Here is a 243109-nt window from a genome sequence, read left to right as displayed (position 1 = left end):
CATCCCACCGGTGGGAGTAAGTGTCAAAAAGCAGAGCCCTTTTTGAAGACTGAAGAAATTACAAAGACAAACAATTATGAAAAACTAAGAGGAAAAAGGAGATGTACAGTAATGAGCAGATCTGATTTTCTGTATGTTGTATTGCTAAGAGGCAAGGTTGGATGTCTCTTGAAGTTTCCCATTATCCTGATTGTATAATATAAAGATATAATCAAGCAACAATGTCCAATTAGGAGTGCATACACGTGCCTCTATCTTAAAAAAGGATGAATGAACAATTGACACTGTGAATTTGTTTGCATGAAACACTGGGGCTGCTCCCTAATCACAGAGTTATTGATGAATCCTGGGGCTTAAGGAAAAAAAAGAGCTTTGATGTATATCTGTGATACGATGGAGGCTGTAGGATGTGACCAAACAGTCCTTTCCAGGTGGTTTGAGTGATTGCCTAATCCCCTGTAGCTAGATGATTGCAGAGCAAGGTCAGTTTGAAGGCTCAGACTGATTGAGTGCTGTCTGTGGTCGGGGGCTTGCTCCAGTCTCTGATGCCATTAGATGGACAGCAGCTGAAGATTCACTCTGGAGTTTTTCAACACTTAAACCAAACCTGTCCAAATTGAATGACATCGGCGTGTCAGTTATCATCAGGGTATATGGTATGGAAACAGTATAAACAACAATCATCAGGGCTGTGTTTCCCTTAATAATCAGGGGGGAAGGTTCATTTAAAATAAATAAATAAATTTGGATTAGATTTTTAAAAAATAGATTTGGTTTTAGTTCAGGATTCACTACCACATTCTGCATCTCTGAGTATTGTTGTCTTCTTGCTTTTTGTATACTTTCTATGACCCTATCGAGACTGCTGTGCTGACAAATACGTCATAACCACATTATCATCCCCAACTGACTTCTCCTAGTCCTGCCTGATTTTTATTTGCATGGTATCAGATATTGACTGTTTTCTCCTAAATAAACCCCGTTACCAGTGTTGTCAAGTTGCATCCTATACCTCATTGACACCAATTTATTCCTCAAGCTGTCATTTTGTTACTAAATTGGGTTTGTGGTATAAAATTCAGCGTTTCCTGAGGCTGCAATTGGATCACCCCCTACTGCTATGTACATTCAAATACTGAGGGAAAGTGCTGTTCTGTATATCAAACTCCACTAGTCTGCAGCAGAAATCCTTTGTGCGGACATCTCTGTGACAGCTCCTTGGCAACTTGTACGCTTGTGTGCCACAAGCTCCCTAAGCTGACTGTTTGGATCAAGTGGGAAGAGGCAGCTATCCCAAAGAGAACAAAATAGCAGATCCCAGCAGCTTTCACAGCCGATGCTATGAGATTTACCAGACTAGAGAGGAGGGTGTGTGTGTGTGTGTGTGTGTAAGATTGGGAGGGGCAAAGATGTAGTTTGAAATCTTTTGAAATGTCAGACAAATAAGAGTCACAAGAGGCATTATGTTTCCATAATGATCATGTGCTGAAGCTTAAGCCTTTCTTTTAAAAGGCTTAGGAAATGGATGAAAGCTTTTTTCCCCCTTTACCATGAGCACTTTGGAGTGTCAGGCTTATCAGTTGTTGCAAATTACTAACACTTTTTAACTCAAAGCAAATAGCTAATATTTCAAAATAAATTCAAAAGGTAAATAACCATGTAAATATTTTGAAAGTATTTAATTTGATTAATTCATGTCTGCATTTATTTGGTTTAGAAGGAATTTTATACAGTAATCATTAAAATTATTTTCTCTGAAGATTTGCTGTACATAAGTGCACTCTGTGAAAACAAAAACACTCAATTTGAAACTTTCTCCAGTTTGACACCCACATATAGATGAAATCAAACATGATTTTGAGCAGACACAGCTTTGTTTACATTTCATTTTTCATCCCTTTTTAATCCCCCAAACCACAGGCAGGTACTGGCTCACCACTGCTGATTCTCGGGCAACTGAGCTTTAAAGACACAGGCAGAATTGATTCCAGTCCGGTGGACACTCCACATCATTTAATGTATTCCAGTCTATTACCACTTTTGTTCTGACACCTCATTCTTTTCCACCAATATATGAGGGGGTCATTCAATAACTGACACCTCTCTTCCATACCGTAGTCACATCTCTGTTGCTGTTTGAGCACGTGTCACAGCTGAGAGGCCTGAATTTCAAGAGACAGATTTGCTGACAGAGATATCCCATCACTCCTTGGGCTGAGGCTCGCACAGGAAATGCTACACTGTAAAGGTGCAGTAGCCTTGTCACTTTCATCTGAGGTAATTGATCACAGCAGACAACAGCTGATGTGTGCAAGTCAACTGCAGGGGGCAAAAGGATGGTGCTTATTCATATAAAAGATCTCTAGCATCTCTCCAGTCGCTTCCATTGATACGTTGGCATCATGCTCAAGTGAAAATCAGCCTGGCAGGGAGTTCCGCTCAGGATGTCTGTTTACATTTTAGTCCAACATGACCATACATAAGGTAGATGGCTAAATGTTATTTCTAACTGGTCAAAAAATTCCATCCTATTAGGGCATAAAATGCCTCGACAGGCTGCCCATATGAAACGCTGCAAGTGAGGGATCTGGCTGTCGCAGTGCAGGTGCACTGGGAAAACTATTCTGCTAAAAAAAAAAAAAAAGCACACCTTGAGAGTTCTCAAATGTCACTTTAGCATTCAAGGGCTTTGTGATTCATTAGTAGCCCAGCAGACTGGTTAGATGGAAGCATCTGTTTTCTGGTTTCAGTCCTTATGTCATCAATGTCACAAATAATCACAGACAACAGGTGGTTTTACAGCTACAGGTACTTTAACATCCAGTCTGCTCCATTATACTTGCCATTATTCTGCACTGTGGGTTCTTTTTGGAGATTACTGAGACTGAGATACACATTTTTATATGTGTTTTATTTCATTACTGTTCAGCTTCATCACTTGATATGAATTTATATTGTAATCAAATATAAAGGAAGTTTTCCATGCTGCCCACGGCTGCAACCAGAACTTTATTGACAGATGAAGTTTTGATTAATGGATCTTCATCAGGTGTGCAAACAAGTGACTGATGTATCATTATAAGAGAACATGACAATCTATCAATGCTATCCACCTGAGGCCTCAAAAATAGAAAACATGAGATATTTACAATTTTTTCTTGTCAACAGGAACAGGACAAATACAAAAACCAACAATGAATGATGCTACTTAATTCATCTGCAAAGCCTCAGACAGATGTCTGGAAAGTCTGACAGATGTTATTCCTGTTTTCAGTATCGCTCCATTATTGTCCAAAACCTTTTAAAAACATGAGTGAGCTTTACTGTTGTATTGAATGACATAATTCTTTATTACAATCAACATGGGCACTATAATTTATTTTCAATAAGTCTCACATACACCCTTCCGCTGCCCAGAGTAATCACTGCAGTGGAAATGTGTATTAATCCACAGCTGAAAAAAGTTCCCAACAAATGTATTAATGACTCCCGTTTGAGTAACATCTACTTAAAAAAACCCAGCTGTTTTATACAACTGTGTCCTTCAGACTTCAGTGGAACACAGTTGGTTTGGAAGTGAGTCAAACAGCCAAACTGTTGTAGGTTTTGCTTTTTTCATTGGATTTTTCGACAGCAAGAACATAGAATATTTCCTGCCTTGTTCTTTGAACTTCATAAATTCCACATGACATGAGGTTAGTACCTCTATGATACATGTGATGTTCATTCAACAATGGGACAAAGACCTCGTCACTGAATACAGACGGCACATGGTAAAGAGGATACAAATGGTCACTCAGACACATGGGGCCCTTCTGTCATTGTGGTGGTGCACACACCACATTAAACTACAACTCCAACGTTACACACAGCCACTGCAGTAATATGTACGACAAGAGAAACATTACATCACAGATTAGTCAAACCAAGTCAGTTTATTCATAATCTTCTCATTTTACTAAAGTGTCATCATGTTTGGATTGTCCTCTCCTCCACAGTCCCGGGGTCAGAAACAGAGCTGCTGCCTGCTGCTGTCTTATATAGGAGCAGCAGTCACCTGCACAGGTGTGCTGATGGCAGATGATACCATGTTTAACTGGGTCATGGGTTATGTTGCTAAATTTGTTAAATTATAATGAGACTTTGGGATATTTAAGTAATTTAATTGGTAAATTGTGTTTTCTTTGATAAGTTATATTAGTTGGCATCAGAACTGGCAGTAGAGTTGCATATTGAGGGAAATAGAAGATAACTGATTTAAGTGCATTGTTATTTGGTCCAGGGGGAGGGGCTTAGCAGTTATCAGCCTCTGGCCAACAAGGCTCTGGAGGAGGAGTGTGAGGCTGTCTGAGTGTGGCTGGGAATCAGGCAGGTAACTTTTGCAGATGAATATATATTTTTGTTTTCTTTTCTTTTGTTTTCTTTTTCTTTTTTTCTGTGGATTTCCAAAGTTTTGTTCTCATTTTTGTGTGTGTGTGTGTGTGTGTAAATAAAAGCACCTGAATTTACTTTTGTGTCTTAAGACATCTTTAGTCCTGGCTTGAGATTAGACTGGCTTGAGTGCAGATGCTTCACGCTTCACTCCTTTGCTCTCCGCTTTACTCTCTTTTTCATTGCAATCTTTTCCTTTTGAAATGTTTTTTTTTTTTTTTTTTTTTAATGGAAAGCGTGTCCTGGATACCTACATAATATTTAACATACTTAATTTATGATAGTTACTGAAGGCTACCACTATTATTTTAAACTGTTTTACTCAGAGAGTGTGGCTTATCAGCACAAGCCTGCGCTGCTGTGAATGGGATTGAGGAGCTCAGCTAACAGAGGCTACTTAGCAGCAAGATGCCTCTGTTTTCCATGGAAGATTTCCACAAACTGCTCCAGAAGATAGTAGTACTGGAAACAAAAATTCATCGGCTCAAAGTGAACGTCGAGATAAATGGACAATATGGGAATGAAACTACTCTGCCGATATCCCAAAACATGGACAGGGAGCAGGCTAACACCAAGCTAACTAGCACCACCAAGACGTGGCAGGAGCCAGGTGTAAATGGGAGTAAATCAAACAGTCCTCCCTGGAACTCTCTTGGTGCAAAGCCAAAGCACAACAAATTGCCTCCCTCAAATATGGGAAGACGGTTAACAAGCAGAACCCAGCACCCGGAGATTCGGTATGACACCAAATGGCCTGCACTGCCATCATACAGGAATGTCTCTTCAACCCCACTACCACGGAGAAAGCAACCATGGACCAAGGCAACAACAAAAACTAAGAGCAAGCCCCAAGATGCAGGGATTCTAATAGAGAACAGATTTGCTCCACTTTCACAGGACCCAGACTCCCCCAAAGAAGGCTCATCTCCCAGGACCAGAGAAAGGTATGAGGCTAAATCGAATGCTAAAGGGCTACAGAGAGAGCTAACCACTGGGCCTCAAACTCTCATATTGGGTGATGGAGCTGTGAATGACATAAAACGCTTTTGCAGTAAGAAAAACACCAAAGTACTTTGTTTTCCCAATTACATGGTGTCTGATGTCTCGAAAAAGATCCTGAAGATTGCTGCTGAGCATCCGACACTGAAATCGCTCATCATACACACAGGAGCCCTTGATGTTGTGAAACAACAATCGGAGGTATTAAAACGAGACTTCATGGAACTGATAAACAAAGTTCAGTGTTTAAATACTGAGGTGTTTTTCAGTGGACCTCTGCCAACAGTTCGGCGAGGAGATGAGAGATTCAGCAGGCTGATGATGCTAAACAGATGGCTGAAAGATACATGCACTGCTCAATCACTGAACTTTATTGACAACTTCAATATCTTTTGGGAATGCAGGCACCTCTTTAAGGCAGATGGATTTTGCCTTAACAAGTCAGGAGTACAACTGCTAAGCTCCAACATTTTTTATCATCTGCGTCAGGCACCAGCAGTCTTTGTCAAGGACAAGGGACAAGACAATCCAAAACAACGGATAAGACAGCGCTCTGGTGAGGGCGCTGAGATAAGGACTGACAAAGGAAGACAGCGGACTCAGAAAGAACCTGCAGAGTCACCATCTTCACCCCAACAAGTGGATTCAGCCACAACAACACAACACCAGGAGTCTCCCCTAGCCCCAACAGCCCGAAAAGGGGAGTCTCCCCCAGCCCAAACAGGAGACTCCCAACCTTCACCCCCCCAGACCCCACCCAGCCCCCAACTCTCTCCAGTCAGTCTTGACTCCCCATTCCTGGATTTCCCTGACAGGATGAAGAGCTTCGGAGTTGGAATCCAACTAACACCACGCCACGATCCCATATTTTCCCTCATTAACCTCCCACATCGTCCACCCCTTCCGTCCACCCCACCCCCTCCCATTCCACCACGTTGGAAGCCACCTTCAACCAAAAGTCACCGAGCCTCCCCACCCCCTCTGAATCATCATATCATTGAGTCTGACTGATATGTGCCGGGTCCAGGCTACAATACTGATATCAACAATGTTCTTCCCCAGGAAGAGTCAGGGCCCTATGGATTTCAGGCAGCCTTTTCAATCCCTGTGGTGACGGGTTACAGAAAAGTGATCAAACTGGTGAGAAATAAAAAGGGTTCAATTAAATCTACCAATCTAGTGAATACAGCTTGTCAACCTCAAAACTCACCAGTGTTTCCTGTTATCTCCACAAGGTTAGCTCTACTCAATATCAGATCACTAGCCAACAAATCCTTGTTAGTAAATGACATCATTATGACCTATAATCTAGACTTCTTACTTCTCAGTGAAACATGGCTGACTGAATGTAGCTGTGCTACCATTCTCAATGAGGCAGCACCAACAAATTTCTGTTTTATGAATAAGTGTCGAAGTGGTAAGAAAGGCAGGGGAGTTGCTGCCATTTTTAAATCTATATTTCAGTGCAAGGAAACTATATTTGGTGATTTTAGCTCTTTTGAATATCTCTGTTTTTTAGTAAAGGGGGACCCAAAAGTTCTCTTCCTAATTATTTATAGACCACCAAGATACCCAGGAAAATTCTTTGATGAGTTTGCTGAACTGCTGTCAGTTATCTGCACTGACTACAACTTTTTTATCATAACAGGGGATTTTAACATTCACATAGACAATAATACGGACACAAATGCCAAAGAACGTCTTCTTGACACTTTTGGCCTCTTCCAACATGTGAAAGGGCCCATACACACCCGAGGCCACACTCTGGATTTGGTTATCTCTAGAGGTGTTGACATTACTTCTGTTGATATCAAGGACTTTGCTCTGTCTGATCATTTCTGTGTGTTCTTTGACTTACAGATAACTCCAAACATTCAGTTACTCTCTGTGTCTGTTAGGAAAAGGTACATAAATGAGAATACCAGTGTTAGGTTTATGGAGGCTATAGCCATGTTGCCAACTGTGATCGCAGAGACAGTTGATGAACTCCTGGATAAATTAAACTGCAAAATCTCAAATGTCATTGATACCATTGCACCTATTAAATCTAAGATGACCTTGACCAGGCAAAAAACACCATGGAGGAACACTTTGCCGGTAAAGGCCCTGAAAACAGAATGCAGGAAATCAGAGCGTAAATGGAGAAAAACTAAACTCCAAATTCACCATGACCTCTACAAACAAAGTCTTTGTAATTTTAACCATGGGTTATTCAAGGCTAGACAGCAACACTTTACTGAAATGATTAATAAGAACATCAACAACACTCGTGCTCTGTTTGCTATGGTTGATAAGCTTACAACCCCCGAAAAGAGAACACTTTTCCACAGAAAAATGCAATGAATTTGCTTGCTTTTTCAATGAAAAAATTAAATCTATAAGGCTAAATATCAACACAAATCAGCAAAATAATACAATCATGCAATCCCCAAAATCACCTAGGAATAAATCAACTGTAATGTCAGAGTTTAATACCATTGACCAAAAAACCTTAGAAGAAACAGTTCAGCATCTTAAAACATCGACATGTTGTCTGGACACAATGCCTTCTGACTTTTTTAAAACTATTGTAAGCTCTGTCCAAACAGATCTGCAGCAAATAATAAATTGCTCACTTCAATCAGGCACATTTCCTAAAGCCCTAAAAGTAGCTACCATCAAGCCACTCTTAAAAAAGAGAACATTGGATACTACCCTTTTAACCAACTACAGACCCATCTCAAATCTTCCCTTTATAGCCAACATCGTTGAGAAAGTGGTTTTTAATCAACTCAGCAACTTCTTGAACTCCAGTGGACTCTTTGACAAATTTCAATCAGGCTTCCAACCTCATAACAGTATAGAAACAGCTCTTATTAGAGTGTTAAATGACATAAGGTTGAACACTGACTCAGGCAAGGTGTCAGTTCTGGTCCTGTTGGAGCTCAGTGCTGCGTTTGACACTGTGGATCACAGTATACTGTTGGACAGGTTGGAAACCTGGGCAGGACTCAGCGGGACAGTCCTAAAATGGTTCAGGTCCTCTTGGAGGAGCGGAGTTATTTTGTGACCATTGGTAGTTATCAATCTGATCGAGTGGCTATGACATGTGGAGTTCCTCAGGGGTCAGTCCTTGGACCCCTTCTGTTCAACCTGTATATGCTGCCTTTGGGTCAAATTCTGCAGAATTCTAATATCAACTACCATAGTTATGCAGATGACACACAAATATATCTCGCACTGTCTCCAGATGACTGCAGTCCAATAGAGTCATTGTGTCACTGTTTAGAGCAAGTCAAAAATTGGATGAACCAAAATTTCCTTCACTTAAATCAAGAAAAAACTGAGGTCATTGTCAGTAAACACCTTGAGTCACTGTCTATAGAAACTAAAGACAAAGTCTGAAACCTTGGCATGCTGATAGACTCAGATCTGACCTTCAACAGCCATATCAAATCAGTCACCAAATTGGCCTTTTATCAACTTAAGAACATATCCAGAATTAAGGGTTTCATGTCCCAAACTGATCAGGAGAAGCTGATTCATGCTTTCATCTCCAGTAGACTTGATTACTGTAACGGTCTTCTGACTGGACTCCCTCAAAGAAGTATCAAACAGCGGCAGCTCATTCAGAACGCTGCAGCTCGAGTTTTAACCAGAACAAATAGATCAGATCACATCACCCCAGTTCTGAAGACCTTACATTGGCTCCCAGTCAGCTACAGAATAGATTTTAAAGTCCTGCTACTGGTCTACAAATCACTGAATGGTTTAGGTCCAGAATACATGAATGACATGTTAGTAGAGTATAAACCCAGTAGAGCTCTGAGATCTACTGACTCAGGTCAGATAGTGGAGCACAGAGTTCAGACCAGACATGGTGAAGCAGCATTTAGTTGTTATGCTGCACACAACTGGAACAAACTACCAGCAGAACTGAGATCAGCCCCAACTGTAAGAACAGAACAGCTCAGGGTGGGCGGCCATCTGCCTCGACCGGTTGGGTTTAGGAGAAGATAGAAAGAGGGGGAGGGGGAGGTGAGGGGAGAGAAGAGACAGAGAGAGAGACCAGGAACAGCTGTGTCGGTAATGGTGTTAGCTGAGCTCTTTTTAAGAACTTAAAACTCTATCTATTTTCTTTTATTTTACTTTTTTGCTCCTGCTTTTAACTCTGTGTTTTCTTTTGTTTTTATGCTGTTTTATGCTGTTCTTTTTTGTCTTTATGTAAAGCACATTGAATTGCCTTGGTAGGAAATGCGCTATATAAGCCTTGCCTTGCCTTACCTTGCCTTTAGTTTCTAACACAGCTGACCCACAGTTTTTGTGACAAACAACATCATAATCTTTTCTTTAAAAAAAAAAAAAAAAAAAACACCACAAAAACTGGATCAATCCCTCCCAAACACAGTCTCGACAACATGGAACATGGCATATTCAACTCACTACATAGTATTATTCAATTGACACTCTTGGTTGTGTTTATTAAATGTGTAATGTTTAATTCTGCATGGAACAATCTCATGGCACAATACATATCTTCGAGTTGAACCACCCACCTCAGCTGGCTGAGCAGTTTACACTGATATTTTGGATTGGCTCATTAAATAAAATCCTTCCCATCAATACTCTGCTGTTCATTTTTCATTACAAACACTTATGATTCAGCAGTAGTAGGAAACGAAGATGTCACAATGTCTGTTGAATATGTATTGGCTCCTGTGTCTTCCTGTGAGAGATACTGTCCACTTTCTTTCCTTTCAAAAGTAGAAACATCCAACTCAACACAAGTTGAATTGGATGTTTCTGACCCAGCTCGACACACCCCTCCTGCTGCGAAAGACATAATTACCAGAGGCTGTAAACTTGACACTTCTTTGAATGGGGGAAATGATGGTGTGATTATGTCCACAGGAGACTTCCACATCCAACCTCAAATCCTTCAGTCCTACAAATTATTGTGAGAACACACAACGGGGAGCATCTGCCATTCTCCCTGCCATCCAGCTCCCAACATGGAGGTGGGAACCCATTTTGACATTAGGTGGATGACCCATATCACTGACTTTTAGCCATTTTCTCAGATGAATGAGATAAAGGATGATGCTTCTCTGTAATTTGTGAAATTGGTCAATTAAAAAAAAGTTTGAAAGTAAAGTTTACTTTTCTCATATATATTTGGAAAATTCTGTTCAGTGAACTTCTTTTAATGTGTTGATCAATGTCTTTGGTTTTGTTGTGTGGCACTCTTTGCATCATGTTCATGTTGTTCAATCAGAGATCTGATGTCTTATACAATCTGGATTTGATTTGTGTGTGTGTTTATAAGTGCTAACTGCCGTGTCAGTCACTTTATAGTCCATATCTCTACATCTCAGAAATCCCCCTCATCAATCGTAATGCGTGATATCAGAATTAAACATCTGGCTGGTCCTCCCATCCAAGCTGTTTACACTGTTTTTGATGCTTCGCTTTAAGTATCTTGTATCATGTATCTAATGTTTAATATACAGCTTAGACACACCTTGCCATCTGTGTGGTTGCCTTTTTGGGAATCCATACATTATTCTTCTCTGCTGTGATCCATATTTGTTAACATAATACAACCGAATGATGTTAACACAATTTGTTCCAATTACTGTTTGAATTTAGACTATAATAAGTGTAATTTTGTATTGTTTAAGTCATATACAGTATACACTGCAGCTCTTGGACTTAGATTTCTTGATTGGATTCTGGAGTAATGCTTTGTTTTCTTACATATGAACAAACACAAAGTTTAGAAATTATGTCTCTTGCAGGGGAATTAGGACAATGCACCTTGATACAAACAAATCTGTGCAACTTTCCAAAATCAGATTTCTCAGTTCTAAATTGCTGTGGACACAATAGCAATTTCAGGGTTGTTCAAGTTGAGACGGTGCAGCAGATCTCTGAGGCTTGTCGACCTTTATCTCAGCAAACATCAGAATCCCTATACAAAAAAGCAGAAAATGAGCTATTGATTTTCCGTTTTTCTTTTTCCCCCTCACTTTCTTATTCCCCTCCGGTATTGTCATTCCATAGTCTAAATGAAGGTCAGCATTGGTTTCCTTGTCACTGCCACAGAGATTCACAGTAGAAATATAGCAATCTCTGTTTTTGAAAGAAAAGGTCTTGCAAGACAGAAGGAGGTTGCTTTTGTCTTTAGGGATTAATTGGCTCAATAAAACTTTTCTCTCTAAAGCAACACAGTTCAGTTCAATTTAGTATATGCTAGATGAGCACACACATTGTATGAGAATATAAGCAACACATGCACACACATACACTGAGAACACAATATGTCTATGAAGAAAAACACAAGACGATAAAACAGTTTTGACTCCTAATGCAATTTTTAGACAAAAAGAAAAGGGATTGGAACAAATGTGTGAAATCAAAGACATACAGAGCCTTGACCTTTGCCCATAGTAATGAAAGGGGCATTGATTTTATCAACTGCAGTGCTTGTTTTAAAACTAGGTACATTCAGTATAATCAGACTGTAAAATCATGCTCTGCTACATCACAGATGAGGAGCTTGTCTGTCCTCTCTGGCTCTGCAGGAACTGAAATGACAGACTGAACTGGGCTGAGCTGAAACTCAGAGTCTTTCCCTTTAGGACGAACCTCTAAATTTACATTAGATTGTAAGATCAAATGATTGTTACCTGTCTTTTGTCCTGATGTGCCTGTAAATCCTCTGAGTTTTCTTACGACACTAGAGGACAATTTGGGAGATTTTGGATCTGATTCACTGCTTCGCTGACATCATCTTAATGTTATTGACTAGATCTGACTCTCCCTGATTTCAAATTATTAATATCAAACTTTATTGAATTTTATGACCTGATATCCTGTGGTGTGAACGGAACCAACCAGGAACAGAATATGATGTTTTTCTACCCAGCAACTGACAGTAACTTTCATAAAAGCTCAGAGCACTGTAATATTAACTCAGTACAACTCACATTCACTCTTTAATCGACCTCTGTATAAGAGTAATGTTAGCTTGTAGGATAAGCTTGCACTAGGCCCTTTGAGACTAACAATAAAACTTTACAACTCACCCCCAGCTTTCGCTACAAAATGTATGAGTCTTGCTGATTCCACCTCTCAGCCATGACCTCATCCTGTTTTTTCTCACATTTTGTTTTTCGGTGCAACCAGCTCACGATGATGGTTCACTTCTATGTGTGTTTTGCTCTGAAGTCACGTTTGATCAGGCGGGTTTGTGTGAAATCCCAAGTCCCTGGAATCATTACTCTGAAATATACACCAAGCGCTCGGTCCTGCGTCTGATCTGAATCACCCTTGTGATTAAATACTAAAATCCTGTCATTAAGTTCGTGGTCTCCCGCGTTTTTAAAATCAGTTAAGATTTTAAAATCTCTGATGTGCACTGAGCCTAAGTTGAGAGAAAACGTTTTCTTTAGCTCATTCATACCCATAATGCAATGCAACATTACATTTGTCCCAAGCTCGTTTCCCTGCAATTTGATAGTTGGTGGCAGAGATTCTCGTCATGATTTTAGGTACATTAGCTAAAACATTTTCTTAGTGGCATCAGTGTGTTTCACTTGGTGTGCTTCATCTCGGCTCATCACCTCCCCAAGGTGAGCACGCTATCTTGCCAAATCCAACTCTGTGTGTACAGTGCAGAAGCATTTTTTGCATATTCTTCACACTTGTTTATGGTTTACTGAGCAGGTCACTTCCCCTGCTTGCTTCAACAGCTGCTTCAGTGATGACCCCCCCTCTTCCTAACAGGGGTTGGAAGACTACTTGTGTGCTGCTCCCTGTCAAGCTCTCCTTTGCTGGTGAGGCCTGCTGGTGACCTCATGCACAGCCTTTACCAGGCCCATATGAATAATTTATCATTTGAATTTAGCCCAACCCTAACATTTCGATGTTTGATGCCCACAGGCTTTGGCTTTAACAATATAGATAGTGCTCCTTTCCTCTGTGCATCATCAGATAAAGTCTGAAAGCACAGCTAGGGCACTCCATATCAAAACCATGGATATCAGGGATGCTGTATGTTCCACTAGATTCCACTGTTCTATTAACTCTTACTGCAGAATCTCTGCCCATGCAATTGGATTTTATATAGGTTGCAGACATTTGATTTGAAAATATTGTGTTCTGTCAATAGAGAGATAAGATAAGATGGAAATTTAATAATCGCCATGGGGACACTGTTACGGAGTAAAATAGCAACAGGATACATCAGAGAGAAGAAAGCAAAAGAAGTCACATAAACACACACAAAAGATTCAAAACAGAGAGTTTCACCTCTAGAGCAGGTTGAGCTGGTATCTGTAAATTATATGAATCAGTGTAGCATAATATATAAAATACAGCATTAAGAGCAAAACAGCAGCAGTAGTAGCTGCAACAGAGCTGTGAGGGACGGTGCTGCTGTGTTGTTGGACAGCCTTTTTGAGCATTTCTTTCATACAACCTGGATTTAAACCTCAGCCCCTAACTCCTAAATTTATAGACACAGAGCACACAGCCTTGAGCTCAGCTGTTGGATTAAACATGAAAAGTAGTCTGGTTCATAGACCTGAGTCTCCTCTAGACTAGTAGCCTCTCTCATACAGTGTCTCTTTTTTGTCAGTTCAGCCTGGCTTGTTGATGTACATGCACAGGTACTTGTAGGTCTGCACCATCTCCACCTCTTCACCCCAAATGATGACAGGTGTCAGTAGCTGCTCATTCTGTCGGAAATCCACCAATGGCCCCTTGATCTTACTGACATTTAGCTGCAGATGGTTCTCCTTTACTCCACCAGACACCCACTATAACAAAATCATCAAAGAACTGCTGGAGGGTGCATGATCCAGAACTGAACTTGTAGTCAAAAGTGCAGTGAGGGAATCATGAAGGAAAGTGTATTTGTGTGTATTTAAGTGGGTAGTCTTTGTTTCTTGATGGTCCATACAGCTAAATGCATTTACAAACAACCTGATGAGAAACATTTTATATTTATAGCATTCTGTAGCTCATTATATCACCACTAATCAAAGAGCACAACTTGTTTATTGCCTTTTCTTTTTGCACTGTTTTAAAATTATTTTTCACACAATTTGTTCAGCATTTAACTTTGCATTTCTTAGGAAAACACATTACTGGGACACCACTGAATGCTGTACTTTCAAACAAAACCAGGGTGAAAGAAGGATAAATTCTCCACCTTTGTCACAGTTAGTTCTATTAAATATACAGCTCACCTCACTAAAACCTTGGATGACTTTTATCAATCAGCAGTTCACATTATATAGGCAGCTATTCAGCCTATCTCATACAAAGATAAAATTCGATTGATTGAATATCATCTCTTGAACCAGCAGGCTCTTGGCTGATATAACGAAGAAGAAATTCTGTCTGCTCTCAAAGCATCTTGCTTGCATCAATATCAGGAAGCTCATGACAGGCTCACGTGGATTATTTTCTGTGTTATTCTTTATATCTAATAAAACTCACCCTTAATTTACTTTCTGAGAAGACTTTGAGGGACGTTTTCTAAAATGTTGTACTCTGGCATTTTCTCAGATCTGACTTTTTCTTCCCCCCAAGGACATCTCCTCCCGCTGCCAAGACCTGTCAGGCAGGAGCATCTCAGAGTAAAGGGGTGAGAGGACACCAATTAGAAAGCCATCCTCGGCCAAGAGAGCCAGCGGCACAGCTTGCCACAGGAAGTGGGATGTCTGACTTCCTGCATGGGGTCACAGCTGTTTGTGGGGAGGTTACCGCTACGAGCCAATACACTGTACCATTTAGCGTCTGACGAGGCAGGCCTCATTTGAATAGCAAAGAACCGTCTCAATGTCACCAATAAATTTACATGATTTTTTTCCTGCTACAGCTGGGATCAGAGCAGAGATTTTACCGGAATTAGGAGCGTCTGACAATGTCAAAGAGCAAGACCAGCTCATTTCAAGTTGGCCAGTTTTCAGATAAAGATTATTACTTCATTTAGGTACAGTTAGGTAGGATTTTAATCCTCCAGTCACCAATGTGTTAACACCATATATCTGTATGTACTATACATGTAAGGTATTTAAATTTTATATTACAATTAAAAAAGTATAAGGGGGGGGGGGGGTACTGCAGTTACATTGCATGCATCCTAAACCACTCGAACACCTATCCTCCAAGTTTTTGATATATTTCAAATAATACACTCTTGTTTATCTTATACAGGCTCTGTATTGGATTTTAGTTGGCTGTGCTATTATAAAATATGTGGAGTTTATTTGAAATTATGTTAGAATGTTACTATTTTTACAAGTAGTTCCCATCAGTGATTTATTTTATTTTATTTTATTTTATTTTATTTTATTTTATTTTATTTTATTTTATTTTATTTTATTTTATTTTATTTTCAGAGTAGTTGTTAAGTATCTGAAATAAGGCATATTTGATTATGGAAAGAATCTCTTCAAACAAAAGACAAGCAATCAAGTACAAAATCTCAAAGCAACTTCTCCAGTTCATACAAGATTCAAATGTCTTTACCTGAGGTGGTGAACAACTGGAAGCATGGCAGGGATGGGAGCGTGTGATTGGCTCCTGCTATGAGCAGCTGTCTAGAATGCCTAACCCAATTACATCCTCTGATCCCCAGTCACTGGGTTGATGCAGTCAGAACCATTAATCTCCCTGGCTGAGTGCTATGCCATGTGTTAACAGCCAAGACCCCTGCCTTAACCACCAATCCCCACCATTGAGGTTGAAAGTCATGCCAATCATATATCGACTCCTTTGACTCTGATGTCCCCTTTGGTTCACTGTGATTGTGGGCAAACCTCTGATGACTGTGGAGAATACATAATGTACAGTGTAGAGGAAACACTCTTTTCAACACTGTCAGCCTGGTATTTGTGGAGTGAGGTTCAAACAGGAGTTACAGTGTGTGTTTTTAGATCTGTGGTGCAGGTGTGTCGCGCTGGAGAAGGCATGGGAAGAGGGGGAGGAGGTCAAAAACATTTTCCGATCTCGGATGTTAACGACAAAATATCCTGGAGTTGTGTCAGGGACCAATTCCAACAAATCATTTTCAAAAGGGACAGTAGTAAACAGTAGAAGGTTTTTTTTGCAACTGCCTATTTCAGAGAAATGAAAGGCACCTTCAGCTCATCATCTACAAATGCCTCACTGGACAAAAAGAAAGAACAAAAGAAACAAAACCATTTTTCTCTCTACTTTGGCGTCTCTGAATTTTCTACCTATTTCAAAGATAAAGAAAACCTTTGATTTACACCTTTGATTCCCTGTCTCAACAATAGCCAATAAAAAGTTACCCATTGGATTGTTGTGACCTCTGACTGGCTTGTGAAACTGTGAATAATGCTCATAACTGGGGGAATAGAGAGCCAGGCTAATGTAAAATTAGGAGAAGTGCTGTAATCAGGGTCTGAATTACATGGACCTTCAGTTCCAGTTTAGTGAGCCCTTTTTGTTCACAAAGATTAAGGGAGGAGTCAGGCAGTCCTCCATTGTTCCTCTGAGAAAAAAAACTCATTTGCTTTCAACGATAAATATCTTTCAAGCATAAATCATGTCTCCTAATCCCTTTACCAATGCCACATAATGCAAATTGTCTCTCATTTACAGATCACACAAAAGAGACAATGAGGGAAGTTTGCACACAGAGCTCGCAGCACCGTCCTTCCTGCTGAGGAGCAATGGACTTTTACCCAAGATCGGATTACAGTGGTCTATAGGCTTTATCATGTGCACTCATGTTGCATCTGTGTTTGTACTGAATCAACACCTCTCACTTAATCTCAGTTTAATAGTGCCCATTGCAGCAAGGACACCAAGGATAGTTATTTTTATACTAGATGATATATGGAAAGGTGTGATTCTTTTTTTTTTTCTAAGTTTTTTTTTGTCTTTTTGAGCCTTTATGATAGATCAGTGGAGACTGACAGGAAAGGGGGTAGAGAGAGGGAAATGACATGCAGGAAGGAGTCGGACCAATCAGGAGTCGGACCGGTGACTACCTGCTAAGAGCTTCTTGCGTTCACATGGTATGCGCCCTAACCACTCGACTACTGGGCCGCCCAGGTATGATTCTTTTAATAGGCTAGCTACCATCAACTTTTAACTTGGGTCAAATTTAGGTCTGTTACACACCTTTCTACTCCAGTCTCCAAACAACATATGAGTCATTTACCCAAGGGAAGCAGGTTCAGCTCTGTGTGTGCATGTTCTCCATTTCTATTCCCATGACAATGGTGCCTTTACAAAACATGCATGCATCTGAAATTCTAAAGTAAAAGGGGATATGAAGAGGGAATAAAAATGATCCCCTGAAGCTGATCCTTCATCAAGAAAAAGTGCTTCAGATCATGCCTGGTTTGCATTTCTAGTTCTATCTGGCGTTCTCCTTTTGAAAAGCACCACAACAGACAGAAATGCAGGACAGCACCATCTACTAAACATTAGCTTTCCTAGAATATGAGTTGAGAATATATATCTTCAAAGATTACATATGACATCAGTGTTCGGGATGTATTTGCTCTATAGGAAGTTGCTGTCTGTAACATGGTGTGACCTTACCTTTCATACTAAAATAAACACTACAGGGCACACTGAGCATGTTTTATTGACAGCTCTTCACTGCATGATGTCCTCTCTGCCATAGCGTCTCTGAGAATAAAACACAAAAAAATAAAGCTTGGGTGATGTGCATTTTGTGTGCCAGCTAAATCCCTTTGTGTATCTGTCTGTGGCTGCATTTGTGTGTCTGTGTATTGTAAAAGTATATGAAAGGAGTACATTTGTGTGTGTGTGTGTGTGTGTGTGTGTGTGTGTGTGTGTGTGTGTGTCAGTGTAGCCTACAAGCAGGGGGCATGTCCTTGTAATATATTAGGATCAGTGTGTGTTTTGTTTGTGTCTGCCTATGTGTGTGTTTTAGTTGGTCCTGGAGGATCACATTGTTTTCAGAGGGGCCTGTGTGTGGTGGCAACATCTGCTTTGAGCGGGTGATCCGTCTCCTCTTAGCTGCCATATAACAAGTCATAAGGGATTTTATTCAATGAATGCCCAACACAGAGGGCTCCATCATAAAATTTACCATCTCACAAGGGCATAGTGGAGGTTGTTCTTTATACTTCCCACAACAGAAAACAGTTAATTGAACTGGTTTCTTCCCAGTAATTACTGTAAATAATGAAGTGTATTTTCTGTCTTGATCAGACAAAAGTCACTTTTCTTGTTGTAAGATTTTACAGTAAACAGTAGCTACATTTTCTGTTGCTAATAAGAGAGTCTCAGCCTATTTGGTAACAACGAAATATTCCCTGCTGCTTATTATCATTAGTGTCATCTACAGTTGATGTACATGTCAGCATGTTTGCACAGAACACAGTTTCACTGTCAGCAGTGCACTTTCAACACTGGCAGCATAGCAGGAGTTAAAAGTAAGCTTTCATCCCTTCTTTGGATAGAAGACTGTTTTTAAATGCCCCTGGCTTTCTTCCAAGCTCCTAGCCCCAAGCCTATGGGTCTAACAAGCATGATGCTTTGAGGATTGACTTGTGATTCAACCCAAATTTACAAGCTGATTACTATGCAGACACTGAGTCAAGTCAAATACAAAAATGCGCGCCTTATTTTTACCAACAATCTTTTAGAGAAATAAATGGTGCGCACGTGTATTTTGTATGTTTGTGTGTCTGTGTGAGCATGTATTTAATGGGCACAAGCTGAAACTTTGATGTAATTGATAAAAGAAGCTATTCCCCCTAATCCTAATGGCACAATTCCTTATGATCCTTTATGCACAGACTTGCAGAGGATCAAAGAAACAGAGTTTTGCCTCTGGCGATAAAAGATGTATTAAAAATGAAGGATATATTAACAGGATAAAAATCACGCAATTTATTCAATTGATAAGTTCAGCATTGCCTGTAGTTCACAGGCTATTTTCATCATTCACAAATAAAACTGCTCCTATAACTACTGAACCAACTGTCCTTCGTTATGGTTAGGAACACACACTTTTCTCTGTCTCTAATGAAATGTTTTTCAAAGTAAAAGTCACTGTGGGCGTGGGCTCATTACATCATCTGGCATATGTTCCCAACTGGATGATATGTGCAGGATACATATATAAACTATATCAGCATAATTTGGCTACGGTCTCTGCATGTGGTGATTTTTTAATCTGAGGGCTTTCATCACCCACGCAGACAAAGACTGATGTTAGACATGAACCAGCTGAGATCAGTGGTGAATTTCTCACTTTTGTAACAAGTTTTCTCTCCAGTTAGCACATGCTCATCAACACCAGCAAAACCGAATTTACCTTCCAAGAAAGTGCACATGTAAGGACAGAGCACAATTCTTCCTTCAAAGAAAAGTATAACTGCACGCCCAGAAAATAAATAGAAGGGGGAAAGATTTTAGTCATGATCACAATACATGCAGTGTGGCCATAAAAAAGTGGCTTCTATTGGAATTAAAGTGGCTGTGAGAGTGAAAAGAAATCACACAAAAGTCACACAAAAAGCCTGAGTTGTCGTTTTGTCTTGGTAGAGTGATTTCAGTGGCTGAGGAATAGAGTGAGACAAGTCCTGGTGAAATAGGGCGCTGCTCCCTCACAGGTGATCTATGGTTTGTCAGCGCCAATCAGCCTGGAATGGGAGAACAGTCCATTCATCTGCTCATGGCTTATTGAAGAGGGTGGGTTGCTTTTGAATGCCTCAAGCCCACAGCTCCTTCCAGAGGCACTATTGGATTGAACCTATTTATCTTCCTCTTTATCAGTTGAGAATGCACTTTTTGATTTATACGTCCATACGATTCTTCTCACTGTGAAGAATTCCCCAACATGCAGCGCAGGGGCCAGAGCTCCTGAACATGAGAAATAGTTGCAATGAATATGTCTTACTGACATCAAGTAAATATCAACAGGAGGTCTCTGCAAAACACATGTAAATAGCATCACCTCAGTAGTTCCTTTAGTACTAGACTTTAGTACAAGTGATTAAGATACAGATGATTGTATGCTGTGGAAAAATACGGTCTGTTAGATGCTCTGAAATGGAAACATATGCATATAACTTAGATTTGCATTTAGACAAGGTATTTCAAGGTCAGGAGAGGTTTCCAGTGTAGCACCATAATAGTACACATTACTACTGGTGAATGAATTTCAGAACCTCATACTGGTTGTAGGTGTAATGTTGATGCACCCCAGGACGTTTAAGATCATATGAATTCTAGTTTTACTACACAAAATCGGTTGAATTATCCCAATTTTATCACCTGAATGCACCAAAGAATCTTTACTCATTTCACCACACACTCAGTTAAATAAAGCAATACCTCTCACCACTGATATAATAAAAGAGATATTAATGCATCCCAAATTCTGCTGACTCACAATTTGTGGTTAATACACTGTTATATAATATGTCACTTCAGCCAAGTAATTTGGTCAAAGATGTGCTCCAACTGAGCTGATCATTCCCATAAAGTACAACTAGCCATGTTTTATTGGATGCCATGCCAATTCTTGTGGAAACCAGGGAGCTTATTAGTAATAATTTTGTGCTCCCCATTTTTATATTATGTACAGTGGGGTCCAAAAGTCTTAGGCCACATTGAAAATCTCTGATATTTTCACATAAACTGTTATACCATGTACAATCAGAAAGAAATGTTTAAGATTCTGCACTATTTCTGTGTCACTAACAAACTTAACTCCTTTGTACAAAAGGTCAATTTCAGATCTCCCCAGTGTTCACCTGTTTTAAACAGGGCTATGCCTCAAGCTTCCAGCATATCATTGCTTACTAAGCAGAATTATGATAATGGGAAATGGCATCTCAGCATCAAATCAAAGCTAGGCTAAAGGTGTCTAAGGGGACAGAATATGGAACTCTAAAACACTTTGCAGAAACTGGATCCATTGCATCAAAAGCACGAACAAGCAGACCAAATGTGACCACACCATCAGAAGATCAATACATCAAGCTGAGTTCCCTGAGAGATAGAAAAGCAACTTAATCACAGATACAACATTTGCTTAATAAAGAACACAAGGGTTCAATCAGAAAAAGTACTGTCAAAAGAAAGCTGTATTCTAGTGGTCTCAATAGAGTTTCTAAATCACCTCTCAGGAGGGAAAATATGGCCAAACTGTTGGGCTGGGTTAAGAAATACCAGCATTTCACAGTGGATGACTGGAAAAAAAGTCCTGTTAACTGATGAATCTAAGATGTCTGTAAGGAGACAGGTGACAGAATGATACCACATTGTAGCAAAACAACAGTGAAACATGGTGGTGGGAATATTCAAGTCTGGGGGTGTTTTTCCCACTTTGGAGCTGGACACCTGCAGCGAATTTGACTACACCACAACTAAAATCACCCGTCCATTCTTCAGAGACATGCTGTACTCTCAGGCTTGCATCTTTGTGGAGAAGGATTCATGCTGCAGCAGGATAATGATCCCAAACACACCTCAAAGCTTTGCAAGAACTACTTGAAGGCCAAGGAGTCCTCCAAAGTCACCTGACCTCACCCCCAGTGAACATTTCCGGGAGCACTGAAGACTGAGAAAAGCGAGCACTCTGTGACATTCAAATCATGCTGGGACAACATCAGGTTTTGCACAAACTGTGCAGACCATGCCAGCTTGAGTGCACACTGTCTTTAAAGCAACAGGGGGGACAAACCAGATACTAAGTTATTCTGAAATTCATGTATTTCTCAAAGATTTTCACTCAAATGATTAAACTGATCTTATGTTTTGTGATAAATATTATGACTGAATGAGTGTCGTAATATCAAATTGTTATGGGAACAAGTTTTTTTTTTTTTTTTATTTTATGAACAAACAATATACATATATATGAACATACACAAACAAATATATGTCCCCGTCCCCCTCCCTCATCATCCCTCCCTCTGGCAGCATCCCTTCCACCAAGCCCCCCCCCACCAACCTACCCCCGGGGTCTCCCATGGACCTCTCACTTGTAATTGATGACAAGGAATATGGCACCAAGTTTTCCTCTGTTCATGACCCAAGGATCCTGTTCTTTATTTGTGTTGCTGCATGTGCCCACATCTCCAAAGTGGAGGACCTGGCTTTATTAATTCAGGCTGTGGAAAGCTCAAGTAACACAATGTCATGGAAGTAAGTCAGCCACTTCCTGGTACTAAGATTGTGGGGGGACAACCATCTTTGGACTAGGAGTTTTTTCATAATATCACATATGAAAACAAATGCAAAATAAAAATGTGGTCTCCAACTTTTGGAACCCATTGTATATACAGTATGTTCCTTCAAAGACCTTCACTATACCTCTTCATTCAAGTCACACAGCTACTCATGGAAGAATAGTCTACTGCCATATATTTACAGTCCGGGGAAGGACATATTTTTCTGGGCTTGTATCACTCTGGTGTTGCTGATGGCTGGTTCATAGCTCCATGTCCAAACTGGTGAAAAAGACGCATCGTTTCAAACCGGAAAGCAGATTCAATTCTAAATCTAGCTGTGTCAGTGTACTTCAGTGCACATAAGACTCTGTCATGCAGTAATAATCATACATTTAATAAGAAACCTCCTATAGTTCATGACTTCTTAAATACATGGGGTCTTTAATTTTGCTAGCTGTCAGTTATTCATGAGAGGCAGCCTTGATCTTGCCATTGCAAGCAATAAAATTCATGGTTACAGTAGAACTACAGGCAAGGAAAATGCAAGAAAGAGAAAAGATTGTGTGCACATATGCCAACAGAAATAAGCACAATAATATTATTAACAGTAATGATGATAAGACAACAAGCTGTAGTGTAATTTGACATGGGTGTTGTGGGACCCACTGTGAAGTTGGAAAATTGATTAGCCAATGATTAATCAACTATCTTGTTAAATTTGATATCTGGACCTAACAGGCAATTGTTAGTTTGTAGGTCCACACATAATAACATAAAGTTTGGATGCACAATGCGTGGCTGACACTTACAGGGACAATTAGACCCAAGAGCATACCCAAATACAACAAAATAAAGAAATAGAAGCTATTAGAGGCTAGCTAGAGTGAATTTACTTCCTGGAATATCTGTTCCTTCTGTTTAACAACTCCAGAATAATAATGGTGCAAAACAGCCAGGGTTTGAATTATAACATTATTGCCATAAAACCTGGTTTTGGAAACAATTTCCCAGTGACATCTGATCAGAGCTATCTAGCTTTCGGTCAAATAATCTAATGATGAAACATATATGGCTCTGCTGAATGGAAAATCAGTCTGCTAAACTCTTCTGTACAGACCCTTGCAGAGATGAGGGAGGTGGTAATCTTTCTATTCTGATCTTAATGAAAGTCTTATGTCAGTCCTCTCAGTTTGGTGTCTAATGTGTAGACCAAAACTCATAATTATGTGTACTTTGAAAATGCTGTGGGCATGAGGTGCAGCCTGTACAAACCCACAATCACTTTTGAGAATGCCCTCTCAGGTATTAATAGCTAGCTTTTATAAAACTTGCATCAGATTTGGAATTTGTTTATTAATGAGATGAGATGTATTTTAAATATAAGCCACATTATAGTCAACTATATATATTTTATATGTCCTTGCTATGGGATGTTTCAAGCCAGAGGAAGAAAACCAATGAGTGCTAAAGTTTTATCAGTGTCATTATTGAGCTGCTGTGGTGAAAACACCTAGATCTTGTTGTGAAGCTAAACTGGTTTGCTGTGTATCAGATATCAGTTAGATAAATCCCACTCCACCAGAGCTGGCTGTTACATTGTGTGACATTAAATCACACCTCACCACATCTTCCAAATTTAGCCTGAGCGCCCTATGCTGCTCAGCACCAACTTTTTAAAGTAATTCAAAATTTCATCTTAAAAGAGTGGAATTTACTGCATTGCCATAAAAGCAAGCACTACCAGACAAGCACAGTGCATGTTCAGTAAAACAATATGAGATCATAAAGGGTGAACAATAATGCATCTCAGAGGCAGATTAAATGAAAATCAGGGAACCAATAAGGCTTGTAATAATATACTCTGACAGGCTGGCTATAAAACAGGGCAGACACTCTTACATCTCAGTATGGCACAGCAAAGGTTCTTCCTAGAAAGAAACATCAGTTCAGCAGAGTTAGACAAGACATGCAGTTTAAATCAATTATTGTCAGTTAATAATTGTCAGTTTTGACAAAGAGGATATCAATAGGTGTGTAGTGTGAGGTATAGAAAGGTAAAGATATGTTGCCACACAATCAAGTCATCAAATAAGAATTTGAGTTATTTGTGATTATTTGCAGTGATACAAAGGCACTGTGTTCCAGTACTGGATTTCAGAAGTGACAGATAAAGCCAGTGGCAAAGGCTTCGGTGTGGCATTGGGTTATTACAGTAAATACACAAGTCTTTGTGAAGTGTGATTATACCTGAATGTCATTTCATTCTCTAGCATAAACACAGACATTACTGAGCACATGAAAAAAATCCAATGTTTAAGTTCCAATTCAATAGGTTTGAAGGTTTCATCATGGACGACAAGTGTTCTCATGGAAGGCCTCTTCACACACTGCAGGACTGAGACAGAAATCCATGCAGTCTTTCTCTATCTTCATCATTCCATGCCCAGAGGTATCAAAGCCCTTCTCTTTGTTGCCATGGAAACATTTTACACTTTACATATTACATATCCTATTTTGACTTGTCTTTTTTTGTGCTTGTCTATCAAATAAGGCAAGAGTTTTGATAAGGAGTTTTGATGATCTTCAAGATGAGCCACTTACAACAGGGTTTTAAGAGCTGATGAACTGGGAGGCAGGCGTCCAAGAAGCCACTGTTGGACCTTGGCTTTGAGAATTCAACCTCAATTCAATTTTTCTGGCTGTTAAACAGCTCTGTGACGCCTCTCTGAATATAACACTGTGGTGACATAACTTTCAATCAAACAGGCTCCTAACAGGGAAGGGTATCATTTGGCCCCATTCACAGAGCATTTCTTGCTGATTACTGAATGACTCATCATTTTGTTGAAAATTGGCCATCAGAGCAATTGTACATTTTGGAAGTATCTGTGTATGTGTGTATGTGTGTGTATATGCATTTGTCTATCTTTAGAAAAAAATACCTTTACAACATGTTACTGCAAACTTTCCCAGCTGAAAAAATGAATGACTGATGCTAAAATATGAATCTCATAAAACACACCTGGGAAAATGATCACGGCAACATGACCCACGTGAAATCTTTTTTGCCTTTAGTAAGAAGCTAATATTGGGATTTATGACATGTCCTGAGGCGATGTCTCAGGCTGATTGGATGGTACTAGTTACTCTTTTGGTAAGTCACAGATTAAATAAATACCAAATACAACAGTCCAAACCACTGACTGCCACTATCAAGAGAATCAAAACGATGACAGGCAGAATAGTCCTGATACATCCCATTGGCAGATTGGAGCATTTAGACATCTGCTACATCTCTAATATCTGTGCACTTGCTTGTCATGGATTTGTTTTGCCAAAGGTTTCACTTATCACATCTATTATTCCATTCTGGTTTTAAGCTGCATCAAGAAAAAAAACATGTCATTATACACTGAATCAAATTACTGGTAGTAATGTGAGAAAGGTGCAACTGCTGCTAATTCCACTGAGAATCAGCACCTCATTTGGAAGTGACACCTTTCAATTCATTGTTTGCCATTCAATATAAAACAATGAGCAGTGACTCAAGCATAAAAGCTCCCACAAGTCTTGCTCTATGCTATTGAAGGGCCATATCATAAAAACAATAATAAAGTGATAGTTCAGGCTACACTACGATTTGGGGTAGTGTGAGGTACTTATCTATAGTCAGTGTGTTACCAGCACTAGATTCAGATCAGTGTGCTCCCAGTTTGGAGAAGCACCGGGAGCACTGAGCTGTGTGCTGCTGTGGATGGGCTAGCAGAAAACATGTTTTAGCCACTTTGAAATATGCCCACAGAAAGAGCTATTATCAGTTTGAGTGTTACAACACTATATTTTGAATATTTTCACCACTCTATCTTGTCGTTAAACAGCTACAGTTTGTGGACCATTGAACTACTGTATCACTATTCACAAGCGCACCTACAGGTAATACAGTGACTATAGATACAGTCAACATCTCACACAACCCCACGTCAGATAACCCAAACTATCACTTTAATTGTCAGACCAGTGTCTGTGACACTGGACTTATGCTGACAGAGAGCCAGAAAGAGGACTCCAGAGTATTTATTTTGTAGTCTTTGGTTCTTCTATTGGTGGCCAATGCAGCCTTAGCTCATCAGTGTTCCATACAGACCTTTTTTTTGACCCATCACCTTATTTCAGTGTGCCCCTAAATGTGGATGTCAGATGAGTTTGTTGAAATATATTCAGTTTTGAAGCCCCCATAATCACTGTTCTTCCAATTAGAGGTGCAATCCCTCGTTTAAATCACTATCTGGATTTGGGTGAGAGAAAGGGAAAATAAGATGGCTTTAATGAGGGTATGGCAGGAAGAGAATTTGGCTCAAGTTAAGGCCAGGAATTAAATAATGAAGGATCTGAATCTTTGGATGAGAAACCTACACTCTCCAGACTAACTAAAAAGCTAGAAATGCTTACCTTCACCTGGACGTCAACCATATTGTACAAAATGTTTGTTTTTTTAAAAAAGCTGCTCAGTCACAGTAGCGCTCTACAGCTTGGACAATAAGCTTTCCCCCTCAGCTGAACTCTGCCTTCATTTTTAAAGCTTTTCTTACCAAAACTCTTTCAAAGGCTTTGATAAACTTTTCCTGAAACCTATAAAAGTAATTCAATTGAATAAATGAATGTGTAAATAATTGCTTCTGTGCATTTTTGATGGAAAAATCTTTAACAATACACAATCTGGTGTATGTGCTGTCTCCAGGACATAACAGTTGTTTTTCTGGTTATTATAATTTTTTCATTCCTTTTTGTTTTTGTTTTTTTTGTGATTTTTATTCTGCTGCTTTATTATTTTATTCTGCTGCTCACAAATTTTATTTGATGAAATTACCTGCTGCTGTAAAAACAAAACTACAGTCAAAATGTCATGTTCTCCTTAAAAGATAAAGAAAATCAAATGGACTTCAAAGTGGAATCTGTGGACTCTGGAAGGATAAAGAGCATGTGAATATTACCAGACAATCATTATGTCCTATATTTATTTAACAATTTTACATGTGCATCTACACCAAAAAAAAAAAAACTTCTGTATGTGCCACTGTTGGCAGCAAAAGAGGCCTCAACTGATTTATACATGGTCAAGAGACACATGCTGTTAACAGGCGGGTACAATGGACCAGCATTCACTTGCTGCTTTAGCGCAAACAGCAGTTTAAGTCAAATCATGACTGACCATATAAATGGACAGTAAGGTCATGCTGGATTAAAAACTGACTGCTGCACAAAGGACCAAGCAACAAACGTTTCAGAGCCACCTTACGTGAGTGGCAGTAATTTAATACAGCATACAATTCAATGTAAAGAGAACAAAGTCACACCTCTGAGTTAACTGAGTTTCTCTCTTCTTTGTTGCGGTATCTGGTCTGGCAGCGTGTGCATGTTAGTGAATGTGAGTCCCTCCTGTTAAACAGTTGGCCCTCCCCATCTTTATAAACTCTCAGTGACCGCCCACAAACATGATGGCACGGTGCAGTACGCAGTGTTCAGGTGAAAGGACCTCCAAGAATTTCCTGGTTTTCGTCTAAAAAGCTGCAGCTTGACTGAGAACAGGCTTTTCTTCTGATGGTACATAATGTTTCATGTAGGTTTTCATTAGTGTCCGGCTGCAGGAACATGATAACGTTAGTTGAATGCTGTTACAATATTAGAAATGTGGTCAGCAAATGTTGCTATTGCTAGCTGGCTAACTCAGCATTACCATGGAAGATATCACAGCAGTGCTAGCGTGGGCCAAAGCTTGATTTTTTTGTGTGTTTTTGTTTGCTGGTTCTAATTTACACAGGGCAACTTTATTCAGTTGTGCTTCTTGTTATGTTTTTAGTGGCCACTTTCAATCCAGCACATGAATGGTAGACTCCACCACTACCATGTTGAAAAATAATATAATGAATAATCACCAAATGTAACATTTAATGAATAATGCTGGAAAGGTTCTGAAGATAAATAGAATTAAAACCAAAGTTTGATTTCCTGAAAATCTTAAGGATAAAAACATTGTCTTGGTATTTCTTTCCGTCCTCTGCATATAACTACACAGTGATTCAGATACTATCCACCCAGTCATATGAAGTAAAATAGTAAGAAAATATGTGAAAACAAGTAGAAGTTTATTCTATTTTGTTCACGAAGGTGAACAGAAAGCTTCAGCTGAATGCTTCAGTATACTCATGTAATGCTTTTTTATCACGTTTGCTTGTTCAATACTGTTATTGTAGGTATCTCTTCAGATAAAATTGAATACTTAATTTTTTATGTCATTTTAAAACATTTTGAGAACTGCCTGACCTTGTCCAGTTGTATCTCTAGACAGATGATTCATTTTGAACAAAGCAGCAGGTTTAAAGTAAAGTCTGTGCCTGTGTAACCATGAGCCAGTGACCATTGGCGGATACTTTGTATTCAACTACTGCAAACTTCACACTTTTCACTCAGTAGATTAAAAAAAAACTCCTTCAACACAGGTTCTTCATTATGCAGTGCTGAAGGCCAAAATTCATCTTTACCTCAATCAAACAGGTTTTCATCCTACCAGAGTTAGAGACTATATAATACCATGAGAAACATTAGCAGATCATGTAATAATCAGTTCACAAGTAGACACTGATTGTATATGCATTACCAATATAGACATATGCTTCATAAAATTACATAATGATTTTTTCCAGAACTGTTCTAAAAACAATAAACTGCCTCTTTTGCAAAAATCTTATGTGAATTAGTCGTTTCTTCATCCATGAGATGAGGGTGAACATAGAAACAGGGTTCTACAGCTTTGGGGAACCCAGCTGGAGGCTAGATGCAGACCTGGGGATATTTGCAGGCAGGGGGTCTATTAACGCTTAGGGGAGCCAAGCTTGACAGCTCCTTACTCATCTGGGCCCCACAGGGAAGCTTGTTCTCGCTCCGGCGCTGTTGTGATGGTCAATACCGGTGCTTCCAGGGACACCTGGATGTGAGCTGGGATATTTGGTCATTCTAACGATAGTCCGACATCAGGGATTTGATGCAGTGTAATCCATGAGCAGGGTATTCACTTCTTCCTCTCCTTTTTTTGCTGATCTAAGACAGAGATCTAATAAAGGCAATGGGCCTTTGATAATTCATGTAAGAACAGTGCATGTAAACCTATGCTGAGGCTTATAGTGCAGTTGAGGCCTTATGTGTGCAAAGCAATATGCAGCAATCATGAAACCATCAAGCACACATTGTTCTCATTATGCAGAGACTGCTGGGGGCTACGGAGGTATCAAGGCAATAATGTCAGTACATGCCAGCTCAGTTTCGCCATTTCGCTCTGTATGTTACAGATGTGAATCAAGAACAATGAGGCAAGTGCTTGTTAATTGTACAAAGCATTGCTGTATGTTTCTAATGAAAAGCATTGCCTTGTGCTTGAGGTGCATTTGCATGAGAGTTTGCCTATTTGTATCATCATTATTACTTATTGGAGTTTGTGCATCATGTTGGTTTTGTTTTGTTGTTGTTGTTTTCAAACATATTGGTACATTTATACTGTTTTCACTGCAGGGATAAAAAAACAAAAAAAAAAACACAATTTATCTATTTACCCAAACAGAAGATTGGTATGTCCCTCTTTTTCGGTTGGCTGGCTAGCTAGCTGTTGCTGGCATACAACTGGTTTAAAGGTGAGGAAGCAGGGACTGGTTGTTGTCATGAAATTAAAGTGAAATAAACTATCTAACAAAAATTTTAGCAAAAAATATTATGAATAAAAACTAATGTTGACTTTTGATAAGTTATAAAACCTTCTTTATTTATTAATTTTCTGTATTTATTCGTACAATTATTTATTTAATAATAAGTTTGGATGTCTATATATGTATATAGTACCAGAAAGATGTTCTTTTATCTAAGTATTGCAAAAGTTAGTAAGTTAGTTAGGACAGCAGAGATACTGAGACATCACTGTATGTCCAGTTTCCTCACGGCACATTTGAAAGATTTGAAAGCTCTCAGACAATAACACCTCCGTCCAAGAAAAGCTGCCACATGACTGAGAAATATATAAATATGTTCCTATGTGCGCATTGTGTGCATACGTGTATGTGTGTGTGTGTGTGTGTGTGCACTGTTCAATATGTGAGTACACGTGTGGGTGATATTTTACCATTAGCCATTGTGGCAATTCCCATCTCACAATGGATTCAAAAGGGAGTTCATCTTTGTGTAATTCCAATCCATCTCACCGAACGGCTCCCAGAAAGCTGATATGCCTCTGAATATTTGCTCCCATCCTTATGTAGCTGTGTCTTAATGGACTCTGACAGCTGTGTGGCTATTATCGATGTCTCTGCAAAGCATAATGAAAGTGAAATCACTCCTCAACAATAGGTGGCAGCTAAATGGTGAAAATATTCGCCCACTCTGACAGGTTAACATGTATCAAAAAATTACGTCGTCATACCTAGACTGCAGTCATTAGTGAACTACAAACATCAAACTCATTTTATCTGAGACGCCTTATGGAGATATCTATCTCGTACATGTAATGAGCTACTGCTGTATAATCCACTGATTTTTAATGGCACATCCCTGGACAGACATTCCAAATTAAACCCTGCACTGAATAAAACAATGACGCCGTTTTTGTTACTAAAGTTGCTCATTTGTAAATTTCCTCCATATTTCACTGGAATGCAGGTGGCAGGCATTGAAATTCTGGGCACCTCCCAGCTATGGTCATCGTTAATTAAGGCGGCTGTGTTCTGACTTATTGACCCCTGTAGCTCAAGGGATTTTGATGGGTTATGGAAGAGCTCAAGGAATCTGGCCCATAGCCCAAGTTCTATCCATTTTGGTCATCTGCAGTGTTTGATGCATGGCAATTTAAATCCTCTCGTCTAATTAAATGTGATCTGCACTTGTGCTAAATGACTTTTTTTCTGCTCGCTGAGAGATATCAGCTGCCTCTCACACAAGGTGACATTACACTTTTCCATTATGCAGGATTATAGCAGATAGGTAGGACTTGGAGGATACAGTGTATGTATATAGAGGGCCGCTACCACACTGGAAGACCCTTTTTTATTTCTGGTGAATAAGTAATGGTGATGAGCAGACTGCCAGCCAGGGGGAATCAAAGGGATTTGGGGCTTAATTCACAGCTTAGCTACCCCATCTCTGGTGTCAGCACAATGCAAAGTTCAGTGCTAAATCATTAATAAAATAATGCCATCAGTCAGCCAACAGTCAACGTAAAAATGTTCTAATACCTTTTGTGGTCAGTGCTTGAACTCTGGGACACAGAAGTATGGAGAGAGAGGGATGAGTCAGTTCACTTTACAAATGTATGTATCATGATACACAATTAAAAACAAGACTTCTACTTTAATAACCACAAAAAAATACCCCCCACCTTAAGTAAAGGTGTAATTAAAACAGCTTATTAGAGGACATTAATCAAAGATCATGTATGTCAACAAACATTGCCATTAGATGTTTGGATGAGTCAGTGTCTGACAGAGGTAGACAGCATATGATGCTCCTTATCTTTATCTCTTGACATAAAAATAACAGCGTATTAACTAATGCATGCATTGCATCAGAAAATGAGCCTTTCACAGGACTGAAATTCTGCTTAAATGGACTGCACAGAATATGTTTTCATCCACATGTCAGCTGCATAAGAACGTCAGCACAGCCTCAAAGTTGCACACATGAACGTGACCAAATCCACTCCCGTAAGGTGTGGGCAGATTGAACATAATGTAAATAAAAGTCGAGGAAATTTCACACTGAATATTAGTATCATGTTTTTATCTCTTTAATTACATCAATAAAAATATAAGTGCAAATGAGTAAAACAATGATATTTTAAAGATGAAATCCTAAGCAATCAAATCAAATGAGAACATAAATATATCACTATCACATACAACATGTGTATAGATTTGCTGTCAGAAGTGTTGTTGAAAGGTGTGTCATCACTTTTTTTTTTTAAACATTGGACGTGTTGGGGGCCTATGCTCCTGTCCTCACCTTCTAACAAGGTGTTGGTACACCTCTTATCTCTCCTCTCTCATCTCTACATGCTTAAATATCAGGAGTGCTGAGCCAGCTAGGAGAAGCCTGTAGATGCTGCTGCAATAGTGATGTTGCTCTTTATCCCCTTTCCGATGTCACACTTGGTCTTTGCAGCCAAACTTCACCAGATGAGCATGTGATGCCTTTAAAAAAAATAATAAAAAATGAGCGTGACACAAGGTGAGCTATGGCATTACACTGACTGCCACATCCTGTTGATGATGAGACTGTCACCTCACTGGCAACACTCAGACTCTTTCAAGGCTGCAGCTACAATAACACTTAGAATGTAGCACATCTTCCTGTTTCTTGTGTCCAATTATGAGCAGTGGGTTAACTGCCCTTCTGAACTTTCTCTCCATTGGCATACACTGCAGTGACCTTTCACAATAAATCTATTCTCTTTGCTCTTATGGTTAAGCTGCTAAGCGGGAAAGAGCAGGCTACTGGGCTTGGCCCGGCAAGCTGCGCTTCTTCTCAAGAAAATCCACACCCAGCTGTAATGAACCATGCATTCTTCTGCAGCCTGGGGTCGAAAGCAGGACTCCTTCACTTCATATAAAGATAATTTTATTGTTTGCAGTGCAGAAATACAAATTATAAATTAATTTAAACACCCTTTATGTTGATTTATTTTTTTTATCACTTATTGTCAGATGTTGCTTATTGATGTTACTGGCAAAGTCACTTAAGATGTCATTATTTCGATGTTGTGATTGATCTAAAATCAACGTACTTCTTTCATGAACAGGCCTACAGAAAATGTATGCTGCAAGTTTCTCCAGTGAATCGATTTTTTGTCAGTAACTGAATAATCATTATTGTTTATTATGTGTCTGTTTAAATTTAAATAAAACATTAGTGTAAAGCTAATCACCCACTTCTGTAAATACCATTACAGGCTATTATTGTGCTATGGTGGGAGAAGAGCACAGTAGTGGGTGTGTCATTGCCTATCATTTAACTATATTTGATCTTTCATGTTTCCTTTTTGTATATTTCAGCAACAGTCACATCTAGATGCAGTACGCAGGGAAAATACAACTTTTATCTAACAATGGCAGTAATACTGTTGATCACAGCTGTTTGTAGGCTGTATGAAGCACCCTCTTTCCAGCTGACTGACTGCCCACAATTATGAGGGCTGCCCCAGTTATGTGTGTTTAATCTGCTTTCTCTGATTCACAGTCATTACAGTTCTACATGTTGTTCATTGATACAGGACCAAAACAGGGGTATAGATTAGTCCAGATAACAACCTTTACCTTGGTCAGAGAGTGCCTGTGCAGAGGGGGTTAGGATCTTGACAAGGATGGCAGAGGCGGAGACCTCTGTCTACACTGACCTTATCAATAAGACCAAATGTTCTTGTTTGTGCATAAGCAATGTAATTTTAAGGGTGTCACAGGGAGGAACTGTCATAGTTGTTATGGTCATGGCCAGAACCATGTCAGTGTAAGATGCCATTGGGTTCTACTGGGAGTGCAGAGGGGTCTGGATTCACTGCATGGTACCACTATAAAATGACTTAATAAACTAACCTTTTTCTGCAAGGGAGAAAAGCACAGATTTGGAAAGTTTAAAAAAAAAACAATGCAGTTCATAGACTGATTTTAGCATTTACATGTGAGAACAAGCAACAAAAATTTCCCAAGAAAAATGGCCGGTGTGGATTAACGTTTTGGTATATAGATGTTTTTCTGTGTTTCCTGACAATGATGAAGACTGGGTGGTGCATTTGGATAGATACAGAGGTATATATTTATGTCACCTAGTGTCTAGCAGCAGCCATTAAGAGTACGTGTTTACAGGTAAACTCACTGGATGCAAAAAGGAAAAAAGATGGATAAAAGCAGAGAGCGACTGACAAATGAGAGTAGATTTAAGGAAACAGCCCATCGTCCTTCAGAAGATAGATTCTATGAATCTAAGACCAGATCTTGTGCTGTGATCAGAACCAAAGCCAGTCATGTACTTTGTGGTGTCAACAGTAGTATGGGAGGATGCAGCATAAATGGCCTATGAGAGGACAACGCTAAGTTGGTAGAGGCAGAGGAGTGTGGTTGGAAACCTATGGTCCACCCAGTGGAGGTTGGCTGAAGGCATTTTGCTGGCAGATCAGTTATGTCCCTGTTAAGTAAACTGGGTGTAAAAGGGCAGAATCTAAAGTAGCTAGTGAAAAACATGGCAGACACTGCAGCCAGGTCCAGTGAGTGGCTGTGGGTTAGAGGAAAGGTGAGTGACTGGGGCAAATAGAGGTCAGTGCAGAACTGGTTGTGTGCACTATGAGGCTTCTATCTAAATATGTAATTTTCTGTATCTATATATTTTGTACATTATTATATTGTTATTATTTATCTTTCTTTTCCTGTTCTCTGCACTGCCACTTTGTTGCTGTAACACTGTGAATTTCTTCACTGTGGGACTATTAAAGGCGATCTTTTTTTTGATCAAAGTCTTTTTATTATTATTTTCCATTTTTCCAACTACATAGAACAATACAAACAATACAAAACTACATAAACAAACCCAATCTAAACAAACATAACATAAGCCCTTCCCACCCCATCCCCAAAGCACCAGACCAATGTTGGAATACATATACATATATATATACTGTACACAGTTACATACAAAGTAAGGTCTTGACCTTACCCTGTAAAGTGCCTTGAGATAATGTATATTATGATTTGGCGCTATACAAATAAAATTGAATTGAATTGAATTGAATTACTTATTCAGCAAAGTTGGCAGCAGCCACATTCTCAACAAAGGATATGAATGGTTGCCAGGTAGAATAAAATTTCCCAACAGATCCTCGAATGGTATATAGAATTTTTTTTCTAAATGTATATAACACATAACCTCTCTGATCCAATGTCCATATGCTGGAGGATGGGAATCCTTCCATTTAGAGAGAATAAGCCTTCTGGCCAGCAATGAACAGAATGCTGTCTCATTTTTATATTGCACTTACTGAGAGAGACACCCACTGGGGCCACCCCAAATAGCGAAATTAGAGGGGATGGATGTATTGTTTTCCCACATATTTTAGAGAAGGCCTCAAAAATAGGTAGCCAAAATCTATACAACCCTGGACATGTCCAGAACATATGCAACAGTGTGGCCGGAACTTGTTTACATCGATCACAAGTTGGGTCCAAATCTGGTTTGAATTTAGATAATCTATCCTTGGACCAGTGAAGACGGCGTACGATCTTCAACTGAACCACAGCGTGTCTTAGGCATACAGACGAGGAGTAAATTCTCTGAAAATTTTTTTGCCAAACTGGCTCTGAAATAGGTTCCTCTAAGTCTGTTTCCCATTTACGTTTAAAGAGACTCCAGACTGGTCACTTGATGTGAATTGAGCAATGTATAAATTTTACGAATAATTTGTTTGGTAACCGTAGAACATTTAAAGATAGAGTCTAAAAGTGACTTGGGAGGGCATAAGGGAAAACAGTCTGAGTTAGAAATAACAAAACATCTAACTTGAATATACCTGAAAAAGTCTGACCTAGGAATACCTCTCTGCGATATCTGTTCAAAGGAGGCAAACGTATCTTCTACGTAAAGGTCGTATAGTGACTTTATTCCAACGTGTGGCCAGGAGTCAAAGGCATCATCGATTACTGATGGGATGAACATGTGGTTTTTTGCCACTGGAGCAGCAAGCAACAGCCCTGTAATGTTGAGGGATCGTCTAAACTGGTTCCAGATCTTCAGTGTATGGATAACAGTCGGGTTGGATGTAAAATTAGAAATGGGCTTTTTATAAGGTAGTTCAGAGCACAGCAAGGCTGCAGGCGAGGTATGTTCAATTGAGGTCTTCTCCAGTACCAACCAGCTGAGGTTATCAGCATCACTCCTCATCCAATACATCAATGTTCTAATATTAGCAGCCCAGTAGTAAAGTTTGGGAGTGACATGCCTCCCATTGTACGGGGCAGTTGTAAAATGCTTTTACCTATCCTTGGTTGCTTCTTATTCCATACAAAGGCTGATATCTGACTATCCAAATTGAAGAAAAATGATTTTGTTAAAAACATGGGGAGATTTTGAAATAAATAGAGAAATTTAGGGAGCACACTCATTTTGGCTGAATTTATCCTTCCTCCTAAGGAAAGAGGTAGGGCATCCCAGCGATCTAAATCCTGTTTGAGGCTTGATAGCAAAGGTTGATAATTAGCCTTGTAAAGATCCTTGTAATTGCGTGTTACCCATATACCCAACTATCTAAATTTTTTAGGGCTAATCTTGAAGGGACTTGGCCCGATATCTGTCCCATCTGTAGACATAATAGGCATCAGCTCACTTTTCTGGAGGTTGACTTTATAGCCAGATATACTTCCAAATTTCGCAAGTAAGATCAGTAATTCTGGAATGCTAGAGAGAGGATCAGAGATAAAGAGCAACATGTCATCTGCATATACTTTATGCTCCAAACCTGCCCGCTGAATCCCCTTGATGGCGGAGCTCTGTCTTAAAGCGATTGCCAGCGGCTCGATTACAATCGCAAATAGGAGTGGTGACAGAGGGCACCCCTGTCTTGTACCACGTTGCAACTCAAAATATTTGGATATATTATTATTAGTGTGAACTGCAGCCATTGGAAGCATATATAGGATTTTGATCCAAGAAATGAATTTAGGACCAAATTTAAATGCTTCCAAGGTCTTAAAAAGAAAGTCCCATTCCACGCGGTCAAGCGCTTTTTCAGCGTCAAGCGAAAGTATCAACCCATTGCTACCATGGTTAGGCGGAGATGGACCATACAGGATATTAAACAGGCGCCTCATGTTAAAAAAGGAATATCAGTCCTTTATAAAGCCCGTCTGATCAGGGGAGACAATGGATGGAACCACTTTCTCAAGGCGGCAAGCTAATATTTTTGCGAGGATTTTTGCATCTGTGTTCAGGAGGGAGACAGGGCAATATGAGCCACAATTAAGAGGGTTTTTATCCTTTTTAAGCAACAATGAGATAACCGCTTCGCGCATGGAGGGAGGTAAAGATCCTGAGAGGGGGGATTCATCAAATACTTTTAGTAATAAAGGGGAGAGCTGAGTCTCAAACTTTTTATAAAATTCTGTTTGAAAGCCGTCTGGCCCTGGGGACTTGCCACTCTGTATGTCTCTAATTGCTGAGATTGCCTCCATGACTGAAAGATCCCTCTCCAAGTCAGCAACTAAATCAGAATTTACAAACGGCATATTCAGGGACTTAAAGAAGTCTCCAACTTCAGATGGGTCAGTGGTTGAATCAGAGGTGTACAGTAACCGATAGAACTTACTAAAACAGGAGTTAATTTCTTTGTTATCAGTCAGTTTTACACCATGATCATCATATATTGCTGGAATAGTTTGGTTGGCATATTTTTGGCGCAGCTGATGTGCCAGCCTTTTCCCTGTGCTCATAGTGGCCATGCCTTGCTTTGGAAATAAGATATTCAGCCTGTCGAGTAGACAGGTTGTCAAACTCTGTTTGTAGTATCATACGGCTTTTAATCAAATTTGCTGAGGGGGAATGGCTATATGTCTTGTCCAATTCTAGTATTTCATTAGTTAACTGTTTAAGGCATTCTTTGTTAGTCTTCTTTTTGTTCACACAATATGAAATAATTTGACCCCTCAGGTATGCCTTTAATGACTCCCAGATAGTAGAGAACGACATTCCTGGGGTTTGATTAATCTCAAGAAAGAGTTTAATTTCAGATGATATAAAACTAACAAACTCTTCCTCTGAGAGAAGCAGAGCGTTAAGTCGCCATGGGCCATAGATGGGCTGTGTATCAGGAATGAGTATTTTCATACTCAGAGGCCCATGATCCGAAATAACTATGGCTTCGTAGTCGCATTCTAATATAGAGTGCAAAACTTGTCGAGAAAGAAACAATCAATGTGTGAATACATTTTGTGAACTGGGGAGAAGAAAGAGTAGGCCCTTGACGTGGGGTTATGAGAAACGCCACACATCAGCTACTCCATAAGACTCAAGAAATAAATTGATAGATTGAGCAGATTTGGTCAGGGGTGTTCTCCCGAGAGTACTCCGGTCAAGAGATGAGAGTTTATATCGCCTCCAATTATAAGACTATGTGTTGACAAGTTTGGTAGTAGAGAAAAAAAATGATTAAAAAACATAGGATTGTCCCAACCCTAACCCTAGCCCTAATTTGGTGCATAAATACAGGCGAGTATGACTGGAAGCGTGTATAATTCCCCAACCACAATGACATATCGTCCAGCTGAGTCAGTCTGTACATTAGACACTGTAAATTGCACATAGTTACTGATCATAATAGCCACCCCTCTTGCCTTAGCCTGGAAGTTGGATTGAAACACCTGACCTGTCCACCTTTTACTGAGGCGCAGATTGTGGACTGAACGTATATGGGTCTCCTGTAAAAATGCAATGTCTGTATTAAGCCGTTTTAAATGTGTAATTATTTTTTTAAGTTTAACCGGGTGATTCAGGGATTTGACATTCCAGCTCACACATTTAACTGGGTGACCACCATACCTCCTGATATTACTCATACTTACCATACTATGTACATCTTACACTCTGTTCCGAATATGCAACCCATGGATACTGAAACAAAATAAAAGAAAATAGCTCAAACGCAAAAGTCTGGCAAAGTAAACCCAACAAATAAATAGGTCCAGCATATGTACCCACCCCATCACCTACATGAACATGGTGATTACAGTGCCTCCCAAAAGAAAATCCACACATTTAGTGCTTGTTATGGGGGAATATAGCCCTGATTACCCAGGCCTCCGTCCAGCCTCAGAACAACAAAAAAATAATGATAATAATTCTGCTTTTAGATCTCTCACTGTATTTTGCAGAGTGACCACCTCATCCGACCAAGTGGACAGGCCGTCCTCCACTTCCTTAACATTGGCCTTCACCTGTTCTCCGAGTGGAGCGCTGCAGTGCTGTTTATAATTTCGGTTTTCACCACTCGAAGCTCACTCTTGAGAAAGTCTAAGTCTTCCGTAAGAGCATTTTTCAGCTCCGACTTTATCACCGCTGAGATATCCCCTTTCAGCGGGAGAAGGATTTCAGACTTCAGAGCTGAAGTGTCCATGTCGCCAGAATCCGGTGGGGATGACGACGACCCACCTGGGCGCTCGGAGCCACCTCGATCCGAGGAGGTATTGGGCCTAGTATTAGAGGGTCCGGTAAATTTATATTTCCGTAGATTCGATGCCATCTGTGCGCTTCAACGGATTGACTTAAGTTTAAAATTAAGTACTGAAACTATTCACGGATCAAAATAGTGGAATGCTCAGAAAAAAAAACTAAATTAAAACAGGCTAGGCGGGAGCCCACGCTAAACGCCCCCTACTCCCTTGCCATCCAGCCACGCCCCCCCTATTAAAGGCGATCTTATCTTTCAACTAAAGTCTGTGGTGATTTGCTGCCATGAAAGGTAACTGAAGAGGCTTGGCTGGTTTGTGTGGTGGATTATCAAAACAGGGTGAACATTGTTTGGTTTATATGGTGGCTTAGGCAGCATGCTGGTCATTTTAGCACATTGTTACACTAATTAGTTGCTTGGTGGGTAGAAGCATGCTGTCTAACTTGACATTGAGTTAGCTGGTTGTAGCTGGTTAGCATGCTGATGGCTGATGATACTGGAGTCAATATATCCTGTTACTCAGTGAAGAGGGTGTGCACCTGAAGACCATGTAGACTTGCCTGTACTCTCACACTCAGATTAGTTCAGACACCATGTCACTTTATTTAGTACGGTAGGTCAATGACCATAAATCATTCAGAGGGGTTGCTAAGTAGTGGCTGTTGGTGAGATTAGTGGAATAATACAATGATGATGGTTGGACAGCTGAGCAGGTCAGGCTGGGCTTTATGCTCACCCAACTTTTGGCACATTAAACTGTGTCTAGAAATACATGCTTTTTAATAATTCACATTTTTTTTATTATAAGGCTACATAAAGTCCACAAAACACCTGCAAGAAGTTAGCTAGAACTGGTTCCAGTATACAGCCTCTGCTGGGAGTAGGACTGGTACATTCTAACCAAATACTTGAATACCAGTTTCAGTGAAAATGTGAGTTTGGAAAAAGGGCAGCCTGTCTTGAAGCATTTGATATTGTGTGTTAAGGAATTGTCCACTCAGTTTCTGTCTTTCAGTAGGAATTGCCTTTGGTTATTGAGGTCCTTCCAAACAAGCCTTTTTAGCACATTTGGCACATTTCTCAAGTCACTGGTAATTAAGATGGGGTAACTACTTGCTTTGACCTCAACAAAGAGATTGAGTGATTTGTGTACCTTTCAGTAAACCTGAGCTGCATATTTAAAAGAGTGGGTCTCAGTAGTGCCTCAAACACAATCCATCCCTCTTGCCTAAGAGCATTTAGCTCTAACACATCAACACAATGCACTCAATCCTCCCGCCCAAAAGGATGACAGAGACAGTGACAGAGAGGTTGCATAATTTCTCCTGGGAAGATGGCATATCAAAATGGGATCCTCCTACAGCTGTGTATGCATATTTCTCAAAAAGTGTTTGAAAAGTGTTATCAAGCCCTGTTCAGTGTAGCCTGTGAGGAGATTTGTGGTTGATTCCCCTGTCCATTCATCAGTTTCAGCTGCTGGATGTATCTGGCTTTTTCTTCAGGGCTATGCTTAGCATTAAAGACTGAGTTAGAAACTTGTTGTGTGAGAGTCTTACAGTGCTAATACACTCAAAGAGCCAGCCAGTACAATGAAGTTTGTAGATTCAGCACAACTTGTTCTTGGTCATCTGCTAAGGATTGGATAGGTGTGGCAGATCATTACTGTCTGACCTGTTGCACTGTGTCAATCAGGGTTTGGTGATGGATAACCCCCATAGGAACAGCAGGAATGATAGGTCAATCTGAGACTTTGTTCAGTATGAAGGTAGCATGGTATGTAGCCAATGGTCTTTCCCTCTTAAACGAGTACGGTCCCATTAGAGGCTGAAGCCTGTGCAAAATTGAGAAAAAATAGACTGTTATAAATGATAACTGTAGTTCTGAAGCTGTGCTCAGACAGAGCCCGAAGTGAATTTTAGAGCACATTTTGATATAAAGTTGATGCAAAACAACACAAATGGGTGCACTGGGTAAAGTTTTTACTTTGGTGAAAAATAAGGTTTTATGGCTCCACTTCATAAATGTATGTAGATGAAAAGCTAATCAAACTTTCTTAGAGAAATATAACAAAGAACTGCAGTTTCTGCTAAGGTTTGATATCAGTCAAAAGACACACACAGGTGTAGCTACAACTAATGTCTTCACAGTTAAATTTGCAGGAACATACCCTAAAATCTCAAGCAGTCCTGGTGACTCTGAATGAGAGGTGGTGTAACTGCTGTACCTGCCAGTGATCATCAAACAACAGATTTAGGGTCACTCTTCTGTACCAAATATTCTGGTGCCACATATATTGTCAATCATTGTGCAATATATTCAAACACTAAACATCAAAACCTGTTGGAACTATGAAAACTGTCTTTGCTTTACAGCACGTCAGCTGACTTTAATCCATTTGAAAGAATAGGACATCACAAGACAGTATTTTCAAAAAGACATTAATAAAGCTTTAGTTGCCAATACAAAGTCTACTTTATAATAATGGAGCTTTGTACCTTTCGAGTGTGTGGCAGACCTTTCCTGCTCTTCCCTTTGGTTCTCACTCAACGTCCAGCAGAAACTCAGTTATCTTGATCATATTCTCTATTTCTTGACTTTACAGGAACAAAGACATTCTTTATTCTCTTTAGGGGATTGAGATGTGTTGTCAGAGACTCTGATGTTATAAACCTACAACATAGTCGTTACCTGATGCACAAGCTCTTCATTGTAAAAAAAACAAAAAAAACATTACCACATAGCAGGGGATGTGATACTCACTAACTGGAATGGCAATGTATGACAAACTCAAAGGAGAGACATCAATCGAGTCAGAATGTGTTACTTTTTAGCAGCTGTACATCCGACCACAAACACTCATAGCTTGAAGTGTGCTCAGTGTTGATGCCAATTTTGAAATGAATACCCTCTCTTAGCGTCCAATACCAGCATTAGCAGGCAATTGGCTTGAGTAAATGGGAATGTGGATAAACATTATCTATCACTTTATGCAAACATAAACAGTCTGTTCACATTACTGCTACAATATTTAACAAGATTACAGCTCACCTCATGGTAATACCTTAAATATTCAAAAGAGTCACCACTAGACAAAACAGCACTTAATAATTTAAATCTAAGCATTATTTCACATATTGCTGTGACTATGACTGACATTTGTCTCTGAGTGGTCAGTGTTGAATAAACAAAATGAATGTGATGAATGGTCAGGATGGTTTTAGCAGTACATGCTTTCCTCCAAAAACAAAACCTTTGGTTAATCTCCAGGGTTTGATTAAACTTGGCTGCACTGTATGCATACTAATTTGATGAAGTGCCCCAGAGTGTCCGTGCTTGATTGCAATATGTACTTTGATTGCCATTACTTTCAAAAGGTAATATTTTCGAATTGATTGGTGAAGTTACATTTGACACATATTTATGTGGTGTCTGGTTGTATTGTTGGTACTGAGACCATTTTGGAAGCAAAGGATTTGAATCTGCACCGAGTGCCCAGGGAAACAAAACAAATGGTCCTAATTCTAACAAATTGTTTCAATGCCAGTGGGTTTCTTCCCAGTGGTTCTTTTATAAATTGGGACATAATGCGGCTGTAAGTCAAAACATCCCTCATTTTTTTATGGGACAAACTCGATGATCTGTGTGCTGAGTGTGGGCTAGAAGACACAAACACACACAAGTGTACTCAGACACATACACTCAGACACATACAGACTCTACACCTGCAGACTTGCTGCAGATAGTGGGAGGGGATATAAATGGCCCATGGCGGGACCATTCCCAGCAGGCTGATAGCGATAGTCAAGCAAGTTCAAGGTATAATCTCTGTTGGCCCGTGAGGGGGACTAATGAGTGACTGGAAGAGGGGGGAGGAAGTTGATTATACTTTACATACTAACCTTGGCAACTGGGCCTGTCCTTTAATGACGGCATAATTCAGCGTTCACCTTGGGAGCCTGCCATGAGTTTTGGTTTATGAGGTCACCCGGGTAACCTCAATCATTCAAGTGCACGCTCTGTCTTTGCTTCAGTGACTCTCCTCAACACACACTTGCAGGCACATGCAGCAACACACTACCCCTGTGTTACAGATCGGCTGCCTGCCATCACCACCAGTGGCAGAACAGGTCAGATCACAATCTTCCTTTACTGTCTTTCTCTGTTTGAGATCCTTGTGATAGGCCAACCTGTGGTGATGAGTGAGTTGATAGATGTGCATATGACTCAGGATTATACTTCCAGTTTAATTAACACACCAGAGTATTGACTTGAGTGTATGGATTGTATTTATAGCTCATACAATAACACTGTTAATTTAGTGTCATCCAAATTCTACAAGCCAAGTTGATCATTTTTATTATCCCGTGACCCTGTGCTGTTTTCCTACAAACAGAAAAATATACTTGATGTTTTTGTCAGAGGAAAGTCTGTAGATTTAATGTTTGCTTCTAGTATAATAAAGAATAATCATTGTGGATACAAAGACCCTGCGAGTGTGATTAAAATCATTTTAAAATCAAGTAATTTTAATTACTTGATTTATTGCTATGCTAGCAATCACTTTTTCACGTCTGTGTCACCTTTTCAGTAGTTATCTTTTGTGCAGATGGAAGTCTTCATGTTGTGTAGATGTGAACAGAAAACCAAGCAGACATAATTCCTTTGATCAATACAGTAGTTATAGCTGAGCCACACCATAATGATGCAGTAAAGCTACAGATATTCTGTTTTTAAATTAGAACTTCTAAATCTTTATAGTGTGCTTTGTTTATTCCTGGTGCTGCGGTGATTTTACTGCTATTTTACTTTCGACTGCTTTTAGAGTTGCCGTTTTGTGCTGCTAAATCTCTAAGCCCAACCATCACTAATTGATACTAGATCTTATTACATATTGATCAAAAACAGGCTGCGCCACGTCCGAGAATGACATCTAATTAGATGATGTATATTTCATATGGCTCTTTTGCAATACAATACAACACGCTGATGTATTAAAACATCCATTATTCATACAGAATGCCAATACATTTGACATATTTATTTTTCAGTTTGCTTTGGCGGCCAAGCTGTTCCAGAAGATGCATGCAGTTGACTCTAATTTTTGGATCCATTGTGCAGGTGGGGCAAAGTGGCTCTCTTGTCTACATTATTAAAGGCCTCAGATGTGTTTTTCATGTTTTCAGCTGATGGAAATATATTATCATGAAGTTATGGAGGGTTGTAGCAGCACAGAAATGTATTAACACTTCCTGACTTGCTCTGGTGCAAAGTACAGGATGAGTATGCTTGACTCTACAAATATTGTCTGTGCTCCACGTGTATACAGGAGAAGAGGCAGAGCTTATGTGTCAGTGTGGTGATAAGAGCAGAGTGCATCAAATCATCATTCTCACTTGTTATGTTAACTCTGTTAAGAGTACAGAGCTTCATATGAGCAGAGGGTTAAAATGTAAAGGAACTGGAGAAGTAAAATGAGGATTTAATAAATAAATTTCATCAGCTAACGCAGTATAAAATGTCCTGCAGTAACAGTCGATATTTTTTTAAGCTGCATAAGGTAATTTTATGTAAAAATACACCCATTTTATCAGGCTCATCACAAAGTAATGCTGAAATCCCATCCTCACTAATTGAAAAAATATCATCTCACAATTTTCTAAATGAAGTTATAATTTTAACATTTATGTCTCACTGCAACTAGGAACCACCTTGAAACACAGTCTGGCTTTTACTCTTAAAATAGAAATGTGACCATAAATCAAGACCAATGGGATGCATCACAGCAATCCATTAAAAAAAATACACTGGCAGTATTTCTGACAATGAACATACTGTACAATGACAGTCAATTTTAGGAGAAATTACAGCTATTCTATCACTCAATCTCCTGCCATCTCAATTACACTCAGCACTTAGTCTTGTCAGATTTCGCCATGCAGAGTCTCTTTAATGACGACTTGCAGCTCCTCTTTAGAATTTACTGAGAGCTTTGATGTGAGTTGCCAACTCAGATTGCATTCAAGCACCTGTCACTTTTCCTCCTTCGAAAGAGGGGAGATGGGAGACGTACAGAGAGAGGGACCAGCAGGTGTGTGCTAAGCCTAGCAGTGGAGACAATACACTGTAGCCAGACACAAGCCAGTACGTTGATACAGGCAGCCATCGACGGAGACGCTGCTGTCATTATTGGCACGAGCTACTTCTAAACCAGAAGTCCCACTTTTATTTGGCCAAGGTTTGGGCAAAACAGAGGAATTGATCTGGAATTGATCAAAACACCTGTACGGCTCTCTCATCTAAAGGGGATTTCATTGATCTGCCAAAGTCCTTCTCTATAATTGCTTCAGTGAAGTGTAGGAACAGCAGTTTCAGGTGGGTAGGTATCAGAGGAAAGAGCACAGCTTGGACAATTTACAGATCCTTAAAGTAAAAAGACCACATCACCCCCCCACCACCACCAACCAACCCCAGCCCAGTTGCCATCGGTTCCAACTGCATCGACAAAAACAGTGATCGACTGATGGAGAAAAAAACAGTGATTACTATAGTCAGTTGCACCTGAATGTATAAGAACTGCTTTTTTAAGTTTATTTTTCAAACCCAACATCAAATTATGTATTCGGATACAGCTGTAAAACACCCAACTCTTGTTAATCCATATTATCGGCTCGTCACTCTACATCTTGATGTATGCATGCAGGTTTATATCAGCCCACAGCTTTTATGTTACTAGACTGCCACCTAGTGAGTGCTGTTAAAAGATCCCCATCTGGTTTCCACATGAGAAACGACTGATAGATATAAACAGCTGCTTTGAGCAAGGTGACTGAGCTTGTCTCGCTCAGACATTTTTGATGGCAACATATTCAGGCTCTTGCCAGCGGTAACACACAGAAGGAATTGTAAGTTTGTAAAAATTCACTAAGGAACCCAAAAAGGTTTCATTTTGCTGCTCTGTTAGGCATTTCAGATTTTATGAGAAAAAAAAAACTGGGAAATTTTAGTTCTGGAAACTGTACTGACGTTAAGTGGAAGATCTATCTAACTAATCAAAACGGAAACCAAAGATGCAGAAATGTGTATTTAATAAACAGGATGCTGTATCAACAACAGTTACAACTGCAGTCTACCCATCTGTTATCTTCAACCCTCTCTTCCTTTTCCACTCTCTCTTCTTCTCTCCATCCTTTCAAGGAAAAGGCGAAAGCACACTTTCCATTAGTCCAATCCACAGCCAGTGGAAGAGCTGTCTAATGTAAAAAGCAGAGGCAGTGGCTGTTGTTAAGCCTTCACAGAAATTGAAATTACTCAGCATAGCTTTTATTAGAAACATAAACCACAGTGAGTTGGCTTCCTGGTGTGTCTGACAGAGACTCATAATAATTGTCATAACACAAAAAGGAGGGATTCACTGGGTATAGAGAAGAAGCAAACGAACAGTAACAGGACAGAGGAATAATAACAGAAGGTCAGTGACCCTTTGTCTACCAGTAAAACTACTGTTACCTCTCCACTGAAGCAGAGCCTTTTGATCATGTGTCAGAGCAGAAAATACAAACACAGTTTGTACAAACTTGGATAGTTAGTCTAAACTTTTTTTGTATCTGCAAAAGCCAGTAAATCAAAAAGCAGAAGAAGCATGAGTGAAACATTGTGAGGATTTTTGTTTCCAGCTTGTCACTGCCATTTGGCAGTCCAAGCATAGATTCTGTGGCCAACATTTGAGCTTAACTTGACAAGGACTGAAAGAAAGAAATAATATGTAGGTGGCTTTAACAAGAAATGAAACCATTTTCAGTGAGTTTTGAGAAGTTTGGATAATTTGTTGTCTCTTATTCATCATCAGGAGCCATCAGATTTGGATCAGTTTTTATCAGACTGTACATTATGTCTCCCAAATATGCAGATGGAGGTCCCTGTCTTGTAGAACTGAGTAATGACTAGCCTGGGTAAGTATTGTTAAGGGACTGTTAGAGCAAACCCAATAAATTGCACAGCAGGGGCTAATTGAGAGAGAGAGACTGAGGCACGATTGTTGAATTCTCCAGAGATGCTTTTGTCTGAGGCCAGGCAAAGGGGAATGTTGCCTTATCTCTACTGTGATTACCATGTGCATCAAAAGCAGATTACACTCATAAGTATTACTAGGTTACAGATATTATTTATTAAAAAGCAACATTGCCTGGCAACTGAATTACTCTCTTAAGATTAATCAGACTTCTTATTCATTCAGAATTCATTTTAGATTATAAAATGGATCTTAATAATAGATGAGCTGTAGAACAACAGAAAGAAAGGGAGAAAATAACCGTTAACTGTCGTCCCGGTTCTGGTTTTTAATGTTGTGCTGCAGTGATGGGCTATTTTTGCAGGCTTAAATCAATTACAGCGTTTCAAGGAATAAATTAGCCAGCATTTTACTGTAAGCATATATTCTGGCAATCTATTGAACAATGGCATTTGTACAGACATAATTTAATGAACATCTGGTTTTCAGAGGATGCCTAATGATTTCACATTCATCTTCCCCTAAATGGCTAAAGTGTACGCTATTACATCTTTAATTAGCTGTGAATATGTTTCTGTCAATTGGAGTGATTAATCTCTTAAACATGAAATGTATCATGTGATTTCAGAAGGGCTGTATTAGTTCTGTTTTTGGAACAAGTGTCTGTCTTCTGGTTAAAAGTTTTGTCATTAAAATAAAAGTCACTCTGAAAAAAAAAATCTTTAATAATTCTTGATATTGCTTTGTTCTCCTGTCTGCAAGAGGTGAGAACTGTATTATCTTAAAGCAATATTCATTCTCTCCCAATTCACAACATAAAAAAATTTAATGACAGGAACACAGATATATTTAATCGTTGGGCTTCCCAGCCCAGCCATTAAACCCTCCTGTCTGCCACTCAAAGCAAATCAAGAAAATCTCCAGATCCCTAATGAATACTGTTTGGCACTTCCCAGTCTCTGAGACCTTTTGGACTCCTCAATGTGGTGCTGACAGTCATTTCTTCTGGCCCAATCACTAATTCCTCATTAGAAATGATGAGCTTCTTCATCACCTCTCTTTGGAAAAGGTTAGGCCCGGGCCCAGAGGAGAGGAGGGAGTCCTTCACTCCGGACCTGACGGAAAGCTTCACAGGCCTGCAGCTATTGATTGGGGGCTTCAGGTTGCCTCTCCACCAATGTAGGGGTCTGCACTGCAGCATACTAAGCTGATGTGTAATCAATGACTCATACCTCAGCCGGCCTCTGTGCACAGACCCGTCAAATTATACAGTAGCCATCCAATATCTGACATAGTGTGTTTTTAAAACTGCCTTCCGGAAGAATCACACACACAGTGCAGGCACACACACATACATACACACACACACACACACACACACACACAGGTAAATACACTTTGGATAGCACACTGGCTGAACAGTATATAAGGATGTGCATACATGTGCAAAACCTCACACACTCTCACAAACAACCCTCCCTCTCACACACACTCAGACACGCACATACAACCACTGGGTCCTGCAGGGCTACTTTGATTTTTCTCCCTCTGTCCAGATGAAATGTTTATCATCTCAAATACTCTGTGAAAAAAAATATATACAAGTTATAAAACCCAATCCTTCTTAGAAATGGTTGCCTTTGGAGCCTAGCAGGCACCAGCTGTGAGACATGGCCTATCCGTGCACTTGGCCAGGCAGCAGCTCCAACGTGCCCTCCTCCTCCTCCTCTTCATGGAGCTTAATGAGATGCACAAGCACACTCCAGGGCCAGCTTCCCAGAGCATTTAATCCACAGAGATATGATACTATGCTGGATGTTGTGTCATCCATCACAATCTCTCTCCTCTCTCTCTCCCTCTATACCATCATACCGCGCTCACATTGTTTGATTAGGTGCTCTCTTATCTATCTGTTTATCTGTCCACCTGTCTGTCACATCTATCTACTTTAACTAATGCAGTGGCGCCACTCCTTTTTAAAGTTGAAATTGAAGATGTTTTGTTGTCTTACTCTGCCTCTCTCTGTGATGCTAACCGCACCACGAACTGAACTAAGCTCCCTGGGGATATCTTCTCAATCAAACTGTGTGTTCAGTCTTTTGTACTTTGATTTCCAATTCAAAAAAAAGTTTGAGGTGTTTGTATGTGGTATTCTTTTCTTTGTCTGCTCAACCATTGTGGGCATCACTGCTCATTATAGCAACTTATTTCTTCTTGTGTTCAGTTGTTCTTGTCTCTTTCAAACAAATGTTGTCACTCTTGATGGAAATGCAAAGGTTTTTTTTTTCTTTTGCAGAACTTTGTTGTGTTTCGAGTGGAACATGTAAAAGCTTTCATGTTATCTACGATTATGTACTGATAACAAAACAGACATTTGTTTTTATAGAAATGTCACAGATTATTACTTTAAATTGATGTGAAAGCTTTGAGCTATTCATCCTATAAATCACAGAAACTGCATTAGTCTTTCACTGCGAAATGTTTTTGCATTTATCAATATAAATTCTCCAGATCAATGTTGTTAAGTCAACACATACCCATCAATACAATCCTTTATCCATTACACGGTCCATTACATTGTCCCTACGGCTTCCCGACAAGCCATTAGGTAACAAAATCTCGCAAAGGAAACACAATCTTTCACATCGTAGGGCAGTCAGTTTGGAGCCTTCATCACGATGTGGTCCCACCTTCCTCTGGGTTTTACTGTGCAGTATGGAAGACAAATGGAGAGCCATTAGTAGTGTATTAATTACATGTAGAGAATTACTTTGTTCATCAATCATGCAATTTTCCCTCCACTTGTCAGGTGTAATTTGGTGACACAATGAACAAAACCTGTGCTGTTCTGATCTCTACTTTTAACAGCCTGTGTAGTGGAACACTGAATGCATCTGCCTCTTGTTTCTTCTACAGATGCACTCCACCGTGCCACCCTGCTGAGCAAAGGTTCACAAAAACACCTCAAATAGAACAGACGCAAATTATCACGTCAAGATAGATTAATTGCAAAGATCACTGAGAGACTAATGATTACCACTGTCACAATGCATAGATGCACAGACACAGCAGTACAACCGCTTTTCAGTGGGCATCATATACAATTATCTGTTCTTCTCTGCCAGAATGGGTGTCAAAGTAGCAATGCATCAAAATCCAAATAACACAAATGATTAGACAGTCTAAAATCTGAGCTGCCATTACAAAGTAATGGGACACCAGAGAGGAAGCATTTCTGAGCTCTTTTTATATTCAGTTCAGTTTCTCATAAAATGATTAATATTACTCTACCTTCTTTTTGGAGCATACGGTACATGTGTAATAGCTGATGTAATGCATCATCATTAGGTAAATACAGCATAGAGTTCCTGCAAAGATACTACTAACATGTAATACAGTGTAATATGGCAGAAGAAAACCACACAATTATATGCTAAATAGTTTTACATTGTATAAGTACATATTAAATACGTCTGTACAACGAAGTTTTATATCATGATGATTATTTTGAAAGTAGGATGTGGATTTGGCAAAAGTGCCATTAACTCAACACAAGAAGACAGATACCTCTCATTTTATACATGTGGTGTATAACCTCATATAAAGTACTCATGTATTATTGAATAATTTATATCACAATGGGACCGTTATGTTATAATTTAGACCATTAATACAGTAACTGCATTGTTTTTATTTAGTACACTCACAATTGCGTCATTTCTATAAATAAGGCTACATTTAGTCTTGTTACATGAACAGTTTTGTGGATAGTAAGCGGAGTATTGGATTGTCTTTGCTGAGGTATGAGTAACTCTGGTGAAGGCCCTGAGGCACAGGTATGACAACGGAGGTAAGAACAAACATTTTTACCTCCTCTGAGCGTCTGCACTGCATCCTTGGCCAGTTTAGTGCATTCAGGGCCCCCTGCGACTACACGGTGTGATACCATTGACACAGATTATGGATTTCACCTGCTTAAAAATATGTTATGTGGGAGTGCGGAAATGTCAGGGAAGGCACCCAGGCTCTGAGATTTACTGGGAATTTATAGATCACCAAATGCTGCTCTCTGAGGTGAAAGGGAGGGAAAGTCCATGCAAGAGGCTCGTCAGAATGCAACCTCTGTTTCCCATTTCACCCTGAGCAAGAACTGATACCTAGCAAATTAGCATATACATGTATTTGCGCAGATCCAATCAAACGTCAAGGTGCCGACACAATTCGAGGATTCAAAGCAGAATTCCAACCAGTGTTTCAGCTGTAACTAATACCCACAGCCAAAGGAGGAGGAGGGAAGGCTGCTTTATCTTTGGAGCAGATAACATTTAAATCACAAAGGAGTTTTAAGCAGACGGCACACAGCAGCACAGGTCAGGTCACTTGTTCTTGTTAAAGCTGAGAGTGTCAAGCAAATAGAATGGATTAAGGGTGGACAAGCTATGCTGTCATGTACCATTCAGTTCAGTAGAGTATCTGTCTGTGGATAGTGTTGAATAATTACTTATTTGTAGAAAAGTCTCAGCAGCCCAGACACTGCATGCCTGATAAACAGGATCTTTTGATGGTAAATGTGTGACCAGTCTAAGATCAAATCAGAGTTACCTGCTAGCGTCTATGTTCTTATTGAGATAAGATTTTATGCTTACATCAACACTTGTGTCTGTGAATCAGTGCATGGAACATATTGAACCCTGTGCTGCTCATTTTATGATTTTGTGCTGTTTCAAAGACTTATTCTTCTTCTTCTAGGATTTTTTGAGTACATCAGCAACCAGTGATCACATACTGTAAAACCAAAATGCATCGCTTGTTAAAATCATATAAAATCAAAGTTTAATGATTGTTCAAACGCCCCCTGCAAAAAAACCCCAAAAAAACATACAGTTAATGGAAGTGGAGAAACACAGTGGAGGAATGGAAATGGAACAGAGGTGAGTGAAAGAATATATTAAACCCTGAATGGAGAGAGAGAGGAAAAATATTTTTCATTTGCAGCCTTCAGAATGTGTTATTAGGGAATGATTTCAACAGGCTCTTAGTAGCTCTCATTAGATGGTGTATCAAACCAGAACAAAACTCACTTCTCCTAACTATGTGGAGGAAGTGGATTGGAAAATTAAATGGGGAGAGGAGAGTGAGAGAGCAGTCGCTGCCACGCTCTTGTCACCGTGCCCCTGCTCCCACTAACAAGTCCGCTCAGTCGACTCGCGCTGAAAGTCATTCACATGGTCTTTAATTTCACTTCATTGATTGGAATTTAAAGCCCCGGAATATAGCAAGGAAGACATTAAGATTATCTATTCCCTAAACCGTGCGCTGAACATTTGTTTTTAAATTGTGGTACAGTACGGCTGAAACCTTGTCTTTTGAGTTTGCAGCCCTAAAACCTCAGAAACTTTACAAACTGAGCTTGCACTCGCTGTTGGGTACTATATGAGCTTCTAAAGAAGTATATATTTATATACTGCATGCTGTAGATCAATAAAAGTAACATTTCATTAATCTTGACATGCTGTTCCTGCTTGATGCCAGATGCTGGGGACACAAGCTGTCGAAACAGTAGACATGCTCCTCAGTGCTTACTTTCCCCTTCCCCATTTTCCTTTGTTTGCACTTCCAAAGACAGCATTACATCTGTCAGCAAGATATGATTTACATAAACATCAAACTATTCTTCTGAGTATGTGTCAGAGAAACTCTTGAGACTTGCAAAATATTAGCATTTCAAGGTTGCATTTACACTATGTTCATATCTCTTTTGCATATACTATTTTTGTGTGTTTTTTTTTAATTCACACTTATGTGGTTGCTCATGTCTCTGACCAAAGTGTCGAGATTTTAGACATGGAATAACTTGGTCATTAAATAGCAATGATGTCAGTTTTGATTGTGTAAAAAAAGCAAACACCGTCTGAAGTACCAGTTAGAAACAATCCATAACTTGGCAACTTGTGTTGTAAGATGTAAGAAAAACACTCACGCAGCCAGAGATAAGAAAATCAATCGAGAAAAGAAGTGTAAACAGTATTTCAATTCACTTCACTCAGCAACTGCATGCAATCACATCTTGAAATGGAAATTACACCTTGGACAAGTGCATGGCTATTTTATGGATTACTTCTGCCACTGATTGTATATCACTCATGTAGTCTGGCAGCTTCTGCATGATGGAATGGTTGTTAATGATAACTGTATGGAAATTTTGTTATGTTTGTCTACAGTATGTATTTTTGAGTGTATGCTTGTGTTGCTTTGTGTACACACTTGTGTAAATGCCTGTGTTGTGTGGGCACAGAGTGTCACCTTTTGAAAGAGACAAAAGTGGCACTCTGGATGCCATTTGCATGATTAGTTGTTATTGCTAAATGGGACTGAGCACTGACCTGGAATTACAGTTGTACAGAGAGAAGCAAATGACCAGCTTGATTGATTTTTTTAACATCTAAAGAGAAAAATCAGACTAACACGACTTGCGTTGCCATATACTGCTAATCTGTGCCCATTTAGAAAAGTTTTTTTTTTGTTTGTTTGTATTTTTTTTTATCTAGACCTACAACAACATTTCTTCAATTTGCTGTTGTTGAAGCAAAGCAAACTCAGAAATATATGCATGTTGACACAGCCCTAACTCCTCAACTTTCTTATTCCTTTAATTTTTTTCCTGTGTCAACTAAAAAAAAGTTGTACTACACAAAGTTTAGAGTGCACATCACGAGTAACAGGGACCTGAGTAGACCTCCTCTTCAACCTACAATATGTGGTCTCCTGAACTTATATCTTACACATTATACTTCAGGAACTGTATACATCAATATCGCCTTTATATGTGGTATTTTACTTTGCTCCAGTGTAAGGATCGATACTCTATGAATTTTTAAGCACATCTTAGCTTCGGGGGTAGCCTGTAACCTGTGGCACTGACAATCTCATTTGTGCCTTAAGTCCTCTTCAAAGCGCTGAACTAAGTTTGAAGAACCAAAATTATCTTGACACGACACAGGCAGGTGATCTTAACTGTGCCCAGTAAAATCAGAATTATAATGTGAAACACTGTACTCTCTGTATTTTAAAAGGATAGCTTTCTCCTGACTTCATTGTTGCTTTAAAACAAGTTGGATTCTGTAGACATTCTGCATATCCTGTATAGGGCACCATTGTATTCATTCTTTAAATTCCCGCAGCTCCATGCTGTGCTCAGCCTAACACTTCAGTTCTGATGATGGAGCTGTGAAAAAGGGCCTAGCTCTTCTGACAGTAATAAAAAAATGGTGGAGTGGGGCTTGATTCAGTTTTACACTGTTCCATTTTAGTTAAATGAAAAGTGAACAGTGAACAGTAATAAATCAGGTCGAAGCTTTGCAAAGAAACAGAATAAGGTGGGATTTCAATATTGAACTTGAGGTTAACTCTTGTGTTCAATCCTTTCTGTTGCTGACCGCTTCACATGTGCCTTAAAATAAAGTTTAGTTCACAGAGCAGCTTGCAAGCTGTCTGAATGCAGATGTATTTTTGACTAACACCAACTAACAGACTACATAATTGGCTGTTTTGCATTTTCTGGATGTGTTCTACTTTTTCTATTTCAAGCTGACATCCTCAACTGGCTTTTTTTCTGGTGTTTTTTTAAATGCTGAGCATGTGGAGAGCATTGCTCTCAGCTCTACATAGTAAATTGACTGCAAAATTTTGTTGTATGACCTTTGATAACTGGGATTCACTGCTTTGAACTGACGTGTGACATATCAGTGTACCTTCAGTTCAGCTGACAAGAAATGAGACTTAAGATTTGTGTGTATAATCTGATATTTTTCTTTAAAGATATACCTTATTCTAAACCAAGGATGTGAAAATCTTTTTTTCATGTGTGGAAAAAAAAAGATTATTTAACTACTGAATGTGTACTCTATATACTACAGCATGTAATGTAAGATATGTTTAATTTAATTAGTTAATTTTAAAATATAACTCAGTTGAACCTCTTTCCAGGAAAAAGCCCACAAGGTGTCCCCAGGCATTGGCAGGTGAATTTATCCATTTTCTTGAAATTAAGGCCAAGAACTTTTTTGCCCATGATTTCAAAAGCTATGTTCAGGAGCTTCAGATGAGCGATTTAAATGTTCCTGTTGTTCCCAAGTTGAGAGTTAAGCTCCAGAACAGCATGGTCCTGAATATGAATAATTTTGCCTTGATATAGATTTTAGAGACATTTAAAGGAAACATCAACAGACTAAGTCTGTTCTGTGGTGTTGAGCCACTGAGAGCCAGAGAAGGATGCTGAGAGAAACTTAGAGACTGAATTTGAAAAACGCCTGTGCACTTTATTTTGGGGAGCTGCCTTTCCAAACTTTTTCAGGAAAGACTAACAAAGTGCTCAGCACTGACCATTCTACATCTGACTCTGGGAAAGGAAAGGAAATCAATCTGATATTTTATGATATTCTTCACAGAAGAGTTAGGGGCGACAAATAAATCTCAAAGCTTCAGGAAACAATATATAAACAATAATTATTCACAATTAAAGCACAAACACCATAAGTGCAGTCCCTTAAAAAGATTCTACGATTCTGACCTGATTGAATCACCCGTACAAGACAACAGGCACTGTTGATTTCTTTTTTGATGAAACAATGTAAATCAAAGTCATGAGGCCCAGTGTCAGTTTGTGTCTGTCAGAAAATCCAAGTTGTCAAAATTAAAATTAAAATTAAAAAGTGGGGCAGTGTTTAGCTCAGTGGGTAGAGCACCCGCCCCATGTGTTGAGGCTATAGTCCTCACTGCAGGCGGCCCTGGTTTGAATCCTGCACTGAGCGGCCCTATCCTGCGTGTCACTCCCCTTCTCTCTGCCTCCCCATTTCCTGTCTCTCTCAACTGCCCTATCTAATAAAGGCATAAAAAGCCAAAAAAATAATATTTAAAAAAAAAAAAAAAAAAAAGTGACTTTCATATGACTGAACTGGATGCACATACATATTGATCTTCCATGTGAAGTTCAGTGCTGTGATCTCAGGAACACTGGATTGCTTGGTGTAGTCAAAAATAGGAACCACCTATCAGAATTTGATGCAGTCTGAATTTCATGTGACACATGATTTCCAACCCTTATCATCAGCTCAACCTTTCTTGAGTTTCCTTGGCAGAGAGCGGTAATACATGTTGGAATGGGTTGGACTATAATCCCTGTGGATACAGTGGATCTACATTGGCAAAAGGACAATAGTAATGATATTCACCTAATCTCCCTTGACAGATTCAGGACATGCTTTTCATTAACACAAAAGTGGATAAGAGAGCAATAAGTACTGTTTCAGAGTTTACCTAAATCTTTTAAAGCTAACTGAGATTCACATTCTGGTGTCGCCTGTCTCTGTCTGCTTGGGCTTAAGCAATGCAGGTACCATATTTACAGAGCTCTTTGACATACTTTTTCAGCTGTATTTACCAAGGTGTGACTACAAACAATAGCAGCCACAAAGTTAATTTCACAGCTTTCCACATAAACTTGAACTACATCCAGAGTTGTTAAAACAAAGAAGATGCATGTAAGAAGATGCTGTGCCTCTATTTTGTACTTTAATGAGTGCTTTGGACTTTCAGCGTGAATGAAAAAAGGTAATTGTAAAAATTTTACTGCTGAGAGGCTGCAGAAGGCTTCCTTATTTCAAAAGAACTTCATGTTTCCTAATGTGTTTGATATCATTGTTAAAGTGTCTCTATAAATTTGAGAGCTCATGCAGCTGAAGTGTTAAATCCCTGAGTTTTATAAACATTGGATGGGCAGGTGATCTCATCAGATGGTGATCTTATTGAGGTTAATTAAAATACACAGGTTCCTGGCTGTAAGCTGACTTCGTCAACAGAATTCTTTACTGTCTGAAAAAGCAGCATCAGATCGTCCTGTCAATCATTTCTGTAAAGAACAGATGTTTTTGAAATACTGGATATCTCATTTTATAAAGAAACTTTTAATTTCTTGTCAGTTGGTGGAAAGTTAATCTGAGGAATCTGAAAAACATCAGTTTCTCTCTCGATGTGAAGTGAAAGGATGTCAGTGGAGTTTCCATTCAGATTGCAAAGGAGGTAAGAAGAGGGAGGATAGCACTTATTTTTCTTTTTAATTAGCTTCATCTGAGGAATTATCCAGCACTAATATAATGGCTCGATTCATCTCCCACACCATCTGGTGTGTGAGAGGTGCACCTCTGGAGCTGATTGCTTTCCCCCGTCGCTGTGCCGGGGTAATAGGCTGTTCAAAGGCTGCTCTGGGCTCGGACAGCTGAGCAGAGGTGGGGCAGGAGCAGCTGGCCTTGGCGCCATCACCTGCTGCCTGTCAGAAGGCTTTCAAATATGGTCCATCCATGCCCTAAGTGTATGTATCTATGTGTGCGTATGTGTGTGCTTGTGTACATGTGCAACATAGAGAGTCAACTTCAGGTAGGCGTACTTTTCCCTAAAAACTGGAGAGACAAGGAGAGAGAGAGAGAGAGAGAGAGAGCACATCATTAGGACTCTCCTGAACATCTGGGAGAGGTGCAACAGGTGACAAGTAAGCAGTAGTGTCTGGAGGTGATACCAGCACTTCAGTTAGTTTAGTATTTAGTAGCACTTCTGCACCACATGTCAAATGACACAGCCTAGAAGACATTTAAGTTGCTGTATATAAATTGCTTTTTGGTAAAGTGTTCACCTGCCTGGCTTTTAGTAGTATTTCAAATACTTGGGCTGTATCTCAACACCCCCACCCCATTTTTTTTTTTTTTTTTTTTTTTTTTTTAATCATGTCATTGTCACTCAAGTTTTGGTTCAAATACTATATATTTGTCACAGTGACAGGGCTTCATTTGACAGTTGACAACATCTGGTTTGCCCCAGGTCCTCCAAGCCTATCCCACAGTGCGGTGCACTCACAGCATCTCTGCATCGCTGACACCTGTTGACCTTTCTTTGGTCAACGTTGTCAAAGTTGTAGAGCTTAGAGGTAGGAAGGAATGAAAGAAGGAAGGAGGATGATGTTCAGTGAATAAAAGCTGTCGGTAGTTGAATGAAGCTCTAGCGTAAATTCAATCAGGAAGACCTATCCTCTTGCATGCATATGCCATATATAATCCTAATTAAGCCACACCTCTTCTCACATATTCACTCATTATTCCCTCATTCTTCTGGCCCATGGCTGTCATCATCCTATCAGCTGTTCAGACAGCTGTTCACAACTAACCAATAGCAGGCCAACACAATTTCTCGTTAGCCTATCATCTGCTGGTGCTCCCTTTTAAAGATTTTTTTTTTCAGTTTTAGTTTCCTGCTCCACAGACGTGCACCCCTCCTCCTCCTCAATCTCCACCTGGTTCCAGAGTTCATCAGCTATAATTCGTCTCAGAGGGATCTTCAGTCTTCTCGGCGTCATAGGTTTCTTCAGCATCTCTACATCAGAGGTCTCTCAGCCATCCCATCGTCGGGGGATCTTCAACCTTATCAGTTTCGGAGCATTCTCAGCCATCTTCAGCATCAGAGGTTCTTTGGCCATCATCGGCATCAGAGGGATGGTCAGCTGCCACCACCACCAGTGTCTGTTCTCGGGGGGATGATATACATATACGTACATGTATTTTGCTGCTGCTCATCCTAACTCTAAACATCTCCCCCACGAGACCAAGCGCCAAAGTCTATAACTGCAGCACTATCATCACATATCTTGTCTAATTAAAATATTTACTTTCACTCCATTCACTTGTCTCTCCTGACTGAATAACAGTTAGTAGTGGATAAAGGAACTATTCATAAGTTTTGCTGTTGCTGCAGACCCAACACTCGCATTAAAGTGTTTACTTACCAGTGATACCAAGAACTTCAGTCATCACTGCATATACAAGACAAGAGGTTATAATATGTTCTCTGAACAGCACTGGGGCAAGGGCCACCTGGTTAGCATGCTAACTTCAGTAGAAGAAAAGTAGTGATGAAAATAGGAGGAAAACAAAAGGGATGCTTTTCACTACTGGAGACAGCCCTTGGCTTCTTTAAGACTGGTAGATAAACAGCTATTTATGCTAACGTTGTCTATGTAGCATTAGCAAAACATACAAATGGCTCAGTTACTGCTGCACTAATCAACATTTTTCTATTAACAATAGAAAAGATCACTACATGTAACATGAAAGGTGTCACTTGTAGTGGCCAGTGAACATATTGGAGCACTTAGGAGCTAAAATGCCAGATTTATCCAGATTTATTTATTTTAAGAGAGTGAATATTGAGCTTACTTGAAATGAGTGAAAATTGTTGCCTTGTGTCCGCTGGATGTATAAATAGGGAGTTGTTTGCTAACATCTTTGCCATGTAAACTTTTTAAGTAGCAAAAAAATAAATAAATAAAATCAAAATATCATTGTATGTTTCAGGGAAATTTTATATTTTCCTTTTGAAATAGATGATTACAAATAAGGGCGCTGTGTCAGATACATCAAGTGCAACACATATTTGCAATAAACATATATGGAAAACATGGAATATAAATGAAGAAAAATTGACTGAACGGTGTTAACTGCAGGAATTGTGTGTGTGTGTGTGTGTGTGTGTGTGTGTGTGTGGGTGTGTGTGTGTGTGTGTGTGTGTGTAGAGGGGGAGGGGTGGGGGTTATTGAGGCTATCTTATCTAACACTTGAGTAGCTTTATGGCTTCTAATAGGCACCCTGTCGGATTGAATTGTAAATATGGAGCACCATTGTGCATTCAGAGGTGTGTACATCGTCTGCTTCATTTACCTGATGCTAAGTCATGACCAACCCATTTATTACACCGTGCAATCCACAATTAAAATGAAGAGAGGCTCACAAGGAAAAAACCATTTACTTTAGCCCAAGCTGCACTTACACACCACACACTAATTTCACTGTTACTTGAAAACTTTCCATGCATGGAGCACATTATCATTTGATTTCCATCCAGAGTTCTCAATTAAAATTATACAGAGGTTGCATTTCATTACCTGAGCTCGGGGCAATTTGCAGGCCATTAAGCCTACCTGTTTCACTGGAGATGTTTTTGAGGTGAACATCTGGGGTTGAGGAGGCAGAGCATGAAATGAAATGCCCCTGGCTCTCTGCCCTGCCTTTTGTCCAAAAGGGGCCAAGGGTATTAGAAGGCCATGCACAGTAAAGAGCATGTTTCTGCAGGCTGCAATAAATTGGTCTGGGTGTCTGAATAGAAATAGGAAATGGACCATGAATGTTGGATACCAACTTTGTCATACAGCCATCAAAATGACAACAAAAAGTATTTCAATATGTGCTGTTATAATAATAATAATAATAATAATAATAATAATAATAATAATAATTATTATTATTATTATTATTATTATTATTATTATTATGAGGAGGAGGAGGAGGAGGAGGCGTTTGTCAGCATGGATGTCATGTCACCAGTGAATCCTTCTCTTTGCAATCTAAATCCTGTACACTTGTAAAAATGCAAAGTGTTCTTTGCTGAATTCCCCATAAGGGATCAAGATTCTCTATAAAACTGTAATTGATTTCTGTGCCATGCAATAATAAAGACTTACCATGAAGAAACTACTCTTATGAGACCTTTTAAGAATCCAACCTCATTACACCTTGGATCTAATGTTTTTCTCTGAATCATAATTTAAAATACAAACTGCAATTATGTTGCCTAATGACATAATGTAATTTGGTTGGTAATGTAATAAAAACTTACGACAATTATTCTCTGGAATTCTCTGATCAAGATCTCATATGTATTCCTTGTGCATATTTTGCTCAGTGTGAGATGAGACTGAAATATGCCCACAGACTGTACTTGGAGATAAAAACAAACAAACAAACAAACAAACAAATAAAAACATATCAGATCTTCATTTCAAGCTATTTAAATGTGGGTTGCACTTACTTCTTGGAACAAAATTTTATTTTTGTCATACCTCACCAATGTTTATAGAAATGTATTAACCTGATGTGGCTGTTCTTGTATTTTAATGTTTGAAGTAGTGAGCAATGTCACTTTTTTTATCAGCTATAAGTTATAAAAGCTTAAGTTTACTTTCAAGCAATGTTGTATTCATGTAGTATCACCTCTAAGGGTCTGAATAGTACTACAGTACTACATGCTGAGATTTAGCAGTTACATGGAAGAGATCATATGAATGGATTAGAGCAACTGCACTGTTAACCCGAAAGTTCACTTTATGCAAACAGTTTGAGTAAATACCGCTTTTAAAAATGAGTTTTATCACATTACTTAAACAGTATGAGTATATGAAGAGTGTATGAGACAGTCATTGGGTGTACTCAATTGTGTAAGTTTAACAAACTTAAACGATCAAGTTTTACCTCAGGCCACAGTGCTGGTCTGTTGTGATTGGCTCAAAACTCAAAACAAGTCTGTGCTTGTCCGTTGGAGGATACAGAGAAAGTTGCGCCATTTTCTTATTTCCAAAGAATAATTTAAGGTCATTGAACTTTGCATGCTCCTTACATTTTCTACCTGCATTCTTCTGCTTTTAGCAAGGACGCGTGGACGGTTTTAAAGGACATTTAAGGACAATTTGCCTACCATTTTCTGCCTGAATGAGGTGAGTTGTCGTCTCTATTCAAGTATTCTGCTGGAACATTTCTAATTTGAAACGTGTACATTTAAAAGTGTGTAAATTTGAGTTGACTTAGGTACATTTTGAGCATTGGACAATTGCAGCATTATGTTTTAGAGTAGCTCTCTCTACTTGTGTGTTCTCTACATACAGTTTTGCAACAGTAGTTTAAAATTCAAATTATCTGATGATTATCTGAATTATCTGTTTTGAAAAAATTCAATGCCCACTTTTAACATTAGCTTCATTTGCCCTACTATTTTTGTTTAAATTAAAATGCCTTGGAAATGTAAGTACTGCCCTGCCACCTGTGAGAAGAGAGCACAGCTTTTTAAACATTATAGGCTAAAACATGGGACTTATGCAAGAACTGAGCCCTTTCCTTGCTTGCATCAGGAATGTTTATGTACTTTCAAGTCTCTCAATGCACTCCATAGCCATTTGTCCCACTTTCACACCAGAAGTGTGGATCAGCCACAAACTGTAGACTCTCAAATGAAGTTTCGCTGTTTGTCATGTGAATTTCTTGAACCCTGCACTGAAACTGAATACTTTGCTCATCTGCGGAGTACTCACTTAAAAGTAAATCACAAAGTTGATTGTCCTTATAAAGACTGCAAATTTCAGAGCAGTGTATACTCCACTTTCAATGCACACAAAAGTAAAACACAGAGCGCATACTTGGGAGAATTTCAAGTCTGAAATAATTGTCAGTGTAACCAATGATGCTTGTGATGAAGCGGCCCATGAAAGTCAAGGTGAGCTAGAGCAACTGGCAACTTCTGACACAGAAGACCTAGAGGTCATGGAAGAAGCCTGTGATGATCTTTGTGGTTTAGGAAAACAGCTTGAACACAATCTAGCATCTCTGTTATTGAAAATGCAAACTATTCTGCATATCCCAGAGAGTGCTGTACAAGAAGTGATACAACACCTTTGCCAAATACATGACCTGTCACAACCATTACTGTACAGTAATGTCAAGGCAGTACTTAAGAAACATTATCCAGATGTGGATGAATTAGTTGTAAAAGAAATAATCTGTGCTGTTTCAGAAAGTAATGTGATGACATCATTGTGTGGCAAACATGGATCTCTTGGAACTGTGAAAAGGAGGACAGCCTATGTGAGGAATAAGTTTCCCCTGGTGATGCCTGTAGAATATGTTGTTGAAAAAGGCACAAAAACAGTTGTATATGTCCCCATACAACACATGCTACAGAAATTATTAAACAAAACTGACATTTTAGATAAAGCAATGTCAGAAAAGGTGCATGTTCCACATGAATATAGTTCATATGCTGATGGAGAGCACTTTAAGGAAAATTGCCTTCTTTCAGTGGATGATTCACAGTTGCACTGATACTATATCTTGATGACTTTGAAGTAGCCAATCCTTTGGGAACATCAAGGCTGAAACACAAAATGTGTGCGGTGTATTGGGTTATTGCTAATGTACCTGCCAAATACAGATCAACGCTAAACTCTATTCAGCTTGCTCTACTCTGCAACACCACCACAATCAAACAGTGTGGTTATGAGAAAGTTCTGCAACCTCTTATCCATGATCTTGTCTCATTAGAACAGCATGGTGTTTATGTAGAGCAGCTAGGCACAAGTGTGAAGGGAACAGTTTTGTTTGTAGCAGCTGATAACCTTGCCGCCCATTCAATTGCAGGTTTCCATGAGAGCTTCACAGTCAACAAATTTTGCAGAGTCTGCATGGCATCCAGAGGTGACATTCAGCAACAAGAGGTAAGTTCTGGTTTGTTTCATCTCCGAAATGAAAACTGTCATGACAGGCATGTGCAAGAGGTGATGAAAGACTCAAGCTTAGGTCAAAGCTCAGGGGTGAAAGGACAGTGTCCTCTTACTAAAAACCTGAAACACTTCCACGTTGTCAAGGGTTACCCTCCGGACATTTTACATGATGTCTTGGAAGGAATTGTCCCCATTGAGGTGTCTCTGTGTCTGACAGACCTGATTGCCAAGAAGTATTTTACTTTAGATATGCTAAATGAGGCCATCAGATCCTTTAATTACACTTTTGCAGACAAGACTGATCAGCCTCAGACAATTGGCAAAGGATTTTCAAACAAAGGGACCATTGGTGGAAATGGTCACGAGAACTGGTCCATCATCAGACTTCTCCCACTTTTCATTGGTCACTGTGTCCCTGAGGGAAATAACTCTTGGGAAATTCTCATGCTCCTCAAAGATATTGTGGAGCTTGTTGTGGCATCTAAGCACACTGATGACACTCTGCATTTTTTGGAATGCAAGTTGGCAGAGCACAGAGAGCTGCTGCAGTCAACCTTTCCAAATTTCAGGTTGCGACCAAAACACCACTATGTGGAACATTACCCTCACCTGATAAAGAAATATGGCCCTTTGACTGATGTTTGAACTATGCGCTTTGAGGGTGAGCATAAATTCTTCAAAAAAGTAGTTAGAGAATCCCAGAACTGAACTTTAAAAATGTGGCCCTGTCTCTTGCTACTAAACACCAGAAAGCACTCAGCTACTATTTGGACTGTAGCTCATTTTTCAGGCCAGCAGTTGATATGGCAAAGGTTACAATGGTCTTAGTCACATCTTTTCCCAGTGATGTTCAGAGAGTACTCCCTCAACACATAACCACTCCTGGTTCAGTGCTTGTTGCATCATCTGTCTGCATTGACGGAATCAAGTATAACATAGATATGATGCTCTGTATTGGTTCTTGTTCAGGTCTCCCTGAATTTGGTCAGATTACACAGATTGTTGCAGCTAACCCAGACATTTTGTTTGTCTGCAAAAAAATGACAGCATGGTACCATGAGCACTTTCGGTTCTACCAGCTATGCTACACTGATGGCCCTTCTATTTGTGTAGTTAAGCTGCCTGATTTAAATGATGTCTTTCCACTGTCAGCATACAAAGTACAAGGAAAGCTTATGGTGACTCTTAAGCGATTTGTTATTTGCTAAAACTGTCAATATTTCTTTTTTTCCTCAGATGGCTGCACAACAGAAGCTGACGATGAGAGTTATTTTTTGTGAGGGGGACATACGAAAAATGACAATGACTCCTGGTCCAAATTCGGTTGATGATTTAATAAACTGGTTCAAGAAATCAGTTGAATCTGATTACAACTTCACTTTACAGTACGAGGACCCTGAATTCAACAATGCACTCTGTAATCTTACAGACATTTCAGACCTCCCTGACAAACCTACCATCCGAATTATTCCTGTCCTTGATCTCATCCCAGTGCCACAAAGTGAAATAAGCAGTGACGTGAGCAGCCAGCCTGACACAGATATCTTGTCTACCTCATCTCTTGAGGGTCGAAAAGAGTGGCCTGAGGTATTTGACATTCCAAAGTTTCCTGTAGACGTGGAATACAGATTACGCCAAGGAAATCTGATGTATCTTCGTGATGGCACTTTCCTGAAAGTAACAAAGGATATGAAGCACGATATTCTTGAGAAGCTGGCGGAGAAAATCTATGGCTACAAAGCTTATCCAATAAAAGAGGAGTTTGAAGTTGCTGCAAAAGCCTTGGTAGCAGAACACCCCTGTCTTAAAGAACAAGGCTCATCATCTGGCTGTCAAGGATGGATAAACAGCCTTAAATTCAAAATGGGGAATTATAGAACGAAAATGCGCCAGCTGGGACGGCCTGATGTAACAGTTAACGGGGGTAAACGTGGAAAAAACAATGCTGATGGTGAGCCTTCTCGCAAAAACATAAAGAAGCCAAGAAAAGGGGAGCTCAATTACCTTCCAGAATTTCCAGAGGGAATGGATGTTGCGAGGCTTGAAGCAGTTCGAGAGGCCATGGTCAATGAAATGCAGAAGAAAAACCCAAATGATTATCTTATTAGAAAAAACATGGACATCACATTTGCTCTTAGAAGGGAGGAGGTGGTAAAGCATGAGCCTGATGTCAGCCAGATGGCCCAACGCTGGCCAGCGCTTTTCACAGAAAGCCAGGTTTGTGAAAGTGTCCTTTAAATTTATTTTCTTTTTTGTGTAAACAATATTTATAAGTAACTCTGCCTGAATATCAAAATTGACCATATTTCATATTTTTCAGGTGTACTTGGAGTTTAACAGGGTTGCTGGTAGAAATCTTAAAGAAGAGTTCTTTGGTGTTCTTGATGGATTGTGTCCAAGCTTGATGGAAATCTTCAAGAGGAAGACAGGTCGGATAGGCAAGCAGTTAGCTGATCTGATACAACAGACAACGGTGGGTTGATATTTCTGTGGTACTTCTCTATATGAACAAATTAACTGATATAAGATATATGTCTTTGTTCTACGTTTGTGTCTTATATCTCTTTGCAGAGCACTGAGCCAACAGCCATGAGATGCCTTGTCCTGAGAGGACTTCCAGTCATTCTTGGGGATGATGCGTCTATGTTCTTTAAGAGCAGTTTGGTGAGTAAAGTTTTCTGTTTGGCGTTTGACTCAGTTTTTCCATTCTCCTATGTTTTTTTATTTGGGATGATGGGTATGTATTAATTAGTATTGAAAATGTTTCATTGAATCTAAATTGATTTTAACTTGATAATGTCCCTTTCCTGATAGCAAGAGGAAATTAATTACTGTATTTTGTACTACAAAATATGCAAAAATTCAAAGGGCTTGTATAGTGACTTGGTTTCTGCAAAAACAAAAAACCTAATCCACTGAGGGGCTGCTGCTTGAACTTCCAGTCAACGCATAGTTTGTGGCGGCTCCACTAAATGAATCCAAACATCTCCAATGTATTTCTAACATTGCCTTTATTGATCTACACACACTTATCCCAATAATAAATTGAATGGAGAATAAACTCAAATTAGGCCACTAATACTCTGGTCAAAAAACTGTTTGCTTCTCCCTAGTCAGCAGCACACCTGAAGAGTAATTAACCCTTTCTCTATTTGTACCTTTCACATATCACACTGTCCAATACACCACCTACTGTCAAAACATGGGATCTACACCACAACAGGCACCTATACATGAACACAGCTTGTTTACAAACCATTATCTAAAATAAAACCACTGTGAATTATGAAAATCATAATATTTGTGAAGACCTCACAACTGATTGTAGACAAATTACTGTTAACCTGAATATCCTCTTTTTGTCTTGTTTCCCGCATTATAGAATCTTAATGAGGGAGCCGCCGTGGATATTCCTGTGGGAATCCTCTGCTATGATGACACCAGCACTGCAAGCCCAGCAAGCCCAGCATCGCCCCAACTAAACCCCTCAAGAGTGGGGATCATCCTAGAGGGCAGCCTTGTAATGGAAACACTCAACCTACCTCAGGCAATGTGCCTCTTGTTTGGCTTTACCTACGCACTCCACCTGCAGTACCCGAAGTGCTTAAAAAACACATTCACCTTCATTCAGCAGGTAATGCTAAATTTAGGTCGAAGTGAGCTACCTCCCAAGGTTCAAAAGCTGAAGAATGATCTTGCAGTGTAAGACACATTTATGCTCATGGCACAATTCTTCATGTCCGTTTCTGGATTGTTGCACAAATACATTGCACTCAATGGAGCAAATATTCTTGCAGTCGCTCATTTTGTATGTGATTTTTTTTACCAACTCTGGTCCTCACTGCATAGTTGTTCTTAATGCTACTGTTCTTAATGCTTAATTTGTTGTGTGGCAAACAAAGCATACAGTTTTCCCTTTGCACTTGGAGCAATGGAGCAAATATTCTTGCAGTTGCTCATTTTGTATATGATACTCCTCATATTACATGTGTCTAGTGTTGTTCATTTTACTAAAATAATTCTACAGAGAACACATGTCAGAAGTTGCAGTTTTTGTTACAACTCTGGTCCTCACTGCATAGTTGTTCTTAATGCCTGCTTTGTTCTGTGGCACACAAAGCATACAATTTTTCCTTTTGCACTCGCAGTATGCTGCTACATGGTCAGTGTTGTTCTTTTTAATACTTGAAAATTGTTCATAGAACAAACATTTAAAAGACTGTGTGTGATTGTCACTGTGACTGTGATTGTATTTGGAAGGAAATCGTTTCATAATTCAATACACATGTTCTGTTGGCTGTATCATAGATTACTGTAAGGTAATATCAGCTGCAAAAAGTAAGAATATACTGTTGTAATTGCTGGCAAAGACCCATTTTGATTATTTTATGAAAACAAGGTCTTACTGTTATTTTGGATTTGCATCTGGTATTTAATGCAGCATCGTTGTTAATACATATTTGCTGCTTTGTTGTGTCTAAATAAAGTAAAAAACATGTATTGCATTGTGTGGTCATTGACATAGGAAGAATTAAATTGGAATTATCTTATCCCAAAATATAAATTTAATATTTTTTTAATAAAACTAGAATTTTAAGTGTATTTGACTCATAATATTAAGTTCTGATTGCACTACCTTTAAGTAGACTCCACAATAGTTTTCTATTGTTGATTACTTAAACCATTTAAGTGTATATAACTTTAAAATGTTAAATTCTGACTATTGAACGTTTAAGTTGACTATACTTGAACAAATTAATTTTCTCTGCTGTCAATTACTTAAACCATTTGAGGCAATCACTTGACACAAATGGATTAAGTACAATCAACTTATCCGGGTTTACAGTGTGTGCAATAATCTTTATATATCATTGCATCTGATTTAGCATTTTTCCTTACATTTGACAGCATGCTGTCACATGGTAGAATTAGACTGACTGGTTTCCTTTATGTAGGAACCAATATCTATGAAAATAGTTGTTTTATCAAGTGTTACTGTGCTTGCTATAATGCACCACCCTTTAATCTTCTGTACTTGAAAGAAGTGAAAAGAATAAAAAGCCAGTCTAATATTTTTCATGAAAAAAATTGAGAAAGAAATGATCAAAACCCGCAGCAAAACCCACACTTAGTGCAGGGCAGCTTTGGCATGTCTCTTTTCACACTGTTGTGAATAATAACATTTCTTTGTTGGGGATTATAGGTCCTTGCTACAGGGTGTTCCAAATAATTTTGCTTGTGACAGCCTGAAATGGCTTTAGTTTGTCAAATAACTACAGAGTTGCTGTCTAAGTCATGCAGTGAACATTCAAAGATCACTTTCCTCAACAGTGCAAGGCAGCTGTGTTAAGAGAGCCCCAGCACAAACTAGCTTTTCATTTCTGTTATCATGCTCCAACAGTATGGGGATCTCACTGGAGACTTGTGTGGTACAAGTTGTATTCTAGATGATATGCAGTAATCAGGCCCTTTGAGTCTCCTTCTTTCTTTCTCTCTCTCTCTCTCCAGTCTGTTTCTCCCTCTTTCCCCTGCCCTCGCTAAAGCTGGTGAGCACTCAAGTTTTGCAGTGTTTTAGCATTACATCATTCCACACGGCACACTATTAAGCTCTTGGGAGCTGGGAAGACAGCCCAGGCCTTCAGATTTGTCATAGCATTGAGCTCCATTGTTGCACTGAACAGATGAATCACATGTTGACCAAACCAGCACTAAGCTAGAGAAAATAATTAATGCACAGTCCTCTTTTTTTTTCTCTAATACAGCACATGGACAACTGGTGACAATGGTAGTCCCATGTGTCAACACTGGGGACACATATTTATTCTGCAAGGAGCATGGCCTCTATCCATCTATCCCTCCATCTGCCCATATGATATTCCATCCAGGTACGATGTCATGGCGACGCTTAGTTATGCAGTGGAATTTATTGTCTGCACTGCGGCAGATTACCATTGCTTAACATGCCACACAGGAGACTTAAAGAGGCAGCACCTTTCGCAGTGTTGCATCCTGCTGGCAACTATGTTGGAAAGCCTGAGGCATGCTGGGAAGCCTGGTCTTTATGCATGGTTTCCTGTGCTGTGAACACACATACAGCCGACAGTAGAGAGGAGAAGAGGGACACAGAACATATTAAACCAGTGGCATTCACTATCTACTTCGGTACTATATTCACATATTTTGTTTTATTTGCTATTGTTATTTTAATTTTTAATCTATTTTAGTTTTTCTGATGACTGTATGTAGTGATTTATTACATGCCTTGATTTATTAAGGTGAGTCTACTTTAGCTTATCCATTGACTATTGTAAATAGTAATTAAAAGCCAGCTCACATGCACTACTCTGTAGAAAAAAGTTTTCTTTAGTTAACTTGCTAAAATGTGATGTGCTTAGGACCAGTCAGGGGAAACATTATGTAATGATCAGGTATACAAATCCACTATTTACTAGGTCAATATCTTGTGTTTAATTCAGCCAAAGCAGCCTTCATGGCTAGTAACTTGATACATTTTAGTATTCCTGCCAACTCCACTCACATAACAAAATACAGATTCAACCTAAATAATTTAACATCTCTGCACGTCAAACAGGGGTATCAGCCATGAGCCTCAGGATGAATGTGAAGGGAAAGTTCTTTACCAAGCTAAAGGCTATGTAACAAAAGACTTAGGCTACTTGGAGTACAAGAGCTTTTCCTGCAAAAAAAATGTGTAGTAAGATGAGAATTAATCTTTTGAAGTTGTTATCTGCATGCGTAGACTATCAGATTCAGACACCAGGCTATAGGAGGATAAGAAAGGTTCGGCTTTTGTCCACCGTGGGCAATCCTCCTGGCAATATGGCTACTGTGTGGGTTTTGCTTGTGTACTGCTGATTGCCTGGGGTTAAGCAAGAAACAAAATGCTCTAAAAATTGATTAAATCAGCCCTGGTGTCTCTCTGTTCAGATCACATCTGTAGGTAGTTATAGACTATTGCCTACAGCTGAAACACTGTAGCAGAAGTGTTCAGTTTTATAATATCACTTCACTATTCCTGCATATTATTATTACTGTATAACTTTCATTTTTTCTTGGTAAAGAGGATACTCAGTAATACTTTTACAAATGGTCACTCAAACACATGGGGCCCTTCTGTCATTGTGGTGGTGCACACATCACGTTAAACTACAACTCCAATGTTACACACATCCACTGCAGTAATATGTATGACAAGAGGAACATTACGTCACAGATTAGTCAAATCAAGTCAGTTTATCCATAATCATCTCATTTTACTAAAGTGTCATCATGTTTGGATTGTCCTCTCCTCCACAGTCCCGGGGTCAGAAACAGAGCTGCTGCCTGCTGCTGTCTTATATAGGAGCAGCAGTCACCTGCACAGGTGTGCTGATGGCAGATGATACCATGTTTAACTGGGTCATGGGTTATGTTGCTTAATTTGTTAAATTATAATGAGACTTTGGGATATTTAAGTAATGTAATTGGTAAATTGTGTTTTCTTTGATAAGTTATATTAGTTGGCATCAGAACTGGCAGTAGAGTTGCATATTGAGGGAAATAGAAGATAACTGATTTAAGTGCATTGTTATTTGGTCCAGGGGGGAGGGGCTTAGCAGTTATCAGCCTCTGGCCAACAAGGCTCTGGAGGAGGAGTGTGAGGCTGTCTGAGTGTGGCTGGGAACCAGGCAGGTGTCTTCTGCAGGTGTATATATATATTTCCTGTGGACGTCCAAAATGTACATAAAAGCACCTCAATTTACTTTTGTGACTCAAGCCATCTTTAGTTTCCAACACAGCTGAACCATGTTTTTTGTGACAGTTGTTCTAATCCTGGTAGGACTTTCCTGAGAAAATCCCTTGGTGCACAGGAACTAATATATTTTACTTTACTAAACAGAAGAAGAAGATAGGGTAGTGCAAAAGCAGTAAAAACACAACAGCACCAGTTTTTACACCTACTACAAACTCATCATCAAAAGCAGAGTCTCTGGGCAGTGCTGTACAGGAGTACAATAAGATGGTACCAAAGATGATGCCAGGAAAAAGCCACTAAACTGTAGTAAATTTTATGACTTAAGCAGTAATTTCCTGTTAACATTTACTGTCTTAAAAATTATTTGGCACAAGATGTGTTCATTAGAAACCAAAATATCAACAGGTCAGTCAGTTTAATAGTGAGCCAAACAGCTGCCTCAACATTTATTCCATGAAGTTCACTAACCTGATGTTATAGTTATGCCTTTTTTCAATTAAAACAATTTAGGGTTACTGAGATATGCAGCAAAGTAGAACTCACATTTACAAACATTACGTTTATGTGTTGATCACGATGAGCTGTTTAAAACAATCAGAGATGGACAGAGTACTCGACCCCAGTACTTGAGTAAGAGTACAAATACTACCGGTCAAAATTTACTCCGTTACAAGTAAAAGTAGCTCAGTCTAAATGTTACTCAAGTAAGAGTAAAAAAGTACTTGCTTTTAAAGGTACTTAAGTATCCAAAAGTACATGCTTTTAAATTTACTTTAAGTAAAAGTAAGAGTAAGAGTAAACTTCTTATTTTTCACATCAATGAATTACTATAATTTTTTCTAAATGAATTTAAGGACCTTTTAACTCTTGTTTCTGAGAATTAACTCTTTGAAACCACCTGCACTGATGTGCCTGCTTTTAGAACCACAAAGTTATATAAAGCCTGCAGAAACACCTATAAGAACAAATACAATGAATGGGATCATAAGAGGACAGCAGATGTTGCAGATGCAGTGTTTATTAACAATCATTAAAATTGTAACCAAATGAACCTGCACCGTCCAACTAACTCTCTATCATTTAGCTAAGTTGGGAACTGGAACCCCCTCAAAGACCAATGTTGTCCCCAGACCACTGGTTGAGAACCACTGCTTTACAAAAAATTACATCTCTGCTTTCAATAACTCAATGTTGAAGTCACTTGACTTTCCAGGAAGGACATGTACCAGTACAATATAGGAGCACAACAAACTCTGTCTCCCCATGTCTGTCTTGTCTGTCTCCGTGCCTGTCTCCCAATGTCCGTCACCCCATGTCTGTCTTGTCTCCCCATGTCTGTCTTGTCTGTCTCCGTGCCTGTCTCCCAATGTCTGTCTCCCCATGTCTGTCTTGTCTTGTCTCTTGTCTCTATTATCCGCTTTTACGTAGATCCCAGTGGAGAGCGTGCACTGTGATAGGTTTCATTCTTTGACAAACACAGCTTGTGTCCAATAGTATTTTAGAATAAAAAAAAAAATTTCCAAAAAGAGCAGACCTGAAAGTAACGTTTTCAGCCTTCCTCGAAATTTACTCGAGTAAAAGTAAAAATATTTGTCTTGGAAATGTATTCAAGTAAGAGTAATAAGTACCAAAGAAATCTAATACTCAAGTAAAGTACAAATCCTCTGGATATGTACTTAAGTACAGTACTCAAGTAAATTTACTCCGTTACTGTCCACCACTGAAAACAATTTATACTTTATTTTGTCACCATAAGAGCCACTATAGTGCTTCTACCTGTACAAATCATATTTATGTCAATAGCAAGCAATTGTATGCATTTAGTATTTTCTAAATCAGTTTTGACACTGCACCGTAATGTTCAATGCACTGCAGAGTGGGGTATTAAATCCTCCTGGGCCACAGCTACAAACAAAGGAAGTTAAAGAATTCAAACTAATGAGCAGCTATTCATTAACATAGGGTTAAAGCAAAAAGTATAGAAAATACCTCTAGTAGTATCAGAATCACCGGAACAGAATCTAAAATAAACATTGTGAGTGAGCTAATTTGTGTACATCACTGAAAAGTAGCAGACAGCTTTAAAAAATCCCATTGTGCTACACTGGGCTTGCAGCATTTCTGTATGTTTGTGTTTTCTGTTTTTGCAGTTGGCCACATTTGTCTAACCTCATTTCACCGTGGTCCATAATATTCTCAGCCTGCATCCTTCAGACATCTGACATGGCTGCATAAACCTGACCCAGAGCGGTGGACATTTGTTGACTCTTCATCCATTCAAAGGCTGTCTATTATGGCCCTGGATGACAGATGTAGATATGGCAGTGCACTCCCTCAGGCTGGAAAGCATGAGGGCTAACCTTCCTTACAGCTGAAGTAATGGTCCACACCTTTAATTGTCGTGGGCTGTTCATCTTCACTAACAATAGCAGTAAGCAATGGGTCTGGAAAAGAAAGGCAGTCGTGTCTGACAAAGGAAGTGATTTAGTTCTGGAGGTAATTCATAAGTGGGTGTTGCAGGGGCAGCAGTAATGTGCTGAGAGAAAGATCGTATGGGGTAAGAGGCGTAGCAGACACAATAGTGGCACACAAGCAATGCCAGATGTATTTTTTTTTTTCCACCATTGCAATGATTTATCTGAAAAAAGAATAAGTAAAATGTATATTGTGTGTGTCCTTCAAGGAGCTAGGCCTTGTGTTATTGAAGTGGACATGATGTTCTCTGAATTATGGATGCTGCAAAGGCTTCAAAAGTGAGTTGGAGAAATGCAACTTTGTCATTATGGTTGTATCAGTCAGGAAACAAACAACACATCTAATTTAAAGAATTGGGCTGTTTACATATGTGATCTTTTTCAGGTTTTGATGTTTCCTTTTTATTCCATTTGATGTCAAGACATTATTTGATGCATAACTTTCAAAAGTCTTCTTATAGTTGTGTTCTTCTTTATTCTGCCCAGCCTTCCAAAGAGGCAAAGCTGCCATGAAAAAAAATATGCCATTGATGGGTCACTGGTTTACTGTCTGAATTAGACACATAAAATAAGGAATAGACAAGTGTAGTTACTAAATTAAAGCATGTTTCCTGGGAAAGTTGAGGCCCATTAAAATGATAAATTGCATGGTGTATGCAAAAGGATGCTTTACACTCACAAAACAGTCTAATTGCATTCATTCCTGTGAGAAGTCCACAAATGTTGAATCTAGATTCTCAGGCGTACTGGCAGCAAGCTGCTAGACAGCAGATGACTTGCTTCAAACGAGTAGCGAGGAGGAGGGATGTAAAATCTTGACAAACAGTGAGAGCCAGTGTCCACATCATCTCTCACCCCTGACAGGCTTCCCCATGCATGAATTCAAAGCTGGTAAAACCATGGCTGGATTCATTTTGATCTGACATCCATCATGTAGATCAGTGTTGTGGCTTCACTGTAGTGTGTCCACGATAAGATGTTTTGGCAATCGGCCCATGACATCTGTTAGAGCCAGTCAAGAGAAACTGGGACCAATTTGGCATTTCTGTCACATATTATTATTGTTGGCTTTAAGCACTATTCATTCATATTAGAACAGTCACACAAGCTAAAAAATCATACCTTAATGCAACTGGACAGCAGTTTGCAAGTAAATGCAAGTAAATTTAAAACCATATTTTCTGCATATGAACCTTACCATGTTGATTTTTTGGGGTGTGATTGCATCAGATTGTGTGGTTGTGTAATATGTTCAGATTTTTTTTTTCTTTAGCCTTGGGAGGCTTTGCAAATTGGGAAATTGAGAGGGATTGCACAAGTGAAATTTCTTTTTCTTTTCATTTGTCCAAAGGAACCAGTAAAAGCCTTGCAGCCAGTTGCCTGGGGGTAAATTAGTTTTGTGTTCTACTTTAAAGCCACTGAGAAATAAACTACATGATATGCTGCAATATTAATGATGATATGAGATACAGTCCAGGGCTCTGTGATAACCAGCCCTGCTTATACTCTTGTATTCTCTTAATACTGGCAATGATATTTAACCATACAGTGATCTAGGTGATAGCAGTGTCTGAATCTGCTTAAAAAACCAGTCTCATAGCTGAGGTATACTAAGTACATAGTATAGTAATTACTAGCAGTATTTCTGTAGCAGCCTGTATGGCTGAAGCATGGCGATGTGTGTGGAAGGCGTTAGGCAGATGGGATGTGTCTGATATCTCTCACTCAACATAATGAGACGAGAATGTGCTTCACCAATCTTAGGGCCCGTCTGATGGCAAGAGACACAGTGCCCACTCATACGGGAGGGATCTTTCCCCTCTTCAAAGATAATGAGATGACAATGTATTCAACTATCATTAGATAGAGACAGGGTTTGGGGGGAGGATGGAGGGAGAAACATTCTACAGCACTTGTCTGCTGCCTTTGATCAGACAAGAAAAGCAACTGTCATTCTTTGTATCAGTGCTAGGCTCATGAAAACTCAGCTGACTACTTCATCACCAACGGTGTCACTAAAAGGTTTGCAGTGTACTTCCTCAAGCAGGTGATTTCTCAAGTTCACCTGGATTGTTGAGCTGAACAGGAACACACACACCTCTGTGGTTAGATACAGTCCTGCCGCCCGTATGATGTGTTAAATCTTTGTCAGTCCCTGAATTCAGACAAAAAAACGTTTTGCCATCACCTGGGAAGAGAAGACACAATGTTTTGCCTGATCTGGCACTGCACTGCAAGATTGCAAAAGTGCAGTGTTGTCAGGCTTATTTAAACAGGCTTGATGACACCATCTTGTCCTAAGTTGACAGTTTGTTGGTACTTGTAGAGGGCTCCGTCTTGCCTTTTGTCCCCGTGGTGAAAATGATCCTTCGCATGCAGTTTTTTTTTTTTTTTTTTTTTTTTTTAAATTCTCAGTCTTTCATAGAACACTGTGTTTTGACAAATAAACCAACCAAATCTTTTTCTTTCTTTCTTTTTTTTTAATTTCAGGCGCTCTTCAGTGAGCATTAGGCCACCTGATCTATGCTGAAGTTCTGAGACTGTATTCTGACAGCAAACAATTATGCAGTGCTATCATTTAGCTGGCAGATGAAAAATGTGCTCAGAGAAATCCAAATTTCTGTGCCTGTAACATGTTATCTTTGTAATACAATGATTTTTAATTCATGAAAACTGTCATTGCCCCTAAATCCAAAAATATGTATTATATAAGAAAGACACCCTGGTACATATATGTTACATATTCACAACCGACAATCAATATAGTACAATGCAACTCATGTTGTGCTCTTACATCTTTCTCTCATCAGTTTCCATCTCTCACTGTCACAAAAAAGAATGGGGGAAAAAAACGCTTCCTCACTTCCAAAAAAAAAAAAAAAAGATATCAAAAAGAGGCTGTGAGCAAAGCTCAAAAATAGAACAATCTGTCTACATTTGTCACACAATTATGAGAGATTGTTCAGACTTTTGTGATGCCAAAATCCCCTTCAAACCTGATAAATCATCTCAAGTCAGAACTCATCTTGTTCGTAGGCTTTGTGCTCACTTAAAACTCAGCAAGATGCTCATTTAAAAGTAAGAGAAGGTGACGCCTTAACATCCAATTTCCCAACATTTCATCATCGTGTCTCAATAATTATGCAGGGTTATCAGCACAAGTATTTGTCCTTGGAATTCTTAATGCCGGTTGACATTTATTTTGAACAGGAATGGTATTGGAGATCTTTGATTTGCCGTTTGTGGCGGTAAGTGTGGTTTAATACATCCTCTAAAGTGCAACAGCACCCTCTCTTGATAATTTATGATATGATTACATCACCATGAAGGAGCACACAGTGTACACTGAACAGCCACAACATGAAAAGCAGCGACTGGTTTTCACACATACACATGTATATATCTTCATTGATCAGCTGTTGGCATTTTCTAATTTAAGTATGATCACAATGTCTCTGTCATCAGAAGTTGTGTTAGTTTCCATGATATAATAAGACTTCAGCCATAGCTCAGTTGCTATGCACAAGTACTGTTGGAAAAAGTCATGCATACATTGACCATGAATGTTCTGCCAGGTACATATTTCACATAAATTTACTCCCAAAGCATATTTTCCTTATGTGAAATATCAGTATGATTATAATTTAAAATTTTTGGGAAATGTGTTTCAATTGAAAAAAAGCCAGTGGAAATGCCCTGAGTGTTTTCCTCTATGTAGGAAGCCACATGACAGTCACAAGATAGTAACAGGGCAACAAACAGGCAGGTAAGGACAACTTTACAGTAATGTCCAGAGTGTGTGTGTTTGTGTGTGTGTGTGTGTGTGTGTGTGTGTGTGTGTATGTGGCAGCCAGCTCACTCTGCTGTTAAACTCTAGCTTATTCAGTATAATGGGTTTTTACCCTGTCGTGCTTACATTATACTATCACTGATCAGTGACAGTATTAAAACTGGTCACTAAAAACTACCCCATACCTGCTCTTTATTTATTATTTTCTTTAGTATTTAGTTTATTAAAACTTATCCTCCAACTTGTCTGTTTCTCGTTGTTTTCATTTCTTCCTTTACATTGGTTCTGGATTTAAAAATGGAAGTCACAATGGGATATAGAATTTTGTTCAAATTCATTCAGCCTTTGAAACATTAAACAAAATGGAGTCATTAAATGCATGTTTTGCATTTTGTGGATTTAGCTGAATAACCTCAAATATCTCTTATTAATTATTTCTTATCATTTTGGGAGTAGACATCATGTTTTATGGTGGTTATTTACAAATCAAGAGTAGAATTAGCTATTTTGTGATGTATTGTGTTGATTTATTTTGTTTTTAATTACTTTAGTGATAATCTCAGTATATCATTCATGGTTCCCCAAATGTGCAATATAGGGAAGGCATATTAATCAACATTCTGAGAGGAATTGAGGTTCCTATTTATGATATTTTACTTCTATATCAGCTAAAACAAGTGTCAGAGGTGTGACACAATATTTCCAAATTATCATATTATAAATCCCAGTGCTGCAGCAGTCAAAAACATGTAGTATTGTAATATTATACGATAAATGCATTTTTCTTGGGTCCTTTAGGTGTTGACTTTGAGGTGGTGTATTGCATCATGCTCATCACATGTTGCTGACTCTCTCATTGTTTTACACTGTGTGTTTTTAACTGCGGCTGCACACCCATGGGTGGCACCTAGACTGTGTTGGCAAAGCAGTTTAGTCTAATGTGGAATTTAACATTGGGCAACACTGGGCTGGGAAAAACAAAAGAATCTTGTGTTTTTGCAAAAACCATATCCAATACAGGGATAAATGGAATCAAGCCATTTTCTTCATTATGCTCATGTTGCAGCCAATGTTACAGACACTGTGCATCTCCAATTAATTGGACAGAGATGTACTGAGATAAATATTCTACATATTGGGGCTTTTTTTTCAGTAATATTATGTGCTGAGGAGGTGAACTTAGGTCAAAGCTATTATCCTTTATTGATTTCCTTTATAAGATCTGACAGGAGCAGATACAGATAAACAGAAATAAAAAGTTAAAGAAGGAGATTCATCTTTCTGTCAACTGAGATATAAAGTGTGCAAAGAGGGTTTTGCTGTAATGTGTTTACAATATTTTCTGTTTTCTAGAAAACACCTACAGGTTTCTGAATTAAAATTGTACATGTGGACACATGAGGGAGTAGTTCATAGGCAAAAGCTATTGAAATCTAACCAAACAAGCAAGAAGGGAGTGCAGGGACTTTGAAACTATTTGGAGGGTAAACAATAAAAAATAAAAAATAAAAACACAAAGGCAAAAAATAACAGTTGGTCCTCAGTCTGCTGATGAGAAAGTGAAAACCCAGAGTGATATCAACAAACTTGTTTGCGTGATTTTAGAAGTGGCTGCTGCAGTGACAACAAAACTGAGGTTAATTCTGACGTCAAAGTAGCTTCCAAGTCTGTTTAGTGAAAGAATGAGTTTAGTTTACTTAAAGCAAAACAGGAGAAATCAAAATGTGCCGGCTGAGGGGCCACATTCAGCTCCATACATGGATTTGATCATGCAGAGAAGACTGAAGTCATTTTAATGAGAGGTTTGCATGCTGTACAAAATTATGATAAAAACATAAAAAGTAAGATTTGGCCCCGAAAACATTTTAGAATTACAATTACAAATAGTTCTCATTGTGAAGAAGTTAGTAATGTTAACTTTAATGAGCAGCTGAACAACTGACTACACATCTAAAACTTCTAATCAGTCACATTAGAGAAATGCTGTGGAAATCTAAAAATGTAAAACAGTACTTGAAATTCTCTGATGGGTGGTTTGGGTGCAGCTTGTGCCACTTAGTTTCCAGGAAGGCATTAAATCCTTTAAATACAGTGGAGACAATGATCTGGATATATAATATTGTAGAAATCAAATAAAGCATTAGCTCAGCTAGCATGCCTGGAAATAAAGCCAAAAGAGTAATAACAACTGGTTTAGGCCTGATTCTATCAACACAAATGTAGTTTCAGAAAGTTCACAAAAATCTGTACAACAATGTGAAATATCAATATGATATATTTTCTGTAATTCACAATTTTGTAAACCTTTATTTAATGCGTAGCAAGACTTTTCTAAGACAAGCAAATGACTTTGGTGTTGTGTAGCTACAATAAAAAAGTACTTGAGAAAATGTCCAAATATATTACTCAGCAGAAAGTTTGATTTCACTCCCAAACTCCGAACCAGCCCGGGCAAACTCATCAGCCTCAGTGTCACAGTGGTCCACTTCACTTCAGAGTAAGAATCTGTTCTGACACTGGTACATAGTGACGTTTATTTATTATAACAATTTTCATTTGAGTGGCTATAAAGGGAAATATAAACCCAAAAATATACTGTATGTGATGGCACTGATTGGAAATGTTTGTGTATAAATGTAAACTAACCTGGACTTCGGCTTGTTTACTCAAAGAGTAACTTTTACATTTAATCTTATGGACATACACAGAAGTTTTCATAAAACCAGTAAAACAAATCAGTACAACAAAGGCTTGGCATGGATTTGCTACAGCTCAGCCAAGTGTATGAAAATTCTTGATCGGTTGAGAATGTGGAGAATTTGCAGAGCAGTCCTCCCCAGTGGGCAGACATTCCGCTAATGATAGAAACAATGCTTTATGGGCAAGGCTGTCTGTGTCTCCCTCTGAAAAATCTGTAGAGCAGAGTTAAAGAAAAAAATAATAAAAACATGAGTCTCAAAGGATGTGTCCTCGATCTGTTGTTTTGTTTGTCCACTTTTCTTTGCAGCTCTCTCATTCGTTTCCCATGCTGTCATGAGACGAAACGCTCAAGGCAATTTCACCACCACCACACAGGCGCCTGCCCTGCCAATGTTGAGAGGGACCTCCTACAGGAAGACAGAGAGGTTAACATGCAGCTTCTCATCTGAGGCGGTCTTCAAAAAAAAATCCAATTTTACTTCATGCAGATAAGAGGGTTACAGAGGCAAGATTGGAAAAACATATTAGAAAAGAAGAAAAGCTATAAAATATTGATAGGATTCAGTGACTTCAGCAGATTTATCTTCCTGAAGGGCATTAACTGGAACCCTGATTTTATATGTAGCTGTTCTGGCAAATACAAGCTACAAATCCATTAAAATTTTAACCATTTAAAATGTAAAATCTGAAATGGTTAAATGGTTATTCTTATTTGTATCCAAACAAAAAGAATATAATGTTTAAAGTGTTTTGAGTAATTGATTAATTCATTTTAGTCGATGTAATTACCTCAGTCCACTCATTGTTCTGTGCATCGTAGGACTCAACAGTGTTCAGATACGACTGGCCATCATATCCACCCACAGCATACAGCCGGTCGCCCAGCAGGCAAACACCCACTGCATCCCGGGGGATGCTGAGGGAGGACACGGTGGTCCACATGTCCGTCTTTGGATCGTACCTGCAATTGCAATATTTGGTCAAATGATTGTTTTAGCTTTATTGTGGCTGGTATAGTCAAAGAAGATTTTTTTGTAAAATTAAATTTATCCAATCAGTCCGATCTGAAGAGGAAAACAGCATCCCTTCCCTACTAATTGAGACACCCTTATGTTCGCTCTCTTAAGTCACAGATGCGCGAACTGTCACCAGGGGAACTGCTTTCAGCACAGACAGAGCTAAATTGAAAGTTAAAAGCAAAACTGTTTCTTGAACAGCAGCTGGTGGGTGCTGGGTCCAGAGAGAGCTGGACTCATCAGTGAGGCCAGAAGCTGTTGCACAACAATTCTTTGTTGACCGCTAAGATGAAAAAAACAGACACGTCATATGATTTCTGAGTAATGAAGTCATTCAAATGTAGTTTTTGTCAGGTTTAAGCTAAATAATCAAATGCAAGTGCAAGAATGCATCTCGGCAGTAAATTGTGATGTATCATGCATTTAAAAAGCAGATCCCAACAATGTTTAATAAATGAACTTAAGTGTTTGATAAACTGTAAGAATAATAAACTAACACGCTGACAAGACCCAAGAAAGACTGTATGCAACAATCAGTGTTATATTGATGCATGTTTGGTCACTAGGTATAAATGCATATAAAAGAGAAAAGGTATCCTGAGCAGTGAATTACAACTGAAGCTGCTCTACTGGTGTGTAGTGAGGAGGATGTTATGGCCAGCAGATGGTGCCAGATACTACAAAATAAAACCATGTGTGGAAACTATGAGCTCTTCAGTTGAGTATCATGAAGTAGTATAACACCAACAAGTCTCAAAATGCAGGAACAAGGTGGGGATCCAACAGAGTTTAACTACCTTTTGTTCTTATTAGAAAGTCAATAGCCTTGTCTCCACCCATGACTGAGTTCGACCAAAAGCAATCCAAAACTGCTTACACAACACTTTGTGTAAGCAGAGGAGAAGTGTTTACCGACCTCTCAACACAATCGGAGAGTCGAGAACAGTGGTTGGAGGCAGGGGCGTCGTGTCCTCCGACAGCATACAGGAAGTTGTTGTATGTTGCCACACCCACTCCTCCTCGCCTCTTGGCCATAGGAGCACACATGCTCCACTTGTTGGTGTGTGGATCAAAGCACTCCATTGACCTCAGGCATGAGCTGCCGTCCCGACCACCTACTGCAAACAGTCTGAGAGATTAAACAAAATGAGGTCAAAATCTGAAATATTTGAATATGTACATTCACCTCTACTGAATCCGTCAAGAGAAGCGAACATCAGTTGTCAGGTGTTTGCAAAAATACTGACAGAACAGTGACATTGTGACAGATTTTATAAGATACAGCAGTGAGCAGTGGATAGCAGTTTTCAAAGGCCCTTTCCTTGAGAGCATTCCCTCCCAGAAAGATCACATCAGTGTTTTAAGTGTTTGTGGCTCACAGGCCCAACAGCAAGAAAGTAGAGGCTAGGGAAACAGTTTCCTTGTTGTCTATTTTTGACCTAGATGCAGAAATAACTCAGCACCAACTTCAACACTGAATACTGGATGTAGAGCAGCAGCCTCTTTTCTCCTTCAGCTCACAAACATATTTAAATTAGACTGAGAGCTGCTCTGTTCTTTGCTTAATTTACTTTCAAATGGTGTTGTAATGCATTTAATACATACAAATACATAGTGTTTTGCTTTTATAGAGTCTCCATTACACTGTTTAAATTTCAACACTAATCGGAGCAGCCTCTGCTCTGAGCTGCTCTGAGCTGCTCTGAGCTGCTCAGCTGCACTGTGGTTTATCACACACACACCACAGATTCTGAATTCAAGAGGTTTAGTGGTGTCAAAATATTACCACACTAATACTGCACTTCCAGCTTTTCCTGGACAAGTGCCCTGTGAGTTACACAACCATGTCTGTGTTATTAGATGATCTAGTCCAAGTCACACTTCACATTATTGCTGACTGTTTCTCAAAACAAGTTGTGTTGTAGATGTTTGGATTTGTCATTGTCATTCATTTTGTATAGTAGGCAAATGAACTTGCAGATGATTTAATCTTCTAGATAAACACAAAATCTGCCTTTCTCTTTTAGTCAAAGTGAGATTGTTGTTGCAAAGAAAGAAAACTTACATTTGGCATAAACAGCAGACATGATGATCACTGTTAAAGTTCAAGAAAGATGACTTGGTAACAAAATTGGTTAAAACATGCAAGACTGTGCATGAATGCCGGTGTTGTTTGTCATACTTACACTGGAATATGAAGCTTTTCTGCATTTAATTAACAAAGTGAAATGTGTTTTAAAAAGGGCAGAAAGGGCCCTTTTTAAAACACTGGCATTCCTTGTTCAGTGTAAATTGCCTGTACTTGTCTCCCTCCTCAGTGTCTAATGTGGCTTTGCAGATGGTAGCATCCTCAACCTCAGACTAGATAATATTTCAAAGTAGCAAAAAGACAGCAGTCTACTTTGCCTGAAAGTTTATGGTTGTACATTTTAATCAGAGGGCTGTGTCGGGGATATCGGGTAGGTTTGATAAAAACAGTTTGACTTACTTTCCATTGAGTGCTGTGACTCCCATGGTGCTCCGTGGTGTCGACATACTGGCCACATAGTTCCACTGTCTGGCCTGTGGGTCCCAACGTTCCACTGTGTTGAGATAGCTCCAGCCGTCATGGCCGCCGACAGCATACATGGGGCCCTCCAGCACAGCAATACCTACACAAATAGATGCATTACATTTTATTTATTTCACTAGTTTGTGCGTGTATTATTTTGTATTGATAGTTTGTGGAACATGCACACAGTAGATGTTGTAACATCTATGACACTCACCTACTATTTTTTAATGTATTAAATTCTTTCACACAAACATCTAAGCCTAAATATATTCAGTTCCTCCTTGAGGCTAATGAAACAAAGACTGTCATCTTTTCCAAAGTCTCATCACAAAGCATAATGCCAGGAGAAGGTACTGTAAACAACACATTAGTCAATAAGCAATCAGAAGAAATGAAATGACATTTGTAAATCAAACACTTTTCTTTCAACAGCTCTTGGAGAGAGCCAGAGCAGAGGCACGTTTCTCATTTTAGAGCTGAGCAGAGCGAGTCACAGAGCTGACCAAATCTATTCAAAACACAGGAAGGCTATAAAACTGCATTGTTATTCTTCATTCCCAAGTCACAGAGGAAAGCGGTTTTCATCAGCAACAATGCAGAGGATGTTTTAACACAATGGACTTTTATATTACCACCCTTATTTCCTTTGGTGAGAGTTCAGTTATTTCAAAGGAACACAAGGGCAGATTCAGAGAACCTCCAGTGACATAAACACTGTTAGACAGAAACACCTCTTGTCGTGAAGACCTTATATTACTGACTGGTGGTTTTGGAATAAAAAAAAAAAAATTCTTGTCTTAACCTGTAATGCACACAGCAGGAATAGGCAGGAATGGTGCAGGGATGTTGGTAGACACTAAGCTCAAATATCTTCAGACTCAAAATATGCACGTCACAAGCAAAGCAGCAAGAGATATTTGCAACAGGAAAGATCAAAGACAACACAGGTAATCTGTACAGTGTGATCTCCCGGGCTCACTGATACCTCTGACCACAGTGGGTGAGTGAGCTGAATGCTTTGACAAGATCTCCCTTTTCTGTTACCCAGACCTATTTCAACTGTGAATCAAAATGCTTCTGATATGAGATTTATTGGGCAGGGAAGGTAAGGAAGAGCAGGGCCAGCACAGCCTGCCAAGCTTTGATAGGGGAATGAGAAAATATCAAAGGTCTATCTCAAAAAGAAATGTGGGATTTTTTTTACAGCATGCAAGCCATGACCCCTCTGAGCATGTGTTGTGAAATTTATGTTTTTCATAACACCAGGAAGCCTGAATGAGCTAAAACCACCAAGACTGAATTAGTTGAGAGAATTATATCTTATTGTCAACTCCCTCTGAAAACAGTGGTTTAAATAATAATAATAATAATAATAATAATAATAATAATAATAATACTGGCTGACTGCCTGGACTAGCTCCAGACTACCTTCAAAGGTAATAAGTTAATAAGAGACAACACATTTTTGAATGGCTGACTAAACAATAAAAACTCTGTTATGAGGAGTGTTATTCTATTAATCTATCACTTTCTTTTTAATGAAATAAGTAACGCGCAGTTACACTCACCAAGTCCATGTCTGTGTGTTGACATCGGGGGCATGGTGGACCACACTTTATTAATTGGATTGTAGCACTCTACCATGTTGGATGTCTTGAGTCCATCTCTCCCCCCAACCACATACAGCTTGTTGTCTATCACCGCCACACCAAACTGCAGCCGGCGTCCATTCATGACACCAACCTGGACCCAAGTGTTTGTCCGCAGGTCATACTTTTCTATGGTGGTAGAGCCTAAACCACAGAGACATAAATATTACAGATCACATCAACTGTGCTGATGTATTGTTAGCTACTGAAAATGGGCCATACCTTTGGTAGCATCCATCCCTCCGACAGCGTAAAGTGCACCCACAGTGGACTTCCTAGGTTTGGTTCTAGGGCTCTGAAACATGGGACGTCTCTCTGGCAGAAGATGGTATTTCATGGCCTCCATCAGCAGCTTTTGGCATTCCAGATCATCAGAGAACATTTTGTTGTTTTCCAGATCTGCAAGGAGCTGCATTACAAGAAATGAAAGAGCAGGTTCTACTGTTTGATTGTTTATACAAGAAACTTTTTGAGGCAACACAATGAACTGCTCCATAACTTAAGACTGTGATGGTCCTGAATGGTTTATGTGTGAAATGTATAATTAATGAAACAGAGCACAGTGAAAAGCAGATAATCTAATAAACCCACATAACAGGATAAAGTTTTTTCTCTCTTTCTGAAACAATAGACAAACTCTCAGTGATTTTAGTGTCTCTCTAACCTCAGGGATTAATCTGTAAATTAAGTGAGGGTACTTTTATGAGACCCTTATGAAGAGACAAAGTCTTATTTTCAGATGGTGTAAAATGAAATATAAGTCAGTCACAAACACATTACTATAAAGACTGTTAACATATTGTTTATTTAAATCTACATGTTCATAAAACCATTTTAAATCAGTGCAGTTATCTGTATGCATTTTCCAGTCCATCAAATTTCCTTATTATAAGGCTTAAGTGTCTTATCTCTTTATAACAATGAGCCTGTGCTGGAAAATGATGCAGCTGCTTTTCAAGCAGCACATTTTTCTGTGGTTTTATTGAATATTTTACCACACAATTGATTTCCATGATGGAAAGTTTTGTATGCATTTATTGATCTTGTTATGCCTTCAAGAAATGTCAGCAGCAATGCTCTGCTCATCCTTTCAGTTTCCACTAAATACAGTTTAGACAAAAAAACACTGATTCATGTCTGTTGTTTATTTACCTCGCAGCAAACAGCAACTCACAAGCCAATGGATGAGATAACTTATGCATGAGATCATATTTTCCACATTTTTTTTTTCATTCATAAAAACATTTACTTCATTGTTTTTTTTTTGCAAACAAAAAATCCTCTGAGCTATTCTTCCTGCATATATTTACAGTAAAGTGAAAGATAAAATTTGCATGAACTAGTTTTGGAAAGTAATGAAAATAAAACAGCAGTTATTTAAAAACAGCTATTTTTTTATATTTCAGATCTGCCAGAAGAATGCTTGTGTGTCTGATGTTATGTAATTTAGGATGACACAATTGTTAAACAGTGCTTCTTCTCAGAAATGAATCATTCATAAAACATGAGTTGCAGTGTTTAAAACAATAACAATTCAAACTTAAGCAAGTTATTTATAGGCTGACAGTACATATAAAAACTCATGTGCAGCTCCTATACTACCTTTTGGATTCATCACTAAGATTTTTTTACTTTAATGACTAACATGGTGATTGACAGTGCAGTAGCCCAACTGCTCGAGGCAGACAGCCGCCTCCCTGAGCCCGGTTCTGTTGGAGGTTTCTCCCTGTTAAAAGGGAGTTTTTCCTCCCCCTTGTCGCCAAGCGCTGCTCTTTGTGGGAACTGCTGGGTTTTTCTCTATATCAAAGTAAGGTCAGTGCCTCAAGACAATGTCCATTATGATTTGGCGCTATACAAATAAAATTGAATTGAATTGAATAGTTGTAGGTATACAATGCCTTTAATTGGCAACTATTTTGATATTTAATTAATCATTTTAATTATTTATTAAGCGAAAACATTAAATATTCCCTCGTTTTTTTTAATATGATAGACAAATTAAAATCTCTGACATCTTAGTTCTCAGCAACAAACTTCAGCAAAATACAATAACAATATCATGCTGCTCATACCTTTTCTTCAGCCAACACTTCTTTATCTGCAATCTCACCTGTGGAGGAAGAAGAGGCAGGCGGATGTAGGCGAGGAGCACTCCAAGGTCCTGCTGTCGATGCTGGACATCATACCGTACCCACATCATCAAAGCCTGGAAGATTGTTTCCTCGTCGGGAACATTGATGTCATCGCTGGACAGCAGCTTCACAATCTCAGCTGTGGGGAGGAGCAGGAACTCCTGGTTCTGAATGACCTCCAGGAAGTGTTCCTGGAACAGAGGAGACGTGAAGGAGGCAGATAATCATCAGTCATTAGCTGAGGAGTACATGGTGCAGCACTGTATGTGCGTGTGTGTGTGTGTGTGTGTGTGTGTGTGTGTGTGTGCGTGTGTGTTTGTATACCAATGAGGACCAAATGTCACAAGGACACAGAGGTGAAGAAAAGAAAAGGAGCCAGTTTGGAGGTCTCTACCTACAATTTCTACCACAACTGATAACCACAGTAAAACACTCTCCATTTCTCACACTTTTCAAGGAACAGATGATGGTTTCATCTGTTTCACTTAGCTCATTAAATCACATGATCCCCACAGCAGCAGGCTACAAATCAATCTGGTGTAAAGCATCTTCAAAAAAGCCTCTTCATGAGCTTATAAACCATTTTGCTGCTGATCATACATGGAACCACTAAGCATTAACAAGCCTTTTAATGAGAAACAGAATGGCACTGCACACCAGCATCAGCATCTCACCAAGGTGGTGTCCAGCACTAAGTTTTGTGGAAGCTGTTCTCTATTGCCTTCCTAAAGATCGAGCTTCCATTTACTGGCCAGAAGCCCAGGTGATATTACAGCACTGCATTGCTACCTCTTCGAGGGCAGTTCCATTAAAGATGATGCTACATAAAACACCCTCCCTGCTCTATGCCTCTATGTTATGTCCAACATTACAACACATGAAAGACATGCAGAGCATTCCTTGGGCATAATCATGCTCTGTTTCCTTTCTCTACAAAGCAGCTAAGCATTAATTATTAAGATGCCAGAACTAATCAAGTGCTTGGTGTGGAGTAGATCCTCGACAATTACAAAAAACAAGCACACTATTGATCATCAACTTGCAACGAATTACAGTGTCTTGGTCCGGTCTACGATGAGAACAGATTTTGAGAGCTTAGCACAGATAGCCTTAATGAAATGAGGGACATCTATTGATCTGTTGTGGCGATGCTGAGGGAGAAATTCCATCCAACTCTTTGACATTGCATTAGACCAATTATTTGTAATTACTAGTCCAGAATAGCTGATGACAAAATTGAAAGCTCAACAGAGTTTGTTTCATAAGCATTTAAAAGGATGTGTTTTCAGATGTAGGCAAACTCATTGGTGAGTAAACTGCCTGGAAAACAAGATCAGTGGGAGAGGATACTAATCAATTTAACTACTACAAAAGAGTAATTGTGTAATAACAGTGTTCTGAAGAGGAGGGACACTGATGTTAAATCTGAGGGAGGCTGAGAGAACTACCTTTCAAGAACTTTTCCATTACCATGTAATTTGCAGAGGCTGGCAGAGACAGACTGCTCTATCTCATTATTTTGTAAAAGTGGGACTCATTTAGTAAATCTAAATCCATCAGTATTTATCAGGATATGTAAATGAAATATAGTTTTTTGCTGAAAAGAGGTGCTGTCATCTCAAAAAATAAAATATATTTTTTTTATGTAAAACAACATAAAAAGTGGCAACTTCTTCATATAGGAAGAGGATGTCAGAGGCAGATTCAGCTGCCACTCTCCACCGGGAAAAACAAGTTTATCAAAACACAACTCGCTCCACTTAGAACCCAGAGGATGGACGTCCAGGAAGCCCACAGCTCTCCCTGCTCATTACTGTAGTGATTGAACGGGAAGTTGGCCCTCTTGTGCTGTTTGATGATTAGATTAACCTCCTCCTCCTGGATGGGGCCTCTGTAAACAGGCTGAGCAGATGTCCTTTAGGAGATAACGCCTGCCTAGCACTGTCACTTCTGCATGACCAGCAAGACGTTATCTGACAAATATGTGCATAAATCTTAATCCAATGCAAATAATCCTCACAGATATATAGACATCATGTTCACGAGCCTGACAGAACACTAATCAATGTGCTGCAACATGGTATCTCTTACTGACAGCCACCTAACCAAATTAGATAAAGTGCAAGCATGAAACTATTCAATCTCTATTCAAATGTGCATGTCCCCCAATTCTCTGCTGAAATTAGATGATATAAATAACACCAACAGTTTCCTTCCTTTACAGGCTCTGACAGTTTGTTTTATTTAACTAGCCTCAACACAGTCACAGATACTGTTGTGTACAGTATTTCCAACTAGGACGTTATCTCCACATATTGTATTTACTGACAAAATTATGTTGTCATGCAGGGTATAATAAGCTGATGTGAGGAAAATTAAATTCAGATGAGTTTTGGCTGTCAGTATCCTAGATTAATGGAGCAGAATTCTTTTGAGTCACTATGGTGTGCACTGCCTTTCGTGTCAAAGTTCATAATTAAAGTAAATTTTTAAATTCCTGTGTTACTAATATAGCTTTCATTACTACAGCTGCCGTTGTATATTCATGCAATAAAGAGTCACTTTGAGAGTTCAGTTCCTTATCACAAAATGAATCATTTAGCCCACCCAGCCATGTAAATGTGGTCTGGCACTGTTTGCCCTCCTACCATGGTGTAGTTATGAGCCACGTTGAGCAGGTCGACGCAGCCCTGGGCGTCTGCAAAGGAGCGTATTCCCAGGCAGTTGGAGGGATGAAGCTGTTTCATCAGAAAGTTACAGCAGACCTGGATGACTTGTGAAAGCTGGAGGAGACAAGCTGCTGCCAATAAACTCTCAATGGTCTCCTCTTTCAGCTCAAGGACACCTGTAATGTCACAATAAGCGAAAGCCATTTTTATGTCATGACTGAATGTAGCTGCCAACGGCAAAAATTTCAATCAAGGAAATGGCAACAAATATTAGCAGTGAAATCGAATAAAGAATTAACAGTAAAGATACTTATTGAAGAATATTGAAAATATACTGCTGAGGTTGATATTGTGATTGAAACACATGGTAGGGGATTTATCAAAGGGCAATTTGCCTGGTAAAATCAAGCAGTTTTATGTTGAAGTACTGCCCAGCGATGAATTGCCTTATTGATCCATTTTAATTATGTTGGATTTCAGAAGTCTCATAACTACTTACAAGAGCTAGTGAATGTCTTCATGAGCACTCACCAGTGTAGGCGAAATGAACCAGGGATCTGAGCGCCTCTGGATCCACTCCCTCCATCTTGATCTCCTCCTGCTTTGCCTCTCTCACATCGCTGGTGAACATAGCAGCAAAGTAGTCTGACACAGCACTCAGGACCAATCTGCCATGAGGAAAACATTGTGAATTAATGCTCTGTGCTGGACATTAGCTTCAATGTCTGAGGGAGATCTATGTGCTGATTATGTGAAGTGATTAGTGAATCAACGCTGAATCCCTCAAATACTTTGCTTCATAACAAAGGGCATATCTTTGCAGTATATTGAATCACGTTATACTGTTGGTGCAATAATTTCCTGCAGGACTGGACCTAACAGTGATTTATACCACTCCTGTGCTTTCACACCAGGTTAGGTCAGTAGGGGAAGTTGAGTAACTTACTGTTCCCCCCACATTCTTCAACTAATTTTTCTAGCTCACATAACACACAGGACGATTCATGAAGGAAAAGGGATCATATGGCATTATAAGGAAATGAGATCCAGTGACACAGACCAACAGTCTACACTCATGTTTCCATAATCTTATGGTTTCTAATTTTTAGAAAATATTCAGATGCCTTCATTTTTTGCAAACTTTCCTGTGTCTCATTGTAAATGGATAAAATTGCCATTTTTGATAAACATTTAATTTTAGAAATTTCTTGCAAATTAATTTAAAATCAATAATTGAATATCTTATTTACAAAGTGAATATATTATTTGAATATCTTATTTACAAAGGTATTCAGACCCTTGATTCAATACAGTGTAGATGCCCTTGTGGCAGAAAGCTTTGCACACCTGGACTGGGGCAGTTTATCCCATTCTTCCTGGCAGATCCTCTCAAGCTCCGTCAGACTGGACAGGAAGAGTCTGTGAACTACCATCCTCAGGTCTCTCCTCAGATGCTCTGTGGAGTTTAAGTCAGGGCTATGAGACTTGAGCCACTCCACTGTTGTCTTGGCTGTTTGCTTCTTGTCACTGTTATGCTGAAAGGTGAACCATCACCCCAGTCTCAGGTTGTGGCACAGGTTTTCAGGTGTGTGTCTTTCTAAACCGCATCCAATTGATTCAATCTTTTCTCAAGGATAATCTAAGCAGAGAGGATGCACTTGACCACAGTCTGGACAAAGAGTCTGAATCCTATAGTAAATAAGAGTTTTCAGTTTTGGATTTTTAATAAATCTGCTTTAATTTTTTTTTTTTTTCACGCTGTTATTATGGGTCATTGAGTTTAGATTGACTGGTAAAATAGTGACAGTTTATCCATCTAAAATTAAGCCTCCACACAATAAAGTGAAGCTATATTTATTATATCATATTTCATCATGTCTATATGCCATCCCTGCTTTACTTGGTTGTGTCCTATGAGCAAATATAAAGCCACACTGACACAGACATTCAGAGAGCTGTTTGTTTCACCCAACTAGGTCAGTCAGGGATACTTTTCCTCTCTGTGGAGCGTTCTGCTTTCTGTTTCATGAGTCTGTCTGGATGAATGAACAAAATATGCCAGTGGATAGATGTATAAGCACATGCACTCAGTGAACATCAGGGATGTTACAGTCATTCAACCGAGGGTTGGATGCCCAAATATTTACACCTCTATGTAGTGGATCATAGTCTTCTTCCATGTATCAAATGTTCTGTGGAAATGAGGACAGGCTGCGGTGTAATTAGATCCCTGCAGTGTACATTATTTAGACCAGTGAACATGCAATTTGTGCATCGTTCCTTTTGACTGTCACCTGAAAATCAAAAGGATTTTGCTTTGCTTTTCAAAACTTAATCAATCATTGCTCAGAGGGATCTGACTGACAACATGTGTTTCAGCATGTGAACTGTGGTACAGACCAAAGCCTTGAGATGCACAATGATATTGGCTTAAGGGAATCCAGATGAATCCAGATGAGCCTCTTTAACTCTAGACTAAAACAGATGCAGGTGTAATTAATAAAATCAAAGCAGACAGAGGCACAAACACCAACCTGTGAGCTGGTATCTTGTGATCCCCTGCTATCAAGAGGACATCACACAGCTGCTTGTGCTGGAGGTAGGTCTCCATCTTACGGAAAGTCTGCTCAGCATGATTTGTGGCCTGGAAGAACTCGTCGGAGGAGTTGGTGTTCATTCTGGAGAAGGTGCTCAGAGCCAACCTGTAAGGAGGGAGGAAGAGAAAAGAGATGTGGTGTATAACTACATCATCTTTGCTTTGTTCTGTGTGTTTAATATACATTTCTTGATGGAAAACCCTTTTCCACTTTTGGACCCAAAGAAAAAAAAACAAAAGAAACCTGAGACACAGGTGAAATTAACAGGGACAATTTAATTTAGGAAGACAAATTAAATAAACAAATTCATTAATTTTGCTCAGTGTTTACCCTCCTTGTCCGAGTATGAAATTAATTAATTAATTAAAGAGCTGTACACAGCAAGATAAGCAACAAATTATTAAGGAGACAAAGGGCTTATCTGGGCACAGGGCACCCCTGAAGTGTCTGTTCCCTCTGGTGGACTAAACTCTGCACATAAATGTATAAGTAAGACCTTTAATCCAATGGAACAAGTAAGCACCGCAATCTGTGCAACAGCTTCCCAGACACAATTTTCCTGTGTCTGTATGCGTACATGCCTTTGTGTCTGTTCCTGCGTGCATCTGCATATCTGTGTGTTTTCCAAAGACAGGGACTTAACAAGTGAACAAGCCTGTTCCTCACAGCATTGTGGCGAGGCTGGGTCTGTGTCCCCACAGGCTGCTAGATTACATGCTGTTTTACAGTCATCCAAGTAATCCCTCAGACTCGTGGCAAATAATGCATCCCAGTCACTTTGGTGTCCTTCACAGAGCAAGTCCACTCATTGACATTTAGGGCTGTTTGTTACGCCAAATAAACAGACCCAAGCCATCTCTCTGAGGGAGTTTACTGTCATCTTATGGTGCTGCTGCTGTGTAAAGACCGATAGTGTGCAAGAAAAAAATGTCACTGCTATTTAAGGAGACATTTAATGTTCCCACTCATTACCACTCATATGCTGATATGAGAGCTGCATAAACCAGCAAAGTTACAGATATGTCAATACAAATGAACTGAAAACCCTGTGATGCTTGGCAGCACAACATATTGGCACATGCTAAGACTGATAATGCAGAGAGGATGGAGGGCTTTTATTGATGTCCTGATTAACACACTATTATAGTTTTTAGTTTTTAGTCGAGTGTGTGACTTTCTTCTCTTTGATTACAGAGAGCTATGTTTTCCTTCCAGAAATTGTTTCTGTTGCTCTCTGGTCACTGAAGTATCCTGTAGTCTAATCTTTATTGGGAGACTTTATGCTAAATGCTAGAGTAATTTATTGCCCTGTCGCAATAATTCCCCACTGACTTTGGAGTCTTGGAGAGGAACACCAAACAAGACTGAATAAGCAATGGGGCTGTAAAACTAAGATGCATTGCCTTTGTATTGGCTCCAAAGCACGCTGTAAGGATTTTTCATGCCTACCAATCTCTCCGACACTAATTGCATTGGTATCACATTCTAGGGAGCCATAAATTTCTCTGAGGTGTATAGTGTTTTCAGTAGTGGGTTGGATCATCAGAGGTATAGCCCATTTTTATTGAGGCACTAAAGCCCACCTTACTACAGAGAAACTGCTGAAGGGACAATGCTGTACATTGCACATTACGCAAGCAATTCAAAAAGACTCTCAGAGCCCCACAGGCTCTCTGGATTTTCTGCCTATGAGAACTACAAGAAGGTAAATCAACCAACAAAATAGAATGAAAAAGCCAGAACATAATAAAATACCCATCCCGCCTTAACCTACACATCAAATTTCCATCAGCAAGCACATAGCCTACCACCTGAAGTCTTGTCATTTGTACCTCACACCTTTCCAAAACTATCACATCGCAATGTGACTAACTGGATCTGAGAAAAGACACTACAAGCTCAAAAAACTCTGCTTTGCAGGTGAGGGAGATGATATGCAGTTATTTTCCTATGCTGTAAAGACTAGGGACCAGTTTTAAGGCTGTGCTATTTTTTAAGCATAAGATAAAGACAAATGCAGTAACATAAAGACAGACACATTAATAATAATACAGAGGAGTTATTTAAAAATCAAGTTTAACGTCCTTCCCTCTGTCCCCTCTGCTGTGATCAAGTCCTCACTGTGCTGACACTGCTCTCTGACATGAATGGTTCGACGACTCAAGATGTGCTTTCACCAGCCCAGATTAGCCGCTAGCTGTAAAGGTTATGAGTCAGACGTGTTGCTGAGAATCTCAGTCTTATTCCAACTAATGTCAACTCCATCCTTCTACAAGAGGGAAAGTCGTGCCTGCCTGGGCCAAATGGGAAATGTCTCTTTCAAAATGGATTATAACAGCCATTTGCCCCTGAAGGCTGCTGAGTAGCTTGGGTTGGGTTGACAATCCAACATCCCCTACAAAGCCTCATGCAGCATGTGCCAAGTCTATATATTCCATGAAATCTTTGTGCCTCTGTACTTTGGCGTCGTTATGCTGCCATGCTTCTTTGTGTGGAGAGAAATACAGGGTTTACACTGACGGTAATAACTCGATCCCAGCAGTGAGACTGAAATGATAACTTTGCGCTGAAACAGATTTTCCTCTCTGCACTTCCCCTATCTCACCCAGGCTTATAACAGACATTCTTCTTCTGATGCCGTTGTTATGCCAGACATACAGTACATGCTCAATATTGATAATGATGGAGGAAATGCAGCTGCATACAGGAACTGTGTCTTTTGAAATCTGCTGAAAATGTGGCCAGCGGGCCCTTTATGTTAGAGAGTGCAGAGGAAAATTGTCACGGCTATTAACAGAAACTAAATCTTGCCTTCTTATAGCTTTTCCCTTCAGCTTTTACCAAAACTGCACACGCTGTATAAAAGAGTGGTTCATGACAGCACAATGTCTATAAAACAGATAATGAACATCTGAGGATAGTTACTGTTACATGCCGGTTTGTGATGTGTGTGTCGTATCCTCGGCCCCTCCCCTTTTTCTAGCAGGTGAATCGGCACAGCTGTACCTGGTTTGGCAATCAAGAGCTGGAGTATAAGGAGCATTGAAGTGGCCTAGTCAGGGCCAGTGGATCAGATGGTAGTGTGAGGCTGTGTGTCCGAGTGAACGAGTGGTGATAGCGCTCTGATCATTGTTATCGGCCAGTGGGCCAGTTTTTGTGTTTACACCAGATAGTGTCTGCGTGTTACTCCCTGTGGCTAGGAGGGTGTTCTTTCTTTTCCAGGTTCTACCGGCTCCAACCATTTTCCGGAGCTCGTTTTGCGTTGCCGTGAAAGGATTTTGGTTACCTTGTTTACATAATAATAAATTACCTTATTTGTGACCTTACCTTGGTTACCTGATTATTCCTTCTCCCCGGTTTATTTAACATTGTTAGTCCCCACTCCCCTGGACCACTTGGGGACATAAGTTACTAAATTTCTGTTTTGAATATTAAGAAACTACGTCAAGAGGAGATAAATACTGCACAGTGAAAATGACAAATTATTAGTCAAAATAGCTGTTGGTTTAATAATGAAATTCTGCATAATTGATTCACACAGTGAGTGAGATATCTGTTCGAAGCCACTGAGGAATAATGTGCCAGGTCATGAACATGTCTCAAAATAGAGAATTTATGCTTTATGTTCAGCACATTAATACTGGACCTGCCTGTTCAAGGTGCATGAATGGTACAATTTAATTCCATATTGTGATTTTCAGTTTTTGTTAATAGATGAACTGTGAGCGTGTGTGTGTGTGTGTGTGCTGGGGGCATCCTATAAGTGAAAAATGTGCAGGTTTTAGCAGAAAGCTCCTCACTGCTTTGCTGGTGTCAGGTTAACTCACATAGTGTATGAGACCGTCATCATTGTTTGATTGTCTCTAATTTATTTACATATGATGTTTGTGGGTAAACAAATTAATCCACAACATGACAGTGGTGGGTCCTGGACTGTTCGGGGTCTACTGTTTAGATTAGATATTTATAGATCCAGGTATTTAGATCCTGTATGTATTTGCAGCCTAGCTTGATGGTCTTAAGATCTTAACACTTAAAAGTCTTGATATTCTAATGTTAATATGGGTGGATTCTAAAACTGGATGAAGTATTTCACAAATTGATTCAATAATTTTGCATTTTCCTGAATTCTTATTACTGATCTTAAATTCTATTGTATATTCTAAAGTGTATATTATAGAAAACTCACTGGATATTTTCTAAAATACCTGTTTAATTTTTTGCCTACACTATCACATTTCAGCTTGATCACAGTTGTCCACGCCTCTGTGGTTGTTTTTCAATGCAAATTATTGGATTATTGGATCAGGACACTGCTTCATGGCCCCTACTAATATTACCAATGTAAAATGACTACCATACAATCCTGCTGCAGCTCCTCTCACTGTTGTTTAAAGCCCTCTGCAAAAGCACAAAAAGGGCTCCTAAACACTGGATGTCCAGCTTCCATCTGAGAGGGCCTTGTTGCATACAGAATCAAAGTTAAAGAAGAATCAATTATATGTGATCACAAAATCTTCTAATCTGTGAGGATATCATTTTGAGATTACAGCAAGTGTACTGTATTTTGCAATTTACAGCATCTTAAGGACACCTACGCTGGATGCGTCACATGTAGAGACCCTATAAGCCTTGTGGTGTTATGAGGCATCCAACAAATATCTGAACTACAGCTGCTGACAGGGGAAGAGGTGGTGGTATTTCTTTTCCAAGACGGTAGAGAGAGAATTGAGATATCATTCAAACTAACAGCTCACTGACTCAAGCCTCTGTTAGTGTTTATGTGGTGGAGGTCAGGGTTTCATTCCATTTAGGTTAATTTCTGTCATATATTCCCTGCCAACAACAGGGAGAGGTTATTTGGATGAGAGTCGTGAGGACAGAGCAAACATACAGTTTATAGTTATGTAGGGCCATTAGGAGCAAGAGTGGGAAAAAACAAGGTGTTATATCCTGAACAGCTCTGTAGATATGTAGCAGTTAAATGAACTCAGGAGAACACTAATGGAATGAGAATATACAACATCATACCTCAACATACATGACTCACTGAGTTTTTGAATTATCCTCAGTACTCACGGCGCACACACAAAACATAGTTAACTACATTAAACAGACAAAAATATTAGATCAGTGTTTCCACCAACCTTCCTGCCACATTAATACCAGTGAACTATTAAACATATGAATAAAAAACATCAAATCAGCATGGGCTGTTTTCACTGCCAGTTAGATCAGTTTGACAACAATCATAAATATTAGTAACAGAAGTGAGAAGCCAAATCAAGGAAAAAAAACTGATGGGATGATTTTCTTGTAGACATTGTGTGGACGAAACTAATCACTGAGGGGAATGTACCACAAAATGACTGACACATATTTTCCAGCTATGGAGGAACAGCTAAAACTTTAGTATTTTTTACAGCCAGCAGAACTCATTCCTAGAGCCAGCCTCAGGGATTGTGACAAATTATGTGTCAAGGATTTATGATGTGAGACGTAATAGGGCCACCCAGCTGGTGGAGTAAATGAATGTGCATGTCTCAGTGACATCCACACATCTGTTTAGCCGTCAATGAACATGCAAGCCATGATGTGTCACACAGTCACTGGCCTGATTCGCTGTGCATCTTTGTACATCTACAGATGGAGTGCATGTCCAAATGTCATTTCCTGCAACCGGTCCTTCACAGTTACTGAGTGACTGCGTTGCCTTTAGACACTGCCTTCATTGAAATGTGGCATCATGCAATACACAGCTATGTATTTCCTTTCTAACTGCTGACGTCAAACTCATTTTTGCTGCCTTTCTTGCTACTGAAGCTGTTGAATGGTCAGAAAATACTGATTCCACTGCTGATGATCAAATTCATAAACGGGAATCGCTATAACCCAGTACAGCTACAACAGAGCAGAGCCATTTTAATATTTCAGCATCATTGTCAAAGTGGCTGTGCTGTATTTTACATGGCTAGCATGAACTCAAGATCCTCTGAGAGCCAGAGAGTTACACATTTTTACTGTGAGGTGCATCTTTTATGCATGCACTTTTCACACACAGGGATCCCAAAACATGAACATCTGCCAATTTTGCCAACACAGAGAGCAGAACATCGAGCTGATTCCAAACTGTATTTTATTTTAACTTGGAATAATTCATGTTCAGACTGTCCACTGCCCCTAGCATTTATTTAATCCATGTATTTGGCTGTAGGTAAAGAGCATTTATTTATCTGTTTAATTAGAGTGAGATTTTTCTAAGACAAAGAGACTACTTCAGTTTCATTGTTCATTTCATCACCAGGTGCTCCAAACAAAAGCGTGCAGAACTCAGAAAAGCTTAAGGAACAATCACCTTAGAATGTCACAGACAAGATGAAAGGAGAGTTGGTCTTTTCATCCTAGATGTGAGGTGCTTTTAGTGTTCTGCCAGACAGCGCGTGCACACACACACACACACACACACACACACACACACATATATACACCACTAACCTGTTTACTTCCTGGAAGAAGATGTAGGATCACATGGATGACAGGGGGAAAAACACAGGCAGTGGGTGGGATTTATAGCTGGAAAAACATCTATGACCCTGAGAGTTTGGCATCAGTGTTGGTAAAAAGATTTTGGTGGAAAATACATTCAATAACCTGTACCAGCCACTAGGTATGATAGATTTAGCATTTTAAAGTGTTTCTAGTGGCAGTCTAGATAATTCATGTGATTGCACTGCTTCCTACTTTATAGGTCTGGTACGTGAGGTAATTGCTCTTTCCCACTATCCACTTCTAGGTGTATGAAAATATGCATTAGTGTGCGTAAAACCTAAATACTCTGAGGAGCCAGGTGAAGGCATACTGTAATCTGGGGCGCACAGACAAGGGAGCAGAAAAAGCCTTGGCTTTCCATCCACTGAATAATTAAAATGATTCTTTATTGGTTTATCCTGCCTAACACACTGTGGACAATGAGAGTGAGCTGTCCCCAGGTGAGCCATGGTGGCAGTTGCCTAGCCTGAGTAAACTGGAAAATGATAGCTGCGCAGATCATTTACTTTCATTTTAATTGAAGGATCTATGTGCAGCATAGCACAGTGAATGTTGAAAGAAGTTAAAATGTTGTAGACACATTCATCATACACAGTATGAATGTAGATTTTAAGTATGACTGTTATGTGCTAAGTTAGCAGCATTTATTAATTAAAGCAGGGTTGCACTCATCTTTCCTGATCACGAGAAAACACCCTGATGTTTTTAATCCTCAGGTTCTGCCTCAGACATCAGACTTTCCCCTTTCGATGCAGATTTTTATTTAGCAGCTTTCACTATGAAATGTGAGGGAACCATGTGTTCCCAAAATAGCATTCTTCTAACTGAGCATAACATATGCTCAGGCTGATGGGGCACCACATAATCAATCTGTGTCTTCTAAATACCTAATACCTAAGAACACTCATACCTCTCTCTGGCCTCCACCTCTGCAGGTTCCTCTGTGCTGCTCTTCACATCTTCCTGGCCAGTGTTGGCCAGTTCTTTCCTGTTGGCACTGGGTGAGGGACTGCTCTTTGAAGTCTCCTCATTGACCTGGACACCCTGGATGGTGTTCTGTTGATGGTGCCATGATTGATGCCCCGCTCTTACATAGACAGGCATGGGCCCTGGTGTTGTTGCCAAGATGCTGTGGACCGGGCTGTTAGTCTTCCGTAGTCCTCCAACACCTCTTTCCCGTGAGTGACTCTTCAGCCGACCCTGGGTAGGAGTCCCTCTGTGGTCCAGGCCATCCTGTTGGGTGTAGCCTCCCACCCCACCAACACCACCACCTCCACCACCAGCTGAACCTTGGGATGAATGGCTGAACCAACGCCAGCGGAGCCTGAGAATCTGCTTTACATCAAAATCCTTCTTCCCCGACACAGACATCCTCCTCTGGGTTTGGAGACGAAGGCAATGGTACGTTGAGTCCCCAAAAACATGGAGAGCAGGGAAGAGAAGAGCCTTGGTTTCAGTCCTCACTGACTACAATGTGCCTCTTCTCTTCCGTTATTGTCTCACTACTATCATGACCACCCCCTCCTCCTTCTATTACTCCTCCGTTGTTCTTTTAGTGGAGATGGAAAGCAGTCCTCTGCAGCTTTTGTTCCTGTGCCTGAGACTACTACCCTCCCTCCAACTCTCCCTCTCTTTCTTTCTCTCTCTCTTTCCTCCTGTGCTGCTGCTGTTTCTGTTTGCTGCTGCTGCTGCTGCTGCTGCGCCGCTGGAGCTGAGTTAATGCACATGCATGATCCACACTCCCTCCCCTTCACCTCCCCTGTTCGCCTTCTCCCTCTCTCCCTCTGCTTGCCTCTCCTGTGCATACACACACACACACACACACACACACACAACACACACACACACACACACACACACAGTGAGACATAGACACATATACCCTGCAAATAAAATGAGAAAATCTCCCCAGCCCTGCCCAGTCCCCTCTGCTGCTGTTCTGTGTGTCCCTGTGTGACTATGTATTCTTGTGTGATATCAGGGCTGCCTGCTCATGCAAGGGGAGGTGGAGGATCATGGAGCCAGGATGATGAGGTCACACCTTAACAAAGTAAATCACTGCTTGCTGAAGGAGGGAACATGGGAGACTACTAACTACACTGTATGATCATGACTATTAGTAGAAGCTTGTAATACACTAATGTATGTGGATACACCTACATGCTCATCCATAAACAGAAAAGCAGGGATACATTAATAACATTAAAACATAAATAACCAACACACATCAACTCACACTGTGAAAGGCAAGTGAAATATATCTCACACTAACACACATCTGTGCAGGCTGCTATTCCTGCATCAAACAGAATCCCATGGGGGACTGTCTCAGTAAAGGTAGCCATGCAGAAAAAATATTCTCCTTCAGTTGCTGTCTTGAAAGCTCCCTGCGATTAAAAGTGAAAAACTACATACTGATCAACCTTCAAGGTCAGTAAGATGCCTCATCCCTCGTCAGGTCTTTTTCATTTCAAAAATAGATCCTGCTACTGCATAATCTTAATACTCCACTACTGTAAGTAATTGAGATACAACAACTAAACTCCTACTTCAAAGACACAGGGGAGGTGAACCAGCATACAAGGTAATTTGGGGACATTTGATCAATGCTGACAGCATCATCAGCATATGAAAAGAGTAGCATGCAGATATTCTGTAGGGTATTTTGTCAACACTATTGGATCTGGGGGTTTTAGGTACTTTTTACAATCCAGTTGTCAAAGGAAACTGTGTATGCCCACAGGATAGGTGGTAATTGGATTTAGAAATGAATTGTGAACCATGAAAGATTGTGAAACATAAGCTATTCTAAGCTCATCCTACCTGCTTGATACTGCAGAGCATCTGGTCAGGATTTATGGATTTTTACACTGGATTTACTCAGTCAGTGTTAATGTTCTGCATTTGAGCTCCCCATTAACACTTTGTTTTCACAGTCTTTATCACAAGCAAGCTCGCGTATTGACATTCACATTCCTGTAGAATTCATGAAAATGCAGCAGTCTTCATGTACTTGTTCCAAATTCTGACTTCCATGGCAATGGTGAGAGAGGAAACCTTGCACTGAAACTGCTGGATTTCAGTATTGTACAATCTCATCCGCTTCCATCACCTCCTGCTGCAGGGTTACTACTGTGCTATTGTATCCACTGGTTTCTACCAAAAGGAAAACTGCCCATGTTATTTGATGGGTTAGTTATACAGGCAATGATCTGATCTATAAAAGATGTTTAAATATCACACATTGTATTATGTTATTTTGGAGCCCAAAAGGACCAGCACTCAGATGCTTTGAGTTGGTGTGTCCACCAAAGCACTAGTTCAGTTGTATGTAAAAGAAGCCATCGTGGTTTACTGTGCCTTAGACCTTCACCTTTAGATAATTTATGATGTAATAAGTCAATGACTGATTTTCACTAATTTAAAGCAGCAGTACATTTGGATGTACAGTATTTACTGATCATAAGTTTGAGTAATATGTACGTAAAATTATTGTGTTGCTAACCTCACTTTGCTGTGCTACAACCCGAATAACACACTATAAATTACAGGCATAAAATGGAAATAATAATTATACTAAACTGACCAAAATGATAATAAAGAATATTGTTGCACATACTATGATAATTTTTAAAACAACCTAATGATGCCATTTCTTGGTTTTTGTTATCATTTCTTGCTAACAGATTTTTTGCCACAGTCATGTCGCAAAAAATTCAAATGAATTATCACCCCAGGTACCATCAGCTGTATGCATAAATTCATGAAAACAGAATTCAGACAGACTTTAATGTACCCTTTATTTTTCTTACTGAACAGAAATTCTACTCCAGTCCCCCATTCAATTTATTTTAGTATAGGGGGCCTTTGCACTTAGCAACCTTTACAAAATTATCTTTAAATACAGTTGTATGTAACTGTATTGTCCCCAAACCACATTCAGAAACCAAAATAACAATTCCCTTAAAATCTCTCATTGCCACTAAAAACAGATTATTGCAGAAGCTATTTTTAATGCTTTAATGCATCATCTTTGACAATGGATTCTTAATGACAGCACCACTATTATTGTTTCAGAAAACAAATGGGTATTTCATGGACACTATCTATTAGTAACTCAAGGTGTATCATAATAATAAAGGCCCATTTGAGTGAGATATGATCTAATGTATGGTCACACATCACACTGGGTAACCTCTTCTATTCTTGCAAGAGTCAAGGACACCATCTGGCTGCACTCCACATGACACATGAGATGTCATATGTCAGACTGGTGGTGTAAACCACATTATCATCCAACATCTGCCTCCCCACTGAACATACCTACATGCCTATATAGTCCATCTTACACTCGCAATCAAGCTGGAACAGTTAAATGCCTTAAATGTCTGCTGTATTCTTATAAATTCTTTGTATTCCTGGAGGAGAATTGTGTAATATATTAAGGATTGTAAATCAATAAAAATCAAGAACACATTACAGAATACATTATGGTTATTTTATATTATACTCCTGGATAAGCTACAACTGCAAGATCTCAGCATGAATATCAACTAAATATTTATTGGAAAGATGAAAGCAAGGTCTCACATGTCAAATTCTATGTTGTGTTGGACAGTGACACCTCAAATATAATTGACCATTGTCCACCTTCATGGGACTAGAGTTTATACATAGCAAATAAAAATGCAATGAAATCACAACCACACACACACACACACACACACTGGCACATGTTCCTATACTCTCCAGTACTAACACAGTATTTACAATTAAGCATACTGCGCACTTATAAATGGTGATTTGAAATTTGGAAGCAAGATAAAAACTACCTTCAAATATAAGAATGTTTAATTGCTGAAATATCCCTGACCTTGTCTGTACATGACCAGGGTGAAGAAACGAGTTTGAGCCTTTCATTCACCATGGCAATCAGGAGGGACAAGTAGAGAATTTATGAGAAATTGACATTTAATGTTCCATTTATAGCTGAGTCGGCAGACAAGGTTACTGTCCCTCCTGAAACCACAGCATAAATGGTTTTAGACACATCTCAACGTAACCACGTAACCAGATTGCATAGTAAAAAAATTGGCTACTGGTTCAATTTAAATCTCTTCCTGACAATACCTTCTGTTATGGTACTGCATAAGAATACATGTACAATAAATGTTCATTTACAGCAAATGTCTATGAAAAATGTGTCTTACCTGAGAAACTGGTTCTAAGTGTTACTCCTTAGCATTCAAACCATGGAATTATCTTCTACATTGAACGACCAACATCACTGAGCATAACTAATACACAACTCACAACTGTGCAGGACTGTTCCAATTTTTTTTCTTCTCCTGTGTCTTTCTTTCAGCCCAAAAATGTTTGCCTCTCCAGAAAGGAAAGGGGCACTTTCCTCTTTTAAAGGAAATTCCTGATAAGTTCCTTCCTCTACACTACCGCAACAATTGGATTCATGCAACCAGGAGCAGTGGGATCACATCCTGTGTTTGAGGCACAACAGTGCTTTCACAAAGCCTTACTCTGCAAACTTTGTTTCTGTAGAACTAATTTCAACAAGGTTTAATGTATTTAATTCGTGAAGAACTTTAACTTCTGCGTAAAAAAACAAACAAAAAAAAACCAAAACATAATTACTAAAGTGTCAAATAAATAGTACTCAATAATAATCAAAAGCTTTAAAACTGTCTATGATTATGCAGCTTTCTATGAATCTATGAGTTGGATAAATTACAGTCCAAAATTAATCACAAAAAGGTCAGTCAAAAGTCTGAAGTGTTTTTAAGATGTATAATACCAAAATACCAAATTCTTATAACAGTGGTGGCGTATTATTATTTAACCACTGGGTGGCACATTTTTCATTTCTCTTGTAAAGGTCCATCAATACACTGAATTATTACGATATTCTACATTCCCATACTAAAGCCAAATTGTATATATAGTGAACCTTGATATAATATTTTGTGAGAGCAAAGATCTGTGAATGAAACCACTTTCAGAAATGCCAAACAGTTTTTTGGGGCAGTGTAATAATATCCTGTTTGTATAACACAAATGAATAATAATCAGAGACCGCGGTTTGTGGTTCAGATCTAGTCTACAACCACCCTCAATGTTGGCTACTTGTAACTTTCTTTCCCTATTTTTATCCAAGTCCATAACCTTTCCTTTAAGTGGCTACAATTGATATTTTCATAATACATAATATTAAGTGACAAAGTGAAAACAATGTGACAATGAGGTGATGAACCTACAAAGAATAATCCTCTGAATCTACTGCTTTGCTTTATGGGGTTTTATATGGAGTGTTTACCTCATTGTTTTGCTGTCTGGCCAGAGAGCTTTAACGTTTTTGTTCACTGTCACTGTATACACTACCTGCCCAGCATCAAACAGCAAACAGAGTTAACAAATCGCTAATGAAGATAGTGGAACATTCGGCAGCTAAAATATCACATTTCTCCCAACAGGAGTTATTAGAAACCATGAACAACGTTTAGAGGAGAGTGAATTTGGGATTTACATTTGCAAAGTGATCAGAAACATGCCTTTGAATGAATGATAATATTGCCTGGAAACTCCTGCATGCAAATAGCCTAAGCAATCTTATTAATTTAAAAAGTCATAGGTCAATCTTCTATTCATAACTTGTTTTCTCCTGCTCCCAAGTGGCCAACAAAATCAGTTTTGGAATTTTAACCATATCCAAATTCTCTTAATTGCCTAAAATTAACTAAAAATCTATTTTATTTTAGTCAGCCAGCTCACTAGACATGGATTTTTGTTTTTGTGTTTCTTTTTTATTGTGAATGTGGAATATGCACAGAGTTGGCATTTTGCATCATGGCTTTGACCTCTGTCACCAAATTTTAGATAGGATTTCGACAGATTTAAATAGATTTATGCAGATTTAATCCATTTGATATGCTGCAGGTTATGTAGTAGATAATGTAATTTGAGGAACAAAGAGTAATGCAAAGTTAGGCTATACATAAACCCGTTAGATTCTGAACATTCTAACTGAATATGTGGAGAAAATGGGTTCAGAAAATTTAATGTTACTAACATTACCTATGTCAGTACTTCACATAACTAGCTAAATGAGAGCTGCATAAACAAAGAAACAATGCCCAAACAACATGACATTGCTTACAAGCTTGGCAATAAAATCAGCAGGCAGCATCACAAAACTCAGCCCTACACTAAAAAGCAATGGCGTGCAGTCACTTTTACCAACGGGCGAACAGAACCGAGCAGCCAACCTGAGGAGTCGTTGCATTTATTTACTGACAGACAGCTTAAAGTGCACAGACATTACACTGCTACGGTCACAGCTACACTGCTAACTGCTAACTAACTAGTTACCACTCTCTCTCTCTCCCGTTACGCACACAACCTTCGTACTGATCTATTCCTGAAGCAGCTGCTCTACTTCTGTAACAATATTCTGTCTCAAATATCTCAAACTTACAGCAGATCATGCACACGGATGATACATATGTGTAATTTGTCCGTTTACTACTGCAAGTTTAGTTTCCACAAGGATCTGTGCATGCACATGATGCGTGCAATATCATTACTGATCTCAGAATGGTAGATGCTGAGTCACGGACAGTTTGACACACTTTGGCCATGCTAATCACCAGTCAAAAAAAAATCCCACAATTATGCTTAATGCGCATGCACAAACTTCTGAATTAAGCTGCTTCCGTCTTTGCTTGACAAGCTCCAGCCTTTATCAATGGGACACACCCACGAAAATAACAGAAATGTTAGCTACACCTGCTGGAAGACAAGCTAGCTTCAGGGACAGTACCCTGCTAATACCCTGGTTATTTGGCTATCTGCAATGTCCTGGCTGTGAGCGCCATTTATCAGTAACAAGTTTATTTTATTGTATATTTGTTACTGTTTCATTTTTGTGTTTTATTTTGATATTTCTGTGCGACTTCTGTAATGGAACTTTATCTTGACAGCTTGAAGGAAGTTGTAAAAGAGAACCGGTTAACAAAAGAGTTTGGAAAGCGGAGCTACACAGTTGTTTTACCGTTCATGCTCAGCCAACTCAACGTGTAAAACAGTCTCATGTCGTTCACACAATGTGGTTATGATTATATAGAAGTAAGTTTAGATAAAGTCAAGACTTGCTAAAGTTAAAGATGGCCACTACACTGGCCTTAAGAAGGTTTGCAAATTTGGTAAAGTTCATGTGATAATTAAAAAAATATTTAGTTTTGCTATTTCATTACTACAGAATCTGTGGATGCTTTTCAAAGTAGAAGACTGACCATTTGGAGGCCTGACAGTGGGATGACATACAAAAAGGTAAGTTCAACTGCACACATATTAATTATTAATATTAATTAATTAATAGACATTTTGAGGAGCAGATGCTAATGGGGAAAAAGGGGAATCCCTCTCATAATTATTAAATTAAATAAAGTTACTCATATTTATTAATTTCAAGACTGTACACTTGCAGATAAAATTATCAATTTACACAGAGACATTGGTCTTTACCTCTGACTTTTTCTACATCTATCACAAGATCAGGCAACAGCAGAGAAAACAATGACACACTGCTTCAGGGCATTTTCACATGTATAGATTGTGTGGCATTGTGTCTATAAAATAATAATTCAGTATCAACAAATCTTCACATAAAACTGAAAGAAGCTGGTCTCTAAATAAATAAAATAACAATAAACCAACCAAACTACCCTCCAAATTACACTGTAGCAACAATTAGACTCAGTGTGTTCTGTGCAATGAGCTGAGGGGAGCATCATGCTGTTGTTGGTAAATTAGCAAAATTAATTTTGTGCATGAAAATTAAGGGGGTTAATCTCCCAAAAATACACCAACAGTAGGATGTGATGTTTATGCATTGCAGCTGTGAGCCTTACCAGACTGTAACTGTCAGGGGCCCAACTTCAAGGGCCCAACCTTATAGCTACTTTTTTTTGTCACTTAGGGTTAGGGTTAATGTCAATGTCAAGGGTCAATGTTTTAATTATATTTAAAGTAAATGTTAGCACTTCCTATTCACTGAGCTCTGAGCCTTGTCTCTGTTACAGCAAATAAACTACTTTCATTACATGTCTCATTTTTTGTAAAGCATCCAGAGACACACTGAGCAGAGAGCAGGAGAAAGAGGATTCATTGTTAATTGTGCACAGAAATATCAGTAACAGGAAATGAGACAATATGCTTAGTGCAGTACAGCAATAAAAGCCTCATGAAGAAATAAAGAGTTTCTGTCCACTGAAACACTGGAGGGGTGTTATTTTGAAATGATCACAGGAAGTGTTGACTTTGAATCAACAGGGAATGCAGTAACTTTAACAGACAGACGGGAGTTGATCAAAATGAGGCTTCAGATCATTCTACACATCAAACAATGTCTCTAATAAAGAGCTATGCTGGGATAAATAAAGGCCCCGGATACATTTTTTGAGGAGAAACAGGGGCTGAAAACTGTTGTGGATCCAGACTGAGGCTGTGCTCTGTGTGAGGGAAACAATAAGAAAGATATTCTGTCTCTCATAACTTTCTCTATGAGCAACCATTTTATAAGTGAATACAGTCAAACTCACAGCTCAGTCTTTGTCTTTCATTTATGTGTTTGGAGATTTTGTCAGATGATGTGGTAATAAAATCAGGATTTGACCATAGGTTAATTCATATTTTGACCTGGTCTTGTTGTTAAGCTTTTTTGAGGGCTATTACCTGAGTTAATCTGTCTGTATTGAGTCATTTTTAAAGGTAGTTTTAATTTCACAACAGTGACAAACAATACTGAGGCTGAGGATGAACACTATCGCCACCTGGTTGTCACCAGATCTCTCAGTCTGTGGACGTTACCTGTAGAGGCTGTGATGAGGGGAGCTGAAGAGAGAGGGGCAGAGGCCTGTGGGTCTGCAGAAACAGAACTCAAATGCAGTTACTGGTCAATTAAATATGGTTTTAGATGAGAACTGATGCCATGGGCCAAATTTATAAACTTAAATAGAAAATAGAAAAAGAAAAAAAAGGTCACTTATCTGGTCAGAGGCCAAAAGGGCAAGTGCTTGAGTTCCACCTGAGGTCTATCTGTACACGCGCCTGCACATGCCAATATGGTTTCCCCTGCTATACCTAAATGTGAAATGTGTGACTCCACAAAGATGACAACTCCTTTCAGAAACCACCAGGTGATGTTACAGATATGTGTTTTGGTTCTGTATTTAACCATACCAACCTGTAATTCTACCAAAATGCAGTAGATATGATAGTCTCACTTGCCCAAATGCCCTTTATATAGTTTTTCTTTCACTGATAGTTCATAAATATATTTAATTAAAACAATCACCATCAGAAAAAAAAACTGCTTGCTGAATGCATTAACTCTTCAGCTTAATGTTTGGGACTAAAACACAGTAGCTAAGAACATATCCTTAAAGGGGCCACCCCAGCATCTTGAAATAGACCTGATCCCACTCATTATAGTTATTTACTATTTCTCTTTATGACAGCTTCTGGATGCCTTGTTCTATGAATGTACTGTATATGTACACTGTGATAGAATGTATCTTCAGTTTTCTACAAGTTAAGTGATTCAGTCCACTGGTGTTTCTTGTCATAAACTGTTCACTAGATTTACAGTATCCCTGTGTCCAGTGTTAGCTGTTATGTCTCATCACTGGTGAACATCTTCATACCAGTGACAAGCCTCAAAAATACAGATGATAATTTGAGTAAGATGAATTGACAGATGACTACTAATGAGTATATCATAATAAAAAACAAGTAGCACTCGAAATGCCTGCTTCACAACTCCATAAAAGTTTCACTAAAATGGGGGGTCACGTGATGCAGCTGAGCTAAGAAGACGTCTGGTCCGGAGCTCCCAAGGAAAACTCGGTTTTAACTTATAAATAACACCCGCTCTACCTCTAACTTCGCCCAATAGTTGTAATATGGACTTGAGACCTCAAAATAAGACTCAAAGTTCAATTATTGACCACTTTTCTTCTCGGGAAGCTGGAACACGTGAAGCGAACACCAGGTGCAACATGGCGGCGGAGGACCAACGCGAGGTGGAACAAAGCTGCGCTATTTTACAGGAGATAAAACGTGGTAATGAAGCCCTCTCCCAGAAACTCGATGCCAAAACTGCTGAAATTAACCAGGCTATTTCGGGGCTGAAAACGGTAATAGATGGGATGTGCTCACGCATTACGGAGGCGGAGGAGCGGATTAGCACAGCGGAGGACAAGCTAACTGAATTGGACTCTCGCGTCCTCCGTCTGATAAAGGAGAAGGACTTTCACAAAGTTGACCAACTAGAGAACCAAAGCCAACGCAATAACATCCGCATTGTTAACCTACAAGAGGGCGGAGAAGGGACCGATCCAGTGCGGTTCTTCACAGATTGGATCCCATCGGTGCTGGGGCAAGAACACTTTCCCGAGCCCCTGATTATTGAACGCGTGCACCGGTCCCCGACATTCAGCTCGCCAGGAGATAAACAGCCCAGACCCATCCTCATCCGCCTGCTTAAGTACCAGGACCGGGATAAAATTCTCCGAACAGCTGCTAAGATATCCAGAGAGAAAGGTGGGCCAATCACTTATAATGGAAATACGGTGATGTTTTTCCCGGACCTGAGTGCAAGCCTGGCGAAGCGTAGAAGGGAATATGACCACGTCAAGAAGGAGCTGCGCGCAAAGAAACTTCAATTCAGCCTTCTCCATCCAGCGATTTTGAGAGTTATCCTACCCAATGGAGAGAGGAGAGTTTTCAAAACACCCGAGGCGGCAGCATCTTTTCTCCGAGACTTCCCGGGAGGTGATGAGTCCTGATCCTTACCTGTGACCACAGGTGCAACACTGCAGCTTTTCTAAGGTCGAGAGGAATGAGATTTTCCTGTATATTCTTTTCACGAACTATCCAGTGGCCTTTGTGTAAGTGCAATGTTATCCTTGTTATTATGGATAAAAAAAGGGAACTCGCTGTTTGAGACTGCACCTGAAAGACAATTTCAATTACCATGTTTATCTTTACAGTTAAAGCGGGTGTTAAAATGTCTTTATTCCATGTTACTTATATGCCGAGTGATTACAAGTTTCTATATAAAAGAGCTACGGGCCCGACAAGGTACTAGTTAGGTATGTTACTTTCAGAAAGCGTTCAACGAAGGTCCCGGCTGGTGATTGTGGTTGGCGCCGAATGTTCAAGGGGTCGGCGCTCAAGGGAATGGGGGGGTTTGGGTTTCGTTTGTATTTTCTTGTTTGGTTTTATCGAAAGAGAGGCATCTTTGTTAAGTTTACAACTGAGAGACTATAAGGTGAGTCATTGTCAAACTTCTTCATATGAATAAGGTGGTGAAATTCGTTAGTTTTAATGTCAATGGTTTAAATGGGCCTGTTAAAAGGAAAAGGGTGTTAACATACCTGAAAAAGATAAAAACAGACATAGCTTTTATCCAGGAGACTCATCTTACCGCGCAAGAGCACAAAAAACTAAAGAGAGAGTGGATTGGTCAAGTCTTCTTTTCATCATTCAGCTCTAAGGCGAGAGGAGTCGCTATTTTAATAAATAAAAACATCCCCATCACTATCCAGGAAACAATTAGTGACCCATCAGGCCGCTATGTTCTGATAAATTGTCGAATTTATTCGGAATACTGGACTTTGTTAAATCTCTACGCCCCCAACTATGATGATATTGCTTTTATTCAGGACATTTTTCTTAAGGTATCAGGAGGCCATAAATATATTCTCATGGGAGGAGACTTTAATTTCTGTTTAGATCCAATTTTGGGTAAATCAACATCTTCCATTTCTAAAACTAAGTCAGCCTCAACTACTCAGTCATTTATGAAGGATTTAAATCTAACACATGTTTGGAGACAGATGCACCCCCAAATCATAGACTATTCTTATTACTCTAGTCGCCATAATTCACATACTAGAATAGATCTTTTTTTGCTGTCAACACAAGTGACTTACAGAGCATTGGAGTCTGAATATTTGCCAAGGATACTTTCCGACCACTCTGCACTCACTCTGTCCATAGAAATGCCTGAGAAAATGCAGAACATGTATAGGTGGTGTTTGAATCCGACCCTCCTTAAAAAAACTGATTTTTGTAAATTTATCAGGGAACAAATTAAATTGTTTTGTGAAACAAACTGTGCTTCCTCCCCCAATAGTTTCATACTATGGGATACATTAAAAGCTTATTTAAGAGGACAAATAATCTCCTACACAAAAGGACTTAAAAAATTATACACAGCAGAAATGGAAGAATTAGAAAGAGAAATTCTTACACTGGAAAAAGACTTTCAACAACACAGGGATAAGAAGACGTATAAACTACTGGTTAACAAAAAACTTAAGTATAATACATTATGTACATACAGGGCTGAAAAAAATATTTTGAGAACAAAACAAAGGTACTATGAACTGGGGGAGAAAGTTCATAAAGTCCTATCCTGGCAATTAAAGAAAGAGGAGAGTTTAAAAACAATTAATCAAATTGAAAATGAGCAGGGTTCCATCACACAGAACCCAAAAGAAATAAATGAAACGTTTAGAAACTTCTATGTTAATTTATATAAGTCGGAATCACCAGAAGATCTATCCACGATAGATACATACTTATCTACTATTGATTTACCCAAACTAAATCAAGAGGACCAGAGGGATCTAGATCTTCCATTCACTTCAAAAGAAATCAAAAAGGCTTTATCTAAATCTCAATCTAATAAATCACCGGGGGAGGACGGTTTCCCCCCCCGGAATTTTATAAAGAGTTTAAAGATCTGCTTATGCCTCTTCTTATGGATGTAATTAACCTAGCATCTAAAACGCAAAGCCTTCCTGACTCATTCTCAATGGCTATAATTACAGTGATCCATAAAAAAAACAAAGACCCCTTAAAATGCTCCTCTTTTCGACCAATCTCACTCTTGAATACAGACTATAAATTGATTTCTAAAGCTTTAGCAAACAGATTGAGTAAATATTTACCAAAATTGATAAACTTAGACCAGGTTGGTTTTATACGGAAGAGATCCTCTGCCAGCAACCTGTGTAGGTTATTTAACGTTATTCAGGTGGCAACGTCCAGTTCTGAACCTAGTATAGCTGTTACTTTATATGCTGAAAAGGCCTTCGATAGGCTTGAGTGGCCATGTTTATTCAAGGTCCTGGCTAAATTTGGATTCGGCTCTTATTTTATTAATTGGGTCAGAACACTTTACAAGAAACCTCAAGCCAAAATCATTACCAATGGACAAATGTCTACTGTCTTCCCCCTGAGTAGATCTAGCAGACAAGGTTGTCCCTTATCCCCTGGACTCTTTACTATTGCCATTGAGCCTTTGGCCGAGATAATCAGACAAGATTTAGAGATAAAGGGTGTTAAAGTGGATCAGGCGATACATAAAATTAATCTTATGGCAGATGACATAATTCTGTACTTAACAAGTCCAGTTGATTCCCTTGCTAAATTACAGGCGGTTTTACATACTTTTGGGTCTGTCTCGGGATACAAAGTAAACTGGGAAAAAAGTGAAATTCTTCCGTTGTCAAACTTTGATTACGTTGAATATCAGCAAACAAGTCAATTTAAATGGTCCCCAAACGGGATACGATACCTGGGAATTATGGTGGATAATAATCTTAAAAATTTGTACAAACTTAACTATTCGACACTAATTAGTCAAATAATAGAGGATTTACAGAAATGGATAAATTTACCTATTACTTTGATTGGCCGAATAAATTGTATCAAAATGAATGTATTATCAAGGCTGCAGTACCTCTTTCAATCCTTACCCATCCCTGTGCCACGCAGCTTTTTTAAAAATCTTAATAAACATATTAGACAATTCATATGGAATGGTAAGACACCAAGGGTTTCAACGGAAAAACTTACATGGGACTATAAATTGGGGGGTCTTCGATTACCTAACTTTGAAAAGCATTATTTGGCTGCTCAAATGCGACTTATTTCCTTTCTTTTTGAAAAAGAAAATGCTCCACCCTGGGTCCTAATGGGAATGCATGCTCTTAAAGAAAATGTTCCTGCAGACTTTGTCTACAAGTGGACACCTGTAACCATTGCTAATAAAACTGATAATCCTGTCTTGATACATATCATCAAAACATGGTATAAGGTCCGTAAAAATATTGGACTGGAAAATAATTTTTCACCAAAAACACCTTTGAAACAGAATGAACTCATACCTATGTCACTGGATAATAAAACGCTGGAAATGTGGCATCAGAAAGGAATTCATTATCTGGAGGACTGTTACGAGAATGGATCCCTGATATCTTTTGAGGACCTAAGGAGGAAGTATGATCTGCCCAATAGAAGCTTTTTTTGTTATTTGCAGTTAAGATCCTTTCTTAAAACTACCCTGGGACCTAAAATGACTTTGCCTGCGCTCAGTGATCTGGAGAGACTACTTTTGGAGGGAAACTCACCTCGTCTTATTTCAAAACTGTATTTTCTCTTGATGGAGGGTGCTCCAAAATCAGGCTTACATAAATCAAGGGAGAGATGGGAGTCCGACTTGGGTGTGATAATTGGTACAGAGCTCTGGTCTGAATTATGTAAAAAAAAGTCTAACTGCCACTATTAACTCCAGATACAGACTGACCCATTATAACTTTCTCCATCAAACCTACATTACGCTGCAGAAATTGCATCATTACAAATCTGAGATATCCAGCCTGTGCTTTAGATGTGGTATAGAGGAGGGCTCATTCCTGCACTGCACTTGGTTGTGCAGAAAACTTAGTACATTCTGGCACAACTTTTTGACATCATGACAAAACTTATAGGACTGCATTTTCCATCAGATCCACAAATCTGTTTGTTAGGAGACTTTACAAAAATTGATGCTCAATTAAGAAAGACCCAAAAGAAGTTTCTCGCATTGGCCCTGTGCATTGCTAGGAAGTGCATAACCATTACGTGGAAGTCTGACTCCCAGCTCCCTATAGCAAGATGGGTTCTAGAAATGAACAGCTGTATCCCACTTGAAAAGATCACATATACACTTAGAAATGATTACAATACTTTTGTAGAGATTTGGCAGCCTTATTTGGCCTATATGGACACCCTACCAACTTCTATAGTGGACACGATGTAAAGGATATTAGAATCAACAAGCCTTTGGTCATCAGTACTAAGTATTTGTTTTGCCTCTGGTTGTTAAGTTAACCCTTTAATTTGTCAGTGGGTGGGTTAGGGAAGGGGTTTGGGACTATATGTATGTTCTGTTAAGTTGAAAAACTGAAAATAAAATATTCTAAAAAAAAAAAAAAAAAGTTTCACTAAAATAAATGTGAAAACATAATGGCCTTAGAGACATGGGAACATTTTCAAGGTAATGTAGTTGAGCAACATGGAGGACTTTAATGAAAAATGCATACTTGGATAAAAAATTACTCTAACATGGAAATAGATATGAATAAACCCAAGTGTTGCCCCTATCACATCATATTATATCATATCATATCATATCATTAAGGAACTGGCAAATACCAATTTAAGAAACATTATAAATTCTGTAAATCTTTTTATTTGGTTTATTTGGCAGAATGCACACAAAACAATAGACCCAAAGAATCATGTTCTATCTCCATCATATCTGATCAAAAATATGCAACTCTCTATCAATGCAGACTTTGTTTGCAAGCAAATGAAAAAACATCAAAAAGTGACTGTTTATTTGTGACATTGTTTACATATCCATAAGAAGTGTGTACAAAGAGTGAGTGACAAAGGAAATAAAATACAGATGATCATAAAACAGGTAAGAATGAAAATGACACAGGATTAGGAAGCAAAACATGTTTAAAACAAATGAAGCAAATGCTTATTTTTGGTAAATGGCATAGATTTAAAGGCTGAATACATTTTCTTAAAAATAAACAGGAAGTAGTGACAGCATTTTAGAGAGTTGATAATTTCCAAACAGTGATTGTCTTTGCAATTATGGTATCTACAACACCATCACTCTTTAGAATGTGTTGCACAGGGCCAGCTCTATGTTGCATATATATGCTCCTGCACTGATTACATAATATCAAAGCTTGAAAATAAAATAATTTCATACATAAAAAGTGGTGACTGTTTATATTTGTGTCTGGTGTATAAACAACATTTTCCTTCAAAATAACTATTGTAACTATCTTTTCTGTGCAATAGACCCTTGGATACAAATATACCACACCTGTTCATTAACAACATTCATTTAAAAAAAAGAATGAAATAGGACAAAATGGCAAACCCTGTAATAAACTGGTGAATATTTGGTAAGATGGCATATTTTCAATAAATCTGGACTATGTACAGGAAAAAAACAATATTTATTATTACAATACAAATGAATCTTATTTACAGTTTTAAGAAATTTTAAACAATCTCATGCCCTCCTGTCCAATTACTAAATATAAGAATTACTGGTGGTCAACAACATTGAGATGACTATGTATGTCTTCTTGGGTTTTTAAGGAGCTAAAGTTTTAAGAATATTTTTTAGGAGGACGCATTTGAGTGTACATGAGAGAGTTTAAATTGCCTCATAATTAATCATTTTTTTGGTGAAACAGATAGTTCAACTCTTGGAAACCTAAAACCACTTCTTGAACCACTGTCACTGCTGGAAGATGAAGATAATCTTGACTTTTTAGAGGGAAGAGAAACACTTGCACTTCCCTCCGCTCCCACTTCTCTGTCCTCACCAAGTGTCACTTCATATGAGCCCTTTGACTTGGAACCAAAACCTCCAAAAGTGCCAAACTTCAGCTTGCCTTTCTTCCCTCTGACTTTGCTTCCTCCTAGATCTAATGAAATGTCGCCACCCTCCGCTTCTAAGTGAGTTGAAGGAGAACTGACTGCAAGCCCACCTTCATCACTCAGAGAAGAAGATCGATGCCTTGATTTCTTGTATAGATCCAGTGATGCTGACTTGCCTTTAGTTGAAACACTGAGTCCAGCATCACCCTCTAATTCCAATTTCCCACCTATCATTTCCCCTGTGTGTACACTTAGGTCTTTGGAGACCTTACTGCCCTTTCCACTAGTACTCAATTCTAACTCTGGTCCCCGAAGGTCACCTGCACTACTTCCCTTTGCTTTTGATTTGCCAAACAATTTTGGCATTTTTACCTTTACTTTGCCTTCACTGCGCCTCAGCTCTGGACTGGGAACCTCAATATTTTGTGACCTGGCTTGGTAGCTAATAGTTGGAGACTGTATGTTTATTCCTCCACTGGCTGAATGTTCTGATTCAACATTTCCTCCACCTTCTTGGCCTTCGATCTGAGGCAGAGCAATACCAAATTTTGGTACCTTCATTTTTGGAAATGTTACTGTATCCTCTGGGTATTGAAGGCCACCAGTTGCACCGCCCCCTAAAAGACTTGCATCAATCTCTGCACCACCTCTCACATTCGGCATTTTAATATTAGAAGACTTTAACTTTACATCTGACCCTTTCAAACTAACATCTGGACTTTCAATACCAGTGTTCAGGCTAGAAGATGACAAATCTATGTCAGGTGATTTCAGTCCTTCTGATAAAGACCCATCACCTTTCACTTTTGGTGATTTGATATCTAATTCCACATCAGGAAAATTAAGCTTGCCAAAAAGAGGCTTCTTTACCTTTGTTCCTTTGACATTAATATTTGGTGCATCTACATCCAGGTCAACTGTTGATGTGTCTATGTCAAGATCAGGTTTCTTTGCCTTTCCTTTCACTTTAGGAAGTTTAAATTTCCCCTTTTTCCCCTTTACATTGATGTCAATATCAGGGGCATCCAGACTTGCTTCAGTATGTGGGAGACTTACTTCTGTTTTAGAACCTTTTGCTCCCACACTGAACATAGGTGCCTCCACTTCAGGGGATTTCATTCCAAACTTAGGACCTTTGAACTTAGGAAATGTGACACCTGTCTTCCCACCTTCCATAGAGATAGATGGTACTTTAATGTTAGCATTTGGACCTTTCATATCGCCTTCCATTTTGGGAAGTGAAGCATCAATGTCCCCTTTGATTTTAGGCCCTTTGAGGCTGACATCAAGATCAGGAGCTTCGATATTGATATTAGATTTGGGAAGGTTTATGTCAAAGCCTGGACCCTGCACATTTGGACCTTTAAGATTCAATGATGGAATTTTAATTTTAGGCATTTCAACTCCACCCTTAGGTCCTTCCATATTAATCTCTGGACCTTTAATGTCAATGGCAGGTGTTTTTATGTCTCCTTCAATCTTTGGAACTGACACATCCACATCACCTTTGAGTTTGGGACTTTTAAGATGAATGTCAAAATCTGGCATCTGGGGTCCTTTTATGGTTGGCATCTTCATTTTGGGTACTTTGATTTTTGCATCAGGGCCTTCAATGTCAATCTCTGGAGCTTTAATGTCAACCTCAGGTGCTTTCACATCAATATTTGCTTTGGAGAGGTTTATATCAACATCTGGACCCTCCAATTTTGGTCCTTTGATGTTAAATGATGGCATTTTGATCTTTGGCATTTCAAATCCACCCTTTGTCCCTTCAATATCAACCTCTGGACCTTTGATGTCAACATCAGGTGTTTTTATCTCACCTTCCAGCTTAGGAGCTGACACATCCACATCACCTTTGAGTTTTGGACCTTTTAGTTTGAAATCCACATCTGGCATTGAGAGTTTTGGTCCTGAAATTGTTGGCATGTTGAATTTGGGTCCTTTGAGTTTTGCATTCGGCCCTTCAATGTCAACCTCTGGTGCTTTGATGTCAACGTCAGGTGCTTTCATATCAATGTTGGCTTTGGGAAGATTTACATCAACATCTGGGCCCTCTACTTTTGGACCTTTCATGCCAAATGATGGCATTTTAAATTTAGGCATTTTGAATCCTCCTTTGTGGCCTTCGATGTCAACATCTGGTCCTTCAATGTCCACCTCAGGAGCTTTTATGTCTCCTTCAATCTTTGGAAGTGAAACATCCACATCTCCCTCCACTTTAGGACCTTTGAGTTTGATGTCAAAATCTGGCATCTTTGGTCCTTTTATGGTTGGCATCTTCATTTTGGGTCCTTTGATTTTTGCATCAGGGCCTTCAATGTCAATCTCTGGAGCTTTAATGTCAACTTCGGGTGCTTTCACATCAATGTTCGCTTTGGGGAGGTTTATATCAACATCTGGACCCTCCACTTTTGGACCTTTGATGTTAAATGAGGACATTTTGATTTTAGGCATTTCAAATCCACCTTTTGGACCTTCAATATCCACCTCTGGACTATTAATGTCAATGTCAGGTGTTTTTATTTCTCCCTCTATCTTTGGAACTGAGACATCAACATCACCTTTGAGTTTGGGACCTTTGAGGTTAAAATCCACATCTGGCATTGAGATTTTTGGTCCCGAAATGGTTGGTATATTAAATTTGGGTCCTTTGATCTTGCCAGTAGGGCTCTCAAACTCAACTTCTGGTCCTCTGATATCCAGTTCAGGGGCCTTAATATCAATGTCAGCTTTCGGGAGACTGACATCAATTTCTGGCCCTTCAACATTTGGACCTTTCACCCCAAAGGAGGGCATTTTGAATTTGGGCATTTTGAATCCTCCTTTGGGCCCCTCAATGTCAACATCTGGTCCTTCAATGTCAACCTTGGGGGCCTTTATGTCACCCTCCATCTTTGGAACTGACATATCCACATCCCCTTTTATTTTGGGCCCTTTCAGACTAATATCCCAATCTGGCATTGTGGGTCCTGATATTGATGGAAGCTTAAATTTTGGTCCTTTGACTTTTGCATCAGGGCATTCAACGTCAACATCTGGCCCTTCAATGTCAATCTCAGGTCCCTTTACATCAATGTTTGCTTTGGGGAGATTAATGTCAACATCTGGGCCCTCCATTTTTGGACCTTTGAATCCAAATGATGGCATTTTGATTTTGGGCATCTCAAATCCACCTTTTGGACCTCCAATATCAACCTGTGGACCTCTAATGTCAATCTCGGGCGATTTTATGTCTCCCTCTATTTTTGGAGCTGACACATCCACATCACCTTTGAGTTTGGGACCTTTCAGATTGAAATCCACATCTGGCATTGAGATTTTTGGTCCCGAAATGGTTGGCATGTTGAATTTGGGTCCTTTGATCTTGCCACTGGGACTCTCAAACTCAACTTCTGGTCCTTTAATATCTAATTCAGGAGCTTTAATATCAATATCAGCTTTCGGGAGACTGACATCAACTTCTGGCCCTTCAAATTTTGGACTTTTACCTCCAAATGATGGCATTTTGAATTTGGGCATTTTGAATCCTCCTTTGTGGCCCTCGATGTCAACATCTGGTCCTTCAAGGTCAACCTTGGGAGCCTTTATGTCACCCTCAATCTTTGGAACTGACATATCAACATCACCCTTTATTTTGGGCCCTTTCAGACTAACATCCCAATCTGGCATTGTGGGTCCTGATATCGATGGAAGCTTAAATTTGGGTCCTTTGACTTTTGCATCAGGGCATTCAGCGTCAACATCTGGCCCTTCTATGTCAATCTCAGGTCCCTTAACATCAATGTTTCCTTTGGGGAGATTAATGTCGACATCTGGGCCCTCCATTTTTGGACCTTTGAATCCAAATGATGGCATTTTGATTTTGGGCATCTCAAATCCACCTTTTGGACCTTCAATATCAACCTGTGGACCTCTAATGTCAATCTCGGGCGATTTTATGTCTCCCTCTATTTTTGGAGCTGACACATCCATATCACCTTTGAGTTTGGGACCTTTCAGATTGAAATCCACATCTGGCATTGAGATTTTTGGTCCCGAAATGGTTGGCATGTTGAATTTGGGTCCTTTGATCTTGCCACTGGGACTCTCAAACTCAACTTCTGGTCCTTTAATATCTAATTCAGGGGCTTTAATATCAATATCAGCTTTTGGGAGACTGACATCAACTTCTGGCCCTTCAAGTTTTGGACTTTTACCTCCAAATGATGGCATTTTGAATTTGGGCATTTTGAATCCTCCTTTGTGGCCCTCGATGTCAATATCTGGTCCTTCAAGGTCAACCTTGGGAGCCTTTATGTCACCCTCAATCTTTGGAACTGACATATCAACATCACCCTTTATTTTGGGCCCTTTCAGACTAACATCCCAATCTGGCATTGTGGGTCCTGATATCGATGGAAGCTTGAATTTGGGTACTTTGACTTTTGCGTCAGGGCATTCAACATCAACATCTGGCCCTTCAATATCAATCTCAGGTCCTTTAACATCAATGTTTGCTTTGGGGAGATTTATATCAGCATCTGCGCCCTCCACTTTTGGACCTTTGAATCCAAATGATGGCATTTTAATTTTGGGCATCTCAAATCCACCTTTTGGACCTTCAATATCAACCTGTGGACCTCTAATGTCAATCTCGGGCGATTTTATGTCTCCCTCTATTTTTGGAGCTGACACATCCACATCACCTTTGAGTTTGGGACCTTTCAGATTGAAATCCACATCTGGCATTGAGATTTTTGGTCCCGAAATGGTTGGCATGTTGAATTTGGGTCCTTTGATCTTGCCACTGGGACTCTCAAACTCAACTTCTGGTCCTTTAATATCTAATTCAGGGGCTTTAATATCAATATCAGCTTTCGGGAGACTGACATCAACTTCTGGCCCTTCAAGTTTTGGACTTTTACCTCCAAATGATGGCATTTTGAATTTGGGCATTTTGAATCCTCCTTTGTGGCCCTCGATGTCAATATCTGGTCCTTCAAGGTCAACCTTGGGAGCCTTTATGTCACCCTCAATCTTTGGAACTGACATATCAACATCACCCTTTATTTTGGGCCCTTTCAGACTAACATCCCAATCTGGCATTGTGGGTCCTGATATCGATGGAAGCTTGAATTTGGGTACTTTGACTTTTGCGTCAGGGCATTCAACATCAACATCTGGCCCTTCAATATCAATCTCAGGTCCTTTAACATCAATGTTTGCTTTGGGGAGATTAATGTCAACATCTGGGCCCTCCACCTTTGGACCTTTGAATCCAAATGATGGCATTTTGATTTTGGGCATTTCAAATCCACCTTTTGGACCTCCAATATCAACCTGTGGACCTTTGATGTCAATCTCGGGTGATTTTATGTCTCCCTCTATTTTTGGAGCTGACACATCCACATCACCTTTGAGTTTGGGACCTTTCAGATTGAAATCCACATCTGGCATTGAGATTTTTGGTCCCGAAATGGTTGGCATGTTGAATTTGGGTCCTTTGATCTTGCCACTGGGACTCTCAAAGTCAACTTCTGGTCCTTTAATATCTAATTCAGGGGCTTTAATATCAATATCAGCTTTCGGGAGACTGACATCAACTTCTGGCCCTTCAAGTTTTGGACTTTTACCTCCAAATGATGGCATTTTGAATTTGGGCATTTTGAATCCTCCTTTGTGGCCCTCGATGTCAATATCTGGTCCTTCAAGGTCAACCTTGGGAGCCTTTATGTCACCCTCAATCTTTGGAACTGACATATCAACATCACCCTTTATTTTGGGCCCTTTCAGACTAACATCCCAATCTGGCATTGTGGGTCCTGATATCGATGGAAGCTTGAATTTGGGTCCTTTGACTTTTGCATCAGGGCATTCAACATCAACATCTGGCCCTTCTATATCAATCTCAGGTCCTTTAACATCAATGTTTCCTTTGGGGAGATTAATGTCAACATCTGGGCCCTCCACCTTTGGACCTTTGAATCCAAATGATGGCATTTTGATTTTGGGCATTTCAAATCCACCTTTTGGACCTCCAATATCAACCTGTGGACCTTTGATGTCAATCTCTGGTGATTTTATGTCTCCCTCTATTTTTGGAGCTGACACATCCACATCACCTTTGAGTTTGGGACCTTTCAGATTGAAATCCACATCTGGCATTGAGATTTTTGGTCCCGAAATGGTTGGCATGTTGAATTTGGGTCCTTTGATCTTGCCACTGGGACTCTCAAAGTCAACTTCTGGTCCTTTAAAATCTAATTCAGGGGCTTTAATATCAATATCAGCTTTCGGGAGACTGACATCAACTTCTGGCCCTTCAAGTTTTGGACTTTTACCTCCAAATGATGGCATTTTGAATTTGGGCATTTTGAATCCTCCTTTGTGGCCCTCGATGTCAATATCTGGTCCTTCAAGGTCAACCTTGGGAGCCTTTATGTCACCCTCAATCTTTGGAACTGACATATCAACATCACCCTTTATTTTGGGCCCTTTCAGACTAACATCCCAATCTGGCATTGTGGGTCCTGATATCGATGGAAGCTTGAATTTGGGTCCTTTGACTTTTGCGTCAGGGCATTCAACATCAACATCTGGCCCTTCTATATCAATCTCAGGTCCTTTAACATCAATGTTTGCTTTGGGGAGATTAATGTCAACATCTGGGCCCTCTACCTTTGGACCTTTGAATCCAAATGATGGCATTTTGATTTTGGGCATTTCAAATCCACCTTTTGGACCTCCAATATCAACCTGTGGACCTTTGATGTCAATCTCGGGTGATTTTATGTCTCCCTCTATTTTTGGAGCTGACACATCCACATCACCTTTGAGTTTGGGACCTTTCAGATTGAAATCCACATCTGGCATTGAGATTTTTGGTCCCGAAATGGTTGGCATGTTGAATTTGGGTCCTTTGATCTTGCCACTGGGACTCTCAAAGTCAACTTCTGGTCCTTTAATATCTAATTCAGGGGCTTTAATATCAATATCAGCTTTCGGGAGACTGACATCAACTTCTGGCCCTTCAAGTTTTGGACTTTTACCTCCAAATGATGGCATTTTGAATTTGGGCATTTTGAATCCTCCTTTGTGGCCCTCGATGTCAATATCTGGTCCTTCAAGGTCAACCTTGGGAGCCTTTATGTCACCCTCAATCTTTGGAACTGACATATCAACATCACCCTTTATTTTGGGCCCTTTCAGACTAACATCCCAATCTGGCATTGTGGGTCCTGATATCGATGGAAGCTTGAATTTGGGTCCTTTGACTTTTGCGTCAGGGCATTCAACATCAACATCTGGCCCTTCTATATCAATCTCAGGTCCTTTAACATCAATGTTTGCTTTGGGGAGATTAATGTCAACATCTGGGCCCTCTACCTTTGGACCTTTGAATCCAAATGATGGCATTTTGATTTTGGGCATTTCAAATCCACCTTTTGGACCTCCAATATCAACCTGTGGACCTTTGATGTCAATCTCGGGTGATTTTATGTCTCCCTCTATTTTTGGAGCTGACACATCCATATCACCTTTGAGTTTGGGACCTTTCAGATTGAAATCCACATCTGGCATTGAGATTTTTGGTCCCGAAATGGTTGGCATGTTGAATTTGGGTCCTTTGATCTTGCCACTAGGACTCTCAAACTCAACTTCTGGTCCTTTAATATCCAATTCAGGAGCTTTAATATTAGCATCAGCTTTGGGGAGGCTAACATCAATTTCTGGCCCTTCAAGTTTTGGACTTTTACCTCCAAATGATGGCATTTTGAATTTGGGCATTTTGAATCCTCCTTTGTGACCCTCTATGTCAATATCTGGTCCTTCAATGTCCATCTTGGGAACTTTTATGTCACCCTCAATCTTTGGACCTGACACATCGGCATCTCCTTTTATTTTTGGCCCTTTCAGACTAACATCCCAATCTGGCATTGTGGGTCCAGAAATGGATGGAAGCTTAAATTTTGGTCCTTTGATTTTTGCATCAGGGCATTCAACTTCAACATTTGGACCTGTCATGTCAATCTCAAGTGCCTTAACGTCAATATTTGCTTTGGGGAGATTAATGTCAACATCTGGGCCCTCCACTTTTGGACCTTTGAATCCAAATGATGGCATTTTGATTTTGGGCATCTCAAATCCACTTTTCGAGCCTTCGATATCAACCTCTGCACCTTTAATGTCAATGTCAGGTGTTTTCATGTCTCCCTCTATTTTTGGAACTGATATATCCATATCACCTTTGAGTTTGGGACCTTTCAGATTGAAATCCACATCTGGCATTGAGATTTTTGGTCCCGAAATGGTTGGCATGTTGAATTTAGGTCCTTTGATCTTGCCACTGGGACTCTCAAAGTCAACTTCTGGTCCTTTAATATCTAATTCAGGGGCTTTAATATCAGCTTTCGGGAGACTGACATCAATTTCTGGTCCTTCAATATTTGGACCTTTCCCCCCAAATGATGGCATTTTGAATTTAGGCATTTTAAATCCACCTTTGGGACCCTCAATGTCAACATCTGGTCCTTCAAGGTCAGCCTTGGGTGCCTTGATGTCACTCTCGATCTTTGGAATTGACACATCAACATCACCTTTTATTTTGGGCCCTTTCAGGTTGATATCCCAATCTGGCAGCTTTGGTCCTGATATTGATGGTAGTTTTATTTTGTCTCCTTTGATTTTTCCATCAGGACCTTCAATTTCAAGTTCTGGTCCTTTAATATCAACTTTAGGTCCCTTGACATCAAGGTTTGCTTTTGGGAGGTTTATGTCAACGTCTGGACCATCAAGTTTGGGAATTTTGATGCCAAATGATGGCATTTTGATCTTAGGCATCTCAAATCCACCTTTTGGACCTTCAATATCCACCTCTGGACCTTTAATATCAATGTCAGGTGTTTTTATGTCTCCCTCTATCTTTGGAACTGAGACATCCACATCACCTTTGAGTTTGGGACCTTTCAGATTGAAATCCACATCTGGCATTGAGATTTTTGGTCCCGAAATTGTTGGCATGTTGAATCTGGGTCCTTTGATCTTGCCACTAGTGCTCTCAAAGTCAACTTCTGGTCCTCTGATATCCAGTTCAGGGACCTTAATATCAATGTCAGCTTCTGGGAGGCTGACATCAACTTCTGACCCTTCAACATTTGGACCTTTAACTCCAAATGACGGCATCTTAAATTTAGGCATTTTGAATCCTCCCTTGTGGCCCTCTATGTCAACATCTGGTCCTTCAGTGTCAACCTTTGGTGCTTTTAAATCACCCTCCATCTTTGGGACTGACATATCCACATCCCCTTTTATTTTGGGCCCTTTCAGACTAACATCCCAATCTGGCATTGTAGGTCCGGATATGGATGGAAGCTTAAATTTGGGTCCTTTGAGTTTTGCATCAGGGCATTCAACATCTGGCCCTTTTATGTCCATCTCAGGTGTCTTAACATCTATGTTTGCTTTTGGAAGATTAATATCAACATCTGTGCCCTCCAATTTTGGACCTTTGAATCCAAATGATGGCATTTTGATTTTAGGCATCTCGAATCCACCTTTTGGAATTTCAATATCGCACTGTGGACCTTTAATGTCAATGTCAGGTGTTTTAATATCTCCCTCTATCTTTGGAACTGATAAATCTGCATCCCCTTTGAGTTTGGGACCTTTCAGATTGAAGTCCACATCTGGCATTGAAATTTTTGGACCTGAAATAGTTGGCATGTTGAATTTTGGTCCTTTGATCTTGCCACTGGGACTGTCAATGTCAACTTCTGGTCCTTTGATATCCAGTTCAGGGACTTTAATATCAATATCAGCTTTTGGGAGGCTGACATCTACTTCTGGCCCTTCAACATTTGGACTTTTGCCTCCAAATGATGGCATTTTGAACTTGGGCATTTTAAATCCACCTTTGTGGCCCTCAATGTCAACATCTGGTCCTTCAATATCCACCTCAGGAGCTTTTATGTCACCTTCAATCTTTGGAACTGTGACATCAACATCTCCCTCCACTTTAGGACCTTTTAGTTTGATGTCAATGTCTGGCATCTTTGGTCCTTTTATTGTTGGCATCTTCATTTTGGGTCCTTTGATTTTTGCATCAGGACTATCAACATCAACTTCTGGCCCTTTAATGTCAAATTCAGGTCCCTTAACATCAGTTTTTGTTTTTGGGAGGTTTATGTCAACGTTAGGACCTTTCAGATTGAAATCCACATCTGGCATAGATATCTTTGGTCCTGAGATAGTTGGCATTTTGAATTTGGGTCCCTTGATTTTACCACTAGGACTCTCCAAGTCAACCTCTGGAACTTCAATGTCTGCTTTAGGAACTTCTATATCTCCCTCAATCTTGGGACCTGTCCCAGTCACATCTCCTTTCAGTTTTGGTCCTTTCAGATTGATTTCCCAGTCTGGCATCTTGGGAGCTGATATGGATGGCATCTTTATTTTGGGTCCTTTCAATTTTGCATCAGGGCCTTCAACATCAATGCTCTGCCCTTTGATGTCAATATCAGTTGACTCAACCTTAACATCAGTTTTTGGAAGATCAATATCAACTTCAGGACTCTCTACTTTGGGACCCTTAATGCCAAAGGATGGCATTTTTATTTTTGGCATTTCAAATCCCCATTGTGGTCCTTCCATTTCAGCCTCTGGAACTTTGATGTCAACTTCAGGTCCTTTTATGTCCCCTTTAACCTTTGGGACTGTCACATCCAAATCACCTTTAAGTTTTGGACCTTTCAAATTGAAATCCACATCTGGCATGGACATTTTTGGTCCTGAAATACTTGGCATTTTGAGTTTTGTTCCTTTGACTTTGCCATCAGGACTCTCAATTTTAACATCTGGTCCCTCAATGTCAACATCTGGAGCTTTTATGTTCATGCCACTTTTGGGAAGATTAAGATCAACTTCTTGCATTTCAGCCTTTGGTCCTTTGAAACCAAACTTTGGCATCTTGAATTTGGATCCTTTGGTTTTCGGACCAGTCAGTCCCAGGTCAACATCAAGACCTTCAGAGCTACCAGTTTTTCCCTTGATGCTGATATCCCCTTGTACCACTTTTACATCAGTCTCTGGAACCTTTACCTTGGGACCCTTAAATCCAAACTTTGGCATTTTAAATTTTGTTTTCTTTGTCCCAGTGTCAGGAACATCAACTGTCACATCTGGGCCCTCAATTTCAGGTTTAGGCAGCTGAACATCCCCTTTCAAATCACCTTTCAATTTTGGCCCCTTCATGTTGATATCAACATCTGGCATTTTCGGTCCAGATATTGTTGATAACTTAATTTTTGGCCCAGAGAATTCTCCCCCTGGAGATTCCAAGTCAAGGTTAGGACCTTTGATCTTAGCTTCAGGTGTTTTTATGTTTCCCTCAATCTTTGGAACTGAAACATCCACATCGCCTTTGAGTTTGGGCCCTTTCAGATTGAAATCCACATCTGGCATAGAGAATTTTGGTCCTGAAATTGTAGGCACGTTAAATTTGGGTCCTTTGAGTTTTGTATTTGGCCCTTCAATGTCAACCTCTGGTGCTTTCATGTCAATGTTTGCTTTGGGAAGGCTAACATCAACATCTGGGCCCTCCAATTTTGGACCCTTCACGCCAAATGATGGCATTTTGATTTTGGGCATCTCAAATCCCCCTTTTGGACCCTCAATATCAACTTGTGGACCTTTAATGTCAATCTCAGGTGTTTTTATGTCTCCCTCTATCTTTGGAACTGATAAATCTGCATCCCCTTTGAGTTTGGGACCTTTCAGATTGAAATCCACATCTGGCATTGAAATTTTTGGACCTGAAATAGTTGGCATGTTGAATTTTGGTCCTTTGATCTTGCCACTGGGACTGTCAATGTCAACTTCTGGTCCTTTGATATCCAGTTCAGGGACTTTAATATCAATATCAGCTTTTGGGAGGCTGACATCTACTTCTGGCCCTTCAACATTTGGACTTTTGCCTCCAAAGGATGGCATTTTGAACTTGGGCATTTTAAATCCACCTTTGTGGCCCTCAATGTCAACATCTGGTCCTTCAATATCCACCTCAGGAGCTTTTATGTCACCTTCAATCTTTGGAACTGTGACATCAACATCTCCCTCCACTTTAGGACCTTTTAGTTTGATGTCAATGTCTGGCATCTTTGGTGCTTTTATTGTTGGCATCTTCATTTTGGGTCCTTTGATTTTTGCATCAGGACTTTCAATGTCAATCTCTGGAGCTTTAATGTCAACCTCGGGTGTTTTCACATCAATATTTGCTTTGGGGAGGTTTATATCAATATCTGGACCCTCCAATTTTGGACCTTTGATGTTAAATGATGGCATTTTGATCTTTGGCATTTCAAATCCACCCTTTGTCCCTTCAATATCAACTTCTGGACCTTTAATGTCAACTTCAGGTGTTTTTATCTCACCTTCCAGCTTAGGAGCTGACACATCCACATCACCTTTGAGTTTTGGACCCTTGAGATGGAAATCCACATCTGGCATTGAGAGTTTCGGTCCCGAAATTGTTGGCATGTTGAATTTGGGTCCTTTGAGTTTCGCATTTGGTCCTTCAATGTCAACCTCTGGTGCTTTCATGTCAATGTTAGGTGCTTTCATGTCAATGTTGGCTTTGGGAAGGCTTACATCAACATCTGGGCCCTCTACTTTTGGACCCTTAATGCCAAATGATGGAATTTTAAATTTAGGCATTTTGAATCCTCCTTTGTGGCCGTCAATGTCAACATCTGGTCCTTCAATATCCACCTCAGGAGCTTTTATGTCTCCTTCAATCTTTGGAACTGAGACATCAACATCTCCCTCCACTTTAGGACCTTTGAGTTTTATGTCAAAATCTGGCATCTTTGGTCCCTTTATGGTTGGCATCTTCATTCTGGGTCCTTTGATTTTTGCATCAGGATCTTCAATGTCAATCTCTGGAGCTTTAATGTCAATCTCAGGTGCTTTCACATCAATATTTGCTTTGGGGAGGTTTATATCAACATCTGGACCCTCCAATTTTGGACCTTTGATGTTAAATGATGGCATTTTGATCCTTGGCATTTCAAATCCACCCTTTGTCCCTTCGATATCAACTTCTGGACCTTTGATGTCAACTTCAGGTGTTTTTATATCACCTTGTAGCTTTGGAGCTGACACATCCACATCACTTTTGAGTTTTGGACCCTTGAGATGGAAATCCACATCTGGCATTGAGAGTTTCGGTCCCGAAATTGTTGGCATGTTGAATTTGGGTCCTTTGAGTTTCGCATTTGGTCCTTCAATGTCAACCTCTGGTGCTTTGATGTCAACGTCAGGTGCTTTCACATCAATGTTGGCTTTGGGAAGACTTACATCAACATCTGGACCTTCTACTTTTGGACCTTTAATGCCAAATGATGGAATTTTAAATTTAGGCATTTTGAATCCTCCTTTGTGGCTTTCGATGTCAACATCTGGTCCTTCAATATCCACTTCAGGAGCTTTTATGTCTCCTTCAATCTTTGGAACTGAGATATCAACATCTCCCTCTACTTTAGGACCTTTGAGTTTGACATCAAAATCTGGCATCTTGGGTCCCTTGATAGTTGGCATTTTGACTTTGGGTCCTTTGATTTTTGCATCAGGGCCTTCAATGTCAATCTCTGGAGCTTTAATGTCAACTTCTGGTGCTTTCACATCAATATTTGCTTTGGGGAGGTTTATATCAACATCTGGACCCTCCAATTTTGGACCTTTGATGTTAAATGAGGGCATTTTGATCTTTGGCATTTCAAATCCACCCTTTGTCCCTTCAATATCAACTTCTGGACCTTTGATGTCAACTTCAGGTGTTTTCATGTCACCTTCCAGCTTTGGAGCTGACACATCCAAATCACCTTTGAGTTTTGGACCTTTTAGTTTGAAATCCACATCTGGCATTGAGATTTTAGGTCCTGAAATTGTTGGCATGTTGAATTTGGGTCCTTTGAGTTTCGCATTTGGTCCTTCAATGTCAACCTCTGGTGCTTTGATGTCAACGTCAGGTGCTTTCACATCAATGTTGGCTTTGGGAAGACTTACATCAACATCTGGACCTTCTACTTTTGGGCCTTTAATGCCAAATGATGGAATTTTAAATTTAGGCATTTTGAATCCTCCTTTGTGGCCTTCGATGTCAACATCTGGTCCTTCAATATCCACTTCAGGAGCTTTTATGTCTCCTTCAATCTTTGGAACTGAAACATCAATATCTCCCTCCACTTTAGGACCTTTGAGTTTGACATCAAAATCTGGCATCTTTGGTCCCTTGATGGTTGGCATTTTGACTTTGGGTCCTTTGATTTTTGCATCAGGGCCTTCAATGTCAATCTCTGGAGCTTTAATGTCAACTTCTGGTGCTTTCACATCAATATTTGCTTTGGGGAGGTTTATATCAACATCTGGACCCTCCAATATTGGACCTTTGATGTTAAATGAGGGCATTTTGATCTTAGGCATTTCAAATCCACCCTTTGTCCCTTCAATATCAACTTCTGGACCTTTGATGTCAACTTCAGGTGTTTTCATGTCACCTTCCAGCTTCGGAGCTGACACATCCAAATCACCTTTGAGTTTTGGACCTTTTAGTTTGAAATCCACATCTGGCATTGAGATTTTAGGTCCTGAAATTGTTGGCATGTTGAATTTGGGTCCTTTGAGTTTCGCATTTGGTCCTTCAATGTCAACCTCTGGTGCTTTGATGTCAACGTCAGGTGCTTTCACATCAATGTTGGCTTTGGGAAGACTTACATCAACATCTGGACCTTCTACTTTTGGGCCTTTAATGCCAAATGATGGAATTTTAAATTTAGGCATTTTGAATTCTCCTTTGTGGCCTTCGATGTCAACATCTGGTCCTTCAATATCCACTTCAGGAGCTTTTATGTCTCCTTCAATCTTTGGAACTGAAACATCAATATCTCCCTCCACTTTAGGACCTTTGAGTTTGACATCAAAATCTGGCATCTTTGGTCCCTTGATAGTTGGCATTTTGACTTTGGGTCCTTTGATTTTTGCATCAGGGCCTTCAATGTCAATCTCTGGAGCTTTAATGTCAACTTCGGGTGCTTTCACATCAATATTTGCTTTGGGGAGGTTTATATCAATATCTGGACCCTCCAATATTGGTCCTTTGATGTTAAATGATGGCATTTTGATCTTAGGCATTTCAAATCCACCCTTTGTCCCTTCAATATCAACTTCTGGACCTTTGATGTCAACTTCAGGTGTTTTCATGTCACCTTCCAGCTTAGGAGCTGACACATCCAAATCACCTTTGAGTTTTGGACCTTTTAGTTTGAAATCCACATCTGGCATTGAGATTTTCGGTCCTGAAATTGTTGGCATGTTGAATTTGGGTCCTTTGATCTTGCCACTGGGACTCTCAATGTCAACTTCTGGTCCTTTAATATCCAATTCAGGTGCTTTAATATCAATATCAGCTTTTGGGAGACTGACATCAATTTCTGGCCCTTCAAGTTTTGGACTTTTACCTCCAAAGGATGGCATTTTGAACTTAGGCATTTTAAATCCACCTTTGTGGACCTCAATGTTAACATCTGGTCCTTCAATATCCACTTTGGGAGCTTTTATGTCTCCTTCAGTCTTTGGAACTGAGACATCAACATCTCCCTCCACTTTAGGACCTTTGAGTTTGACATCAAAATCTGGCATCTTTGGTCCCTTGATAGTTGGCATTTTGACTTTGGGTCCTTTGATTTTTGCATCAGGGCCTTCAATGTCAATCTCTGGAGCTTTAAGGTCAATTTCAGGTGCTTTCACATCAACATTTGCTTTGGGGAGGTTTATATCAACATCTGGACCCTCTACTTTTGGACCTTTGATGTTAAATGATGGCATTTTGATCTTAGGCATTTCAAATCCACCCTTTGTCCCTTCGATATCAACCTCCGGACCTTTGATGTCAACTTCAGGTGTTTTTATGTCTCCTTCCAGCTTAGGAGCTGACACATCCACATCACCTTTGAGTTTTGGACCTTTTAGTTTGAAATCCACATCTGGCATTGAGATTTTAGGTCCTGAAATTGTTGGCATGTTGAATTTGGGTCCTTTGAGTTTCGCATTTGGTCCTTCAATGTCAACCTCTGGTGCTTTGATGTCAATGTCAGGTGCTTTCATATCAATGTTGGCTTTGGGAAGATTTACATCCACATCTGGGCCCTCTACTTTTGGACCTTTCATGCCAAATGATGGAATTTTAAATTTAGGCATTTTAAATCCACCTTTGTGGCCTTCAATGTCAACATCTGGTCCTTCAATGTCCGCCTCAGGAGCTTGTATGTCTCCTTCAATCTTTGGAAGTGAAACATCCACATCTCCCTCCACTTTAGGACCTTTGAGTTTTATATCAAAATCTGGCATCTTTGGTCCCTTTATGGTTGGCATTTTCATTTTGGGTCCTTTGATTTTTGCATCAGGGCCTTCAATGTCAATCTCTGGAGCTTTAATGTCAACTTTGGGTGCTTTCACATCAATGTTTGCTTTGGGGAGGTTTATATCAATATCTGGATCCTCCAATTTTGGACCTTTAATGTTAAATGAGGACATTTTGATCTTAGGCATTTCAAATCCACCTTTTGTCCCTTCAATATCAACGGCTGGACCTTTGATGTCAACATCAGGTGTTTTTATGTCTCCCTCTATCTTTGGAACTGACATATCTATGTCACCTTTGAGTTTTGGTCCTGAAATTGTTGGCATGTTGAATTTGGGTCCTTTGAGTTTTGCATTCGGCCCTTCAATGACAACCTCTGGTGCTTTGATGTCAACATCAGGTGATTTTACATCAATGTTGGCTTTGGGAAGGCTGACATCAACATCTGGGCCTTCTACTTTTGGACCTTTCATGCCAAATGATGACATTTTAAATTCTGGCATTTTGAACCCACCCCTCCGGCCCTCAATGTCAACTTCAGGTCCTTCAATGTCCACCTCAGGAGCTTTTATGTCTCCTTCAGTCTTTGGAAGTGAAACATCCACATCTTCCTTAACTTTAGGACCTTTGAGTTTGATGTCAATGTCTGGCATTTTTGGTCCTTTTATTCTTGCCATTTTGACTTTGGGTCCTTTGATTTTTGCTTCAGGGCCTTCAATGTCAATCTCTGGAGCTTTAATGTCAACTTCGGGTGTCTTCACATCTATGTTTGCTTTTGGAAGGTTTATATCAACATCTGGACCCTCCAATTTTGGACCCTTTATGTTAAATGATGGCATTTTGATCTTAGGCATTTCAAATCCACCCATTGTCCCTTCAGTATTAACTGCTGGACCTTTAATGTCAACATCAGATGCTTTAATGTCCACATTACTTTTTAGTTTTGGTCCTTTGACACTTACATCCACAGCTGGCATTGAGATTTTTGATCCTGACACATTGAATTTTGATCCTTTGATATTACCACTAGGACTCTCCATGTCAACACTTTGCCCTTCAGGTGCTTTTATGTCTAATTTTATCTTTGGCATTGATAAATCCACATCTCCTTCAACTCTTGGACCTTTGATATCCACATCTGGCATCTCTTTTCCTTTTATCGATGGCATTTTCACTGCAGGAACTGATACATCTCCCTTTAGCTTGGATCCTTTCAGATTGATATCCCAATCTGACCTTGTGCTTCCTTTTTTTGATGACATCTTGACTTTCAGTCCTTCTGTTTTTACATCACCATCAATGTCTGGTGCTTTAATGTCAACTTGAGGTGTTTTAAGGTCAATGCCAGGTTTGATTCCTTTTATTTTTACATCACTGCTTTCAACAACACATTCTTCAGTGTCTAGTTTGGGTGCCTTTATTTCTCCCTCAGTCTTTGGCACTGTTCTATCAAAACCTCCCTCTGTCTTAGAACCTTTAAGATCTATATCTGGTCCAGATAAGGATGAAATTTGAACCCTAGACGTCTCCATTTTGTGTTTACTGTCACTTACTGTCGGTACTGACATATCTGCATCACCACTGAGTTTAAACTCAACACTAGCTCCCTCTCTATTTATTCCTTTCATTCCAGAACCAGGCATCTTGATCTTTGACATTTCAATTTCTGTGTCTATCCCAGATGCTTGTATTCCTCCTTTTGTGTTTGGCAGGTTGACATCAACCTCACCCTTCAACTTTGGACTTGTGAGGTCATCCACACCTGTCACTGAAATGTTGCCTTGCCCCGAGGAATATCCAGAGGCAATATTTCCTACTGATACTGCTGGTCCTCCTTTCCTGCCACCTTTCAATTCAGTATCAATATCTATGGAACCTCCACCATGTCCGATATTCAGAGTATCAATACTGCCTGATCCCTTTGCCTGCGGGTAACTGATTGTAATTTCAGAAACCGTTGTCTTTGTTCTCTTGCCTAAACTGGTGTCAGTGTTTCCCTCCTGTGTTTTATCTATGGATGTAGTCAAAATCTGCATGCCTTTTCCTGGTAAAGACAGATTAATTGACCCTCCGTTCTCATCAGCTGAGGTTACCTCTGAACCTCCCAACTCTCTTACTGTAACATGCCTACTCCCAGTGTTTGTGCTGTCTCTTAGTGTCATACTTGTTTCTGGCACGTGGATGCTTCCATCTCCTTGCTCCTCACTCCCTCTAGAGAACTCAATGCCTCCCTGACTACCACCTGTTATTCCAAGTTTTGGCCCTTTAAATCTGAGACCTGTACCTCTTTCTTTTTCTGCCTCCCTTGTAATTGTTGTTGTCTTAACTCCCCCACTGCCCCAGCGTGTCTCTGTGGAGCTCATATGTGGCCCAGTGTAAGAGATATTGCTTGCATCAAAAACTCCCTCCTCTGCTCCCCCTTTACCTGAAGGGCTGCCATGTGAGATCCTGATACGTGGAGAGCCATCTCCAGATTCATGCCTTAGCCCCTTAAAATCTGGGCTTGAAAGTTCAAATTGCTCGCTTATGCCACTCGGCATATCCACAGTATAGGTAGTGATGCGGCGGGTGATGGTAGTAATTGTGCTGCCGTCACTGCTTGTGCTGCTGTGTCGCTCTGTGCGAACATCTACTCCCTCTGCAAGGTCGTCAGACTTCAGCCTTGGTTTTATCTTTTTTGTGTATATTCTCTTATAGTCCTCATCATCCCCACTCTATTGATAGAAAAAATAAGAAGGCACATCACATGGAAATGTTAATATACAATGTATTTTGTTCTGTTCCCTACAAAACAAGTCAGATACCATACAACTTACAAGGATGATGTCTGGACTTGAACCTCCAAACCGGGTCTTCCCTTCCCATGTCAGTGTGCCCATTGGTGAACGACATGGTGTGCTCAAGGGCGAGCAGCAAGGGGATTTGTTTTGTAGTTTCAGTCCAACCTTGTGGCGGTTCAGCGTCTTCAGTAGCTCTGCTGTTTCTTCTGAGCTCATGTTATCAAAGTAGATAGTGGCGCCCACAATCTGGTCACCTGTGAATTAAGTAGAGACAATACTGGAGATTAGTTGACACATAGGTGAGACAATTCTTACTTTGACTTGATGAAAGACACTGACGTAGAGGGGGAAAAAAGTTATTTACTACCTTCATATACTTTTCCAGACCGTGCAGCAGGTGACTCTCCTTTCACCTCCTTGACAAAGATCTCTCCTTCACTTGTCTGTTCAATGGTCAAGCCAGTTTTGTCTGGACCCTCCCAGTCTGGAAAGAGCACCTCCCTGGTTTCTTCCTCTTCAGCCATCTGTTAACATAACCATTCAAATAATGGGTTCAAGAGAAAAAGCACAAGCTTGCTGGCAAAACTTATGCATTTGCATCTAAGTATACAGGAAGAAATATAAAAAAATACAAGGAACTTGTGACTTAAAATACTCATAAAATACCTTGTTTTTGATCTCCTCGATTTAACCCCTGGTGTGATCGAAACCCTATCTTGGTTTTCCTACATAAAGAAAACACAGTGATAATCATCAAAACAAATCATGACAGACAACAAAATAACATCACTTTATGTTCACAAAGAAGAGACACCCTTAAGACAAATTCCATATTTAACTAAAGTAAACATTTACCAAACCTGCATTTTTAGTAGGTCCAGGCTGCAGGACCCATTGGTGGGCACTAGATGGTGTTAACACTTTGTCAGACAACACAGCCTCTGCGTCTACATACCAAACCATTCTATTCCTCACTCCTGTGTGCTCTGTTTTGGATATTTCGTTGGAGTCAAACCACACCCTGCCCCGAGGAAAGCAGCCCAATCCTATGCCTACACCCCAGTTCTAATGTCAACAGAAAGAACAATGATGGTTAAAGCTGTCTTGCTTTAAGAAAACACACAGAGGTGCAGACGTACACAGTAACACATACTGTACATCAGCATGTGACCACACACCCTTTCACATGTACACATGCACATCCACAAACAACTCTACAATAATAAAAAAATTATATGTTTGTATATGCTCGTACACATAAGGCACATCACACTTCTTATTGTGTTCACTAATGACAGCTACATATCGGTTTCAGTCTAGGTTGACCATGTATTTGTTGTAATTGTAATCATGACCTATCGCTTCATCACAAAGTTTAAGCTTTTAAATGTTAAGGTGAACACAGTAATACAAAAGCACATATCATGTTACTGGGTGTGGTCATTAGTCTTTACTAGATATTGCTAGCCATGATACTGAATCTTTTTCAATAAGCAAACAATGATGTAACATTCACCATATTCCTATCAGCTCACATCAAGCCAGTTTACAGGCATGCTTAACTTTGACTATGTATGTGCACTGTAGTAAACACATATGAGACCATCACAATGATAATAAAGTTTGTTTACATCATCTTCTGAACTACTTCCTCAAACATGCTAACTAGTACTTACTCTCCTCTTTGGAACAGACAACCCATTGTTGAGCCATATGTCTCTACCCAGCCAGCAATGGTTTATGTTTTTACATTGCAATCATTTGGCCCCCACTTAAGTCAATTTTTCCCATACATACAGACACATCAGGAGCAATTTGATGTTTCTTTCTTGCTCAGACACTTTCCATGCATACCTAAATGAAGACAAAGAGGACCAAACCACCAAAATTAACATTAAAAGACTACCCTTTTTAGCAACTGAACTATAGCTACTGACTTGATCATACCAACAACAACCAGTCAATATTTCGACCCAACCGGTCGAGGCAGACGGCCGCCCACCCTGAGCCCGGTTCTGTTGGAGGTTTCTTCCTGTTAAAAGGGAGTTTTTCCTCCCCCCTGTCGCCAAGTGCTTGCTCTTTGTGGGAACTGTTGGGTTTTTCTCTGTAACAAAGTTAGGTCTTGACCTTGCCCTGTAAAGTGCCTTGAGATAATGTATATTATGATTTGGCACTATACAAATAAAATTGAATTGAATATTTCACAATACTGAAACTTTTGCTGGATGGTAATGCACCGAGAGACACAAAGAAAAGGTGTATAACCAAAGTAATTTAAGTGAGAGAATTATTCTAGTGCTGCCTTGTGCAGCTTACCCCATCAAACAGTGCAGTAGTTGAGTGGCTGTCAGCAAAATGTCTGCCTATAATCAGCCAATCCCAATGACAAAAGCCTATCCATGGGATGACACAAAAGAATGAGGATATGAGTCATGGTGGTGAATAGTTGCTTGTGTTTTTACAGGATGGACTTGACAACCATACTAACTAGGAAAGAGACAGCATGTAACATGTCAGTAGAGAGAAATTGAGAGGAAGAATGCATGCATGTAAAGTTAGATTTCCATGTGATCAGAAACACCAATTTAAGGTGCAATCAACATTTTTCAGAAACCTCTGACTGAGTAAAAAATTCTTACAAATGTTTATTCTGTCTTAACATTCCTGCAGTTTTTAAATTATCTGTCAGAATATTGTCAGTCTGGTAAATAATTATTTTAAAAACACACAAACATTTTCCATACTATTTTGTGCTGCTGCAAATAACATAATTACAAAAGGAAGCAACCCCCCCCCCCCCCCCACCCCCACCCCCACCCTTTCATGAAGCTGCCACACTGTTCTGTAAGATAACAAGCTATTGGGAACAAGAGGAACCTGGGGCAATGATAATGAAACAGCTGTTTCAAAAGGGTCGGTAATATGCATCATTCACTTAACTGCCATCTGCCACTCTCTCCACATGTCCAAAGACAAGTATTTCATACAAAATGAAGGTAACATTAATGTTTTGGGTAGTTTGCTGGTATGTCAAAAAAAAAAAAATACTGGTAGAGACAGAGACCTGTTTGACTCCTAACACAATTGGATCTCAACCACAGGAATTGTTATCTCAAGAGCTTTTCTGAAATTTAGATAGTGTGTTAAAATATTACCATGCATACAGCCTGGATTTGCGCCAGTTACTTTACATAGAGATCAACCCAGATATATTGTGCATTTTTGGCAGGTATGTAGGCTATACATAAAAATGTTTTCACTATTTTTTTCTGTTCTCTCCTGAACATTTACATATCCAACTGGCAAACTGTCCAACATCCAAACTGCTTTAAAAAAAAATAAGCCTGTCTAGACCTCTGTGTCAATAAAGATGACAAAACTAAAATTAACAGAGCAGATTTTTGAAAAACATAGGGTGTGAGAAAGCCAAGTGATTTCCAAATTGTCTCCCAAGTTTGCTGAGCTCTGCCCAAGGATACCTAACGCACAATACGCCAATTAACACAAGTCAATAAATAGACTGGTCCTGCATGACTGGGAACACTGGAAAGTGCATGCAATGCTTTGAGGTAATATTAAGGCCTCTCTGAAATAGCCTTTCACAGACTCTGGACTGAATAAGAAGGGCCAGGGCCACCAACAGTGATAGGGATGGTGTTTATGCCAAAGATGATGCCAACCACTTGCAAGCATACACAACGTGATCCTCTCTCTCCCTGTTTCCTCCTCTCTCTTTCAATCTCATTGTGTCTGTCAGTGCAACTTAAACATGTCTCTTATCAAAACCTCAACCCTTAAATCTGTTCTATTACATTCATCAAATACAGCTGAAGTGTGTGAGTATGGATGGGACAAATAAAGCACCAAAGATCCAACTTCATCCAATTAATTCATATATATAAAATTCCATTCGGGTCAGCTGACACTGCCAGTTATATTATCTTAACAAGGCTCTTCTGATCCCACCCAGAGAATATCTGCACTGAACCAAAAGAATTTGTGTTTCCCCATGGGTTACAATGTGGCTCAGTTTACATGTCTAGCTTCTCTCTTCACTCAGTCAATGAAAACAGACAAAAATAGCTGAAAAACTTGATATGATCTTGGTTTCCTTACTCTTTTGTTCTTCCACACGCCCCTCAGGCCTTATTGATATTGTTAAGACCTATTTAGCGTTTGAGATGGGGCAGTGAAGATGAAGTACTGAATTTCTCTCAGAAGGCACATATTATTGTTGGCTGGATTACATTTTTAGAAAAAAATAACAATTCACAGATCAATCAATAATTCACATCTATAATCACCTTTCTTCCTCCTGCATTTTGCCCTTGCTATGAGGCTCTCCATGAGCAAGGGTGCACTATTTGGGCTGTCCTTGTTCTCAGAGCTATGACATATTTCTGGCAGCAAGCTGCAGGGAGGAGCTAAGGCTCACAGCAATATAGGAGGGAAGGAAGGAACTTAGTAAGAGGGAGGGAGATGGAAATAAGAGGAAATGGTTAAAAAAATGAAAGCGAATGGTTGTGAAACTGCTCTGTGGAATGTTAGCCTACATGTTAACAGTAAAGAGGGGGAAAGACAGCCAAGTAGAAATGAAAATTGTGGGCTCCTGAGAGATTTATAATGCCATACAGTTCATAGGGCATCCTGAATATTTGCAGCAAAGTCCCCCTTTACTTTTTCATTCTTCACTAAATGTAGTCCAAAGTGTCAGAATCCCCCTCTGTATACAAGCTTAGAATATGCTTTAACGAGCATAAACTATGTCAGAAATAGAGCAAACGTGAATACAAATAGTGATCCAAAAAGATCATATGATTAGATATGGATTGTGTTGTAAACAGATGCTTAATAAGTAAGCCACTGTTCTTGGGATCATAAGACAGGCAGACAGTCTGTGACTCAAAGCAATCAGGCAATATGACAATCAACCAGTCCTTTATCCTTCCCTTTATATTTTTTGTTTTTCATGTCTGAGGGTGACATTCCTGGTGTCACATGTCCTTAAATTTTATTAGAGATGTCATCTAAAGCATATTTGAAGGAAATACAAAATGAGAGCTTCACAAAAAGCCTTGAAGAAACCATGGAGGCAGGGAGAAAATTAGGGGCAAAGGAGTTAGATGAGTTTGTCTATCATATTTTATTATGTGTTGACCAAGGGGCATCGTAGAGACAGCCAGCCAGAGAAAAGCTTGTGTTTACTAGAATGCAACCACAGAGCATTTTCTGGATACGCCTCTCTTATGGCTTGTCATTGGCCTACAGAGGTTGCGTATGGTATTGGATTAGTATGCCTTTTCATCTAGCTTTTCCCTCTACTCAAAATGAATAAACCTTCCAAAGATGCCGACTACAAATCGCTTGTCGGGGTTTTGATAAGGTTGTTTCATAAGAGGGGGAAAGGGGTTCGAGTGGAACAGGTGGTCGCTGGGGGAGGAAAGAGGGGTGAAAGAGGAGGCCCAGGGAGCAGAAGCAGCCAAGTGTCAGGTTTCCACAAAGGAGGCCTTTCACAACTGAATGACAGTGGCTTGACCTTCCAGGTTCAAAGGAGGCTTTGCAACAAACATTCCAACAGAGGTTTGGCGTCTGGCTGCATAAGAGAACACAGTTCTGAGGTGACACTGACTAGATGGTTTTGGAGTGGAGCGACAGGGAGAGAGAAATTGAGTTTTCTTTGCACCAGAGGTGTGATGTGTGGCTCTTCTGCATCAAGTCAAGGGACACTTACCTTGGATTGCTCAAGCAACGCCAAGGGTTTCAGTCTTATGCTGTGGTTCGTCTTTCTTGACTTCTGTTGACAAAGACAATAGAAAGATTGGGGTTTGCTTAATATCATTTAAAAATATATAAATTAAATTACACTACAATGGGCAATATAAAAGAACCATATCATGAATTCATCACGCTGCTCTCCTATGCTATAACACAACATGTTTCAGCCGCATGTTTGACAGATAAGAAAACATATTCCTCCCATAGTCTCTGTTGCATTAAGAGTTGTGTGCTCTCATGACAGCCACATGTACTGATGTTACAGTCAAGATTTCCTCATGGTATTTTACTGTACATGCTCAATAGACCCTCCTTAACTGAGTCTTTAATAATTAACCAACTAATGGTAGCATTATTGACCCTGGCAAATAATTATGCAAAACACTATGTTTAAGTTAATAAATCCATCTTCTTCTTTAGTGTGGCTCTCACTTCTGCAGAGGAGGACATAGATGGACACACACAATTTCTATCCAGGATCCTGTTCAGTTTGATGGAATTTGAAACTGAGAGATAAAAAGAAACAAATCAAGTTGTAGAGGAATTCTAAAAGGAAATGTAATTCCACTGCTGTCACTGACTGTCTGAAGACTTTTCTGCTAAGATGTGAAGTACAAAACCACTGCATTTTAACAGCAGAAACAGGTAGCCATACAAGCCAATATAGCAATAAAACGTTGTTGCAACCATATTTATTTCTTGGATTCTGAGTTTCATACTGCATGCCAAGTCAATCTTACTTTTACCCGCTGTAACTAGCCCAAAATCTTACAAGACTTACGAGGATTATTGTTCCAACCCACCAGCATATTGTGAAACAAAGCCTTCTCTTTGTCAGTTTCAGTACAAACAGAACCAGACTTGATGTGTGTACAGACAGGCATCTACCGGTGGGAACATGTCCCTCAGAAAAATTCTTCAGAGACAGGCTCTCCACCCCATCATTAACCTCCCCCTTCCCAGTCCCCTGTGTTCAATAAAGTAAAGTGCTCATTACTGTGGTGAAAATTACACCAAATAACTGTGTTTGTGAGACTCTGAAACCATTTCTAAACAGTTGGGGTTTAAATACCTGTGCTAAACACTAAATGCAATAGAGAGAAAGTGAGCAAACGTGTCCTTTAAAAGCAGCAATAGTGGTGAAAAGCTTGTAAAATGCTTTAAAGTTCTACCCAAGAATGCATTGTTGTTGATTGCTTTGAACTGGTCCTATACTGAAATAGATGGGACATAGCCGAGATAAATGCCAGCCAGTACATGGCTGTCATGATGTTTGTGTAGGGAGACGTATGCCACAGCAGCTGTGTACACTCTCTAGCCCATACTCTAGTTACAGAGACGTATTCATCATTCTGCCATGTTGGGGAGTCATTCAGGTACAGGGATGACTGAATGACACTTTTCAAAGGTACCAAACTAATGGTTAGACATGAGTAAGAACTGGCCTGTATCAGTGATGCCCAAAACAAAATCAGATAAAGGATACATGAGATCTCTGTGAAAGACACTTATTTTTATAAGATTTGTTGATGAATTTGATTTTCTCAAACAAATTCAGTGAAAAAAAAATAGTCTCATGCAAGTAGAATTTTTTTTACAATGGTCATATCAGAGTTAACACACTCAGAAGATAAGAAACAGGTTGCCACACCTTCTGTACTCAGTACCTTGGTGAGACCACAGACATGAACACACACACACACACAGTAAGGTGAAACATGGTCACCAACAGTGGGGAAAGCAAATAAAAACACATGCAGAGCTGAACAGTAGAAATACCACGCCACAGTCCATGAGGTGGATCGCGTCGCTTTGCCTCTATGCTCTGCTCACAGAGGGAGCAGCTCAGTGCACAGCCCCACCCAGGCCTCCAGTCACACACATTCCTTGATAGAGCCGTCAGGCCAGCTGGAAGGGAGCCCAGCCTCTCCCCACAGTGACTAACTCCAAAGAAATGTCCTCTCTCTCTCTGACTCTGACTCCAGCTTCAGTCTATGCCGCCCACCCTGCACCCTGCCTGAATGCCCACCCTCCTGCAGTCAGTCCACCACACCCCTCACCTCTAGGTTCTGCTCAAATAAACAAGAACACCACATCCAGTCACATATACACATTTAACAGCACCCTGAAATGCACTCACTCAAATGAACGCTGAGAAGTAATACAGGATCGGCTGACTGGATCACCATTGTTACCATAATTATTGTATCTGGCTCCACCTGTGCACTCGGTTACAACAAACAGAACTCTACACCTCACTACTATCCACTTCCACACCCAGGCCTTATCTCTTTGCCTTAAGGGCACATATTGTACCTGGTCATAGTTTGTACTTAGGTCCCAACACACTGGTAACTGATCAAAGTGGTTTTAGTCAGTTCTTCTGGTTGATTGCCAAATCCAATCAGTTTGGTGAACAGAAAACAGGAGCAGTGTGACAATGATTAAAGCTCAGTCGTAAGTGAATCAGGCACAGTGGTGCTGTTGAGAGATAAGATTTGATTATGTGCAAATAAAAAGGCCTCAGTCCAGGGAGGGAAAGAGGGAGAGACAAGCAGAGACCAAATCAGTCTTGTTGACAAAACAGACTCTGTTCCCCTCTCTGCTCTGTAGTTTGACACAGCAAGTACAACAAATACAAAGAAACACAGCAGGCCCCAGCGTAGGTTCACTCCTCTCCCAAAAACGCAGATAGGGCATGCATGTGTGACACATATAAAAGGAATGCACGTCAAAATAAATTGTTCTTTTCTAAACTCCATATAGACCTAAACCAAACCACAAGTCCTGCAGAAGACCAAAGCCTGCCCACTGACGCCAAGTTGGCCTGCTGCTGATTAAACTATTGTGACTTTGGCAGGAGTTGTGCACTAAATGGAAAAACTGATGAAAACTCTTAAAACACTCTTCTCTTGTTTTTATGAGATCACAAACAAGACCAAGGGTTTTGTTGAGAGTACATTTCAACTATGCCTTGATTTTAAGGTAAATTATATTTTAAGCCTTATGTTCACAAAAGGAAAGTAGCAGAAAGGTTATATACTGTTTGAGGCAGCAAGGGGTTCATGGCTTCTATCATTACTCATTGTTCTCTGTTACACCCCTAGACGTCCAAGGAGGGAGGATCTCAATTTGAATTTCCTCTCCCAGGGTTTCTTCAATTTTTTCCTAATGCGCTAAGATATTAAAGGGAAGTTTTTCCTTGTTTTCTCAGAAACTTACTGTATCATAAACAATACTGTGTGTCTGCCCGGAAATCCTGCTGAAATATTAAATATGATACTAGGCTGTAAAAATAATTTAACCTAACAGTTAGCAAAAATGAAACAAAACATTTTACATTTATAGTTGAAGTTCTGAAATGAGAAGTGATCGTGGGCTGGTTTCTACTAGCAGTTTCAGAGCCTGGAACACTGAACAAATAACAAAGTGAAAAATAGGATGAAGAAAAGCCCAGCCATGTTTCTGAGATGAGGATGATATAACTGGCATAACTAGTTACACCAGTGAAAGAGAAAGAGGAGAGTGAAGTTCATATAGCTCTGACACATAATCAAGATATCATTTAAGGTTTGCAGACATCCACACCAGCCTTACAGACGGCATGCCATGTAACTGCCCTACTTCAACTCAATTTAGTTTGGTAATATAGTCAAAATTTGTTTCAGTCTTCCACAGCTGCTGCTTGAACAAGAACAAATGCAAGTCCATTAGTGGAGCAGGAGGTGAGAAAGTTAAGAGGTGGGCTAGATGGAAACCATAGCAGCAGAATGTATATATGGACTTAAGACTTCCTTGGCTGTAGAACTTGAAGCATAAGCATTTAGTTTTAGAGCACAGAGTGCAGAGTTGTTTAGAACAAGAGATGTTGTAAGGTTGTGAGGAGCACTATCCTTGAGTATCTTGTGCCTGATAAAGAAAGCCTAAACAAAGCTGAATATATTTCTAAATTTACATTCCAGGCCCTGCTGACCTGACATTTTGGGCGCCTCATTCCAAATAGAGTTTTTGTAACAGATGTTGCATTCCTCGTGCAAGGCAACATAACAGTTTGTGGGGGTTGGGGTGCAAGACAGACAGTCAGTTGGGGGCAGGTGCAGTACAGCAACAGTTATGTAAGATTTATTGTTTTGGGATAGTGTCAAACCACAGATGTTGAGCTGAGCATTGGTGAATGTTGCTGGCTTATCAGAAAAATTATTCACACCCTTTTTAAATGCAATGCTTGCTAGTCCTACCGAGCTAGAAGCAACAGTAAAGCCTGAATTGTATTCATGTGCATGGGTGTGACTTACAGGGGTATTATGTGTAACTTGTGATGACTGTCTCATCATACCTCTCAAAACACTATTTCCCAACCAGTAGGCAGCCAATGATAATGATAGGGACTTCACAGAGCATACTGAGGGCATGCTGAAACATTCATACGCAGTTCGAGATGGAAGAAAAGGGAGTGGCTGCTGAATGGACTGCCTAGAAAGACTTTCTAAAATCGCACACCACAGTTAGGTGTTTATTTGCAGCTGGAAGAAAACTAAACATCTCTCACTGGAACCGTTGCGTATCTACAAATACGCTATTGTGTTATAGCAATATCTAGGGTCAGACTTCAGCAAGTCTGCTGGAACTTCAGGATGTCTGAGAGCCCAGCTTTGCTTCTAAATGAATGCCAAGTGTGAAAAAACTATAATTTGATTGCAATCAGCCTCCCTTCTTTCAGCTTATTTGTTACATACACCTCCCTCTTTTTGCCTCTCTACACTGTCCCTCCTTACAACCACCCCCTCAACAAACCCATGAGGAAATGACAGAGGAAGTGTGCTACAGACCAGTTTCTTTCCGTTTCACACTGGCACAGCTGAGTAACACCGCTCCACTCATCTGCCAGTCAAGAATATATAGTGGCTTTGGTGGACTGCTGTGATAAATATTTTGACATGGTCAAGCTCAGACTCCAAACAGTCATGAGGCATGTCATTTTCTTGAGGCTAGTAAAATGCTGTTTGCCACATGGGTAGGTGCAACAAAATCACCAGAAGTGGCATCACAGCGGGATATGGACTATGATGACAGCAAGATTTTATTAGTAAAGCTTCTTCAAAATTTCACAGTGTGGTTTTTGGCATCCCAAATGTCTTACATTAATCTAGGTGACAACATAATGTAGTCTCTGTACTGCTGCAGTGATAGACAGTGCAAGTATTAAAATAAACAGTATCTGCCCAAGGCCACAACTGACAGATGTTTCAGCTGCAGGCAGTGAGGAACCAGTTCTGAAGTTTTCCACAGTTGAAAAATATATTAAGTTCTTTATTCCAAATTTACATGACTATTTTATAAACACTTAACATACCCAAAACTCTCCACATGAAGTAACATATGTAATATAATATGTTTTGCTATATTACCACCAAGTAAAACAGGAATTTTTGAAATGCTAAGAACATATTATAACTTTAATTCACACCTAATACCCAAACACCTTTTAGCTCTGTGTGAACATTAGTCTCTTCAATCAGTCTGTCACAATCAATCACCTTGACAAGAGTGGTTTGAGAAATGCCAGACATTTACAGCTGTGGAGCACTAAACATGAGTTAAGTGCGCATTGAAAAAAAAACTGAGTAGAGCAGAGCACGCCACTGAAAATACTTTTGGGTGTGGCAACAGGGAGCTGTGGAAGACAGGCAACTGCACAGACACAAATTTGACTTTCAAGTGAGATTCAACAAAGGATTATGTCTACTCTGGACTTTTTAAAATCTGCTTTTGCCTCAATTTGAACAAATACATCACATCAAAATGCAGACCAAACTATATGTGATGACTCTAGTTTCAACCACACCTGGAAAATTGTCTTTTCTACTTTAAATATACATTAGGGGAGAAATAAATAACTCTCAACTTTTGAGTGTTTAAAATGCATTCCTGTCTTTCTACAAATGTGCGAAGTCTTCGCTCCCCTCTATGCCTCAAACCTGGTTTCAATTAGCTTGTCTTTCCAAACCACTACATTCCATTACTCCCCTCCTCGCCCCCACCCCGCCCATCCCCCCTCACTAACTCACTCGCTGGCTTTCTTTCCCCATCTTCCTCCCTTCTTCTCCTCTTCTCCCCTCTCTCTCCTCCCCTGCACACCCTGGCTGGGAGCCCAGGTTAGGAGATCCAAGGTAACAGAAAGAAAGAGAAATTTCTCTCTGCCCAAGAAAAAGTAAGCCAAAAAAAAAAACCAAAACATTACTGGCCTCAGCATAAAGCAGTAGTTTTGAACTGTCCCTTATCTAACACTAGCTGGGAAGGAGGGACGCCTTGTTCAAAAACTTTATATCTTTATATCACATCTTCAGACAAGATCACTGCATTCCACAAGAGTAGACTGCATTAAAAAAGGCCCATATATGAGATGAAATGAGATTAGGCAAAGAAGAAATTATGATCAATACTTTTAATTTTGCTAAAACCCACTTGATACCCCATAAAGGACATTTGGATGTGCTTGGCAGGACCAACTGCGACGTCTGCAGCATGTATGGGTTTTTTTTTTCTTTCTTTTTTCTTTTTGACTGTAAAGGGTGTGCCTCTGTGAGGAGACAGCGAAGCAAGAAGGGAGGGAGAAAAAAAGGAGGGGGCGGAGGGAGGTGAAGGAGAGGAATCCACACCCAACCTTGTTGCTGCAGGCTGCCATAGGGAAGTACCTTCATGTTTTAAACTTCCAAATCTCAGCAAAGGGCTTTGGACAGATAAGAGAAACACCTCGTCAACACACACACAAACTAACTCTTATCGTTCCAGCATTTCTTCCATTTAACCTTCAGTATATGGGATATTCCAATGCCATAAAAGGTTTATGTCAGAGACTAGGGATAATGAATATGGACATAACATCCACGTTGCACAATAGTCAAATCACTAAACAAATATAGAGTGAAGAGGTGTTACCTCTCATATCCAAATGGACAAAAACCATATGAAGATATTCTTTATTCTCTCTACAACAGTGGCTCCGGCACTTATATGCACCTTGGATAACAACTTTTGTGTGTAGTTAAAGGAAAAAGAGAAGTGCGCAACTCCAGACAAGTCCTCTGCATTCATGTGGTGGCACACACCCACTTCTCATGTGCTGCACCATTTTAAATCAGCATTTTAAACTTACTATGATAATCACAAAGAAATTACCACCACTTCACAGAAAAACTCATGTTTTCGACTCATACAACTGAACACCGCAGCAAAACTTTCCCAAAAGAAAAACCATAGGATACCACAGCAGATAAACATGTAGAACAAATAGGACAAAGTCACTATCATCTTATCACTGATACACATTCTCACCACATGTGCCCATAGGAATATCACAGGAATGTTGGACTCATAATCTTGACATTTTTGCAACAACTTAGTTGATTAAACTTTGGTCAAGTTATTGTAAGTTAATATCTAATAGGTGGTTTAGATTTTAAGCACAACCAGCAACAAAGTTCAGAAATACAGCTTTGAAAATGAAACAAAACAAAAAACATTCACTTCAATCTGAGGAAAGAAAAAAGTGCATCTTTACCTGTGCGCAGTCTTTGCGCCCAAGAAGCCTCACACCAGCTTGAGCATCCTTGAAAACTTGTCCTCTCCCCTTCTCCCCAGCCCAAGAAAAGCACCTCTTCCAGTCACAACTTTGCAGTCTGTTAGGATTCTGTCACTCCTTTCCTATTTCTCGATCAACCAAGTTTCCAGGGCGTTTTCTCCCCCCTTCTCTCCCTCCCTCTTCTGCTGTGAGTTGATTTTAACTTTTTTCTATGTGGCTGCTCCTCTGGGCTGAGCAGAGTGGTTGGACAGAGAGCTGGGTAGGGCTCTTGGTTTGCAGAAGGAGGGGAATGCAGGGGAGGAGACCAGTGGCAAGGGAGTGGTCCTCAGCAGCCATGGGACCACCCACTGCTTCATATCAAGGGCTCCAATGACATGCAACAGGAAAAGTAACTTCTGCTTTAAGAAATGAAAATAAATTAAAATACCTTCATAAAATTTCCATAAGTACATACATTTATCAGCTAAATGTTCACAGCAGTCAGTCAACTTTTTAAACTGTGTAGAAAAAGTACTTAAACTGTCAAAATGAGCAGTGACTGAGAAAATATTTTTTGAGTTGTATATTATTTAAGCAAAAAACCCATCCGTTTGTGACATTGTTGGCATGGCTTTGGACATTCTTGCTTCAGTGGTAATACCAAAACTGGACCAACTTTTGACTGTTTGAGCTCATTTAAGGCACTAAACGCACCTCACTATATTCAACGGATGCCCATACGCAAGTGGCAGCCTTTTATTGGCCTTGCATAAATACTTACACATCATATATGTACGCTTCGGTCGATGATGGTGGAAACTTGGTTGTGATTGGCCAGTGAGCCCAGCCCCGGAACATGCATCCAGCATGCTCTCAAGTGCACCCCAAATGACAGGCATGGATTTGAAGCAGCCCACCAGGATTTGAAGATAAGAATGAAGTACACAAAGTAATGTACCACAAAATGGGTCTTATATCATAGACAATGACATAAACATGTTATTACAGCACTTAAATTACTGCACACACACTGACTCAAAGTTGTCATTAACAAAATTACTCTAGAATGAGTCCTTTGCTTACATAGGTCAAAGCATCTATTTTCTGTCTTTGTCTCCGAGTTCACTTGTTTTAACAATGCCCACCCTGAACCAGAGCTTACTGAATTGCAACAGCTGCATGTTTTATATTGGTAACTTAAGTTCTGTTTTGAATTTAAGAATACAAGATTTTGAAAATATGCTTTTCATACTTTGTTATTTTCACAATCACAATTTCTTAAGCTGAAAACAGCAATTGTAAATTCTCAGTATTGCTGGAAGGAATACCACACTGTCTTCACAGCATAATTTTGTAAGAGCTCTGTGTCACATGAAAGATTTTTTTGTAAGAGTAAAACTTCTCTTATTTTTATAGGTACTGTTCCTCTTACAGCCCACTGTTATTCAAGTATTTCAAGAATATTTTACAGCCATGATGCACAAAATGATGTTTAATTTTTCCACTCTCACAATATTTTTGTGGAGCATATTTTAATCTCCACACAGAGGTGCAGGTCTTGTTTCTACAAGCTCTAACACAGGGCCAATGAAAATAAACATCCTAACTCACTCTGAATATACAAAAAAAAAATTCACACTTTTATTCCAGAAAATGCAAACAATGGAATGTTCACTAAGGGTTATGGCAAACTTGGATTTTTGCATCTGTTCCAGTGCGGTGGAGAAATAAAAAAGATACATGGGCCACTGAGTCATATTGGGTGGTGCCTCAGGTTAATTCAGCCTGGGATAACGGGTAATATTGGCTCAGCAAATGAGTCGATACAGGGATATAGATAAAAATGTTATAACATGAGTTCAGTAACTAAAACAATATTTTAGGTGTCTGATGATCCCACACACACCCTGTCAGATACACTCTGTATCGACACCATCTATCATGTTCCTAATTTGTTCATTTGAACTGATTTTAAATCAGATGTTATTGAGCAATTACTATACTATATTTTCACACAGTTGAACTCTGAATGTTTTGGTCGCTTTGTTCAATTTATCATTTACATTGCTACCACTCAGAGTAGCAGGAACTGAATATTTCAACTATTTATCCATTATTTTTTTAATCATTTATCAATGTTTTTCAACTTTGGATTTCAATTATCGATCATGTTTAACTAACTAGATTTCAAATACTGTTGCAGTACATTTAGCCTTGTAAACCATTTTCTCCATAACTATTTCAGCCATTTATCTATTACCTTTAACTAGTTATTTCAACTATTTCTCTTCTTTCTCTTTCTATTCATTGAAGCTCTCTGAAGAACATTTCTCCATTACCTTAGTTGTTAAGAATAGTAGTCTTCACACACTTTCAATCATAACTTGTAGAGTAGTTCAGGTGTTACAGCTGATTCAATATGAGGGTATATTCTTGAATCAAACCATTATTTCTATTTTTATTTATTTATTTATTTTTTGTCAAATTACTCTATAATCTTTACATATATCCCCTTGCAACTACAGGATATGTGTGTGCATGCAATTATGCAAATGGCATGTCATGTGGGATGTGGATGCATGTGCATGTATGTGTTAATTTATGTGTGTGCTTGTTCACTGTTCACATCAATGTTTAGCGTCCTTGAAACACCCCCTACCAACCTGTCGCACCCATGCTCCACAGGGTGAAAAAGCAAACAACATGCAAGGAGCAGAGCAAACACACAGGAAGTTACTGCGTGGCTTTGTGGGGAAAGAACAGGGAGTGGCACGCACACACACACACACACACACACACATAAACACACACTTGTACATGTGTACACACATGTGTTTTAATGTTACTACATTACACCACCATCCAAGAGAGCTCTGATTTAGTTTTCTCTGAAAAACAGGGTACAGCTCTCCCACAAACAGAAGGCCCACTGTTTGTATGTGTGCCTATGTGTGCGTTCGTCTGTAAGTGTGCATGCTGAGATAAAAGTGAAGGAGCAATCCCAACCATGTGTAAAATAAGAAGGAATTCTAAAGAACTCTGTCCAAAGTGTAGTATTGCTTTACTCTTTGGACTGTAATTATTCTAAACAGTTATAAAGCTCCTAACAAAAAACATATTACCTACTGAAGGATCAGACATTTCTGAAAACATATCATGTGAACAACATGTATTACATCATTTTATTGACTGCAGAGATCATTTATATTGTTCACACATTGCCTTTTTTAAAACTAACCCTCTGGTGCTTTGCTACTGAATTTTATTAGCTACAGAACTGCGTGGCTAAATTGGCAAAAAGGATCATCCTCCTCACACAGTGTCGTGCTACTGCACCTGTTTGCACAACTCCATGAATCCATGGATGTTTGACGTTTGCCAGTGAGGTGTGGCTGTCGTTTCCTTTGAAGCACAGTTTCAGCTTAGAGCAACTGCTGCTTCCAGACAGACAACTCCTCTGAAGTGTGCACATGTAAACAGCAGGGCTCCTGTCTGAACTGTGTGCTACCCAACAACTTTTCTGCAGGTTTTGAATGTTTATGGTCACATAACAACCCCACAGTAATCACTTGCCCTGCTGTTTGTTTTTTACTGCCCAGAATGATCATGTTTCTCACTTTCACTCTTACTCAAGAACTAATTCTTAAACTGATGATGTAAATATTGTTTTAAAAACCTTTATCACTTATTGATGAACCCTTATTGAGTCTAAATCAATCATGAGCAGCAGTTGGAGATCAAGATAAAGATAAGAAATGGAGAATGAGCTTTGAGACAACTAAAATGTGGATTGTACATTTGGGATAAAACTAAACATTAAGGAGATGTTGAATATTTTGCACATCCAGTGCATGTTTTTACAAACTCAGTCCCTTCTGCCTGTCACAGCTTTGTGGCAGGTCACTCTGGTTGAATACAAGGATATGTGGGAATGGGTGTGTTTCCTGGTCCTAGGTGTGTCAGCCAGTGTGAACTAACGCAAATAGTTTGGCTCAGACGAGCCCGATGAGTCATGGCCCATGACTACAATGAAAACAGGGCAGCTCAGACTGTGGAGGGGAGGTAAATCAGAGGATTAGATAGGGATGGACTGTTGAATGTGTGTGTGTGTGTGTGTGTGTGTGTGTGTGTGTGTGTGTGTGTATATGTGTGTGTGTGTGTGTGTGTGTGTGTGTGTGTGTGTGTTTGTGTGTGTGTGTATTTGTGATTAATGTCCCCCGCAGGATAAGGGAAGTCACATGGCACTGGCCTGAACAAAACTAACTTGTGATACCATTAGAGAAGAGTGACACCACACCTGGACCTAATGATTTTAATTCTATTAAATCTCCTGACAATTGTTTGGCTCTGCCCATAGACAAGAGCCAAATGGGTGGGAGCTACACATTTGATTGTGTAACACAAGTTTAATCAGACACAGAGGACTACCTGAACACATTTCATATCAACGAAATTTGCAATAGATTTGAAAAAAGCTGGTAAAGGTTAGCATGTGGTCAAAACAGAAAAAATCTTGTATTGTATTTGTAAAATATCACAGTTATTAACTGAAATTCCTTCCAAAATTCAGACAATGCAAGCAGTGTACTTGGCAAATGGCCTGTTTGTATGAGTCATCAAGCTCATTTGTGAGAACACGAGATACAATACAAGGATTTTATTCTTAAACACACTTTATAATGTAACTCAGTGCCATTGCTCCTTTCTCCTCTCTCCTTCTTTGTATGTTTGTTACAGGTGACTACTGCTAAATTATGCCAAATTATGAAGTATTTTGTTTGTAAGGTGTAATCAATGACTTAACTAATTCTGCAACTGCATGTGTCACATATTTTAAGTGCTGGTGTCTGTGAATTTATTGTCCTCTGTTGTGAATTGAAGTCCTTGGCAAATCCCAAACAAAATTTACACAAACACCTTTTTAAAGTGTGTGCTTGCACTGAACGTGAGCTTGTTGCTGCAGTTTGAGAATGTCAATGAACTTAAAAGTCAGTCCAGTCCCGTTAATAGTCCAGTCTCTATCTGAAAAGATCATTGTTGAAAGCAAGGACTCTACTACACAAACCAGATTGTGTGCAAATAGAAGAGTTCTTTGTATACCAACTTCTTTAGATTTTTTTACACAATGCAACATTGTCAGTGTTGTGACAAGTGTTTTACCAGCAAATGCTGAAGACAGTCAGATAGACATTGTCAAAGAACATTTTTTTAAAAAGCACCACAGATTCAGGTTGTGTTCTTCATAAATGAATGAATCCACTGTTGTTGAGGATAAACCAGAAAAGCTGCTAAATTAAGCAGCACAAATAGTGACCCATCGTATGTTCCTACTCCTGTTTCCAGCTTATCTCTTCTGTTTTACTTTTTCTTTGATAATTTCTTTTGGTCTTTCTCTGGACTTCAGTGCAGACAAGAGGGAAAAATAAAAAAGAGCTGCAGGGCCGAGGTTGTAATCAATGCAAGTTCTTTGTGATCATCTGCAGCATCTACTCTTTCAGCACACAGTCCTTAACTCAGGATACTGACAGATATATTTTATTTCTTCTATACGTGTGGTTGATATAAACTGAAAGTGTGACACTGGGTTACACTTTCTGTAACTATAATTTCTTATCTGCATTGTTGAGATCTCAAACAATTGACCCACAGATCATGTCCCCCTCATTTATGTAGTATCATGAGGAGAATTTTAATGTAATCAAATGCAATGCTGAGTTATATAATCTCATGCACTGTACTAAAAAAAAGAAAAGAATACATTCATATGCAAATAAATGTATAATGTAATTAATTCATCCAGTCTCAGATCTCATAGGAAAATATGTACTTTTTACTCCACTGTAGTTATTTACAGCTATAGTAACCAGTTACTTCTCTTCAAACAAAACATGATGCATGTTATCATTTTTTCTTAAAATATGACTGTTATAGATTAAACACCTGTTTTTGGTCTCTACCAACTGTTGAGCTGGAGCTTCTTCTCTGAGAACAGCTGCTGAAAACTATGTATGAGAGCAGTGAAAGTGAACCAAAATGGTAAAGTTGCAGCTTAACAGTGAGCAGAAACTTGCTTTAAACTTGCTTTAAAGCTATGTAAAGCTGAAGGGAGCTGCACATTCAGCTGATGATTCTCTTCATCATAAGCAACCCATTTGATTGTGAAAGTAGTCTCTTTGTTCCCAGTCATTTGAAACATTGTTATTAAATATCAATAATAGTGTAGATTTTTGATTTGCCTGTTTTTATTATGTGGTATCACTTACTATTACTGAAGAAAAATAACTGAATATAACCACCTACTCTGCATATTATACAACAATATTTTAAATGTTAACATGTCCTCTGTTTATTCATTACTCATTTCCTCAGACTGAAACCTGTGAAGCTTTAAATATAATTAGAAAATTCCTTACTTATGTAAAATTGTTGTGAAAGTTAAGGAATGGCCTCATCCTCTACGTGAAGTTTCTAATTTAATGTGATTTAACTTTATTTATTTAGCACTGATAATTGGATTTTTTTCATCTTCTTGACAAATTAATTAGACCATAGAACTAAACCAAAACCAGAGAGAAAGTTCCTGTTCAACACACCACTAAAATTTCCCCCCTTAACTCAATTACCACATGGGTTATTTGTTACACTAGATGCAACACGTGATTTGTGCTGTGCTGCCAAAGGAGTCCTGTGAGTTGGCCAGCTGGGACTTCTCAAAACAAAGTGGACCTAAAGTAACCGAGAGCAGAGTGTATCCATGGAGAGATCACAGCTGCAAAGAAATCACAGTCAACTAAAGACAGTGCGCAGTACTCAAGATACACTATCTTGCAACACACAGGTCACCCTGCTTGATATTTGCCATCACCATAGTAACTTATCATTGGTAATCTGTTTGGAATTCCCCATAACGCGTGCTCCCTCACTCACACACACAAACACACACACGCTGATGACTCAGAAAAGCGATTTGTTCCTTTGGTGTACAAAGGAATGTAAGGGAAAAAAGGGGAATAAGAGACAGACTGAATTGTGGTTTCCACTGCAAGTTGTGAGTCACAAACACGAGGGAGGGAAGCAGCAAAGAAAAAAAAAGAGAGACTATTCTGGGATGGCTGCTATAGCAACATAATAAGCAAGGGGGCAGGTACTTGCAGGGATGTTTCCATAGCAATGCCCTGTGTGTGTATGGATAAATATCACATACCACAGAGCTGTTTGTAATGTGGTGAGGAACTCTGCTCTATTTTGTTACACAAAGTTTGTAATAGTTAGAGAAAATGACACCCCCCACCCCACCTCCCATTCCTGTTTCTCCAATGCAGCTTGAATGGTGTTGTGTTCAGACTACACTCATCTAAACACACTGATGTTGGGAACACCTTTCACAGGTTTGGTCTTGCCAGTGCCATCAAATTGTGCAGTCAGAGTGATAAAGTTACCGAATACTTACCTTCAAGTTGTACTGTTGCCCAATTGTTTTAACACATCAACACACACACAGTGACACAACTTCACAGATTTGACGCATTCACATGTTACGCATTAGCCTACTATGGGATCAATTTCTTTATGGTGGCCGACAATCACTCACTGATTATTTGTTTTGGATCATTGATCAGTCTGAGAAATAAGGGATTTTGCAAGACTTTCTCCTCCTTGTTGCTTACCTCTCATCTCTTGTGCCTCAACACAAGCAGATACCTTCATGAGCTGCACATTCCTGTCATAGCTGTAAATGCTCCAACACTCCAGCTCTTTCAGTGGGTGGGGTGTAAACCACCAGCAAGTCGGTACATGAAATGGCAATTAATTCTTCCAGGGCTGGGTTAAGGTACCTGTTTGTTCAGAGAGCTCATCCAAGTCTTACCTGCCTCTTAACCAAGCACTGAAAAAGGAAGTCTATCAAAGCTCTTGAAGAGAAGTGAAACTACTGTAAACTGTGTGTTAGTTCTCACACCTGCAGTTTATCCATTTCACAACAAAGGACAACTGTACTTGTGTTTCATGAGAAGATAATAGACAGCTAGGTTCAGTACACCACACACCCAAAGTGGCTGACACCATTAGGACTTACTTTTGTAAGTAATATTTATTAATATACAATGTTGCATGTTCAGTAGTGCACCAAGTGGAAGGATGACAAAGGGAGTCTATTATTATTATTATTATTATTATTATTAAATTTTTATTTTATTACTTTTTTTTATCAGGGCAGTGATCAATATTTCTGCACTTGGTAGTTATGGTGGTGTGTATTACAGTTTGGCTTTAGTTTGACATCACTCCTCGTGCCCCACCTCCAGATTCTGGTAATATGAGCCAGAGGCAACTGTGGGGTTTCATGTCCAAAAGCGCAGGGGCTGTCTGTTTTCCCTCCGCCGTACCTCTCCTCTCTTCCCTCGTGTCACGCACTTTCCACTCTCACACTCGCAACCTCTGTTGCAGGCTAACACAAACTAATGAAGAAAATATATAAGTAATAATCAAACAGTGACTTGTTTAAGGATGTTACATGCAGGCATTGTTATGTAGCCAAGCCCGGTTGGTTACTATATCATGTCATCTTGTCTGTCCCTGCCTTCTTCAGCTATTTCCCCTCAGCAGACTCACCTTTGACCTCCCTCATTCCATTCCAGTACTGAATTACTACACTATGTTTTAGTGCCACAGAGAAATGTGCAGTTCACACCCCTTCACAAAAAGGAAGGTTAAGATCCAAAGGTCCCTTTTAATAGAAGATACACTAGGGTGTATATAGAGATGCATTTCTGCCACTTTTGAAATTTTGCATAGTTTTCATATTTTTTCTGTCTGATCCATTTGTCTGAGTCCTTACATGTCTTTGTTTGAATTCCAGTTTAGCATTCACAATGTTGTTGGCTGTACCTCAAATGCAAAGAGAGGACACACGAAGCAGCCCTTAAGTGCTGACTAAGGATCCATTTTCCTGCCCCCATTCCTTTTGCTCAAGTTTATGTGTGTGTATGTGTGTGTCAGTCAGACTTGAAGCCCAACCCCAAACTAGAGTCTAGGGAAAACTCCATAAAGCTTTGAGGGTGGGACTGTGTGGTGGCTGAGTGCTGTCTCTGTCTGCCTGGAGACGTCCCTACAACTGACAACACTGACTCACTGTGACGTTGGCTATAAGCCCCAAAAAGCCTGTAAACATGTCTAAAGGGGAAGAAAATATCTATTTTAAGACTTTGCAGCCAGTTACAACCCCCCAATATGCACATTCTCCTATCTTAATTATAAATATGTATTTTATATAGAGAGAGACAGAGTCTTGTTTTAGAGTAACAAAAAATGCTAGAGGAGGAATTTTTGTAGCAATAGCATCTGCAATACACTGAGGTTCTTTAGAGAAAACTGTGTTGTATTTCAACCTCAGACTCCCCGGTGTTAGCTCTTCACCTTGCTGTTTCAAACCCAAAACCTACCGCCTCACTCTTTTCCAGATGTGTGTCCTGCGCCACCAGATGCTCAGCACATCCATACCGTGCCTAAAGCTCCTACAGGGGGGCTGACAGCCACACAGGGACCTTGTGTGGTGAAACAATACAGCCTCTCTCTCTCTCTCTCTCTGTTCCTCACTCGCCAGCACTCCTCACTGCTGCAACTGCTTTTAAGACAAACTCCCTCTCACCCCACCCTCCATGAAGGGACACAGATAAAAAGGAGTAAGGATTGAGAGATAGGAAGGAAAAAGGAGTGTGTGTGTGTGTGTGTGTGCTTTTTTATTCTGCAGTTACTAAACACAAATAAGAACCAGAACATTTTATGGGCCTGATACTGCTGCTTTTGCATAGGAAAATTGCCCCAAGAGCCTTAAAACTGTGTTCTGCTAATATTAATTTCATATTTAATTGCAAGATCAAATGGCTTTTGTAACACCACTCCTTCAGCAATTGGAGGATTAGCCATCAGCAGTGTTGTAACTGCTGCAATGCTGTGGGTGAAGTCAAAGTTATTTGCTCAAGTTACAGCCCTCTTCCACTATGATCCACAGGATGGGTGAGTCATGCGTTCAAGGACTTGGGCGCTTTGCTGTTATGGGAAGATTTCCATTTTCTGATTTCCATGAGACCACAGAACAAACTAAAATGGCCTCCCTGATTCAACACTATGGTGGAAGATGGTTGCGCCAAAATGATCTTGAATCATGCTTAGTAAGCTGGAAAATATGACACATCTGACTCACTCCGGGATGAGATTCCCCTCTTGTGCATCTCTCATGTGTGTGTTTGTGTCACAGACAAAATCAGATCCACATTAGCTTCTCTAAACTTTAGAACTGAACATATTTAGTGTTTAAACAAAGCTTGATTGCCATAACTATATCACTGGACATTTCCAAACTGACATTCAAGATGATGTGCATTGATAATTTGAATATCAACACACATCATATGGGCTGGGCAAGGTGTCCTATTTTACCTGTAGCTACTGTAAGCACAGCAAACAATGAAGCACCAAACAAAGAAATCAGTTATAGCAGAAGTGAAAGGATAAGCTTGGTGGCAGGTGTGGGAACAGTCAACAGTAAATGATCAAAAAAACTTTCACACAGTTGGGTGTGTCGGATTAACTCAAGTGCTTTGTCTTCACTGTCCAACATTAATTCTACCTGGTACAGACTTAGTTCACAAAGTTTTATAAACATTTTCCTCAATCATAAAAGAAAGGAAATGAAAGAACGTTTTAAGCTGCAGGCTGATGGCCTGTATGTGGTCTGTCCCCGTTTTTCTTCTTTAATGATACCAACTTGCAGAAGTAGGCTCTGAAACATGGCATTTCTGCATTTCAGTGGGGTGTGGCCAAACCATACAAAACATTTTATAACCGTCTGTCATGTCCAGTAAATTCATTTTCAAATACTGTACGCTTACAGTACACTGTATGTATGTACATCTTAATAAAATTAACTAGTAAGCAGATTAATTTAGATATGATCTGACCAGCATCGCAACACTATCTGCTTAAATAATTTTATAATACCGATAGATGCTCTCCACTCAAAAATCCAGGAGATTCCCAATGACAAGTCTTTGCTGCCCTCTACAGGGATTAGAGAAGACTGCATCGGTAGCTGTACCTGAAACCTACAATGATACACTGAAGTATCAGCTGCTGAGGAATAATTCAAGTGTTACTAACATGTGTCATGGACTTACTATTTACCCATTCACAAAGTCAACAGTTTAAGTGGAACAAAAAGTGCCTGTGGTGAATATTGTAGTAACTTAATACCAAATATAAAGCTTCACTGATCCCATTTGGCTGAAAGTTTCAAATCTGATATTTCTAACCACACCCAGCACAATTGTTGTGTGTAGTCAATATGGACCAACAGTGCACACTTCTAACAGTGATGTCAGGGTATTCAATACATTCCTACATAGCAGCAGCATGGCTATAATCAATGACTTAGGAAATAAAATACATTTGTTGATGGGTTTAAAACAAAAAAAAAACACAAAAAAAAAAAAAAAAAAAAAACACATTTAGACTGAAGCCATACACCAGACATCAAATCCCAAAGCTGGCATGGTGGAAAATGCTTTATTTTGCAGATCAAAAACAAAAAACCAGTTTGGGGCCACAGACAAAATTCACTTTTGTCTTTAAACACGTCATTCCAAGTCATTCTTGCAGTTAAGTAAGCACATATTGGCTGAAAGTCCATAGGTTTTACATTTTGGAGAGCAGAAGCGCAGAGTGCTTTTGTTCAGACTGTCCCAGACACCTCTCACTTGAAGATCTTGCCCTGGTTGAAGGCTTTACCCACATGCTTGAAATCTCCCTCCCAGGCAAAGTACTCCTTTACCATGGTCTTGCACTCCTCACTGTCTGGATTCAGCTTGCGCCAGTCGTATGATTCATAGTCGATCTGCCAGTCTTCAGACAGCTGGGGGAGAAAAAAATAGTTTATTTGAATAGGAGTAAATTACCCTCAGCTTTGATAAACTGATATAGGTCCACCACCACTGATTATCAGATGACAGATTACTCAATGCAGTTTATCCTGCAGGGAGCAGGGACCATCAAATGCAGACAGTGTAAGCTGCTTTTAAGATTTCAATATCATCTAATGTGACCACAGCATGAACCAGCCTTTTCCTCACTGAAACAGAGATGACTGGGATGAATATGGTCTCAAGTCTCTCTTCCCCCGTCAGATTAAGACTGGATGCCATGACTGGACACTGCCTTGCCCAATGACAGGGGACTATCCATTCATTTACTCCCAGCAAACAAATCAGTTTGTCAAAAACAGGCAGTAAGCGTTTGAGGCTGGGGATGTTATAAAGTCAGAACACCATGGAAAGTGTGTTTACTCTTCAACACTTACAGTGAAGGCCAGTTCCTGGCCTCTGAAGATCCAGATACCAGAGATGCTGCTGTCGTTGTTGGTGCCAAACAAGATGACGCTGGCGAAAGCATTCTTTCTGAGTTTGTCCAGGCGCTGGAACATACCTGCGAAGAACAAGGAGGGCGTTTCATACGTGGTGGGTATTTTAACAACGAACAAACGTCCACAACTCAAAGTGTTGTAGCAGCTGTACTTGTACTGATCAATGCCAAAGTTTTAAAAAGAGTTTACTCAACACCTAACTCCTCCTGCTCCAGAAAGAGCCAAAGAAAAAGGCTCAAACTAAAATACCTGAATGCACTTCTATCTTAGATGAACCCTTCATCTTTTACTGTGACCACAGCATGAACCAGCCTTTTCCTCACTGAAACAGAGATGACTGGGATGAATATGGTCTCAAGTCTCTCTTACCCCATCAGATTAAGACTGGGTGCCATGGCTGGACACTGCCTTGCCCAATGACAGGGGATCATCTGCTTTCCCTACAGAGGGCTGACTCCTGATTATAGTGCAGACTATCTGTGCATTTGAACACAGACCACACACTGTACACACTCCTAAGTATTCTGTAACAATTTCAGGGACAGATATGTCTTATTACAAGAAACTGAACAGGCAATTACAAATTTTTCTTGAGTCTCTCCAAGAACTTTAGAGGAACCAGGCATATTTTGAGACCAAGATCACTAATAAATTACGTTGGGACCTTCAAAGTATTCTCTGAACATGATCTTAATGACCTCCCTGAAATCTATGCTTCATTGAAATATGGGCCCAAACTTACAAGCATACATCCATGGGAGTTAACCTTCATGGAGGATAATCATGCAAATGCATGAACCAGGAAACCACATAACAAGTAAGACCAAAAATGAAAACATTTCAAATTAAATCCATTTGAAGCGTCTTTCCAATCACTGAACCACCATGGTGCTCCAGATAACAAATGCATAGGGCTGAATCTCAGAAATAACTGTGCGTTTACAAAAATCATGTGAACATACTACACAACCCCTGAAGTCATTCCCTTTAGATCAGTGTGTTCAGTTAAGTGGCTGCTGAGTCTCACCTGTGATGAGGTTGCAGCTCTTGAAGGTGAGTGTAAGCTCTTCAGGGTATTTGTACTGGCTGTACCAGATGGAGTACCCCTCACGGTCAAAGTGCTCCCAGAAGTGGGGAAGGGCTACTGTCAGGGTGTCCTCGTTGGAGTACTTCCTCTTGAACTCATCCATGACAAATGTACTAAAAAAGAAAAGAGATTAGGTCATATATGTCTGCTGTCTATACATGTAGGGAGGAGAGAAATAAGGTGTTGCAAGGGGACTAAACTACAAAATCTTGCTCTGTGCTTGCCACCAGAAAAAAAAAAAGGTCTACAAGCTGCAGTAGTAGAAGTCCAAACTAAAGCTCTGGGAAATATTTGCCCATGACTGCATGTTTCAATACTAAGATCAACAACAGATCTCAAGTGTGAATCTCTTGTGGCCACAGCATGAACCAGCCTTTTCCTCACTGAAACAGAGATGACTGGGATGAATATGGTCTCAAGTCTCTCTTCCCCTGTCAGATTAAGACTGGGTGCCATGATTGGACACTGCCTTGCCCAATGACAGGGGACCATCTGCTTTCCAAAACGAGGGGAGTTTCCTGATTGGTGTACAGCCCTGATACTGACCAACACATGGTCTGTAAACCAAACATCCTGACCTGCGAGTGATTCAATGTTCAATATGTCATCAAATGCTCCAAATGCACCATGGAGAGTCAACTGCCTCGCCCCATTGATTAATACTCCTCTTCAGTAGAGGGAAGTACTGAGAAATAATCAACCTGTGATCAGTTGGAATAAAAACCTGCTGACAGCTGACCCTCCATGGCCACTGCTGATTCAGAAGTCTGCAAGTTCTTACCTACACACGTGACAAAAATGAAAGTGCATACCAAAACCAACACTACAGACTTTTACCTCTTAGGCAGGTGTGCAAAGGGGTCCTTAGCTTTGGGCTCTGCAGCCAATACAGCATCACAGTCGTCCATCTCCTCTTCTGGTGCAGGCTTCTTCTCTTCCTTTTTCTTTTCCTTTTTCTCCTGGGGCTTGGCTGCCTCTTTTCCTCCCTTCTCTTTCTTAGCAGGGGTCTCTTTCTTGGGCTGCATCTCAGCAAACTTCTTGGCTGGTCAAAGAGAATAAAAAAAATGAAAAACATGTTTTCTGTTAAATGTTCCAATTATCTGTCTTTGGTTTTGCATCCACTGGGACCTCTCCCCTGCAAAGAAATAAATTGTTAAATATTACAAGTAATTTGACAAAATCTGCAGAAAACCCACGAAAGTGTAAAAATAAGGCTGCACAGCAATTTCATTACACATCTTTTATAGGTACTTCAGCTGAACACCAAAGAATTCAGTGACAAAAAAGTAATAATTTCACCCTTCAAATGACAGTAATGTGCTGAATAACTGTCCTAACCTCACTGCCAGTAACATACCATCAAACTGGGCCATCTTTTCACACAGCTTGACCTCTCCAAGGACAGCCTTGAACTGGGGCTGGTTGACACAGGTGACAAACCAGCGGGTCACATTGGGGTATGGCTGACGGAAAGAAGGCTCAAGAACCTACAGGGTGCACAAATATAATTTCATACAACAAGTGTTGATCCAAGAAATGACAAATTAATGACCAGTGAGTGTGTGGCTGTTCGTGTATAACTTCTCTGCTGAGTGTATGACAAACCTGCTTGTAGAGCCAGAGCATGGAGCAGGCCACAGTAATGTCAGCAAGGCTGACCCTCTCTCCCACCAGGAAGGTACGGGTGTTCAGGTGTTGGTTCAGCACTGTAAGGGCCTTCTTCACATCCTCTTTGGCCTGCTCTGTGGCCTGCACAGACCCAGAGAAAAAAAGATAACAATGAGGGGTTGTGCAATATTTAAAGCCTACAGTCAAGCGCCAAGTCACAACAGGGTCTTGCACTATGGCCAACTGACATCCACCTTCCACCACAGCTACAAAATAGTAATTTAAGTCTTAAGCTTTTCCAGAAAATGCTGAGCTGTACACCTGCTTGTTGAACTGCATGATTCCCAGAGTGGGGAAGACCCAAGCGCTGGCTGGAGGGATGATCTCTGAGTCAGCGAAGCTCACCCACTGCAGCACCTGGGCTGCGGCCTGGGGAGTGGCACCACGCAGGGCATCATTGCTCACTATTGTTTAAAGACAGAAAAATCTTTTTCAGGAATAAACAAAGTCAAAATTACAGAGCTGAACATATACAATAAGTGGGTTCTCATACTAACTATGTATCTCAATGTTAATTTACTGTCTTTAAACAAATGCATTGAATTGCAGTTACAAGTTAAAAGTAGTTTTATAAGTCCAACAGAAAGGTGCAAAGTGTGTACATGTATATAAAATGGTTTTTTGTCCATTTAAGTGTACAGGGACCCCATGCTGCACATGCTGTCTCACAGGTTTGGCCCACCTCCACAATGAACAGTCTGTCATGAAAGAGCTCCTTTATTTAAAAAAAAAAAAAAAAAGTGAGTGACTTTAATGTTTTGCTGACTCAAAGGATGTATTCCACCACAAGCTCTACACCTGTGATAAACATTTAAATCTTCATGGAGAGGCTGTCTATTTAGCTGAGTGATATTTCCTCTACTTTCTTTGAGTTAAACTATAGACCTTTTGAATGACCACCCAACAGAATGTGTAAAGACATGAATCACTTAGTTATTAGTGAATGCCAGACTTACAGTAGTGAGCAATGGCATTACTCTCAAACAGACTGAAGCCGTCATCTCCCTGGTAGGCAGGTACCTGCAAACAATGGCATTTAGCTATATTTTTATCCAGAGAATCAAACAGTAATGTGCATGAGCAGATTCTTTGGTAACACTACAATGGATTTATCAAACTAGTTAAAACCATTTCACTTTACTACATTTAACAATTAACTAATAAGTTTGGGAATAATGAGTCATAAAATAACATTTAGGAGTTTTGACCATATTCATTGCCATCATTGCCATAGGCGCGACAGTGAAAGAGGAGGCCTTGAGGCTGACCACAGATACATTCACAAAAACTGGGGCAATCCCATTTAGCAAGTTGCACTGACCTTGCCAAGAGGAAAGTTGTTGAGGAAGGCAGGAGTACGGTTTGTCTGCCCGAAGGTGAAGGCAGGGGAGCTGCTGGCAACTTTGAGTCGAGCACCACTGTACTGGGCTGCAATCTGGGCCTTGAAGGCCCGCCAGTTCTCTGGGTATGTGTACAGAGTCTGAAAAGAGAGGAGACAACACTGAAAATTAAACAATTAAAAAAAAAAAAAAAAAAAAAAAATTAAAAATTAAATTAAATTTGACCATACATGTATCACAACTTTGACGCTACACACTGGGTTGTGTTAAGAATATTTTCATAACAACATGTCAGTTTTAACAGAGCACATCCTCTGACTAGCCAATTCAAAGGTAAATGAAAGATACCATCCCAGCCCAGATGGTTGACCACTTAAACCCCTCTGGCCAGGAAGAGGAACAGAGTGAAGCCGGAATGCGTCCTCAGATTTAACTATTTAAAAAGCAGGTTACCTCTGCCAAACCGATGTTTGGAAACAGATTACGAGCAAAAACGGGGCTATTCACGTGGCTATTAGCTTGCGTTAAATGCTAACTTGCTATCATTACCGGCAATTCAACCGGCGTCTCCGTTCGCTCAGCATTTAACTATAGCCGTGCATACAGGCGCTAACAAAACGGCACACAGATACGAGGGTGAGGCGAAAATATCAATAACTTTAACTGGAAATTTTCACAGCATGGAGATAGCGAAGGTAACGTGGCACAAGCCTGGGCCAGCAAAGGGGCGTCAATACGACGTCAGGGCACCAGGAGCTAACCTCAGTCAGAATGAACACTAAATGAAATCTTGGTAAATAAACCCTGTAACAGCTGCCTGACTAACAGGCTGCATTGTTAACACTCAGATACACTCAGTAAAGCTGCGGATGGGACTGATTTCCAACGGATTGCGCCAGCAAAGTCTATAGAGAGCTACATCACTGGCCATCTCTCCATCTTACTCACCCCTGCCGCCATCTTCAGGACGAGAGAAAGAAAGGACGAGAGCGCGCTTCTCTGACGTATTTACGGCCACAATACGTGCGCGCCCCTGAAATATCCGCGTTCACAGTTCGTCAGATGTTTTGTACCGACGGCGTAATGCTTTTCCACATTTCAACACATCTGATCTGATTTAAAAATGTGTAAATATTAACTACAGGATGCATACAGTCCAATCTGTTTTCACACAGGGAAAGATCATGTTTACATACTGTGATACTTAAAATAGAAAAAGAGAAATGTTCAAGAACAAATAAAATATTTTATTACACTCCACATACAAAAAAAATACACAGTTGAGATCAAAATTATTAAGTCTATGAAAAAATGAAAGTATATGAATTATTCAGTATTGTTGGTTACAGGGATATTCTCTTTGAATTTTGCACTACTTCATTAAAACATACAAATACACACTGTACAGCATAATGATAAAGTAGCTATTGGGTTTCACCACCTGTCACCAAACCATTTTAATCAGTGTAGAAAAATATTCATTTTAACAAAGAAAGAACTAGGCTACTACATAAAATGTCCCATGTGATGTGAAACCTCTGGGGTGAATCAGCTCACAAGACCTGGAAATAAAGGTTGAAGGCAAGTTCAATGATCAGTCACAAATCAAAAAATAAAATACGTTTTCAACAGCATGTCTGCATTTGTGCCACTGCAACCACAAGCCTGTTTTATGAAACCATGAATTATTTTTTCCTTATTGTGTAGAGTATTTTTACATAATGAAAGGAATTTTATCAAATCATGCCCATCAAATGAGCAGATCTACCACATATGTGACCTGTGATCGTCTGTAGTGTAACACTCACCCAGATAATCGTCCATGAGAGATCCAATAGCAAACTGGAAAACAAGGAAAAAGCTTGTTTTTAACTTACTGTAAATTAACCTGCGGTGTGTAATTTCTGTAAACTATTATGCAACAACTGAGATATAGTCACATGTCTTGTTATTAGTAAATCAAAACATTTCTTTATTAAAATTCCTGGGAGCTATTAGTACAGGGTGCAGATCTTTTTTCTTACTGTTACCTCAGATTAAATATATGGTCCACATTTATTTAAAGAAGACACTTACAATGTCATTCTTGTCCACTCTTGTTCCCACAATCTTAAGCCTGATCTCATCGTCTTGCTGGATTACAATGTCCTTGAAAAGAAAAAATAAAACATTCTTAAATGCAAAGCCCAACAACAGTAAAGTGACAGGAGCAAAAAAGCAGCGAGCAGCACTGCAGCTACCTGGCATAAAGAGTGTTTGATGTTCCAGTTCCGATCGCTTACATCTCCTTATAAATACCTTCTTTCACACCAGTGTAACTATAATTGAATAACTGAATTTTAGCCTAAGAGAGGAGCTCAAAATGTCATTTATTTTGTTACACACTTTTGTGTCATATGGTAAGTACTTCTAACGAGTCGCTGGTAATAACAAATGACACTGAATATTCTTACCTCATCAACTGTCTTGTAACAAGGAGGATTAGAATTGGGGTCAAACTCCATTTCTGAGGGGATGGACTGCAAAAAGAGCATTTCTTGTTAGATATATGATGTCAAATATAAATATAAATCATGTATCATATATCAAAGGCAACCATTTCAGTCAACAACTACAGATGTTACACTGACTCACATGGCGAGAGATGAAGCAAGACATGGGACCAATTTCTGTGAACAATCCAACCTGCAAGAAACAAGAAAAAAATATAATTTCAATAAGGCACAAAAGTTGTTCATCAATCCATATTCAAAACATCATCCATGAAAGAGTCATTAACTCTTAACTTAAAGTGTTTACATTTACTATAATAAAGTTCAATCTGTGTGCCTCGACAGTGAATAATTCAATTCATCTTAGGCATGTACCAGAGTAAGGATCTTGGTCATAATAATGACATAAAATGTTATCGTTATAATTAATATAACTGAAATCACAATGCATATCATTTTCCTTTTTAACTAACTGATTGAGTGTTGATACTTTTAAAAGCAAACTTAAGACTTACCTTTTTAATTTGGCTTTTAACTAGATCTTAGTCTATTTTAGGGAATATTATTTATTTATTTATTTTTCATTTTTATCTTCAATTACTTTTATCATTCATTTCGTCTTACTGCAATGTATTTAATCTTCTTTTCACTGAATTTTCTTTTAGGGTTATATTATTTTATTCTGATAGATTAGCTCTTAGTATTTATCTTATTCTTAACAATGCCTTATTATTATTTACTTTGTTCTTTTATCTCAAAGGAGTTTTAAATCGAAAGCAACTGGACTTGGTTATTTGTCTAGGAAGACGTTTCACCTCTCATCCAAGAGGCTTCATCAGTTCTTTCTCGCACCTGACCAGGCTGGGACTGGTCCGGTCAGGCTGGTCAGGTGCGAGAAAGAACTGATGAAGCCTCTTGGATGAGAGGTGAAACGTCTTCCTAGACAAATAACCAAGTCCAGTTGCTTTCGATTTAAAACTCCTTTGAGATACTATGACCTGGACAAATGAGAATATTCACAGGCCTTTGTTCTTTTAGTTATATTATGCTTTTGCTGTTTTATTGTTCATCATCTATGTAAAGCACTTTGTGCTACATTTTATTGTATGAAAAGTGCTATACAAATAAAGTATGATTGATTGATTGGTTGACTGATTGCACTGTACTGCCCCTCACCTTGTTAACCTGAGTGACCACAGCGTCCACCACTTCCCCTTTAAATGGGCGAAACACAATGGCCTTGTACTTGACTGGGTACAGGACAAACCCTCTGCCGGGCTGGATTACACCGGCCCCAATGTTGTCAATGGTGGTGACTGCAATGACAAAGCCATACCTGAAAGAGAAAAAACATTAACATGTATATATCCAACTTTTCCATGCAGGAATGTAAAACTAAAATATTTGTTATGCATATTGATACTGGCATGATAACGTAAAAGGCCACAAACCTGATCTAGTTTTTAAGTGTGTTGTTTTTTTTGGGGTTTTTTTCATGCCAAGTCAAAACTCAGAGTTTTAAGCTAAATGTTTTGGTTATAGATCCGAAAAATTCAAACATGACTAACATTAAGCTTAAGTCCTCAAAGTCATTAAACATGTTATGACACACATAATGACATAATGGCAAGTTCTCAAATAGCACTGAAGGTCCCCAGGCAATTAATACCAGAATAGACGTTAGTGCCTATTGGTTTATTTCTGTGTGTACATAATACACGTGTTTGATTTGAGTTGGAGTTTACTGAACTTTAGTAACTGGTCTGATCTGATCTGATCATCTGATCCAACCTAATATATGTTGGATGTCAACAAAATGGTAAGTTGACACTGTCCAGTCAAATGGTATCATTTAATTGATCTTATGCATATAATGGAGTCTTGCAGTCACTAACTTGCCAGTGCAGGTACCCTCCACCTCTGTGAAAAGCTTCTGCTTCACGGTGTTAAGCAGGTTCGGACCAAAATACCTCGGGTGTAGCAAGATTTCATGCTCCAAAGAAATCTGTGAACACAAAAACGCTTCCACTGTAAGAGATTGCTGAATGTTACAGACGTTTTACTGTTTTACGTACTTATGAACGTGATCCTGCGGGTGTTGATAGTTAGACAGATAGTTAAAGACAAGGAAAAACTAGTGCTTCTTCATGCCAGTAAAACAAACGCTGATTTGACGAAGTTTGGTTTAGCTACATTGCCAATGCTAACCAAGCGGCTATCACGCTTGGCACGCTTTATAAACAAAGGATCCGTTCATTGCTTTTAACCGACTCTAACAGGAAAAATAACACTCATACTTACATGGTAAAACATGCCGGTTATACAATGTTCAATTCAGCCTCGATTAATATTTTTGTTTTGATAAATACCCAAACAGTTTTTCACTTAATGAATGAAAACCGGTGGCTCATTCGCAAGTCGCTTCCGGGGCATCGGGTCAATCGTTGATGACGTCGGCTTTTGCGGTCATTGTCTGTCAGGAACCATGGATGTATTATAAGATCTGTCTGTGGCATAGACGTATATACATATGTATATCTATATGATCTGTGTAACATATACAGCGCAAAATCCACCATAGACACAATTCTAATGACCTCAACCTTGAAAAAATGTTCTATCTGCGTGGTTTGTGGGCTGCTAGCAACAGACTGCGAACTCTCGAACCTGCGGCATAAACACCCCCTGACTACACAGTCTGACCCCTGGCGGTGAGGAGGAATAGTGCACGACAGCGGAGACAGGCAGCAGGCGTGACCCGGTACAGTTCTGTGATTGGATTGTTTGAGAGGAAGGCGAACAACGAAGCAAATCTGAGGAAGGTTTTTAACAACCAGACGAGAGATTAATGTTTAACGAAGTGACAATAATAACAATATATAATCAGCCTTCGGAGGATCATATAACCCTTCACATATAGGCAAACATTAAATGACAGGTGGCTGAAAGTTGGAAAGACTGATAAATAATTTTTAATTTTGCGGCAGTGATCGACTTCCTAAATCATTCTTGGAAGTGTAAACCATCCGAGCTTTTGACACACCCTCTGGCTGCGCTTTCCAGTCCGACGAGACGAACTTAAACCAAAAAACAGGCTGTTTTCTCGACGGATTGACATGGCGAGTAACCTCGTCGCCAAGTTGTTTCGTCCTCCTGCGTTCACACAGCTTGTAAGTTGTCTTAATTTTCTACTTTGTGTTGCCTTTAATCGTGTTTCTGTCTGACTCTCCGGTCCTCCATACAGGTGTCCCTCCGGTCGGGCTGTTTGTCCCGGGGGAGGACAGCAGCGGTGACGGGGACCAGACATTTCTCCAGCGACCCTCCTGGGGAGAAAATCAGTCGCTATCCAGTGCCTTACAAGAAAGACTTACCTTATGATATAGTGGAGCTTATGGAGGAAGTAGAGTCTAAGGTGAAAAAAGTCTTGATAGCCTTTATGAGGCGCTTTGTGACTATACTTTGATTCACTACCTGCTAAACTGTACGTTTTCTTTCAGGGAGGCTTTCTGCCAAATGTCTTCAAAGTCCTCTCTCACAGGCCAGCGGAGTTCAGAGCTTTCTTCGCATACTACAACGAACTCATGAACAAGGAGACAGGTGTGTGTTCATTTTCTCTGGAAGTACAAGCTGTGTTTCAGAGGTGTGTGTTTCACTGTGGCTCCAATTGTGATTAGATAAAAGCATGTCTTAGCATTTCCATTTCATTTCATTTCATTTGGCGATGTTTCTTAGGTGAAAGAAACATGATCGATTATGACGATGTCCTCATGCGAGCATCGAAACTCAGATTGGTCAAAAATTACACCAAGATTACACAGACTAGACCCAAATTATGAGAATAAGGCACCAAGGTTCTGACTGATCGTTGAATGATGGTTATCAGGGGCAATGATCAAGATTTCTGTTTTATCTGCAGTTAACTGCAGAAAGTTGTTAGAGAAAGATGCCTTTGTAGGAAGTGTTGTTGACTCCTTTTTCAGGGCTGTTCTCTATTTGGCTTTGTCAGTGTGGTGCACTTTAATGGCAGCGGGGGCATTGAAAACCTCCTTTGGAGTGCAGGTGGTATACAGTTTGGCGCATAAAATGCACAATACGTAATTTTCTGCCTCTAGGGGTTTCTCAGTCAAAACAACAAAAGACACAATTTGATGATGTTGTGAAGTAGTTTGGGATCATGGGAGTTGTGTTCACCATTATTGCTGTCACTACAGTCAACTACCCCCTTTGGATTCCTTCAGTGTCAATCATTCAGGAAGTTTTTACTGAGAGCCAAATTATCCACAGAGGTCTCCTCCACTCCAAAACAAATAGATTTGTTGATTAAATCTGTTAAAAACAGTGAATAAAGCAGTTTCCCCTTAAAAATCAGTGTTTCTCCAACACTGTTTGGCGGACAGAGGGCATCTCAGAGTCGCTGTGAACCAAGCTTCTGCTAACATTTGCTCAGATTGTTTCTCTGATTAAAATATATAATTTAAAACAAACGAGATCTAAAGAGGGTATAGAGAAAGTATGGCTTAAAACTAGATTAAAATTAAATTTTGACAAACAACTACAGCACTGATGCATGTACAAAGAGGATATGACGCTTTTGACAGGCAATCAACTTACTTACATTGATTCAAATGACAAATTTCTGTAGGCTTGAAAGTTGCTAAAAACATTTTGGATGATGTAAGTACACAACTCAAAAAATATATAACAGGCCATTTTAATGTGGAGAAGTTTCATAGTTTAAACAGGCACAGAGTCAGCCCCCTAGTCTCCCGCTGAATCTGTGGCTTTCAGGTGATCTTGGTACTGAACATATAAAAAATGAAAAGTTGACTGATGTAAAAAAAAATTAAAAAAAAAAAGATCTCATAAGTGAAGAAGCCTTCCCTATTGTCATATTGTAAACTCAGGTTTGAGAAAGTATATCCAACTTCCTGACTAAGAACTCTTTTCTGAGTTGAATTGTGTGAATGTGTCTGTCCATGTGTTGTTGTTTTTTTTCCTGATTTCACATTAATTTAATACCTAATGTCTTCCAGGCAGATTAACCAAGGCAGACCGTGAGCTGATTGTCGTGGCAACCAGCATCCACAACAAGTGTCTTTACTGTGTGGTATCCCACAGTGCATTGCACCGCATCTACTCTAAGAAACCCACTCTTTCCGATCAGGTATCGTTTTTCACTGATTGCTTGTGCTCTGTTTATTTGTCACACAGTTAACTATTGTAGTCAGTTAAAGTTATTTTGGTGAGTTTAGGGACCCAGCTGAAATCAGACGTGTTGTAATGTATGGAAAATATTAAAGCAAATATTAAAGCATTTTATTTGAGTGATCAAAAATAATCAAATTGATCAACACAACGATGTACATTCTAACTCATAAATAACACATATCTCGCTACTGTATGCAAGTTTCACAAAATACATATCACAGTATTTTTGCAATTGGAAGGAAAGGAGAAATATTTAATGTATGATGTTTTTTATATTCCTCTTTGTAAGATACATTTACGGCACTTCAGTCATTTTCATTGCGATATTTCCCCTTCTTTTAAATTATGAGTTTGTATATGTTGTGTTTAATTTTGGTTTCTCTCTGAATTACAATTAAACAATCAGCCCTTTCCCTGCTTTCACCCAGGTCATCGTTAACTATGAGAATGCAGAGCTGGGACCTCGGGAACGTGCCATGCTGGACTTTGCAATGGCTGTGTGTCGCAGCGACACCATCACAGAACAGCACTTTCAGTCTTTGGAAGAAGTGGGCTTTGACCGTGAGGATGCCTGGGACATCGCTGCCATTGCTGCTTTCTTTGCCATGTCCAACCGGCTCGCCCACCTCACCGACATGAGGCCAAACCTAGAATTTTACAATATGGGCCGTATACCACGGGACAAGAGCAAGGACAAGGCAGGGGAAGAGGGCAAGTGAAAAGGGGGTCATGATACAGACAAGATTATAAGAGGTCAAAGGTCACATGTGACACAAACAATATGTTTCACAAGGTAGCTAGACATGTCTCATTTCTGTGTCATGTTCTTGCTTCCCCCTCACATGTGAAAAATCTGATGTTTTACAGTTTATTTGATTTCCTTTTTTATTTGTTTTTAATGTATCACACTTGTTGCATTATTTTGAGCCATTGCAACTGAATCTCATTCTGACATGCACTGTAAGGTGTATAGTCTGAATGACAAATAAAAAGTCTGTCTATATATATATCTATCATATCTTGAAATGAGGTGCAATATCAGATCAACAGTTATAACACCTGAAAGCAATTAAATTTAAACATTAACACTTCAATGTGTGTGTCCTGACATAATTCAGGTACTACAGCAACCTGACTGATTCAGTGGTGGCATGGATGACAGCCATAGACTGACATGGAAAGACAAAATTGTGATGAGTCAAATGATGAAGAAGTGTGACTGTCTTGAGTTTGTGAGATGTGTACCTTGCTGTCAGGGCAGATATTGATTTATTGCCATATGATGGGGACAAGTTAATATTTTTCAGTTAGTTGTACATCAAACTTAATGATTGTACCTCATGAGAGAATTCACAAACATCACTTTGTCTTTTAACTCCCATTACAAGGGTTTTTTTGTATATTAAAACCTATGAAAAATAATCACCTGCAATTCAGAATCTCAAGGCAGCTCTTTGTTTCCGCCTTGAGAAAATCATTTGAAAGATGTCTTTAGTTTGATATGTTGCATAACTAGATATTATTCACAAGCGTTTTCTAAAGTTTAAAAAACAAGTTTTCCAAGCCTCCACTTTGTCTTCTAAATAAACTATATTTTTCTTCATGCTAAGTAAGATTTAATGTTTAATGTAAGTTTTTCTGACCTTACCACTTAGTTCTGACAAATAAAGTGAGACCTACTGAGAATAATTAATTTTGAATAAATCACCTGCATCACAGTCCACTGCAGGCAGGACAGTCAGTGGTGGGACTTCATAACACCACCAGATGGCATCACATCCATATACAGATTGGAATGGTTTAAATGTACACTGGTATGATACAGGTAAAAGAATAATGTGGTCATGACACTAGTTTGCAGGTTGAGGCCTCTTATTCCACAAACATGAACAGGATCATACATGATCTAATTTCTGTGAACAACATTTACCCCTCAGGTTTACTTTCTGGCAACCTACCTTTAATGCAAACATCCCTGTACTGTGTCTTCTAAAGTGATACAAGTCAAACATGACTCCAGGCATTACCAGAAGATTCACTTGTGTGTATGAGCAAACTGCACCCTGCAAACTGTCCTTTTTGAACATGTTTGAAAACTGCCATGCTCAGCTGGAGATCTTCACCTTGGAGAGAAAGTGTCATTTGATATCAGACTGTGAACAGAGCTCTAGTGAGTGATTTCAGATTTTAAATAATGTGTCAGTGTTAACAAGTTGAGAGACAATCTGCAAGACATCCTAACTGAATATTTACTTAAGTGGAATGGGATTCTTCAGATATAAACACACGTGAAACTCCACACATTGTTTAACTATGTGAAAGACAATCTGCTGATGGTGGCCCAGTAGTCGAGTGGTTAGGGCGCATACCATGTTGAGTGTAAGACGCTCTTGGCAGGCAGTTGCTGGTTCAACTCCCGACTGGTCCGACTCTTTCCTGCATGTCATTCCCCTCTCTCTACCCCCTTTCCTGTCAGTCTCCACTTGTCAATAATAAAGGCATGAAAAGCCCAAAAAAAATAAAAATAAAAAAAAAAGAAAGACAATCTGCTGACATCACCAAAGGTTTTGTCTCCCATATGACCCCAATAAAGTGTCATATGTCTCAGAAACTGCTCATGTACTTTAACAGTTTCTCTTTAACCACCAGACCATGTGACCCTCATGTCTCCTATTAGTATTAAAAGGAGACAACAGGCTCCAGACAAGGCTAATTTATGGTCTGGAGCCACCCTGCATCACTCATCTTGTAGCTGTTCAGACCAACAGAATACATCAGGCCAATTTCTGATATCTACTGTTGGCAGAGATTAAACACATGAAAAGGTTAACAGCTTTCAGGTGGAGGCTTTCACTCCTCTCTTATTGCAGTCTGTCAGTACATTGATGGACAAATCAATGGGATTTTATCCCTGTTGCGAATGCTAAGAGGAGTTTGGGGAGGCTTGGCACTGTGTCTTTATTCTCCTGAGGCAGATTAAACCTGTCATGATACACACACACAACACCAAAGAATGATTGGTGAACACCAGTAAAGTTGACATTGCTCATGAAGCTTAACTTCCATGTGGATTCGAAGTACTGTAAATTAAAGAGCAGTATCAACGGGGTTGAGACATCCTGTATCTGAGCAGTGATTCTCAGTGTGATCCAGCAACTTGCAGCAATTTCCAAGCGGATTTTACAAACTAATTTCATTGTCAAACAAAGTAAAGACTGGACTGTGGTCTGAGGTACTTTATATTAATTGTGGTTTGCAGTGTATCCAAAAGTCTTTTCTAGGGTGAAATTTTAATCTCGACTGCTGGCTGCAGAACACATCTCTTCTCTAGAAATTATATGAAACATTTGAAAAATGTGTGACTATTATTATTATTATTATTATTATTATTATGCAATGATAACTATTTTCAACACAGTGATATTTTTCCTTCAGATAAGTGTAATTTGACAGAGTGTAAACCTTCACATACTTTCTCTTAAAGTGCAACAGAAATTTATTTATGTGGTTTATGATATGTTCTCATGTTATGTTCTATCTTTGTGTCTGTGCAGTCTCCAGACTTCGTACATTAAGAGTCAGCCCACATAGCTTGAGGAGAGATAAGAAGTTAAGAGTTTTTGGAAGAAGTGCTTCTCATCTTTTATGCCTCCTCTGGGTGTTCAGGAAAACTTGCCCACTTCAATCTAACACAAGTGTTTGAGTGTTGACAGACAACCTTTTCATTCTTTCACATTTGCTGGGGAGATGAGGAATGGCCCAAAAATGTTAACCAGGAAAACATAATTGTTCTGCCCTAAATTGTGTGTTCGGCTCTTAACTGTGTGGTGAGCAAGCTCGTGTTCACAGTTTACTTTAACTGCAACTTCAAATCCAATATAAAAGCTCATTCCAGATCTTCAACAGTGCATGTAACTTGGATGTGAAGGCTGTGAAGCAGGGAAACTAACTACTGATGTAGTATTAAGTAGAGATACAAAAATCAAGATAAGAAACAAGAGTAAGAGAGAAATGATGACTCTCTAGGAAACTGGCTGCTACTGCTGTTGTTTTTTAATAAAAATGTTAATATGTCTTTTTTATATGAGAAAACCAGACCCAGTGTTCAACAGTAACATTTGAAAAGCAGACACTTGCTTGAATCTCTCTTACTGTACAGTATAGTAAGGAAATGTGTTTTGAATAAAGTGTACTGCCATGATCATAATAGTGCTTTAATGTCCAAATTTATTTTAAGGTACAAACCTACAGTAATAGGTCATACATAAACCTATTTATTAAAATCAACATTTGTGGTGGACAATAGTTCTGGGAAATGAAATCACTGACCAGAGAATTTGACAAAGCATGAAAAAAGCACATCACACTTGATCACAAAATTACAGGGAATAATAAAATGTAGTGACTGTTATACCGATTATATGAGAAATTCGTTTTCCTTTAACTAATGCTTTATTTACACAGTGGGATGCACTCCCACTTTGTGACTCATTGAAGAGAATGCAGATGGGCAGATGAGCTGAAGCACATATGGGACATTAGCAAATGGTCAGACAAAAGGATGAGACCATTATCGTCCCCTGTTAACAGTGTGTCAGTTCCTGTTAAAAATGTGAACATGCATGTATACAAGTCTATGTACACACACACTGTTGTGTTAATATGTGTTTACAGTCTTTTTCCTTCTCAAAGTGTGTGTGTGTTTATGTGTGAGGTGAAGAAGGATGCTCTGTGAGCATTTGCAGTTGGGGTCATTTGCATTAATTTGGCTTGATAGAATTTCATGTTACACAGTGGCTACTTGTCCCCTGTCTATGAATCTAATCCCGACAGACCTACAGAGAGTCAGTCACACAGCAGAGGCATAGAGAGGAAAAATAAAATATGGTCATAGACAAACAGTGCATCAGTTTTTGGTGGACATGCATGTGCACAGGCAATATTGTGGACATATCATTGCAGCAATTAAATGGTTGGTTGCAGTTTCATCCTTCCAATAAACAAAGATATCAGTGTTAAATGTCAGGTTCTGGTGTCAGTCTCTGAAATATGTGATGAGTGAAAAAATAGATTAAAGATAAAGAAAAGAAAGATTGTCCACCATTAACTGAATCGTGTTCCCAATTCCCATCACCTCCAACAACACGAATATCAATCCATGTAATATCCAAAGCTCCTAATACACAAGGTATCAGCAATGTGATATTTTCACTAATATGTAGTTAATTTGTAAAATATTTGGGTTGTTGTAAGCAATTATTGAAAATGTAAGAGATAAATAAATTCAGCAGTTCGTAGGGAAGCATGATACAGGATAGATACAAGAGAAAAGTTAATTTGCACATCCTAAATCTGATCAGGGAGCTGGTAGACCTGTCACAGCAGCTGTCACATGATGCATCATGATGATAAAAGTCACAATGCCACCCACCCACAATTCACAATCCAATATGACTCTTAGGTAAAGGTGTGGCAGCAGCCAAAGGAACTCCAAATAGCTGCCAATGAGCCTGTGAGAGTAGGACATGCTTGATTTCTGCCAACACAGGATCTTAACTCAGGACTAGAACCCAAGTTAACCAAAACTGCTGCATCTGCTGGTGCTGGTCCTCAAAGCTCAGAGAAACTAAACTTCCTGACAAAACTGAAGCAAATACTGATACGCTGCATCTCCACATGGTTGGAGCTCTTTCATACCCTTTTAGTCAACCAGTTTTAGAAGTGTTTCAGATTAGACTGTTCCAGACTGATAATCCAAATGCACATTCACTCAGATTACTTCATGACTGCGGATTACAGGTCATGCATCATCTCATATTTGCTGCAGAAAGAGAGAGAGAGAGATTCATGCCTGTGCTGTTTTTATTTGTTTGCGTATCCTTGCTTGTTTTCTACATTATAGTGTACAGTTTGTTTTTGGCATTTATGGCTGTCTGGGCACTTGGAGACACTGTATGTTGTGCACGTTCCCTGCTTTTGTTGTTATTTTAGAGTATTTAATTTCACAATAAAAGTTTAGGTCAGTGTGACCTGCAGCCTGTCCTCTGAGCTCCAGAGCTCACTGGATCTAATGGCTTTAATATTCGATGGAGCATTGTCTAATCACTATGATGTGTTTCTTTTTTTGGCATCATTCCCATCTTAAAGATCAAAGGCTTCAATCTGCTTTGTTTTTTGCTCTGTTTTCACCATGATTAGGCTTCAGATTATGCTTGCATCTAGGTTGTGATAACTATTTCAGAAGCCTGCTTTCTCTGCAGTTGTCCTTAAAAACTTAACAACATCTTCACTGGGGAGACTCTATTGTAAGTATTTGCAAATGCTGTGCTCATTTGTTTGTGTGTGCCATGAATATGAATGTAATTTAATTCATTTAAATCCACCACAGCTCTTCAGGGTGATTTCCACATTTCACATATAAAGCTAATTTTGGCTCAAAGAGGAGTAAGGGCTCTGCCTGTCAGGAAAACTATTGAGGAGAGTGAGAGGAGACTGATAGATGACAGAACTCCCTGCCCAGCCAAACCTGGTTCTGCTCTCTCATTAGCATTTAGGCACCACCCACTGAAATGAATCAGAGCTTGTTACTATAATGAAAGTGTCACAACCGAATTAATTAAATAATACCTTATTAAATGACTAAAACGTGACACAGCAACAGCAGAAAAATAGAACACGATAAAGAAAACAAAACAGAGAAGAGAAGACAACACAGTGAAAGAAAGTAGAGTAGGATGGTGTTTGAAGGTGGGAGACTGTTTTGACCTGAGGACTAAACAGGTGGCCTGGCAACATGCAGGGCTAGGAGGGGAAAGACGATCATCTGGTGCAGCAGCAGCATCCAGCCGGGCTGTTTCTCAACTCCAACCCCCAGGGGATTGTGGGAGTGATGGATTGATAGGGCCTGGAATGAGAAACTGTGAAGAGGAAGCAAGAGATCTTCTGCAGAGCTGATGTGTTCCTGTACGTTTGAGGATGAATTCCATCCACCCACAATCCACCTGCCACACATACACACACACACACACACACACACACACACAAACACACACACAGTGAAAGCTTCATTTTTCTTTTAACTAATAATGCTGGCCCAGCAGTTCAGCAGGCAGAGGTCGACACCATATTGGATGGTAATAAGATTGAGCTTCAACCCATAACTTTTTTATTGAATTTATTACTTCCCTGCCCTTTCCTCACTCTGCCCTATATTCCACTTCGCTTGTTTGTGGTTTGGGTTTCAAAATAATTTAGTCACAGTATATAATCTACTGTGGTTGCATTATTAAAAAAACAAAAGACAAGCGTCTGTGTTTTGGTTCATAACTGTCTGATTCCCTGTGAAGTGTACATCAGCAGCACGCTGAGCTCAGCAGCCTGACTGTTTGACACTCTCTGAACAGCAATCTGGTCTTGCTTAGGCCCCCACTGAGCACAGTGTGTCTGAATGTGTTTATGGTGATGCCGTACAAGCGTGTTTGTGTTTGTATGTGAGAGTGTGTGTGTATGTGTGTATGTCTGGGAGTGGCGGCTAAAATTTTGTAAAACTGTGAATGTGAGGCACCCAACTACCCAGTCTTGCACTTGCACCTGCCATGTTGCCACTCAGGTTCTGCACCTACAGTCTGACTTAAAAACATCAACACTTGTTTATATGTTGTCATCTCAGGAGCCTCTTGACTGTGAGGGTCCAGACTGAATATTTCAAGCACTTCAAGATAAACAGCAGAGTGGCAGCTGAGATGTTTTTCCTTACCAGGGGTTTGTTATGTATACCAGGCTGTTACACACATACACAGCTATTCCAACGGTTTATCCTCCCCAAGACTGTAATCAAATTTTCATAATGTGAGGCACAATAAAAGACATGTTAAACATAAGGAAGAGTGAAGGGGAGGTTAAAAAGGTTCTGGAGTCCAGAGGACAAGAGAAACCATTTACATCTGTTTACCTCCAGGATTTCTCTTTTTTGTTGCTTCATTTGAGCAGCTGCCTTCACAAATCTTCCAGGGGCCCACCGTACGATTTCATGGTGCATTTCTGTTGCATTGTGTTCAAGAAGCTCAGTTTGGGTCTTGTCAAGCCATATAGGTTTTACTGAAGTGTCCATACTGTAATAACATTCAAATATTAACGGTAATCAGAATAAGGGTTAGGGTTACTTATATTGTGTTTTAGTCATGTGCACACTGAGCCACTGTCTTCTCACAGCTGTTGTGCTCTGAGCCCAGATGACCTCAGAGGGACATAAGAACAAACAGATTTGTGATCAAACTGTGTGATGTGGTGAGTGATTGCTACATATTGATTTGGAAGATCAGTGTTTTCACACCTGTACTGGGATTTGTTTATTGTTAGTCTATACAAAACTAGATTACTTGTTCAGTGTGTTTCAAATTTAGAGATCAATTTCTCAAATTGTATTTATTTCCTTGAATTTTCCCACTTTTTGTCAGAGCACATTGCACTGAGCTGGTGTTATGTTGTATTCACGAGGTGTATGTGGAGGGATAAAAGTCGGTGTACTGCTCTCTTCAAGCACAGAAACCCACAGAGAGTTGAGGTTAGCAAACATAAAAGCATAAGCAGAGAAACAGATGCATTAGTAGGTGCACACACACACACACACACACACACACACACACACACACACCCATAAGAGCTATATGATCACAGATAACTAATATTTCTACATAGGATGCATCCTGGTGCCATATACTGTCAGTTTTTTTATCCTCTGGTTTATCGATGATATAATTTTAAAGTCATCAGTGCGTGTGTTGTTGTTTTGTTTGTTTGAAGTTCGTCAAACTTCACAGAGTGTTCCTTTAATTTTGTTATTATTTTATTTTAATATTGATGGGTGTTTATTTTTGGTTTATTTATGCAAGGTTCCGTTTTATTTTATTTTGGAGAGATATTTTATTTTGACGGATGTGGTTGGTTTAGTTACCGGAAGCCAGCAGCTCGTTCCTTTTGTTATGTTTGTTATGGTGTGTAGTGCACACAGCTCCGCTACTTTTATATTTTAATCTGCAATGCACACATTTCACTAAAAATAAAGTATATGTTGAGTGATATAGACATTGTTGTAATGTTTTGCAACCGTTAGGAAGTTGGTATTGAGCAGTTAATTCTGTGTTTAGACCGAGCGAAGTTGCTAACTTGTTAGCTAGTACCGCGCAATAGCGATAACGTATTGCGCAACGGACGTGGCTTCATTGTGCATATTGTGTGTCTCTGCTGGTGCACAGGGGCAGGAGCCGTGTGTGTGTGTGTGTGTGTGTGTGTGAGGACAACGCCAACCACACTTGTGTTGTTTATCTGTTTACACAGGTATGTGTTATATTAGAAAGAGAAACGTTTTAGTTTATCATTTTATTTATTATTTTATTGATTGGTGAGAGACGTTGCATATAATTTTGTATTTCATTTTTTATATTAATTCATTGTTATATTGTGTTTGGGATAAAAAAAAAAACTTAAAAACAGGTTCATGGCTAAAAATAGTTGATGCTGTGAGAAAAATATTTCATGATTTCATGTCATGTTAAAAAAAAAATGTTTATGTAAAAACTATAAGATCACATTGAGTGTCTTAATCACCCCTTTTGCTGCTTGGACTTCCATGTTCCTGCTGTGTGTGTGTGTGTGTGACGACAACGCCAACCACACTGTTGTGTTGTTTATCTGTTTACACAGAGGATGACAATTAAACACTGTGAACCTGATCAAAGCCAGTCTCGTCATTCTGCTGGAGCGAGCCAGAACATAAGGGGTTACACTTGTGCTGACATAAAGTAAAATACTTCATACATTAACAACAGCCAACATTGTGAAACCCTGAGGCCTCTAAAGTGCCACACAAAAGCAAAACTCCATGTATAGCACTATTCCTACCACAGTTCCTCATGTGACATCATTGCCCTAATTTGGTCAGACTTAGCTTTGAGCAGTTACTTGCAGTGATTCAGGTAAGGTAAAAGCAGTTACACAGCACCAGTTCAAGTTCTTGCCAGTGGGAGTTGAGTTTGCCCGCTGTGTGTTTATGTGCGTTTTCATTCATTTCAGGTTGTTGCTGGAGCTGGGCAGTTTGGGTGTCCTTGACTCTTCCTGCCTCCAGTGATAATTATTGTCTATTTGCCTTGTTGCAGAGATTATGTAATATTCTTCTTGTATGGCCCACTGACTGAGTGCAACCCTTTAGTCCAAGCTCTCTTTCGACCATTTAAACCCTATACAGTTTCTATCTCTAACTGCTTTATTTTTACACTGTTCATTTGACTGGCTGTAATGGAATCATAACATCATATTTGTGGTATAACTCAGCACTTTAGTGTCCCTGGGTGTTACACAAACAGAGTTTATACACAATTTTAGACATTTATCAGTAATAAACAGTGTCTATGCATTAGACAGTCCTCAGTGGCGAGTCCTTCTTTGACAATAGTCAAAGAAGTGACGTTCTGGCAGCTATATTTCAATCTCACCCTGTAAAGCTAAATGTTTATTTAGTATTTTCATGGGTTAATAAAGGTCCTCCCTTTAAAGTAAAACTGCCTTTTTTGCTCACTGTAACTTTCACCTAGATATTTCCATGCCTTTTTGTCACACACATCTTGTACAAGCAGATATTGAATAAATCTTAATTTTGTAAAATGCTATGAATTTGGGTCTCAAGCTGATTACAAGTTGTGGAGTTTAACATTATATTGGTAGAGATCTTACACTAATTTTGAGATCTTTTCATGATTGAATTCAGAAAAAAAGGCTGTATTGTGCAAGGACATAGCTGATTGAAAAGGTTTTTGAGAGTCCTTTAGTGTGCAGACTTTCTAAAATAAAACTTTATCGATTAAAAAAATAAGTACACCAAACATTCTGCCTGAAATGAGGGCTCAGCCTTATTGATTGGATTTCATTCACAAAACATCAAACAATTGGGAGTCAAGAGGAAGCCTTTGTTGGTCACACAAAGAAGGAATCAAAGCAAATGTCCTAGACCACAGAAGGAAAACATGCCCCACATTTTTTGGTTTGCATGTTGTTGTTTTGTTTGTTTGTTATTTTGGCCTATTTCAACTCAGATTCCTATTTGATTTCCTCTCCCATTCAATTTTTTATTTCCCTTCCTTATCTGAGACCAAAGACAATTTTCTACCACTATTGAAGAAAACCAGAGCTTTACTGAAATAGATGGAATTTGCAAATTTTTACGTAAAACTGAAAACATTGTACATTGTACGTCCTGATAATTTTCTTTGACTTTTTGAGCTGTCCAAAAGGCTTGAGGTGCATGGTAAAGACTCAGAGTTGAGGCTGAATGATTAGCACACCCTGGCCCATTAAAACACTCTGAATATTTCCAAGTGATAAAAGCTGGAGACAAAAAGACCAGATGCCTTAATGTCTCAGTAATATTCCTAATTATCAGTGAGGACACTGACATGGTATTTATTGATGCTCTCATCATTACATACTGTATGTTACTCTTTTGCTATTATTGTAACCGTGTCACATCCAGTTAAGCTGTTTATTCCAGTTTCCATTGTATTATCCCCCAATCATTAGCAGAGCATTTATATTTTTCACTGAAGACATCTAGCCAATCTGTTTTCTTCCAATTTGGCAGCTCACAGTAAAGCAGCATTCGCTCTGACTGAACTTGTAACTTGTGGATGGAGTTTAACAGGCTTGAAATTACTTACTTTTTTTTTTTTTAATTTTGTTTAAGATAATGCTCAGAATGCCACAACTCACTATGCTTAACTTTCAATTTATTCACACAGTGAACCTATAAGCCAGCTTAGCTGTTATTGTGCTATATGATATATAGTGTCTGTGGCAAATCTTTGAGACAACAAGCAGAAAACCACCGGTTTCTCCCAAGACTGAACCAAGATTTCCTCAGAGTCTGTTATACGGAGCATAAATAGACCTTTATTAACATAGAGCCAAAAATTGACACTTGGAATAAGAAAAAGAGACCAATAACTGTACCTACAACAAAGAGGTGGCTGGGAGATGGAGGAGGAACTTAACACATTAACAGCTTTGTTGTATGAATCAGTCACTCGGCTCCCTCCACAAGACACAGACAGTACTTACTGACACAAGGGCCTTTCATAAATCTACAGTATATTCTCCAGTGATACAGTGGCGCATGGAGTCAAGTCTCTTTCCACTATCTGTGGCTTCAGAGGTTCAAAAATCACATTGCTCCTCATCTTCAGTGACCACTCCTATACAGTAAAGAGCAACAGCTACAAATTCCTGTTCATATCTTAAGGGTACAAGAATGTGAGTATTTTTACAGCGGCTTGACAATTTCTTTTTCAAAACTATTGCAACTACTTGACCTGTTTCCTACAGATAAACTAATGACTTGTATGTTCGGACCACTTGGTAAAAAGATGTACTGTACAGTCTAACATACAGTATTTGACTGTCCTTTAGAAAGACACCCATGTGCCTTGTGTTACTGGTCAATACCAATATATACCAGTCAACACAGTGGTTTTTAATAAAATATACTGGATGTTTCATCTCTACACTGTCCAAAACTGTTTTCTACTGGCTACAGTAAACAGGCAAGACACAGTAAAAAGTGATCCTAAATGAACATTTCTGTACTGACAAGTAAAGAAAATGCCTGTACATAAGTGTCAACGCAATGAAGTTGTGTCCAGGGCTATGATGATCAAAGTGAAAATTAAAAAAGGTAAAATTCACAGTGAAACTTCTCCATTCTTATCTAACCTAACATCATTACAGGGATGGTCCATCACCAGAGAAAAAAGTCTGTGCTCAGACTGAGGTGATATTTATACATGTGTATGAGTGGATTTGTACATACAGGACAATGACAGGTGAACTGACAGAAACGAACTAGAGAAGAGGCAGTGAGGTGGACTGTGGTGCTGTATGTTTTTAAATGACTAATGCAGATTTGACAATAATATTTAAAGACAACCATATTATATTTTCCTTATTGATATCTTACTAAATGTAAAAAAGAAAATCTATACAGTGCACTCCTCTACTGCCCCAATGATTCCCAGCCTTTTTCCACTATTCTCCCCAGGTGCCTTCATTTTTTAGTCTGCAAGACCAACATATTTTCCTGTTGTAGCAGAGTGGGACAATGAATTCATGTTTCTTCTCTTAATTTGGAATTTGCTCATGAAACATAATGATGTGTCTGTGTAATTACTTACTCATCTTACTCATCAATCGTGTATCGTTGTTTCCTGATTGGTTCAATTGACTACATGATTCAGTAGCTTGGCAGCACTGCAAGGCTCTCTTTTTGTGCACTAAGTTTCTGGAGATATTGTTGTTTTTCTCAGAAAACACTGTGTGGCTCACCTCCTATCCAATGGGGTGTCCAGACTGTAGGCTGGGGACCACATACAGTATTGCATTCTTTCCTTTCCCCCTCCATTTTTTCTCTTACCCTCCTCTTTATTTTTCTTACCCTCTCTCCTGCTGCTGCAACCAGCTATGTGAAGTCTTTGGAAACAGCCTCTATGAAGTTGGGTGCTGACATGAGAATGGTGAAGGTGCAAATGATTGAGAAGAGAGAGAAGGCCACCAGGCACAGCCGGTCCACCACTGCCGCTGCAAACTTCCACTCACTACAGATGGCCTCCGCCTTGTCCTGGTCGCGGAACCGCTGGGCTATGTACGATACCTCCTCCAGGATGCGCTGGATTTCTGGTGGGGGAATGCTAACTCCCATCCCCAAGCCTCCAACACCACTGCCAACTCCTCCAGGTGGCTCAGCCTCATCGCTGGGGGAGCTGTGGGTACGACCGCCTAACGCTACCCCAGAGTCGCTAGAGGGTGGGCAGTGTGGGCTCTCTATAGGGTGATAACTACCAAAGTAGAGGCTCATAGAACCGTTGGAGGCGCCTGTGGGGCATGGGGGGCAGGATGTCTGTGAGAGGGGCACAGAGAGGCTTGGTACTGTGCCCATCTCTATGGAGCTGGTGCTGGAGTGGTGCTGGGAGGCATGATGGTACTTGTAACTGGGCCGCTTGTGCTCATCTCCGGGTTGTTTCATACGGAGAAACCAGGCACACCAGTTCAACAGAACCACCCGAACCTGAAAGAGAGCGTTAGCTAAGTGTTTTCTGCGACAAGAGTGAGTAATATCTCATATCAGGTTCAGTTACTCACCCACTTGGGCATCTTGCCTCCTTGGGGGTCATGATGGTGAAACTGCAGGACTATAACAGTCACCACCACAGACATTCCTACGATCATCATGGTGCTGGCAAAGTACTGGGCTGTCAAGTACACAAAAAAACAACAACAACATGCTTTTAGTTTTATGCTAAGTTATGAATAAGGTCAAGCATTTTATTACTTGTTGAATCTTTTTCCCCTTTCAGCCCCCTTGAACTACCCAATGGTCACATTTAATAAACATGTACTAACAGGTAAAACATTAAGCTTGAGTAAGTCCAAAAAATAGGTTGACTTCACACTCATACATGAAAGAAAAGCAAGTCTGATCAATCTGTACAATAAGTTACATTGCCAAGGGGAAAAGATGCACATTTGAACTCAGACAGGGGAAATAAAGTGTGTGTCTGTGAATAAACAGAGAATTGAGGTAAACAAACGCAAAACAGTAGTGGAGAGGGAGATTAGTGCTGGTTCTGGAGGGATGTTTTCACCCACATGAGGGAACAGCAGGGGAGCACTAAATGAACACTGCTCTCTCCTAACACACACACACACACACACACACACGGTATATCTGAGGGCCTGCCCTCCTTTCTCTTGTTTGCAAGTGACTGTGAACAAAGAAAAGCTAACAACTGCACATGACTACAGTCACTGCATTGTCAGCAAAGTCAAACTTCATGTCACCTCATGAGGACAGGGGTTATGACCTTATTTGTCAGGTCTTGGAAATAGAGATGGAAGAAAAGAGGGAGGGAGAAAACCAAGAGAAGAGGTGGAGCAGAGGATAATAAAACATAGATATGGGGAAAGAGATGAGGGAAGAAATAAGAGACAGGACATTAAAAATTCTGTTAAAGGACGTGTTTATGAGAGTTAGAATGACATTGGCTGTGTCCTGGCTGCTTTATGGTCAATCACTAATGACTTCGGCTATCTTTATGGATACAGCATTAGAAGAAGGCTGTCTGCAGATATGGTGTATAATAATTCAAACATAATTGTGAGACCTTCAGTCACAAACCACATTGTTGTTCATGGCTGAAATAACATAAAATAAAATGAAGTGAGCCACATGGTCTTGAACCAGATAAGTCTAACTAAAATAACTAAAATCAAATGAACACACTTAAAGTATCTGGTGATTAGGGGCTTGTGATAAAAGACATGTGGTTTGACTCTGGCAGCAGTGTTGGACACTTGCTTTATATATTTACGGCAGAGTTTATGCAGCTACAATAAATCACATCCACATTCAGCCACAGTGTTGTAAAGGGACATGAGTCATTTTAACAAGGCTGCTAAAAGTGTCCCAGTTGGCCTTGTGTTCAGGTCATGGGAAATAAAACAAATGATTAAGCTTCTCAGTGAGGGTTAGTTGTAACCATGTTCAGCATGACCAAACACTACCCTCATCAATAAACTCATATAATATACAAATGATACTTCACTTTGACCTGTTGGAACTGATATGACAACAGACAGGACTACAGATATAAATCAAAGCATATAAACTAATTCTCTCACATATATACAACACAAAAAGTCACATTTCTTCTCTTTGTGCCCTGGTGAGCTCTCACTGATGACAGCTGAATTAAAGAGTGTTAACCATGCCTCTTCACTTGCTCCACAAAGTCTTTCTCTCTGAGAACTTAAGTCCCAAAGGTTATTCATCCCTACCCCTCAATCTTGCCTTCTTCATCCATTATTACCTCTTCTATGCTCCTTTCCTTTCCTGCCTCCCACTGGAGAATCAGACATTTCACAGCCTATTAATGGTGCTGACAGCTTTAGCTGTGGCTGCCCAATTTACTCCATCTGAGAATGATGTATGGTCACCTTCAGGCTTTTCAATCCAAAGTCAAACCAGACCCAAAGATGAGTTCTTAATTATTATTTTTTCAGGAGACCATATACAGTATTTATAGAGATAAGGCAATTGCATACATTGAAAACACTCAATAATTAATGCATGTTGTTATTACTGATGTTTAGTGAAGTGTGAGAAATACTCAGAGGGACAGTCAAGTTGCTACTGTAAATTGGTCTGTAAAGTCTCTGTGTTAATGGACTAAATTGATATTACATTGGCTTTTCTCCTGTTAAGTCAAGTTTTTTTAAGATGCCAACATGCACAAGCAGGTGAGGTATTGCTTCTGATCAATAATGCATGTCTGTCTGGAAATTCTTTCCATCTGCATCTACATGACCTGCCGATGTTACATATACTCACAAAGATGTATAAATATTACCCACCAATGAGAGGAACAGAGTCAGACGTGGCAGGCATGATCTCTGCGACCAGAAGCATGAAGACAGTTAGCGAAAGCAGCACAGTGATGCCTTTAGGCAGAGATTGAGAGAGACACACACAGGGAGAAAGAGACAGAGAACATGAGCATATACATACATAATGATGTGATCAGGGTCACTGGTGTGTGATATTATTCCTGTAATAACTTATGTATGTAATTCATTATGTTCTCATGACAACAACCATTTGTCAGCTGCTGGCTCATCTGACATGTCCAAGGCAGGTTCAAGAAATTTCTCAAACGCGCTGACTCTGTAACTGGTGGCTGCTCATCCATAGATCATCATTCATCAAAATTCAGGGGCACTGATAGTACTCCACCATGGATTTGTGAGCCTCTTATTTTGAAATTAAATTATTCCCAGGTGATTTGACATGTGTGTATTCATGGCTTGCTACTTGATTCGTGAGGGCGCCTTTGTAGACAAATGTGTCTATCTATGAATGTGCTTTAATGTGTTCTTTCATTGTACAGTTGTGACTGTATTTTAGCTTGAACCCCTTCAAACTAATTTTTTATATATTCCTCCTGGTGTTTGAAAACCTCTCTTTTTTATTTTTTTAATTTTATTTTTATTTTTTTCCCTGATTCACTGTATGTAAAAACTGTAAAACAAAAAACAAAACAAACAAACAAACAAACAAACAAAAAAAAATCTTTCCTTTCCTTCTTTCTGTCTTTCTTCATCAAACAGCCAAACTGATACTGGACTTTTGAGGCTGACAGGAGTTTGTCTGATAACTAAATATTGGCCAATAGTAATTTTTAGAACATCAACACAAAATGTAGATTAACAGGCTTTATACATATCCCTTAGATTTTTTTCTTGTGACCAAGATATTTACAGAACACCAGCGTAAAAGCCACTTGTCAGTGCTCTCAGAAGGACAATTGATGTATTGCTGTCACTGTTTATTATCTCTAAATTATCTCAAACCTACTTTGGCATTTCCTTACTGTGATTTCCTGTTACTTATCAGCTGATATATACGCCAATATATCTGCAATAAGCATATATCTGTCAATATCCTGGTCTATCTCTAGAAAGAATGTGTGTTTGTGTGTTCAGCAGCCCTGACTCACCCAGAGAAATCTTCTCCCCAGAGTCTGCTGGTAACAGGAAAACCAGCAGGGCCAAGCCAGAGATCAGCACACACGGAATAAGCAGATTGAGTCCATAATATAGAGTCCTGCGGCGCATGGTGACTGTAAAAGTCACGTCAGGGTAGGGCTCCTTACAGCACTCGTAGTACAGCTCATTACGCTTAGCGGGCACACCTGAGGGTGAGGCGAACACCAGAACATGTTGCAATGGAGTGGATCTAAGTCAGACCATGCCTTCATTTTAACTTTGTACCATCAGCAAAAATGTTCAGTGAGCCAAAAAACAGGAGAAAGAAACCAGCTGAATCATTTTTGATATTTAATAGTTGAACTATCCCACCATGAACTCTTAACTCTAGGGATATGGAGTGCTGCACTCACATATGACCTGGCTACTTGTCTGCCAATGTGTCGAACATTTCCGATTGCATGTTATCTGGTGCTGTCTGACAACCATTTCCAGCTAACCACCATCCCAGGGGCACAGCCACCGGGATCTGCTCTTTCTCTGTCCCAGCTGGAAACACCCCGCCTGAGAGGTCTTCCAAAAATCTTTCCACTTTCCAGTTCATTCATCTACAACCATCCAAATGATTTCCCTTGGTGAAAACTATTTATATAACAGTGATTCATTTGACTCCATTTTCAACAGAAGTTGGCAAGGCCTGATCCCAGTGCAATGAAAGGGGGTGCTATGGGTCTATTTGTGTACAGTATTTGTAAGCAATTTACTCTAATCGTCTTGGATATATTAATTGAAGGAGACTGGCAATGTAGTATCCCAAATTTTCTCCACAGGTTGAATACAGCAGAAGTTGTTGCACAATATTTTTATACCCCCTAAAGGAATTATTTTACAAGTCTGTTTTGATCTAATCTCAGGACTCAGAAGGAGAAATCTCATGAAATTATCACATTGAATTCTCAAGTTCAGCCATGTATCCTGGTGGCATCACTGCAGTAATAAGCAAAAATAAAGGCACTCTTACCCACAAGGTCCCATTCTCCATTGGGTATGTAGGTGGATGTGTCCACATCCAGCATCTGGAGGTCCAGCAGCCAGCCGTTGTGCGTCCAGGAGCCAAATTTCAAGTCACACTTCTGAACGTCGAAGGGGAACCAACGCACGTCAATGTAGCAGGTGCTCTTCAAGATGCCAGGGGGGATGTACTGGCAGTAACCTGATGCATTTACCAGTACATTGGTGTGAAAGGTGGCATCGAACCGCTCATCCGCACTGGGGAAAGAGTAACATACAGTTGTGTGTATGTGTATCTATGTGTGTGTGCCTATAAGCTCTAAGCTCTATTTTAGCTCTATATTGCTGGTCTCTTTATCACCTTTTTATCTGTTTGACATCATGATCAGGTGCCATAAGCTGGTAATTACTTTGTCAGTCTGCCTTATCACAGAGGGATGAAGACTCACAAAAAGAAAACCTTGTGAATTAATGTAGACAGCAGAAGAGGGAAGAAATCACAATTTCTGGAGGCCTGTTTGCTCTAATCATCATGACGAGAGTTTGCACATTTGGTTGAGAAAAATTAAGGAATAAGATAAGTACTTAGAGGGATGGAGATTAATTAACAAGAATATATCATGTGACTTGTAAAATAAATAAATATATAATGATAATTAGGCAGCCAATTAATTCAGCCCATATCTTCAATGTTGTCAGTGTGTATTTGTATACCTCTGTAAATTCAGTCTGCCTGCTGTTTGTACTTAACCAGCCACAGCAATGAGCAGTGAAGTGCTGTATCTACCCAGGCATCTGTGGAGCAACCAGCCTGCTGAAAGTGAATATTCATTTCCATTACTATGCCAAATATGTAGTAAAAGAAACCAAATCAGTGACATGAGAAAACAGTACAGATGCCTCCTTCAAGGCTCTGCAACTCACAACCTGCTGGGATGATATAAGGGACAGGTTTTGTATAGGTAACGTTTCAAATATTTTAAGTTAATTTGAGGTACAATATTGACGACAGCTGAAACTGATATTTTGTTTTAAGTTGTGTTGTTAAGAAACCACAATCCAATGTCATCTTGACATAAAATATAGACGTCCTGCTTGTGAACAAATCCCATCTGCTAAATATCACAATGTCAATAAGCCAATGTTTGGTATTAATGTCAACCTGATTTTAATTTACAACCAAAGTTTAACATCTGTTATAGTTGTAAGTTGCAGCTGTAAGAGTCCAATGTCTTTCTGACGTTGCACTGACATTCAGTGCTTGCTGGGAATTACCTAATTGAACCAAGCAGAGAGAGAGCAGAGAGTCTTGGAGTAGCAAACTCTGTCTTTGGGGACTCGTGGTAAAGAACCCTAACCCCAGATCCACTTCAGTTGTGGCACTTGCAGTTGAACTCTAATTAAGAATTAAAAAGCAGCTCCTCTGGTATCAATGAGAGTGTGAACTCTGTCCTCAGACAAACTGATTCTCCACTCTAGTATCTCCTCTCCTTTTCTTCATCTCTCTGTTTTGAATGTGTTATGAATGTCATTAACAGTATCCTCCTGATGCTGCTGTATGTGATGAATGTGTATTTAACAGTACATTGTGAATGTAAAGCAACTGCTTACCACTGCATTAACAATAAAGGAAACTACTGACATTGTCAAATAGTCAATAATCAAGAACGGCACGATTCTCTTCTGTACGGCCTGTTCTCAGTTCACAATTTTTGGAAAGAATAACAAATACTATTGTAAAGTAGTGCAGGGTTTTTATTCATAACATCCACTACCCCTGACATACACACACATACACACATTCCTATCAGCCAAATCCAATTTTTCATTGTATGCTGTACAAAAGCCCTTTGGAGAGCGGACAGTCCTGTTCACTTCACAGTCCACACCATCATTAGACTCTGAACTCAACATGCAGAATTAAGGACCACACAATACACACACAATGCACTTCCCTGTGAGAGAGATGATGCCAGTGTGTCTGAAACATCCTGGAGTCTCATGCAGCCATGACAAAGCACGTGGTCTGCATCTTAACAAAATTTGGACCCATTTTATTTATCCTCACCTGTGCTCAAATTGAGTGATTTGCCTTTTTCAGGGGGATTAAACGATGGTTAAGTGTAATTTATTTCTCTACTTTGTGTGTTGCTATCAGCTGTGGCTCCAGGTGCTGGAAGGGAGAATGTGTGGGTTGGCCAAGGCGGAGAAATACGATTAATTATTCAAGCTAACTTTATATGAAAGTGTATGCTTTTCTGCAATCATTGCCTACACATCACAGGGTTTTCTAGAAGCGTTTGTGTGTGTGTGTGTGTGTGTGTGTGTGTGTGTGTGTGTGTGTGTGTGTGTGTGTGTGTGTGTGTTTGAGGGTACATACTGTACAAGTTATGTTCATGTGCAGAACAAATTAGATGTACCGGACTTAACGTTGTCTAAAAAAGACAAATTAGAGCACATAACACATTACAAGATGTCCCAGATGAGTGAGACAGATGGATCTTCCAAAGGAAATCAGTCTGAAAATAACTCACTTTATTACAGTTTGCTTCAGAATGTACTGAAAATATTTTAAGATTTTGAAACAAAACTTGGGAAAACTTTGGAACAATGGACATTTTGCAATGTACATATTTCTGTTATTAAACATGCGTACAATTGGACATGTGATAGTCCTGGGAGAATGGGAAGTGCTACTATTTGTACAGTGCACCCACCTACACACACACACTGGAGTACTGTGGACGTGAGAGTGGTGCAAGAGAGACTGACCGACAGTGACAATGGTGGCAGTGACTAGTTCCTGTACCATGGGACATGAGTCACCATGCTTTCCTCTCACTCACTCAACACCTGCTGCTGCCCTCACTCACACACACACACACACAGACACCAATCACAAAGAGAAGGAAGTCACAAAGTGTACCTTCGACACTACACCACACTAATCTAAAGTGAAATCATTTAGCCAGACTAAGCAAGAATATGTGACATCACATTTTCCATGTACCTGTAAAGTCCAATTTAATAATTTTGGTTGATGCTTTCTATCAGATTATAGAGGCTGAAAGAGCAGCAAGGAAGACAGAATATTTTTTTCCTATTAACTTTGACATTCATATATTTTCACGTTATCATATTTTTTTCTAAATTAGTCAAATCAGAAAGATAATAATAAAAGAATCTGAATTACATCGAAGTAGAACAGCTAACAGTTTCTCTGAAGCTTTTTGCCATATACAGAGATACACAGGGTCAACAGTAAGTATCCATCCATGTAGATTAAGTCAAATCCCAGGAATATAGCAGTCAACTAAACAGCCTTTCAGGTTGTCAAACAAGCTGTCAAACAGGCTTAAGGCTCTGTGGGTAACTAGCTGGATAAGGAAGCTGCAGGCCAGATGTACAGGATTTTTGTAATTTACAGTGTGATTTATTTATTCCTGAAGAACAGAGGCAGAGAGTATATACACTTATGAGCAATGCTGAATGGATTACTTATAAATATCTTCATCTTCAAATCGTAAACTAAATAACAAGTGAACCAAAGGCTTGGAAACATTATGTTGGGGCTAATGATATGTTACATAATTTGCTCTAAGTGTAAATACTTATTTTCCTTTTTTAGTCAAAACCTTCAGCATGTATGTTTCTCAATAAAACTGAGAGTGAACATGTTATTGTTTAAACCTGCTAATTCATATGTATCATGCAAGCTTCATTATTGGTAATTAGCAGAATTTCAGTCAGGCTTTAAGATATGATCAGGCACTCCATTATCTCTTTGTCTCCTGGATGCTCACCTTCTCAAGTATATTCATAGGGCAGAACCAACACTTGATAACCTCAAACTGCAATGTAGTATAGCAATGGTTGGCAACTGGTAGCCAGCGGGCCAAAACTGGCCCACTAGCAATAATATCTGGCCCACGAGATCATTTTGATAATCAGATTTTTTTAAATCTTACAATATTGAGCTGACAGCCTCACATTAAGCTGTAGATATTATAGAAATAGAGAATCTCTCCCTACAATAAGATGCTCATTATATTTTTATCCATGTTGAGACAAAAACAAAAACAGTCACATCAGGCATCTACGCGCATCGCCTGGTGTGACGATAGATCGCCATCATGGCAGCAACAGTTACTCACTGAATCACTTCCTCCTAAGCAATTTTTGTCTTTTTATCTTGTCAACAAAATAAAAGCACCCAAAAGTTTGTTTTTTCTGCATTTCTTTAGTTCAAACAAGCTTTTAGCTTTTATTATGAAAAGTTCTGACAGAAAGTTCCAAAGGTTCTGTCGCTTACTTGACAGAACTCTGAATTAGCAGACATGAGATGTGTGATATTAAAAAAATAACACCAGTTCAATCAATCAGTCAAACGTATAATATGTGATTGTGGGCCACAGTGCCAAACGTCAACAGTAATAAAGTACATGTAAGTTGCATTTTTATCAATCAGTTTCTTAAATTAGCCTTTGATTATGTTCTGGCCCACTATGTAATGGGTTAGAAAAAAATTGTCCCAAAGCCACAGTCACTTGCTGACCCCTGTACAGCTTTATATACACACACACAATCAGTTTTGGGCTGCTTTGGAAAAGACTGTGTCTGACATCATTCCCATATTCACAATAAAAATGTCCTTAGTTCATCCTGCACATCAGTCTTGAAGACAGTGGCTATTGTCTGTATTTTATTTCCAGAGCATTTATTCATTTAAGTGATCAAAGAAAAGTCATCAAATCTGCCCATCTGTCTATTCATTCAACCATCCATCCATACAAAAAAACCCCCAAAAAACCCAAAACCTTTCATTTTTATGACCTGTCAGAAAGCTTTGTCTGTGTTGTACATATATCTTCCCTGCGGGCAGAATTGGGATTCAGTCTGTGGTTTACCTGAGTTGGACGTCCTTCATGTGTCTCATCAATCCCCAGTCAACTGAGACCATTGACTTTCTCCCACTAATGAGAGAGGAGGTCAACGGCTTGCAAAGCTGTTTCAGATCTGGATATTCTTTATACAAACATAATCACACACATGTGCCAAGTCATGCTCACCTGACACACACACACAACACTAAGCATCATGCAAATACATAAATATTCATGTGGACACAAGCTGCCAACAGAAAGTTTACAGCTGGGTCTCTGCAATTAAGTGATACCTAGTGTAAACATGCATGTAGCTGAGTAGAAGCCAAGCACATGACTTGAGTTAAAAAAATGTTTAAGCCTTACTAATTAGTCTGAGACTTGCTAGTAGGCATTGGACACACAGTAATTATTACTTTTTGATTTGAATTTGATGATGTCAGCTGTCAATCACAGTACAAAAACCCGGACAAATATGGTGAATAACAAAATAATTTCCCTAGGCAGTAATGCATGGATGTGGTGTTGATGGTAAATCCATGGGTCGCAGTATAGGTTGTCCATGCGTGAAACATCAGACAGAGTGAGGCAATGTGAACATAATGATCTGAAAGTATGAAAAGCAATATGAGCAATTTGACACTGGACTAATATGAGTTGAATGACTCATCAAAGACAATATCTTCTCTTTTTTTTGAAATTTCACTCTTATTTTCTTTGAGCATGCTCGTATTGAGATAGTATCTGACCTCAGCATTAACTTCATATAAAAATTACAGACATGAACTAATGAAAAAAGTTCCAGTTGCCATGGCGCCGCGGATGGCTGCCTCGGTGTGTTGGTGCGCACTTTTTTGCCTTATTTTCTTTGTAAACCCAGTTTTCTGCCTTGGTTTCCAGAGCTCTTTCACCAGAGAAGAGCTCATTAACATCAAAGAAACAACTCCAGAGGATTTTTTCCACCTTTCTTGACTCACCTGTGGAATTATTGGAAATTTTGGTCAGAGGTGCACTGACCGTTGCTCTCGGAGTGAAATGCCGGAGAAGAGGAAAACGTGCCGGTGTGCTTGCACACCGCTCCCAGGTATCTTTCTCTCCAAGGTGCGTTCACTGCCCAACAAGCTGGATGAACTTCAGCTACTGGTGCAGAAGAACAGAGACTTTTCCTCATCTTCTGTCCTGTGCTTCACGGAGACGTGGCTGTGTGGATCGATTCCGGACTCTGCGCTGGAGCTGGCCGGCTTCCAACTCTTCAGAGCGGATCGCGACACAGAGCTGTCCGGCAAAACCAAAGGTGGAGGAATCTGTTTTTATGCTAACAGTGGCTGGTGCAGAGACGTGACAGTGATCCTGCAGCACTGTTCTCCTGACCTGGAAACTTTCATCATAAACTGCAGGCCCTTCTACTCCCCCCGTGAGTTCACCTCATTCATCCTGGTCGGTGTTTACATCCCACCACAGGCCACAGCAGATACTGTGTGTGGAGCAGACCAACCCGGACTCCTTAGTTATTGTCCTTGGTGACTTTAACAAAGGTAACCTCAGCCACGAACTGCCCAAATACAGACAGTTTGTTAATTGCCCGACCAGAGAGGGGAACACTCTGGACCACTGTTACCCCACAATCAGTGGTGCTTATCACGCCGTCCCCCGGGCTGCACTGGGCCACTCTGACCATGTCATAGTCCACCTGATTCCCACATACGGGCAGAAACTAAAACTGTGTAAACCTGTTGTTTACAAGAACCTCCAAGAACCTCCAACTGCACCAATCACCAGAACAAATTCCTTGTATGTGGAAACATACTTGGCAATAAAACTGATTCTGATTCTGATTCTGATGGATTTATGGTGAGCACTGGTCTGAGCAGCATGCTAGTATTCATTCATAATTCAGCGCAGTAAGACTGGCGTCTTATTGGCTGTTCACTGATGGCCCACTGTGTAATGGTGTGTGTGGTGCTATTACTGTGTGTAATTGTGAGATAGTGTGTATGTGTGTTTATGTGGTTTGCTGGTGGTGAGTTTACTGCCTGCATGGATTTATTTGAATGTGTTTTTCTATAATTTTGTGCCTGTGTGCACAGATAGGTGAGAGCTCAGAATTACATTGGGTAATCAGTTAGGTGTGCATATGTGTGAGTTTCCAACAGAAATCCATATCATAGCTGAATACTTTCAATTTTCATTTCTCCTCAAGGAGCATGTAAACCTCCTGGTTCAGCTGTAAAATAAAATCTCCCCTTCAGCTTCATATAACTGATGCTCTCTGCCGACTTCATCAAGGTATGCAATAATCTTATGCTGAAAACCAGCAACATCAACACTTTTAAAAATTTAATTCAATTCAATTTTAACTTTATTAACAAAAACATAAATATATGGCTGTTTTTAATTTCCACCTCGTTTTTGTTCTTAAAAATAACATTTATTTTGCTCATTTGCATTAGCAAATTGGAAATATAATGCTATTACAAAAATGTAATGAATCGGCAAACTGTTTATGATTATGTTTAGGTAACTCAAAGCACCTGTTTAAGGTTAGTGAAAGGTGTGGTTGTGGTTAATGTTGAAAAAGTCAGTGACTCGAAGCAAAAGGTGGGACAGGAAGAGACTCAACAGACTGATCAAAGGGTTAGGGTTAGGGTTAACATTAACCCACAGTGTGTGAAGGAGAGATACCACAGGTCTTTCCTTCCTAGTGTCAGACTGTACAACAAACATGGCACTCAGTAGACCACCGACAACTCACCATGTGCAATAATTAATACAACTGCGCATTTTCCCCGATCTCCTGCTATTTTTGTAAAATGTTGTACATATCGAAATTGTACATATTATATTAATATATACTATTTATCTTGTCTTTTACAGTGAAATTTTTACAGTTTTGTCTTTGTTCTGTCCACTTTGCTGCTGCAACCCACTGTGGGACAAATAAAGGAATATCTCATGAGTTGCAATGCTGGACTGCAACGAAATTTGGCACAGATGTTCATGCTCTGCAGAGGATGAATCCTAATGACTTTGGCGATCACTTGTTCCCTCTAGTATCAACAACCATGTTTAGTGCTAATTAGCAAATGTTAGCATGCAAACCTGCTAAACGAAGATGGTGAACATAGAAAACATTGCACCTACTAAACTAGCATTGTGATTGTGAGCATGTTAGCATGCTGATGTTATAATGTTAACATTTAGCTCAAAGCATCATTGTGCTGCAGTACAGACTGTTTGTCTTATTCAGTATTTAACGAAAACGACAGACTTTTCCTTAATGCGTTTGAGGCCTAAACCTAACAACACGCAGGACTTGAACCCCAAGTCTGTGGTGTCAAAGTCCTGTGCTTTGCACACGCAACCTTCCACTATGACCTCCACCCTATGTCTTTTGTGCACTTATTTTTGCTCCAATCCAAATATTTGGCAAAACTAATTAGTTGTTTCATGTATGAACAGATTTTGAGCAGGTTGCAGAGTAACATGAAGCACAAGTGAAACTAGCAAAACATAAGCAGGTAGACTGTAAGAAGAGGGAGAGAGTAACATGCTGACACCTTGACAGACAGAGACAGGTAGATGGGATGATTTATAAAGAGGAGTCTGTGAAGGCTGGGAATGATAAAATATGGAGAGAAAGAGTTGATTGAATAGAGTGGCTTACAGTGAGACAGTGAGTTATGAAAGAGAGATGGAGTGAGACGCAAATAGAATGAGATGAGAAGAGAGATGGTAAGGCGGGATGGATGATGGAGGGAGAGAGGGAGCAATGGAGGCAGAGGGTAAAAGGCAGAGATGGGGAAAGACAGAGATTAGGTTGGGTAATCCTAGCAGGTCTAAAAGCTGAGCTTTTAAAATTTGGGTTAATACCCCCAAACCTTTTGTTTTGTCCTTGTGTTCCCTGAAATGTGTGTTCACATGTGTGTTAGTGTGTGCATTGGGAGGAAATACAGACATGAACAGAAACTGCATAGCTGCCTCTCTTAACCTCACTGAATGTGTTCAAATATATCAAGTCTTCTGTTTTTGACTATTCTGCACACATTCTAACTGTGTCATTGTCTTTCTCTTTGTGACTAAATTCCTCCATCTTTTCATCTTCCTTTCTCCTCAGCCTCAGAACAGATCATCCATCTCTCACTCAAGCATGCAAACGCAATGCAATTAGTTGTTTTGCAGAGAAACAACCAGCCTACATTTCTAATTGACTTGAGAAAGCCTTGCAAAGAAGCGTGATGAACAGTGGATAAGCAAACGGCACAAGTCTGACCTGAATTACAAAATGCAATGAGCTCGCTCAGATTCATTTATAAAAAATAAGGACTTTGACCTCAGCTATATTGTCTCCTTAATGTGTAAAAAAAACCCCACACTTTTTATTTTAATTCAGCATTTGGACATCAATAGCTCATATATATAAAACATTCCTAATGTTATTGTTAGCTAGCACAACCAAATCAAATCCCCACGGACATTGACAGCCTTTGTCAGCCAGTGTATCACATTTTAAGAAGTCTGATTGACAGTTTGAGTTGTGACAGTTGATATTTTATCAGTGGTACATGATGAACAGAGTATAAAATCACTTCCATTTGTTAATTACATTCAATTAAGCAAAATGGATGGTCAAAATATTTGTTCTCTAATTTCTTTTCAGTCAATAAGTAAGTCAAATGTTGAACTTAAATACAGTTTTTCTGGTTCATCTACTGGTGCTGTGAGGAAGTTACAGTTATTGGATGCAGTAGAGTTACTGTCCCCTGTTTCCTGTGTCATTGGGTTTGTGTTTGATTGGGTTTTGTTTATTATGTTGGCTTAAAGTACCCCTGATACTTCTATGGTTTGTGGAGATTAAAGACAGGATTTAATATAATAGTGGCGTGTCAGATGGATTAGAATGATATTTTATCCCCTCTTCTCAAAGATAAAAACAGCAAGAAAATGTTGTCTCTGCAGGTGTGTTTACCAGTAGCAGAGGACTGACAATGTCAGATTACAACACCTATTTTATCATGTTTGACAACAGGAAAAGAAAATAGAGGACAACATCTAAAAAGAAAAGAATCAGTCACAACTATGAGCAGCAACAGAAAGTTCAAACCTGTTGTAAAGGAGGATGTCGGGGGTCCAGACCTGGTCTGACGGGAATCGCAAGTTCTGGACGCCTGGGTAGTTTTCTGGATTCCAGCTCAGGTAGATATCTGTCCAATACTGAAACAAAACAGAGATTTTCACGAAAGACTTTGAGATGATGTTTAAATTTTGTCAGCGGGTGCAATAACTCTCATGCTCAGCAAAAAACCCATAATGTCCAGTGGCTAGCTGAACTGATTGAACTCTTACAAGAAAATGGCACATTCAATAGAAATAAGAAGGGCTGCATCTTTCTGCAGGAACAAAATGAAAATGGAGGGTTAAAATGATTGTTGTGGTACTGTTTTCTAAAATTAAACAGCAATTCTGAAGTTATCAAGGAAAGACGGTAATAGCCATTTCTGAAAACGTGTTTCTAACAATGCATGTATAACCAATGACTTCAAAAAGTCTATAACCATTTTCAGTGAAGCAGGTGCATTCAGTGTAAAGTGCATTTTAACTCTGTGTGAGCTTTATGGACAGAAACAGGTTAAAAATGGCAACACTATAGAATTAAAAGCTATAAATGGTTCTTCCCTCTGGTTCATGAAAACTCTGTTTTTCTTTAAAAAACTAAAAACTAGAACTGATGTATGTATGGGCTACTTGGACTAGAGGCTGTAAATCTGAATTTTTCGCCCTTTGGCATTAAGTCCATTAACAATCAAGTTGACAGCCACTTAATATGCTGTGCTCTTCCTCCCTTTTCTGCCTCCTCTGCCTCTTATCTCACTCTCTGCCTAAAAGTCATTATCATCAACAAGTACTTAATGTAGTGGCACTAGTAATTTAAGAAACACAGGCACTATGTCTTTAGAAGATAACTGTGTAATAAAATCATAAATATAATCAAAGCACATTAAATTAGTGATAATGTGCTCTTCTCAAACTTGACTCACCAGCTGCAGCCAAGCATTGGTCATCAGCACTTGGTTCTTCTCATCCTGAAGACAAAAATGGAAGGAAGAATTTCAATTCAATTCAATTCAATTCAATTTTATTTGTATAGCGCCAAATCATAATATACATTATCTCAAGGCACTTTACAGGGTAAGGTCGAGACCTTACTTTGTTACAGAGAAAAACCCAACAGTTCCCACAAAGAGCAAGCGCTTGGCGACAGGGGGGAGGAAAAACTCCCTTTTAACAGGAAGAAACCTCCAACAGAACCAGGCTCAGGGTGGGCGGCCGTCTGCCTCGACCGGTTGGGTTTAGGAGGAGATAAAAAAGGGGGGGTGGGGGGAGGAGAGAGGAGAAAAGAGAGAGAGAGAGACCAGGAACAGCTGTGTAAGTGTTATCAATAATAATGACAGATAACAGTGGTTAATAGTAATGATGAGTCGTGGTGGATCTGGATCCTGCTGCTCCAGAGGCAGAGATACCTGCAGAATGAGGACAGAGAGAGGGAGAGAGAGGAGAAGCACAAACTACAGGAGAGAAAAAAAATACAAAGTTAATGGCAAAAAGTAATCGAGAGAGAGAGAGAGAGAAAGCGCCCAGTGAATCATGAGAATCCCCCAGCAGTCTAGCTCTATAGCAGCATAACTAAGGGATGGGTCAGGATATACCAGAGCCAGCCCTAACTATAAGCTTTACTAAACAGGACAGTTTTAAGCCTGATCTTAAAGGTAGAGAGGGGGTCTGCCTCCTGAACCCACACTGGGAGCTGAAGAAGAAGAGGAAATTACAGCTTTTCTTTTGTATAACAGAACCCAACCAGGCAAATCCATACTTATTATAGTGGGGAAAGGCTTTTGTCATCTGCAAGTAAGTGGAGTTACTTTGCATATCCAAAGAAGAACAATCCAGGCTATGCAAAACTGAGAAAGCTGGTTTCATGTAACCAAGTGTAGTTGGTTAAACGGTTTCACAGTAGAGCCATCTAACAAATTACAAAGCCCTTTTAGAGCAACTAAAATACTATAGGTCTCAGTGGATTTATACAGTGGCATTGAAGTGTATAATGTCATGGTGGTCCCAATAAGAAAACAACAAGACAAATCAAATCATATTAACAGAAAGGACAACATCACAACTTTTCTCAACTCACTCTGGCTATTTATTGCAAAAATGTCCATAAAAACTGATGAACAGACATTTCCTCTTATATTTATTTTTTGTTCAAAATAAAGATAATGAAGCTAAAAATACATAAATTAATGGAAACAGTGCAGATTGAAGCCTATGGCAAAAATGTTTTCAAGGTGCATATAGCATTTGGGAAATGATGCTGCTCATATTCTAGCTGCAAGGTAAAATTTGCATTTCTGCAAGCATCAGAGTTTCTCTGCTCCCAGTGCAACGTGGACAAGTCAGAACAGGAAAGCCTGCATGGATTCTTTGGTTGAAAAAAGAGTAAGGCTACATGGGATCAAAGAGGTTTCCCTTTTTCAATGCACTGCATCAGTTTATCAGTTTATCTTTATCTCTTTTTGTTGCTTTTCTGATTTGAAAATGTGGGCAGATATGGCAAACTCCTCTATAATGTCTTTTCTGGAAGCAGATGACCCAGATGATGGAGCAAAAGTCACAGCTGGAAGTAATGATTGGAAATGTGAGTCTCTCCAGAGATTTCAAATCCCCCAGTGGTTTGTGTGCATGTGGTTGTGTGTTACGAATTTGATAAAGTGATGAAATTAGTATTGTGGGTCATATAAAATTTATAACCTGAAAATATTAACTTCACTCACATATTCAAGGTCAGAATGGCAGAATTCCTGCAGTATTATGTGAATAATAGAGCATATACACTATATACACTGACACAGACTTTACTTTTCTTAATCTACTTGAAGTAAAATATTTATTGTCATTTTGCCATCAAAAATTCAGTCTTGTAACTCATGTATATTAATATTTATGTATTAAATTGTTAGGCGTGACTAATCATCTCTGCGTTTTTGGTAACATGTATTTGATTGGTATCTGTGGGGGAGTGAGGCCAGCACTGACAGGCTCTTACAAGCTCATATACTATAGTAAAACCAGTATAAGATCTTTACAATTTGCATTGCATGTGCGTGGCAGCTGCAGAATCTTTCCTTTTTTCTTTTTTTTTTTTTTTTTTTAAATTTATGGGGCTTCATGTGGATTTAAATGTGTCTTTTTGACTGAAATTCAGTCCCTCTGGCCAGGGTTAACGGGCATCCTTGCTTTGGAATGGTTAGATGTACCCACTCCAGAAATCTACTTCACCTTATATAAGCATCCAAGCCGCTGTCTGGGCTGAATCCTACCCAAGCGTTACTGCCATCAAAGTGCCAGTGTGACAGTAAACTTACTCCATACCATTTCTCCCAGCCATTCAGGGGATATGCAGACAGCTTCTTCCCTGTGTGATGAAGACACACACAAACTGGTGTATCTGTCTGTTCTGACAAATGAGAGCAGACATCTATGATAATCAATGTAGAGTATGTAACAAGTGAAAACTTCCCTGAACTGCCTTCTGTCTCTGTGGGCTGGCTGACAGACAAATGTTCATATGGCATGCAGGGTCTCAAGGCTTTTAGGTCCCTCTTTGGTGGTTAATGAGTTGAGGCTTCATTTGAAGGCCCACTGCTATTCTGAGAACAATTTTTACAGTTTGGCCTGGACTGATTTTTTTGGGTCACCGGTTGGAGGCCAGAGACAGAAATGGTAATTTTCATAAATGGGAATGTGTCAGCAGTGTCAAACTCAAATAGACAAAAACATATCTAATCTACATACTAAACAATATGAGAAAACATGGATGGGAAAGATAAATAGCCAAAGCTAACCCCTCCTGCTGCAACTGCTCTTGAGGAGCAAAACACTTAACTTCAAACTGCCTCAGTTAGCAGAGCTGCAGGAAGACTGGAACTGTAAAAAAATATAGGTTCACACAGAAACAATAAAACCATTTCAGAATGTGTGTGTGTGTGTGTGTGTGTCAATGCATGTGTGGCAGGAAGTGTCATCCTAACCCTAACCCAGTCCAGAGGTTCTTTATGTAATAAAAGTGAAACAGCAGAAGTGCATTACTTCTGCCAACATCTAACACTGTTTCATAAGCACAAACCTGCTGCTGGATCTGTCTCTTAATTCCATGGACACACACATCTGCAAACATACACACATCAGACTAAAACCCTCTCACAGAAAACACACCATTACACTAATATGAATAGCAGCCTGTCCTGTCTTTGATCAGCCTAAAAGGGCATACGTCATGCCGCTACTCATCAACCTACGCTGACTACCCATGGCTAGCCGTACCAACTTCAAGTTACTAATGCTGCCTTCAGAAGGACTTCTGGGTGTGCATCATCTACTTGAACTCAATCACACAGACTTATGCTCCTTCTCAGCCACTATGGTCCTCCAAGGAATGTTGTCTGGCATTGTAATTCATGCCATTAACTTTGTATTTTTTTTCTCTCCCGTAGTTTGTGCTTCTCCTCTCTCTCCCTCTCTCTGTCCTCATTCTGCAGGTATCCCTGCCTCTGGAGCAGCAGGATCCAGATCCACCACGACTCATCATTACTATTAACCACTGTTACCTGTCATTATTATTGATAACACCATTACCTACACAGCTGTTCCTGGACTCTCTCTCTTTCTTCTCTCCTCTCTCCTCCCCCACCCCCTCTTTTTTATCTCCTCCTAAACCCAACCGGTCGAGGCAGACGGCCACCCAACCTGAGCCCGGTTCTGTTGGAGGTTTCTTCCTGTTAAAAGGGAGTTTTTCCTCCCCCCTGTCGCCAAGCGCTTGCTCTTTGTGGGAACTGTTGGGTTTTTCTCTGTAACAAAGTAAGGTCTCGACCTTACCCTGTAAAGTGCCTTGAGATAATGTATATTGTGATTTGGCGCTATACAAATAAAATTGAATTGAATTGAATTGAAATTGAATTGTACGTGGGACTGCACATTGTTTGTGTGGAAACTAGAAGCTAGAAAGGAAGTGGCATTCTACTAATCTGGAAGAATTTCTTACGTCTATTGACATCTAAAAAAAGCCTCCATGAAGCCAGAACCTCCTATTATTCATCATTATTAGAAGAAAACAAGAATAATCCCAGGTGTCTGTTTAGTACTGTAGCCAGGCTGACAGACAGCCATAGCTCTGTGAACCATCTATTCCTTTCGCCCTCAGTAGTAAAGACTTTATGAGCTTCTTCACAAACAAAACCATATCTATTAGAGAAACAATTCACCATCTCCTCCCCACAGCTGACTCAGGTGTACTGTCCAGTTCAGCAGCCTCAGAGTCCACTGTATCTGGTTTATATTTAGACTGTTTCTCCCCTGTAGATCTCTGAGCTCACTTAAACAGTCTCTTCATCTAAACCATCGAGTTTTCTTCTAGACCCCGTTCCAACAAGGCTGTTCAAAGAAATTTTTCCTTTAATCAACACCTCTATATTAAGTCTGATTAACTTATTTTTATCAACAGGTTATGTATCACAGGCCTTTAAAGTCGCAGTAATTTAACCTCTACTTAAAAAGTCCACTCTTGATCCAGATGTGTACTTATCCATGAAGCCAGGTGAGACTAACCAGGTAGCCAAGCTTCAGGTGTGTCTTAAGGACATAAAAACCTGGATGACCAGTAATCTCTTACTCTTAAATTCAGACAAAACTGAAGTTATTGTAATTGGCCCAAAACACCTCAGAGATACACTATGTGATAATATATTGACTCTGGATGACATTACCTTGGCCTCCAGTGCTACAGTCAGAAACCTTGGTGTCATTTTTGACCAGGACTTGTCCTTTACTTCTCATATAAAGCAAGCCTCTAGGACAGCCTTCTTCCACCTGCGCAACATTGTGAAAATCAGACCCATTCTGTCTCTAAAGGATGTTGAAAAACTAGTTCATGCATTTGTTACCGCTAGACTGAACTAGAGTAATTCTTTATTGTCAGGATGTCCCAAAAATTCAGTAAAAAGACCCAACTGATCCAAAATGCTGCAGCACGAGTACTGACAGGAACTAGGAAACGAGATCACATCTCTCCTGTGTTAGCTTCTTTGCATTGGCTCCCTGTAAAATCCAGGATAGAATTTAAAATCCTCCTCCTCACCTACAAAGCCATTAATGGTCAGGCACCATCGTACCTTGGAGAGCTTATAGTTCCCTATTTTCCTAAGAGGACACTTCGCTCTCTAAACGCAGGTAGAGTTTCTAAGTGCATAATGAGAGGCTGGGCCTTCAGCTCTCAGGCTCCTCTCCTGTGGAACCAGCTCCCAGTCTGGGTCCAGGATCAGACCTCCTCTGTACCTTTAAGATCAGGCTTCAAACTGTCCTCAGTGATAAAGCTTATAGTTACAGCTGGCTCAGGTGAGTCCTGAACCATCCCTTAGTTATGCTGCTTTAGAGTCAGACTGCTGGGGGATTCCCATGATGCACTGAGCTCTCTCTCTCTCTCTCTCTCTCTCTGTCTCTCTGGCTCTCCCTCTCCCTGTCTCTCCATTTTTCTCTCCCTCTCTCTCTCATTGTCTCTCTCTCTCCCTCTCTCTGCCCCCTCCCCCAGCAGCAGGATTCATTCTATTATTATTGATAACACCATTACCGATAGTATATACAGCTATTCCTGGTCTCGCTCTCTCTCTCTCTCTCTCTCTCTCTCTCTCTTTTTTCCCCGTTTCCTCCCCCCACTTTCTCCTCTCCTGTAAACCCAGCCAGTCGAGGCAGACCCCCCCCCCCCCAAGCCTGTTTCTGTTGGAGGTTTCTTCCTGTTAAAAGAGAGTTTCTCCTCCCCACTGTCACCAAGTGCTGCTTTTTGTAGGCTGTTGGTTTTTTCTGTATAAAAAAGTCAGGTCTCAACCTTATCCAGTAAAGAGCTTTGAGATAATGTAGATTATGAGTTGGCGCTATACAAATAAAATTGAATTGAATTGAATTGAATTGAATTTAATTAAATTTTGTGACTGCACATTGTTTGTGTGACTGCACACAGACAGTCTCAGTCCAGACTGTTCTTGTCTGTTGTTCCCTGATGCTGCTAAATGCTGTCAGAGCAGGGGTGTCCCTCTGTATCTTCAAAATCTGTTGAGGACTCATCACTTCAGAGTGCACCTCCTTTTCTAACACCTCTAACACCCTAACATGTCTAACTAGCACTTCCTGTGAACTTTCTTTGCACTTCTTTATTTGATCTCCCTTGCACTTATTGAATAGATGTAATACTTAGTACTTACACCAAGGTCTCCTACTGCGCTTAAGGTTTAGCGTTGTCCCTCACTTGTAAGTTGCTCTACTAAAAGGATCTGCCAAATGAGCGAATTTAATGTAATGTAATTGCTCATGTCACCCACAAAAAAAAAAAAAAAAGGTTGCTGAGATATAAGGCATATTTCAAGGGCATTGCTCTCTTTACACACAATACTGCTCTATTTTCTATTTTCTATTGTTGTTTAATCACTTCTGTAATAAGCAGCTTAATTCCTCAAAGATGAAATCAGCACCACAGGAGGACTTTCCATTAAACCACACATTTTATTACATGCCCAACATAATACAAACCACCTACAGTACATCCGGAAAGTATTCAGCCATTTTTTCCACATTTCTGTTATGTTACAACCTTATTCCAAAATGGATTAAATTAATTTTTTTACCTCAAAATTCTACATACAATACCCCATAATGACAAAGTGAAAAAAGTTTGCTTAAAAGTTTTGCAGATATATTAAAAATAAAAAACAAAAAAATCACATGTACATAAGTATTCACAGACTTTGCTCAATACTTTGTTGAAGCACCTTTGGCAGCAATTACAGCCTCAAGTCTTTTTGAGTATGATGCTACAAGCTTGGCACACCTGTTTTTGGGCAGTTTCTCCCATTTTTCTTTGGAGAACCTCTCAAGCTCCATCAGGTTGGATGGGGAGCGTCGGTGCACAGCCATTTTCAGATCTCTGCAGAGATGTTCAATCGGGTTCAAGTCTGGGTTCTGGCTGGGCCACTCAAGGACATTCACAGAGTTGTCCTGAAGCCACTCCTTTGTTATCTTGGCTGTGTGCTTAGGGTCGTTGTCCTGTTGGAAGATGAACCTTCGCCCCAGTCCGAGGTCCAGAGCACTCTGGAGCAGGTTATCATCAAAGATGTCTCTGTACATTGCTGCATTCATCTTTCCCTCGACCCTGACTAGTCTCCCAGTTACTGCTACAGAAAAACTTCCCCACAGCATGATGCTGCCACCCCCATGCTTCACTGTAGGGATGGTACTGGCCAGGTGATGAGCGGTGCCTGGTTTCCTAACCTAACCCAGACATGATGCTTGGGGTTCTTGGTCACCTCCCTGACTAAGGCCCTTCTGCCCCAATCGCTCAGGTTGGCCGGGCGGCCAGCTATAGGAAGAGTCCTGGTGGTTCCAAACTTCTTCCATTTACGGATGATGGAGGCCACTGTGCTCATTGGGACCTTATATAGATAGGTGTGTGCCTTTCCAAATCATGTCCAATCAACTGAAATTACCACAGGTGGACTCCAATCAAGTTGTAGAAACATCTGAAGGATGATCAGTGGAAACAGGAGGCATCTGAGCTCAATTTTGAGTGTCATGGCAAAGGTTATGAATACCTATGTACATGTGATTTATTTAGTTTTTAATTTTTAATATATTTGCAAAAATTTCAAGCAAACTTTTTTCACTTTGTCATAATGGGGTATTGTTTGTGGAATTTTGAGGTAAAAAAATGAATTTAATCCATTTTAGAATAAGGCTGTAACTAAGGCTGTCAAAGTTAACGCGTTATTAACGCGTTAACGTAACATGCGGGAGTAATGGGAGTAACGGGAATAATTTTTTTTAACGTGATTAACGCTTGTGACATTTGAACCTCGGGCCACTCTGTAGCTCGGGAAATCAGGAAGCAATGCACCGAGGTCGATGCCATCGTGAGCAGTAATGGATTATTATTAACATTATAGTATAATGTTACAGTTAGTAAATTGGTATGCCCATCTGTAATTTTTTTTTGTTGGGCTTGTGTTTTAGTTTATTTCAGCATCTTGTTTTACAATGCAGTTTGCACATGTTAGTTACTTGACCTGAGAGTATTTCTCATTGTAGCAATAAATAAACATGATTTTTTTGCATAAAGCAAGCATTTGTCTATTCTCATGTTGAAAGGAGTATTACAATTTTGAAAAAAATCAGTTTAAGGTACATTTAAAACAGATTAAAAATGTGCGATTAATCATGATTAACTATAATCACTTATGCGATTAATCGTGATTAAATATTTTTTTATCGATTGACAGCCCTAGCTAACATAACAAAATGTGGAAGAAGTGAAGCGCTGTGAATACTTTCCGGATGCACTGTATCCTGCCACGTACCTACATCACTAAACCACAACAAACTCAACACCCAGCGACACACTCATGAACAACAGACAAAAAAAAATGTCATATCTGCCTTACCACATCTATGATCTGCAGTAGTGTGAGGCCCAGCTCCACCAAGATGGCAGCTGAGTCATTGACCACAGGTCTCTCCAGTCTATTGTAGTTAGCCAACAGCTCTTTGTACAGCCTCCTCTGGTGTTCCCCCTGCAGGGATCCTGGAGAAACAACAGGAGCAAGAGAAAAGATGGTTTGCTTGATGATTCTTTTGAATACAAAGCATTAATCTTAACTAAAAGTTATTTGAAACAAATAGTTAATTCTTGACCTTTGGTAACAGTTTGTGTGGCAAAATAATTTCAGCTTAAAGGTCCTGACTCTGATAAAGCTTTGTCACATATAACTACCATCAGCTTCCATATAATTCAGAATTGAAGGTGCAGCCCCCCAGTCACTACAGATTTCTGAGGGTCTCCTTGATTTATATACACAGGGTGTACAGTTTTTTGCATTTGTAAACCATAAATCCCGTGCTGAAACAACTAAATTCCCAAAAATATTTTAAAGCAAAAGAATTGGCTTGGGCTCTAGGAACATATTCTTGTGTCCTGAGGTGGACTTTTAATACAGAAAGTAGCTTTAATGGTTTTCCTAACCTTTTACCCTTCATTTTCTGGCAGCATTCTGCAGCCAGATTATAATTTACCCAGTGGAAATTCAAAGACACACTGTGCCTATTCAGTCTACACAGTTTGTGCCAAGATGTCCCTGATCCCTACACCACATCCTGTAAACTTGCCTTTGGTATGAACAATGTATAAGAGGCAGGTCTGTTTTAGAGATGAGAGTTCTGATGAATAATGAATAAATAACCACAAGTGCTGACATCTGCACATACATCAGCAGACTGTAACACACACGCAGGACTGTGAGGTAGTGTAGTCTTAAGGTCCAGAGTGATTAGGATGATGTGTTTGTTGGCCCAACTCTCATCAGCATTACTGATCCTCTTTACCTAACCTTCCACACACATTTAGCACTATCTCATTTGTCCCAAAAATAAAGGGAGATAGAGACACACACAACACACACACTCTGTCAGACCACACTGTCAATGACCTTGGAATCACTGATCTCACTCTAAGCGGGTGCTACATCTCAATTACTGCATTTGGGCATACAGGGGAATATATATGAATAACTTTTCTGACTGGTATTGGATATTAGCCACAATGACAAACATGACATTTCAACAACTGATGAGCGGAGGATAAAAGCCTGCAGTGTGAATACAGTTTGCCTACACAAAAAAGGATAGAAAACAGCCTTTTTTAGCACTCAGTGACATTTTTTACACCATCTGGGATTTTCTTTTTAATGCAGTATATAAACAACCTGCCACTGATTGAAAATGTGCTCACCAGGTAACCCCCATAAACAAATAGCATAATGACTCCCTCATATAAAAATACAGTAGACAAAGAGAGGAAAAAAAGAATGATCAAAGACAAAAATGTAATGTGGATGAGAAACAAGGAGAGATGATTATGGTGAAGGAGGAGAGCCTGCTCTACAGATCTGTAAAGCTGTGAAAGAGGACAGGAGTATGCCTTTGGCACAGTGCTGATTGGCCCATTAAGGCTGTAATGAGAAGTTATGGCAGGATTGAGTCTGAGGTCAGAGACAGAAGAGATACAAGAAGCTGCTCAGCTCAGCTAAAACCTTTTCACTGCTCCTTAAGAGCCACCCAGACTCTGATTAATACACCAGACCTTATCCTCTAAATCTATGTATCCATCTGTCGAGGTTATACATCCTCAGGTGGAAGATGGGTTTTTTTCATCTCTGGCTTTCCACAGGCACACATTCAAACACATTCATACCCATGGCCATAGATTTAGTCACATTTTTACACCTTACTGTTTATCTGTCTCTCTCTCTCTGTAAACATGTTTGAATGGACACCCAGGCAAGTGCAAGAATTGTTGTTTTGCTCATGAGTTCCGCGAAAACAAAAACACAATCTCAATAATTCAATACAAAGTTCCACAGTCATAAATCTGTCTATCTATGCACAATATGTTATGCATACACACAATATGCATGCACACTTGCACACAAATTTAAATACAGCTTCATCTAGAGCTATTATCCTGCTCCCCTGTGTTCTGTTACAGTGATACATGAATTGAGGTCCAAACAGATATAACAAACTAATTTAAAACTCAGTCTCCATTGCTTCTTGTCTCATAAAACCATGTTCAGAAGGAATTACGTAATGAAATAAAATAAACCTTTTTTACACTAAACTGAAGCACTATCTATTTTCTCCAATAGATGTCACTTTAAGTGGTTTGACCTTTTTGTGTCCGTCATGTACATTCATAAACATACAATCTTTAATTCCCTGTTAAAGAGAAGGAAATGAGTGCACCCTGCTAGGCACATCAATTGTATATGTGTGTATATATGTGTGTATTTGCTAAATACAGACATACTAATTATAAGCAGCTAAAGGCGATCAATAGTGCATCTCTCTAACACCATATGGGTCATTACAGGAAATGTCAGGGGTCACTAGTGTGCACTGTTCAGGTCTAAGAGAAGGTCACAGATTAGTGGCATTATCTAAATAATCAATTGTCAGTAAAACATGACAACAAAGAACACGTCCATTATTTATATCTCAATAGGTTAAGGCTTAACTATTTAAAGGTATTATCATCAGAAGCATCAAAAAGAAGGTCAGGAAGCAATCCTCTTTGCCCAGAGTTAGGGTTAACTTTGAGCCAAAATGTTACTGAATGATAACCTGGAGTGTCATCAAAAAATGCAGTGAAATGACTGCTCCTGTACGCTCCAGAAATGTTACCGATGACTACGACCCCAGAGACCACACACTGCTGTGGTGCTGCTCAGTCCTTAGCAGCACAGATGTGTACAGAGCTGTGTACCTGTGAATGAAAAGTTAGTCTTTCTGGGGGGTTAAATACTAATTTATTGTTTATATGGCTTTTATCCAAAGCGACTTACAAGTGAGGGACTTCACTAAAGCTTTTGATATGACAAAAGAAAAAAAAAATCGGAGCACACTTGAATACTAAATCTTAGTAAAATCAAAAACACCAAAAAATATAGCACATAATGTGGAGGCACTGAGAAAAGTCAGGCTTCAATGGTTGCACTGTTTATCTACATGAATATGATTGGATATTACTAGTTAGCTGGTTACAACAGAGCTGGTGAATGTGCCAGTGATGTAAAGCATGAATGGAACAGCTGATGCCAATCAGCTGCTGCAAGCAAAACTTCAGTGCTCTGCCCCAACTAATACTCCACTGTTTGCTGATCAAAGCATTCCTGAAATAAATAGTTACTTGAAATAATTAAATGTGACATTTGTAGCAGCACGTTTTTTGGGTTTTTTTTTTACATCATTTTATTTCAACTCTTTTTCAACATTCTTTTCTCAAACTTTGAGATTACCAAGGGCCTGAAATGTCCGACATCATTACAAGTCACATTTTTCTAAATGCTGTTCAACTGTCTGCATTCAAATATTGTACTGAATCATGCAAAATTGTATTCAATTATAAATTTCATATATATTCAAAAAAGTAATAATGAATCTATTTTTATATAAATAATTGCCTTTTGGTGTGTCTTACAAGGGGCAACTGTATGATTTAAAGCAGAAAATAATCTTTTGGTTCAAAGTGTAAAACTTGAACTTAATATATGAAAACCACTCAGACTGGAGCCTCATAATTTCGAGGTCAGAATGTTGCATAGGATTTTCATTTACGCACATACACATACATAATGTTATTATAACAGTGGACTGTGAGTCTACGCTGACTAAGTTTGAACCACTATTTCTGGTCATCTTGAAAAAACAAAACTGAAAAGGAAGATTTTTATTTAAGATCTTTTTTATAATATACATGTAAAACTGCTTTTTTAATTTTCTTTTAAAAAATTGCCCTGAGGAGACTTGCAACCCTGGTTGATGTCTTCCTATTAACACACACACACACACACACACACACACACACACACACACACACACACACACACACACACACACACATTTAGAAGTCACTGTTGCCTTTCATTGCTTCATCTGTGCTCATTAGTTCTTCAAACGTCCTACAGGTACAGGTAACATGCATCTTCGACACTTTTTCTGTGGGTGTTAAAACCCTGTACACTGATGTGTGCATGTTAACCTAACCTCACTGATACAACACACTGAAATTGCCCTTGAGCTCCAGGATGTCTGCATAAAGAATTTGTTCTAGTTTAATAATCAGAGCCAGACTGCTTCTGGGCACCACAGGGACCCAGAGGGCCTCAGCACCCAAGAGGACCTTTTATTTCAGCTTGGCAGCACCCCGAAAAATATTAATACATTTTACATATTCACAGTTTTCCTAAGGGACAAGGACAATTTTCTTTGTGTGTCCTTACTCAACATCAACATTTATTAAGAATATTGGATGTGAGAGCTATCTCACATTGTTGTGGAAGAGAATCAAGAGGATATGAAAAATGTGAGACAAAAAGAGATGTAAATTTGGTCTTTATATTTTCATGCATTGTGCTTTGTGCCATTCGGTGGTAGGGCAATTTGTCCAAGAATGTGTCACTTTGCCTTTCAGTCAGTTTATACTGGGAAAGGTACCAATCCCTGATTTAAAATTTTTGTTGTTCAAATAATAAGGACATAAATATTGTTGTGGGTGTTTTTGGAATGGGACCTACTTTGTATAGGGATTAGAAAGAACACATTGAGACTTGACAACATCAAGACGGGGGAAGGTTTACGAAACTGACAACATCGGCTACTACTGAGTCAGAATGGGATAGCTGTAGCCATGAATCTCTTAGAATAAAAATACTGGATGATTTTGTTTAGCATCAGCAAAAAAGAATCATTTCCATAATATGCCCAAGGTAAGAGGAAAATCAGATTTCAAACACATGGGAACAAATGTGACACAAAGGAAGAGGAGAAGAAACCTGCTGAAGACTGCTGTAGCATTCTCACTGAAAAGGTTATCCAGATGGTTTTAAGCTTAGTATCGTACAGTATAGCTAATTCAGTTTTAATTATACTAGATTTTTGTAAAATGTACATTCATTTGTTTAGCATATTTGTAAATTGTAGTTTGTTCTTGTACAGTATACACTGTTTCTGTGTTTGCATATATACAATAGCTTCTCATGCTCTGAGGGAACAATTCCAATTCAACATTAATGCACCAAAACACTTTTGACAGTGTAACTATCCTTAATATTTTGTATACTGTTTCAACCTGCAAAACCGAGTTTACAAGCAACAGCCTCACTTTGTGATATTATGCATCATCCTACGTTTACAGGCCTAGATCCTTGACACATGCAGCATATAAAATCCTACAGTATGACTTACAGTTCTGTGGGAACTAATGTTTCATACATGTTCTCGCTGATTTTTTCATAGAATTTAGAAGACAGAAAACCACAGACAAGACACAGATAGAAAATGTCTCTGGACCACTGTATTTTGTAAATATTAATTTTACAGCCCAAGACAGATAATGGATAGATGGATGGACTGTTACCTGGAGAGAATACTTGTATATATTTATACATTCACAATGCAGTACAGTGACAGGATTCAACACAATTTTAAATGTCAAATGCAGATGTGGGCAGATAAGGGAAAATCAGCAGCACATTCTACTTGTCCCTCCTCCTACACTTCCATTCTCCACCTCTCACCTCAATTCTTTATACCTTCTACCGTACATTAAGTTTTTGTTTCTTGTGACATCTAAAAATGCAAGTATGGTGCAAATGTACTCATGTACATTATTATTCTCTCTCTTTCTTACTCTCTTCCTGTCACCCAATCTCACACACACCCATTAACATATACCAAGAAATTCAGCTGAGCGATTCTGTCCCATCGGAATATTTTTACTCAGTCAATGCATTCAGATGAGGCCTCCAAACAGAATCATCAGACACAGGCTATCCAAACACATATGGCTGGAGGGACATATTCTCCCTTTCTTTCTCACACACAAATACACACACACACACACACACACACACACACACACACACACACACAGCATTACCCGGAGAGAGATAGACATGGACATTCACCCAAACATAAAACAAACAGGAATGCTATTTCAGGTTGTTTTAGTGCCCCTGACGAGCCAAATTAAACCTATCCAGGCTGAGCCTCCATCCAACACACAAATTTGGACGTGCTTTACAGGGCACGTCTGCATTATTTTCAAGTCTGTCTTAAAACAACACTCACATGCAGATGTGTATGTCATTGGTTGCTTTAATCACTCCTGTCCATAACCTTAGTGCAAAGATCCATTCCAATGTAGGTTACACAGGACATAATCCTATTACTTTGGCATATTATCTACTTTTAAGATAAATCGCACAGATAACATCAATAAAAGGTGCTATATTTTTATATTTAACTTTAAAAGTTCAATCACTGCTAACCAGCCATTGTCAACTGTATAGCAGCTAGCCCAATAACTGCAGCTGTCGATGGCAGTCCTTGTTCTGCTCTGCAGCCTCAGTGAGCTTGGTGTAGCAGCACACTTACCAGTTCTCTACCGGAGCAGAACAAGAACCACCATCACAAGCTGCAGTCCAAGACAGTGGATTCACAGTCTGTCCACAGGACAAGAGATCTGCCTGCAGGCAGGGTATCATGAGGTGAGACGAGCCGCAGCAGGCTGGTTTGTAGTGACTGAACTTTCAAATCAAAACACTTACAGTCGTCCTCAAAATTATTCATACCCTTGCTGATTCTTGTGATTTTTTTCATTTAGTGATGAAATAAATGCTTGTTTTCAAATTTGTGTTTTAGCTTCATGTGACCAACAATTGAAAGAATGACAACAATATAAAATAATTTTAAAAAATCATTTCTGGGGTATTTTATTAACGGAGTCCAAAAAAAATGCCATGTTCAAAATTATTCATACCCTAGTCCATCGTCTTTATTTAATAGTCAATGGCATAGCCTTTATTCTTTATGACTGCTTCCAGACGATTCTTGTACGTGTCCACAAGCTTCTTGCACGTCTCCTGTGGGATGTTGGCCCACTCTTCCTTGGCGAATGCCTCAAGCTGGGTCAGGTTGGTTGGTTTCCTCGCCATCACTCTGGTCTTCAAGTGATGCCACAAATTCTTAATTGGATTGAGGTCAGGACTTTGACTTGGCCATTCCAGGACACTGATGTCATTGTCCTTGAACCATTTCTTGACTACCTTGGCGGTGTGTTTAGGATCATTGTCTTGCTGGTACATCCAGTTTTGGCCAAGCTTGAGTTTTTCAGCAGATTCCTTGACATTTTCATCAAGTATCCTGATATAATCCTCCTTTTTCATGATACCTTGGACCTTGACGAGATTGCCTGTGCCACTGGAAGAGAAACATCCCCACAGCATTATGCTTCCACCACCATACTTGACAGTGGGCACAGTGTTCTTTGGTCTATAGGCTTCTCCTTTCTTCCTCCAGACATACTGGGTATCCATATGGCCAAATAACTCCAGTTTTGTCTCATCAGACCACAGGATGGTTGACCAAAAGCTGGGATCTTGCTTCAGATGACCTCTACAAAAGGCCAGGCGAGCTACCAGATGTTTTTTCCTGAGCAGCGGCGTCTTCCGAGGTTTACGTCCATGGAGACCTCCTCTGTGCAAAACTCGCTCAATGGTGGACCGTGACACCTTTGTCCCTGTCTGCTCAAGGGTTTGAATTAGGGCCTTGGTTGTGGTCCGTGGGTTGGTGTTGACCTCTCGGCAGATTCTCCTGGCAAGTTTGGGGGACACCTTACACTTTCGGCCACGCCCACTGAGGTTTTTGACAGTGTTGAACCTCTTGTGCTTGTTGATGATGCTCTGGACGGTTGAGACAGGGACACCATACTGCTTGGAAATGGCCTTGTAACCCTTTCCTTCACTGTGGGCCTGCACAAGACGCTGACGCAGGTCCTCACTGAGCTCCTTCTTCTTTACCATGATGACCAGAGATTAACAATGACCTGAACACTTTCCCACTATTTATACTCTTCTGGAAAGATGCTATTTTTTTAACCTTGTTTAACATTTGGTCAACAAAAAAGGTATTCATTCCAATGAGACATCATGAAATAACTTTGGGACAATGATGAACACATTTGGGACATTTTTGTTGAGATATTGCCAGGGGTATGAATAATTTTGAACATGGCATTTTTTGGTAATCCGACAATAAAATACCCATGAATTTAAGAGTTTCTTGAATTGTGTATTGTTGTCGTTCTTTCACTTGTTGGTCACATATAATTCATAAACAAACTTGACAAAAATGCATTAGTTTCATCGCAAAAATAAAAAATCACAAAATTAACAAGGGTATGAATAATTTTGAGGACGGCTGTACATATAGCACCTTATAAATAAACACCAGCACTGTCCAAACAAGTACTCCATATGAACTAAGCAAAAAGTATGATTGGATGTGACACGATTTATAGCAGCAAGGAGGTAAACTGATAGAAGCATCAAAACAGCAGAAAGATACAAATCTCAAACGCCATTAAGGAAACAGGATATAGATTGTGTTTAGCCCCCAGTTTAGCTCAACATTAATGTACATATTAAGAGAAAGTCCTTTCTTTGGAGGCTTGTCCATAAGAAGCATATAAAATTCTGACATTAAATTAATCGATTGTGAGAGCAACCCCTCATTACTTAGAGTAATCTTGTTTCACACTGTAGTAAATATGCTTGCTAAATCTCAACAATTGAAACAAATAGCTCATTCTATTATCCAGTCTGGAACATAAACAGGGCTGTGATCCAAGAATGCTCTGAGACCTCAAGACCAGAGTTATGAACCAGGCGGGGGAACAGGGCTCCACAAAGACACCTCTGACAGGCTGCCACTCCCTGAGGACCAGGAATGTCAACACCACAGCAAATGCTACACATCCAGTCTTTCTCATGTAAATATCTTGTGTGTGTGTGTTGGTGTCTGTATAGGGGAAATAGAAAGAGAAAAAATAAATACCACACAATCAAAAAGTGCTGTGGTGATACATTTTGATGTCTGAATCTCTGTTACATTTGCCAAATGTAATTAACACCTTGAGGCTGAAACGATACACACACTAGAACAAGTGTTCAGAACACGGCGTATACTATTACGACATGCACTTTGTTAGCAGTCAAGATTCATATAAAAACTTATGCATGTATTTTTGTTTAAAAAGACAAATTCACATACTGACACTGCTGAAATTTCCCTGACCAGAATGTCACAATCAGCAATCCGTCTTGCAGATATCAAGCTAGTTTTTTACTAATCCAGTCACTGTAGAAGAGTGGATGAATTCTCATTGGTGTGCCAATGAGTCCCTGCCAAACATTTCCCTTCTCAAACCAGTTAACGGGTGCCCACTTTGACAGAAGCCATCTACTGTCTTTTAGATTGTGGCCAACCGTAATGACTGTTTTTTAACTGTCTCAAAGTACCCCAAGGTTAAGAAATAATAGCGTGTTTCAATGTCTGTCTGCAATCATGTGTTAGTAAAGAGTTAATTGTCTTAAATTCACGTATGCGGGAAACAAATGTCCTCCAAATGACAAGAGACTAAAGAGGATACTTGTATTGGCCCCATTGTTGTCATTGTGATTTGTATGTCCATGCACATGTGTGCGCAGCCTCCACACAGGTTTGCTTCTAAAACTAACCAAGTATGCATTGATTTAAATTAAGGTCACATCTATCTTGGCAATGGTCTAGCACCTCATTATTTCACTATCAATCATTTAGAAGAATGAGACAGAGGAGGTCAGCAGTGAAGTGTCCAGATGTTCAGCATCTTTAAATCTACATCTTAACCCAGGTGGCAAATCTATTACCTAATCGGTTTCCTGTGAGATGATGAGAGTTTTTAACAGGAAGCACAAGAAAGTAAGAAACAGAAAGACAGAGAATTAGAGCTAGATGACAGTGAAAATGAACTGAAGCAAGGGTAAATCCAGGGCATCAAGGGTCCTTAAAAAGTCTGGGAAGTTCTCTAAAGCCAATAAATGAAGTACAATGGTTGTGTTTCATAACTTTGCAGGGGCTTCTATTTATGCTTAGCCTTGATGTGACAGTAAACCACAAACATAAGTTTTACATCTTGTGAGATTTTAGGAAAGTGGAGTTGTGAAGTAAGAAGTGCTCTGATTCACTGGTTGTATTTTTATTAAATTATGAAAATGAGATGGGTTGTGTTAGGGTGGGGTCAGGGTCAGGGTCAGTTTTTAGTTAGTTCACTTCAGTTTTTTCACTTGCAGTTGGTCAGTTTCATACAACACAAACATATTAATAGGGAACTGGACTAAAATATCAATTATGTCACTAAATATTTAATTAGTCTGTGCCTTTTATCATATAATGCTTATTTATAGACTCACAGCTTTCATTAGCTGCCTTCATGCTGTGTTGCTTTGCCCTCTGTACAATTCCAGCTGGCAATATAAAAGATGTAAGAAAGGTCTTAAAGTAGGGCCTCTGAAACCTGCAGACACTAGACAAAAAGGCATGAGAAAGGACAGCATGTCACTGACAAGAGGTAATATATATATAAAATCTGTAGTGATGAGGGAAAAAGGGGGCAGCAGGCAGATAGAAAAAGAAGACAGATCAGGGACAGTAGAGGAGAACTAATGCTGAAAAAAAATGATTTCCACTTTCAACCTTCTTCACTCTCTGTAGCTGACTAGTAATGTGTTTCACTTCTCTGTGCAACTCTGTCTTTTTGTATGTTTCTCTACAGGTAAACAGGTTTCCATGTGTATGTACTATACACATGCTCCTTACCATTTTGTGTGTACAATGCTTAAAGCAAGTGAGGAGCCATAGATCCATCCATTAACACATAATTTCCAGCATCATGTGACTAAAGCAGTGAGCAGGGATCAGAGCATATGGTGTTGTGTGTTAACAGAGTTTTGGATGGACAGATTCATATATTCATAATATAGAGATTTGTAATCTATGGTTTATGGCTCAGAGCTTTAAAACCACTAGATGTTTAATCCTAATCCAGAGTTAAGACCTGTGCTGCTGCACTGTTCAGTGCGTATTTACCAAATCCATACTGTTATGCTTGTTTAAGGCGTCCATATACAAACGCACAGTTATAAACTTTTGAGATAACTGGATGACGGTACTACCTGTTGACCATTTCAGTGGTGTCATTAGATGAACAGCAGCACTTACACCACCTTCACACATGACTGAAATGCTGAACAAGGGCATAAATGGTCAAATCTACATGAACTTCATGATAAAACAGTTTAGACTAGGGAAAGTGTAAAGTATTTCTGAGAAAATTAGACACAGGCAGACTGTGAAAGAGTCTACAAGAGAGAAAGAGATTAAACAAGAGACAGACAAAGACATTGAAAGAGATTAGGTGCTGCAATGACATCAAGCAGGTATTATTACAGCATATGTGCCAGGCAACTTCAGTCTTACCAGTGTCCGATTCTCTGAGTGAGGGTCAGGAAAATAATTGAATACTTCATAATTGTGTATGCATGCATGGAGAATAAATTGTTATAAAATTATGCTTAATTTTCAAGGACACTAAATCATCTTATATCTCCTGTTTTGGTTACTGTCCTATGTTTCCCCTGACAGACTAAAGCTGCTTATCAATTGTACAGTGAATGTGCACATACTATGCCTACAAGTTGCTAGCTGCTTCTTTAATCCCCATGCTGAAAGCCTCAGGAGCCTCTATTCCCCATCCAGAAGTCTAACGTAACATTCCATGTCACAAAATTATAAAGACATCCATGGACAGGTCTATATCTATATTCTATTCAGATACTGCAAGTATCACTAAAGGTTAACCTCAAGATTCAAAAATAGCAGCAAATGCTTAAAAAAGAAATTGCAATACTTTGGAAAAACTGAAACGTTGGCTCCTTGTTGGCAGATTTTTTTTAGAATTTTGTAAGAGAAAAAAACAAAAGCCTTGTGCACACAAACACAGTATTAAATTATACAACTTGTGTCTTCTACAGTGCTGTCACAAATTTGAGAGCAGCCAAGACCGATACTAAACACCAACACTGTCCCGCCATGAGACAGCAACACTGTCCATGAAAGACTGTGGCTGCCTCCTGTCATGGGTCAGCATGTAATCCATCCTCTTTGAAAAAAAAGACTGAAGGGAGAGATAGTCATTAAAGCTCATCCTCCCACCCCCATTCTCACCAACGAGATGACCACTCACTAGAACGGTATGGAGAGGTGATGACAGTGGAAGGTGGCAGATTTGCTGGTGGACATATGCACACACACACACACACACACACACACTTGTGCACATAAAAAAATTGATGGGATAGCTTCAGCAAAGCCGCTGTGTCACAAATGGGTAAGTAAACAGCCCAGATGTTATATGCTGATGTTGCAGATGATGGGATGAGGCTTAGAAGAGAATTAGAGCCATACATACACATCTCATTGCACATTAACATACAAACATTAATGTTGCACATACGACACAAACACATACATGCACACAGGCATGCAGATAGTGTTGACTGTAACAAATCTTACTGTATTAAATCACACAGCTGAGAAGCAAATTCAGAGTACACGAAGGAGTGATTTTTGTTATTGTGATTCACATTTTTCATTTAAAGATTCAGAAGCCAGTGCCATTCAGTATAACATTAGCTGACTTTTCTGACAAATTACAGTGTTTCAATCCTTCAGGGGTTCTTCTATGTGCTTCGCATCATAAAATTAAATATTAAAAGTTTCATTTCTCTCTTCCTACTTTAAAAAGCAACAACGTTTAAAACAGCACATAAAGCAGCAACTGCCTGAAAAACTAATTGTTTCCAATATTGCCAATAGTTTAATGCCAAAGAACAAGTTGCCCAGATATTAGAAATATGCTCCCTACAAAGACTACATGTCAGCTAATTAGTCCCTTTAGAAATAACACATGAAACCTGGTTTAAACTCAGTTTAACCTGAGTTTCCTCAGTCTTCTGGTAGCCTTCATTCATCCAAACAGACCCATGCACTTACTGAAAAAGTATCTAAAGACCAAAAAAAAGGGGGGGGGCTTAATCAGGCTAAAGCGCGCGTTTTCTCCTTACCTACCTTTAAAAAGCATGGCCGTCCAAATATAAAACCCAAGCGAACATGGTCCCCAAAACTTGTGGCACCGCATCCTGGCAGCGCTCAGTGGACTCCGCCGTCCCACGGCAGCAGGCTCTCCGTGTCGGCTACACAGGTAAACTGCTCCGGCTCGGCGGTGTTGTGGACATCAGGCAGGAGGAGGAGACAGAGAGAAAGACACACTGTGTGAGATAAAAAAAACACTGACGGACCGTAATGAGTACGGAGTTCATATTTGCGCGTTCACGCTGCCTCAGAAAAACATCGCACCGGTGCACGGGGGCGTGCGTTCGAGGTTGAGATCTCAGATCAGAAATCTGCCGTCTTGACAGGTAAACCAAGCCATGTTACTGCAGTAACGTTTCACATAATATCCGACAGAGAAGGTCACATTGGTCATAGAGTGGTGTTGCAGAGTGTTCAGTTGCGAATTTATTAAGACCTTAGCTTGTATTTGATTTCCCAAAGTGCCTATTGAGTCCTGCTGAACGCATGCTAGATAGCCCAACTTGCATTTTATGTGAGATTTAAATCGTAAATATTTTACGTCGTAATTGTACTTCAAATATTCATGTTGTAACAAGTAAGGCCAGTGTGTCATTAAGCACATAATCCCAAATTGTGCTCACCTTCATATAACAGGAACATGCAGCAGCCAGGGCTTGTGAGGTACACAGACTGTGTGTGTGTGTCCTCGACTACTTTATGCCATTAACTTTGTATTTTTTTTCTCTCCTGTAGTTTGTGCTTCTCCTCTCTCTCCCTCTCTCTGTTCTCATTCCGCAGGTATCTCTGCCTCTGGAGCAGCAGGATCCAGATCCTCCACTACTCATCATTACTGTTAACCACTGTTATCTGTCATTATTATTGATAACACCATGACCTATACAGTTGTTCCTGGTCTCTCTCTCTCTCTCTCTCTTTTCTCCTCTCTCCTCCCCAGCCCCCCAACCTGAGCCCGGTTCTGTTGGAGGTTTCTTCCTGTTAAAAGGGGGTTTTTCCTCCCCCCTGTCGCCAAGCGCTGCTCTTTGTGGGAACTGTTGGGTTTTTCTCTGTAACAAAGTAAGGTCTCGACCTTACCCTGTAAAGTGCCTTGAGATAATGTATATTATGATTTGGTGCTATACAAATAAAATTTAATTTAATTTAATTTAATTGTGTGTGTTTGTGTGCGTGCGTGTGTGCGTGCAAGGCCTTTATATAGCCACACATACTGTGGAGCATATAAACAGCAGACCCTCTGAGTTTGTTAGGTGTTCACAGGCTCCAGTGTATTTTTTGATTAATAATCACAAATTATGAATTTAGATAAAAACAAACATTAATTATCAGCATTATTGGGTGGTTTGTTGCTCAAAATCTCTGTGAAATCCACTGTATGATACCAGCTCAGCACTTAACAACAACCAGATAAAGTTAGCAACTAGCTGGTGAACTAGTGGTGGAGCTTTTACACATTATATTACATTCATCATGTAGACAGACACTTCTGTTAATTAAAGTAAATGCTGCTCCACATCCGCTGTGTGTGTGTAATAAGTTGTTGTTTGCTAACGCATTCGCCATATCAACTTTAGAAATTGATAATTTGACAGTGTTGTCTTTACAGCTTGTTGGGATGCCTCTAGTGGCCCAAAAAATCAATGACTACTGAAAGACAATGTCATGGAGTCATAGCCGCCAATACAAGAAAGACACTCATCACTCATCATGTCACTTGTTTTTCCCTTTGCTGGACAGGATCAGGCCTGGGATATAAAGCTGGCACAGATCTCTACCCAGCTCTCCTTCTTCCACAGCTGGAGACTGTCATTTATGAATGTGATGTCTGTCACCCTGTAATTTTTCACTTCTCTAAGTTACAAAGTGGTTCATCAACTGCATTTTTGTCATATTTGTCTCCTTTTTGTGCCATCCAGGCTCATAATCAAATGACCTATTTATTCCAGTCCATAAATAATTTCAGTTGGAAATAGGATCCGACAGGCAGTAGTGGCGTACACTGCATATTTCTCCAAATGTTTTCACCACCTGGCTCCCATTTCCTCTCTCTCTCTTTCTTAATGCAACAGGGGTGTATCATCTAAGAAGCAGCCCTGTGCCAGTGGTATTAGACCAGCTCTTTTTCTTTTTCATACCACACGGGTCTGCATCTCATGGAGCTCCATCAGAGGAGCTTTTTGCTGTTAGATGTGATTTGGTACAGAATCCTATATCTGTCTGTGCTGTAGGTGGGCTGACAGCCGTAGTGTTCTCAGTGAAACCTCTGATCACAACTTTCATCCTTGTACTTGCTCCCACAGGGCAAACTTCTAGTCAGTGAAAAGGCAGTGACATTAAACTAATGCTGATTTTGCCAGGGACCCAATTCTGAAAACAACTGCACTGGGCCAACTGTGAACTTAAAGCTAAAAGTTTGGTGTAAGTTTACTAAGGTTTAATGAAGAACTGTCCATTCTGCTGAAATCACCAGCAGAAATACAAATATAGCAACAGATACGTTAATTATCATTAAAAAAACAAAACAAGAAAAAATAGAATTCTTGTTTTTTTCATCTGTATTATTTTACATGACATACCCAACAGAGAATATAAAAAATACTTCTGAAATCTGAAATCAAACAGTCAGTCAGTGCATGACAAAAGTAATCTTATTGATCATGAACAATGAAGTCAGGCTTGTAAACTTTGATCTCTGAATCAGATCTTGCAATTCATGGTTAGAAGTGACAGATTTGTTTTGTAGTTTCTGACAGAAGACAACGTCAAATCAATTTCAAAACTGACAAAAAGGCTTTGAAAAACAAAAGTAAGACAGCATCAGATGTAAAGTCTAAAGATGGATCACATTTATTGGTTTGTTTGCATTATATTAAACTCCTATGGGATGAACATCTGCAGTATACCAACATTTCTCCTTTCTGCGCTTTCTTATTTTGCTCCTTTGGGGAAGGGTTGCAAACACTTACTAAGACATGCTGTCTCACAGACTGCACAAACCCACACAACAAACAACAGAAAACCCTATCTCCGTTCTCAAAAGGCAGAAACTTGCCATCAGCAGTGTGTCAACTGCTGGGACTCTGGGCACCAAACATTATTACAAAAAACAGCTTTACGTAAAACTCAGCCCTCAGTTCTTTTTAAAATAGAATAGGTTAATAACCCTGCTGGTCAAACACTATTTATTTAAATCAAAGATCAGAGGGAAAGTATGATACTTGTTGATTTAGTGAATGTTTTAAAGTTTTAAAACATTTAATGTTTTAAACTGAGCTCATTCAGCATTTGAACCTCTCAATACTGACAGAGAGGGAATCATCATCATGGTTTGGCATTTTTAAATGCACTGACCCAATGCCATGAGATGAACAATAGCAGAGACCAAAGACAAAGCACAGGAAAGAGTGCAGAAGGAACCCAGAGGGAGCTGTTAATTCTCTATCTTTGATAAATGAGGTGATCTGCTAATGTACTCAGATGTTGTGGAGTCACCATTACTTCTTTCCTTCCTTTCTCTGTCATTTTTGTTGTCTTTATTCACTACAACTTAAAACAAACCCAGTGAGCACATAATTACTGACAACAGAGGCAGAGCTACATTGTTTTACTCATATATGGATGTATGTGAATGCCACAGTACAAAAACAAAAGCTAAAACTGATTAAGTCAGCGATGATAATGATGACAGATATTTCCTTATCTCAGTTGACATGCACAGTTCAAAGATGTGTATTTAAGTTTTAATCCCATATTTTGTTAAACATCCTTTCCCGTTTTCTAAATGAAATATTTGAATTATTCGCCAGTCCCAGCAGGTTGCTTATATGTGCGTGTGTGTCAGTGATAGAATGGGGTCAGATGAGTTTTAGGTTTTTCTCTGAGGCGCTACCTTTGATGTGTGGAATATGCAAAATAGCTTTTGCTGTGACAGAGAGCACACGGGTCGAGAGCTAGCTAAGGTGTGTGTTTACTTGTGCATATATTTGCAAATCTGCATTTATGCGTATATGTGTGCGTAAATGTGCCTGTTATAAGTATGTGTTTGGGAAAACGATCAAAGCAAGAAATAATAAGATTTTTTTTTTCTGTGATCTAATACATGTTGTTTGTAGGTGTGTGTGTGCCCACTTGATGAAATGCACCATGGTGCTCCTGAATCAGCTCCTCCTCTATTGTCCTGCTGCCAGCCAGCCATTTGTCTCTGTTACACAGCACAGGTGGTGACTCAGTTTATTATGGGATGTCAAAGAAAGGTCAGACCACTCACACACCTTTAGGGGTTTACTGTGGATAAGGTGAGCAGTGAGGGAGAGACAGAGTCTGTCTGTCTCAGACTTTTGTATTGCGTGGGTGGATAATATGTGATCGAAGAAAAGTTACATCTTCAAGGTAGGGCTCATACAATTATATGCACAGAAACACTGTCACACATTTATATACACATTCTTGGATGTGGTTAATAGAATGAATAAAATATTAATGTTTTTTCCTTGTGTCTTGTGCCTTTGCATTAACTGTCACCTCTGCTGTTACATGGTAATTTTTCTGTAGTTTTATTAGTGTTTGAACGAAAATGTAAATATGAAATCACATAAAGAAATTCACAGGAAATCTCCTGATTTAATGCATCACCTTAAAAAGGTAGACATTCCAAATTATTTCTCTTGGGATCTGCTTTGAAATGTTTGAGGTCTTAGTAAGCCTTTCTTGACTCAAAAACCAGGCTTTAATCCCTTTCCTTTCCCTTAGGTAAAGCTACATTGTGCATATTTTCTCTTTCAATTAAGTGCATCACACGTAAGATTTAATATCTTTAATTTTTGACACTTTATTGTTGATTTCAGGTCTACAATTTATTGCACTATACTGTGCTTTGTTTTGAATCCACGGACACAGTTTCCAATAAGTTTTAAAAAACAAACTTTTTTTCCCCATTAATGTCACACATTAACTAATTGCCTTGTGCAGAAACTGTGAACTGTTTATTAGTAAAAACTGAGGTTAGGTCCCCACCCAGTGGAAGAAATGTTGGTGTACACAAAATGATTGCCTATATATAACACTAGTACTAAAATACTTCCATGACCATGAAACATGAATTATATAATGCACAATACATTTTAGTGGGTAGTGGGTACTGTTACCCACAAGTTCACCACAGGATTGAATTTTGTGACAAATATCATGTACACTGGGAAAAAAAGTTTTCACCCCAGCCATGCAGCAGCACACCTGACTTGACTCAATCAATCAACTCAACTCAGCTGAGCTGAACTGAGCCACACCCTTTCATCAAGGGTGGGTGTGGCTGCAAGTTTTGGACTGTGTGAAGACAGTTCAGTTGAGTTGATTGAATGAGCCAAGTCAGGTGTGCCGCTGCATGGTTGGGGTGAAAACCTGCAGCCACACCACCTCTTTATGGATCAGTTTGACACCCCTGGTGTATATGTTTATGGAAATACAGTTTTTGCCTAGATTATTTTTTCCTGTTTTGCTGCAGAGTGACAGACAAACTCAAGTCCGCATATCACCTGGAGTCAGCTGATGGATGGTGGGCTCAAGTTTTTTTGGTGAGACTACACACACACTGGCCACCTCATTAATACATCTGTGCAATCTAATACAACAACTCTGTCATAGGTTCAACTTTTACCTGTGTATATTGTCAGACAGATGAATGTAATTAGTTTAGCTGGTGTGGTCTACTTGAGTGAACTATTTTGTGTTTCTGAGCATTCTGGATATTTTGCCCCAGTCATGTATTCTAACAGATTTGTCTAATATTTTTTCCAATGTTCAATGCAGTACACTCCATCACACTAGCACTATTATTAATTCTAAGTATAGCTATCATTTATCTAACCTTTTGCAATCAGTTGATGTGAACCCAGTGCTGAACAAGTAGTTCCTGCACTTTGGAGGTGTGGCTTCAGAGAGAAGTCTGAGGAAAACAGCTTGGACTTCTGTCTGTGTATTTTTAAAATGTGGCCTGCTCGAATCGTTTTTCCAGGATCTCCAACCCTAATTTTATCTTTCTTTGTTTCCATTTTCACAGTGAATGGTGCTAGAAGTGATCCAGTGACACAGAGTGAATGTGGCAATGCAAGACCTGCCCTTCAGTTTTTCCAAGTAGGTCCCATATTCTGAAGCAGTGTCTGAGTCAGACACAGACATTATGGGAATAACAATCGTATTCCATGTGTGCATGCAAGATGCCCATGTAGTTTTAGAATGTGGAATGCACTGTTAATTCATTAGAATAGATGTCATGTTATTAAAACTAGTCGTCATCAGTCAGAGCAATGTACATTTAGTTGCCATTTGTGTCCTTGTAAGGATCTTGTGTCTGAGAGGGATTACTGGACTCACGTTAATGCACATTTGAAGAAAAATGAGGTTGTAACGTGTATGTTCTTGGACTGCAAATTTCAAACAAACATCTTAGGATCTTTTAAATCCCACAAGAGCAGAAAACACAGGTCTTTTTCACCAAAAGATTTTAAACCAGGAATTGTAGTATCAGCCACCCTCGCTTCCCCAGAATCTGCTTCCAATATATCTGATGATGACATTGGCGAGGATGCTCAACCCAGTAGCAGTACTGGTGCTCTAAATGACCTCCCCAATGTAACTGAGCACAGTTTGGCAGCAGCTTTGTTAAAATTAGAACATTCTTCCCATGTACCAAGCAGAGCAATCAATGATTTTTTGGTAGAACTTCACCACATAACTGTCTCTCAAAATCTCATGCTGAAGGTGTTCTAGTAGACATTTTTCAGACGCACAAGCTCCAAGTTGACAGAGCTGTCATAGATGAAATAATCTCCTCTCTCTGCTCGGCAAATCCTCTAAATAAGGCCATAGAGAAGGATTGACCTTTGAGTTCTGCATATCAACGGAAGCAATATTACAAGGCAAAATTTAATGTTGTTGAACCACTTGAGTATATTTTGGATGCGAAAGAGAACAAAACATTCCAGTATGTCTCCATCCTAGAGTCCCTGCAAGTGCTGCTGAGTAGGAAAGATATTTGGGACAAGATAGTTGGTAAACACGAAACACAAAGGGAGACAGAGACTGGAAAAGAAATTGTGTACAGGTTTTATAAGGATGGTCTGCATTTTAAGGAAAATAGTTTGTTGTCAGGGGAAGACTTAAGTTTATCCATAACTTTGTATGCTGATGACTTCGAGGTCTGTAACCCTTTGGGCACCTCCCGCAAAATCCACAAACTTTGTGCTGTGTATTGGGTACTGAGTAACCCTCCCCCAGGGTCTCATTCTAGTTTGTCCTCGATTTTCCTGGCCATTTTGTGTAAAACGGACAATATAAAGTCATTTGGTTATGACAAGGTTTTAGAGCCCCTAATATGCGACCTGAGGTCTTTGGAAGTTGATGGAATTTTTGTCCCACAACTGAACAAATCACTGAAGGGTACAGTGCAGACTATTGCTGCTGACAATAGCAGGTTTTGTGGAGTAAGCCTGTGAATATTCTCATTTGTCCAGGTCATAGTATCTCAAAGGAGTTTTAAATCGAAAGCAACTGGACTTGGTTATTTGTCTTGGAAGACGTTTCACCTCTCATCCAAGAGGCTTCATCAGTTCCTTCTCGCACCTGACCAGGCTGGGACTGGTCCAACTATCTGGTGTGGAGACCCAGGTATTTAACCTCAGGTATGGGCTTTCACAAGGCTGATGATGGCATTGGTTCCCTTTGTGCTCCATGTGCCAACGACAGTCGTTAGAGTGACTATCTTGGTGGAGAGTTGGTTTTGACTTCGTTAGAGCCCTATTGTGTTATAACGACAGTTGTTGGAGTCAAATGCCACTTGTGAACAGTTGTTTCTCTTAGAGGTTAAATTGTTGAATTTCCTGGGAAGGGATGAAAGGGCAGCATTGTAAATTGGAGATAGGTGGTGTCTGAGTCCTCCTCCCCTGTTGAGGGATGGTTTCTCTACTTTCACATAGATAGCTTCTTTCACTCCTCTTTCGAACCACCTGTCCTCCCTGTCCAGGATGTGAACCTTGCTGTCCTCAAAGGAGTGGGCTTTCTCCTTAAGATGTAAGTGGACAGCAGAGTCCAAGCCTGAGGAGTTCGCTCTCCTGTGTTGGGCCATGCGTTTATGCAGTGGTTGTTTAGTTTCTCCAATGTAGAGGTCTTTGCATTCCTCATTGCATTGGACTGCATACATCAGGTTGCTTTTTTGGGTGTGTGGTGTTCTGTTTGTGGAGAACTTTACAGGCCCCTACTTTTGTCGTTTTTTTTTACAGCACCAGCTTCAGATATGCAATTGCATAAGGTTAGATCAGGAACTTTCAGCCTCAGAACAAAAGAAACCCATGTCAGAGAAGCGCTAGATAGTGGCAGTAGCTGTTTTGGCGTTAAAAGAGCCTGTCCTTTTACTGAAGCACTGTCTCATTTTCATGTTGTCCGTGGCTACCCGCCTGACATTGCTCATGATCTTTTCGAAGGCATTGTGCCTGTTGAAATAGCACATTGCCTCACATTACTAATATCGAAGAAGTATATCACCTTGGATGACAAACCGTTCCATTCTGCATTTCCCATACAAGTGGACAGACAAAACCAATAAGCCTCATACTTACCACAAAATCTTTCAAGCAGGAAAACCATAGGGGGCAATGCCCATGAAAATTGGAGCTTGTTAAGATTGCTCCAATTTTTAATTGGTCCCAAGATTCCTGAACATGTGCCAGTATGGCAGGTCTTGTTGGATCTAAAACAGATTGTTGAGCTAGTGGTTGCTCCAGTTCACAGTGATGAGTCCATCACTTATCTTGAGAGTATAATTTCAGATCATCGACAAAGGTATCAAGAGGTGTTTCCTAAGAAAAAATTGCTGCCCAAACACCATTACATAGAACGTTACCCACAACTGATAAAGCTTTTGGGGCCTCTCGTGAGACTTTGGACCATCAGGTTTGAGGCAAAGCACAGTTTCTTTAAAAAAGTTATCGAACACACCAGTTGCTTTAAAAATGTGCCTCTATCTCTGGCTGTGAAACATCAGATAATGATTGGTTATCACTTGTCATCTCCAAATATTGATAATCCAGTGCTGGATGTATTACATGTATCCACTGTCCCATTAGATGTTTTGAAGGAAGAGCTAGCTCAAGCTTTTAAACAGAGAGATCCTGATGTATCTGAAATAAACCTAGCAAAAAACGTTTGGAGCAAGGGAATAAACTACAGACCAGGTATAATAGTGACATATGGTTCTGCCTTATAAGGCAGGCTTCACAACAACCACTTCATATACAATTTTATGAAAAAAATTTTCACTGATGAGGGTAAACAGTAATAGGAATATAAAAAACAACATATATATATATATATATATATATATATATATATATATATATAATATACAATTGTTTGCACATATTGGACACTAAAGTTGATCTTTCAGATAGATTTTTACTAAATAAAGTGTTTAATGACACACCTTATTGATGTTATGAATGAAACCAGTCAAGAAAATTTGGGAATATTTTAATATATATCCAATATATAATATTGGAAAGAACTGAGAATAAGGTTTGCTAAAGTCTGCAGTGAGTTTGTGTACCGTGTAGACGGCGCCATCTGTATGTTGAATCACAAAGCTTCACTGTGTGTGTGTGTTTGTGGATGGTCTGTCAGAGCTCTGGCACCCACATTAAGTGGCTACCTTGAGTGGCTTGCCTTAAGCTTGACTCCATTCATCCGTCTCCAGTTCCTGGTAAAACATCTGTGAAAGAAACCCTTGTTCACTCTCACATTCAGCTGAGAGATTCTGAGCTGTGAAGACACTCAGACATTTAACAGACCAACAGCTCACTGCTCACACTGCAGGTAAATCTCACATGTCCTCTAATTTTTGGATCATTTTTGTCTTTGAGAGGAAACCAGTTGATAACCTTCTAAAAAAACAATTGGATGCAGCTTTGAATTAATATCAGCTATAATGTGATGTCTGGTATGTTTAACATTTGTGACTTCTTTATCTATTTTAACATTTTATAGATATGAAGGCTGTGATCCTGTTTGCTCTTTTGAGTGGTAAGTTTGACATTTTCATGGATAAGTACATGTTCATGAATGTAAACTGTTTTTATGGTTTTACTATCATTTTCATCAGTGATCCTCTTTGTTAATTTGAATACTTGATCATATAAAATCCCATTACATGTAATTTATTGTCTTTAGTTATCTCTTTGCATTTATAGTGTTTAATCTTTTTTTAATAGTTATGTCATGCTATTAACAATGTGTTTTAGGGGTTTCTGCTGCCCCATTCACGAAAGAGGAGGAGGTGAAGCAATTCCTCAGGCTGAAGAGACAGTCAGGATACTGGGATCCACACCACTCTCAGAACCAGTGGGGTTACACCATCCAAGAACAGGTGACACTGTGCTGTGTTGTGTAAAAACATAAAGTAAGCCAGTAGGAGCAATTTTGTGACAAAACACCTTTCTTCCTTAGGCTAACGAGTACTGGACTACCCTTCGAACAGATGCTCAGTACTACATGGACATGAGTAACCTGATGTTTGACCGCTCTGTTGCTACGTGAGTGAGATAAGCAGCAGCAATGTGTCAGGGAGTTTTAATCAGTGTGCCTAACAGTACCATGACATGATGTCTTAATTTGCCAGTGAAAGCAGTTTCAGTACCATATGCTTCCCACATTACCACAGTACCACACTGACACAAGGTAGTAACCATGAAATTCATTACAATAACCCTGAATTGCTCAATTTCGTCCACTGAGGACAGTTTTTACAAAGGCAACTTTTTCTTTTTCAAAGCATGCTGCCAGTTGAAGCTACTCATGTGTCCATAATGAGTTGTTCAGCTTTAAGTATTCAGCCTAAAAACATAACTTTAATTATGTCACTTCCTGTGTAATGTTAAGATGCCCCCTCTTTTAAGTTGTGTCACTAATAATTTTGTATTTCTCTTTTTTCTATATCTTTCTATTACCTGCCTATATCGCAGTGAAAACAACAGGCTGTATATGGAGATGCTGCGGAATGCAAGAACTCACCTGGACAGCCAGACAGGTCAGCATAGAAAATAAAGAAGAGGAAAACTGAGGAGATAATTATTAATTATAATCATAAGTTTTGCTTTTCGGTTGATATTTGAAATAGTTGTAGTTAAAAAGATGCATAATAGAATTTACTCTACTACTGTACTGGATTCTTTAAACAAACAACAATCCACAGATTAAGGCTCCATTTCCAAAAATAAAATAAATGAAACTAAAGTTGAAAGCAATGAGTTGTACAGAATACCCTTAATATCAAACCAGCATTAGACCAGGGAGTTTAAACAGGACATGTAGCGGTTTTGAGTAGATCTGGTCATAATCTTACACTGACATATTTTTGCAAAGATTAGATGCTGCAGTTATATTTGTTCTGTTCATATTAAATGTTTGTGCATTTGAGCTGTTTTGTATGAAAATGTTCTCTTAGTATGTCTGCACTCAAAAATGTTATTCAATAAATGTTTAAATCACATGAAATGAAACTATGTTACAGTGCTTTTTTACAGATGCAAAAAATTCAAGTTTTCATTTTCTATTTTTATTGAATGTTATTTATGATATTTTGTACAACTGAAGTTTTCATTGCTCAAGATAAGGATAAGCAGATCATTAATATGACAAAGTGTGTGAGCACATTTTGTATTTAAGTAGAATTAGACAGACAAGGTATTTATAATAGACAACGGCATTTAACAGAATAGTACAACATTACAAGTTCGAGCTCTCATCAGTCACTTAATAGCTTCATTTTCTTGATGTTTGTCATGTATTCAAATGTTTTGCAAACGTGCAAGGTGGTGGCATCCCTAATGAATGTGTAACACAGTTCAAATGTTGGTGCCTTGAGAGATGAAATCATTTACCATTTATTACACTATGCTCCTAAAAAGGAGTTACAGAAAGAGGAATTTTGTTCTTCATGTATATGATCTCATTATTGTGCCAGGACTGTTAGGAAGAATGAGAACATATTATGGAAATAATAACTTGAAAAAATGGACAGCTTAGATGGTCGTTTTTTTTTTTCTTCTTTGGGTTAGGGTTAGAGAGTAATAGTATAATAACCACAACTGCCGATTTGGTGATCCTCGTATCTTTGGAAACGTAGGTGCTAGGGGTCACAAACTTTGCATGCTTGTTCCTTTGGTCACCATGAAGGTGTGTGCAAAGTTTGGTGCCCATAGTGTCTTCCTTTCTATTGCGGCCATCCTTGGTGATCCTCACATATTGGGTGGTAGAGTCACCAAATTTGTTGTGCCTGATCCTTATGTTCCCTTATGATAGGGGGTCTTAGCAGGAGTTGTTGTTTGGTGAATATCTTTTGACAGGAAGGTGGCAGAGGGATGGAACCAAGTCCCATCCTCCCAAAGGTGGCCACGCCCTTTCCAGCGACACCTCCCACGAGCGCGTGCGGCATTCCCTTCCGGAGATAGGCGAGTTGGCTACAAGCCACATCATATATGCAGCGGGCTTGTAGTGGCTTTTAACAGGGTTAGGGTTAGGTGTAGTAGAAAATTACTCAAGGTCTCCCCCTATCTGGCCAATGCCAGACTAGGTTGTTGGGACCAGGGCAAGGCACGGGCCGATGCAGGTCGGTTAGGGTTAGGTTTATAAGATTTGGCTCGGGGGCCCCGAAAGGGGCACCCCGAGCAATGCACGCTCCATGGAATGGCCCTTCCCTGGGCCAGCCAGGCACACCCTGGCCCAAAAATTGGACACCCTCCATACATTAATGGGTTCATTATCCCATATAAAAAATTGGGCTCTCACGTCCCCACCAGCCTATCCAAACCATAAGCCAATTATGGCGACAAAAAATTATTATTATAATAAACTCCAGCCCTGTAGCTACGTTTCGGGTTGCTTTACCCTTCATCAGGCTAAGCTGGAGTGATCCCTTCTTTGGGCTTTCCATCAATTTTAAACTTATTTATACCCCTATATTGGGTTTTTAAAGTGTTTTTAAATTATTTATTTATTTAACTTTTTAAACAGTTTTTATGAACTTTTAAATATACGTCGCACCACAATGAATTTAAATAAGCTCCTCCTACCTTGGGGTTGGAGCCAATCAGGGTTGGGATTAGGCGTGGTCACCCTGGGTTGGGGTTAGGAAAAATGTTATGGCGGGGTTTTCCTCCTCCTGGGGTTCTCTCACGGCGGGTCATGTCTAAGGGGCTGGCACAGGTCAATCTGCCAAGGCAGCGGGCACAAACCAGGCACTGGCCGATTAGGTTTAGGGTTAGGTTTAGGGAAACAAAAGTTTGAATTAGGGTTAGGGTTAGGGTTAGGGTTAGGGTTAGGGTTAGGGTTAGGTTAGGGGACAAAGCTTTTTTAAAAAAATTAAATAGAAATTTTTAATAAAAAAAGGCAGCTCTGGCAACAGGTAACTATATTGTCATTTATTTATTTTCGTTTCTCCTTGGGGGTTCCTATAACTCCAATAGTGCAAAATAAAAATTAAACAGAGACCATAATGAAATAACAATACATAAATAAATTTTAAAACTAAATAAATTAGGGTTAGAAAAAAATGTTTTAATTTCCTAAGACCACCGTGAAAGCGAGAGAGAGCCAATTAAAGGGTTAAAAAATTCCTATAAAAATAAATAAAATGAAGATAGGGTGTGTGAGGGTTAAACTTGTGGGGGTTAAAAAACCTTAGGGTTAGGGTCCCCTCTGAATGGTTAAGGTTAGAGGAGGGGCCATGTACAGGTTAAATAAAAATAGTTATATTACAGAGATGGTTGGTGTTAGGCACTCTCTCAGGTGGTTATGGTTAGGAAATAGGTTCTGGAAAATAATAATAATAAAAAAAAAAAAAAAAAAAAAAAAAAAAAAAAAAAATTAGTTATGACTGGGTATTGTATCAGTAAATCAAAAGCTAGGTTATTGTATACCAAAGGAGATTAATTAGCACACAATAGGAGGGAAAATTCAGGCCATACAGCTAAAAACAACACCAAATTGGTCTGCAGGTTTAAACAAGGAGAGATGTTTTTATTTATTTATGAGAGAGAGTAGGATAAGGACAATGAAATGGTATTTATTAATATATTATTGCTTTTAAAATTTATATTATAATTTTAGCCTCCAAGTTGTTTTTATAGTTTTTAAATTTTTATTGTATTTTTAAACTATCTTTTTACTGTTAAACATATGTAAATAAAAGGGTTAGGGTTAGGGTTAGGGTTAGGGTTAGGGTTAGGTTTAGATAATCTATCTCGATAGTTCCCCCCGTGGCATCCAACGATACTCACGGTTTGGTGTAGAGAACTAAAGGTAAGGCACGGGCCGGCGCATGTCACTCGGACGACCTCCTCCCGCTATGCATTACTCTTTGGGTCAAATTGATTATTTGTTGCCTCAATGCGGAACCGAACGGAGTATTTTAGGTTTAAATTGAAGTACCAAGTTAGGATTGGAGAGTTCTAAATTGACTGTTAGGTTTTGGGTGTCGGTTGGGATGGTGTTAAGTTAATTGTCAGTTCGGTGTCTGGAAGTCCTCTGAGTCAATCAATTAAAGTAGCCCCTTGAAAACCTAGTCAGGTGGTGTAGAGACTAAATTTGAGACACATCATCAGTGGTGGACCTCGGGGTCTACGGGTGTTTCGACCATTACCACCAGACACCCTCACCCGAGGGAGGTCCAGACGGGATTGATCATGTCCCGCTGTGTGTCACTCGTCCAATTAGGGTCATCCATATTTGAAGTCGGTTGAGGAGCGGAACGTCACGAAGTCTTTGGTCAAGTTTTAGGTCGAGAACGGCGTGAGTTGGGGATCGGAAGCGGAGGTGAGTATATTGAGGTAAGTAACTCGTTTACAGGTTGGTATTTATTGAGGTACGTCGCTTATATACAGGTAAGTATTCGGGTAAGTATTTAGCATTAAAATAAATGGGAAACATATCTAAGGTAAGTGATACTTTCTGATCTGTTATTAAACGGTAAGTTCTAACGGTAAGTATTAAGTTCAATTAAGGTTAAGTTTAGCGGTTTAAGTTTTGTATTTATTAAGGTAGATAACACGTTTACAGGTTTGTATTCTTTAAGGTAGGTATTAGGGTAAGTATTTAGCAACATCTAACTCCTATCTACTTTCTTACCTAAAATAATGGGAATGCATTTAAGGTAAGTAATCCTTTATGACCGGTAAGTTCTACAGGCAAGTATTGAGTTCACTTAAGGTAAAGTTTTAAGGTTTAAGTTTTGTATTTATTGGGTAAGTAACACATTTACAGGTTTGTATTTATTGAGGTAAGTAACACGTTTACAGGTTTGTATTTATTGAGGTAAGTAACACGTTTACAGGTTTGTATTTATTGAGGTAAGTAACACGTTTACAGGTTTGTATTTATTGAGGTAAGTAACACGTTTACAGGTTTGTATTTATTGAAGTAAATGTTTGGGTAAGTATTTAGCATTACCTTGCCTCCTATCTATTCTCTTAACTAAATTAATGTGAACGCATTTAAGGTGAGTAATATTTCATTATCTATTATTAAATGGTAAGTTCTAAAGGTAGCTGTTAAGTTCAATTCAGGTTAAGTTTTAAGGTTTAAGTTTTTGTATTTAGGCTAGGTTCCGGTGCATCCACGGCCTAGCCGCCTAAACTGGGCTAAGGGATGTATAGCCTAGGTCCCGGTGCATCCACGGCCTAGCCACCTAAGCTGGGCTAGGGGATGAAGGATTGGGGATGGGGAAGAGAAAGGGCCTAGGTCCCGGTGCATCCACGGCCTAGTCACCTAAACTGGACTAGGGGATGAAATTTAGGGGTAAGAATAGAGAAAAAGTCCAATTCAAAGTTTTAGGAGCCAGATTAGACGTGTGTGGTGCAGTATGTGCTGTTGCATGAGCAAGGCTAACCCTCATAGAAGACTGAGCCACGATTAAGGTCCTGCCGCTCCAGACCACCACACCCTGCGTGCTGTTCCTAGAGTCGGAACCCAGGGGGGCCGCATACTTACCCCCTAACCAGCATGGACCATTTGTTAACACCGCAAGGTTACCCTGGTCCAGCCAATTAGGGCTGAAGAGTTGTGGATCTTCCCAGTATCGTGGTTCTACACTCGCTAGCCCTGATCTAGAGGAAGAGGGGGGCAAAAAGGTGCCCTTCTCTCCTCATCCCGGAGTAAGCTGGAGCCACCCTATTAAGCTATTCAAGTCTAACCCGGGTGTCCCCCCCAGGGACGGCCAGCACCAGCCCCGCCGGAGCGGTGCCTCCCCGGTCGTCCGAGGAGAAAGGGAACCAGTGTAAGCCTGCGCCGGGGCGCCGCCTGTCTGGAACCCCCAAGACCCCCATACTAAGTCAAGAATACCCCCCACAGGGAGAACCAGGACCAGCCCCGTCAGAGCGTTGCCTTCCCAGTCAACCCAAGGGTTAAAGAGGACCCAGAGCCAGCCACGACATAGCGCTGCCTCCCCAAGTCCCCTAAGGTATCCAAGACCGGCTCTACTAAAGAGAGTCCCCCCCGGGAATGACCAGGACCAGCCCCGTCAGAGCGTTGCCTTCCCAGTCACCCCAGGAGCAGGAAGGAACCAAGCCAGCCACGGGAACATGGCCTCTTGGAACCCCCAAGACTCCCATGCTCACCCAGAAAGCAATTTCCTGTGCCCCATACACCGCACGGCCCCAGGAAATGCTGCTATGCTAAGTTAACCTAAGTTAAGATAAACTAATTTAAAAAAAAAAAAAAAAAAAAAAAAGTTTAGTCTAAAAAAAGGCATGGTCCTGTGTTCCATACACCGCACAACCCCAGGACATGCTGAAAAAAAAGGCCTTTTCCTGTGCCCCATACACCGCACGACCCCAGGAAAGGCAAAAAGAAAGCAATTTCCTGTGCCCCATACACCGCACGACCCCAGGAAATGCTGCTAAAAAGAATTCTGAAAGAATTCTGACATAGTCTTACCTCAAACAGAAGTGTAGACTGTCTGTCCTCAAGATAAAAACCTATGGCCCAGCCCCTACATTATATACCGGGCGCTTTAAATGTCCCTCGCGGGTTCAGAATGGTGAAAAGTCCCTTTATGCTGTAATAAAATTCACCAGTGTGGTCCGATGCAAAATCGGATTACATATTGGAGAAGGTGGCGATGCACCGAACGTTTTGATATATTATTTGTGGCAGTACGATGAAAATTGAGTGAATAATAGAGAAATATAGTCTCTGTGATCAAAAAACCAGTGTGCAATGCATCATGGTCTGTTTACAGAAAGCAGTTTGCAATGCATCATGGTATTTTGTATATT

General features: G+C 39.6%; 8 protein-coding genes across 15 annotated transcripts; 3 read left to right on the top strand and 5 right to left on the bottom strand.

Moving 5' to 3' along the window:
- The first annotated feature begins 62111 nt into the window (after positions 1-62111).
- On the top strand, positions 62112-68514 carry LOC139606311 (uncharacterized). The gene is made up of 6 exons (XM_071458400.1): positions 62112-62444; positions 64138-64214; positions 65457-66437; positions 66541-66693; positions 66792-66884; positions 67603-68514. Exons 2-6 carry the CDS (start codon positions 64182-64184, stop codon positions 67924-67926), a joined length of 1584 nt encoding a protein of 527 aa, XP_071314501.1. The 5' UTR covers positions 62112-62444; positions 64138-64181; the 3' UTR covers positions 67927-68514.
- Positions 68515-79419: 10905 nt separating this feature from the next.
- On the bottom strand, positions 79420-105454 carry klhl4 (kelch-like family member 4). 2 transcript variants are annotated; one of them, XM_071506904.1, is made up of 11 exons: positions 105317-105454; positions 93495-93662; positions 91492-91628; positions 90940-91136; positions 88270-88482; positions 86382-86568; positions 86079-86303; positions 84445-84607; positions 82873-83085; positions 81730-81901; positions 79420-81347 (listed from the first exon to the last, which is right to left on the bottom strand). In XM_071506904.1, the coding sequence occupies exons 2-11, from the start codon at positions 93635-93637 to the stop codon at positions 81288-81290; spliced, it is 1710 nt and encodes a 569-aa protein (XP_071363005.1). In that variant the 5' UTR covers positions 93638-93662; positions 105317-105454; the 3' UTR covers positions 79420-81287. The 2 variants fall into 2 exon arrangements, with proteins under 2 accessions (XP_071363005.1, XP_071363004.1); XM_071506903.1 differs by lacking the exon at positions 105317-105454 and adding an exon at positions 101017-101714.
- Positions 105455-116687: 11233 nt separating this feature from the next.
- ahnak (AHNAK nucleoprotein) lies at positions 116688-150697 on the bottom strand. 2 transcript variants are annotated; one of them, XM_071506901.1, is made up of 6 exons: positions 150436-150697; positions 142831-142893; positions 137766-137824; positions 137467-137623; positions 137136-137353; positions 116688-137033 (listed from the first exon to the last, which is right to left on the bottom strand). In XM_071506901.1, exons 4-6 carry the CDS (start codon positions 137621-137623, stop codon positions 117717-117719), a joined length of 19692 nt encoding a protein of 6563 aa, XP_071363002.1. In that variant the 5' UTR covers positions 137766-137824; positions 142831-142893; positions 150436-150697; the 3' UTR covers positions 116688-117716. The 2 variants fall into 2 exon arrangements, with proteins under 2 accessions (XP_071363002.1, XP_071363003.1); XM_071506902.1 differs by lacking the exon at positions 142831-142893 and having other exon boundaries at positions 150436-150531.
- An 11281-nt stretch (positions 150698-161978) lies between these two features.
- On the bottom strand, positions 161979-168045 carry eef1g (eukaryotic translation elongation factor 1 gamma). 2 transcript variants are annotated; one of them, XM_071458605.1, is made up of 10 exons: positions 167894-168045; positions 166927-167085; positions 166562-166625; positions 165867-166009; positions 165543-165686; positions 165295-165424; positions 164775-164979; positions 163878-164050; positions 162788-162912; positions 161979-162343 (listed from the first exon to the last, which is right to left on the bottom strand). In XM_071458605.1, exons 1-10 carry the CDS (start codon positions 167903-167905, stop codon positions 162185-162187), a joined length of 1314 nt encoding a protein of 437 aa, XP_071314706.1. In that variant the 5' UTR covers positions 167906-168045; the 3' UTR covers positions 161979-162184. The 2 variants fall into 2 exon arrangements, with proteins under 2 accessions (XP_071314706.1, XP_071314707.1); XM_071458606.1 differs by lacking the exon at positions 167894-168045 and adding an exon at positions 167294-167315.
- A 126-nt stretch (positions 168046-168171) lies between these two features.
- polr2g (RNA polymerase II subunit G) lies at positions 168172-172039 on the bottom strand. Its single transcript, XM_071458609.1, has 8 exons — positions 171739-172039; positions 171333-171442; positions 170614-170773; positions 169580-169630; positions 169399-169464; positions 169022-169093; positions 168754-168787; positions 168172-168507 (listed from the first exon to the last, which is right to left on the bottom strand). Exons 1-8 carry the CDS (start codon positions 171748-171750, stop codon positions 168494-168496), a joined length of 519 nt encoding a protein of 172 aa, XP_071314710.1. The 5' UTR covers positions 171751-172039; the 3' UTR covers positions 168172-168493.
- A 166-nt stretch (positions 172040-172205) lies between these two features.
- LOC139606421 (uncharacterized) lies at positions 172206-175739 on the top strand. Of its 2 annotated transcripts, none has more exons than XM_071458607.1 (5): positions 172206-172607; positions 172682-172849; positions 172935-173034; positions 174471-174601; positions 175074-175739. In XM_071458607.1, the coding sequence occupies exons 1-5, from the start codon at positions 172554-172556 to the stop codon at positions 175362-175364; spliced, it is 744 nt and encodes a 247-aa protein (XP_071314708.1). In that variant the 5' UTR covers positions 172206-172553; the 3' UTR covers positions 175365-175739. The 2 variants fall into 2 exon arrangements, with proteins under 2 accessions (XP_071314708.1, XP_071314709.1); XM_071458608.1 differs by having other exon boundaries at positions 172245-172556.
- Positions 175740-176915: 1176 nt separating this feature from the next.
- On the bottom strand, positions 176916-226112 carry LOC139606419 (neuronal acetylcholine receptor subunit alpha-7-like). Of its 4 annotated transcripts, XR_011684620.1 has the most exons (11): positions 225774-226111; positions 212654-212793; positions 204158-204202; positions 203224-203333; positions 193250-193497; positions 192240-192434; positions 191098-191184; positions 188827-188936; positions 188123-188752; positions 182597-182756; positions 176916-181646 (listed from the first exon to the last, which is right to left on the bottom strand). XR_011684620.1 is itself a non-coding variant. In XM_071458603.1 (10 exons), the coding sequence occupies exons 1-9, from the start codon at positions 225841-225843 to the stop codon at positions 188147-188149; spliced, it is 1611 nt and encodes a 536-aa protein (XP_071314704.1). In that variant the 5' UTR covers positions 225844-226111; the 3' UTR covers positions 182387-182756; positions 188123-188146. The 4 variants fall into 4 exon arrangements, 3 of the variants coding, with proteins under 3 accessions (XP_071314704.1, XP_071314702.1, XP_071314705.1); XM_071458603.1 differs by lacking the exon at positions 176916-181646 and having other exon boundaries at positions 182387-182756; XM_071458601.1 differs by lacking the exons at positions 176916-181646; positions 182597-182756 and having other exon boundaries at positions 186569-188752; positions 225774-226110.
- A 27-nt stretch (positions 226113-226139) lies between these two features.
- Positions 226140-237111, top strand: LOC139606423 (uncharacterized protein C3orf85-like). Its single transcript, XM_071458610.1, has 6 exons — positions 226140-231364; positions 231850-231923; positions 235827-235862; positions 236081-236205; positions 236286-236371; positions 236801-237111. The coding sequence occupies exons 2-6, from the start codon at positions 231887-231889 to the stop codon at positions 236880-236882; spliced, it is 366 nt and encodes a 121-aa protein (XP_071314711.1). The 5' UTR covers positions 226140-231364; positions 231850-231886; the 3' UTR covers positions 236883-237111.
- Positions 237112-243109: the final 5998 nt, after the last annotated feature.

The sequence above is a fragment of the Trachinotus anak genome, unplaced genomic scaffold (genome assembly GCF_046630095.1).
Source record: "Trachinotus anak isolate AG129_WGS33_773 ecotype Australia unplaced genomic scaffold, CSIRO_AGI_Tana_v1 ptg000021l, whole genome shotgun sequence".
NCBI classification, from domain to species: Eukaryota; Metazoa; Chordata; class Actinopteri; order Carangiformes; family Carangidae; genus Trachinotus; species Trachinotus anak.
Note: the sequence above shows the minus strand (reverse complement) of the source record. Positions and strands in the feature narration are given on the sequence as shown.

What these genes read in the sequence shown, in the direction of transcription:
- LOC139606311 (XM_071458400.1), top strand. Translation starts at nt 64,182, where the DNA reads ATGGCATCCAGAGGTGACATTCAGCAACAAGAG. An exon ending in CGCTTTTCACAGAAAGCCAG is followed by an intron (nt 66,438 to 66,540) that starts GTTTGTGAAAGT and finishes CATATTTTTCAG; the next exon opens with GTGTACTTGGAGTTTAACAG. An exon ending in TGTTCTTTAAGAGCAGTTTG is followed by an intron (nt 66,885 to 67,602) that starts GTGAGTAAAGTT and finishes CCCGCATTATAG; the next exon opens with AATCTTAATGAGGGAGCCGC.
- polr2g (XM_071458609.1), bottom strand. An exon ending in TGGTCACTCAGGTTAACAAG is followed by an intron (nt 169,631 to 170,613) that starts GTGAGGGGCAGT and finishes TGTTTCTTGCAG; the next exon opens with GTTGGATTGTTCACAGAAAT. An exon ending in GTTACAAGACAGTTGATGAG is followed by an intron (nt 169,094 to 169,398) that starts GTAAGAATATTC and finishes TTTCTTTTCAAG; the next exon opens with GACATTGTAATCCAGCAAGA.
- LOC139606423 (XM_071458610.1), top strand. Translation starts at nt 231,887, where the DNA reads ATGTGGCAATGCAAGACCTGCCCTTCAGTTTTTCCAA. An exon ending in CCTGTTTGCTCTTTTGAGTG is followed by an intron (nt 235,863 to 236,080) that starts GTAAGTTTGACA and finishes AATGTGTTTTAG; the next exon opens with GGGTTTCTGCTGCCCCATTC. An exon ending in TTTGACCGCTCTGTTGCTAC is followed by an intron (nt 236,372 to 236,800) that starts GTGAGTGAGATA and finishes CCTATATCGCAG; the next exon opens with TGAAAACAACAGGCTGTATA.
- eef1g (XM_071458605.1), bottom strand. An exon ending in TAATGCCATTGCTCACTACT is followed by an intron (nt 166,010 to 166,561) that starts GTAAGTCTGGCA and finishes TTTAAACAATAG; the next exon opens with TGAGCAATGATGCCCTGCGT. An exon ending in TGCTCTGGCTCTACAAGCAG is followed by an intron (nt 165,425 to 165,542) that starts GTTTGTCATACA and finishes TGCACCCTGTAG; the next exon opens with GTTCTTGAGCCTTCTTTCCG.
- LOC139606419 (XM_071458603.1), bottom strand. Translation starts at nt 225,843, where the DNA reads ATGCGGTGCCACAAGTTTTGGGGACCATGTTCGCTTGGGTTTTATATT. An exon ending in GACATCCTCCTTTACAACAG is followed by an intron (nt 193,498 to 203,223) that starts GTTTGAACTTTC and finishes CTCTTTCCCCAG; the next exon opens with TGCGGATGAGCGGTTCGATG. An exon ending in TGGGGAGAAGATTTCTCTGG is followed by an intron (nt 191,185 to 192,239) that starts GTGAGTCAGGGC and finishes CTCTGCCTAAAG; the next exon opens with GCATCACTGTGCTGCTTTCG.
- klhl4 (XM_071506903.1), bottom strand. Translation starts at nt 101,477, where the DNA reads ATGTCTGTGTCGGGGAAGAAGGATTTTGATGTAAAGCAGATTCTCAGG. An exon ending in GAGGTGGAGGCCAGAGAGAG is followed by an intron (nt 93,663 to 101,016) that starts GTATGAGTGTTC and finishes CCCTCCTTACAG; the next exon opens with GTTGGCTCTGAGCACCTTCT. An exon ending in CACAAGATACCAGCTCACAG is followed by an intron (nt 91,629 to 93,494) that starts GTTGGTGTTTGT and finishes TCCTCATGGCAG; the next exon opens with ATTGGTCCTGAGTGCTGTGT.
- LOC139606421 (XM_071458607.1), top strand. Translation starts at nt 172,554, where the DNA reads ATGGCGAGTAACCTCGTCGCCAAGTTGTTTCGTCCTCCTGCGTTCACA. An exon ending in CTCCTGCGTTCACACAGCTT is followed by an intron (nt 172,608 to 172,681) that starts GTAAGTTGTCTT and finishes TCCTCCATACAG; the next exon opens with GTGTCCCTCCGGTCGGGCTG. An exon ending in AACCCACTCTTTCCGATCAG is followed by an intron (nt 174,602 to 175,073) that starts GTATCGTTTTTC and finishes GCTTTCACCCAG; the next exon opens with GTCATCGTTAACTATGAGAA.
- ahnak (XM_071506901.1), bottom strand. Translation starts at nt 137,623, where the DNA reads ATGGCTGAAGAGGAAGAAACCAGGGAGGTGCTCTTTCCAGACTGGGAG. An exon ending in GTCTGGAAAAGTATATGAAG is followed by an intron (nt 137,354 to 137,466) that starts GTAGTAAATAAC and finishes CTTAATTCACAG; the next exon opens with GTGACCAGATTGTGGGCGCC. An exon ending in CAAGTCCAGACATCATCCTT is followed by an intron (nt 137,034 to 137,135) that starts GTAAGTTGTATG and finishes TTCTATCAATAG; the next exon opens with AGTGGGGATGATGAGGACTA.